The sequence below is a fragment of the Carassius gibelio genome, chromosome B7, assembly GCF_023724105.1.
Source record: "Carassius gibelio isolate Cgi1373 ecotype wild population from Czech Republic chromosome B7, carGib1.2-hapl.c, whole genome shotgun sequence".
Taxonomy (NCBI): domain Eukaryota; kingdom Metazoa; phylum Chordata; class Actinopteri; order Cypriniformes; family Cyprinidae; genus Carassius; species Carassius gibelio.
In genome coordinates, this window is record NC_068402.1 from 20,370,818 (window position 1) to 20,597,795 (window position 226,978).

Below are 226,978 nucleotides of genomic sequence, written 5' to 3' on the forward strand. Positions count from 1 at the left end.
GAGACATGGGATTAAGCTCAAGGGCCAATTTTATCCTCTTTCACAGAATTTTTGGCAATACATTGCTGTGTGAATGCTTGTTGATGTGTTGCATTTTGCTTATATAATTTTTTTCTTACTCTTTTTTTCTACTGTTAGCTGTAAATACAGAGTAGCTCATCTTCATTTCACATTTAGACTTCACCTTTAGAGCTCACCATAGAAGAAACTTTATATTATTGCTAGGGTTTATCAGATACAGAAAGGATTCCATTGCAATTTTTTACGAAAATTTAAATCTTAGTTACTAAAATATCTCTTACAAAATTATATTTGGAAATATAATTTAGTTTGGGTTTTGTTGGGTCCTTTAGGTCCTCTTTTACCCCTTCTGATAAAAAAAAATTATGTTGATAATATTCAAATTGCTAATGAGAGCTGGTTATTTGAATAAACAATGCTGCTGTTCCAGGATGCTCAACAGTTATCATTAGCAAGTTACAGTTCTTTTACGATTGACAATTTTTTCAAAACTTTTAACAAATTTCCTAAACTCTTAATGCACCAACACACCTACAACACACAATTTTCAAAACAGTTTATTTCATGCTCAGAATCACACATTGTAAACAAAACTCCAACACTAATTTTTAAAATACAATAATACATCAAGACAACACACTATGACTACCTTATGTGTAAACATACCTGGCAATAAAGCTCATTCTGTAAACACTGCAAACATGTCTCAAAATCAAATAATTATTCCAAAACAATAACACGTGTTCTCTTCCAACAGAAACATTTGGTCCATCATAGCACAATGTCATGAAAAAACTAACATCAGATGGAATTACAGAAACTATTATTTTATATGCCTCAGGCTTCCCCTCATACAATACACAGTTTATTGTATTGATCATAGACTGTGTTTTGCATTGCAGATTCTTTTGAAATCTCTAAATGCATGCAATTTGTCTCTTTTGCTGCAGAAATTGAGTACAAAAAGTAAATGACCAATCTCGGGTAGCTTTATAGATTGTGCGGTTTATGAAAATAAATGAAGGCCACAGAGTCAGAATTAATGCAGTAAATTCTTTATTTGCAACAAGACATTACTGCAAGATAACAACAAATATGTAATATTTGCCATCAATTATGTGAAAAAATAAAATAAATAAACACATATAAATTATGGGTTATTTCAAATATGGTTCACATATAGACTAAGCCAACTTTTGGGTAAAAAAATTGATTGAATATTAATATTTAACCCAACAGCTGGGTTAGTCCATCTTTTACCTATAGATGGGTTAAACAACCAAATATTTTTTTTGTATTTTTGAGTGTATACTCAGTCCCCAACAATGGATAGTATATCTATCTATCTATCTATCTATCTATCTATCTATCTATCTATCTATATATCTATCTATCTATCTATATATATATATATATATATATATATATATATATATATATATATATATATATATATATATAATGCGTTGCTGGGGACTGCTGTTAAAGTGTATCAGATAATTTTTTTTTTTTTTTTTTTTGCATAAATCTATTAATCAACCTCAGTCCTGATCAAAACTACCTAATGTTTAAAAAGAAAATCCAAGATTTTAACTCTTTAATTACCAAGTTCATAAATGATGTCACTGATTTCAGGGAAAAAACACACAAAATGACTTATTTTCAATATAAAAAGTGTTTGTGGACTGGATATTTTTTTTACCTTTTATCACAGTCTTGGGCATGTCAAAGATTGGTAATAACATTGACTTTGATGCATTGTTCATTTTTGTTCAGCAATAGATTAAATTTTTCTCCCTCATTTATTGTTTGTGGCTGTTTATGCCCCATTGACTTCCATTATAACTACATTTTTTGATTGCAAAGCCAAAAAACCATAAAATCTTGCATTCTTGATGGTTGGTGGTTTTCAGCCAATGTGAGACAACTCACTTCCTTCAGCCTGCCAAAGGCGTGACTCCAGGGACGATGCATTATGCCATCGCAAGGGTCCAGAAGTGTGTGTGTGTGTGTGTGAGGGAAAGAGAGACCTTTGTGCACTTACCTTGATGTATCTGAAAAGAATCAAAATATGCACCAGCTCTCAGAACTACATGGAGTAAACAAAAACAATGTTTATGCACCTGCTGCATTTTGATGTTGAGAAGTAAGGACAGTCTATGTGAGAAATGCTTGTCTTTTCTTGATGGTAAAGCCAGTTTAAAACCTTAAAATCCTTCAATGATAAAAAAAAAAAATTCTGTAAAAATTCTACTTTGCATCAGATTTATGAACATAATTTATTATGAACCAAAATGTAACACCAAATTCAAATTGGGGTCAAGCTGCATAATAATTTCAAAAACTTTGGTACAAGTCAAGCATTTTCTCATGTTGCTTGCTCCTCTTCTCACCATCAACTAACCAGCAGGATGGCATGCAAGTGTTTAAATCCACGTACATTGTTTTTGTTTAGTCTGTACTTGCCACCACCATTAGAAGGCAGCAGGAGCATAAATACACTTAATTTTTGTTTACTCCATGTAGTTCTGAGAGCGTGTACATTTAAAGGTGTACATTTAGTTTTTCTCAAATACATCAAGGTAAGTGTGCAAAGGTCTCTTTCACACACTCTCTCTCCCTCTCTCTCTCACACAATATAATATGCTTTTATACTCCATATACAAGTCAGAAACTAAGATTTTTTTGCACAGGCCTATCTAAAGGGTTAATGGTCCTACCTAGATATCAACCTAAAAATAAAAAATTTGACCTCTTCACAGCAAAGAAAACCACCAACCATCAAGAATGCAAGATTTTATGGTTTTATGGCTTTGCAATCAAAAAATGTTGTTATAATACAAGTCAACAGGGCAAAAACAACCACGAACAATAAATGAGGGAGAAAAAAATTTAATCTAATGCTGCAAAAATGCATCAAAGCCAATGTTGTTACTAATCTTTGACATGCCAAAGACTGTGATAAAGGCACAATTACTTTTATATTGAAAAGAAGTCATTTTGTTTGTTTTTTCCCCATAAATCAGTGACATCATGTATGAACTTGGCCAATTAAAGAGTTAAAATCTTGGATTATTTTTAAACATTTGGTAGTTTCAAACATCAGGACTGAGTTTGATTAATAGATTTATGCAAAATAAATTGAAAAACAAAAATATTTATTTGATGGATTTTTACAGCAGTTTATTTTAGTGGATGTTTTCATTACGGACATAATGAAAGGGTAGTGAATTTTAACAACGCACAAGGGATAAATATATGATAATCTTATAAGCCATAGGAAAAAAAAAAAGATCAGCCTTAAGTGGTTGTCTTTTACTGTGTACCATATGGTCATGCAATTGAAAGGACCTCAACACCTGAGTGTGTTTCCTAGCTGTAATTTATATATTTGCATAAATTCAATCAGCTGTTTCTAATAAACAATACAATAAAATACAGGGGATATATTTGTGTTTCAATTCACAATATGAAAAGCTGTTCACTTTGACTTTAGCCTATAAGTTAGGTTTAGAACATGATGTTAACTGTTCTGACAAATAGTGTGAAAGCATTTGTAAATTTGTAAAGCCTACACAGATGGATGTTGTGCTAACTGTGCTAACAGTGTAGGAAAATTGTTAAAAGTATTCAAAAAAAACCCGTCATAGCGATTGGAAAACAATTAATTGAAGATAATATATATATATATATATATATATATATATATATATATATATATATATATATATACATATATATTCTGGCTACAATACAGGACATGTAGTATAAATTTATTTTTATTAGTCTATATAAGTATTAGTTTTATAATCTGCTATATGCTCAGATTTTCCTGCTAGAGTACAAAGGTTTTGAAAAACAACATTTAGTATGGGCTCAGTATTGTTAGCCAATGACTGCCAAAGGACCTTGTGATTGAGCCAACCAATCACATAACAGCTACATAGGGGTGTGTGACCTGCACTGGCAATGTTTTGAAGATAGCTCATTCATAAAAAAGTAAGGTGTGGTTATAGTGCTTTAAAAAGAAGGGAGGGGGCGGAAAAAGTAAAGAGATAATACACAAGATGAGAGATAATTTACAAAATACAGTAAGTATACAAAAACCTTGTAAAATGATACAAGGTTATTTGACGTCTTATCATGGAGTTTAGAAATATACTAATAAATCACGAACGTAAATAACATTCATAAACAGCCTTATCAGCTTGTGACCTATACATTGTGTACTTTAGGCAGCATACTGTTGAGTCCTGCATGCGTGCGTGTGTGTGTGTACAAATATGTCCCCAAAATAAGGTTAAGTGGGTACACAGACACACACAGAGACAGTGAGCTAAACCTGTCAAAATTTCCAAAAACCTCTCTCTGGGGACGTCCTCATTTGTAAAAATGGTTTTAAAATAAAGTAGTAAAGTAGTAAGTAGTAAATTTCAGTAGTGCTGTGCAAAAAATCGAATGCGATTTTCATGCTCATGTCATAGTTTTTGTGTAGATTGTCAGTGAATTACGGCTCTGTGTAGTATGTGCCAACCAGTGTTGCCAAGTCTGTGGTTGTTGTTTTTTTATGTCTGCAGGTCGAAGGGACAATACCAATAACGTGATATTTAGCCCCTAAAATGTGAATGACAGAATTTTTATTTTTGGGAGAACTAACTCTTTAAAGAGGTGGTTCTTCCTCATTGAGGATACTTCATTGATGGATTCTGAAACAGTCTTACCTTGTATCTTGCACATCTTCTGTTTTGTGCAGATATGATGTTATGGAACATGTCTATTGAAAGTTCAATCCCTATACTGCGATAAAGTTCTTCATTCTGCTTCATTCAAGATCTTTTTTGATTGTAAATCTAACAAATTCTTAAGTATCTAATCTCATCATTTGTTCAATTAAAACACTGAACCCAAAACAACTGATCTGCTTAATTATTGATATTTACAGTTGATTTGAATATTTACTTATTACTTCCAGTACTTAAGTATGTTTTAAATCGGATACTTTTGTACTTTTACTGAAGTGATGTTTGAATGGAGGACGTTCTACTTTTACTGGAGTCATTTTTTATTTAGATACATCTACTTTTACGTGAGTATAACTTTTGAGTACTTTTACCACCCCTGTTAGATAGCTTAACGTGTGTGTGTGTTTGTGTATGTGTGTGTATTGGGACAAGGCATGTGAATTGTGCCACCTCCCAACAATTCTGGTTAATATTTGTTATTTGTTCTAATGTTCTGCTGGCGTGTTATTTCTGTTATCAGATAACAAGAAAACAATTCAAAAACAAACAAAAAAACTAAAGAAACAGAAATAAATGAACACAACAACATAATGCCCACTGGCTTTATTTCTATGCTCCATTGTGTTAAAAAAAAACACAAAAATTAAATTAAATTAAAATGCTAGTAAATTTCACAAATAATTATTCACAAATAATATTCACATTCATCTAAGAAGTTTTTTATTCCGCCCATTTATTCTTTTTTTCTTGTTAGTTACAACATTCTCATAAATACAGCACACACTGTGTGTCCTACAGCTTTGCTGGAGTGAAGGATTAGTTAAAGAGCAACACTCCCTCATCTGGACAGGACTGGAACTACTAGGGGTTTAAATGCCTTTGATGTCATGATAGCAATGACAGTGGATGAATGGAACAGTACTGTACAGTAGTGTAGTGTATATTGTGGAGTATAAATAGTATATAGGCTTGAATTAATGAATAAAGTTGTGTGCATTATGAAGCCATAAATGTTTCAAGCAGTAGGCCCATGCTTTGTTCTTGTCAAGTTCAGCATGTGATGCATATATAGCCTATTGCACACAAAAACCTTTTTTCATACCTAATAAAATTTTATCTGGTTGGCTGGTTTTGCTTAAAGTTGACAAGGTACCATGTAGGCTAATACAGCATGCAAAGGATTTGCCAAGTATGCAAGTTTAGTGACATCAGATGCTCTGCCTAAAAAAATCAGTGCTCTTTATTAAAATTGTTAAAAGGTGGATTGTATGATTAAGGCCCAAATGTGTTACAATCATGTCCCTTGATTGCCAGCTCGAGCATTTCAATTCTGTTGGAAACTGCTATTTTTGATAGACTCGGATTGCATTAAACATCAGAAAAAATAAGCATGGACATAAATCTTATAGGATTATTTACAACGCTGCTGAACAAATCATTGTAAGGCTAATATTACTTGACTCAATAATTTATAATTACTTCAGCTTGTTTGTTTTAATATTCCCTAGGTTTATTGACCATTCTTCAGTTATCCTTATGAATAAATACCAACTGCAAATTAGTGTGATAAAGAAACATTTCATTTGGAATCTTTTAGCCTGTGCATAAATGATTTGGCTCTCATAAAGCTGAGTAAAGCCTAAACTCACGAATGAGCCACACTTGACGTGACTCACTATTATAGAACAGCATATGAAAGGAAAAACTATCTGTTCTCATTGTGACTTGTCTCTGACTCTACAGTACTGGGTGTTCATTGGTTTATGCGATGCTCATTCATTTCAATTAGAAGGAGAAGGAAGAAAAGTAATGTTGAAAATGTAATATATAACGTTTTTCATGATGATAATGATGAACACTCTAATTTGATCAAACAACAGCCTTGATGAAGGAGGCAGGACTCCGTTTCCGATCATAACTGGTTATTACACAAAAAGCCTTTACTGCTCTTTAATCTTTTTTTTCTGGCTATTGCTGGATGCAAATCATAGAAATGATGAGATGGCTATAGAAACGTTCAATTATACCATCAGAGAAGACTCGATCATTTAGAGAGGGACAGTGAAAACGGCTGGCTGTAGTTCAAGTATCAGCCAGGAGAGGGCAGGAGCACAAAACTTATACTTTGACCCAATGGAGATGTCAGTCAAAGAGGGGATTCTGTATTATCTGTTCCTTCTGTTTACTTGTCAATTGAATTTCTTGAATGGAGATTTGATCTTTTCAGACGTCCTCAAATAGTCTTTTTCTTTCTTTCTTTCTTTCTTTCTTTCTTTCTTTCTTTCTTTCTGTTTGTCAGTCTCGCACAAACACAGATGTACAGACCCACAAGCATCAACATCTGTCCTTTTATGGCACAACGCTTCTTCAGCAAAGAACAACAGATGCTAATTGATAACATTTGAAGATAATTACAGCAATTATTTCTGAAGTTCTCTTAGGCAATAATTGAGGCTTGTTGTAGATTCACGACCTTTATAGACAATAGAACTGGACTGGATAGCTATTTACGTGCATTCATATCAATTACTTAAATGCACCAATAAAAAAAAAAGACAAATGTCTACAAGCTTTAAATGGCTTGATATGATGAAAATCATAAGGCTGCTGGACTTACCTGAATGAACTAAAGCTGTTTTAATCAACTTCCAATTACTCAATTCATTTCAGAGCTGAACATTTTGAAAATGGGATTCAATTTTTAATGAGAAAGTGCACCTTTTAAAAGTAAAGTAAGACTTTTTCTTCCTTGTGAAGAGTCATAAATATTAAAGGAAAAAAGTGTCCTTGCTCTATCATCTCAGGTTTCTTTAGTGGCTACAATCAGAATGCATGAAGTTGAAAGCTGGTGATTAGCAGTGTTACCTGTATTTACAAATCAGTTTCTGCTTTTCATGTAATTGAGCATGAGTTTCACATTACGAAGAAATTGTAGAAAAATGCATCCAAAAACAATAGGTGCAATTGCTGCCACACTGAGAGTGCAGTTATGACATCCATGTGAATGAGATACAGTGTCTCTTTACATTTGTGATTTTGAGCTGTCCTTATCTGAGAAAGTGTAAATTATTTATTAAATCAATCATGAGTCAAAAAGAGAGGTGTGCTTCCATGTCTGAAATGGACCTGAAAAAAATGGACTCCCTAATATAGATGAATTAATACTTCGATTGAAACTGACAAACATGAACATCCAAGTTATTAATCTTACTTAGCAGTGGATGCTTGCTTGTGATTAGTTACTGGTTGTTGGTCTATCTATCTATCTATCTATCTATCTATCTATCTATCTATCTATCTATCTGTCTGTCTGTCTGTCTGTCTGTCTGTCTGTCTGTCTGTCTCTCTATCTATCTGATATCAACTGCTAGATAATAGCATACAGTAACTGATATTACAATGTGAAAGTAAAATCAATTAGATCCATGTAATTGATTAAAAATGGAATGGAGATTGTTTTTCTTTTTAATCAACTGAACAGTTATTAAAAAACTCCATTTAATGTATGTTATAGGGGTAATTGAAAAATTAATAAAAGAAATCAGAGGGGAGTTTCCATTTCAGGAAAGGGTCTGTGAAAAATACCTTATGATTTTAAGCATGATTTAAAACTTAACTTTTAATGAGATGTCAAGTTCAATAACACTAAAACTAGAGGGGATATTATAGGTTTCGAAAGTAACTTACATTCCAGTGATGTATGCTTTAAATTTTTAAAGCATACATTACTGGAAAATACCTAAAGAAAAAGGACAGGGCTGATAGAAATGACTTTAGATAGATTATATACTCTAAAACACACTGGAGAAGTAACAGCACCAGAGTAAAGTGTTTTCAATAGGCGGGCATGTGGAAGAGAGGCTGATTTTGACAGGAAGACACGGGGACAAAGAAGCAGTGGAAAAGTATTCAGAACTAAAAAGTGTGTTATATGTGTGTGTGTGTGTGTGTGTGTGTGTGTGTGTGTGCGTGTGTGACATAAAGAGAGAAAAAGCAAGAGATGGAGACAGAATAGCTCTAGTATGAACAGGTGCAGTTGTTAGGCCCTTTTGATCTTGCACCGAGCCATGTCCCTTAACACCATCATTACTCACCATACAGACAAATACACATACAGGGTTCTGTTCTCCTGTCAGCATCATCCTTTTTAGCACTCCATCCTACTATTCCCCATTCTCCCTTTTCAAGGTTTTATTTTCGAAGCACGCAGGTCCATTCAAGATGTTTTAAAAAATATGTGCTAAAATCACTCAGCATCCTTTGTTTCACCTGACGTAGCCAATATTATTGTCATAAAAACCCCATATAACAAATCTGTGGCTGAAATGAATTCATGCAGTTCCTGAATACAATAGTAATGTTGCCCACTATGAGTATGAATTAAAACCAGAGGGATCTCACTGTGTTTGGATTGCATCTTTTCACTGTGATACAAAAACAGTGAAACCAACAATATCCATAACATTCAGACAGTATATGTGCAAGTTTTATGCATTTTCTGGATTTGTCTCAATTTGCATTACATGCATTTTCTATGATCTTTCTTATTTTGTTAAAATTATTCACAATTTTACAGTTTCTGCAAGGGGTTCCCAAATTTTCGCATGCCACTGTATATTAAAAATAGCAGAGGGCATAAGACAGATCCTTATGGCACTCCATACTTTAATGATTCCATTAAACAACATGCCATTTACAGTTCAAGCAAAGCTCATTCATCGACAGCATTTGCGGCAAAATGTTTAAACATTTATTTATCTCTTTCAAAACAAGTTAAATTCTGGGTTACAAGTGAGGCAGTTAAAACAGAAGGCAATAAAGGCAAAACATTAAAATAACTGTTTAAAAAATACAGCCACAAGATGTAAACAATACCTGTGTTGACATGATTTTAGTGTGAAAATTGCTAACCCTTGATATTTAAAGTATCCAGTTTATATCCAATTTGACAACTTAACTGCCAAGACTTTGTGACACCATAAACCTTAAAATGATTGTAAAAATAAGAATTTAAATAGCTTTACTGAGATCAAATAATACACATATTCCATTCCAACAACTGAATGAATGTAAGTGCTTGTATGACTTAATCCATTTTTGCTTTTTTAAAGATAACGAAGGATTGATTTAAATACACATTTATGGTAATCAATATTAGAGCTGGTCTATTATATTGACCCCAGAATACTGCAGGGGGAAAAAAGTACTGTTGATGGTTTATAGTCAGTGTGTTAAGTTTGAATGTAGTTGACTGGGTCTTAACTTTTCACATCAGACTACAAGTATCTCTTTAGATTAATATACGTCCATTTCACTCCATCAGTTGGGTGCTTCTCTAGATTCTTGTCTATTTAAAGGAAATAGGGACTGTATCTTCTAACAGGTACAATTGATATGACCTTAGTATTAGTGTGGAGGTCTTTCTCATTCTCCCTCTTTCTCACTTACATATACACACACACACACACACACACACACTAAGTGGCTCCCTTATTCTCCACTTTCTCTCAAGACCTGTAATTGCTCAACAATCAATGACATCAAACACTTTCCTCAGATGCATGAATTTAAATCAGCCTCTTTTACCGTCCAGCACTCTCCCAAAGACACAAATACTGATCCGCACACACATACGCTTTATGTTCTCTGATCATTCACAACAAGAGGTTGTCATAGATACGAGCAAAATAAAAACGCTTCCTCGTCATTTTTCCATTCATGTATTTGTATGTGTGAATTGCCGCCTTTTCAGAATTTTTTTTTTTTTTTTTTGTGGACATGGTCAGAGTTTGGCCATTCAATTTCAGTGTGAGTTTTTGTGTATGTGTGTGAGAAAGGCAGAAAGAAATAAAGAGATATAGACTTTAGCATTTGAGCTTTTTGTGCTCTCAGATGGTGTCCTGGCCCTTAACAATAAAGGGTCTTTCTTTACTTCACACACTTTTACCACACATATTTTATTCATGTGCTTATATACTTCGGTATAGTCAGTGCAGTGACGTCTGAATTTTGTCAGCAGGCAAGGATTGCAGCACTAATAATATTTGATCTACAACTGGCTAATCATCCAACTTTACTGTCAAAGGTAAAAATATTTATTTATTTTGTTTGTTTAATCAAAATCTCTCAAATCTTAGTTTGAATGGACAAGATGCTTCTGGTTGCAAAAAAGAAAATCCAAAACTGGCATAACCCTAGTTTGAATGAGTTACGTGGATAACTTTTAACTTAAAAAAAAGAAGTGATATCAGTATAATACGGGGGCATGCGAAAGTTTGGGAAACCCTTGCAGAATCTGTGAAAATGTGAATATTCTTTTTTTCTGAGCACTAATATTCAGAAAAATTCTCAATGTCCTGCATATTCTACAGTTGTCCATTATCTTTTGCATATCTGAACCAACAGTTACTGTCTGATTTTGAGATCCATCTTTTCACACTGAGGATAACTGAGGGACTCGAACACAAACAGTTCATGGAGGATTTTTCTGAACAACAGTGCTCTGTTTAACTGTTCAGAACAAACAAGGTACTCATGAACAACCATCACAAAACAAAACAAAACAATTATTTTACAGATTCTTCAAGGTGTTCCCAAACTTTTGCATGCCACTGTATACTGAAAATAGCAGAGGGCCTAAAACAGATCCTTGTGGCACTCCATACTTTACTGGTGTTAACTGAGATGGTTCCACACATAATTAAACAAATCGATAACAGTCAGATAGGATCTAAACCATCCTAAAGCATGCCCTTGAATACCCATTTTACTAGTTCATGCTTACATATAATTAGCTGAGGTATGGTATGCGTATTTGGCGTGCTGTCCGGGGAAGGGCTCCGAGCTCGGGAATGGCCCGAACCTAGAGTTCCCCCCCTTCCCCGTCTATTTATAAAGTGAACTCAGAGTGAGGAGATGGGGTGGAGGAGGGATGCTGATAAACCGTCAATGGATAGAGGTAAGTCAGCGATATTTATACTATGGGATTGATTACTTGATTATGGTCCACCTGTGTTGATTAGGCTAAGTATCTGATGCGCTCCTCCCGAATCTTATTAATAAAATGTCATATTTATAAAATGTTATTCTCTATACAACATAGCACTTAGATCACAGCACTTAGATCAAGTAAAACTAGCAATGAGATGCAGCCCTTGGTCTGACGCAAAATGGAAGTCATTTGTCATTTTAACAAGTGCAGGTCTGTGCTATGATGGGGCCTGAAAATTTACCTGAAGCCTGAAACTATGTGAAATACTTGTGGGATGCACATCCAGGGCACGAAGTTCCCTTTCCACCACATCCCAAAGATGCTCTATTGGGTTGAGATCTGGTGACTGTGGAGGCCATTTTAGTACAGTGAACTCATTGTCATGTTCAAGAAACCAATTTGAAATGATTCAAGCTTTTTGTCATGGTGCATTATCCTGCTGAAAGTAGCCATCAGAGGATGGGTACATGGTGATCATAAAGGGATGGACAATGGTCAGAAACAATGCTCATGTAGGCCGTGGCATTTAAACAATGCCCAAATGGCACTAAGGGGCCTAAAGTGTGCCAAGAATACATCCCCCACACCATTTCACCACCACCACCAGCCTGCACAGTGGTAACAAGGCATGATGGATCCATGTTCTCATTCTGTTTACGCCAAATTCTGACTCTACCATCTGAATGTCTCAACAGAAATCGAGAGTCATCAGACCAGGCAACATTTTTCCAGTCTTCAACTGTCCTATTTTGGTGAGCTCATGCAAATTGTAGCCTCTTTTTCCTATTTTTAGTGGAGATGAGTGGTACCCGGTGGGGTCTTCTGCTGTTGCAGCCCATACGCCTCAAGGCTGTGCGTGTTGTGGCTTCACAAATGCTTTGCTGCATACCTCGGTTGTAATGAGTGGTTATTTCAGTCAAATTTGCTCTTCTATTAGCTTTACTCAGTCGGCCCATTCTCCTCTGACCTCTAGAATCAACCAGGCATTTTCTCCCACAGGACTGCCGCATACTGGATGTTTTTCCCTTTTCACACCTTTCTTTGTAAACCCTAGAAATGGTTGTGTGTGAAAATACCAGTAACTGAGCAGATTGTGAAATACTCAGACCGGCCCATCTGGCACCAACAACCATGCCACGCTCAAAATTGCTTAAATCACCTTTTTTCCCATTCTGACATTCAGTTTGGAGTTCAGGAGATTGTCTTAACCAGGACCACACCCCTAATTGCATTGAAGCAACTGCCATGTGATTGGTTGATTAGATAATTGCATTCATGAGAAATTGAATAGGTGTTCCTAATAATCCTTTAGGTGAGTGTGTATATAAAGATAGATCAGTGAAATATACAGCTCTAAATAAAGCCAAACAAAGGCTGATGCCCATTTTTGTTTCAGAAAAATCTGAGTGACAAAACTACTGATGCAGTCTGCAGCAAAGGAGACGTGGTTAATATGCTAGAAATTGAAAAGTCAATTGGAATTGAGACAAGCCTGTTCCATTATAGGATTAGAGTTAGTTGTGAAACTGATAGGCTGTGCCTCAAGGATCAGCTCATCTCAGAGCTGAAAGAGTAATTGTGTAATTTTTGATTTTCAGTTATTATACTGGATAGCATCTGATTGACAGCTATAACTGAGAATTAATAATGGTGTGAATTAGATTGGAACCTAATTTTGTTTAAAAGTTCAGACTGACTGCTTGCCCAGTCATGTTAGGTGTATATCAAAATGGCTTACCTTTAATGCAATGCAAAGATCACAGCAGTCCATTCAGTCACAAGACCCAGCATGCATTCAACTGTTCTTAGCTCTGGATGAACACATATTTTATTTAAGCCTCTAAAGATGGGGTTCTGACTGTACCCATAGCCTCATTAAACCACCTCTAATGCCACAGTCTGTCCAGTCTCTTTTTCATTAGAAGACCAGGTGGCCAGTCTAACATGATTTATCCCCTTTCGAATTCTCTCTTTTGTTCTGCAGGGGGCTCTTTGTGGCCCAAATCAGTGTTCAAATTAAACCGCAGTACTTTAAGTCCATGGTTCCTTCAGCTGAATAGAAACTAAGAGTTAATTTGAGCTTGATATAAGTAAAGAAATGAATATAAATATATAGTTCTAATATACACATAAATGGAGAAAATTTTTACTTATTTTACTTATTATATTGTAAGCTGCTTGGCTCTCTCTCTCTCTCTTTTCCCAGAATTCTCAAAGGAGAGAATGCAACTGTCTGCCCTTTTGTTCCCTTATTCAGATGATTTGAGAGAGATTTGTATTCCCCAGATTTTAGTGACTGAAATATGTGGGACTGGCATAAACATGTTCACATGCTGCTGTCCATCTCATGCATGTATGAACCTGCTGTTTTGGGGGGAAAACACAGTTATGTACTCTCACACTCTCCAGCTTTCTCACCCTAACCTGCTTGTTCATTGTCCAGCTGTTGTGGCTCATTGTGTTTCAGTTCCCCATCTGTCACAATATACACTTTGCCTATAATTCAGAACGCACTTGCATGCACTCCTCTGACAGAAATCATCATGAGATAAGATTAAATTCTTATTTAAATTGTAAAATTTTAATCTTGAATTATTATATCCATATCTTTCTTTCGTTGCTCTGTTTAAAGTAATGAAAATAACATTCATTTTCAGAAAATGAAAATGTTGCTGTTAGGTTTTAATGTGTATAAATGGGAAAGGAACAAGGTGTATAGGTGCAAGACACACATTTGTATTTGGGCTGCCCAAGGTGAGTAAGATGACTTATTTGGACATGGTGAGATGAGACGTCTGGCATTTTGTCCTTTGAAATCATGTGGATGAGTTTATTATGAGTTGCTAGAGATAATGGAGTAAACACAACTATATGCCCTTCAGAGGGAACAATCTGTGTGTTTGTGCTTAAGTGATTTATAGCATTTTCCTAGGCTTAATCATGTGTGTTTTTTAGCTGTGCTTTTTTTTTATGCCTAATAGGTGTGTATTTTAGAATTCAGAAGACCTATTGTTGCTTTTACATATTCTGCATACTGTTCTTCATATTACACTTCAATAAATATTTGAACATAAGCTTATTTACAAACATAATTAACTAAACGAGGCTATACCTTCCAAATGTTATAATAAAACAGCACACTGTGTTGAATATGTGCATCAAGTCTTATAAAGAAGTCTTATTCCCCATACATTCACACTATTCACAAGCACGTGCATACAAAATTTGCTGAAAATTTACTCAGCCTCAGGCTTTGTAGATGAGTTTGTTTTTCATCTGAACAGATCTGGCAAATTTAGCATTATTTTCCCAATCCATTGCTTCCCAGTGGATCATCTGCAGTAAATGGGTGCTGGCAGAAAGATTGTTCAAACATCTGATTAAAAACATCACAATATAGTCTCCAATGTTATCTGCGACGCCATTGCTTTAATTAATGTCTTGTGAAGCAGAAAGCTGCATGTTTGTAAGAAACAAATCCATCAGTAAAGTGTTTTAACTTCAAACCAGTGCTTCCAGCTAAAATATACGAGTCCTCTATCCATAATATTGCCTTCTCCAGTCGTCTCATTTGGACTCTGAGAAAAATGCACAAGTCAATAACTTTTTACAAGCGTTCTAAACATATAAGCTGGTGGAGTTTTAATGATGTGGGAATACAACAGGGAATGGAATTTTTTACTGCAAGAATGATGTATTACTGACTGCCAGAAGCAATGGTTTAAAGTTAAAACACTTTAAGCAAGAATTACTTTCTTACAAACACACAGCTTTTCACAAGTCATTAATCGATAGACTGGTGTCATGTGGATTACTGTTATTACTGTTTAACCTCTCATTCTGACGGCACCCATTCACTGCAGAGGATCCACTGGTGAAAAAAGTGATGTAATGCTACATTTTTCCAAATCCAATGGTGAATAAATGTAAATTCTCAGCAAAGTTTTATTTTTGTGTGCACTATTGCTTTAATTCATTAGGCCTACATCACACTCCCAATGAGATCTCAGTGAGAACACAAATGAGCTCAAAGAACAAAATTACTTAAAAAAAAAAAAAAAAAACATTACAGGAATTCTTAATGTAGATGACAAACTAAAGCCTACTTTACAGTTCAGCATGAGCCCCTCAAGTCAGTGTGGGATCCTTTAAAAAAGGATCTATGTCAACTCTAAAATGCCCATGTCTTGGCACCTCTACGCTCCTACTGAGTTGTACATCAAATCTTTTCTCTCACTAATTTAAACTCTTTCCACCAAACTTCAGGTCGTCTGGTGAAGTGGTCAGATTTGGCACATCTGTGTCAGCTCAAGTAGGCAATTAAACCGGGGAGCGGTTAGCAATATCCTCCTTCTAGTCATGACTGTCCAGCTTTAGACCAGCTAGACCCCTTGAATGTGCTTCATATCTGCTCTTTACACGCTCACCTGAGGGTATTGGCAGGAGGAACAGCAAGGTGCTGAGCCACTAGCACATTAGAAGCAGTGTTCCTACACCTCATTGCTACAAATATGCAAATGCTGAAAAGGACATGCTAGCTATTTACTGCAAAAAATGCAAATGTAAGCCTATTTTATGTAACGATTCAAAAGAAATAGTGTGAATAGCAAGAGTATACAGATCCCTACTCTGTGAAGTGAGCTTTCAGAAAGGTAGGAACATGAAAACGTATTTTATTTGTCACATACACAGTGCATTGAAACATCACAGTTTCCCATTAAATTGTACTCATGCAGGCAGTGTTGCTGCAAGAAAAGCTAAATATATGTAGGTGGAAACAAAACATCTTGAGGGAGAACTACAGGATGGAAATTCAGCAGGTGGTTTATGCCTTTTGGAAGATAGCTGTTATTTTTCTGAAAGGAACAATTGATGTTTACACCATTTCTCTGTTATTTCAACTGAATCATTTGAGCTCTTTTATCTGCAGTACCATTTGCATATGAATGGAAGAACTAGATGATTTAGGTGCACATATGGTGGCACTTTATTTTACAGTCCTGTTACTCATGTACATACTGTATACTACTTAACTATACAATAACTATGTAACAACTAGGTACTAACCATGAACCTACCCCTAAACCTAACCCTACCCTGTGTAGTTATCCTGTGTTACCAGAACTTTCTTAGATGAATACACTGTAAGTACACTATAAGTACATATATGTGCATGTATTGTAAAATAATGTTCAACCCATATTTCTTTTGAAGATAATCAAATACAGTGGCATGCGGAAGTTTGGGAACCCTTGCAGAATCTCAGAAAATGTGAATAATTTTAACAAAATAAGAGAGATCATACAAAATGCATGTTATTTTTATTTAGCACTGTCCTGGTTGAGATATTTTACATAAAAGATGTTTACATATAGTCCACAAAACAAAACAAAAAAATATCTGAAATTATAAAAATAACCCCTTTCAAAGGTTTGGGAACCCCTTCGTTCTTAATACTTTGTGTCGTTACTTGGATGATCCACGAATGTTTTTTTGTTTGTTTGTTTTTTTGTTTTATTATTCGTTCATGAGTTCCTTATTTGTTCTGAACATTTTAACTGAGCACTGATCTTCAGACAAATCCTCCACGTCTTGCTGATTCTTTAGTTTTCCAGCATCTTTTGCATATTTGAACCCTTTCCAGCAGTGAATGTCTGATTTTGAGATCCACCTTTTCACAGTGAGGACAATTGAGGGACTCAAACACAACTATTAAAAAAGGTTCAAACATTTACTGATGCTCCAGATGGAAACACGATGCATTAAGAGCGTGAAAACTTTTGAACAGGATGAAGAAATTTTTTCTTATTTTGTTGTAATTTATAGAATTTTTTTTTTCCATTTAGTACTGCCCTTCGGAAGCAACAGAATATCCTTTATTTCTCCTGGAAGACAAATTAAGAACAATTTACCTTGAGCTTCAAATACTAATTCTAAGCTAAAAGAGAAAAGATTGGATGACCAATAATCTTCTCCTATTGAATTTGGATAAGACAGATATATTACTTATTGGACCTAATAACATTACACCAAATCACTTATATCACCAAATCTCTATTATAATTAGCATCTAGATGGATTTACAGGTGCATCTCAATAAATTAGAATGTTGTGAAAAAGTTTGTTTATTTAAGTAATTCAACTCAAATTGTGAAACTCTGGTATTAAATTCAATGCACACAGACTGAAGTAGTTTAAGTGATGATTTTGGATCACATTTAACAAAAAATTTAAACAAAAAATCTCAACAAATTAGAATATGGTGACATGCCAATCAGCGAATAAACTCAAAACACCTGCAAAGGTTTCCTGAGCATTCAAAATGGTCTCTCAGTTTAATTCACTAGGCTACACAATCATGGGGAAGACTACTGATCTGACAGTTGTCCAGAAGATAATCATTGACTGCCTTCACAAGGAGGGTAAGCCACAAACATTCATTGCCAAAGAAGCTGGTGGTTCATAGAGTGCTGTATCCAAGCATGTTAACAGAAAGTTGAGTGGAAGGAAAAAGTGTGGAAGAAAAAGATGCACAACCAACCGAGAGAGCAAAAACCCAGCCTTATGAGGATTGTCAAGCAAAATAGATTCAAAAATTTGAGGGAACTTCACAAGGAATGGACTGAGGCTGGGGTCAAGGCATACATAGGCATAATAAAGGAAGTAGAGCTTTTTTCACATTTGGCTCCCAAACTCTAGAAAAGCCTTCCTGAAAACATTTAGGGCTTGGACACACTCCCTCTCTATATTAAATACACATCTCTTTAACCTGATTTGTTTAAAACAGTGATTCATTCAGGAAGGAAATAAGTAACTGTAGTGTATCAGACCCGAACCAGACAAATTAAAGAGTCGATCAGGAGCATTGAAACATGAGCCGAATTCCTCAGAAAGGCAACAGGATGTTGTAAATCATTCCTAGTGCCACAAGTCAGAAGCAAGATAACCAACCAACCAACTCTTTCACAGAACAGCTTTCGACATTAACACTAGTAGAACAATTATTGACAATTTAAATTCGGAGAAGAGATTGTCAAATTTGGGGCAAGTAATTGAGATGCAACGCCGGACATCACATGTAAATGAGAGTAATAAACAAGATCCTTGCATTGACTTCCCCCCACCTAACAGAACCAGACTGAAATTCCTAAGGAGCCCTTTTAACCTCTGGTCTCCACAGAACATCCTTATGTCAGAGAATGGCACAGGAACGGTCTTTTATAGATATAAATGGACCAAAATGAACTCAAAAGGACTTATAAATGAATATTAGTCCATCGCTTCACTCCATATTCATTTATATCTAACCCACACATTTGACTATCATGTTTATAATCACTTCTTGTGTATGTCTTTTAATAACTATTGGATAGCTTAAGAAATTATATTTATGTTTAGTATGTATGTGTTTGAATCTGTTAGCTTGAAACATTCCTGACCATCAGTTATTTTTCAAATGTATCATATTCTTGTTATAGGAATCATGTCCAATTCGGCTTTTAGCTTTTTGCGTTTGCTTTTTAGCTGCTGCTTTAGTCATGATTTCCAGCGTGCTTCAGCCTGCACGCCTGCTGCTACTTAGCCACGATGAGAAGAAACACCACCTAGTCTTGTCAAACTTTACTAATGTTTTTTTTACTTTAGTTTCTTTTCTTTTCCGTTTGTGAGTTAAGTTTGGTAATGCCGTGTCTCAGAGTCTGACCTCTAATGCCCGTTCAACTTAACCAGCCACACAACTCCATCTTCAGCCAACGCCCAACCACGGGCTTCCCAAGACGTCACTTCAATGACTACTGAACTACCAGCCAATCAGCAACATCGGGAATGACAACTATGGGAACCCCGTTACACAGGCCACGCAAGTAACTACCTCCAGACTCACATTTGTACTGGTGTATCTAATAAAATTTTGCAAGGGTTAATTAAGTGATTGATGGCTGTTCATGTCTATGCAATTTCACGTATTGCTGTAAACTTGGGACTTCACATTTTCGTTCTCATAAACATATTCTTCCCCAACGTTCTATCTTCCTGCAACTTGTGTGAGTGTGTGTGCTTATGTGTTAGATTGGCTTATATGTCTTAGATTTATCTAAAAAAGCCTTATTCATACCGAAAAGAGAAGTATCGTGTGTTTTCTGCTTACGAGTTAATGTCTTAAACTGCCGATATTGTTACTGTGCTAATTGATAGTGTTTCACTATACTTTGGATATTAATATCCAGAAACAGTGATTCTCAAATTCCCTTTAAAATCTTAAATGATTCCCTTTGAGCTAAATTGACCTGTTTCCCTTACATCTCAGTGGTGAGTAATTAAATCATTCAGTCAATTGATTTATTAAAAAACATTGATTCGTTCAAGAACAAAAAAAAAAGCAACTGTGTGTCATTGAGTCATTCACTCAACTGTTTTGTTCAAAAGAATTTGTTCACAGAATCAAAATGCCACTAGGCTACTGTGTTTCTCAGAGACATGCAATGGTTTGGAACAACTGTTCATTGACAGTGAAAAAAACACAATGCATTAAAAAAGCGTACCATTTTTATACCATTGAATTTTTTTTATTGTGGATAGACAGACATACTGTTGTGATATCGCTTTAATACTGACTGAAATTAATCTGTAGTTTCAGCTCTATTTTGCCGTGCCTTCCTTTTTACCGGGAGTGATGTCACCTCCTCTGTGCAGTTTTTCATATAAGGTACACTGTTGAGCATGTAAGATGTAAGGATTGTACTTTCTGGAGGAGCGGGAGACTAATGAGGATCAGGTGGGAGATCAGCCTAAAGGCAGGTGGATGATGGACTTCACTTCACCATCTGGTGAACAGTCCTCTTTACCAGTTCATCTGGGGGTGGTATTGAGCCAACTAAGGATAGGCATGGATCAGCTAAACCTCAGAGCCTGGCAGAGATAAAACAGACCCTGTGCCAATTAACACACAGGCAGAGAGGAACAGTGTTGTGGTGAATCTGCCAAAACTCTGCTATCCATTACAGTGATGTAAAATGGAAAGTTTCGTTTTGAGCAAACTCGGTATCAGTGATATTGCAGGCACACTGGATTCTACACACTGTAAGTGTCTGATTAGCCTGAGAGACAGTTGTTTATAGCAGTGTATGTTACTCACATTTACTGAATTGTTATCTCTATCCACCATGAAACTCACATAACGTCTGTCTGATATACAGTATATGGCATGTATGTTTGTTTTTTACTTGTATAAAAAAAAGTTTAAAAAATAGTTTTCATGTTTTAGTGAATCATGCCTACGAATACAGGATTTGCATACAAAAAAATAAAACATTTTTTACTAATATTTTTTGTTTTTCAGAAGAATTGTGAACATTTTATTGGCTGCTAGACAGTTTTACACATTACATTTTTTTGGGGGGGAAACAAACGGTGGCTTGTTAAACTCAACACGAACGTTGTGTAATTTCCTTTTACCTGAGATATGCAGAAGCTCAGAATCTTGCCACTATTTTCATTTATGACTAATTCAAACTTGCTGCTTGAAAGAACTCCGAGAAAAGGATTCAAAGAGAATGTTGGATGTGAAGAAATTAAAATAATCTGACATGACTTTCTCTATACTTCTAGTTTTACTTTTCTCAGAAAATTGCTGTTATGCCATGCAGTATAATAGAGGGAATTGAGCAAGTCTTAATTAAATATGAGTTGTGTTGCGTGAGGTTGGTTTTCTGGGTTGATGAACATGGCCGATTTGACCCTTGGTTTGAACTTAGTTTGAAAGGTAAAGCACTGCTCAATGGATTCACAGTTATATGTATTTTATCTGTTTCGTTTATAGCTGAGTTTGGTAGCTGACAGATACAGATTTACAATGCATAGCCTTTGTAGCAGCAGAAAAATAAATAAATAAAATACAAATTAAAGGAAGTAAAAATACTTGATGAGCAAGATCTTATATCTCCACACATGCACAGGGACATTCACACATACTCTGCAATCAGCCAGCTGAGCCATTCTTATTCTAATGGGGCATGGCCACCTCTTTAGGGAAATTCACACACATCTCAATGTTCGTCATCAGTCAGCCTCATTCAGATCACCTCTTTGAGAGCTCAGAGCTCTTGAAAGACTCTTGAGACCATTGGCAAACAAGAACTTCAGTGAACTAATGCTAGGTCAGTTTACAGAGGAGAAGCAGACCATTAACGATGCTTCATCAAAGAACGGTATAGAGAGGAATAACAATTTTATTTATAAAAACTAGGAAAATACCTAAAAAAAAGTGAAGAAAATTATGATAAAGATTGTAATAGCGCTGCTTCTCAAAATTACAAAAAGGCATCCTCACTGCCTTGTGCATTTACTATTTGTATTTTTTAAATACAGATGTAATTACATGCAGGTATTTAAAAAAATATGATTACAAATGTAAAAACATGTATGTACACAACAAGTGCATTGTATCAAATGATTAATGAAAATGTAAGTACATCGTAGATAAAGCCACCTAGTAATGAGTAGGACAATTTTAAGCTACACTTCTAGGAAATGGTTTGGTCAGTCTTGAAAGTTATGTATTAAACAATAATCTTCATCATGCCTTGGAAGCACCTGATCAATATAATATTTCTAAGCTCCATTGTTTCAGAGCTGCTGATGATTTTACTCAAATTATTGACAAAAAAAAAAGGACAAAAGCTTTTTTATTATTAAATAATGCTTTACTGATGAACGGAAAAAACTAATACCAGCAGGATGCACAAGGTTGATCTGTTATTGCTGAAATCTTCCCTTCCTCTGTCGGTGGCTCTGTCACTCTCACTGATTAAGAATGAAAGAAGGGTGAAAGATTAAATGACTGCCTGTGACATTTCTTTCGGATACCGAGTCACGTATTGCAGGCCCCATTTTGGCAGCAAATCAATCAGAACAGAAGCACTGGGCATATGTAAACAATTGTAATAGACCGAATTAGAATGCTATTCCAGTAGTGACTTTGCCCTATGAATAATTGTGATGTGTGCTTGTTCCTTCAGGGCTTGTGGTAGAAATATGATCATGCCTGCCGGGGTACTTTTCACAACTCCACGGAGCAAAGCAGATGTACATTCAATGAACACACTCTTATCGTTTTGTTAATTAGTCATTTATGGTTAGGCAAACCTTAGAAAGATGCTTGGTTACATAGTCACCATGCATGGCAATCTTTACTTTATATAGCATTTGCATTCAGAAACATGTTGGGTGTCAGGCAAGGAGAACAATGGCTCATTAGCATGAATTGGAGGTAAAAAAGCACCTCAGTGGGCATATAAAATGATACCTGTTGGATATTCCTGGAAGCCATTATCTCAGTAGGAAGTTGTGTCACTGGGGCTGAGGAACACGGTTGTCTGCAATCCCCCCTTCTGATTTTCATACGACTATGTGAATGAAGCAGAATTTTAAATCAGTTAAAATAAGCTAATTTGAATCAATTCACATAAATGTCACCATATGATATTTGATGTATTATACATATATTTTTAAGTGGAAAGTGAATTACCTTGAGTTTATCAAAGCTTTGAAAAGCAGGTGTATTTTTTATGTGCGTTGAAAGTCCAGGTAGTTTATAATGTATAAATAATATTTTCCTTAAACCACAAGAACACATTAATGATGATATGCAGGGGCACAGTTTTTAGAAGTTTTTCAGTGTCGGGTCAGTGAAAATGATCTTTAACAGGGTTTTCCAGAGTTTTTCACTCTCCCTTAATGACCTGCCATGATGTAAGATATAAGTATGCTGACTTTCATCTTTGTCTCTGTAAAATCAAGTTCCAGGACTACCGAGCTTCACCATGAAATATTGAGCTGACCTCACCTGTCTGCTGACTTCTGACTCTTCAGTGCCAGCGAGAGCCTGATGTGTTGTTATGAGCCGTGCAATGCAAGAAAGCTAACTCATCGTACTGCTCATTTTTTCACAAATTGCTTGTTGCTCACTATGCACTAATTCCAGGAGCTGTTCACACATGCATTTTGTGCATGGACAGGGCATCTTGTCCATCTTTACATATTTGAATGAAGCAGGGAATATTACCTCAAGTTTGAGTAACACAAAAAAGAAACTTCAAAAGCAATGTGTGTAGATGAACCATTAGCCTCTCAGCCTGTTAAGCACTAAGTGGGGGACGTTTCACCAATATGAAGATATTTTTAGTTGTGGTACTTTATGAATTACATAAGACTATGTGATCACTCAACACTAGTGCGTTTATCTGCATATTGAACAGACAAGTGGGCAGTTAGTACTGTTACATACATTATACCACTTCACAATGTTGTATAAAAGGGAGAGATGTGATTTAGTGCACTGTCACATTAATTTAATGAAAAGGACAAAACACCCATACAATGTATTAGAGCATATTGTACTTCTTGTTATACTGCTCCTTTGTGTGTTAAGTTTATTAAGAAAGAATGTAAGCTTCAGGTTGCATACAATGACTGTATGAGGATCCTGCTGACAAAACCAAGATGGAGCAGTGTGAGTGATTTATTCTGCAAGTCAAGAGTACAATCATTCCCTGCTTTAATGAGAAATTTTGATGTAGACATTTATTTTTGTCAGCTGGACAATTCAAATAATAATGTTGTTGTCAAATCCTAGACTTACTGAAGTGCGATATCAGTCCTCTATGAGGAAAGTATTCATAAAACTTTTAATGTCTATCGTTCTGGTTTGTATTGAGTGCTTCTTGCTAATGGACCTTGAGTCTGTAAATATAGTTGAACTGAATTGATCTCATGTGCTATAGTTCGAGCCTTAACGACCATACAATTGCTTAGTGTGAGGAATGTACTGATAATCTGTAACTGTAGTTCTCAAATCTTATTTCACATTACAATATGCACACAATTGGTGTCACAAAACTTGCCAGGTCATAGATTAGTGCTGTGCATGGATAAAAGCTAATGAGAGTAAGATGGGTTGCATCACTCAAGATGGACATTGATATCTTGTGACTGTCTTCTTTTATGAAACACTGTTGGGACAATGGCTTTATTTTGTGTCCTGCGTTGAACTTAAGTTGCTGTCAAGTGATATTTGTCTTCCCCAGTCCACCTGCTTCCTGCATGCTTTTGTCTATTTGGTCTCTTGTGAATCCAATACTAGGCAATGATTTAAGTTGTGCTGATGTGAATATACTTTTCATTAATTGCTAACTTGCCAATGAAGCTGAATGAACTGGCAAAGAAATATAAATCACTTTACCCTTTAAAATGTAGAGTTGTTTGGTTTTCATCACGTATTTTTTAATCTGTAGTTGAACGTGAGGATACAGCGATTAGCTGATTTGTTGGCTAAATAGCAAGCATGTGGCATTTTCCATCTGTGCAGATTTTGAATGTGACAGTGGCCTTTGTATAATATAAAGCCTATTGAGTGAAATTATTGGTTTCACCTTGAGGAAGAGGAAGAGAGATCTGTCTTATAAACTTCATGGATATATTAGAACAATTCTTCCAGGCACGTTGTGTGCTTTCTTGGGCGAGCTAGTGTGAACTGCTCAGGTCAAAGGTCAAGGTCAGGGTTTTCACTAAATAAAAGTTAATAATTTCATTTATTTTTCGCTAAACCCCACTGCATAACCTCAGTACACTTGGAAAATATCATTTTTCTTTTGTAGTTTGAATAAGAAAGAAGGTCTGGAGGTTGCAGTTTCAGGGCCACAGTCCTAAGGCCACATTTTTACCAGGATTTTGTGTGTGTGTACACATAAGCACAAACTTATACTTTTTTATAGCACTATTCTGAAAATTATACAAACTTCTGTATTCAGGTTTTCATTTCAGTTTTCTTGGAAGGAAAGATCTTATTTTTCAACGTGGAAGTAAGCTACTTTCTATGTTTGGTTGAGACCAATTAATTAGCTGTTATATATAAAGAACTAAGAAAAGTAACTGTGCAGTAAACAGTAAAACTATTTGCAATGCAAACTTGTGTGTTCATTATCATGATAATGAATTACAATATTACGATACTGAATACCATTTTACAACATCAAGCAGCCTAATGAACAGATTTTGCCTAGCTTAAACTGAATCTAGAAGAGATTGACACCAGAAACCTTGCATATTCAAATTTTAAATGGCTGAAACGGCAGTCTTCAGTATTGCAGGATTATACTATATTGTTCCCCTTGGGAATTGGTGCTCTATGCATTAGCGAATGGTGCTATTGTGTCTATTAAATTTCACATATCAGGACTGTCCTAATAACTATTTTGTATTTGTTGTGGCAAATGACAAATTCCAAGGAATGATCTGCCAGGCTGTTGTAATACTGCACACCACCAGTCAGCATAAAATGTAGAAATGATATTTTCTAGAGACATATTTCATCCCCACAAACTTGTAATGTGAAATTTACAAATTGTTTAGAGATTATATCTTTTAATTAACTGTGTGTTTCTGTTTTTCTAAACCTGAAGATATGTATCTAATAACATCTAGCTGCCTTTCTCTTAAAGGCATTTTAAAAGTAATTTCAATGCTTTTATCTTTCACTCACCTTTAAACTACAAAACAATGAAGATTAAACATGTTTCTCTTTCTCGGTGAATGTCTCTAAAGAGCACAGCACAAATGATTGAACAAATTTACCGTGAAAGCACCTTTTCCTCTGATGCATTCCACTGTGAATAGCATGCCTATTTACAACACGTTCTTCATTGCACCGCTGTACAGACAATAACATTATGTGATGTGCCTGCAAACAACATTACTCAAAGCACAATTTTCTTTCTTTTTCATCTTTTCAAACACAACACATTGGTAGCAATTGAACAGCAAATGCATGTTATATTCCATATACTTTTCCTGTCAAACTAAATAATATATTTGGCTGGTGGGCAAAGAAAATTTCCATATACTATACATTTGAAGAAAAGTCAGTAAACATAGGCCACTATGTACTGTGTTAATATGAAGGGATTTTCTATATTGATTTTTCACAGGTGTTCTACCCATATTTTGAATTGCATTGTGTTGTGTTTTAGGTTTAACAGTACCTTTTTTCTCTACTGATATTTTTCTTACATTCCTTTAAAAGGCATCTAACCTTGACATTGTCATTTTAAATGAATACATTCACAACAACCTGTTAATATAAACTACATCATGCACCAAATACTTATATTTTGTTAAAGTGCACAGCTTACATCACAGCAGATGCTGAAACAACATTCCAGCTTGTGTTAAAATGGAATTCAATTAAAACATTTACATTGTCAGTTAAGAATTTTAAGCAGATACAAGAGAACAGGAGCATTGTTTTACCAGTCTTCACAGTAGTGTTGGTGCACATTAGATTGGGGCGAATTCTGAATGAATAATTTTAAGTTAGGCTTTTAAGACTCCAGGCTATACTCTCAGCTGATCCCCATCTACCTATAGCAGTGGTTCCCAATTCTGGTCCTGGAGAACCCCCAACACTGCACGTTTTTGGTGTCTCTTTTATCGGACACACACACTTGTGGTCTTGGAGTCTTCAGTAATGAGCTGATGAGTTGAATCGGGTGTTTAAATAGGTAGACATCTAAAATGTTCAGTGTACGAGTCCTATGAGACAAGGATTGGGAACCACTGACCTATGGGAATATGACACCTATCTAAGCATTCATATATAAGGTCCCTCAGTAATATCAGCAGTTTTCACATTCCTCAATAGCTAATTAAATGGCGAATTCAGCAGGCAAAAACCATCACTAGGAATCGGGAATTTAGAGAAGTGGAATTAGTTTTAGAGAGTTAGCATTATTTCAAGCATCGCTACATTATTGTCATGGACTCCACAAATTATGTGACTGACTCTAGAACAAGTTCAGATGGGAACTTCATCCCCAAAAAGGATATCAAGAGATCAAGCATCCAGTTCACAGCTGCTATGCTTCACTCTTGAATCTTTTCAAAGGCTAAGTTCCATTTAATGCTCTCAGATTATCTGCAACATGGGTGATGCTTGGGCTCATTAACTGTTTTCAGTTAAATGCTTGTGCTAGTTCATGCGAATGTGTGGTACGTATCTGTTTTCACTGGCAACACGCTTGTTGCTGCAATATGCTGCGCTTAACAGGGGGTCTAATGTCATTTCGTGCATTCTGAGTTATTTACACTATTAGAGTTGGATTCTTGTGCACATGTGCGCACTCAGCGACCCAAGCGAGAGCAAGAGCATGCCATTTAATGCATTTCTTTCATGTTTACAGAAGTCTTCGGTGCTTGCCTGAGAAGTCTAGCTGTTCGAGAGGAACACTAACATACCTCCAGCTGGAGAGAGTAGCAGGTCTTGTTAATCAAGCTCTCATCAGATGACTCTCAGATGATCCCCATCTACCTATGGAAATATGACACCTATCTAAGCATTCATATATAAGGTCCCTCAGTATTATCAGCAGTTTTCACATTGCTCAATAGCTAATTACCCTCCTCCATCCCCATCCACTACTAAAATGTGTACATAAAATTATTGATCTTTTTGTTGGTTCTGTTTACCCTTATCGCTGCTCTTACCCATGCTAGGCTGCATGGATACACAGAGTTCTTGCCCAGAAAAGAACCATACCATTGAATTGAACAAATTGCCAACGCTTTGGTACATTCTTGCAATTGATACATGTTTATACAAATATCTCCTGTTTCCTACATAATCATTTGTATATGTGGTGGTCAAAATATATTATGCTGGTTGTCTGTCAAATAGCAACCACCCCAAAAAGTCTAGACATTAGTTCACGAAGTCATAAATTTAAATAGTTTGAACCAGCTGTCATAAGCAGTCAAGCATATTTTGTGTCCTGAATTAATGAACTGCTCTGCAGGTGAATCTATGAAGGTGGAATCCGACTGATAGGACATTCCAAAGGATTATTTTTATGCTGCATTGCAAGGGAAGAAATGTCAGAATCCTGCCCTGACAGCCTTGTCTGTCCTGCCTTTGTTTAGTCTGTGTGTGTGTTTAGGTCATGTCCACACGTACATGGGTATTTTTAAAAACAGAATTTTCCCTTTTTTAAATAAACTCCATCCACATGAAAACGTGAAAGCATGCTATGAAGCACTGTCAAGCGCATGCCAAGCCAACAAGTGGTGATATAATCTCAACTGTAAAGCCATGTTGGCCAATCAGAAGCCTGAAAAAGTTTCCAGTAGGTGGAGATAACGACACATACTCCGATGCACAAGCCAAAATCTTTGGTTTCGTTGTCTACATGACAGCACTGTAACCGGAGTTTTGAAAATCTTCACCTTGGCAGGAGTTTTCAAAGATTTTGGGTTTCATTGACCTGGTGCTGCATTTGCATGTGGGTGAATGGCCAAACCAAGAAAAAGCTGCGGTTTTGGAAATAACCACGTTGGTGTGGACAGAGCCTCAGTCTTGTTAGAGCTTGTTATTCAGTATATTGCATCCAGTCTAGTTTACCTCTTGTTAATGGTTTTTATTTGTTCCTAAGGTTAGTCTATAGTCTAGTTCCAGTCTTTGTGGTTTAGTTCTTGAACCTTTTGATTTTTTCCTTTGATTTTCTTTCTGGTTTTCAGCAAGGTTGCTGTCTTGTCTTAACTTTGTTTATATTTCTAGTCAGTTATTCATAGCTTTATCCTAATAAAAGTTCCAGTCTACTATTTTTAGTATTTGTTTTATTACTTTTGTCTTTCCTTTTCAGTTGTATGTTTTATCTCCCTAGTCTTTTGCTAGTCTTTATTTTTGATCTGTGCCTATCTCTTGTCTCTCCTGTTGTCCTGTCTTTGTGCGTGTCTGTCATGTTTGTTCCTGTCCTGTTTCCTGAGTCCTCCCTGGTCGCTGATTCTTCAGACCTGACAGACATTTTGATGCTTCAAGCCAAGGGTTACCACCCCCAGGGCCAAGCCTGTGCTTCCTTGAGCTGCTACTTTATCTAGTCCCCTTTGCCACAGAGTCTGGAACTACCCCCATCCCTAATCCACCTGTTCTCCTGTCATGTACCTGCCCTATTGTGTGGACTGTCTTCCTGCCTTTTGTGTTCCCATTTTTTTTTATAAACTTGGTTTCCCCCCGTTTATTCTGAATCTGAGCCCTCCCTTGCCAAACCGTGACAACAAATCCCTTTAGATGTGGAGGAGAATCTGTGGTCCAACAGACCGGGACGTCAGGGGGGTGTACAAAGACTGCACTGTGAATCCTCTTACAGTGCTACATTTACAGTTTTAGTAGGGTTTTTCTACATTCCTATGTATTGGACAATCCTATCCACAGATTGTATCAAAATCTGAAATTGACACAAAATGAGTTAATTGAATTGAAGAATAGATTGTTTTATTCTTACAGTTATAGTCGCCTGGATGGTACAGTCACAAATATATAAACTGAAGAAGAGCAAGACAAGCCATTACAACACAGGTTGCATGCTGTGTTTGTCCAATCAATAATATTGACAACGTAAAATTCATGAACGTACCATGTGAAACGATTCCTTTATAAGTGGGAAACATGGAAAACAATAAAGTAAGATTGAGTATTTGTGTAATGCCCTATCATGTTCAAAGTAAGCACATCAAGAGAGAACATATTTATGTTCATTTGCTCTTTGCTTTTCCATCTCTCAGTATCTGGCTCTCCATATTCAACCTCACCATAGACATTATTTGATTCTTACAGACACACATGCAATGTAAAATTTTGTGATGCCCTAAAGCTGAGTGTATGGATAATGGATGAACTGACAAACTGATGGACAGTCTTGAAACATGGATAGTATTTCAAAGAGATGGGGTGAGATCAGTGCTCTCATACTTATTGTGATTCTCTGCACATGCACTGGAAGCATTTGATAACTGCTAGGGGCATAACACAGCTGTCACTGACCTTCTCATTCATTTTAGTATTAGCATGTATTTTTTCTAATAGGAGAATCTATTTCAGTTAGGACAGTGACCAAGAAATTTGGCTCGGACATGTGTGGACAAGCCTCTATATGGCAATACAAAATCGGAAGGACTTCACCATCACTTAAGACAAAGACAGGTTGAGAGACATTGAGCTTTGTGCATTGTCTTATTTACTGAACCTCTGATTATTGATAACCAATGAAAAGAGTAATTATTCTGTTTTCTTCAATAACCTGGAATGCAGGATCAATTCATATCTTTTATTTAACACTTGCAGCACGGCTCCCATCACAAAAGAATTGCAGACTTGTTTACATTTAATTTCACGTAATGTCCATATTCCAGCTTACTCTGCTACAATGGTAGCTTACAAAGACGAAAGCTGCATCCTTTCATGGTCATGCACATGAATGCTGAGATGTGCTGCCTGAAAACAAAGGCATTTATGAGGCCATTTATAACAACCATTTTTGTCAAAATTTCCATTTCACTTTATTACACCATGTACCACCTGAAATCATGTCTCGTCTTTGTACATCTTTTACAAATCGACTTTCTTCTTAAGGAAAAATTAGTTCTATGAAAGGAAATGTGATGGAAATACAAATTGCTTCTTAGCCAGGTCATTATTTAGGGGAGTGAAAGGATATGAATCAGGCCAGATTTTTATAACGTGTACATATGCCTACTTTGTGTCTCCATTGACAGAAGAAAAATGGCTTTGATATCCTTCAAGAACAATGGAAAACAACCATGGTTGTTCTCTCAAGAGTTCACAGAAATGGTGAGGACTACAGACGGTTTGCTCGGTGTCTGAATGAGTGTTTCAGTTTTGCAAGAGGACACTGGTTCGGCAGACATTATCCGAGCACTGATGAATTAACAGATAGTGCCAAACTTATCTAGCCATGAAGACATCAGCACCAGCAGCCATTCACAGACAGATGTTATCACCAGCAGGTGAAAATCTGAACACCCCTTTTCTCCTGAAACAACAGTTAGAGCGAGTGCATTGATTTTGTATCTTCTGTGTCTGAACTGAGAAGGAGGATTCTTTTGATGTTCTTCTCACCGTCTACTCATAAAACCTAAAGGTTTTCATTTTGGTTTTTCTGTTCCTCATCGCTGTCTGGAAAAGAGGTTTCTAAATGCGTTGTTGTAGTTCTTGTTAAAGGCTGTGTAGATGAGTGGGTTAAAGAAGGAGTTTGAGTAACCCAGCCAAAGGAAGACACTTTTCCAGACAGGAGGGATGTCGCATGAACAGAGTGGAATGATGAGCTCAGCAAGGAAAAAGGGAATCCAACAGAGAACAAACACACCAATCAGGATGCCCACCATCAAAGCCGCTCTCCTCTCTTTCTGTTCTCGCCACGTCTCGCCATCCGTCTGGAACGATACAGTCGCGTGACGAACTGTGAAGGCCATCTGTGGCTGTCGTTCAGCCTCCTTAACCTGGCAGTAAACAAACAGGATGATGAAGAAAGTTATTGGTAGTGTTAATGAAGCCCACAACTATCTGAAAGTAAATTAAAGTATTTGCTTTTTTTTAAATGAAAGCTTAAATGGTTCACCATTGCCTGATAGCAGACAACTTTTTTGGCTTTCCTACAATCTATATCAACCTCATCCACTTTTTGTCAAAATGGAGTCTCTGTGATCAGTTGTGTGTCAGACGGGTTTGGATCAACTATTCACAGATTAATAGACAACGAAGTGTTAAATTAATATCTCATAATTCAAAATGTAATCAAAAACACTTTGAAGCCGTATAACTTTGTGAGGCAGTAAAAAAAAATCATTTTGTACATATCTGTCTAGACATCACATTTTTACTACACTGATCTTTAAAGGACACCCGCTATGCTTTTCTTGAATTTACCTTTCCTTTAGCGTGTAATGTAACAGTTTGCATTCAAACGATCTGCACAAAGTCCATGTCAAATAGAGTAAATCTTTCCAACAGAAAACACTTGCATGAAATACCTTGTTTGTAGTCCTGCCATTATTTCCATGACTTTGCTACGTCACTATAGGTGCATTAATGCCATGTCGTAATTAACATATTTACAAGATTCTAACTTGTAAAAAGCATTCACCTCCTTGTAGAATGTGTAATTACAACTTAGTTAAAATGTAAGAGAGTAAACTGGAAATTTTCCTAGAGCTCCGATCATGTGACCACTGCAGATTGGCATTGATAGTGTTGCCATAGAAACATAATTCTGAATCCGAGGATGTTACCGTTCAGAGTAGAAAGTCATGTGTTGTCATCTAGAAACTACGGTAATTATTACATGCCGTGAACGCATCACATCATACACATTTGCATAATGCCCACCTACTAGTTGCTCTGGCCTGCTCTCAAAAAACATTGTTTATTTGAATTCGCTATATCGAGAAGACAATTTTTTTTTGTTGTTGCAATGCCACAGTTACCATAGATCTAATGCTGAAACCCCTGTAGCTGAGTCTATTCCACATACATGCATTAATGCTGTAAAATACGAAGCAGTTTTCCACAGCTTTGTAAAACTAACGTAGCTTCTGCAACATGTTGTTATGTGAAAAATCTCACATTGTTTCCCTTGAAAGCAGAGGTGTGAAGTTTCAGACTTAGATTTACTGTATTTGCTCCCGAGGTCAGTGGCGGCTTGTATGGGGGAAGCAGGGAAGGCACAGCTTCCCAAAATGTTTAGGTGAAAATGGGAGGAGGACGATTTAATGTTAATAAAATTCACAATTAATTTCACTTCATGTCTCAGAAAGTGTATTTTTTGTTTGTAATTTCACAACTACAATAACATTACATGTTACTGAAGTTGAAAGGTGCAGCTTTTCTATCGCAAATGTGCTGAATCTGCTGATATAATTACAACCGCTAGGTGATAGAGAGGGGGAGGGGGAGGCCGGGGGAGAGCGGAGCTCTACAAATCAGCCAAATCACAATCGAGTGTTCACTTTCAGCGCTGAGGAGTGTTGAGAAAAGAAAACTCTCAGGGGAGGCTAACTGGTATATCAACCAATCATCATAGAGACGGACATTACATGATATTAGTTTAAACATCTCCCACTGTGCTAATAATGTAAGTATTTGATGAGTAGTGATATTGAATATTTGATCGCTGACAGATTTACCAAGCTGTCATTCAAACAGTATAAATACAAATTAAAAATAAAGAGAGTACATACCTAAGCTGGATATAGGCTAATATAGCAGTCGGCTTAATTAAATAGCATAGCAGGCAGCTATCTTTTAACACATGGATGGTTGTTTGCTTCAAATGGTAGGAAGTGAAATTATATTATCTTGTGTATGTGTGTCGTTTTCTTTACGTTTTCTGACTAAAAGCAGCCAAAAAGCCATTTCAAAGCAGTTAAGCAAATAACAACAATAATAATAATCATCAAAAATCCCCGGACCAATACAATTAGTGTGCCTCCTCTATTTTAAGACCCACGAGCCGCCAAATGCACCAAGTTCACCAAAGCATTTGGGACAATTGGCCCACAGTCACCCTTTTGGAAAATTGTCTTTAGTAATATTCTAGATGATTCTCTATGTGAGCAAATCACCAACATGTATAATTAAGCAATATCACAGATTATCACAGAAAAAAAGTTTCAAAAGTATCATCAAGGTTTATGTGTTGCCAAGCAACGCACAGAATAACAGTGTGTTAAACTCTACTCCACTTCCATAACATTCACAAACTCTAATCTAGAACAGGATAAACAGACAAGTAGAGTGATAAACAGTGAAACATCACAGTGCTTTTATATGAACTATTAACTTTAATAGTTAACTTTATTTAATTTATTAACATTATTAACTAAAGTGCAGCTTATCCAATCAAATTAGAAGACCAGAACCAATGTTTAAGATCTAACTTTAATATGAACACTGCTTTCTTTGTATTTCCTCTTGTGTTTTTAAAAAAGTATTTGAATTTGCTTTAAGCTTTTTGTTTGAAAGGCTGTAGTTGAGTGCACGGAGTACTGTGGCAGAACAAAGCACAATTACTGCGTATATGTTGTGTTCGTTTGTGCATTTTGACAGATAAAAGAGGCAACGAAGCAATAAATTGATTTTTTGGATCAGTTTATGTTAGTGAGAAGATGTGTGTGTGCAAATTGTATGAAAAAGGAGTGGCAGCTGGTATCTGACACACCCCAAAGATGCCACATTCTCTCATTAAATTCTCTGCATTGAATGTATGTATAGGATGCTGGTTGTATTGGTTGCTTTTGTAGATGTTCTTTTGTACATTTTCTTTAATATTAGAAATTAATACTTTTTCTATTTCAAATTATCAAATAATTAAAAACACATTTTACAATATATACACATTTTGTCTATAAGCATGTTTTAAAATAGTATATAGGTTGGATTGTTATGAAGTTTGCCTTTCTTACTATCAAATGTCATTTCTTATTCATCATTACACTGACACAGAGGATAAATTTAGTAATGAAAAAAAAAGAAAAGAAAAGACAAAAAGGTGAGCCATACAGAGAAGAAAGGAAGAAAACAGAATTAAATGAAAGACAGAAGAAGAATAAAAAAACTGAATTAGGCTTTATTTCCCCTTGAGGAAAGAGGGTGGAGATAGAGCATCCACCCAGTCTAGATTTTTTATGTGATTAATCCAAACTTTATATATGGAGAATTTAAATTGGAGAGTGACAAACTAATTATAGGATTGTTGTTTAAACGTTATAGTCATGTGGTGTTATTTAATGTGAAATTAATCACTAAAATTTTATTATGTTGAAAACATTAGAACATTAACATTATCTGGGAATCTAAAAAGCCAATACAGAATTTTATATTTACAAATGATTGTTCGGTGTGAGGAAGCTGCTTCTAATTATACCCTTTTCCTTCACTCTGGGCATGTGTTTGTTGAGCGGGAACTGTGTCAATGTGGGGCAGGTGTCAGCTCCTGCGGGTTGAGCCTACCTTCTGAGGAAATAGCTCTGCGGTCTTCACTGTTATCCAAACATTTCTATTCTTTCTGGGGTTTTATTTAGCCCTCTTGATCTATCTATCTATCTATATATCTATCTATCTATCTATCTTTCCATCCATACACACAGTGGCAAGAATACATTAGACCCTTGAAAAAAATCTGAAATTCTCTATTAATTGCTAACAGAATCTCTTTTAACATACAACCAGTTGTACTCTTTTACATTTTATTGAAGACATTATGTGATCATTGACAGTGCAGGCTGCCAGTAAAAAGTCAGTGAAACTCTGTTATGACTTCTCCAAAAGCTAATTGGAGTCAGTTGGAATTATGGGTCAGACAGGTGTCCTAGCCACTAAATGAAAGCATACAAAGCCTGATTACTTTTAAATATGCTCTCATACTAACAGATTGGTTAATGTAAACCATGCCTTGATCCCAATAGCTTAAAAAAGCATTAAGAGATGCAAAAAGATGGATCAGCTATACAAAAGTATTGCTTATGAATCCACAGTAAGAGACTGAAGAAATGTAGAAAAGTCTGGACGTTGATACCCTCCCTAGGAGCCGGCATCCTGCACAGATGACTAAGAAAAAAAAAAAAAAAACAAGGGTAAAAACCAAAGACCCTTCGAAAACTCTACAAACTGCAGAAGTCTTTACTCAAGTGTCCACTATCACAAAAAAATAAATAAATACCTGAACAAAATGGTGTTCCTTAAAACGATAACAACAGGGAAGCCATTGCTGCCAATAAAAAATGAGGTATGTCTCATGTTTAACCAAGACAACTAAGTTCTGTCATGACAACTCTGCTTTAGCATGGTAATGTACATGACAATATTAATGTGTTTGGTCTTGGCGGAACAGATCTGCTATGCTTCTGATTCGACAGAGCAAGTATTGAGACTTGCTACTGCCAATACAGTATACATGCTGCTGTGAAATACTGCTGTTGCCCATCTAACATATATTAAACAAGCCCCATATATATATTCACTGTGCCATGTGAATAATGATCTGATTATGTCAGATTGAATTAGAAGTTATCAACATGAACCATCTAGAGTTTCATGACAGAAATTTGCATGCGTTCCACAACATTACAAATTCTCTATGAACAATTGGGGCAAACACCAGCTCCAAAACCTGATCTCAACTGTAAAGCATGGTGGACAGAGCATCATGGTTTAATGCTGCTTTGCTGCCTCAGGGTGTAGACACTTTGCAATCATTAAGAGAACAAAGAATTATAACGTGTATTAAGACATTATAGGAGAATATCAGGACAGCAGCTAATGACTTCAATCTTCAAACAGGCTGGGTGATGCAACAAGACAATGACAAATCACTAGCACTAACTAAAGAATGGCTGAGAAGAAGATGCCTGGGTCCTAACCTTGAGCTGATTACGATTCTGTGGCATAGCCTTAAAGAGGGCTGTGCTATCAAAACAACACAGAAACATGGATACTAAACTGAAACCGATTTATGGGGAGGAATGGTCCAGTAGATGCAGAAATTGTCCACTAGATGCAGAAATTTCAAAAGGGTTATCAAACTTATTCTTGCCACAGTAAATATATTCTTATATAATCCTAATTTTTTTTTACCTCTATGACCTCAGCCATGGGTGTGATGGTGTTGGTCTTGCGAGAGCCAATGCGGAACTTGGCAGCCTTGTATATCTTCCAGTAGACAAAGAGCACCACACAGAGGGGCAGGTAAAAGGCTCCAAATGTGGAGAAGACTGTGTAAGAGGGCTCCTGGCTTACTTGACAAGTCAGGCTGTCTTCTGAGTATGTCTCACCCCAACCGAAGAGTGGCGAAAGCGAGATAACTGAAGAGAGCACCCACGTGAGGCCAATCATCACATTGGAGATTCGTTTACGTGTCTTCAGTGTATATTCCAGGTGGCGTGTGATGGACCAGTAGCGATCTAGGGCAATGGCCGTCACATTCCAGATACTGGCTGTGCAGCAGAGCACATCGCAGGAGATCCAGACCTGACACAAGGCCCGACCCAGAATCCAACGCCGGCCATAGAGCTCCCTAACCAGACTGAGCGGCATTACCAGTCCTGCAACCATCACATCTGAGATGGCCATGGAGGCAACCAGGTTGTGGGGAACACGATGGAAGGTACGCACCCTCAGGATGGTCACCAAAACCAGAAGGTTCCATACAAAGGTGGCCACCACTAGCATTGCCAGCAAAGTGAGCGTGAGAACACTGAACACAGAAAATGGACGGTACAGATTACCCGATTCGGATCCTCCGGAGGTATTAGCCGAGAGATCTGTAACGTTGGGTTGAGTCATGGCAGCATGTGACAGTATGCAAATAGATATCTGGCTCTCATTAGAGGACAATGTGAAAATAAATGTCCATGTCAGATTGGAGGAATTTTGTACTGTTCTTTAGGTCAGGCATGGTTTTCTTGTTGGATGTTTTCAAGTTCATTCATTTGAAAAAATTTGCAAGAGTTCATTTTTTGAGTGGGCGTCATGTGTTCTTGGCACTACAATTTGTGAGCTTATTGTCCTTTAGCTCACAGTTCTGTATGTTGGTCACTGAAAAGGTAGGCGTTTTAAAGTGCTGCCATACTGATTATGGATGACATTATAATGCACACATTGATAATCATTTTCAGTTTCAGGTTCTCAGAACACACATCTGAAGGAGTGAGAAGCCATCCTCCATCCTATAACACAAGAAAAAAGGGCATAAATAAGTTTCATATTTCATCCAACAAAATCGTCTTATTTAGCAACCACCCGAAACAGAAAACAGCTCTAGGCTATGGAATGGGCATCTTTCTTTGTGCTCAGATTTCCTGACTTTTTATGATATGACTTGCTCTTATTTTAGCCACTCAAGTCATCTGTACAATAGAAACCTGACAGGGAAAATGATTTAAAGCTTATTCTTTATTATTTTGACTCAGCTAATAATAAATTGGCTTTTTTATTATTTATTTGTCTGTAATTCAGTCCATGGAGTCCTTGAGGTTTTATATCCTCCTTTGGGTTAGATGTAATTTGTTCTAAGTGCTTGTGAAACAGATTAGGTTCAATTATTCGTAGCAATTGAAGTTACACAGGAGACCTCAATTGACAGGCGTCTTCATATTGACCTTCTTGCAATAATGTCAGCTGGTAAAGATCTATCCCACAGGAAAAAGCATCTTTATCCCAAAAGCACAGCCATCTACATTTAAAAGTAGCTGTACCAGAGACTGTCAAAGAGACAGATATTATTAGAGAGCCAAAAGGCTTTGATTTTCATTAGTTCCTGGTTTATGAGTGTCAAAATCGCTCCTCTGTTGGCCTTCAAAACTCAATTAGGAGTACAAAGGCCAGCATGCTTGTCAGGAGAGCTCAGTGGTAGAGTCATCAAAACATCAAATACCTGTCAGCAGCACAACAGCGAAGGGAATATCACAAGCTGTCGTGTCAGTGATGACAACAATGAGAGGATTGAGTTTTCTGTCCTGTTGATTGCTGTATGTGCTTGCCCTCTGTTTGAAAAGAATTAAACTAACACAGATATCATACTTGTTTTCTTTTGGCTGAAAAGAGACAAAGCATAAAAATAGAAACTACATGGGATTGCTGGCAAAAGGGTCCTACTGAGGTGTCAACAGACATTTCGTGTTGATTAACGTACCTCTGATTGCCAAAAGTACATATCATTACCCAGCATGCTCATCAGTGAGTCTGGAGTCTGTCCTGTCAGGAGGAACAGAGAGGAAACACACAATGTCCACACTCGACAGGCTCATTACCACACACAAGCGCAGAGGAACACTGATTACAGATTCCCGCTCATTCTTTCTCAGTGCTGCTGAGCTGTGTTTGCGCTGTTGGTACGACTCTCTAGGAGAAATCACTAAGGAGAAAATGACATTTATGGATAAGATCTAAGTTATACATCAAAAACATCCGTCATAGTGGCTTGCTAAAATTGCCTACCCTTATTTTTGAGGATATTCATCCTTTTACCTATAATTCCGCCCACTTTCATCTTTCTTCTCTCTTCTGCATCTCTTCATGTCATCTTTAAATCTTTCCCTGCTCTCCTTCGCCTCCATCTCCTTTATTAGCTTGTGGCCAAAGCCATGAAATTGGACACACATGCACCTAAACACATGATCTGTAGCAAGAAATGCCCTCAGCACGTTGTCTTTGGTGGTGTTCAGCTAATCATCTCTGACAGCTTCCCCTCAGCAAATCAACCAGGGCACTGGACACACACGCTGAGATAAAGACACCTGTCATTTATAGCCATTCCCACAAGAGTGAGATGAAACAACGGTTTATTTCTGGCTTTTTACGAGCTTCAGAGGACAAAAAGCATTCTGTTGTGTTTTAGAGTCTTTGGGTCTTATTTACTTAACATGCCACATGACAGAGAAATAAACAGTATGATATTTAAGGGATAGTACACTCCAAAATGAAAATTCTGTCATCATTTACTCACCATCATTTGGTTTTGAACCTGTATGACTTCTGTAGAACACAATAGATGATGACATGTCATTCATATCGGAGTGAACTATCCCTAACAGAAAGAGACAAGGATATATGTGTACCAATACACTTTGAAATACTCTTTTACACATACGGCATGCTCTTGGAACTCTTTAATGGACTGTTCAATTCTGTTAGTCTAGGCTCAATATTTAACAATGTCCTCGGGGTGATAAACTCAAGCAATTAACCTGCATGTTCTTAAATGCTTTGAACCTTTTTTGACAACAACATTTAACTTTTCAACCTGATTAGAAAGACAAGGAGCTGGTTCCCAGGGTGGCTGGAGATAACTGGTAAAGGTTCCACAAGGTTAATTTCCAATTAAGGTGATGCAGGAACTGAATAGTTACAGAGATCACAATTCTGTGCTGTCAATATGGTGCTCTCGAGCACAGCACATAACCACAAGCTGCCGCAGGGGGCTGTCGCTGCAATCAGTGTAGTGCAAGCTATTTTGAATAAATAAAATTGAATATATCTGACTTGAATAAAATGGGTCAATTTAGGTGTTACCACATGAAGTACCACATTTTTTCAGTGCCTTGACTCATTTGGATGTATACGGTGGATATTATCGTGCACAAGCTTAAACATGCTTAAACAAGGTTTGATGATTTTAGTGGGTCCTCTAAGCTTGGGAATTTTTCTAAGCTGGTCTGACTGAGAAAGCAGCTCACAGAAAGGCAGAACCAGTAGGACAAGGACTTTTGTGTTTTAGCAGATGAAGACATCTAGTAATGGCGAGCTGTACTTATACAAGGTTAAAGAAACAAGACAATACAAATCTAGTTTACAATAAACCTAGTGATTTTTTAATTGTTATAAAATTATGTAAATGCATATGATTGGTCTGTGGTCTCTAGATAAACCAAAAGTACTTAATGAGGGCAATTATGACAGCCATTGAACAGAACTGTATTAGGATAGTGCTTTTGTTTGTCAAAATGTAAGCAGCAATAAGAGTCCACAATTAATACACCAGTGATAACATTACATTTCTAATTATACTTGTTCTAATGAGAGGGGGTTACTGCACACAGACAGAGAGAATGGTTTTACCATGTCAATAAACCTACTTCTTAGAGAGATAGAGGGACAAATTCATTCAATGGATTTACTCTAAAGCGGCCGAAAATAGTTCAGCGAGAGATGCGTCTAATGCGCCACACAATAACATTAAAAAGCACATATAATCACTCGCTCTTTCATGACACAATATTCCCTTTTCGTTAAGTTAGTGATATTTTCTGTTTGTTGGACCGACTGTAAACGACATGAGATTACTCATCTTGCTATTTTATGTTTTTGTGCCAAGAAGCGGAGGTTTATGTAGATAAATGCCCCAGCATTAATGCAAACTCCCTGATTGAAGCAATTGTCACTCAAATGTGGTTCTCGCGCGGTACTGAAGCATCATTTGCTGAGATCTAAGAAAATGCGCACAACTAGCAGCAACAACCTCATGAAAGCTGTAGTTCAGTAGTGTGCTGAAAACATCTCATTTAAACAACAACCTACTTTAAACTTGCCTTTTTCAAATTAACACATTTCAGAACTTAAAGCGAGAGATCATGAACGTAAAAAATAACGGGTGTTTACTTCTGGCTTCGTGACACGGGAGCAATCAAATGTTCCCCTGCATCCACTGGGGACAGAAACCCTCATTCCTTTTTTTTATATATACCTTTTAATTATGACATTTAAATCCCAAAGGCTTTAAAGGTGTTGCATTAAAGACGTTGTGTCCACACTTCCAAATATTTTCCCAGAGCTTTACATCCAATAAGAAAGGACGATAGTAAATAACATTTTGCAACGACCGCCCCAAATCACTTATTTTGAAATGCATAGGGGCAACATACTGTCCGCATATATCTCGGGAAATGTCGCCAATGCAGCACACTTAACATAGCGTTATTTACACTTTGCACACAGCAAATGTCTACTAAAGCTCTTAATACTCACCCTTAATTACAAAAGCAATACGAAGATGCTGCAAAAGTGCAGGATTGCTTCGCTTTTGGCTGTCGAGAGCAACTGTTCTGCCCACCTGAAACCGTCTTCATCCAAAAACACACTATACTTGAGTCAAGGCTTCAACACCGCATGTGGATTAAACCAATGTGTGGCGTAGGGGTGTTGCGTGCATACCGAAGGATTCTAGCTGCAACTATCACATCATCAGGACGTTAAGCTGGGGGCAATAAGGGACTCATGGAAATGCTGCAAACATCGGTAATTTGTACACTAATAACGGACCAAGAGCATGGTGATAATCTTAACTTTTGCCTCTCCTGAGCGAAAGTTATTAAAATTGATGTTGTATTTTAGTGACATGGAGTCAGCGTAGATCACGTTAACATTCTGCTCCACACAATGATCTATATTAATATTTAATTAGTTCATTCTGAAGCCAATTTCAGTTACAGCTGCTTTTGTCCCCCTCCCGGTCTAGCTTGGGTTTCCCTGAGCGCGCGCTTTCCTTTTAGGACCAGTGCGCGCATTACACTGGAAATGATCAATCTAGTGTGTGGCCACACACTGCTGAACTGAATCTAGAAAAGGTTTTCATATGTCAAACACAGTAACTAGCAGAGATTCTCATAATAGACAGAAAACGATTTCCTCAATGCCTTGACCCAAGACGGTCGATAATCCAATAACAAATGATGTTTGTAGTATTAAATGTAATACGAAAAGGTATCATTGCGTCCCAGTTTGATGCCATGTTTGTGATTTTTACATGGATGATGGAACAAACGAACTGTTATTTCATTTACAATCGATTTAAGGCATGTTTTCAAATGGAATGTGAAATCTTGTAACTAATTTTTGGCATAATGACAGTTTGGTAGCATCTCATATATCCTGTAAACTTACTGAAGACTTCCACATGCCATATAAATCACCACACCAATTTATGTTCAAATTAAAATACAGAGGCACTATTCTCCAAACGTGCAGCCTAGGTCTACCTCCATAACAGAAAATATTATATAACACTGTGCCTCATGCATATCAATGCACATCAATGTTGCTCTGTTGTGGTGAACATAAACTAGAATAACAAAGGGACAGTTAGTTGTACTAACAGTAGCCACTGTGTCTAGTGTTCTATATCTATTGTTTGACTTCTAACAAATAGGCTTTCACACTGACAGAACTTTTAAGTTTAAGGGAAAATGGGATTACAATTCACTTGTTTACTCACCCTCATGTTCTTCATCCTTCTTTATTCTGCAGAACACAAACAAAGAGTTTGGGTCTTCACTATTCTCTTCTCCCAAACAATTTGGTTCAGACAATAAATGTAAAGAACCCAACAATCACACATCTAAATAGGCCTACTGGAAAATCACTATATACTAAAACTATGAGACAACAACTTTGCTAATATGCAAACTTCTATAAGACAAAAAAAAAAGGTGAAAATAATATGTTTGGGATGCTTTTCACATGCTTTTCCAGTGTAATACCTCAAAGAAGTATAGCAATTAAAAACCTTCACTTGTAAAGGGCAAATTTAAATGGTTGTAACAAGTGTAATTTTGGAGAACAGCACAGTGGCCTTTTCAATCAGTGACTTTTTTTAATGAATCTGTGGCAGGGACTCACAGGAAAAATAAGCTCTTCATGAATTTCAACTCATGCTCTGAAATCAGGGACTGATTATAATATCATCTCTTTCTCATGCAGGCTGTGTCATATGTGCTGTAAAATAATACTATTGAACAGATGACGAACTGTGCCTGTATATGGGATGATCAACCTAAAAACTGATTTCTGAATGTGTATGCAGTATCAGAGGCATATAAAACATTTAATGTTCAGTTAACACTTACTCAGTCTCTTTTTTGATGAACTTAAGATAACAACTACAGATATTCACTTTTACACTGCTTTTCGGATCCGACTGATGTAACTTCATTTGGACTGTGTGTAGGGTTGGAAATATGCAATCAAATTTTAGAGATGAGTCAGTGCACCAGTCATCCTCAATAAGTCATCAAAACAGCATCATCAGTTTTATGTCTTGTGCGTCTGCAAAGGTAATTAGCACTGACCTAATTTCACAGACTTGTCCACTAGCATTGGTAATACTTAAAGTGGAGGAATCGACGAGTCTCATTTTGGAGGAATTATACAGAAGTCTTTTTTTTCAGGGGTGCATAACGAAATGACCAGTGTCCAAAGACCATGCATCCTCTTATTCTGAAGGATATTAAAGAGAGGTACCTGGAGCATTATAGGCTTATTATATTAGACTCCAGCTTACCAGTTTTGTTTTACTACTTCGGAATGAACCAATCTGAATTTATTCTTTGTCTTCGTTTACATTCATATTCATACATGAATCTATAGACTCAGTTAGCCGAATTAACCGATAAGAGCTCTGATATTTTTATTTTTATTTTTAAAAAAGGAACAAGAATAATTTGGAAAAAAAGAAGACAGAGTGGAAATGACCAAGAAGCCTTGGTAATTGAAAAAGCAGAGGCAGATATTGTGAGGTGAGGGGGAGTAGGAACATTTAATGTGAGAAAAGGGATTAAGGAAAATAACATTAGAGCGGTAAGAGAAGAGCAGAATAAATTATAATTTAGCAGATGGGAAATCTGTATAGCGTAACAGCAGAACCGCTCTCTCAGCAGGTAGCCTTAACATACAGGAAATCACCTGAAGCACCCTCTCTTGTCCTTACTTCTCTCTTCCATCATCTCTATCCCTCTCTTTGGTGAGTGCAGACAGAAGAAGCATGTGTGTTTTTAAATAAGAGATAGAGAGAGACATGGGGAAGAGAAGATATGAGACTTAGTGGCAGGAAACAGCTTTAGGTAGTCAAAGATGTGAAATACCGGCTGCTGAGTCATTTGCTTCTCTTCCCCCGAGGAGATATTAAATTCATTGAAGTGTGTTTCCATTACTAAAATAATAAAAAGCTGCTGGTCACTGAGCTAATCATGTTGAGAAACAGGTCACTGAGGTAACCTTTGTGTTCTGTGAGCCAGAAATGCACCCAAGAGGAGATTATTTTGCAGATTGTCCAACTAAAAATGAGTGAAAGCACCTTATTACCTATTCTGTACTGTTCTATTTCCATTATTTGATTAATTCTGTAAACTGGAAGAATTCCATGTAATGAAACTGGAACAATCAAATAGTCCTGTGTGTGAAAAAATGAAATAATACAAAGGCACATGAAACATTCATCATGACTTATCCCCAAAACACAACACAGTGTGTTATTCAAAGCACTGGGAAAACGCCTTTGAAAAACCCATATGGAAAATTCTTTCAAATTAATTTTATATTGGATCCTATTTTTACAGATCTTTTTTTTAAAGATTGTAATATATTGTTATAATTAAATAATGAAAAGTCATCTGTCGATATAACAGAATACCCATCTGCACGGTCCAAAAGTCTATAGATGATCCCTTACGTATCTTTCAGCCACTACCAATGCTTTTACATTCTCTGTTCATGCATAGAAAATGGTTTTCTTCAAGAAGTTAACATATTTGTCAGCCTGTTTGTCTCAAATTACATCTGTGCACATGTGTATGGCAGACACTCTGTCACCTGTTATACGAAGGATCAATGGATGAAATACACTCACCGCACAGCCACAGGTGGTAGTGACACACATTTGGAAATAAATGTGTATGTGTATGCTCAAGAGAGGCACAGTGACAGATGGTGCTTTCATGGAAGGCCATACCAACAACCTCTGCTCCAGAAAATGTGAATGGCCTTTCTTGGATACACTAGTCAGGTGTGAAATAGATGGGACGTGGAGCCTCTGTCTACCTTATTGGAAAGCGATTCAATTTTTTTTTTCTTTATTGGCCAGCTCTCACACTATAAGCTGGACTGAAGAGAAGACAAGACTTCAATCAAGAAGCAACCACCCATTGCAGAAATCACTGCAAGACCCTTTCAAGGCTCAGATTCTAACCCTTGTGTATCTTTAAAAATGTACAGACTTATAGATCCTCAGAATCACTGTATAGTGCGGCACGTGTAGGCATTAGCTGATTTTTTACAATCATGTTGGTTTGACTAATTTAGTCAAAACTGCTAAAGCTATCTGAGAGAAAAAGCATCTTCTCTGAGGTTTGTTATTAGATTATTTAAGTGATGCAATTAAATAGACATAAAATGATTTTATATTGATTAATTAATTCAATTTGACTTTGTTTTTTATATGGCCTATATAAACTCACCGTATAGATACCCCACAATATAATACAGTATATTGCAATATATACATTACATTAATGTTGTTTTTAAGTTATATGGCTATATTCTTTAACACTATGTCAAAGAACATTTGCACACTGGTTGTTAAATATTATTGGATTGTGTTTTGTGATAAAAAAAAAAATCTAAATCTCAGATCTCAAGTTGGTAAAATAATAGAAAATTAAGAAAATTGAAGTTCTAAATTGAAGTGCATTTAATGACTATAATGGATATAGTTTGGGTTAGCCTCCGTTTATTGAGCTGTTAATATATGACAATTTAATATAGGAAGCAAATGATCTGCATTATATTAAGAGGAAAAAGGCTTTTTATATCACTTAAATAGAAAAGTGGACTTGTTGAGGTGCTAAAGGATATAAGATGAGGCTTTCCAAGACTAACAGGCAAGTTAAAAGAAACCACTTGTGTTTCTTGGCCGGTGAGAGCTTCATTTAAAAGAGTGCAACAGTTCTTGTGGCTTAGCATTTGTAATTAAAATGAATAAGATAAACACTGTCAACATCAGAACGAAGGCAACATATGCTGTCATCCTTTCCTGTTAACCAACACTTATTCATGCGTGACTAGTTGCCTTTTTATCATCCATCGTGCAGCTCTGACAAACATTAAATAAATTGCTTAAGTGGCATTTCCGTTTCTCCTGACACATTTTGTTTCAAAAAAATAAAATGTCATATGACTCACTTATCAGAGCAGTTATAGGGATTTTTAGATGCATAAAGGTTAACAGAAACACAGGATATCTTCAGTTCTGTATATGCGTTCGTTCCAACTTAGAGAACACCACAGCCCCCCCCCCAACCACCACAGATTTAGTCAATGTTATCAAAAACAGTAGTATTTATGTGTTTGAAGGCTCAACAGTATTGATGCGAGATGACTAGATTGTTGTTGTTGCCATCATTAGATCTACTGGAGCACCAGTGACACACTGCAAGAAACCCTCGCCAAACTATTCAAATGCTGCCTTATTAAAATGTATCTTCCCCTCCACTTCTCCACCTTAGCCTCTAGGGAGGCTGAATCAGAGGGTCTTAATCTCACTGCAGGGTCCAACTGATCTGACACATAACGAATTGAACTGTCTGCTCCAGGTCGACTCTAATGTAAAAGTTCTCATGCCAACAACCCACACGATGTCCTGATCTTCCCTGACAGTTACAACACTGACATAGAGGTCTAGGCCTAAGACCCCTGAAAATGGTTTGTAACTGTTCGTATTGATAAAAACCATTTATAAAACATTTTAGTAGAAATCTGAACCAAAGTCAGAATACTTATACATTTGTATTTTCATCTAGCTAGGTCAGTCTTTTATAATTGATCAGTGTGTTTTCAGCTTTTGTATATCTTGTAAAGTGTAAAGTGTGTCCTTGGCAACAGCTAAAAGAAGAAATTGAGAGTGAACTAACAAAAGAAGGATGTTAACTGCATTTAGGAATTCTCCTTATATTGCATGAATTTAATTAATTTGTAGAGGTCAAAGGTTTTTTTCTTTTCTTTTCTTTTCTTTTTTTCTGTGTACATCAACTGCTGACACTTTTCGACAGCATTTAGATGCTTTTTCATATTCTAGCCCAAATAAACATTTAAAATAGACATCTGAACAGTAAGCACTTTAAATATTTCTTTGCTAGGTCAAATCCACGATAGGCAATAGTCCAGTCAGTTACCTCAATCAGCCTCAGAATGTGGGAACACTTGTACAATAAAATGGTAAAACTAGGCTATATGTCTTTGAAATATTTAAACCAATTAAATTCTTTTTTTAAGAATAAAATGTAATTATCTGTAAGATTACAATATAAAGTTTTGTAATAGAACAGACTTGCTGTGTTACATTTATAGTTTTTCTCAATCACTTTAGCTCATGTTTTGAAAGGGTAACATTCTCTAAATTGAAAGGGCTGTTTTCACAACTATTTTATGGGACATCACAACTCAACCCAAACAACAGTAACTCAGTAAAAATGGTTTAACAATTTGTCCAATGCCATCATGAAATGTAAATCTACTGATCCTAATGTTTATTTCTGTCAGGACCACTACCGTCAAAGATGACTGACAATTAGCAGCAGCATACAAATTGGATTGGTGTATGGTTCTGTTCTGGGCAAGTCTTCTGCAGTTCTGCAGTCTAGCGTGGATGAGAGCAGCAATAACCCCCCAGTGTAACAGAACAGAACCAACATAAATGTATTGCAGATATCATTAGGTTCAATAATTTAATATAACATTTTGAAATTAGTCTGATTCAAGGAGAATCAGAAGGCTGAATCCTGACTGACAAGAAGAGGATTTGGGGATGGAGGAGGGTAATTAGATATTGAGCAATGCGAAGCTGGTGAGAACACGGCACAGACTGCAGCCCACGGTGGCGTAACACATGCATTCTGCACATGCGTGAGAGGAACTAACTGTCTATATCAGCAGCTATCAATAGTATATAGTAGACCTATTCATCATTCAGAAGGAGAAACCAAAACAAAGATATATGAGATAAACACAATTTAAATTTGTATCAAATGTAATCATTTTTAAAGAAAGATCATGTAACATTTAAAAAGCCTTCTGTCTGTACCGCCTTCATCATTTACGTGCTTGTTTTCATCACTTTCGCTTTAACTTTTGGGCACTCACTTGTTCGCTAAACTGAATCAGAGTCTCGCCCATGGCCCTGATGCCGATTCGCCAAAGTGAGCCCAACAAGAGTCGATGAGTGAACACTCCAAACACAACAAACTAGTCCGACTATGACTATGTCTGTTTTTTTCCACCATTTTTTTCACCACTTAGTACATAGCTGAATGCTATGGTGTATCACACTAAGATTTTTAGATGAAGCATAGGTAAAGTATACTAGGAATGGTCAATACTGTATTACACAGAAAGAATATGAATGTGTCCTTGTTATAGGTTACATTTACTTACTATTATAATGACAAATAATTATGCATAATTACATGCAAGTAACCTTAAGCCGAACCCTAATCCTAACTCTAAATATGTAACCTAGATGTACTTGTAGTTAATTAATATCACTTAAATGTATGATTGTACTGTAACAGACAACTTAAAATGAAGTGTAACTATTTATTTTTATAGCAATGTTACATGTAAACAGAAAATTAACATTTGCATTTCCATTTTTATACATTTCTTACATGTAAAGTCATACACAGTATAGTGAACAGAAAATGCCTCAAAATGATATCCGACAAGCCAAAGTTAAAATTGTGACAGGTTTAATGGTAATAATGTGATTTATTTTGACTATAATGGTTCAAATTAAAGAATGGTTTAGAAATTGTGAAGATTGTGATAATCAGCATGAACAAGAAACTCATTGTTCAGAAACATAAGGATTGTTTTAATGAAAACAAAAAATTGAGAATTGAACCAACACCATTAAAAAAATTGTAAATGTATAAACATTGTTCAAGGAACAAAAAAGGAATTTAATCCCACAGTGTCTTCAGCGCAGAAAGGTTACACTTGAATTTACATTGAGAGCTTGCCGAGGGCTGTTTTGTTTAAGGCTCAAAAGTCTCTGGAGAATGACAGTGGACTACAGTAAGCAGTTCAAAGAAAACTCTTCTCCATGGAAACCAGTGTTTTTAGTGACGCATAAGCAGTATGTTTAGATTCCATGGGTTGGAGCAGCAAATTTAGCTACAATTTCATTTCAATGTTTTTTTTTAATAATATTATTCGGCTCTGTTTTGTAAAACAGTAAACACTCAAATTTAAGAATCATTGTTTCACATGGTAATTCATGTAATGGACTGTGTCTTTATCTCACCCTTAAGGTATACCACTGAGCAGGAAACCCATAAGAAAGAAAGAAAGAAAAGCATGATCTGTTACAAACTAATTAGAAGTGAACCACATCTAATATAATTTGGCTGATAATTACTGCTAAAATGACTGGTGATAATTGAAAGTTAATGATTCATTAGAGGACTTCGTTTAAATTTCAGGAATAAGGGATTTCCCAGGTGGTCTTCAGCCATCCCGGTGGACAGGCTTGGGGCAATGTCCTCTAAAGTTTGAAAAATTAGACTTGTGCTTCCCCAAGGTCATGTAGCTAATAGATTCAAGCTGAGCTCAACCTTACAGTGTTTAATGAATAAATAGGTAAGAACAGTGTCATTTGGCAGCTATTTAAGACAACAACAGGAACAACAAAAAAATGTACATTCTGTTCTACTGTGAGAGTTCTGATGACCTTTTTTAATGTTGAATTTTTGTCATTATGCAGACTGGTGTGAAAAATAGACTTAGTGGAATATCAAACAGAAAATACCCAGCCATCTTTTTGATTCATCAGCACAGCAGTTCTGCAGAAACATGCTACAGTTTCAAGCATCTCATTTTCAAAACCATCAAAACAACAACGGGGGTCTTGTTTCAGTTGGTTTGGCAATAACGACCAACTCGTTGTAAATTTAGCCAATTACACAGCTATGCAACAAATAATTAATAAATTAATAATAATTTCACTGAAATGCAAGATGGCCCATTTGCATTTGTACAAAATGAGAGCAAGACCATGGTGTCCTATGAGAGATAGCTCCAGTTTTAATTACCCAGATGAGTAAACTAATAACATTGCATTAGATCAAACCAAGTCACATTTATCCATATCGCGATTTACACAATACAGTTGTAGAAAATGACGTTACCATTCATAATAACTTATTTAGCAGATAACAGTGAAAATAAAATGTGATAATATAGTTTACATTTTTCAACCATATAAATAATCATGCAGGCACAGATAGGTATGATGTACCAAATATTAAACTCTAATATATCACTGGGCAATAATAACGAATTGGCCTTGATGAATATTTGGGCATTTCTGATCTGCTGAAATTCAGTATCAAGTATTCGAGAGAGCTGGAACAATATGTGAATGAGCTACACTTGAGCATGTTGGACTGTCTTGAGGGACACGGAGTGCAGACAGAAGCGGTGGAGAGCAGAATACAAAGAAACTCAGGCAGGTGGTGTTCTGTGTCATTGCTTCATGGTGTTGGTCTTTGAAATCTGACTGGCTCCGTGGCAATCAGACAAGGGCACACTCTGTGCTCTCTGTCCATCTGTCATGAACAGATACTTCCTAAAATAAGAAAAAATAAGATTTCCAACTGTGTGAACTTTGACCTCACTGTGAGAGACCTGCCTTGGAGCAGCAGCGAGCAGTTGCTGACTGAATATGTGCTTCGAAATTAATAATAATAATAATAAAAAAGCTATAACATTTAGTAATCTTATGTTTTACTGATCTCTTGAGCCATGAACTTTATTTAACTAATTGAGGAAGTATTGGAGAGGGCTGTGAGGGCAAGTGATTTTTGAAAAGAAACCTTCTTTTTGGAGTACATACTGAAATATTTATTATTATTTTTCTCAAATTATATTTATTTTTTTAATATATTACATTTTGATGTAATATTGTTTATTATAAAATAATCATATATTTTAGACATTAATCAAAATGTTACTTGTAGGTCAATTTAATATTTCTGGGGACTTTTTACAAGTTTTTTTAAACCATAAGGAGCTAAACTAGCTATGATATATAAGTAGAATTATCACCTAAGATAAAAATAGAAAACACGTTGTTAAATGTTTAATATATTTTCATTTTTATAAATTATTCCAGTTTTAAAAGACGTCAATGTTGTTTTATTTCTTATGTACTTAGAAAAAAGTTATTTACTAAAAATACTGGTGGTTTAAGCTGAAGCTGAAACTAAATTAATATGTTCTTGTAAAATGTACTCCACTAAATTATTTTTTATAGTATGTGTTATGCATCTCAACACTCTGATGTTAAAATACTATTTAAAAATACATTTCATAAAAATTGGTTCTTTACATTTTTTTTCTATAGGAAATGTTTATAATGTTTATAATAAAATAATGAATTTTAAATAAACAACACTGTTATTTCCCTTTGTTTACTGCCTAATATCAGTGTGTCTGAATTTCACACACACTAGTATATATACACTCTCACCCCTAAGTTCTGTCCTCATGACAACACACTGTATAACACTCAAAATGTGAAATAAATGAAGCAGCTTCTTGACAATGAGAGTATGTTGTGTGCCACAGCTGAGCTATACACGGTCTTATTCACACCCGGTCTCTCTGAACACTTGCTCTCAGTTCATTGTGCTGCAGTCAGTTCCTCTGAGTCATGTGGCTTTATTACAGTGGAAATTGACCTCCGCTTATGAGCATGCCTTCATCCTTTCTCCTTCTTACCATCCCTGCAATTATTGCCCAAAGCATCAGGGGTCACTGGCAATCAGAGACCACAAAAGCAAATTAAGTTTACACTTAATGAATTCAGTTACAAACATTGATAACTGTAAATGTTATAGCCTTTAATTGAGGAGTTCATTACTGCAACAAACAATAATTAAATGTGTGTGTGTGTGTGTGTGTGTGTCCTTACTTCAGCTCTCTCAAATGGCTAACTGTCATAACATTTCAACCTTGTTTTTGGCAATAATTTGCCTCTTTAAATATTCAAATACTTCATATTTGTTGTGCTGCATGAAATAAATCATCTAAAAGGCAAGAGGACAAATTTAACTTGCTCATTAACATATTTGGTAATTAGAAGTGTAAATGAAAGTTGTAGTCCCTTGATTAACTTCATAGGACCCTTGTCGCTTTGTGAGCATCTTTAAAACCTCTCTGTCAGCCACATGTGAGGCATCGGGCAGCGCTGCAAGGCTAATTAACCTATGATGCTTTCATGACAGATGATATTTTTTTAATTACTGTACTGTGTTTGGTTTTTCCTCTCCACATCTGGACTGTCTTTCCTTCAGTTAAATACTCTACAGTTGGATTCAGGGACTATAGGCTAATTAGTGCAGTTGAGCTCAGGGATTAATCAACCAGTCTTATTTACATATTCATAGATGGTGTTGGCAAGTTAATTGAAAATGAGTAAGCATTTGTAGACACTCTTGGCATTTGTAGCATTTACTTGCAAAATCTTTTGTCTCCGAGACAAGAAAAGAATGACAATTTACCTGCCAATCTGTTGCTACCAGATACAAAATTTAAAAAAGTCTTTCATGCTCACCCAGGCTGCATTTATTTGATTTATATATATATATATTATATATGGATCTGGTTGTGAGAACTTTACTTCCACCCTTAGTGTGAAAAACTTTTGTATTGATTATTATTTTTTTTTAGGATTCTCTGATAGAAAATAAAATAAAGAAAACAGAATTGAATTAATCACTGCCAAATAAAAATATGAGTTTCTTTCTTGAAACACTTTCTTGAATTTACGCCAATGTGCTTTTCACCCTCTTTGTAAAACGATTTTCTTTCTTTTCTTTTTTCTTTTTGCTGTAATATTTCCTTTTTCTGTCGTCCTTCATTCTTTCTTATGTCCTCACCATTACTTCTTGCTATAGGACCTAATTCTTTTACAGTTCTCTCACTTGGTGTTTTCTACCCTGATCTTGACTTTCTTCAACCTTCATCTTTCAAAGCAAGTATTGCATGGTATGCATATTCTGTTGTTACATGTTCACTGAAAAACTTTTTTTTCTTCAAATAATTACGTTTTTTTTTTTCACACATAATGAATAAGGACACCAAGTATGGCGTCACACTGATCCTGCCATCTGTTTTACATGCTTTAATTGTTTTATGCTTAATTTAGGTCATAATTTAATTTTCAAATAAACACAGGATAAAGCAGCTTTAAACATGATGTACTGAAAACAGAAAGAAACAATGAAGCTGTTCACCGCAGCTCTGGTCTTGAGGGAATGACTGCAGCATTTCCACATTGAGAGGCTAACAGCAGTGGCTCTTTAGCTTCACCTCTCTGGAGGGAAATTGGATTATACCATTTCAGTCAGAAAGGAGGGACCCTTCTTCTTTTTTCACTTGTTTGTACGTAAGTGTTTGTTTGAGTATTACTTCCATTATGGTTATGTTTGTATGTTTATCTACACATTTAGTCTATCACTAAGATAGTTTTGGATTTTAATATTTCTCTTCCTGTTGTACTTTGGTATGGCCCGGACCGATATGTGCTCTTTGTCATGGCAGAAGTGGTAACTGTAAATCTACTTCTGTATATGGCCTATAAGCTCTATGCCACATTGCTGTATGCGGGTCATAACGATAAAAGGGGGAAAACTTTCAGTTGTTTTTAGAAATGTAATGTTTGTATTAATGTTGGTTTCATACCTTTCAAATCTTTCAATTACCTTTTGGATCACTTTTAAGCCAATCCCTGTATGTTTTCAAATACGGAAAAAGGAAAAAGCTGAAATCCCTCCTTTTTTGAACTACTCGCGTGTTGTTCCTTAGAAAAACCATGACATTTACTGAACAAGATAGGTTTTGACTGAACTGTGTATTTTGGCCTGTTCGTTATTTAGCTTTACTCCTCTTAAGGACCATCCTCCACTTCAGCCTAGATTGAATTTTTTTTCAGAGTCCATTTTTACAGCATGTCATTCAGTCGAGTTATGTAGTGTCTGTCAGGTATGATTGCTCCACCTCTCCTTCATGGAGAAATATGGATGATAGTATTCAGCACAAAACACATCAGGCAATGTGTGAACACAGCAGAACGTTTTTTGTATTTCCGAGTACATACAGAGACCATTCATGCAGTTCACATGACTATTTAAAGTTAAAAAATGTAATTAAATTTACTCATTTAGCAGACACTTTTATCCAAAGTGACTTACAGTGCATTCAGACTATCAATTCATTACCTATTATGTGTTCCCAGGGAATCGAACCCTCAACCTTGCGCTTCATAGCGCAATGCTCTACCAATCGAGCTACAGGAACACTATTTAACAATGTTTTAGCAAAATAGTTTATTGTCAATGCATGGGGGGGGGGGGGGGGGGCTAGTATCCCCACTAGAGATGTGCTGTTATGCAGAGAAGTGGCTGGAGAAAGGATCACAAGGTGATGAGGAAATGATGAGCCTCTCAGCTTTCAACTTCCCTGTATCTTGTTTGCTTTTTCAGTGGTTCACAATGTTTTGTACTGCCTTATGTAGTCTCTGACAGTGGATTAATGGAATCAGATCCCTATAAATAAAAATGGTCTCATGCTGATTAGCATAATGATGAAGCTAGGTTCAGTGAAGCATTCCTAATCCAGCATATGGGCTGCGTTTCCCATACTTCATTAATAAAATGCTGTCAGTAGCAGCTTTTCCAGACTGATTGCACATTGTTACTAAATGTCGTAAAAATTTTTCATTTCAATTTTAAGGCAACTGTATAATCTTGTACTTGTTAATGAAAACTGATGAATGACATTGATAACATACAGTGTGAGTTTTTTCACTTTTCTTTCTCCACACGTTCTTAGGTTGAATGACGTACCCCAACATGCAAATGCTCCTTCCCTGTGACAGATACCATACAGCACAAGATCATGTACATCTTATGTCATACTAGTTGTTTTGGACAGCTGTCTACTGATTTTCTCTCAGATTTTCTAAATAAAGAAATATCATGTTGCGTTTGAACCGAAGGCTTATGGTGCCCAGCCCAAATAGCCCAATTAACTTTTGTCTTGTTGGTTTATTATAATATCTAATTAAGCTACCTTTTTAACTAAGGCTACCCGGTATTCATTACAATGTCATTAAAAATTGAAATAACTAATCATTATCTTTCTTTGTACAGCTCTTCAGGAGTCAGATCAATTAAAGTGGCAATTTAGTAATGCCCACAGAGTGTCTGGTACAGGCATGTATGTTTTTTTTTCTGTTTAATATTCATGATATAATTATTGATATAATTAAGGGAACGTGTTTAATTGGATTAATTCCCTTTTAAGTTCTCTAAGAGCTAAAATCCTGTGAGATTAAGAAACAATTACAAACACTTTTGGAAAATGGTTTTATCTGCTAGGTTGCTATATTCCTTGAGGATAGAAGTATAATGGGATTTCTCCATTAAATGCACCTGTGCTATTCTTAGCGGAGCATACAAGGCAGCATAGGGCCAGAATGGTTTTGATTTCCATGCCCTGTAAACAAATAGTTGTGTATAGTAGATAAGAATGGTACAATCAATTGTATATTTGTTGCTCTTTTTAGGAAAATCATCACAGAAATGGCAACCAGCTATCATTGCCTGCAGCCGCTATTGACAATCATTTACCAAAAAGATTGGAATAGTATAAGAAGTTTAGTTAATGTCTAAAATGATATAAGTTATGGTACAAATAGATGATTGACAGATTTGACTGACTGACTGAATAAATAATGATGAACCCTTTAAGCCTTTGTGCAAAACATGGACATCAGCAATTCAATTGTGTGAATATTTACTGTTGTTTTTAAGGAGTTTAATATAATTGCTTTTCTTTTGTTTTGAAAAGAGATTTGCAGTGCAAAAGGGAGATGAATTATTGCAAAAACAATCCAGCAAATTATGCAGTATCCTTTCCTTTTAAAGGAACACTCCACCGTTTTTTGAAATAGGGCTTATTCACATTATTTCCTACATTTAGATAGGTGGGCAAATGCATTTTTGTGTCAGTGCATGCATTGTTTTAGTTTGACTGGGTCGGCGTTAGCTTAGCTTAGCACAATGAATGGAATCCTTTGTTGCCAGCTAGCATGGCCTGAGTAAAAGTGATCAAAAAATTAAAAAAAAACCACCTAATTACTTCTTGTGGCCTGCGTATTCACAACGAGTACAAATAGCGATCCAGATTAACACTAGGCGATTTCCTAGGCAGATATTGACTTGGGACTATATTATGGGGAAGCACAGGCGAAGCACTGCTGCTTAGGCGAAGCACTGCTACTTCGGCGCAGAGATATCACGCAACACATGAAATCCCACGACTTCCGTACAAGCACTAACACTAATTGTCACATTCTCATTTACTTGCATGAAAAGTAATGGACTCTCAGATTTAAATGTCAAAACTGCTCTCATTAAGGTCCCAAGAAATATCTTTCGGTTTCTAACCGCTATTTTCCAAACCTGAAAAATGTAATGAATACATTTCAGTGTTTTTGTCTCCTGATTGACATTATTTTAAAAGATTTACATATTAAGCAGAAGACATTGCCTGACTGCAGTATGTGAGAATCAGAGTCAGGATTGTGTGAGTGCACCACCGTGATATATACTCTCATTTTATCGCCTATAAAAAGAAGTATGTCATACACAGTTCAACAAGACATTCGCTCTTCACTTGGATGCTTTCAATGAAGAAGCTGTCCTCTGGATCATTTCTACAGATGTATTCTCTACTTTATGACATCCCTGCCATCTTTCCCATTTTCAGATCAAGGTTAACACCCCCATGTTGTAATGGTGGATGTCTGCAGTAAACATTTTGTAGATAATATATTCACATGTCAGATATTTGCTAGTCTCATTGATGAAACTCTAATAAATGTGCGTTATATGTATGGTTGCATGTTTATTTAATGTGTTAACGTTTGTTCATTTTAGATCTGATGGTGCAGACCCATAAAAATCCCTTTTTGAGCAGATATTTAAATAATGTAAAAAGAGCTGGTTAACACATGTAACACTGTGCTTATATGTAGGTTTGACCTTGTGCAACATAATCCTAAAACCTTTAAATGAGTAATGCATTTAAATGAACATACTGCCCTCTTTTGGTTGATATTGAACAACGGCTCTTCTACAGGTGACATCCACGTCTAAACTAGCATAGCCAGGCTCATCATTTTCAATGCTATTTTGTCATACACACTTGAAAATAACAGTTCTTTATTGCTACCTACTAGCATGAAGAACCTTTAACATATGTAGAACTTTTCCATTGCACAATTAAAACAATGGTTCTTTTAAGAACTGTTCACTCCTTAAGAACTGTTTGCTTCAAGGAACCCAAAATGTCTTGCATTTTAACATGTGCAAAGATGTTGTTGCTTAATTTTATGTGATAATTTATGCTTAGTACACAACTAATTTTCATGAAAGAATTCACGACGGTAAGCAGCATTTTTTGGATGGCACACATCAGTTAAAATGGATTCTGTTTTATTTCATAGCAAATTATATTTATAAATGTGAAATAGAAAAGGCAAAAATGTATCCATGTGATGTCAATCTGCTGTTTTTCCCGCATCAAAAAGTTTTATTATTAGTATTCTTGAAAAATATGCTTACACCTATCAAAATACAAATATATAAATAAAAAATACATAAATAAAAAGTATCTTTATAAGTATCTTTTATACAAGAGAGAATTAATTAAAAAGTAAAAGTGTAAAAGTTTATGGCGCAGAGAAACTCCAGGATTGAGCGAACTGTTACATGTATGCCTTGTTTTCTGTTCTCTTCATTTGTGACCTAGTTTTCCTGAGTTGCCTGATTATGTCATTGTTCACCTGTTGTCTGTCTGTTAATCGTCTCATTAGTTCCCTTTGTTTGGTACATGCTTATAAGTCCTCAGTTCTCTCTTAGTCTTTGTCCATTCTCTGTCTGTTAAACTGGCTTCCGTGCCTGTTCTCCTGGATTTATCTGATTAAATTACTTTTCTTTTATCTCCTTCACTCCTCATGCAGTTTGTATCACCAACGTGTGACAAGTATGTGAAAAAGACAAAAAAAACTGTTCTATAATATTAAAAATAATATTTAACAGTGTATAAAAGTGTAAAATAAAGTATTTACTTTGTACACAAAACATTTCAGCATGATTTAATGATTATAATACGATAAGGACATAAATGATATATCAGATAAATGCTTATTAGTAATTTATATTAAATTTGAAAACTTCACTGTTTTCATAAACAGTACAAGTTAGTTACATCTCCATAAAAAACCCTGAAAATCCGATCCAAAAGAATTTCTCAAAAAAAAAAGTCAAACAGCTAATTTCTTGCTGATTAACCCTAGGTGTATTAATAATAAGATATATGATATTCCTGAGCATAGTCCCAAAAGCATCTTTAAGTGTAAAGTGTAAGAATCATTAGTAATCTGCATTTACCCAATAAGGTCTTACAGGTAACAGGGTAGCATAGAGCATATAGTACTGTGTTAAAACTACATTGCTGCAACAATCATTAATTTACTGTATGATCCAAATATATATATCTTATTAATAGAAGACTTTCTTTATTTATGGTCCACTCTCTGGTGTGTAAGCAGGCTTCTGTTGTCTTTGAAGGTCTACGTATAGTCCGTGCAGGGGAATGGCCTCTCTTCTGTGTGAGTGCGTTCATGCACTCTGAGCTGTGAGGCTGTTTGAAGCCCATGCCGCAGACGGAGCAGGGATAAGGCTTTTCTCCCGTATGTACTCTCAGATGTATCCTAAGCTCTGCAGCCCTGCGGAAGCTCTTTCCACACTCAGAGCAAATATGAGGTCATGCTTCACTGTGAGTGTTCAGGTGCATTTTCAGGTCAAATGACTTTCCACATTCAGTGCAGGAGTATGGTCTCTCATCCGAGTGTGCACACTGGTGACTCCTTAGCAAATACGAATGCATAAAGGTTTTTCTGCACTCAGTACAGTGATGGTGCTTCTCTCTTTTGTGACGCTGCGTGTGTTCTTTAAGTTGACAGAAAGCAGTGATAGCTTCACTACAAACCCCGCAGCGAAACAGTTTTTCTTCTGATTGAGGTGGCTGATGCTCTATTAGTTTCCTGCTGCTGGTGAACGTCTTGTTGCATACAGTGTATCGATAAGGATTTTCTAAAATGTGACTGAACCTGGCAGAACATCTTGCACTCTTTGCACTCGTAAGGTTTTTCACCAGTGTGGGTTGGTAGGTGAACTTGTAATGCTCCGGATATAGTAAGAGCCTTCCAGCATTGTGAGCACATGTATGGCTTCTCTCCCGTATGAGTCCTTTGGTGAATTCATAGATCTATAAGTTGCTGGAAACGCTTGTTACACTCAGGGCAGTGATGGTGCTTTTCATGAAGTCTGCTGTGATTAGAAAAAGACCCTGAATGAGCAAAGATCTTTCCACATTCGGAGCAGTGGGCTTTTCTCCTGAATAAATATGCTGATGTACTTTTAGTTCAAAGGCCGTAATGGACCTCTTGCTACATTCATTGACCTTTCTCCTGAATGAGCTAGTTTATGTTTTTTTTAAGTGTACCGACGTTTTGAAGTTTTGTCTGCATTTATAACAATGGTGATTTGATTTGTTAGAGCAGACTCCTATTTTTGTGCTATTTGTTGTGCAACTCCTTTTTCTTTTACCAGTTTCTAAAAGGAAAAATAAGAAAGACAATGGACATAAAGCACCTGAACAATGCAACTTTTTACAATTTATTTGAAAATAAATTGGACTTCACAACAAATCACTTAAAATAGGGCATCCCAATGCATTTTAAAATACATTAGCATTCAAAAATGTGGGGTTAGTATAAGAGATTTGTTCAAAAGAACTTTTGTTCAACAAGGAAGTATTAATTGCAGCTAATTCATAATAGGGTAATTACCAGTACTGAAATTTTATATTATTTACATACATTTCTGGTGTTTTAAAATGTGCTTTAAGTATGTTTTATGCTTGTATGTGTATAAATAAATGTGTACATGTTTCCATAATATATAATATATAATATGTATATATATATATATATATATATATATATATATATATATATATATATATATATAATAATAATAATAAAAAAAATGTTTAGGCCATTTGGGTCAGTAAATCACTATTCTGTTGTTGATTTAACAAAAATTGTTGTAAACAAAATCCTATTCATATATGGTCATGTTAATAATTTAGTATTTTATTAGATATGCACTGATCTGACTATACAGTGAAATAAAGTTCACTATAATAGATCAGTGGATCTATGCAGTTTGTTAACATTAATATATTTGAATAATTAGTTAGTAATTCCTGTGATGGCAATGCTGACTCTTATTATCATCCATTATTTGTTGTTCTGCTTTATTTATCTATCTACTTATTTATTTTTTGAGAAACCATAATAATTTTCTCTCAGTATTCTTTGATGAATATAAAGTGTATAAGCATTTATTTGATACTGAATATTTTTTTTAAACAAATTCTTTAATTTTTTCACACTATCATGTACTACCTATGTTATGCTTAAAGGGTTAGTTCTCCCAAAAATCATAATTATGTCATTAATAACTCACCCTCATGTCGTTCCAGACCTGTAAGACCTCTGTTTATCTTCGGAACACAGTTTAAGATATTTTAGATTTAGTCCGAGAGCTCTCAGTCCCTCCATTGAAACTGTGTGTACCGTATTCTGTCCATTTCCAGAAAGGTAAGAAAAACATCATCAAAGTAGTCCATGTGACATCAGAGGGTCAGTTAGAATTTTTTGAAGCATCGAAAATACATTTTGGTCCAAAAATAGCAAAAAGTACGACTTTATTCAGCATTGTCTTCTCTTCCATGTCTGTTGTGAGAATTCAAAAAACTGCAGTTTAGTGATATCCGGTTCGCGAACGAATCACCCCACATAAACTTTCGATCATGCCAAACATTTTTCTAATTGACAGTAGATCTCTATCTTTAAGCCCTTTCAAGCCACAAGCTTTTGAAATCTTGATGTCAAAATACAATGTTTTTTCCAAAAAACCGTGGCGCCTTAAGGGTAAATGACATAATTTAGATTTTTGGGTGAACTAACCCTTTAAATTAACAAATTCAGCACAGCTGAATACAAGTTGGTTGGACACATATCAGAGGCTTCCTCATCCTTATCATCATGATGATCCCAAGAAGTTGTGCTTGGATCTGGCTTCTCTTCATTCACCTTAATCATAGTAGGTTAACATATTATATATAAATACGTATAATAAAATGATCATGTGATTTCTTAATCATCGGGTCAAGCTGATAGCCCAGTGCTCCTGGTGTCCAGATGGGTTGGTCAGTATCTCTGTAGCCACCAGAAGAACATCCAAGCCAAGCGGTAAAACACATCAACTGTGTCTGAAGCACCTGCGGACTGCAAAGACTCTGCAAAGGACTGTTAATTAACAGCAGGCTTAAATTTGACTTGAAGTGCATTTATTGGCTTGAAGCACAAATTGAGGACTTGTTACAAGTGAAGATGTTAGTGCTTCACCCTTTTACTTGCTGCACGTTTAACTACTAACTACACCAAAGATCATGTCAATAATAACTTACGGCATTAAAACCAAAAGTGAACAGACACAAAGTAGGCTATACAAAAGTCAATTTGTTGTCAAATTCCTGAAGGTGTAATTGTTTTTAATATTTACTTCCTACTTCCACATTTAAGTTTTGTTTCTGTGGGTTCTTCTCGTAAATCTGCATTTTTAACGTTCATCTGTACAGTTAAAGGGATACTCCACCCCAAAATGAAAATTTTGACATTAATCACTTACCCCCATGTCGTTCCAAACCCGTAAAAGATTTGTTCATCTTCAGAACACAATTTAAGATACTTTGGATGATAACTGGGAGGCTTCTGACTGTCCGACATACTGCTAAGTAAAATACTCTGTCAAGGTCCATCTGCCATCAGTGGTTCAACTGTAACGTTATGAAGCAATTAGAATACTTGTTGTACAAGGATAAAACAAAAATAACAACTTTATTCAATAATTTGTCTCCTCTATGTCTCTCCGCATCACTGTAGCACAATTTTGGAGAATATGATCTGAATGCAGGCAGCGTAGGCTCTTCTGTGTCAGCTGCGCCACGAGGATGCACTGTTTCTTTCAAATCAAAGCGTAAAAACACATAGTAAATGTATGTAGAAATACTGGTATTGTCTATCAATCCTATAATGCACCATGACATTGTTTTATATAGGTACTTCTGGACCTCATCATTTTCATACATATGATACATGCAAAGCTTATGGCTCCTGTTCTTGCTTATATTTATTTTAATAGCTGTGTTTACATACCTATGTAGCTAAACGTACATTATAAAAGCTGTAACAGATATTTTATCTTACAATAATCCAGAAAAACACATCTCTTCAAGGGTGACCAGAATACGGTGCCCGTGAAAGAACATGGTCGGTTCACTTAGTTTTGTTATGGACACAACATAATATCTTGTGGGAACGTGATAATATGTTGTGGCCACAAGATATTAATTCATGGGAATGTCATATTAACTTGTGGGAACGTCATATGCTGATATTTTCTGAGACAATGAGATGAAAGACGAAACTATTTCAACATGCTGATAACGTTATATAACTGTCTTAAATTATTTCATTAATAATTCTCTTGTGGCCCATATAGTGAAAAACATGAGAAGATACATATTGTTAAACAGGTTGTTTTTGAAAATCGATGCACAAAATACAGATGCTCTTCATTTTCATTGATGACTGCAGTGTTAATAATTTTTAATTATAGGCCTATAATTGACCTTAAAAAAAAAAAAAAAAAACATTTTCAGTAAAGTGTAAGCTAATAGCCTAAGTTTTAATTATCCTCACAGCGCATCATGATGTGCTTTGAAATTATTTTGGGGATATAATTTCATGTAATTTAATACTTTATTTACTACTACTAATAATAATAGGCCTAATAAGGCTGACATGTCTTTTAGAGATTAACTGACATGTCTTTTAGAGATTATAAATGCAGCGCTCTTTGCTTGCATTCTGCCAAACCATGCATGCAGCAGCCGCTTGCTTTAGTTAAAAATAACAGCGTTCTGTGAATTTTGATGCTTTAATAACAAATATTTATTGGGAGAGTGCATGCTGGGATTTCATAAATTTCATAGAGAAAAAAAGTAATGTAACTAATGTAACAAATTACTAATTACTTTTTAAATAAAGTAATCAGAACAGTAAAGTGATTACTTTTAAAAGGAGTAATCAGTAATTTGATTACATTTTAGGAACCCTTGCGCATGCGTAGTAAATGTATAACCGGTGGGGAAAACTTTTTTTTAAACTTTATTTTGGGGCAAAGTCATCAACATTTTTCAGCGATTTTTATTATATTTTACTGCTGTTTCTATACATGTAGTTTTTATGTCCCGGTGACCATTGAAAATGCAGTTCTGACTCTATGCCCATTCATTTAGATAGGAGCTGGTCTTGTTAGTCTGAAATAGCTGCCTGGAGGCGTTGCCAAGATGGCGGCCGAGTGGCACGACTTGCCTAAAAGGACTTTGGTTGTAGCCATAGACATTAAAAGAAATGGACACAGCGACCCCATTGGATTCAGCGGAGACAAGTGAAGTCAATTAGAAGTATGGGGTCGGGCGTACTGTGCAGACTCAAACTGAGCTTGATGGCGTAGATGTCACGTCAGGAACCTGTCTGACAATTGTATGTCTTCTAATAGCTGTGCCAAAGAGAAATCTGAATCTTTCATAGAAGGCGAGCGGGAACAGGAGCAAATTTTGGTAAGTATTCTGATTAATTATCTCCCTTGACTTCATGCCTCCATGTCCCCCCGATAGCCTCATAGACAGTAAAAGATTGCCTGCGAGCTTCTCCTCCTGTCCATACTGTAATTCTCTACTGTGCGACAGAGAGTCTCAGGTTATGAAGCAATTGTTAGCTTATTTGTACAAAAACTGCTTCTAATGGGCCATAATGTAATATACAAGGTAATGGAGCTTTTCATACATTTTCGTGTTTCTTTAGAAATAATGAATGAACAAATGGAGTCTTTAAACGCCTCAGATGTAAAGTTATTCGCTGTCAAAGTGACGCCAAAATTAATGGAAAAAAATGAATGAATGAAAATTGCAAATGCATTTTAGACAGGAGTCAATGGAATGCTAACAGCAGGTGGGTGTCTGCTAGCCAATGGGGGCGCCCAGGGGTGCTTCAATAAAATATGAAACCCTGCCCCCTGGTTGTAGCCAGGACAAAACTAAGTGAACCGACCATGTTCCCTCCCGGCCACCTTACCAGAACACGCAGGACAGAGCAATGTCTCTAAAACTGTTCCCATTTTGAATCTGGTGGAGGCAGTATACTTAAATAAGAAAGCGATTGCTTTTGCACCAGAGAAGAAGACGCTTCTTTGAAATCCTCTGTGATTTTGACAAAACTGGAAAGGCAGTTGACGTAAGCGCTGCTGGTTTGGTTGCTGGTTAAATATAAAGCCTGCAGGGGGCGTGTCATGGCTCAAATAGCAGTCTTTCTGATACCAAACTCACTTTTCATACATAAATAAACAAATAAAGTGAAATATTTCAAAATTTAAACAGTTCGTCAAAGGTGATAAGCCTCAACAACACATTCATAAAATGTATGAAGTGTTCGTTCGTTAGCGTCTGTTCTCGATCACGTGACCGGAGTGGTCCACTGAGAGGCGGCGCGAGCTGCTCTCCGTTCCGCTCCGTCTCTGTAGAGTCCTCAATGTTGATCACTACATGGCGGTAACGCGGAACGCTGCGGTAATGATGCTTACCTAACACGTTTACTTCAGTATATAAATGTTTTTTACATCTCCATGCTTATACTTAACTCTAAGTGAATTTAGTCGGAATGAACGTCTTACTGTTCCAGTGTATCTCAAGTCGTGCATACATGAGGCCTGCATGAAAGCTCGTTAGCGTCTGTTCATTGCTAACCAGGCTAGCGTATTGCTCTCCTTTTTATTCGTGTTTTTCTGAGGATATCTGGAATTTACCTTTATATTACGGAACGGCTACAGCTGTTAATGACACATATAAGATAGTAACGTAAGCCAATGGATCCTGCGCCGCTAACGTTAGTTTAAGGACGAGTATTGAACAGCTGTAAGTCAGCTAGCACCGCTGCTGGTGTACGTTAATGTACCAGCACGAGCGCGCCACTGCGTGTCTTTAACCTTTCTGTGCTGATATACAACTATCTGAAGGTGCAAAGCCCCTCAGTTCACTTGAGTGGTGATTTTGTGTTTACGCTGAGCCACAAATAGCAGAAAAGGCAAAATGCAAATGGAGGTTACTATAAATTGTCCAGTTGTGCAGTGTTGTAACGGTTTTTTACGTGAACACCGTTTTCAGTATGAATACTGTTGCCTTGTGAAGCAGGTTTCTGTTTCATTCTGATTTTACCAGTTTGCATCTTGCAGAGGAAATAATCTACTAGGAAGATAGATTGAACACGAAAAGCGTACAGTATTTTAGCACCATGCTACTTTCAGGAAAGAAAATAATGTAGTGGTACTGGAGATATGATAATGATGACTAGCAGTTGCTTAAAGACACAGCGCCCCTAGAATTCTTGTCTTTATATGTATATGTTTTTCTAAATCTATATGATTGACTTTCTCCTGGGGAACACAAAAGGAGATGAATTGGTGATTGATGCTTTTGTGTTCCATGGCAGAAAGTCAGTCAGCTATCTACAGCTTCTTCTTATTGCACTTGGGACAGTGATTTTAAATTATTATGATGTGTGCAATTCCATGAACCACAGATCATTGTAAAATTGTGAGTGCTTTGCCAGCAAGTCTCTACAACTTCACAATCCTGGTCGGCGTAATACGGTTCGCCTCATAGGTAAGATGCAAAATCTTTCCTTAGCATATAATTTTCAATACTTTTGGTTTTAATGAACATGTATTTTTCTATTTGTTCCTATTGGGATGCTATAGATTGAAGTCATAAATTCAGATGTGTGGATGGTTGCTGTGTAGATGGGATATCTGATTTTGAAATACTTTAATATGTGCATTCTTTTTAATTCCATGTCTACAATATTGCTTTTTCAGTGAGGCAAAGGTCTGATGATGGAGAATGGACAAGGCACAGGCTCAAAGCTTGTATTACCGCCTCTTACTCCAGAGCAACAGGAGGCGCTACAGAAGGTAAGAAGAGATCTTTATTGTTTTGTAGTGATGGGAAGTCAGGCTCTTTTCAAAGATTTGGCTCGGCTCCCTAAATGAAGGACTATTTGAGAGAGCCGGCTCTTGGCTCTTCATTTCAGTCTTCTATTTATGCCCAATTTAGCAACTGTCAATGGTTTGTGTGTTAAGCTATTTTTTTTATTCAGTGTTTCTATAATAGCCTTATTTTTATGCATTTTTCGTTACAAAAAATACAGTTACTATTACTTAAACCTTTTAATAAATCTTTAACTGAACTGTTAAACGCAACCACAGCAAATACATAAAGGCAAAAGTCTTAACATTAAGAAACTAGTCTTTAGTGCAGGTTGGCGTTAAGAAATATCAGATGCCTCAGCTGAAAACTTTTGTCCTGTTTTAAACGTGCTTGAGTTTAAATCCGGCTCCCCGGTCTCTTTTTGTCACTCTGTGTACCTGTGTACCACTACACTTGCTATCTTTGGAGCCTCTATCCCCCTTCATTCTTGGGCTTTTATATATTAGCTATAGGCATGAGAGGGAAAGTATTGGGGAGAGAGAGGGAATGGGATCAGTACAGGTCACCGGCTCCAGTGTGTCAAGAGTGGGTGTGCTTCTGCTGTGCCACAGCTCCATCTTAAAATAGATTCTTAATTAAGAGGCAGTGCCACAGGATGCTTCTCCTTAAGTCGTATTGGAGCTTTTTATATTTTTTTAGGCTCCAATCCAAAGGCTCCTCCAAAATGTTTTGACCAGCAGCTGTCTCTGGTAGACTGTTAGATGGAAGAAAAAAAAATCCTCCAAACAAGCATGTCCACCACTGTAATGAATTTAAGCTAAACAAACTGACACACTAATAAGCATTCAGATAAGTAGGGCATGAAAATTGGGTGAATAGCACCTTTATATTGATAAATTAAATAGCCTGTGTTAAAAGCTCGTCTTTCTCTCTCTTTTTAGGCTAAGAAGTATGCCATGGAACAGAGCATCAAGAGTGTTTTAGTGAAACAGACCATCGCCCACCAGCAACAGCAGCTCACAAACTTACAGGTGAGCTTATATTATGATCTGATTATGCAGAATGCTTTAAATGTGTTACAACATGAATGTTGTTTTCTTATTTGAGAGAATTGAAACATTTGATTGTCAAACCAATAGCGTAACTGAAACTATAAAGCTTCACCTCCTGGTGCTGAATTCACTGAAGCAAGTCTGCAAAAAAGGAACTGATCTTTCAGACTTGCATATTATTTCTCTAAATATTGGGTGATAATCTTTTAATTATGCATTAGGGATTCGTGAAAATTCAGGAAATTTTAAATCAGTTTGTTTAAACAATGTGATATCTGTAAGGGCAAATCCTGCGAGCCTTAAATTCCCATTGATAATGTCAAGTTTTTACATTAGGTGGTCAGGTTGTCCGTTTTATTTCTCGTTTCACACATCACAAGTCTTGTGAATGCTCTCTTTATCATGTCAGATTAGCCCCAAGATTAGACCGAAACACTCCACTGAAATAACTCCTCATGCATTTGTTTGCCCTCCCTCTCTGCCAGTTTGGTTGAGGTCTGCAATGTGTTTCTGTTTGATCAAAATCAAACCAAATCCAGAAACTGGTCACCGTATGTGTACTGCACTACCCAAGCAGACATCATAATGTCTGAAGAGTCAACAGCAGTTAGCCAAAGGAAACATTCACACCCTGTGCTCAGTTTATTTCTTGACTTTGTGAACAGATGGGAAATCTGAGCAGCCTACTCATTGTCTTTGTTGAACATAATGCCTATTAGTATCTCTGTTGCTTTAATTGTCAAATGTTTCAGGTCTTCAGTCAAATTAAGTGGTGTTTTAATGAGGTGGGCAGAGTTTAAAGTTGAATTCGGAGGCATTGACCAGTCAGAGAGACTGTCTGGAATACTATGTCTGTCTGCAAAGGATAAAAGAGATATCTAACCTTTTTCAGCACTTTTCCATCTTTACTGTGTTTCAGATGGCAGCAGTGACAATGGGCTTTGGAGATCCTCTCTCATCTTTACAATCGGTCAATAGATTAACTATTATTTACCTTCTGTACGCGTTTTGGCATAATGACTGTTAGCCTTCTTTATCCGGCATTGGCCTGTTACACTAGACATTTGCAGCAGCATATTTAAAAAGCAGACATGGCTTTGTTGTGAATGGAGTGTTTGTTTTTGGTCACCTGTTTCATTAAGAAGGTTGCAAGATGACACATGAACTGACTGTAGTGTTTCAGTGTTAATGAATGTCATGGGAGCTGGTCTAAATTACAGGAACAGGATAGAGGACTTGTAATATGAGGAGTACACGGGACATTCTTCATTTACTGACAGTCCATTCCATATTTGCCATTCTGAATCACTGCATGGCCACCCGTGTGTGCGCCCTCATGTCACTGCTCATTGATCAAAGTTAATTGTCTAAGCGAAGCTCCATTTTTCTCCTAAGAAGTCTCGTGGGAATTGTGTGTTGTGAATGGTGTGGATGCTCCATTTCTCCTTTGTGAATATGCTGTGGCAGAAAAATGTCTCCTTTGTCTGCTGTGAAAGAGGGCTAGCGGTCACTACGACAATCCAAATTGAATCTGCCTAAACTTTGAGCCTTGTGTGTAATCGCATACTTTCGTCATGTGGCTGACATGCAATCCAAAACTTGAATTATAAATGATTAAACAATGATAAATGTGTTGTTTGGTGGGACTAAAAGTGTTAAACGGATAGATTTGTGCTGATTCTCCCTCAACAGTGATCTGATATGTAAGTCCAAAAGCTCACCTCATGAAAAGAGATCTGATTTCACCTTCGCTCATTATCCAGGGTATTTAGGGGTTACTTCCACATATTAACTATTTAGGCTATCAGTATTCTTGGACCGAATATAGGTCAGTTATAACTCTACATGTCTTAGTCTGCATGTTCCTAATTCACGTTGCTGTGCTTGTCGTTAATGGTAAGTGAAGTAAGTAATGAGTAAGTATAGAGGACCAAATGAAGTGGGGACTAGTACTAAAACAAGCTAAGAAATGTTTAATCCCTTGTTATATTTGATCTCATTGTCTCTGGTGCTTTGTGGTTTCTTTCCTCTTGTTTTATTGTTCAGAAGCTAATATTCTCTGTTGTTGTCTCTTCCTTTCATGACCGCCAGGTGGCAGCACAGAGGCAGCGTGCTCTGGCCATCATGTGTCGCGTGTATGTGGGCTCCATTTATTACGAGCTGGGGGAAGATACCATCCGGCAGGCCTTCGCCCCCTTTGGTCCCATTAAGAGCATTGATATGTCTTGGGACTCTGTCACCATGAAACACAAGGTATGCATATCGGAGTCATATTTTTGTCCAAAACTTGCTAAATTAATTAAATAAAAGGGCCCTATTATGCCCCTTTACAAGATGTAATGTAAGTCTCCGGTGTCCCCATAATTGTGACTGAAGTTTCAGTCAAAAAAGGGTAATGAAACCCCCTGCTTCAGCACTGGTTAGTTCTCACCACAGTTTTAAAAATCGCTAAAATAATGGGCAGGGTGTGCTGTGAGCGGAGGGGAGACACAACACAGACAGTCTTCGGTTTCTGACACTCTCATTTAGCTCGTATCGTGTAAAAAACACAAGTAAGAGGACAGCCATTTGCACCCTGCATCGAAAACATATATTAGGGCTGCACAATTTGTCTAAATTAAATCACAAAGGCGATAAATCACGATTAGACAGAAGCGTATCTTTCAGTGAAGCACTTTGAAGTGAAGAGTTTGGAGTAAAAACATGTTATTAAATGCGGTATTTTCACGTGCTCTCAGATGGAGCAGCATTTAATACACAGAGCCATAGTTCACTGAGAAGATATGCAAACCGCTGTCATTATCACAAACAATCGTCTGCGATTATGAACGCGGTTTTGCATAGCTTGTCAGAGAACTGCAGCTCCATCTGAAAGCAGGTGATGGAGATTTACTATTAATCACAGAACGGCTTCACTGACAGCATTTGCATGACATTGTGCATGGCTTTTGATTAATTGTGCAGCCCAAACATAAATGTGAACGTGCTGTTGCACCTCTGGTAACTTTTAAGACTTATTTTGCGGCATTGATTTAAGCCTTTTGACAGGTAGTGCACACGCACCAAGCTCATGTTTTTTCTGTATTCCTTGAGCAGGATTTGTAGATAACGTAAAAAGCAGGATAAAGTGGCCCCTTTAAATAATACATTTGCAAACAGTAGTGGTTGTTTTTTGTTGTACTTTTATGTTCAATAAATAATATTTGTATTAGTCTTTTTTTATTTTAAGATAATAACTTTTAATATAATGCCAGTCTTTGGTGTTACATGATCCTTCATAAATGGTTCTAATATGCTGATTTGGTGTTTAAGAATCATTTTGTTATTTTCAATGTTGAATTTGACATTTGTTAGTTTCACACTGCTTTTAAAGGCTGATATCTTGTAGAAAGCATGTAAACCTTGGACACAAAAAAATCTGTCTCAGGGCTTTGCCTTTGTGGAGTATGAGGTTCCTGAAGCAGCTCAGCTGGCCTTGGAGCAGATGAACTCCGTTATGCTGGGTGGAAGGAACATTAAGGTGGGTTTCAAGCAGGACAATCAAAACAGCTTTGTGACAGTGAGCTATTTTTTCTGTTTTGTTGCTTTTGTGTGTGTTACTTGAGTAAATGCTCTCATTTTCATGTGCATATCTTTCCTCTAACCTGAATGTGAGTGTATGCAATGCCATGCTTCCACACTGTCATACTGTTTGTTTTCGGAGCTCCGTTTCTCTAGGAGCTGCAGAGGGAGCTTTTGTTACGGGCTTTTCTCTGTCCGGGATGTGCTGATGATGGGCTGCGCCTGGCTGGTGTTTGCTTGGCCGCCCCAACTGCAGCACAGATGCCACCAATACAAAAACTGTTTTTTAATCAATCACAGACATATTGCATTCATTTATCTTTTTTTGTTTTCATCTAACACATCCCATACTCTCACAGTGACCATCTGTAGGCAAGAATTAGCTAATGTTAAAGTGCTGTCATCAATACAGGTTTTTTTTTTTTTCTGCATTTTGATTTTATTCTGGCATGAGTTTGTAAAATAATGTAGATATTTGAGACGCTTGGGTCTCAGAACATTTTTTACATGTATGCATATAGCTAGCTTGGAGAAAGGGTCTTTTAATAACTTAATTTGTTAAAGGGATTAGCTGCAATATATTTTTCTTTTACTGTACTTGAGTCTCTTTCCAGACCGGTACAGGTTTTTTTTTTTTTGTTTGTTGTTTTCCTCTTTTCTCAACCACTTTTGCATTTACATACACAAGCACACACTCATTGCTTCATACACTTCCACTTAGTGGCCCCTGTGCTGGTATGTGTACTGTAGGTGGGGCGGCCAAGTAACATTGGACAGGCGCAGCCCATCATCGACCAACTGGCAGAGGAGGCACGTGCCTTCAACCGAATCTATGTAGCCTCTATCCACCCTGATCTATCTGACGACGACATTAAGAGTGTCTTTGAGGCCTTTGGAAAGATTAAAAGTTGTATGCTGGCACGGGAACCCACCACGGGAAAGCACAAGGGCTTCGGATTCATTGGTGAGCCGTCTAGAAAGCTCTGTAAACCTTATGTGGAGAAAGAGTCATTGCGTTTTACTTCTGACTATTCACTTCGTGTTCCAGCATCATACGTTTATGAGGTGTACCCAGATCCAGATATTTCCTAGTGAAGCTGTTCTATTGCTTTATAATTATAGACATGAACAGTTGAAATATGCAAGAACCAACTGTATAGACAGATTTTATGAAGCTTCCAGAAATGTGAGGTATGAAAATGTATCATAAGCTTAGATTGAGGAACCGCTTTCTCCATGGGTAGAATATGAAAAGCCTCAGTCATCGCTGGATGCCGTGTCTTCTATGAACCTGTTTGACCTTGGAGGTCAGTACCTAAGAGTAGGGAAGGCTGTAACTCCTCCTATACCTCTGTTGGCACCTACGACCCCTGGAGGTCTGCCTCCTGCTGCAGCTGTGGCGGCTGCTGCTGCGACTGCCAAGATCACTGCCCAGGTGAGAATTAAACCTTAGATCAGGCTGAACACTAGCTTACCATTATAGGACAAAGTGGTAGATTTCAGAGAAACTGTTGTTGATGTGATGCTATGTTATGTATATGTCGTCAGATTTCACATTGTTTTGATGCTGTTTGCAGGAGGCTGTTGTTGGAGCGACAGTGCTGGGTTCTCTCACTTCACCAGCGCACATTCTCAGTCAGCAAATGGGACTTCCACAGGCCGTACTGGCCGCCCAGGCTCCTGGCATCATCACAGGTCTGCAAAAATCAATGAACCCATCTTCGAAGCTCAGTGCAGTCTGAATTGAAATCCTAACCCTCTGCAGGCCTGTGCACATCAGAAAGATTGCTCAGTGCGAATAACATTTTACATTGAGTTGAACAGCTGTTAATGCATCTGTTCAGACCAACATAAACATTCTTGTGCCAAGTTAAAAAAAATATATATTTTTTAAAGAGATTGGTTCTATATTGTCTTTTCCATAGTTAAACTGCCAACCTGTTTTTTGTTTTGTTTGTTTATCACTGCTGTAACACGAAACTACAACTCAATAGTTTGTTCAAATCTAAACAGCTAATAGAAGGTATAAATACTTTGACTTTGTCTCTTGGAGTGTGGATTTGCATTTTCATTTCATTTTAACCACATGGCAAAATTGGATGACATTTTTTACTGAACATTTGTTTTGGTATAAACAGATCCCATTACCAGAGACCTTATACAGCAGACTTTCAGAATGAGGAAAATCTAGCTGGCTGAAGCGGTCACAGTTCAAATTCAAATATTGTTCTGTAAAATGGTAGATTGGATAGAAATGTTATCTGAATCATTCATGTCTCTTCTGTAATCCATTTGATAGGTGTGACACCTGCTCGCCCCACTCTCCCTGTAGTCCCTCAGGTTGGTTTGGTCAACCCAGTACTAGCATCCCCACCTGTCACAACATCTGCATCTGTGGGAACACCAACATCTACAGCACAAACGCATACAGAAGTGAAGAGAGAGGAAGACAAGATGCGAACTGAAGATCAGAGTGCGCCAGTCGGAAATGGACAGGATCGTGAACTGGAGCAGCTAAGCGTCAGTGCAAGTGGAGGAAAACAGACAGTCACGCAGTCGAAGGTTAGACAGCATTACCTAGGTTATATATTAAAAGCTCTAAGTTAAGAGCAAAAATAATAAATGACCGTAAAGTTTCATACATCTGATTTTTGACAACCGTCATGAAACATTGAAGGAATAAATCAGTGTCTGCAAAGAAATCAAATGTTATTAAAGGAAATTAAGCTAGTTATTAGTTCACCCAAAACTGAAAATGTTCTCTCTTTAGTCACCCATGTGTTGTCAAACCTGTAGGATTTCCTTGTTTCTTTTAAACGCAAAAGATGTTTTAAATAGCCATTGACTTCCATAATATGGAGACCATCAACATTTTCGTTACCAACATTCTTCAAAATATCTTCTTTTGAGCTTAGCAGAAGAAAGAAACTCATACAGGTTTGGAACAACTTGAGGTTGTATAAATTACAACAGGATTTTTATTTTTGAGTGAAGTATCCCAGTCATATATCTTATCAGTTTACCCCGTTTTTGTATCTCTCTTTAACCACAGCCATCAACAGTTATGGTGCTACGCAACATGGTGGGCCCAGAGGACATCGATGATGACCTGGAAGGTGAAGTGATGGAGGAATGTGGGAAGTATGGCGCTGTTAATCGGGTTATCATATACCAGGAACGGCAGGGTGATGAGGACGGTGCTGAGATAATAGTGAAGATCTTTGTGGAGTTTTCTGATGCCGATGAAATGAACAAGGCCATCCAGGCTCTCAACAACCGCTGGTTTGCAGGTCGCAAGGTTGTTGCAGAGTTGTATGATCAAGAGCGTTTTAATAACAGTGACCTCTCTGCGTAAAACTGTCTCCAAATGGCCACTGGCCCCATCTCTTGGCACTCAAACTCACTCAGCTTTCATCACTGCTGCTTGAGATCTGGGCCTCTTTGAAACTTGTAATTATTTTTTTATTGATGTTGATAGTGATAATATTATTGGAAAAATCCCAATGGTGGGATTTAGCATAGGACAAAAAAACATGCTCCTTGTACATTTACTTTGTGTCACCTACTGTATAAGACTTGCATTTTTTTTTAACAGTCATTATCATTTGCAGGGTGTTGTTTTCCAATTTTGAAGAAAAGATGCAATTTTCCCCATTCCCACCCCACTTTTTTACAAATGGCAACTTTTTCTCCGCTGACGTTGTGTTCAGACCCTAAACATTGTGTTGGTGACATTGGTTCTGCCTTTACCAAAACAATAAATTTCTCTAATATGCAGTGTTGTTCCAGTCTTTAATATGGATGGTTGGATGAGGCCACTTCTCAGATGTACAACACACACACACACAACATTACACAAACCGTAGAACATACAACTTGAGATGATTGCCAGGTAATGTTTGGAGTTTAGCAAAAAAATAAAAATTTACATTTGCCTACTTGTGTACATAATTATGAACTAAATAAAAGCTAAATATACAGATATATTTAGTATTTAGAGTATCAACTATCAAACAATGTGTATGAACCTTTTGACCAAGGGTTGAAACAAGCGTAGTGCTTATTACTAGCATGTTTCCCATCTAATGCTGGTTCATATTATAAAATCTCTGTGTGCTTTTGTGTTTAGTTGGGAATATTTTTTCATTCCTCTCTATTTTTTCCCCAGTGAGTGCAAGTTTAGATTCTCTGCTCTGGTACAGTAGCAGGCTGTTTACTCATAACTCATTTACATACAATTATTTCAGTGTAGTATTACATTAGACTGTATTAGAAGTGTATTACTGCTCCAAAAGGTTAGACTTAAAGACATCATTAAGAAATTGATGTAAAAATGTATGTATCTGTTTCTGTCCTATCAACCACACAGCAACCATCCTGAAAAGCCTAGTAACAATGCCCTAGACACAACTCTTGCAAAACCCTACTAACCAGAGAGACAATTATTTACTGCCACACACTGAGGTTTGTCCTTTACAACTAAGAAAAATACCAATTTATAATACATGGGCTAACATTCAACTGCTCCAGCTTTTAATCAACACATGAGGTTGAATTGTATTAAGAGCAGAACTAAAATAGATGAAGTAAACCAGTATAAGCTCTATGATCCCCAAACCTTTCAAAACCAAATGCATGATGCTGTTAACAGGTTCCTCTTCTTTGGTTATAGACAAACTGTCAAAGGATCTAGAGTGTTAGCAACATGAGCTTTCAACAATGACAAACTAGCAACCACAGCAATCAGTTAATCCTAAAACTTTCCACTTTGAGCTTTATAAATGTAATATGACTTCAAACTTTTTTCTTTTTTTTTTATATAAAGTATATCAATCTTAATCAATCAAAATCTCATCTATCTTATATCTCTATCTAAATAGCTTGTTTTAAAACTACTTAAACTTTTAACTACTTCAAAATGAAAACCCTCTAACTTAAAACTATTAAATCTACTTCAAACTTTCTGACCAGGCCTCTTCAAGACAACAATTTGTTTAAATCTCTGACGGCTAATTCAAATATAACAGTCAAGAATCAAATCTTGAATCTTTTGGAATTGCAAAATGCATCTGGTTCAATTATTGTCAATATATCAGCACCCCAGTCTCTGTTCAAAAGTAGCTAAAAATACAAAAGGAAATACTTGAGCCAACAAGTGGGGCCTCTGAATGCTGTGTTGGACAATAGGGGGGCCAAAAGTTCAAGTCAAAAGCTGAGAAAGTTGAGAACCACACACACAGAGAGAGAGAGAGGGAAAACATTTGTTTTGTAGAATGTTGTCTTTTCAGGCATTTTAGCATGCGTACTCTAGAACATTAAAGATCAGTGATTCAGCTGTACTCGACAGACAACTTGTCTTTTTAGTAGATGAATAAACGAAATATCACATGAAAACCATTGGTATTTGTAGTGACTCGGTAATAAAACAAATAGTTCCGACTGTGCTCGCACGGTTCTTTCCGCTGGACGGCGCAAGTGCACTAGCCAGACTCCAGCGCTCCTCTCCTCCTCCAGACTCCTAGAGGTCGCCATCCGGAGGAGTGAGAGCGATGCCGTGCGTGCGAGAGACGCTCAGACGCTCACAACAGTGAGGCGGAGCTGGGAATGGATCAGCTCCCGAAGCCTTAACTCAGAGCCTCCACACACTCGCCTACAACAGCAGGAAATCCCGCGGTAGAGAAAGCCCAGGAGGAGCGTAGCGGGCGTCCTGAGGCCAACCAACTGTATGAGGAAGACAGAGAGGTTTGAAACGGATCGGCCCGGACTCGATATCAGGACGGGCAGAAGAGGAGCACAAAGCCGGTGGAGTGTCTCTGGAGCGGCGGAGATCAGCCCAGCCCCCCACATACACACACACAACCGGCCTGCTGCATCTAGCCTGTTGCTGCTGTGTATGGGATATCTCAAATAGCAGATCGCTCGTGTCTCAGCGACACACGTCTTGTAAGTAACGTTAGTTCCGAGTTGTTTAGTCTTTGTTCGGAGGCTGACTGGTGTGTTTTGCGGCGGTTGGCGGACTATAGCTCTCTGCAGCTGGCTAATGAGTTAGCTGTAGCATAACGTCGTGTGTAACGTTACAGCAGCCTCACGAGCACGATTTAGAATGGTTATCAGACCTATTTTTATTATTACAAGACAAAACATGTTTGATAAAAGGGCGCGTGACATGAACCGACGAGTCTGACGTATTCGAACACCTCTGTATGTGGACAGTCACTTATTCCGTGCGACATCATCTCGTTTAATTCAACGAGGGGACTGTTTATGCTGCAAAACTGAATCTAGCACATAACATGTGTGTTTTGTTGACTTCATTCGGCTTCTGTTGAACCAATCTGTGAATGTGACTCGGCTTGTGTATGATCCTCTGGATGTCCCCTGCCATCACTGGAGTTAGTGGACTTTTGCAGGAGAACCGTTCACGCAAGGGCTTTTATTTGACTGGTTTTTCTGGATAAAGTCCAGGGAGTTGCGAGACGGCAGGACCAGCCTGTACCCCGTCGTTTGGCTGCTTGAGTGAGTCCCCGATGCGGAGGGGCTGAGTGCTCCGGGACATGCTGAAGTGTATCCCGCTGTGGCGGTGTAACCGTCACGTTGAGTCCGTGGATAAGCGGCACTGCTCGCTCACTGCGGTGCCCGACGAGATCTACCGCTACAACCGCAGTCTGGAGGAGCTGCTCCTGGACGCCAACCAGCTGAGAGAGCTGCCCAAGGTAAGACACATCTCTTACTCTCATGTGTGCATGTCTCTCTGCGTGCCAGCCTCTATTGTAAATGATGCATAGATCTGTTGTGACGCACATCAATGTGGTCAAACCGTTGCTCTTGTTTCAAAGTTTCCCACGTTCATAGAAAGCTTGAAATATCAGGGACATTTAAGAAGTCCCCTTATATGTTTGTGTCTTTGGTTGTAAGTTGTGTGTTCTCTTGGTGTATTTGTGTGGGTACAGTCTCTTTAAAGTGATTTACAGCAAGACACCACAGGTGAATAGCTTATTTTTTTAAACCCAACGATTTCACCATACTTGCCCTTATGATTGACTATAGTGCATTAAAACAATTGTTTTGCATTACATGTTTTCTGAAATGTTGTGTTCAGATATGCAAAGGAGACATTATCTAATCAAATATGCAATCAATTGCAAAGCCATATTCAAAGTTCTTGTTTCACTTTGTTGACAGGTTAGATTTAAAGATATTACAGAGGGGAACACTTGTCTTCAGTCAGATTTTTTTTTTAGTAATTAAATGTTATACAAATGGCATATGAAAAAAGCCTGTGAAAATAATTTAGAAAAACCAACTACAGGAAGTTTTGTGTATCTGCAGCTGTAAAGAGCAACTAAAAAAAAAACTAATTTTGATAAAACGGAAGAAATATGTAGGCTATTGTAATTGAAATATATATTTGCAACAACTATATAAAGTGCATTGAAATATATTTAATGCATGTTTTGCATGTTTTCATTCCACTAGTCTGAAAGAAGACGTTATGGATATAAAATAGCTCAAAGTATGAAAACTATGGTTTAGCCTAAAAAAAAATATAATGATAAAGTTCTCATCCAGTAATAAGAGCATTTGAAAACGAAATAATTAGTCAAATGTTGTGTGAATCATTCTGTACTAATGTGAAGTGTTGCAGATTTTGTAAGCCATTGGAAGCATACTTTACACTTAAAGAAGTGAAGAAAAAATATGTTTCTTGTGGAGAAATGGCAAAAAAAGAGTGCTGTCTAAAATTGACAGTCTATCCTCCTTTGGGGATACTTTAGTGTGTTACACATCTGTCTCACTAACCACACTAAAAGCTGTTTGCTTTGTCCTTTTAATTTGGATTTCCTCTGTTTTGTTAATGTGTGTGTATGCGCGTGTGTGTGTGGGAGAGAGAGATCCTGCTGACTTGGCTGTGAATCAGATCTAGTAGTCTTTACATACAGTAAACGCGCGTTGTTTTGTAACTTTGAGGATTTACATCCACACATAGGGGTCACGAGAGACTGTTGGTGGGTTGCCAGAGCTAGCATTCCCTAAAGTACACTGATGGAAAAATAAGCAAACTTGCTTGATTCAACATTTAAACTACTGTAAGCTGTTGGTCACTACCATCCAGTCGTCTGAAGTGCTCTTCTGTAGGCCGTATAATGCCAGGACTGTTGGCATAGCCTCACTGGCAAAAGACTCAATCTGTGTTAGCCAGTCTACAGGCAGCATTGCTAAGAGGGTCAGACAGAACGGCACAGGATCCTTTGACCGTAATGTGGAATAGCTGATCTGAGTGGACAGGTCAGGCCCTGAGCTTGGAGGTCTGTGTGTGTGTGTGTGTGTATACTGTGTGCAGACACTTGGCATATGGCTTCCCATCAGCCCTGTGGCAGAGAGAGAGTGAAAGAGACATGAAAACTCTATCTCAGATTTAGGGAGGATGTTGGTGATGTCTGATATATACCTAACGCTGATGTTTTAATATAATTTAATAGTAAGTTGGCTGCACTCACAATTGATACATTTAAATGAACACTTTTGAACACTTGATTGGTACTAGTTAAAGTAGATAGTAATAGAAAAATGTATTCTTCTGTTCAGCAAGGATGCATTAAATAGCATATTGACAATAACATTTACATTGTTGTTAAGCAATAGTAAAAAAAAAAAAAGAATAATCGTTTTAAAATAAATGCTTTCTATTCATGAAAGAATCCTGAAAATGTGTGTCATTTGTTTCATGAAAACAAATATTAAGTAGCTTTTCTCAACTGTGATGGTAAGAAATCTTTGAGCAGCAAATAAAATAATTTTAAAGAGTCATGTGACACTGAAGACTGGAGTAATAGCTGCTGAAATTCACCTTTTAATAAAAAAACATGTAATGATAAAAAAATAAATAAAACAGAAATGTTATTTTACATTGTAATATTTAACACATTAGTGTTTTTATTGTATAAATGCAGCCTCAATGAGCATAAGACTTTCAAAAATATTAAAATGTTTTTAGTGTGAGCATGTATTAATGTATTTTTTTGTATTTAAGTATTTTTGCCATCATTTAAAGTTCAAGTAAAGTTTGTAGTTATTATTTGCCTGTAGATCTTTTTTTTCCTCATTAACTTGTTCCAGGTTTTGTAGTAGTGCCCTTTCCGTCCGAGTGGTGCTCTGTTACACATTTACTGTAACGCTTAGACGGAAGGTCTCAGCAGGCCTGAGCCTGTGCTTTTGAGAAGGCCATATGGTGACTCCGTGTGTCGCTGCTCCGCCATGTGCTTTGAGATGGGCTTTAAGCTGCTTACAGCTCCTTCTCCCCCAGACCCACTCTGGACGCTCTGCTGCACTCCTTCTGCTTGTGATACGCTCTCTGTATAACATCAGATGCCTTTCCCGTTTTTCTTAAAGACTGCTTTTCAGCATGGATAATGTCCACATATTTAGCTGCATGTACACGGTCCTAGTGCAGGATTTGGGATTAGCACTGTACCATGACTCATGCTAATTCTTCTCAGGCCGTGACCCTTTGTAATTGGGTGTGAGCCGATGTCAAGTATTTCAGTATGTTGGGCCGAGGCTGTCTGTAGGAGATAGTTTATGTAAAAACTTCAGCTTCATATGTGTGGCCTGGCACAGACCTTTAAGCTAAACCGATGGAGGTTTAGAGTCCTCACCTGAACGGCTTATGTTCACTTTTAAAGCTCGGATAAGTATAGATCAGAAATGCACCATTATTGCAAGTCCAAAAATAGAAACGTTTGAGAGTTTAAAGCAGGGCACAAAGCAGGAGGAAGTGTGGGAAATTACCTCTCAGAGAAACCAATGAGAAGCAAATGACTTCAGATGTTCTGCCAATTCATTTTTTTAATATGAGCACCTGGGTGGCTCACAAAGTGCCTTCAGCTTTATCCAGGAGTTGGTTTACATGGCAAATCATGTTGCTAAACTGTCTGAGAACTGAAACTCCTGTATTGCAGCTGATAAAACTGTGGGCAGAAGCCGTCAACATTCGAGGAATTCCCATCGCACCCTCCGAAAACATCAACGTGAAGCTTCCACCGTGTTTAGTCATTATGCAATCCCTGATCCTCACTGTTTCTGTCCTGTTGTGTGACAGTGGAGCACCCACTCGTCACAGTGAATTCCTCACTTCGGAGATGTGGAGCGCTAACTGGATTAACCCAGAATGCCCTCTCCACATGCACAAAGCACAGAAATGGCATTAGCTGTAGTTTAATCATTAACATTAATTTAATCTGTGGTTTAGGAGCTTCCTGGGGAAGCTTTGAGAAATGTAAAGCCTGTGCGTTTTCCCTGAAGGGTTTGGGAGGTAGAAACGCTTCTTGGCTTTGACAGTTGTGGAAGATCTTGTGACTGGATACATAGTAGGCTCTTTCAGCTAATCTGACGTCTCCCACCTGGCTGCACATATTAAATGTCCAGGCTTATTATCACAGCTCTGTCAGCATTGTCGTCCTTTATCAGCCGTGATTCACATGACGACTGTGAAGAAAGAGAAGGAAATGTTTATTATGCAGCTGGAGTTGCGAATGGGTAAAATACTAGCCGTGTGTTGTTATTTGATTTTAGGTCAAGGTTTCAAGCCTTCCTCTGTTTTATCGGCACCCAATACAGCTCTTTGATAACAGATGCTGTCAGACCATTTGGTACAACACAAAGTAAATCAGCTGACACCACTAACAGGAAACAAAGTATTGAACTCTAACCGTAGAAGTAAGCGAAATAAGGAAATATTTTACCTATTGCCTATAATAGCTGTGCTTAATTGCTTTGAAACAGAAAGTGGTTTTTCCAGCTCAAGTATGTGCCTGAGCTTCAAGGAGTTGTTGTAATAGAGGTTCTTGATACAATGGCCCTCTGAAAGGCTGAACGGGGGTGTGTGTGTGCCGTGGCAGATTTGTGCTGTTTTCTGCAGAACAGGTTTAATCTATGTAGGGCTCCTCCCTGCCCTGCTCTACACATCTGATGTTCATTCACAGCAGGTGTTCCTCTATTACCTGTGAACTACATGTTTGTGCATTGAAAGTGTGTGAAACGATACTTCACATTATAACCTGATGCATTCTTGATTCATGAAATAGGTAAAGAGACGTTATAGGGAAATTTTATGACCACGTTTTTCTTACTGGGTGCCTTTGGATGCTTAGTCCAAATTAAAGAATAAATAAAAGTTTTACTTGCATACTTTTGCTATAGTAATAACAGTGAATTTATGTGTAATTATGCATAAAGCTCCGGTGAGAAAATGCTAACCTAAAGTTTTGTCCTTATTTAAATCCGCAAACATTTTCTTTACAAATTCATCTCTCATTTACAAAGTTCATCACTTCTCACCAGAGTCCTAGGTCATCCGTTTTAACGCCACTCTCTCGTGAACGCACGTACGACAGTTGACAGAAGCTAGACATAGTGGTTTATAAAGTTTTCCTGATGCCTGAGCGATCGTTTGAAATATTTGTCCTGGTTCTCTGAAATGTACACAATAAGCACTATCGTCGCTAGGCTTTTTTAGCAGGGCTATAGCATTTAGCTTCATAAACTGTACTCAAATTGCGATCGCCTGAGTCTGTCTCCTTAAATTTCATATAAAAAATGCAGCAGACCGGTCTCCTCTACATCTTTGAGCGCGCTCTTCAATCCGCAGACCGCGGTGTGTGATTATCGGTGTGTGATTATCGACAGATTGTCAGAAGATCTGTATCTGTGCTGTTCTTTGTCATAAATACAGTTTACAAAAGGTAACTGGGGAGTAATTGGTTTCTCATCTACTGTAAAATTTTCGCTGTTCACCGTTCATCACACGCAGCTGTTTCCTCCAGCGACAATCTAGACCTTAACACGTATGAACACATACTTTAATTACACTTATTTAAATATACTTCATTTATTTATACTTTATACATATACTACTGTGCAAAAGTCTTAGGCATGTTAGTATTTTCACCCCAAAGAATGTTGTTCGGCCAGTTATTTTTATCTTTTGTTGAAGTGTGTCATTAGAAGATGATATCAGTTTACATTCCCAAACATTCATATTAGTGAGATTTTTGACTGCACAAGCATTCAATGGTCTGAAAACAGCCAATGCTCCACACAGAGATCTGATCTCACCATCAACGATCCTGTCTGTTATTGTTACTGTTATTACAAATGACATTGTTGCTACTTTATAAAGAATGACCATCCAGTCATTCACAGAACTGATTAAAGACAGGGACAGACAGCACTAATGTTAACTAAATATCAGAGTGATTGACAGATAAAGTAGAAAAATCATGTGTGGTTTTGTATTAAATGACCCAAATTATGAAATAGATTTATTAGTAAGCACAATTTTGGGAATGAGAGCATCCAAGGAGCATGAGAAAGCTGTGGATTTATTTTAAATAATTTTAATGCTATTCATAGTTTTTTTTTGTGGCTCCTTTGTGTTTTTTTTTTAAGTATCAGTTCAGGCACTGTTTAGGCACTGGTACAATTTTAAAAGTATTGAAATTGCACCGGTATCGAAAAAAAACCCCAATTGATACCCAGCCCTACTGACAGTATATCTATGATGGCTTGAGGATGAGTATATCATGGTCTAATTTTCATTTTTGGGTGAACTATCCCTTTAATTAATATTACTTAGTACAGCTGACATTACACAGCAATAAGGACACATTTAAATAAAGTTTGAACATTCATTTGTTTACAAACATTTGTTTCATTCTACGTTCATTAAATGAAAAAAATGTAAAAAATTAAAGGTAAATCTCTCTTTGTGACGTCCAGAAGAATTAGAAAGATTTTTGCTGATTTTTGTCTGGTGTGCATGAAAATATTACACCTCTAAATTAGGATAGCAGCAGTCACAAGGTCTGTTTAAGTCTTCTTGATGGGATGTTTCGCTGTTCAGTGTGAGCGTTTCACTCATTTGCAAGTGAAAATTACTCTGCAAATGTGAAATTTTGTCATCTGACACCTGATCAAATCTCTCAAACTTTATTATATAAGAAAAACTCCCTTAACTTTGGACATGTTTACATTTCACACTCTTTTTGTAAAAAAAAAAAAAAAGGTTTAATAAGTTGAGGTTTTCACACAATATGTGTTCTGGCATTCTGTCTGTGTGTTTTTTTAATTTTATTAATTTTATGGTTGCATCTTGCCCATGCCCCTACGAGTTTTGTGCTATGTATAGTGATACTGAATTTTGAGCAATTACAGGCGTGTTTTATACTTGTAAAATCCTTCTTTTAGACAAAGCAATTTCATTGTCCAGGCTGATGTCATCTTTGGTACACTGTTTGTTTTGAAGCTGATTCAAACTGAACAAAATGGGCCATTTGAGCATATTTTTTTGCCCTCCATAAGTTTCTGTTGTTGTGAACAGCTCATTTTGCCATTACTGTACCCCAACCCAGCATCCCTCCTTTGTGTGACCGCCCTGGGCCCGATTATGGCTTTCATTCATCTGTAAAAACATGTTTAACCCCTTGTCCCCTCCCTCTCTCTGCTGCACGAGCCGTATCGTCCCACTAAGCCTGTCCCTCGAGTGTCTCTTGAGTGGAGTGGCTGTCTGCAGCTGTCCTGTTCCGAGTGTACATTCAGTGCTCGCTGGGTGGATGAAGATTGAGATCTGTAGAGAAGTGAAATCAGCTCTCTTCTGTCTGCCGTCCAGGCTTGTGTTTATACTGGAGTGTGCAGCTTTCCATGAAATATTCAGCAGCTTGAGGGTGATGCTAGTGTTTTCCTATGTCAACAAAGTATATTTTTAAAACATTTTCTAGTTTCTCTTAATCACAGTAATGTTTCAAACATACGCAGAGTTTATTACATGGCACAGTTTTGCTGTGCTGTAATTGCAGCAGGTAGGGTGTTAAAATAATCTTTCATTACTCACTAATTTGCCTAATTGGTTTATGAGGCCGAACTGTAAGCTCTTCTCTTTTATTTGGCCAGTTTACATCATACCACATGCAGCAAAACCATTTAAGTTATGTGTAAGCGAACAGGATTACAAGAGCATCTTGAGAACAGCCTGTAATATTTTCAATAGCAACCCAGCTTGTGACCTGCCATCCATTGCTTTGCAATTCTCAGTGGACTTAAGTATTCTTGACTCTTACTAGGTCTTTTGAAGTTCATAATGTTTTTTATTATTATTTTGAAAGAATGTTTTTGGCTTACAAAGGCAGCATTTATTTGATAAAAATTCAATAAAAACTATATTAACATGTTTTAACATTTTAATTTTACTCCTGTGATGGCATAGCATTGTCTCATGATCCTTCAGAAATCATTCTGATATGCTGATTTGCTGCTCGAGGCATTTATTATTATCAGAAGCATTTATTATTATTATCAGTGTTGACTTTTTTTTCTGGAAATAGTGATATCATCTTTTTTTTTTTTTTATTCTTTGATAAATAGAAAGAAACGGCATTTGAAAGAATTTGATCTTAATGCCCCAAGCATTTGAATGGTTTTATATAATTCAACAAAATATTGGTAGCATCCTATACTACAAAATTGACTTTTTCTGCCAATTTGACTGCTAAACTTCAATTATTTGCTGTATCTACTGTGTAAATATTTCCCATTCCAAATAATAATTCACAGAATGCCAAAAAAAACCCTTTGAAAAGATTGAAATATGATATTGGGACATTAGCTGGGAACATATTAAACATTGGTGTTTATTTATCATTTATACGCTAATATAAAATGATCGATGTTGGGCGACGGTCGGGCTAGTTTGTGTGGTGTGTTCCTCTCTTTGGGCTCGTCTTGGGGTCATTGTCTTGACTTTCTGCTTCTGTCTTGTGAGCCAGCACATGAGATGTTAGTAAGTGAGGGCTTCCCCTTACGGCCCACAGAACTGGGCCAGCAGTCCACATAAATCACAGCTGCCATTGTGTGTGCTGCAGTAAACCTACCCTCATCCCCCATCGCTCTCCTCCCTCTCGCCTCTGTTCTCGTGCTGCTCAGACTGCAGAGGACTTGGAGATCACACTGTGCTGAGCCTCTTTCACACAGTCTGTTCTCTTGCTCACTTCAGAAATCTGCTTACCTTTACATTTATTATAGCACCACAGCATAACCATTAGGACAACGATTTTTGGTTTGAGCATTGAAAGTTGCTGAATTGTTTTCATTCTGTAGTCATTTATAAAGAACATGATTTTTTTAAAATAAAATGGTTCATGTGTGTGTATAACACGCTACCTTTCAAAAATGTTTTTGAAGATTTAAAAACATTACCAGTTTCCATGACCATTGCCTGTATGGCTAATGATCATGAAGCAATATCGGTCATTCTCGGTTGATGATCAAATACCATATAACATAACATATAGAGTGGCAGCAGGTGCACTGATGCATGTGAAACATGAATCCTGTTGAAGAGAGGAAATTCTGATTAAGGGTACGAATAGGACTGTGGTGTTTTAACATGTTGGCACTGAAATCTTGCAGTGTCTGCCAGTTCCTCCAGAAACAATGAACATGGTCTCTTCTCCGCTCATCTTCACACCTCTCACAGTCACTTGTTTCGGGAGATATGCTCTAGATTTGTCCCGGGCTGCAGAATGAAGGGAGTGTTTACACAATAATGTTTTAAGCCCAAAACTGGAAACTTTTTATGGGTTTTGCCTGTTCGTTTACACGACAATGTGTTGACAACGTGTTTGGTGTTTGGGGACTGAAAATGCATAATTTTTGAAAACAGATTTCAAAGTGCACGTTTCCATGTAAACACACAATACGGGAATCTTTGAAAACGATGACTTCATGCGCGTGTGTAGTATTTGTTAGGATTGTAAACATGCGCGGTACATGCCGATTGTAAAGGCAATCTTAAACAAACAAGCAACAATGGCAGAGTACATGGTACTGTTGTTACTGCTCAAGAGTTTGCTAATGCTTCTTCAGCAAAGTGTGGATTTTCTTCACCAATATTACAACCAACAGCGGAGACGCATTATATACAACATATCATCACGTTCCTATAGGTACTGTTTACTAACAAGGTGACAGCGCCAACTACTGGCCTGACATGCGTAATATAGTGTTTTTAGCCATTTTTGTGGATGTGTGTAAAGTGAATCGTTTTGAAAACGTTGTCGTGTATCCGTGAAACTTTGTAAAAAGGCAGGAGGAAAACTTTTCCAATTTTGACTACATTATTGTTGTAAAAACGTAGCATGAGAAGCCTCTACTTAAACCGGCCTGAAATGTGTTACCCTGCTTCCTTTTGTCTGAGCCGAGGAGCAGCTGGCTCACACATCCTGTCCCCGCCCCTCTCCGGAGGAGGATTAACACTGAGAGCCCCTCACCCTGTCTGAGACTCACTCACTCGCTGTCATCTGCATTTCTGTCTTCGCTATCGATTGCAGAAAGTGTGTAGGCTTGGTGGCATTGTAAACTTCTAAGATCAGCGTGTACATCTGTTTTCATGTCCCTTTAATCTCACATGCTCGCAGCAGAAACATGAGCCATTCACCTGTCTCTCTCTGGGTAAACATGGGCGGCACCAGTCATCATCCAGTGCAGGGTAACGTCAGTGTTTGGTACAGTCGCTTGACTCAAGCTCCACTTCCCTGTGTTCACCTCCGATCAGGAAACGGACCCTGTAATCATTTACAGCCTCTAGACCTAATGCTTTACTGTTCTGCTTGTGTTTTTCTGGCTTTTAAGCACATACACTTTGCCACAGCGGGGTGTATCTGTTCATGTTCATGGCTGCTTTTCAGTTGTCCATTTTCTTTTTATTGGTCAGTGATTTGGATAATATTCATATTGTTTATTTAGATTAATTAGCTTCATTGTTTTTTCTCACGTTATGGATTTGGCTAGTGGCTTTTGGGGCCAAATTCATAAAACATTCTTAAGAATAAATGTCTGCCATTTTCTTTTATTTTCTAGCCTAACAATTTTTTTTTTTTTTTTTTTGATTGTTCTAAAGGCAAAACTTGAGAGGAAACAAAGAAAAGCTCTTAAAGGGGGGGGTGAAATGCTCGTTTTCACTCAATATCATGTTAATCTTGAGTACCTATAGAGTAGTACTGCATCCTTCATAACTCCAAAAAGTCTTTCGTTTTATTATATTCATAAGAGAAAGATAGTCTGTACCGTTTTTTCCCGGAAAAACACGACTGGCTGGAGGTGACGTGTGGGCGGAGCTAAAGAATCACGAGCGCGAATAGGCTTTTGCGTTGAGAGCATGTGGAAGCTGTGACATTACCGTGAGGGAAAACCCATCATCCAAAACAAACCATGGCTTACAGTCAGATTCAGCCGTTTATTTATGATCCAGAATCAGATCCCGAGGCTGAAACTGAACGAGAGCAGCAGCAGCAACGACTCGCTCCGAGCGGGACTCGAACCCGGGTCTCGGCATGGGAAGGGGACGCACTAACAAGGAGGCAGAGATATTTGAAGCAGTTTTACTCACCGCCTGCGTTTCCAACACACGATCGTGACCCTTTTTCCTTGGGATTGCATCATCCTTAAGAAATAAACGATACGCAAATCCGTCGTAAACTGGGCCTTGTGAACAAGCATCTTCGAAATGCAGGGAACAAACAAAAACACTTGCACAACTCCGTTGATGCTCTGTAAAAATAAACTCCATCCACTGGTCCCTTAATGCTGTTTTTTTTTTGGTAATCTGTGCAGGGTTGTCTTGCCCTGGCAACCAAAAAACACTTCTTTTGTGACTTTTCGCGACGCTCTCGCTCTGATCAGTGAATCGCTCTGATCAGTGATTGTCTGTACACAGCCTCTCTCTGCTCTGCTATACGGGAGCGCGCGCTCTTCCGGCAAATGTGCCCTCAGGACCCATATAAGGAAATTCCGCTCCATCTAACGTCACACAAAAAACTTTCCGAAACTTGTGACAAACCGTAAGGAGTATGTTGGGAACAAAAATACTCCTTCAAACGTACAACTTAATTTTTGAAACTTTGTCCATGTTTAGCATGGGAATCCAACTCTTTAACAGTGTAAAAAACTCAGTATGCATGAAATAGCATTTCACCCCCCCCCCCCCCCCCCCTTTAAAAAGTATTGTAAATAACCTCTTAATTCTTAATTGTGCATTTCATGAGTTTTTGCTGAATCCAGAAACCACTATACAAAGACAAGTCAATAAAGGGCTTCCTTTTTATTTGGGCACTTTTTTTGATTATTGCATTTTTCTGAAAGAGGACCACAAAAAGACAGCCTTTGATGTGTTGAATGTTATCACTAAAATCCTTCATACAATCAGTTAACACTAAAGCCTGTCAAAGAGAAAAACATTCTTAAAATATTTTAGAAGTTCTTAAGGATTTCCAAGAATTGCACATAGGAATGTTGTTACAAACTACTTCTCTTGTTTTCCTAAGATGATTTTCATGAATCCAGCCCCCGGTCACACTTTTTTGTCCAAATTTTGTTTTGGTGCATACTTTATTTATATTTGCAGTTTTTGAGTCTTGATACCTGGGCCGTCTAGACGTTTGAACGGGTCACAGTTACTGTAAATTCAAGACGGCGCGTGCTTCACCCCCAAGCACATCCTCATGATTACTGTTTACTTGTCACAATATGAACGTTTCCATGGATCTGACCCTTCCAGCAGCTCCTCCTCTATCTGCCTCAACACCTGTCATGTAAATCTGTGTGTGTGTGTGTGTGTGTGTGTGTGTGTGTGTGTGTGGAGCACATTGTCCGTGCATGCTGTGGGACAGAGTAAACACACAGACTCCAGTACAGATGGCCCAGTCTGGCTGATCTCCTCCAGATACTGGGATAGTTGTTACCGTAGATGGCGGCACTCTGTCGCCTGAGCTCTGATCTCCTGCTTTGTCTGAGAAGGTACAGACCTTTTATTGCGGTAAGCTATTAATAAGACAAGGGTTGGGCAGGTTTGTCCTATATAAATGGTGTGTTTTCCTGATAAAAGTGGTAAAGCATATTTGAGTTAGGGCCCTATGATTTCTGCGATGCAGAAAACGCAGACGGAACTGCGGAATCCTTTTTATAAAAATGGAATTCACTCGTTCCGTTTAACACGGAATGTCACGGAACTTGTAAAATGTTGAATGAATTAATCAAAAGTAGGTAATTACACTTAAATCGTGATATAGATTAATATCTGTATATATTAAGCTGCAAAAGTAGATTTAAGTATGAATCCTGCATGATCTGCATGTCTCTGTTAATGAATGAGGCAGACACACGGTTTCATTTACTACACACACTGAAGTGTGCGTGATGCTTGCGGTGATTTCAGCGTCTGTCGTCTCACTAAATGAGGACATAAACCCATGAACATCTCTAGAACTGCTCTGAGAGTCACTTTATGAGCATTTGAGCATTTGATTCAAGTAAAACTAGCATTATATCACACACACAGAACTGTAAAGATATTCACGGCAACCCGTCAAAATAAAAGTCCAGTTTGATTTGAAGACATTGTGCCTATTACTATTTTTCAGTAGAATGTACATAGCCTACTACTACTAGTACTAAAATGAAACAAACATTATTTTTTAAGGAATAATCACACAACAGTTCTTCCATGTTTTAATTTTAATAGTAAATGCTACTTTAAGAAAGAAATTAGTAAATTAAGTTGTTTTATGCATTTAAATAATAAGACATGCTAAAACAGAATTTGATAACAATAAAAAATATGGTGAGGAAAAAAATAACATTTCATAGGGCCCTAAAGAAGTATTTTTTTTTTTTGTTAAACTTATAATTAATTGATTTGAAAATGTTTAAGTTTCATTATTTTAATTAATTAGACATGCTTTTTGATTAATAAAATGCAATTTAACTATTAAAAAGGAGTAGAGAAAAATTAAAATGGAAAAAAAACTGAATCCAGAAAAATTAAAAAAGAAAATTATTAATTTGGAAAAACATAAAACGGAATTTAGGAAAAAATAAAACCGATTTCATAGGACCCTATGTTTGAGTGAGTGATTTGGATGCAGCGTGCTGATACTATGTGCTAGTGGTCTTTTCTCTCTACAGTTTGTTTGTTCTTGTTGGTGACTCATGCAATACACAGAAGCTGTATAGCAAATCCCCACAGACTCACGTTTCCATGGTCACGGGATGCAAGGCGAGCCCACGTGGAGCGCACACTGCTGTTGCTACGTGGACATGTAGCATCTCCCACTCCTACGTTTTATCTTTGTTGGAAGTTAGATGCATTTGCATTTGACTGTAAATCTCAACTTGGCATGAACCACACTGACAAAGTACAAGTTGTGTGTGGTACCTTACTGATCTCTCACTTGATAAGACAAACAGAAAACTTTGTGTAGTGACTGGCCACGTTTTGTTTTGAACAGCCTTTATTAAGCTTTATCTAATTTATTAACTTTTTGCTTTTTAAAATTGAGCATTTTTCATGTGAAAATGCTTTTATTGACCCCAGTGACAAGCAGAGTAGCAAAGGTCTCTCAATCAATAGAGAAAGGAAGTTCATCAGCTATGCACTTTCATATTGTGTTTAATCTGATTGGTGGTCAAGCACTCTGACTGATCACTTGTAGTCCAGCTCCAGAGAAAGAGCTTTTAAAATGCCACCTAAATAAATGATGACTGTCAGCTGGCAGTGTTGGACAACTGCTGTGATACTCATTGTGTTGAGGTCATTTCAGATGTGTCTTTTCTTACGTTTTGTTTGACAGAACTTAAAATGATGTGCACTACTACACATCAACAATATAGCAGAGTTATACTAGTTATTTTTTTTGCTGTTTTTTTTCTTTTGCTTGGATGTATTCTTTAAAATCACCAATAATATTTTTTTCTATACAGAAGTGATTGCACATAGGACCCTTCAAGAAGAACAAATGATTGATTGGCTACTGTCATTTAACAGATGGTTGTGGGAAGTACATGAGTAACAAATTGTAGGGCTGGAGTGAAAGCTCTCCATCTGGGACTGAACCTGCAACCTTTTGTATTTTCAGCCCAGTTTCTTAACTACTGAACGCTTAACAGCACTTAACTTGTGCATGTAGCTTTTGCCTGGAGATTGAGTTTAGCCTGAAATGGATAAGTCTGTATTTAGGGCTACTTTTGGGGTCTAGCTTTGGGGTCTTTGAAAATGCATTTCTCTTATTTCTCGCCAGTTAGAAATGCTTCAGGTTTCTGCTTGGCAACTGGATATATTTGTAAGAATATCACTCGTCTTTTTATATCCTGCTGATCCAAGGAGCACTACTGTTAATTAATTGGACATTGGTAAATGTTTGTGTGGAGTATATTGTTTCTTTCCATATATCTAACAGATAAACACAACAGCATGGAATTAGAATCTGAAGTTCATATTTATTAGCATATTCTGATATTAGAAAATTCACATGCTTGGAGCATCTAGATTATTTGGACTATTATGGCCATTTGTTTCAAATTAATGGTAGAGTAGTGAAGCATCCATGAAGTCACAGGAGTGCCTTCATGTCACAGGAGGCTTTATTCCTGCATCTCGGGGGTCCCGACTGAACCTCTGAGACAGACATACAGCACAGACCTCATCATAACACATGCTGTAAACTCACTCTAAAATCTTAAGCCCTATTCAGATGGGACTAGTTTTCGAAACTACGTTTGAGTTTCGATTCTTATCACCTGATTTCTGTGAAAAAAAAAAAAAAAAAAAGTATGTACCAATTTGGATGGGACTAAAATCTTTATTACAGATGTGGGAGGGACTGTTTTGTACATCTGGGCGTATCAGAGGTCACGCGCTCTCTGCGTGCGTTGTGTAGTAATTCGGATTGATTACTATTAGTATAATCATATAAATACCATGATGAAGCTAAAGGGCAATTTATAGCAAACTATGTTAATGTGTGGTTACTTTATTTTTTATATGTATTTGTAGTAAATGCCTGTTTAATTTTCATTTAGAAACATATGTTATTAAAACATTATGTAATTGAGTGCAGAATGAATGTGAGTAATCTTACCTGACGCTGATATTACATAACCAGTCTTAACAGTTTATGTCATCTGGCTCTTGATTGTATTTTTTGAAGAGAGGCAAATATATCAAACATGCGTGCAATCAGAGCGTCTACCGTAATTAATGTTAGCCAAAACGCACAAGGAAACACGTTGTGAAAAAAAATATCACCGGCAATCACAGACATTCGCATTCAGTCGGGACTAGTTTTCTCAGAGTTTGCTGAAAAGTAGGTAATTTGCTCTGGAATTATTACAGAGGTTGTGTGAGAAAAACGGACGTGGCAGTTTCGGTCAACATTTAAAATCACCAAGTCCGTCTGTAGAACACAAATTTCTCTAAAGTCCCCATGTAAAACTAGTCCCTTACGAATAGGGCTTTATTCACACCCTAAGCAAATATTCGCTATGAACAAAACCTTGGGAATGGTTCACCTAAAAATTGTAATTTTCATTTTTATCTGCTTATCCCCAGGGCATCCAGGATGTAACTGACTTTGTTTCTTCAGCAGAATTGAAACAAAGTGTTGTAGTCTGACAATCTTATAATGGATGTGAAAGGGAATCACGGCTAAAACATACAATAAAACTAAAAGAAAAATCATTTAAAAAAATTTGTAAAGACACAAAACAATCGATCGGTCCAAGAAAGTGAACAGTGTTTACAACCCCCTACATTGCGAGTAAATCACTCTCATATGCGACTGAACCTTCATTCTGGCGACTAAATTATGTCTAATATTAGCCAATGGTTAATAAATTCTCCGATTTTACTTGACAGTGTGTGAGTTGGAGGCAAAGTATAAGTTTAGCACAGATATATTTTCACTCGTGAACACACACTAACTGAGGGCTTCAGAGTTTCACTCTCCGTCAGGTGATTTGTGATATTTCTCAGTTCATTTCAGTGGCTGCGCAGCACACCTGTATTTAATGTACCATAAACTCTAGTGTGAATCACCATTGCTTTCTCTCACACATACAGAGAGAGAGAGAGAGAGAGAGAGAGAGAATTGATGCGTTACATTTAAACAATATTCTTTGTTGTATTTTCCTGTCAAAGTAACGGCATTCCTATGTAAGTCTTCAGCTTTTAAAAACAGCCGGGTTTTCGGTAGTGGGGGTAGTTCATGCACAAATGGCAATCATTTTTAGAATATTATTAGAATTCGTATCCTTATCTTATCAGTTTTTTTTCCTCCAAAGGTTTTTTTAACCTTTTTTTTTATATATACAGAAACACTGAATGACAAAAAAGGAACACCAACAGTCCAGTTAAAATATTAACATATTGTCTTTTAAAATTCAGGCAGTTTAAAGCCTGCAAAAACAGCTAGTAGGGACTACAAGAAGTTACAGATAGCCGCTGTCCCCGGGAACATGCAACAATCGGACGAGGCAATTATGTGCTGGTCAGCTAACCAATCAGAGCCCATCAGATATTTCTGAGGGAGGGGCTTCATAAAACCAGGAAATGATCAGCACGTTTATAGGAGAAGGGACAGAGTGGTATTTTTTTTTTTTTTTTTTTTTTTTTGCTTTGCAATGGTTGGCAAACCTGAGTATTATTCTTTTATGAATGTTGAACCAACCAGGAAATCCAGCTCAGTGTAGTTTTACCAAATATGACTGCATTTAGCAGTTATTCCTCTGTATTTTGGTCTACTGCTCTAACCAAAAGTTTCTTTCATGTATCACAACTTAACTAATATGGTACCAGTTTAATGGACTCGAAACAAGAACTGTTTTCTGTGTGCTTGTTCATGCGTGTTTCTGCCTGTCTGTGTTTATATCTGCAGCCCGTTTTGTCAGCGTATGACTCCTCCTGCGCCTCGACACGCACAGTGCCTAAAACAGACCAAAATGGCCCTTTGTTTACCACAGGGTGTGTATGAGAGTGAGTGAGTGAGGGCTCAGGCGCTGCTGATTTGTTGACGTGTGTGTTTGTCTTGTTGATTCCTCTGTTTTGAGAGTGCTGTGGTGGACAGGAAGTGGGAATAATGGAGAGAACTGAGGAATGTAGTGTTTTTGTTTTGCAAAGCCTTTCTAACCATCACACTGCTGCTGAAACCAGAGGAACCTACGCCAGCTCAAACTCATCTCTCACTTGCTCTCTTTCTCTTTCTAACAACGTGGCCCATTTAGACTCTACAAGCTCTTCTGTGTAAACCTGAGATTTTGTATTGACCAGACAAGAGAGAGGTCATTTGATCAATTGGGTGGTGCTTCCTGTACAGCCTGTATTTTAAACCTATTCTTTTTATTTATTTATTTATATATATATATATATATATATATATATATATATATATATATATATATATATATATATATATATATATATATATATATATATATAATATTTTTTTTTTTTTTAAACAATAATATGGCCATATAAAATGCTCTTCTTAATTCTGGTAAACAGATGAAGGTATAAAACATTAATTTAATTTCTCCTTATTAAATGAAAATCCCTTTTACTTTTTGATTAACGAAGTGCTGTGGAACATAGGATTACTGTTAAAATAAGGAAATTGGTTATTCCTTTAAAAATAAAGTTTTACTAAAAGCATGCATGTATGTAGTAGTCGAGCGATATTTTATTTTTTTGATGCCGATATCTTGGAAAGTAGGGGGGCTGATTGCAGATATGATTTTTATTTGAATTAATATAAAAAAAATGTAATCATTTGACGATGGATTAAAAAATATGTAACTATGTAAACATTAGATGACAGAGTATTTTTCACAAATAAATGAATATTTAATAAAAATATAATTAAAAATATTAATTATTTTTAAAAGATATTTATCGATGCACGATAAAAATTGGCTGATATTTAATGCGCATCTTGTCAGTAAAGACGGTTCTTTAATTAGCGGCTCTGTGTAGTAAATGCTGCTCCATGTGAAATCACGCACATGTAGAGATTTACCGCTGATTACAGAACCAGCTTTACTGACAAGATGCCCATTAAATATCAGCGGTATTTGTAGTGTAGAAAACAAAACAGTGCCTTGCACCATCTGCCATTCATTCATTCATTAATTACACAAATCACGGCGCCTTTGTGCATGATGTCAAATGATTCCACAGATTTTTAGTATTACTATAGAATTTTATCTGAGCATTGCAGATCACGCATATTGCTTTGTTCTTGGCTCTTTTCAACAGTATCTCTGCCATGATAAGCATTGAATGAATGACAGGCTTCCTGTTGTAACATCGCACAAGGTAAATAAGAGGGGAACATATAGTGGAGAAGACTAATGAAAAGATTCATATTAATCAGATCTTGTTTTAAATGTTTGCTGAAATAAATACCGGAAAAGATCGATTTACAGCTTCTGAGAATCAATATCGCATTGGCGTCATCTAAAAAAATGATTTATCGAAAAAATAATCGAAAATGGGATTTTGCATTGTGTCTGGTTTGGACATGCTGTCCCAGAAATGTAGAATCTGCCATCATGATCAGCGGATTGATAATAAGTGTATAGCATAAGTGTGCAATTGATTTGACTTCCATTGTATGGACAAAAACATTGAGACATTTCACAAAATATATAGGGCCCTATGATTTCTTCAATGCAAAAACATGGACAGAATCATGGAATCCAGTCAAAAGTGTAATTTACTATATAAAGCAGGATGACAGGGAAGTTGGCTAATTTTTAATAGATAAATCAAAAGTAGGTCAGTACACACATCAAAATGCAATATGGACTGGTGTCTGCGAATGAAGTCGCAAAAATAACCTTTAAATATGAATCCTGTATGTTCTGCGTATCTCTGTGTGAATAAATATGCAGACGCTCACTAAAGCGCGCGTGATGCTCACAAAATAAAATGAATTTCATAGGACCATACATTTATCTATTTAGTTTTCTCTCAGATCTCAGAGCTGTCTATTACTGCTCAGTTAGCTTGACATGAGCTGTTAAGACTAAAACTTCTAATTAAATCAAATAAATTGGGACTTGTCTGTGGAGGGCACATTATAGCAGAATTTCTTCATTAACAGAATGTGGTGTTTATAGTTTTGTATTTGTGTGTGTGTGTGTGTGTGTGTGTGGTCTGTTGTATGCGTTTCAAACAGCACTAATCATCATGCTTGAACTCCTCCAGTATTTGTCTCAGTTGTAAGTGGAGGAGGAGCTCCACTCCCATCAGTCTGTTCACCAGTAACAGTTCAGCAGTGATCTTACAGCTTGGCTTCAGAGTTAGCTTAAGAAAGTGGATGTCAGGATGTTCAAACAGCACGTGTGATGTGTCTGGCCACTGGTCAGTGTCCCTCGTGACTGTTTGTCTAAGATCAGGTTACAACAGATGTGTTGAGTCTGTTTGGTGGTCGAGCCTCCAGCATTGCCTTTCATCCACCATGTTTCAGGAAAAAGCAAATCACTGCTGGTTGGGAAACATTTGTATTTATTCCCTTCTTGTGGGGAAGTGTTTCACACAATCTAAAAAATGTTTACCAAATGTTATTACTTCAGTCCTCGGTCTGCATCTTTTAAAGAAATATGACTAGGAAGTATTGGGAATTGTGTGTATTTGTGTTTGGGTGTGTGTACGTGCAAATAGATGTGTTGACGCATTGTTTTCATTAGCTTTTGTTTACATGTGACTGTTGATGAAGTGCAGACATGATATGACTGTACAGGAGGCTGCAGTGCCCTCTGAACATCCACATGTCTATTTCTAGGAAAGCATGGAAAACTAAGTCTTTCCTCTTCTGTCATTTTTGTGTTTTTGTGAAAAGACTGACTTAAAAAAATAGATATGTACATTATATCATACATTTTTACAGCTGCCTTGTAAATTAATAAGTAATACAATTTTTGTAAAAAAAATTCTACTTATATATTTTTTTATTTTCATGATTTAAAATAATAATAATTATTATTATTTTATAATAATTATATTAAAATAATTATGTTGCAATTTAAATGAGACAAAACAGCAGGTAAAAAACTTTTTTGACTTGAAGGTCCTCCATTTTCCAACAGTATCTATATCTATATTGAAACTAAATTTCTGATATTTCTGTAATTATGACAGCTGTAATATTTTTGTTAAAGAGAAAAAAACAGACTTATTTTTGTGTATGAGATTCCCATTTGAGTTTTTAAATTTGAGTTTTTATTTTATAATATAATGAAGTAATTTCAATTATCCTGTGGTGGCCCCATAGATGTTTGGCCCCTTGTTTGAGAACCACAGACGGTAGACCTAGACTGACCTAGACTTTTTGCAACATGTTATTCAGAGTTATGTTTGGTTTTTGTCAAGATTGTCTTCGGGTATGTTATAGCGTTATAGTTTAGGTGTGTTGTTAAGGTTAGTAATGTATTAAACAGACATATAATTGAAGGAGTCCTGTTTGGGTGTGGTCTATCCTCTTTTGGTGGTGCACGTTGTCATTTGGTCATAGCAACGGTTGCTTGGAAATAGAGCCACTGGTAGTTTAAATGAAGCCTGTTCTGCTCTATGGTTGGACTATATCCAGTTGGAACAGTTGACATGTTTGATCTCCTTGTAAATTTACCAGGAACATACAGGGAATTTTTGAAATATAGAATGTAAATATAATTTAAATGTAAATAAAACTAAATGTAATTTTTAAAACTAGGCCCAAATCAATTAAATAACACAAATAAAATTAATTTCTTCATATAAACAAAATTAGGCTTTGTCTGTGCTCTTTCCATTTCAAATTTAGAGGCAGTCAACCACTGCATTTTAATCATTGTCCAAACAAAGATGCTGAATACTTGCTATATGAGCAGTTTTTAATCTAAATTAGATTTGTAAAATTTTTACATTTGAAGCAAGAAACAGAATGATTTGACTTTAGTTTTATGAAACTATACATAAATAAATGCATGAAACAAATGGCAAACGACCTGAATGAGACACAGATTCACTCTCTTCCAGCAGATGGTGCTTAAAGAATTTCATTGGTTTTCGCTGTAAGCAAAGCAGCGCTGCACTTATGAACTTTAGTATGCATTATACAGAGATGAGATGAAAAGAAAAATATCATCTTAACTTTTCTAAAAACAGTAAGTTCACCTCAGACATACTTTCATATAAACTCAAGCGATTTGAATCGTCACATATTTGAATCGATTTTCAACTGTTAATCGTTGCATCCCTAATGTCATGGACAATTTTCATTTTGCTGTCAGAAATGTAGAAGCCCTCTGCTTTACGATTCTCCGCTAAGCTTCACAGACTTCATTTAGAATGAGCGTAGCCGTGCACATACGCGCCAGACTGAATGCAATATAGGAGCGTAATAATTCTAAAAGGAAAAAAAAAAGAAAAACGCATATATATAAAATAAAAAAAGTAGAAAATGCCTAGATCTATACCGTATATTGTGATTCAGCCAAAAAAAAGTACAGAGATGAATTTTTTGCGCATAATGCCCAACCCTAAAATGAGATTAATATAAAGCCTCAAGACTGTCGTTGCTAACAGTATGACAACCTGTACATGACCTTGTGTTTATCTGATACTCATAGCACTACTCATGACCCTTACGTTAGAATGGACTTGTACTAAAAAGAGCTGATGGATGTTAAGAGAGATCCAGAAACACGTTCACCATAGAGCAATGACTGCATGCTTTCTATGGCTCATCAGAACACTTACAGGCTTAATTTAAATGGTACATGGTATTTCTGCTGTGACCCACCACATGATCTGGTCTGTCCTGTTTTCTGCTGCAAGATAAAAAAGATTATAAGTTCAGACATAAGTTCAGAATAACTCATTATAACAGCCATCCTTGTGACCTACATCTTCGCATTTAAAGATCTTCATCAAAAGTTTTTTTTTTTTTTTGTATTTACTATTTTTCTTTTTTGCTTTTGTTAGGGAGACTATAAAAACCATAGGGATTTAAAAAAATAAGTATTTTAAAGAGTTACAAGACAAGAACCAAACCAACCAGTTACAAAGTAAATCACAACATTACAAACTTTGATTTGATGCAAAAAAATCTGACAGAGAAAAAAAAAGAAAATTAAATTTTTGGTTAAACTTAATTATTTAAAGGGGTCATCGGATGCCAATTTTCCACAAGTTGATATGTCTCTTTAGGGTCTTAATGAAAACTGTAACATGCTTTTGTTAAAAATTCTCAATGGTAGTGTAAACACACCTCTTTATCTTGTTCAAATCAGCTTTTTTCATAGCAACCCGTTTTGTTGCGTTTCCCTTTAAATGCTAATGAGCTCTGCTCACCCCACCACTCTCTTCTGAAAATGGGTCTAAGTTAAAGTACCAGTGTCAACTTTCGTGCGAGCAGCCTTGGTCTGTGTGACATAACACAGACACAAAGCTGAGGCCCCACCCATGATTGTTGACTGACAGTGGCATTTTACCTAGACCTGCCCTGATTAAGCTTCCAACAGTCTGCCATTGTTTTGGTGCAAGAGCAGGGGTAAACTAGAATATCTTGTGAAGAATATGTCAGAGAACTGCGTGTCACCCCATGGAAGAGAGGTGCGGGGTCAGCAGAGCTCTTTAGCATTTAAAGGAAAATGTACCAAAACCATTTGCTGTAAACAGAGCAGATAAAAGACAAAGGGTGTGTTTTACACTACCACTGAATTTTTTTTTACAAAAGTATGTTATAGACTTTTCATTACGACCCTAATGAATCATATCAACTTGTGGAAAATGGGCATTCAATGACCCCTTCAAATTTACAAAACTTTATAACTATACCTCCCTGCATAATAGCACATCCATGTAAATGGCACAATTGTTTGAAGCGACTCTGTTGCCCCCTTGAGTACTGTCTGGTTTTATTGCATGTGTTTTTCTGTTCTGAACTTGAATTCTGGGAATGTTGCTTGAGCTGCAGAGACTTGACCACATGATTTTTGGACAGGCCTACAAACACTTGCTTTCACAATGAGGCTTTGTGCTTATCTGCTTCTAGCTGCCGTTTCAGGACAGGCTATACTGTGCACAGTTTGCTGTTTTTCTGCACTTTCTTTTATCACTCTCCATCCAGTGGAAATTGGCTACTACTGATCATGGGGATTGGATTGGTCACATGACAAAATGCCTTTCCTGTATTGTGTTTCAGACACAAAGACATGCGCAGGTTCAAACACCATTCTAGCAAATGTGGAATTGAGACAATTGTCCATAAATGTAGTATATCAGTGTTGTGTAAAATGTCTAAAATGTGTGTGTGTGTGTGTGTGTGACAGATTGATGGCAATGGTAAAACTGTGCAGATCCAAATAGCAGAATGAAACTGTGGCCAGAAACAGGAGGAACACACATGCAGCTCTGAATAAAACATGGGATGAGCAACAACAAGAGTGTCATCTCTTTCTACTTGAACAAGCTGGCACCTTATACAACATCAACTATATTGTTGTACTAAATACTTAGGGCAAGGAAAATATATGGGATATTCCAGTTTAAATTGAGCCCTATGAACAGTCGACGTGAACCGAGTATATTTAGTTCTCTTCGCACTAAAAATGTCACTAGTGCGGTTTGTTTTGTATTCTCTTAATTACCGCGAAAAGAACTAAAAATACTCTGTCTGTTTCGATTGTACAGATAAGAATAAGGCATCGGTTGAACTACAAAGCTTCTACTTTTATTTGTTTATAGTCATAAAAACAACAAAACAATATCTGAATATTTGGGTTGAACTGTTCTGGAATAGTGTTGTAAATATTATTTCTAGTTGTGTCCTCTTTTGTAAGGCCAAACAAAGTTATTTTGCTTTTACAATAAAACACACCATCTCCTCCACAACATGGCGCCGGTGGCAAGAGCAAGAATAAAAGTTACACCTTCTTTCTTTGCATGAACATTTGGGCGTAGTTATGCAAATCTCCCAAATTGTGACGTAGACATGTGGGGGCATTTTAGAACGAGCCCTTTTAGGGGGGTGTGGTTAACTTTTACCTTTTATAAAGAATATCTCTTTGTATTTGAGACTTTAGTCTTTGCAGCTTTACAGAGCTTGTACGTCTTCCAAAGAGAAAGGAAAATTATTAGTTGCATCATATGACACTTTGTGTGTGTGTGTGTGCTGTCAATTTAAGAGAATGCATTGATCCAGTCACTGATACAGTTCGTTCAGCCGGCTATGTCTGCATGACTGCATCACATCCTGCAACACCTTGACAAAACTGGGAATTATGCAAGGATCTTATTTGTGGACTACAGTCCGGCCTCCAGTACCATCATGCCTGACCTTTTCTCAGAAAAACTGACCCAGCTGTCCATTTCCACATCCATCTGTCAGTGGATCACCAGCTTCCTGACAGACAGGCAGCAGCTAGTGAGGCTGGGCAAACTCACATCCAGGACTATCACAATCAGCACTGGAACTCCTCAGGGATGTTTTCTCTCCCCACTACTGTTCTCCCAGTATACAAATGACTGCACTTCAAGACATAGTCTCACAAAAATGGTTGCAGGAATCTCATTTTTCATGGTATCTTCTTCAGATTTGAAATAGAAACTCATGAGACATGTGACTTTTACTTTACTTTTCTGGATTCCTCCAGGACTGATTCCATATATTTGCCTCAAACTAACAACATTAGTTTAAGTAGTTGACATCTTAGACTGATGGAGCAATATGTGATACTTTGCTTCATTTTGGTTCTCGTAGGAACTGATTTACAGTTTCTGGTATCTGAACATTTTAAAAAGCGAGTCATTATACTTGGAAGCTCATTATAAGAGAAGTATTTTAACTTTTGAAAAAAATTACAGCTCACCTTTTAATGGTGATTCATCTGTAGGTTCACCTGAGCTCTGCCTCTCATTTGACTTTGGTTTAGAATGCAAATCAAATGGTTTGTTGTAGCTCAATCACAGAGGCCTTTGTGGATGAGAGTCACTCTTCTCCTCCTGTTGTTCTGACTTCACTGGTTTGGCAGTGGCACCTCAGCCTGAGCAGCATATGACAATAAAGTAAGGCTGTCTGCATCAAAACAGTCGGTACAAAGGAGAGGAAGACTGTGTGATTTGTGCTTGCATTGCACACCCATTTCCTCTTGTTAATTGGCCCTTGTATCAGCACAATGTGATTTATGATGAGAGTCATTTCTGGTATCATATACAGGAAGACTAGTCCTCTTATCAAATAAGTTTTTTAATTGATTGTTGATGTAAATATGTACTTTCATACATGCTGCAGGTAAAACAAAAAAACCTGTATCTGTTCAAAAATGTTTACGAAATATATTTTTGATTTAGTAAGAATTAATTTAATCCAAAATTGTTAAAATATATGCTGTTCTTTTGAACATTCTATTCTTCAAAAATCCTGATAATGTATCACAAAAATCTAAGAAGCACAGCTGTTTTCAACATTAATGATAATAAGAAATGTTTCTTGAACAGCAAATCAGCATATCAGAATGATTTCTGGAGGATCATGAAGACTGGAGTAATGACAGCTGAAAACTAAACTTTGACATCACAGGAATAAATTAAAATGTAAAACAAGTTTTAAAATGTTCATATTTAAAAGCTTTTTTTAATTATTGTTGTAATATTTTACAATATAATTCTTTACTGTATTTTTAGCAAATGAAGGCAATAGAGGTCGACCGATATATCATTTTTTAATATATCGGCAGATATCCGATTTAAAGTCAGGCACATCGTCCCGTGTTATTGGAGTGGTGGAAATTGTTGCTGCTGCATGTGAAGGACCCCAAGCAAAACTTTTGGAAGATTCCACAACAGTCCTGGGAGATAAAGTTCGGCAGCTCTCACAAACACTGCAGTGTGATCGAGGGCTACGTTACTCCACCCTGCTCACAGACAGCACCGTGCTCGGAGAGACAGCCATCCTGGAGCTGCCCAGGACGGTGAATAACATTTGTTCGGAAGCATGGTTTGATGCAGACAATAGCCAGGTTTCCATTCAACTCATTTGAATTTAGGGATGTCAATATTCAATAATTTCCACTTGGACAAGAAGCTTTCTTACCCGAATTAAAGGGGTTTTAGTCTGAATAAAATGCTAGTATCAGGACTGTAAAATGAATAGATGTGATTATGATCATTTGATAAAATGAAGAGAGAGCTCCATACGTTTGAGATCATTTTACTGTGTTTCCCATCAAGGAGACCGCTGAATGCGCCTCTTTAAATGGTTTCACGGTGCTCGTTGTTTAAAACGCAATTGCAATGCGATTAAAAATAAAAATTATCCCAAACATAACTGTGGCACTTGTGGCTGTGCTGCGCAGTCAGTGAACCGTTTTTTTTTCATATCAAACATTTTTATGCAAGTATTATGACCAGTACTTTTTTTGTTTGATCCTGTTCTGCAGAATGTTCGATTTAGAATTTTTGTGTTCCGCTAGGCCTATTTGTTTAAAAAAGTCTGGCATTTACTGTGCATTAGATCGTGACAGTGAATGAATGCTTGCATACGAGGACGAGCAAGCCCGGGTTTGGATGTATTTGGAGGTTCTTGCTCACGTCTCGTTCTGCACATATCCAAATGATTCCATATTCGCAAACTATCTGAATGTTAAACTATAATTTTTTTTTTATTTTGTTAATGTAAACTAGACAGAAAAGATCATCTTTACATGAGCAAAAATGTCCTTGGCATAACAGCAGAATGGACCGGTATACTACGGTCTATTTAAACTGACCAGTGTAACCTTTTATATGTTTGGTTCACTGTACTTTATTTTAAGTAAAACCTAGTCCTCTAGAGGTAATTTCATTTGGGCTCCATCCCAAACTTTCTCTCTCTCTCTTAGTAAATAGTGCAAGCGTAAATGATTGCTTTCCCATGATCATTCAGCAGTTAGTTAGCTTGTTGGGTGGTTTCTCTGGCAATGGTTTCTTCAGTCCCTCTCACTCTGTACATCTGAGTTTCACATATGCCATTTCTAACCAGCATCCATGTGACCATCTAATTAAAATGGAGAGACTTGTGCTGCTGTTTTGTCTCTTTTGCTTGGTCTCTGTTCTCGGCTTAGTGATCTTGAGAAACTTCAGATCAAATATAGATTTTTTTCATCTTGATAATACTTGATTCTTACCTTGTGTACTTGAATAATTTGTAATAATTTTTGCAAATCCTGAATGAACCCTCATCTTTGACTGTACCCTCATCTCAGCAGTGTGATAACAGTATGTGTTGATTCTAAATGATTTTTTTTTTAGAAACTAAGGGCTCTTAGAGTGACTCCAACTCAAGTTTCATGAAATTTTTAATTACTCTCTTACATGTGTGTTTAATCAGTTGGGTACTGGGTAATTAATTATGACCCAGAATTTCCATTGTTTAATATTCTGCGAACAATATGCTTTGATAATTTAAACCATTGATTAGTCACAGAGGTTGATAATCTCCTCTTTTTGGTAATTTTTTCCCAAGCTAAACATGCTTGATATGAAGAGTGAGACGAGCGGTTTATGTTGGAGAAATATCTGCAGGACAGAAATGCTGTACTCTGCTGATCCAGACACTTCTGCTGTCCTGCCACGGGCCCCCTGTGGCACAATAGCTCCAGTGACAGAGCTGCAGTCTGCCTGCCAGATTCCTTTGGCTCAGGACACTCTTTTCAGACAATTATCCTCTCATCAAAACTGAGCCTTTTATTAAACTTTTGATATTAGAAGTAAAAATGATATAGTCTGTCTGTAATTCAAGACCTTTTCTGCTTTTTACTTTTCGTAAGTCACTAAACCTTTAGCAGTCAACATGCTTGACAGTGGGATGAACAGAGTCACTAATAAACTAGGGATGCACCGGTTGACGGGCGATAAATCGGAACCGGCCCTTTTTTTCTTTAAAATACGCGATCGGCAATTGGATGGTTTTTGGTCTTTTTTTCGGCCGATTTTTCCACGTGCAAAGACTACATTGTAAATATTCGCTAACATGTCATTTGTGTGGAAGTATTTCGAAATCCGTGTGCAGGACATGGGCAGCCGTTCAGCACTGGAAGCGCAGAGCTACATGTCTGAGGCACAGATAGCAGGAAGCGAACTACCGACTGCACAAAATAAGAGTCCCTTTCATGCACGAGCATACCGTACCTGTCCACGACCTGCACAAGCGGAGACAGTGAAGCGATGTTCAGCTCAACTTCTCACGTGTTGGATGAGAAACGAAACAGACTAAACTATGACAACTGAAATGCTATTTTTTTCTTTCTTTTTTTTTTGTTGGTAAAGTAGAACTTGCATACACGTTTGAAAAGACAGAAGTCAGTTCTGTATAGGATGATTATTTTTATTTTACCTTAAAATTACGTCTACTTAATTTGATTTAAAAATCACCTGCTGTAGCACAATGAAAAAAAGTTTCATTCATCCAATTAAAAAAAATGTGGGTAATGATACAAATCAATATATTTTTAACTTGAGACAATAGTTGTTTATTTTTCATTGGCTCAAGTAAAAAAAAAAAATATAGATGTGAATCATTACCCCATTTTTTTTTTTAATTGGATGAATGAAACACTTTAAATCCTTGTTTTATTCGCACCAACATTATTTGATTTTAACATTTTGGAATAATGTATTTATATAGCATACTTTTATTTAGTATAACTGGTAAATACCTTTTTTTTTATTTAAAACCAAATTTAAAAAACTAAAATACTGAATGCTGTGTTGATTGTGTTGTTTGGATTGTAGAACTATGCAGTTATTGCCTTTTAATTTCACATGGTTACAGTTAATCTTTTAATTTAAGGCCAGTTCTATGTAGTCTCAACCCAATTCAAAATCAAAAGCTAAATGCTGAGGTCTGTACCATCTATGTTTGTATTGAATGTAGGCTACTTACTGTGCAGTTACTGCTGTTAATTTCAGATGGTAACCATTATTGTTTTTAATAGCCAAAAGCCAGTTTGGCCTATTAAATACCAAATAAACATAGTTTATGCATACTTTCCTTCTTTCTTGTTTGTTTCTTAAAGAAAAAAAAGAAAGCAATAAAATTGGAAATCGGTATCGGTATCAGACAGTTTGCTTGTAAAAAATCGGTATCGGCCATGAAAATCCATCATCAACCCTTCTCTGCTCATTAATAATCCACCACTTTCTCTTACTTTCTCTCCCTCTCTTTTGCTCACTTTCCCTTTCCCTAATTCCTGCTCTCCATCCTTCCTGACCTCATTTCTCATCTCTTTACTTTTGTGTCCCACATTCTTGCCATCTTTTGTCTTCTCTTTTTTTAGTTTGCCTGTGCCCTTTGCTTGTGGACAATAGAAAAGTCCTTCACTCTGTTGGTGCTTTTAGTGGGAGGAGCTAAGTGGTTTAGTTTTGATTGACAGCACTGTGTGTGACTTCAGAGGCTTTGTCCCAGTGCTGAGAAAAAAGAGGAGGGAAAAGAGGGCAGGGGGTTCTTTCATATGTAGGACCCTCAGTGTAATCCTCACATGTCAGAGGGAGGACCAGGGGAAAAAAATCTCCTTTAATTTGACTTTGATTTTTTTTCCTTTCTCACAAAGCGGAACTAGGCATTTGAGTTTGGACTTATAAAATGAGTTTCCCCATTTAATTGTTTGCATGTATGTGCATTCACCTTTCAGGTTTTTTGGCCATGTTACTGATGGGACCAGTCCCACAATCGGCTGTCTTCTCTTTATTCACAGCTGAAAAGAAGAACCATCTCAAAGCTTTGTTTGCCTGCTCCTCCCCCATCTTCACCCCCCGCGTGCCATCCTTTCTTTCAAAGAGAAGGAAGGAGGCCATGCAAGAGCCATTCTGGCCAAGTAGCATTTTTAAATCTGTAATACTGCATGAGCCATTAAGAAGAGTAGCATGATTGATGACAATGCACATGTGATTGTTGTTTTAAGTTCAGGAGCTTGTGCTCTTAGTGCACTTAATGTGTATTTGCATATGTTCCTGGATGCATTAAGCATTAATTATATAAAATTTGAGGAAATTAACATGATGTCTATCAGTTTGTTACTGTACAGAAAGCCTGCTTTCTTTGTGATTGGCCAGTTCAATATGTATATTTTTGTCACCTAAAAAACAGAGCAGTGCATAATAGAGTGCAGCAGAACAGCATCAAGAAGATACAATATGTGGGTTTGACAATTTGGCCTTAGACATCTCACCCTTAATGTCTGTTGGTAATGGCCTTACCGTAAAGTAACGGAGAGGATATAATAGTGTAAGAGACATCTGTCAGTGTAGTGGCTCTTAAGTAAGAAATAATTGACTCTGGACTGTTGAAACTATTAGAAAAATAATGCACACCCCAGGTGGTGATGCAGCCACTTTGCGATGCAGAGTGTCCATTATTTTTCTAATAATCCAACAGTCCAGAGTCAGTAATTCTGCTTATACTACAGTTGTCACACTTCAAGACATTGATCAGATGATATAGTCCAGTTTTTGTGCTTAAAATGATACGGAGAGTAGGGCTGTCACTTTTAGTTCGAAAATCAATTGCACAATCGATCGGACCTACCAAAAAAAGTTTCGAAAATGAAAATAGGGAATTGATTTTAATCAAATATGTACACTATTAATTTTAAAATAATTCAACAATTAAGAAATATAGATGTAACAAAACTCACAAACAATCAGAAAAAGAATTCCGAAAATGCAGTATGCCTCGCAAAAGCTAGACAGAAAATACCAGCATTTTTACGCACCAGTGATGTCGAACGCGACCTCCTATGCTGCGCTCACACCAAACGCAAATAGAGTGTCTGATGCGAATGATTTCAATGTTAAGTCAATGCATCTGGAGGTCTCGCGGCGCGGTAGACGCGAATTCGCCTCATTCGCGCATCTAGTTACAGGAGATTCTGAGTTATGAAAGGCCCATTGCAAGCTGACAGCGACCGGTTTTTGTGGTGGAAAATTGGCAGTAATACCCCCACCTTGCGCAGCTGTACCTGAGTGTCCCTGGGACATCAGTGCGGTCGGAGCGCGTCTTCTCAACAGCTGGACATACAGTGAATAAAAAACGCTTTTTTTAGATTTTGCAGTCGATTCAATGAACACTTATGTCTTAAAAATCGAAAATTATTTTTTCACAAAAGTGACAGCCCTAACGGAGAGTAGGATCAATTTCTTCCGTGTCTCATCCAACACCTCTGTTGCTAATTCCAAAACGTCATTTAGACCTATTAACAGAGGTTTGGTATTAAATTGTCATCGGACGATGTGGGGTTAGGGGTTAGGGGTTGTGCCCAAGGCATGAATCAGTATGCAGATTACATGCTCTACGGAGCCACTAAAAGGACATGGTTAGCCGCTTGCTACCTGTAGACATTACAGTACATAAAAGTTTACTTATCACATATACAAAGTAAGGAGAGATGACTGATAGGACAATGGCAAATAATTTGCAGATACTGAGCACCACTGACAAATATCTAATCTTGTAAAATGTGTGGTAGGTACTGCCGCTCCGTAGTATGGAGTCCACATGATCGCAAATCTCGAAGGTGAAAGTAAAGAGTTTCAATGCCCTGCATATTAATAGGGACTCCCTGATGCCCGATATAATTGCAAGAGAAAGTATTGAAATTTGTTTTCATCCTCCCATCTCATAGGATATGTATTCCCTTTATGGGTTCTGTAGTACACTTACTTTATTTTCCAGAGTACGGAATTGGGATTCAGAGGGCACAGGGGGTGCATCACGATGCCGGCTCAACATCGTGAAGTCTGTCAGCCATTGGCGATAGAAGATGGCATCGTCTATCGGCCTTACCCAAGCCATTTCAAAGCAAAAGTTAATTTCACTGAACTAAAAATGAATAGAAATAATGATGATTTAAATAATGATGATTGCGCAAATGGCCTTAAGCTATTACTTAAATAAACTGCAAAAAGAAACATAATGGACGGAATGGTCATGAGAGTGCTGTATGAGTTCGCGGCGCCATCTGCAGGACACTTCAAAGCGCTCAAATTATTAAAAGTGCCAAGCGAGAGTATAATCAGTGCTGAAAAACGTTACTCGACCCGGTGACTTTTTATGAATAGCTGTGAGAATTTGAGATTGTTTAGTGTATTCAGAAGATTCCCAATGGTTGTGATGTAATTATATAATAGGCTGTAGTCTGACGCGCTACATGTCTGCTGTTAAAGTACTGTTTGGTTTCGATTCACTTTTAGTGCTAGCTGTGCTTGGTTTGAGACGCTTTATTTTATTTTCATTTGGGAACGCTACATTCATCATTAGAAACGTTTTTATATATGTTTGTTGTTTACAAAGAGAAGTTTCAGTGTCACGTAATCCTTCAGAAATCATTATAAGGCACTGATTTTCTGTCCAAGAAACATTTCAGATTATTATCAATGTTAAAAACATTTTTGCTGCTTAATGATATTGTGAAAACAATGATACCACTCAAACATTTAAGATTTTAAAAAAGAGAGAGAAATGTATCATTTTATTCATCATGCATGAAAGACAAAAAGTGAGTGAAAATATTTAATACATGCATTAACAAATTTAATTAATATATTTGAAAAATGAAAATAAATGCTATTCATTAAACGTAATATTTAAAAATTCTGTGTAAAAAAAAAAAGTGTATCACCATTTGCACAAAATATGAAGCAGCAAAATTTTCAACATTGATAATAATCTGAAATGTTTCTTGAGTCAAATAAATTGTAAAATTGTGTTTTGCATAACAGGAATAACATTGTTTAATAATATATTGTATTAGCAATAATATTTCACAATTTTTTTTTACTTTTTGATCAAATAAATTCAGCCTTTATGAGCAGAACATTATTTTAAAAAATAATAAATTTAAATTTTTCCAAACTTTTAGCTGGTTTTTAACAATATCTTACCAGTTATTTATAAGCATGTCTCATTTTGAAGACAAATTGGACTATGCACTTTCCCCTCAGCAGCTCACTCTGCGTCCAATGTTATTATTCAGATGCGCTCATATCAAACTATTTTATATCGATATAGGCGGTATTGCCTCATATCGAATTGCTTAAAAAGAAAATATTGAGATATCGTACAAACTCTATATTCTGCCCAGCCCTACTAATAACTAACTTATGAGAGAGAGAGAGAGAGAGAGAGAGAGAACATTGAGTGTACGTGCTTTATGTACATTATAAAATGTAATTTTGTGGCAAAACATGGAAATGTTCTGTTGTTTTTATCCTATTGCTTAAGTTAATATATTTATGTGTCTGGGCAGTGTTGTTGTGGGTTGTGGTTATTTTGCTGTTGTAAGACCTTTGAAATAACCACCAATCTATAATAGAGAACTTTTATTTATATAAAGGAACTGTTTTTGTATTTTTGAAACTGTAATGCGGTCAAGAGCTGCCTGGAACTACATTCGCTGTGCATTTCCCTGAAAATATTTACACACCTTAGAACGTTCGTCAGCCACTCAGATTCAAGCATTCAACGGCACTGTAGTATAAAACCTAGTATTGTCTGTAGTCGCTTTTCCAGGGTGAATTAATGTTTGGTAATGTTGGTGACTGAAGGGTTGGCTGTAATGGTTTAATTGGAGAAAGTCATGGGGTAAGCAGTCACTTGACTAGCACACAGCAGTCTCTGTATTGACCTGGATGCCTGAGCCAGCTATTCTTCTCATTCATTCACTCTCCCCACCCCATCTTACTCCTCTTTTCTCAGTCTTTATATGCATGAGTGCCTTACTCTCACAGAAACCTTTAAGATGTGTTAATTCAAGATTTGATTTAAGTTTCAGCTGTTGTGTTAATGTCACTTAGACCAGGACAGTATAGGCTGTGACTTTGATCACTATGATCACTATGCCTCTAAGCAGCTTTTAGATAGAAGAGCTCCTTTTCTCATTAGAGAAAAAAATTCCCTTGTGCTTTGAATGTGTTTAACCTGTTAACCAGCTCTCCCAATTATGGGACTCACAGCTGAAAATGACCTACCTAACTTTGTAACTTAAAATTTTAATATTTCCTGAATAGGCATGGGCCGGTATGAGATTTTGCCTGTATGGTAACCTTGAGCAAAAATATCACAGTATCACAGTATTGTTGTCACAATGTGTTATATTTCAATGACTGGGCACGATATATTTTGTTTTTTATCAACATACAGAATATTAGAAAACAGTATAATTAGTTTTTTTTTTTTCTTTGATTTGTTTCCTAAAAAAAGTCTGACATCTTTATTTAACCTAAATCTGTAATTACAGTTATTTAATTTTAGTTATATAATTCATATACATATATACCATTTAGTTATATAATAATAATCATACACCTAATTTGATTTAATAATAACCCAATTTGAAGCAAAAACATAATGTTCTGACAAGTTTTGTGAAATTATACCACAAAAACTTTTCAGAAGACAGTCAGCTCCCCTTAGAAACACTTTCATATAGACCCCCAAATCAATATTGAGGATTTTCGTCCAATCATTCGTGCATCATGAACAGTGAATGATCTGCCTGCTGCAGTAATTTTCTCTGTGTGTCCATCTTCAGCATCTCTGGTCTGTGTTAACGGCGTTAACATACTTTTTATATTTTCACATAAATGACATTTTGGAAAAAGATTGCATTGCAACACAGTTGCAATAAGGCAAAAAACCACCGGTAGCCGATCACATAAAGACCAAAGTATATTTCGGCTGTACACACAGCCATGGTATAATGGAAAATATTAGTGGTTTTGAAACCATGACGTTTTCAAATCACGGTATACCTTGAAACCGGTAATCGGCCCATGCCCATTCCTAACTTCAGTGTGCTACACTCAATTTTGTTGTTTTTTGGAAGGAAGACCCTTTGGCTTTACTGTCCGTCATCCAGAGTTGATAATGCTCAAAAAGATAAAACGTTATAGACAGTGAAGTGTCTTGAAAAATGTTTTACCACACTGATTTTTATTTTTTATTTCACAAAAAAATACATGAAATCAGTCCTGGAGCAATCCAGAAAAGTAATTGGTTTAAAGTCACATGTCTCATGAGTTTCTATTTCAAATCTGAAGATACCATGAAAAATGAGATTCCTGCAACCATTTTTCTGAGATTATGTCTAGTCCACCCCAAAATGAAATGCTTAATTTAATTTGAAAATTGTCCAGTTCTTTTTCTCCTTAACCCAGGTGAAATGTTTCTGATGTGGTTCAGGAGTGGCTTGGTTCTAGGAATGTGACAGCTGTAGCCCTTTTCCTGAAGACGTCGGAGTATGGTGACTCTTCTTGAATCTGCTTTTCTTGAATCTACTTTTCCTGACAATCTTTCCAAGGCTGTGTTCATCCCTATTGCTTGTACACCTTTTCCTACCACACCTTTTTCTTCCAGTCAACTTTCTATGAATATATTTTGATACAGTACTCTGTGTACAGTCAGCAATTTCAGCAATTACCCTCTGTGGCTTACCCTCCTTGTGGAGGGTGTTGATGTTTGTCTTCTGGACAACTGTCAAGTCAGTAGTCTTTCCCATAATTGTTGTTGCATATTCTAAACGAGCCCAAGAGGTACCCAGTATTTATACTCAAAATTGATCAAACCAATCAAGGTCAAAATGGAATATTCTGATTTTTGGAGATAACTGATTTTGTATTTATTTTCCAAAGCGGTAAGTTGTAACCATCAGAATTAAAACAAAAAAACTTTTGAAAAATTTCAGTTTGCGTGCAATGAATCTAGAATATAAGAAAGTTTGCTTTTTTTAAATAAAATTACAAAAAAATAAAGACCTTTTCCATAACATTCTAATTTTCTGAGATGCATCTTTTATAGGCTTTTATTTTTTCAGAGTTAAAGCAACAATCTGCTTTGTATAGGTTAGTGAATTATCATGACTTATTTAAACCCAGTCACTTCACAAACATGCAAATAAATGCTGTTAAGCCGGATTATCCTTAGGATCTCCAGCATGGTCAGAATGCCTGTAACTGTCAGTGGTGTGTGTAATTAGCAGCTGCAAACGGTCAGTACGCTTGACAAGTCAGTCTGGATTAAAGGCACTCAAACTCACTTCAGGGTGATGATGTCTGACTTTTGTTTCTGTGTAGTGAAGTTTTAGGAATTAATAGATGCTGACTAGATATCTGTTTACACGCTGGGGAGGCAGATGGATTACTGGATAGTGAAAAGAGTGGCTTTTTGAGTGTGTGAGTGCAGTAGATTGGTAACTATATGGTCTTGGGCTTGCCTGGCATCTGGCCACTGTGATGAATGAGCCGCTTTGTGTGTGTTTATAATCAGGCCTTCACTAGAGAGCCTCCTCCCACCAATAGACCTCATGGCTTCCACTCATGGCGATGCTCTGCCCTGCGCCCGCCGTGTTGATAATTGAAGGAAGTTAGTGCTGGTACGTGTTTTGCTGGCCTCTGTTTGAAGGCATCTCAGTGTTTTCCCCTGAGTTTTTAAAGTGACGTGTGTAGTTCAACCATGTGTCATCACGCCACTTGTTTTCAATTATTTCAGTCCTGTATGTGGCAGCTGTACTGAGTTTATTACTTGATCTCTATGTGTATTTTGGTCTCATTTCTAACCAAGCTCACATTTCCCATCGCTTAGTCATGTGATACGTGTCACCTGCCACAACGGTGGTGGCAGCAAAGCCTCCAGCTGCCCACAGTGAACCACAGCGGTGAACAATTGCAGTAATCCGAAAAGATTTTAAAGATTTCATTTACATTTGCAACATTATTACCTTCCATGCTTTTCATATGAAGTGCCATTTTTACAAGTGAGCACCTTTAGCACTTCTCAGCCTTTTGACAAGGTACCCTGTTGGCCACATCAAAATTCCCATGTAGTCTAGAAGGTTTCCTCTGGAATATCTGCTGCTGTGACGGAATCTTTTTAAATATTATTGTAGAGAAACCGTAAACATCCATAGATAAGAGCATAATCATTCAAATTTTAAATTATTAAGTTTTTAGATTTCCAGATGTTTTAAGATCTTGTTATTCAGGATTCCTCAATTTTATTCCATTACTTTTCTAGTCTTTCACGATTTATTGGATAATAATTTTAGTTTTTTTTAGTGTATAAGTATATTCTATTACAGTTATTTCTTAAATGGGCTTTTATTTTTTGACTTTCAGTTTTCATTTTAATTTGTAGTAATTTTGTGCATTTGTCATTCTTATTACATTGCTATTTGCATTTATTTAATTTTAATTTAAAATTTTAGTTCAGTTTTAGTACAAAAAAAAAAATTCAGTTTGTAATTTTAGTGCTTACACTTGTTGTTGCTAAAGCCATCCTGTTTTAGTTTTCGTTTAAATGTCTATTTCAATTAACAAAATGTTCTATAAGTCATCTTGAGACCCCCTAAGAAGTCTGCTTAGTCGGCCCCCCAGTAAAAAACCACTGCCTTACATGGAGGTGCTACTGTTGTTTGGTTGAGTCACATTTCTCACAATCTTGTGCTGATATCATTTTTCATTTTTATTTTACATCCATTTTCTATTTTTAAAGCGTTTTGATGTTTTGGCCTTGTGTCCTAGTGAATCAGAGTCACAACAAGCAACTGCACACACACACACACACACACACACACACACACACATCTCAGAGTATCAGCCTTGCTCTTGGCAGTACATAGTAAGTCCTCTGTTGGTGATCAGCGGCCAGCCCGGCATAAAAAGAGAAGAGGGCATGAAGGGCCGCAGCAGCAGGAATGTACTGAATGTGACCAACTAACAAGCAAGCTCTTGATAAAAGTAGCATGGTGTGCAAAAACAGACGCGCAAACTTTTGCCTTCATTTTACATGACTGTTTATAGAAGTGTATGTGTGTGGAAGAGCTGTTGTCAGGTAGTTGTGCACTGGTCATTAGTTTACAGTCTGGCTCATTCAAAATAACATGCAAATAAAAGCTTTGTTTGCAATTGCAGCATAGGATTGAGTGTATAACCTTGTTTGTTCTAAATCGTTCAATGCTCCGATATTTTTCACCATGCAGTGTCTAGTAGCACTTGACCCATCTGTGTTTTTCATTGTCCCCAGCCACACTGATTTCTACAAATCAGTTAGATATAATGTTATGCAAAAAAAAACAAAAGACAGATACCAGTTGGCCTGTATTAACCAATAAATGCTGATGAGCTCTTAAAAGGGAACCCCTTTTCAAGAGTGAGTGCTCTTAACAGGATAACCATCCAAAAATGAATATTGACTAATTGTTTATTCATCTTCATGTTGTTTCACACATGTATGACTTCCTTTCTTCTATGTAATATGAAAAGATAAATTGAGCATAGTTTCATTGTTTTCTTGTCTATAAAAGGGAAGTCAGTGGTCACTAAAATGGTATCATCATCTTTTGTGTTGCGCGGACAAAAAAAAGCAAGCCATGCAGATTTGTAATAGTGAGGGGTGGGTAAATAATCTATCGCTGTTGCTAAAATATGCATAAACAGTTTAATATCCTATATTAGGAGATAGTAACCAATATAGGGCCTATCTATATTGTTTCTCTCTTGATGCATTTGTCTGGCCAGTATATAACAGCGTTTTATCTAATACTTACTCATTCTTTACCTTTCAGCCTTTCTTCAGATTGCACAATCTGCGAAAACTGGGCCTCAGCGACAATGAGATTCAGAAATTGCCGCCCGACGTTGCCAACTTCACACAGCTGGTGGAGCTAGACATCTCTAGAAATGGTGTGTAGAACCTTTTCTTTAATGTGCACTGCTACTGAAAAATAAACCTGCTTTTAAACTGCACCCATCTAGAGATATTTACACACACATCCTGTGTGCCACTTGAAGGTTTCTTTACACAGTGCTCTGGAATGTTGTCTTTGAGCCATGCCTATTTAAGAAGTGTACATCGGTTTCAACACCCAATTGTCTTCTCATGTGCCGAGGGACGTTTTCTGTTAGTCTCAGGATTAATATTGGTCTGTATTTTATACTGTGCCGTGTTATATTCTGCAACTCTGCAAATGAAGCGACTCTCACTAGGTCCCTAACGTGTAGCTCGGATCCCGTATATAAGATACACACACACACACACACACGCACACACTTACAGACGACTCACCACAGTCAAATCACCCTCTCCTCCCGTTCCTCCAGGCCATCTGGTAGCCATTATTAAGAAGCCTGAAAAAGTGCTCAGTTTGTCGTGACACTCCTTCGGTATATCTTGCTGACTGTGCCTCTCTCTCTCTCTCTCTTAGATATTTCTGAGATTCCCGAAAACATTAAATTCTGTCAGGCCTTGGAGATTGCAGACTTCAGCGGAAACCCCTTGTCCAGGTTAGTGTGCTGGAAGAACCCCAAAATCCCCCAAAAGCTCTGGCTCATACCAAATGACACTTTCTTGATGATGAAAGGTTGGGAAAGAGAGAAGTCGTTTGACACTAAAAAGTTTACAAATGATCATTTGTAATGTTATTTTTAAAAGCAGGCGAGAATGTAACAGACACTTTGTTTGGGTCAGTCAGAGCACACTGCTATTAGAGGATGTCAACTTAATTCATCACTCAAGTGCTTCCCACTCCTTATTTACATTAGAGCAGGAAGATGAGCGCTGCTGTTAGCAGTAACCGCTTTCACAGACCAAACCTTTTTCCATTGTGCGTCTCATTTTTTCTTTTGTCTGTGTGGGTCTCAGGTTGCCTGATGGCTTCTCACAGCTCAGAGGACTGGCTCACCTATCACTCAATGACGTGTCGCTGCAGTCTCTACCCAATGACATTGGAAAGTAAGTCGATATGAACACATTCTATTCCAGGTTTGTTTTTAGTTGGTTTCTGTTTTAGATTTTTTATAAAACCGCATAGAATCTGAAAAAAGCGCCTTCCACAAGAAACTGTATTGGGTAAAAATTAAAAAAAATTTTTTTGCATGTAAACAATTATTGAAAAAATGAAGGTGAATGGTGATGGTGAATTTGCTTTATTAATCTGTTGTCCAGTAGAATTCCATCATTTTTATTTGATTAAACATTATGAAGTCAAACTTTTGATGAATCTATTCATAGATCACTTTTTCACATACGATCTGTAACATGCTTTTAGAAAATAGAGAGGGTTCATATTTATTTCGTGCTGATATATTTTAAAAAGCAAGATCATACTATGTTTCTGTAAGTTCAGTCATTAATAACAAACTATATGCATGTAGTACAGCCTCACAATGCAACCCATAATTTTATGCATTTAAAGTAATGGATAAAATCAATGTGCATCAAAGAGGAATACCTATGCAAATTTTATAATATTGAAATGCATGGGTGCATCATTTTTATAGCCAGTTCCCATTCCAATTTACATACAGACACAGACTGTCACTCTCCATTTCACACATGTACACACACACACACACACATGGTTTTTGGCTACTGTAGATGTCGTGCAGATGGAGGAGCCCCTTACTCTTCCGAACTAAGCGACACACTCACCATCTGACACTCAGTCTCGACTCTTTCTCTTTTTTTTTTCTTCTCTCAGCTTGTCAAACCTGGTGACTCTAGAACTGAGGGAGAATCTACTGAAATCTTTACCCTCGTAAGTATTTTCCCATCAAACTACACATAGATCCAAATAGTTCATGCTCTGCATTTACACCTCCCAAACAATGGGGAAAAATAACATTAAATGTGAAACCTGTTTCCATCATCCTCTAGCTCTCTTTCCTTCCTGGTTAAACTGGAACAGCTGGATCTGGGCAGCAATGTACTGGAAGTTTTGGTAAGAAGCGGATAGTTTGTTTGGTCCTGAGAATAACCGAGATGTTTTAGTAATGAAATCATGCACACACATGCATGCCATGTTTTTAGGTTTATTTAGTGCTTGTTATTTTTCTTTGCCCCAGTTGGATCTCTGAGTATCATTTCCATTGCTGAACCTCAGTGCCTGCCAATTAATTTAACATTAAATATTGTTTTATTTTTTGTAAATTATTGTTTGCCTCTTTTTCATTGCCTCATATCCTGTCTTTAATCTGCTTTTTTTTATTCTTCCATTTAGCCTGACACACTTGGGGCACTGCCCAATCTTCGTGAGCTTTGGTTGGACAGAAACCAGCTCTCCTCACTACCTCCTGTGAGTACAGACCGCTTCAGATTGGTTCATTATCATCCTGGTCATCTGTCTTGATGGTTTTGAAATATCTAGTTCAGATAAAGGTTCAAATTCATGCAGATGTTGTTTACTCTCAGCACAGCTGAATGCATGTACCATGTGCTTGTTCTGGTGATAACTGAAGTGGAAACTAGAGTGCTTTAATTCACTTTCAGCTAACTGAAAGATAACCTCTGTGTTTAACAGGAGCTGGGGAACCTGCGGCAGCTGGTTTGCTTGGACGTGTCAGAGAACCGTCTATCAGAGCTTCCCACAGAGATCAGTGGCCTTATCGCCCTCACGGACCTGCTGCTCTCTGAGAACCTCCTGGAAGTCTTGCCAGACAGCATTGGTGAAACTCTATATCCCTCTTACAGACATCAATAAATATGAGATTATTCCTGCTTTTTGTACGGAGACATGGTTTTTAAAATAAACATGTTGTCCCGCATTCATCATAATCTCTGTATCAATTTACTGAACCCTAAGTGTGTACCCAGTCTAAAATCAGTCAGCACCTGTAAGGTGACAAACAAAACGGTCACACTTGCATTCAGTCTGATACATTATTTGCTCACAGGGTGTTGGCATTTAGTTACATGTGACTTGTGTGTTTTATGATGAGTCAGAGGGAGAATTTGAATCACCCTGTGTCAAAGTTCCAATCAGGTTACATGTTACAAAAATCTTATAATATTTGGTTTGTTTCAGGACAATATGATACACCTTTATTATGATACATATTTATTATTTATGTAAAATTGTCCAAATTAGAACTTTTTTTAATTGTTATGATCATAGTCAATGTTTAAAGTTGAGTTGAGAATTTTTTTCGTGATTAGAGAATCACAACACTGCCCCCTAGTGTCAGCAGATTTAGGTCATCATAAAGCTGCACTGTCATTACAAGTTTAAGGTTAATGTTTATTTTTTTTATTTCAGCTACTATTGCTTGCATATACTGTGTAATTAATTTAAAAATCATGTTTTTGTCCTAAGTCAGTGTTCATCTTGAAACCATTTTAATATGACTACAGTAGTTTTTGTACTTATTTCAAGGCATCCGTGATTTTTTTCAACAGGCTCACTTAAGAAGTTGTCCATTCTGAAAGTGAACCAGAACCGCTTGGTGCATCTCACAGACTCTCTTGGCGAGTGTGAGAACCTGACAGAGCTTATGTTGACTGAGAATCTTCTCCAGGTACAAAACCTGCACCACCTGATATCTGTTATGCCTGCCTTTATTTGCTCACTGCACTTTCTTTAATTCTATGACACTGTTTTTGGAGCATCAAGTTGTATTTTATGTAATGCTTCCACATTTTTTGCTGTATATGAGAGTGTTTTTTTTTTTTTTATCGTGGGAATGATATGTAAACATCAGCTTTAGATTGAAATTAATTTACATTGCATTTGTTTGTTTACAGGATGCTTTCATCTGAAATAACTTATAAATGAGTAATCACAATTAATCGTTACAATATTAGCATGACTGCATTTGCAAATTTTAGGAGGAAAGCAGATGTGTCAGAGCAGAGCCCATTGTGAAAACTTTCTCTTTCAGTCCCTCCCTCGCTCACTTGGGAAGCTGAAGAAGTTGACCAACTTGAATGTGGACCGAAACCGCTTGAGCAGCGTGCCAGCAGAACTGGGAGGATGTGCCAGCCTGAACGTGCTCTCTCTCAGAGATAACCGTTTGGGAAAACTGCCTGCTGAGCTCGGCAATGCAACAGAATTACATGTGCTGGACGTGGCAGGCAACAGGTGAAAATGCATCCTCTATTTCACAGGTTTTAGATGTCAGAGTAACCATAAGAATTGCTACCAGCTTTTTGTTTCATGCACTGAAGTTTCTTCACTTCTTGCTGTCTGTCAAAGGTTGCAGAATTTACCATTCGCATTGGCCAATCTCAACCTGAAGGCTATGTGGCTGGCAGAGAACCAGTCTCAGCCCATGCTGAAGTTCCAGACAGAGGACGATGAGCAGACTGGGGAAAAAGTTCTCACCTGCTACCTGCTGCCTCAGCAACCCTCATCGAGCCTTGGTAAGACACTTCGCCATCCTTGTCAATGGAGCTGTCAAGTCACACCCAGAGAAGCTTTGCATAGCCAGACTAAATGGCTACATGTCTACCCCATTTTGCAGATTATTCTGACTTACAGCTTGTTACTTAGTCAGGAACAGATAATTTGACTGAAAAAAAAAACTTAAATCATTCTGTGGTAGTCCTTTTTGTTCGAAAAAGTGCATTTAAATTAGGGCTGCACAATAAATCCAAATTGCGATTAGACCGAAGCTGCGAATGTCATACTTATCTTGTCAGTGAAGCACAGTTCTGTGATCAGTAGTAAATATCTATCCGAAAGCCAGAGGGCGCTCTTGCGCGGAAACTCCAAATATGCCTCACAGAAGAAACCCGAGGGTTGCTGAATAAACAGAAGATTTAAATGCTTTCATTGATTCATCGTGACTAATGAATACATGACTATGGCAATATATGGTTTATACACACTAAGTGTGTACCCAGTCTAAAATCAGTCAACACCTGTAAGGTGACTAACAAAACGGTCACACTTGCATTCAGTCTGATACCTTATTTGCTCACAGGGTGTTGGCATTTAGTTACATGTGACTTGTGTGTTTTATGATTAGCCAGAGGGAAAATTTGAATGAGTTGTTATTATTATAATTTTTATTATAATAAACTATATCTATAATGCAGTGCTAATCAACATGGCCTATATCACTGCTTAGAATACTATGAAATATGTTGCGTGCCTTATTCTGTTTAAGAAGCCACATCATCTCACAGAAGGAGTTATTTCAAACACTCGACTGATGTTATGAAGTGAGTTTGGAGTAAAAACGTAATATTAAATGCGGTATTTTCATGTCCTTTCAGATGGAGCAGCATTAAGGCCTACTACACAGAACTGTAGTTCATTATCGTGAATGATTTATTCGATTTAAGTAATTGTACGATTATATATCATCAGCATTTTTTATAATTTTTTTCCTTCCTCCCGGTAGCTTGTCAGAGATCTACAGCCCTGTGTAGTAAATGCTGCTGTTTTACTACTAATCACAGAACCGGCTTTACTGACAAGATGTGCATGACAATCGCATTTGATTAATTGTGTAGCCCTAATTTAAAGGCACTACAAAGAGAACTTCTGGACTGTAATCACACCATTTCAAGCATTTATATATATATATATATATATATATATATATATATATATATATATATATATATATATATATATATATATATATATATATATATATATATATATATAATAAATATTAATTAAATACAGATATATGGAAACGTCAGGCTCATATCGGCCGATAATATTGGCAAAACGATATACCGTTCGGGCTCTCGTAGTCTTAGCCTCAGACAGCTGTACAGCATGGGAACAGAGAACAGTAAAGAGAAACAAAGAATATTGGCCGATATATCAGTATCTGTTTTTTTTTTTTTTTTTTCGCTAATATCTGTATCTGCCCCAAAAAACTTATATCGGTCAGGCACTGAAGACTACACCCATTGTGAATCCAGGACACGCATCAAATTGCAATATTTTGTAATCTACTTTGCAGAGAATCTACTGGAGAGGAGTGTTGATGAAACCTGGCCCACAGACACTAATTTGAACAGGGTATCGGTCATTCACTTCCAGGATGACTCCAAACATGAAGAGGAAGATGAGGAGAGTGCAGCAGAGAAGAGGGTGAGCGTGGAAATGTGTACAGGATGTTTATGATTTCTGGAAAACTGTTTACAGTGTGCTAACACTCTTGCTGTATATGTGAACCAGCAGGGTCTTCAGAGGAGAGCCACACCTCATCCCAGTGAGTTGAAGGTAATGAAGAATGTCATTGAAGCCAGAAGAAATGAGGCTTATACAGCCAAGCCAGATGAGGATCTGGAGTCCCCGGACTCTGAGGTACATTCAGTCAAAGGCAGAATTGTTTAGTTTTATTTTATTTTTTTCTTCTATTAGTTTCCATCAATTTGAATGGAAATGAATGCACAGAATCAGTTTATTTGTAGAACTATGGTGCACTGATAGTATACCATGTTTTGCAAAATATGTCATCTTTTTATCATCTAAAATGTGTCATGACTTGTTTATTATAAATGACGATGCAGTTGTTTATTTTATCTCTTTTTTTGCTTATGGTTCTCTATTCTGTTGGATAATTTCTTTGTGGAGCGTGGGGAACTTAAATGTGTTGTTTATAAAAAATGCAAATTATATTCAGGTGCAACTTACTAAATACAGTAATTTCATACAAATAGTTTACAAGGGAAAACTATCAAGACTTAAGGCATGAATAAATATATCGCTGTTGACATAAACCAACAAGTTGTATGTCTGTAAGGATAAGATTGACTAAAATGACCTTTGTCATATTTTTAATATTACTTACAAACAGTTCTATATATATATATATATATATATATATATATATATATATATATATATATATATATATATATATATATATATATATATATATATATATATATATATATATATATATATATATATATATAATGTTGTGTGTATATTATAAGTATATGTGATTATTATTTAATTGTTAAATACGAACTGCTCAGTATTTTTTTTTTTTTTCACAGGAAAAACGGTTGAGTGGGCTGTCCAATCAAAGTCATGATTCTCAGGCATCCAGTAGCACCGCCTCTGCCAATTCTCAGGATGAGAAGCGGGGTGTACACAGTACAGGTGTGGAGATTAATGATGGTCAGGGTCAAGAGGAGGAGGAGCTGGATGAGATGGAGGTGGAGTATACTGAGGTATGTATGAAGTATGTTCAGCACATCCTGAATGTAACTGTGACCTCTAATGTACAAGTGCAAGCTACTGTAAAGATAATGTTTTGGTTTTGGTCCCCCGATTCTGAGCCGTAATGATTCAGTCGCTACATTGGTAATCCAAGAAACCGTTTTCTTGCCTTCGCAGCCTACTGTGCACTTTGCTGAAGACCCCATCATCCGCGGCGGTGATGAGGAGGAAGAAGATGAGAATGAAGAGGATGATGAAGATGCTGAAAGGAGCGATGAGGACCCTCGAACACCATCTTTTCCTGCAGAGAAACAGCGGCTCATACGTAAAGACACACCACACTACAAAAAGCACTTCAAGATCACAAAGCTGCCCAAACCAGAGACTGTTGCTGCTCTGCTGCAAGGCTTCAGTCATGACGGCCTCTCACCTACTGCTCACACCCCTGAGGACGAGAGGGATGGTGAGGAGGAGGAGGAAGATGAGGAGGACGAGGGAGGAGTAACAGTCAACACCCCTTTTCAACAAAGACTAGAAGCAGCTGAGTTAGAAGACAGCAGGCTGAGTCAGATGAACTCGTCCCTGCAGCCAGTGAAGGTAAGAAGGGCTCACTTCTAGTAGCAGTGGTGTGGGAAATCCTAGTTTCTTCATTAAAAGTTGCTGAAATCAATTTATATTGTCTGAGGGTTTAAGTGGAGTTATTTAATAATCATGTTCATACATCTTAGTGCAGAGTGTGGAATTTTTTCAGTCTAAGATATACAAAATACAGTGCTAAAAGTTTGAGACCCCTTGTGTAAATCTGTCCGTTTTACATTTTTCAAATTTAATTACAATTTTTAATTGCAAAATTATATTATCAGCAAAAAATGTACGTTATAACATTGTTCAAAAGTTTAAGGTTAGTAAAAGGCTCACTGAAGCTGGATTTATTTGTACAAAAACACACTAAAAACACAATTTTTGTGAAATGTTATTGCAATTTAAAATAACAATTTTAAAATTACAGTAATATTTTAAATTGTACATTTATTCCTGTGATGGCCATTACTCCAGTCATCACTGTCACATGATCTTTCAGATATTATTCGACTAGTCTCTTCGTCTTTATTGATCAAAAGACACATTAATTCTTACTGACTTTTAACCTTTGGAACAGTATTGTACAGAAAATTTTAGAATTTCTTTTGGTTCGTCTCACTTTTGTTTTAGTTTGTTGTCTCACACTTTTTGACCCCTCTGTGACGATTTTTGTTCATTCAGATTCATTCATTGTTTCAGAACCATCGTGTCATTGGAATGAATATTGGCAGCATGCAAATTTTTTGTCTGTTTGATAAATGCTTGTTTTAAGATGACCTCCGCCTTTGGTCTGATTGAAAGGACAGAACCTCAAATGAAAAAGTTTCTCCTTGTTTTGCCCCACTCTCTGGCTATGTTTAGCTCCTCCTCCACAGCTTGGCTCCACCCCATTGAGCACTGCTCTTGCTTCTCATCATCATTTGCTGTCTCTGTTACCTGGGGAAATCAGTGCACACTGCCCTCTTTGCCCACCTTTTCCACAGCTGTCTGTGTGCTGATCATTTTAAATTATACCTGATCTCACATCAATGAACAATTCCACCATGTTTTTTTTATATATATATATAATTTTTATTGTGTAGAAATATGAGGACTCTCATTGGTCTTTAAAATGCATACTGTAACCAGAAAATAGCATGAATCCTTTAGGTTTTTTACAGTAACAACCACTGAAATGAGAATTTATTTCCTACAAACATGCAACATAATGCTTTGCAATCATTCATTGAGTTCTGAAATATGATTTAATTCAGCTATACATATTTAAAATTAATCTTTGAAGCCAAGATTTATATATATATCTTGTTTAAAATATTTTGAATGTGGTCAGGAAGGTGTGCGTGTGTGTGTGTGTGTGTGTGTGTGTGTGTGTGTGTGTGTGTGTGTGTGTGTGTGTGTGTGTGTGTGTGTGCGTGTGTGTGTGTGCGTGTGTGTGTGTGTGGTCTCCATGAGTGGCTGAGGAATGCTTGTTCAGGACTTCTGTGTGCATGTTTTCAGTTTGAAAAAAAGTAAATTGCTGTTCCTTTGTTAATATTGACATTTGTGTGCATGTTGGTAATTGCTTTATATCTGCGTTTTATAGCATTGACACGCTAGTGATTTGTCTGAGGTTAATATTGACGACCTGTAACTTGGGTTGCTTAATCCAGACAGTTGGGCTGTTTTGATTTCCCTGTCATGTCTTATTAAATTGCTAAAATTGCTAAACATTATAGACTTCATTCGTAAAGTTTGATGTGACTGTAAAATTACTTTTATTCAGAATTGCAATGTTCTGTTTTTGTACAGATACTGTATGAATAGCAAGCTCTTCCAGATAATTGTGTCCCGTTTTATTTGATGAGTCTGAGAACTGAGCTGTGCTGTTGTTTGAAAGCTCTTTCAGTGTGTATGGCAGTGTTGTGTGCTGTATATGTGGTGGTTTTGGAAGCGCCCTGTCTAACTGTGGCTGTGTGTCTGTCATTCAGTCACCTGTGTGAATGTTTGTTCGATTTATTTTAATTTCCAGTCATACAACCTCTGTTTTTTTTTTTTGGCCTGACTAATCTGCATGCCCTCTCGCTGGTTCCTGTCCTAACAGGGGGTGTCATTTGATCAAGTCAATAATCTGCTGATTGAGCCTGCTCGAATTGAGGAGGAAGAGGTCTGTACCTACTCTCTTTCCGCCCAAACTCCCGCTCTCTTCCTCGCTCTCTCCCTCTTTTGATCATTCATTCATTACTCACTCATCGTTCACAGCAGTTCAGGGAGTCACGACCCATCACAAAATTCCTTCATTAATCCATACCGAATGGCCAGGGAAATTGCTGACTAACATTTACTTCTAAGTCACAGCTGTAATAGATCTTAGTGTTTGGAGAAGAAGATGGTCATGGTGCAGCTGTTAGATGAAGATATTCAGGGTTGAGTACTTCAAAAAATAAAGTCAAGCTTTTGCAGTAATGAAGTTACAATGTAAGTCTATTGACCAAGGCGTTTTCTGTGGTTATTGAAAGCATGTCATAAAGTATATATCTTTCATCTTAATAATTACCCTTAAGTTTTAAAGAAACATTGTGTTTCCATTACCATGTTGTCTCCAAACTAGGTTCTATTACTGTCTGCTAGCGTTTTTTCTTGTTTTTCATTTCTTTCCTCTTTTCCACCGCCTACCCCACTGTCAGGTTCTGCCACCTAGGAGCAAGGAGCACATAGTGGAAACTTGTATTTATTTTTGGCTGCATCATATTACAAATGTCTCTGTTTTGTCTGGTTGTAATGAACAATAATCACACAAGAAGTTGTTTGTAGTTCCGTAATGAAATAATTAACATTTTGTTACTTGCCATGTAAAAATATATGCCATAAATGTGACTGATGTTCCAGGTTCCCCAAACACCAGTCATTGTAAGTAAATCAGATGGAGTGAGATTTGTGGTTCTCCACAACCAAAACCCACCAAATTATTGTTTGTTTCTTTTTCATAAAAATATGTAAATACTTCCATATTGTCAGTCATGCAACTAATTTCAACATAGTGTTGATACCCTCTCTGATATATCACAATAAGGCAATAAGTCAGTCATTTTCAAACATTTGAATACACTAATCCATGTCATAAATGTTCTTTTGTAGTTTTTTTTTTTTTTTTTGTATTTTAATGAATGGCTAGTTCTGTTCCTTTAATTAATTAATTCCTGAGCCAGTGCCAATGTAAGATAAGTGACCATCAGCCATAGCATTAGACCACATAAGTTCATTACTTTGCACTTTGTTTAATATGCCTGAAGCTGAGCATTTATTTATATTAGACAAACAATGGGCTGTATGTCTCCAGAGATTTCATTGTCCAAGAACATTGTTCTCTTTTCTTCACTTAAGTTTTGTGTTTTTCCATCTACCCACTCACTTTGCATGGCTGCTGTTGTAGAATCAACCACATCTAGTCCATCACACAAAAAAGTTCACCACCCTCCCATTCATTTTGTGACTATTGGGTTTGTCACGGTGTGATTGTTTGGTGATGTGTGCCATCACTTAATCAGTCAGTACAAATGTAAAGTGGTTTAAGATTAAATTGTCCTCAATTGAACAGTTATTAGTTTTTAAAAAATGTTTCTGTTTCTCTTGATGTCATTTATTAAAAAAAAGGACAAATAACTATGAATTGAATTGGCTTAGGTCTCCTTTATTTAGACCATGAATGTGTTACAGTACAATGTTCAGTAGCATTGAACTAGATGTGGAGTCTTCTGCCATTAATCTGCAAAACTTGAATCAATGCAAGTTTTGAGACGGGTGATGTTCAATCTTGAGCATGTGTTCTTCATACAGTCTGCATTAATCAAACAGATCCTTGGTGTCCTGTCCCAGCAGTGCTGGCCTCCTCTCCTTGATTCTTCAGACTTTTGACTATTTGATCAAATGTTATATATGAAAAATATTAAACATACTCTTAATTTAGTTGAAATTTACTCAATCAAATGTTTTTCCCTGATTCTTGGAGCAACATTGTTCTTGGTTGTAATAATTTTATATACCCTATGGTTTGAATTCAGTAAGACTAGGATGCATTAAACTTAAAAAGTAACCGTAAACTTACTGATTCAAATAAATGCTGTTCTTGTTCTTAAATGCTGTTGAGCACAGAATCCAAAAACGTTAAAACAAAATTTTACTGGACCGTCTCTTTCATCACATTAGTCTAATAATGAAATTGTTTATTTTTTTTTTTACATGCAGAACCCATTGAACATTAAAGATGTTCATGTAAACAAACTTTCTGTATAGAATAGATCAACGTACATTATGTATAGACTTTATGGTGTCTGTACATATAAACTGTCCAGTGTGAGTAAAGGCTGGAATACAATACACTACATTTACCTAGATTTTTCTATATTTGCCCTGATTTACAGTCTGGGAACATCCATTGTAGCTGCAAAAAGTCAGAGACAGCTTGCAGATTTTAAAACCGCATAATATTTTGTGGGCAAAGACTCTTTTTCAGTTAAGTCTATGTTGCCCAGTTTTTCTCTGTAACCATTTACAAAATCTTTATCGTCTGGCGTATTCCTGAATCCTGCTTTAACTGTGTGCATCATGTACAGTCCACACCAGTTCTTTTTATAATACTCTAGTGTTGAATTTTCCACTCCAAAGATTGAAAAGATTTGTGTAAACTACTTAAATCTGTCACATTCCCAAACTGCTTCAGTAAATAGACAAAAGCAGTCAGGCTGACCCAGCTTGGAAACATCAGGTACTCATCTTATCAACAGAGGTGTTGGGCTTCTGTGTTCTCCTTCAGCTTGGTGTTTAAATGCATGTCTGAATATGAAAAGCTTGTCCAATAATCCATAAATTAGAGCTCATTTTTTAATGTATGTAAATGAACACATTGTGAACATCAAGGAAAGAAGGCTGGTTGGGACAATCTATTTGATCTGTCTGAACAGAGATGCAGTCGTTCATATTATAAATACTTTCTAAACAAGCATGCACTGCATGAAAACACTTTTTAGTTTAGTTTTTTGTTTTGTGAGTCAAGACACGCATATCATAGCAAACGTTTTGAAGTATTTCATTCTGCATTTGTCTGTGAATTTCTGATCTCTCTGCTTCATCTGTAGCTGACCCTGACTATCCTGAGGCAGACCGGTGGGTTGGGCATCAGCATAGCAGGGGGGAAAGGATCTACACCCTATAAGGGCGATGATGAGGTACATTTCAATGAGCTTTCAAGCAATAGATGAGGTTCAGTAAATGTGGTTTGTTTTAATGTACTGTATGTCCTTTTCAGGGTATTTTCATCTCTAGAGTATCAGAAGAAGGCCCTGCAGCTCGTGCTGGGGTCAAAGTGGGAGACAAACTTCTTGAGGTGAACTTCTGTTTTCATTTTCTCTTTAGAGCTGTCCCATTCAGAACCAGTCATTCACACTGCCTTAAATCCTCTATCATTGCATTCGTCTGCTCTCAGGTGAACGGAGTAGACCTGCACGGAGCAGAGCATCACACAGCCGTCGAGGCCCTGCGCAATTCAGGGACGGCCGTGGTTATGACTGTTCTGCGAGAACGCATGGTTGAACCGGAGAATGCCATCACCACCACGCCACTGAGACCAGAAGATGATTATTTCCCCCGGGAGAGACGGTCCAGTGGGGTGCCTTTCCTCCTGGACCCTGCCTCTCCTGCTGTCAGCGCTGGACCGATGCTGAAACTAGCCACTTGTCTGATCCGAAACGATAAAGGTTTAGGGTTCAGCATTGCTGGAGGGAAAGGGTCGACCCCGTACCGAGTAGGAGACACGGTAAACACAAGACGCTCTTGCATTTACACTCGTGTCTTGCCTTGTTGTGAATATTTTATGGTGTGTTCATTGTGTCGGTGTCAGGTTGTGCAGTGTGGTTTACAGACGTCAGGATGTCATCCGCTCTCTCCGTATGTTTAACATGTTTAGCAGAAGCGTATGGACTGCGTGAGCTTCTGCATGATGCTTCTCAGCACCTCTAGGATGGCTGACCGAGATGGCAATGATTAGAATTACAGGGACTGACACCTGATAGGGCCAGTAGATTATCGGATGGCAGGGGATGAAGTATTTTTGGATCTCCACTGCAGACACACATCATACTGCCCTCTATCTTTCTGACATGGCCACATTTTTGCACCACTTTCACGAAGGAGACACGGTCACACATTAGCACATGCACGCACTCTGTGCTGAGTAATTGTAAGTCCTGTTTTTGTCCTTCTGCTTGACATTTGTGCTTGTTTTTACTAACAAGTAGATCTCACTGTCTGCTGGTCTGTTTGCTGCTTTGTGTCTTCAGCATGAAACGTTCTGATCCCAGTTTTAGAAAACGTACTGTGAAAGTGCTGACCGTTTGCAGACTCTGTTAAACTGTTGAGATTTAGAATCAAGTGGCCTTTAAGGTCATCAATAGTTGGTTCTTTTAATACTGCATGGTCTGAATTACATCTTTAGAGTTGTACATAAGCCCATATAATAAACCACTAAAAGCATGCCAGGTAATTTTTAAGCTAAGGTCAGCGGGATCATTTCTGCTCTAGAGGCTCGAGGCATTGCAGCATGTTACACCAGCAGACTGACCAGCTCTCAACAGCTGTACAGGAGCACTGAGCACTGAACCAGTCACTGCAAGAGATACTAGCATTGTGTTACTACACGTGTGTTACCGGTTTTTAATTCTTCGTCAAACTCCCCTAGGACTCTTTACTTTTCTTTTGGTTCTTGTGAAAAGAGTGTTAATCAGATGAGACTTGATTTAGTTTGTATAAACTTTCAAAAGCTTTTTTCTTTTGTTGTTTTATTAAGTTTAGTTGTCTACTTTTTACTGTATTCACTTTTTCTGTTTTTTATTTGTTTCTTGCCAAGAGTGGTAGCTCTAAATCATCAAAAAACAATCACTTCTTTGTAAATGTTTCTTTGTGTATTTTACAATGGCGCTTTTTACTGTATTTTGGGGAAAATTGAGAGGTGAGATTATCATTGGCTGTGCTTTTCTCTCAGGGAATCTTCATCTCTCGTATTGCTGAAGGAGGAGCTGCTCACAGAGACAATATCCTGCACGTGGGAGACAGGGTCATATCAGTGAGTTCATCCGTCTCTCTAGTTAATGTAGCTTATCAGTTTAATCAAGGTTTAAAAGGATAGTTCACTCAAAAAATAGTAAATGTTAAAATTAACTCAGTTTAAAAAAAGAAAGTGTCAGAATTTGTTCCATGTTTTTCACACAATACTACTGTATGGTTTTAAATGTAGCACACATAACTTTTGAAGCTTGAAAGTCACTATTCTCCTTCATTATACATTATATCATGTTGTGTCTTACTCACACCCAAACCCATTTGACTTTATTTTGTAAATGACAACATCTACATTTATGGGTCTAAAAAATGTTTGGTTCCTGGGTATTAGATCTAAATAGTCACTATACTTTGTGAGAAACGTACTACTACTAATAATAACCAGCTCAGCTCACTGCATGGGTGAGTTAGTCTGAGTTAGTTTTAGCCCAGTCTTCTGCTGTTTTACTGTGCTGTACACTATAACCTCTCTGCTTTACACAATGAAATGATGTCCGTGTGTAATTGTGAACTCTTAGTCACTTTGCCTGTATTGCGACTCAGCATTATAACAATTATAATTCTCCCTTGAGCCCTCTCTTTATGTTGAGATTGTGCTGCTTCTCCCTCTGTCCTTGCATGTGTTTCACTAACACACTTCTTTCCTGCTTGGTGTGGGGTGTGGTGATGGGAGGTTTTTGACTTGTTCTGCTGTCACGGTAGCTGCATGCGTTACCCTAGCAGCGGCCCTTCTGTCACCCTGTGGTAAGCGCCGGTACTGAATGGTCAGCGCTGACCTCTGTTTGTTTGTCACCAGCTGCTAAACAAAGTAACCAGAAAACAAGAGTAGTCTTCCCTTACATGGGAAGCAGGACAGGTTAGGCCACATCCCTTGGCTTTACAAAGAATCTCAAATATTGTACAGTCTTTGTGAAAGTGCACGAAACTGCAGCAGCATTAGGCCACAGTTTCAACACAGCATGTGGTGTCAAGACATGACCCAGATCATAATTAAAGACTAGTGTTTAAAGATCCATAGTTAAAGGATAGTAATGTGATGAATCAGTAGTACTTTTATATACAAATTTATACTGGAGTTGATGCTTATTAATGGAATTAAAAGCAGGTTGCATGTCCGCTCAATCCTGAGGCCTTTTGTACTTTGAGTAACTTTAATGTCAAGATGCTACAGATCTGTTTGTCTGCCTTACCAAAAACCAGACTGATACTATTTCAGTGAGACTAAAGTATTTGCATGGCATTTTTAAAAGGTATTTTATTTCTTTAGTACATCTGTAATCAAACTTTTAAAGTGCATGTTACCATTATAACAGTAGTTTCTCCTGGACTAAGCTCACTTTATGTGAATGCAAGGTCCGCTAATCAAAGTATATGAGATATATCTGGTATTCATTGAAATATGACAAGCTGTAGTCAAGTTTGGTCATGGTTTTCTTGAAGCTGCTTTTTTTATACTCTCTCTAACACACAACACATGATCTTGCTACCTAAAGCATCTCCAGCATTTCCTCTTTCTTCTGTGGCTCATTCCCCTTTCTTTTCACTTCCCTGGTCAAATGTGTCTCAACATTTTGATTTGATGCATGATTTTCACTGAGAACCCAGGTTTTCAAAACCAAGTATATGTAAGGGAAGTGGAAATCACATTCTCTTTGAATGCATGAGAGAGCTCCACATTGGCTGTCACAAGATGATCCAGATCAGTCCTGAACATGAACATACAGTATTTCACTCAACTAACACCTGGACTAATGTTTCTTGAAAACCCAGCTAAAAGAAATGCTGCCTGTAGTAATTAAAGAGCCAATAAGACGTAACAAGCTCAGCATGAGGCCCTCTCTGATCCTCTGGTGTTTGGCTGTTGCTCCAGATCAATGGTGTAGACATGACAGAGGCCAGACATGACCAGGCAGTAGCGCTGCTTACCGGCACCTCCCCCACCATCACCCTCCTGGTTGAACGGGACCAGGCCAGTGCAGGGGGCGCCTCCCCTCGAACTCGACCTCATTCGCCCCCTCCTCCAGAGCCGTCTGACTCACCTGAGCAAGAGGAAGGAGATGAGCACCTTGGAAACCATCTCAACTGCCCCATGGAGGATGAATACCCCATTGAGGTGAGAGCTGGGCTATGACACAAGGCTATGACGTTGAACTTTCAGAGAGAGAGTGTGTGTTTTTCTCCCCATTTGAGGAAATATTAGTAGAAATATTATTAGTAACTAGTTTAATCTCATAACAGCTTCATCTTGCTGTTTTAATGCCTCATTCAAAAGAGAAAATGGTGCACGGTATGAACATTGCGTAGTGGATTTATTGTGTTAGGATTGTGATTTGGGCTTTTAAAATTTACTCTATTGCTTTTGCATTTAATTAATGTTCCCTTTTTATTCATGCCCACTTCATGTAGTTGTGTACATTTGCCTAGAAGATGCATCTCCGTTTCAGATAACTGAACATTCAGTTTAACTGTATTTACCATTACCATTCTAAAGCTTGGGGTCAGTAAGATATATATATATATATATATATATATATATATATATATATATATATATATATATATATATATATATATATATATATATATATATATATATACATAGTACACAGATACATATATATTTTAAGAAAATTAATACTTTTAGTCGGCTAGGCTACATTAAAATGAATCAAAAGTGACAGTAAAGACATTTCATACTACAAAAGCGTTTAAAATAAATGCTGTTTATTTAGCGTTGTCTTCATCAAAAAATCCTGAACACTGCCACAGTTTCCACAGAAAAATGAAGATTAAGAATAGCATAATAATAAAATATTAAACAGCACTTAAGCAGGCTGTAACATTAATAATAATAAGAAATGTTTTGTTTTTATCATTGTAATTTTAAGCAACCTTGGTGAACATGAGATACTTCTTTTCATTAAAAAATAGTAATTTTAAATAGTAATGTTAATTTAAAAATAAAAATCACATTTATAATTATTGGTTAATTTCAAAGATTATTTATCTTTCGTATTTATTATAGTAATAGTTCACAACATTGCTGTTGTGTTTTTGCTGTATTTTTAATTAAATGCAGCCTTGGTAAACAGGATAGTTTTCATTACAAAAAAAAAAAAATATCTTACCAACCCCAACATTCTAAAATAATATATATGTATATCTACTGCAAAATCTGTGCTCCTTTTTTCATACATCTGAATTTCCTGTCTGGACAGGAAGTGACGCTGATCAAAGCAGGTGGTCCCCTGGGTCTGAGCATTGTAGGGGGTAGCGATCATGCCAGCCACCCGTTTGGAATTAATGAGCCAGGGGTGTTCATCTCAAAGGTAAAATGAATGAGGTTGGATGTTGCAGGTTTATGTCAAAAATGAATGGCATGATTTGTGTTCTGTGACGCTTTTGTCCGAATTGAGTTCTGACCTTTTTGTTTCTGGGTAGGTCATCCCCAATGGCTTGGCCTCTCAGAGTGGACTTCGTGTGGGCGATCGAATCTTGGAGGTGAACACCATCGACCTCCGACATGCCACACATCAGGAAGCTGTCAGAGCCTTGCTCTCCAACAAGCAGGAGATCCGCATGCTTGTGCGCAGAGATCCCTCGCCCCCTGGCATGCAGGTAGACACACTCTGACTAGCAGAGGACAAGTGTAAGCAAAACCTGCACTAATAAATATCACATTTGGTCTTTTCCTAAAAATCTGCCAAAATGGTCTGCAATGAGAAAGGCACTTGTACAAATATTTGGCTAATTTTTTAAGCTAAAAACTTTTGATAGGTAATGATCTCAATCTCAACTTAATGAGACCAGAACATCTTCACATACCCTCTTGATTTCGCAGGAGATTGTCATTCACAAGCAGCCTGGAGAAAAGCTGGGCATCAGCATCAGGGGCGGAGCTAAAGGCCATGCAGGCAACCCCTTTGACCCCACAGATGAGGGAATCTTCATTTCCAAGGTAACCTATACAATGAAATAAGAACACACAAACCCTGCAGGATTCTGACAACATAAAAAATACTGGTCTAGTTACCTACTTCATTACTTCCTCACAACATCAGTCATTTAAGTCCTTGATTTTTTTTCTCTTACTCCTTGCTATAGGTGAGCTCGAGCGGAGCAGCTGCACGGGATGATCGACTGCGAGTAGGCATGCGTATTCTTGAGGTGGGCAACAACAGTCTGCTGGGTATGACACACACGGAAGCAGTGAGGGTCTTGCGTGCTGCCGGTGACTCTCTGGTCATGCTTGTGTGTGATGGCTTTGATCCAAGAAACGCTGCAGGCATCGAGGTAAAGACCTAGTTATACAGCTCAGAAAGACATGAGATCTTCCCTGGTGTTCAACTGTGACTTAAATTATTATACATGTAATAAAATATGTATTGACACTACCAGCCAGAAGTCTGGAATAATTAGGATTTACTACGACTGCACTATTTGATGGAGTTACAGTAAAAACAGTAGTATTGTGAATTCAGCAGCCATTACTCCAGTCTTCAGTGTCACTTGATTCCTTAGAAATCATTCTAATATGCATGCATGTACTAACTCATATTTTGTATATTGATTTGCTATTTCTTTCAGGCATCGCCTGGTGTTATTGCAAACCCGTTTGCGTCAGGTATTGTTCGTAAGAACAGTATGGAGAGCATCTCATCAGTCGACAGAGACCTGAGTCCGGAAGAGATTGACATCATGCAGAAGGTGAGCTCTATGCTTCACACAGAGCAGGAAAAACAGAGGAGTGCATGGGAAAATAACATCTGTCTGTCTGACCTTTCCTGCAGGAGGTTGAGATGGTGAGAGAGACGTCCCAGTGGGAACGGGAGGAGATGGATAAAGTGGTGAGTTATTTCCTCCTTTAAATGCCTTTCTTTTAACATATAATAATAAAAATAATAAGAAGAAGAAGAATCAAAATGACGACCACTTCCAAATCTTTCCTGTAACTGCAACTAATGTTTGTGGATCTGTGCTTTTCTTTCCCTCTTACTCTTATCTTAATGCCCCTCTTATCCCCGAAACCCTCCTTGAATGATCTTGGGTGCTGCTCATTCCAAACATCACATTTTGTTTCCGCTCTTTCCATTCATCTCCTTCATTAAATATGTTCTTGCCTCTTCATGGTCCCTGGTTTTATTGTTCATCCATGATTCTGCATCACCTAAACCTCATTCCCATCTGTGCAATGGATGTCGTGTGTGTGTGTGTTTGGGTAAACGTTATCCCCCCACCCCTCCTTGCCTTCCCTCTTTCGGTAAAGGAGCGCATGCGCTTGGAGCGTGAGGAGGCAACTCGTTTGCTGGAGGAGGAAACTGAGGTGAGGCCTTAAGCCCTCCCTGTCTTTACAGCCCACATTAGGGCTCCAGGAGCGAGACACAGGACCTGCCGTCACCTTGAACATGAACCACTGAGTCACATCTGAACCTCTGAGCTCTAGAAGCTCTTAAGAACCAGTGTCCTCATGCTTAATGAAAGATCTAATTCATGTTTAGAAGATTTTTGAACATGTTCTTTCAGTGAACAGTGATATTCATTATGCTCTTTCTAACCCTCTCTCTACAGAATTTGAGCACTGGACCACTGAAACTGGACTACAAGACACTGGCGGCTCTACCTACCACTAGCCTACAGAGAGTTAATCGAGTAAGTAAACCTAACTTGCAGAAATGTTTCCTTACTTGCTTTTGAATGCTTAACATATCGGTCTTCAAAAACTCTGTCAGGTCAAGCGATATGTTTGCTTGTACTGCTAGTGCCAAAGGTGAAGCAGTCCAGCTGCTGGCTTTAGTCTTCCGCAGCAGCAGGGTTGGATGTCATTCCTGTCATACCTCTGACAGAATACAGATTGTATTTGCTGGTGCTTGAGCTGGAGTGAGGGGGAGGTGCTTGCCGACAGCTGACAGTAGCTCAAGTTATTTTAAAATGTGTGCTGTGAGCTGATTGGCTGAATGAGTTAATGGGTGGGTGTGGCCTTTGAGGTTGAAGGGACCCTTGAAGGATCTTGACAGTTAAGTTATCTAGAGTCGAGCCGCTTGGAATCTGCTCCGGTCATCTTACTGTGAGTGTATCACTGCTGTTACTCTACAACTCGGTTTTTCTCTGTCCTTTCTTCAGCACTCATACCTCCTTGACGTACTAGTTTTTCCTTCTTTTCTTTCCTGTGTGTGTGTGTATGTGTGTGTGAAACTGGTTACATTTTATTCAGGATTTGATTACCGTAATAATTGCTAAAGCCATTAGTTGTTGGATGTTGATTGTCAGTAGTTAACTCAGTCAATCAACTGTATTATTCTGACTTCACTCAAGCATCCCTCATACAATAATTTATTGCCTTCAGTGATGTTCAGTAAATGTTTTATCATGTAACAGTTGTAATTTAAGCTTTATATCTTGTTTTCACAAACTAAAATATATTCCTTGTCCCTTGTAAGCATTTGCCTCTGTCTCTCTTCTAGATATGTTCAACCTACATAGCACTAGCAGCTGTTAGTGAAGTCTAGTGAGGAATGGAGAGGGGGTGGACGGCTCTTAGATAGAGGTTTTCTCCCTCACGTGATTTTGTGTTATATGAAGTACAGTTTAGTCATGGCTATTTATAGATCAGAGCGGTGTCTTTTATCGGCACAAGAGCCAGCGAATAAAGCTTTTATCAGTTTGAGGCCATTAGTTTTTAGATTAGATTTAGCATCACAATGTGCCACTAATTGCACCTGAATTGATTGTTTGTATTTTACTGTGATGAGAATCCGGTGTATTGTTTCATAACACTTTATAAAATTGCATCTCTAATATTAATGACAGTTAAAGAATTGTTTGTGTTTTGTGGTAAGGACTCATTAGTGAGTGTTTGTTACATGCACTGCTAAAATCTACTTGATATGGTTTCTGTCAGGTTGTGTTTAAAGCAAGCATTCACGGTAGTTCATAATGCCGAATAACATTTTAAACTATGAATACCTCCCTAGTCCCTAATAAAGTAAAATGTATAGTGTTATTGTTAACTAAAACTAATAAATTTTTTTTTTATAATTTTAATAAAGCTGAGATAAATTGTAGAAATATTAGATTGAAATGTTGCTTTGGCAACTAAATGAAATACATTTAAGTACTTGCATTTCATAAACTAAACCAGACATAAAAATATAATATTAAAAGAATATATATTTAAAAAGCAAGCACAGAATTATGAAAACTAAAATTAAAAAAATATATATATATAAAAGCAAAGTCTACATGAAGGCAGACTGAATGCAGATGTTCTTCTGGGTTGAGTGACTGTCTACTGTGAGATGTCTGAGGATGATGGGATAGCTGTATTTAGCTCTTCACTCATCTGAATGGTCGTGACTGGGAGATGATTATGTCTTTAGCATGGCTGTTATTTCTTCCAACTCTGACACACTAAACCCATCTGTTTCATTCTGTACTGCTTTTCCTTTCTTTGCTTTTCCTTTTGCTGTGTTCTAATCTTTTTGTGATGCCATGACATTTTCTTCCTCCTTTTGTATATCATTAGTTGTGCTGTTCTTTTATCTGTCTTTGTTTCCATCTCACATTATCTCTCCCTTTTGTCTGTCGAAAATATTCTCTCTCTCATCCCTCAGTTTTCTCCCTCCTTTGCTACATTCTTCACAATGGAGGCTGCCATGCCGGCCGTCCCTGTAGACCCCCTGGGTTTTGAGAAAGTCCATGCCTCTATGTACCACATAGAACCTGTTGCCCTCCCTTCATCTCCAGTCTGCCCAGCCGCAAGTTCAGCGGCTTCAAAACCTCCCCCAGCTGACACATGGGACCCCCTCCCAGCTCCAGGAGTCCCACAAGAAGCTACAGAGGAAGAAGAATGTCTTGTGGACTCCCAGCCAATCTGCTTTAGTGAAAATCCCTTCCTTGTGGCTAATCGCAAGAGCAAAGGCTGCCCTCCTGACGAGCGCATTTTATCTGGGCCACCTGTGGGTTATGGCAGGCATGGGCAGCTGCAGCCCTGGTTGTACAGCAAGGCAAGCAGCCTTGTGGAGTGTGTTTTCTGACTGAGTGTGTTTCTGGTCTAGCATGGTTGTGTCATCAGTAGCTATTTAGTGTTAACACAGCACTTCATTCTCAAATATCATCCAAAGATTTCTGCTGATAGCTGCTTTAGATTTACAGATGTCTTTGAAAACATCAATGTCTATATACACATTTCCTATATTTAGAAAATGACTGAAGCTGAAAATTGAGCGGATACAAAAATGGGACCCTGTAATGTGTGCAACCTTAGGGTCTTGAGGCATTTGAACATTCCCAGGGAGACTGAGAATGCTTTGAATGTGAAGTCAACAGGTGTTAAACAAAAAAGGGTGAAGGGTAAAGGCCTCTCACCTTGAATACAGACTGGCCACCAATCATTTCCAGGAATATAAATCACCATGGTCTCTAAAGTAACATTTGACACATTGTCTCTTTCTGTAGCATTACATTTGTTCTTGACACAGTTTGAAAAAAATGCATTTTATGGCACCACTGCTTGATTTCAAATGATCTGTGGCACGTAATACAACACGTTTGTCATCAGTCACATCATAAGAGCAAGAAATACAACTACTGCAGTGTGCAAGCATATTACAATAACTTGCTTAAGATAGTTGTTTATGGTTTGCTATTAATGTTTTTCTCAAATCAAGATAAACCGCTTTAATAAAATTGCACCTAATTGTTTATTCATAATGCACTACTTTGTAATTCGGCCAATTTTGCTTATTGAAAACAGCAGGCCTCATCTTGCTTTGTGAAATACTTCCCTGACCTCAAGCAGTTTCTTTCCTTCTCCAGTTCTCGAGACATGTTGTGATGGATGTTCTTTTGTTCGTATTGCAGTCTTCACCGTCGGAGCCTCACAGGATTGACAGTCCTGTCCGAGATGCTGCACACTCTCCACACAACTCCCAGGTCAGCACCGTTTCAGAGTGTATTCACTCCCCTTTCATCATCCGCCCTTTCTTTTCTCATTTGTTTTCACGTGACTGTCAAACATTACCATGGATAAGCCTGGACAGATTTCTGCAGGTGTTTTTGCATGGTCAGAGGCAGGCCTAGTTTACATGTTCATTATGGCAGTGTTCTGGTTGATGGCCTGTGCTCTCATTCTGCCCCTCGTCATGACATTTCCATATTTCTCAGCAGTCCCACAAGTCTTCCTCTGTGATGCTTGGAAGGGAGGTTCGATATGTAAGTGGGCTGACTAGCCCTTGTATGGCCTGCACTAGCTGCACTTAGCTTTGCATTAGATGTTAAGAGCCGAATAGAATAAGGGCCTGTGTAACTCTGAGCATGTCATGCTGTCTGCAGCAGTGAAATGCTTGACTCTTATTTAGTATTTCCACCAAACCAAGCAATTGAGAGTGTAACCGCAGCCTGGTAAATTAACACTGTGTATTAAGGTCTTGTGAATCATATGAAGTGTATACAACATTATATACACTACTGTTCAGAGGTTTGGGGTCAGTAGGTTTTTGTCATATGCTCACCAAGACTACATACGTTTGATCAAAAATACAGATAAATCTGTAAGATTATGAAATATTAATGCAATTGACTGTTTTCTCTTTCAGTGTATTTTCAAATGTAATTTATTTCTGTGATTACTTTCAGCAGCCATTATTCCAGTCTTCTGTGTCATGTGATCCTTCAGAAATCATAACTGAAAATAGTTTTAGTGGAAACTGGTGTGGGTTTTTTTTTCCAGGATTCTTTGAATAGAAAGTCAAAGTAAATTACAGTCTTTACTTTAACTTTTGATCAATTTAATACATCTTTGCTGTTTACAATTAGTTTATATAAAATGAAATAAAAATTTTACTATCCCCAAACTTTTGAACACTAATATCATTTAATATAAATTCAAGTCTCATCAGAAAATCAGAAAGCTAATCCCATGTGATTTTTTTTTTCTTAATTTTACATCATGTTCATGTTCATATTTCTCTTTTTTTTTGTTTCAGTCAAACATTAATTTCCCTTCAAATGCAAACACCAAGGATAATTCATCAGTGAGTGTCCAATATGCAGATAACTTGTAATTTATGCTCAATCAAGTTAATGAAAATATTGATTCAAATAACATTTCTAGCCATTTTATGTTGGAAACACTTAAATTTGTGGTTGATTGCTGTATTTATTGTCAATTTGATTTCTCTCTCTTTCTAGACTAAACCTGGTGCCATCCAGCCCCTCTCTCGGGTGCGACCCGCTGTGTCTCCAGCCAGTCAGGATGGCAACAGCAGTCCCAACCCTTTCCAGCATGGCCTCTCTCCCATCAACTCTCAGACCACTGTAAGATCCCTCACCACTGTCTGAACCCTAATGGGGCCCCCTTTCATCCTCAGTCACCAATGCCTAAAGACCAACAAAACTCGAATGTTGTTTTATTTTCTCCATATGCATTCCAGCTGTGCCTGTTAAGCCTTACAAACGGTCACAGATTAATCCAGGTCAAAGAAACGGGTTGTGAAAAAAACAAAACAAAGACACCTCAACTTCTCACTGCAAGTTACATTGTGCCTGTTTTCTATCAAAAGGCGCCTCTTTTTGATTTTTTTTTTCTCCCCTAATCACATAAACCACATTGTTTGCAAAGCAAGGTTTACACTCACATTATCTCAGGAGACCATTGTAAACCAAAATATTGCCCCGAGTCATCACCATAACCACAGACCTCCCTCATACTATCAAACTCTCTCCTCTCCCTCCATCCTTTCATTGACATGATCGCGATCGCGGGCTGCATGTGGTCTAGCCCTGCATTTTCCTCCTGTGCTCTGCCTTTGCTGCTCTGTCTCTCATTAGCTGTTCCATCCTTTTTGTCCTTTGTCTGTTTCTCTACCCTTCCACCCCTCTGTCCTCAACCTCCCCGACCCCTCATACAGCCTAGTGCCCCATCCCCTGACACACATGAGGAATACCCCATCAATATCAAGCAGGTATATAAGGCCTTCGCAGCTGTGCCACACTCCCTGGCTGTACTGGAAGCCCCACAGGTAGGACAAATGCTCCTCAAGGTTGTGAGCATGTCGTGGTTCCCCCATCATCCCGTTGGTCTTCCCGTTGGACATTTTGTTCCTTTTTGGAGATTGTTTGCTGTCGTTGTGCACGAGTCACTCATGGTGGTGTCGACTCCAGGAGTTCATCTGACAGGGACACTTATGTGTCTCATTCATCTGTCAATTGTTCGTTTGATGTTGGTTTTGATATTTGACTCCTTGCTGTGTGTAAAGTGTTTCCTTTCATCCAACTCAAGTCTTGTGTCTGAGGTTTGTTTGTATAGAATGTCTTGACTGAATCTTTCCTTTTCACTCTCATTTGTTAGGATCTTTACTCTCCGCGGAACAATGTCAGCGCAAAGCAACCGTCACCAGAGGTATGTCTTCATTTGTGATCTGTATCATTTTTGAAGTGATATTTTAAAGCTGGAATACATTTATTTGACTTCTTCACAGATTGTTTTGCTCCAATTTTATATTTGGATCAATCAACACTAGTAGATTTCACAGAATACTGTGTAGTGTTCAATGGCTGCAGACTCTCCAGATGCTGTTCAGTCAGAGGATATCAAGCATGTTTTGAGACAGTTTTAGAAAACACATTGTTTTTATCAAAGGCGTAGCTTGACATTTGAGCTTGGGGGGGTCAAACCTGCCAGTCGATTTGATCAGACAAACGTTTTAGCATTTCTGTAGTAAACGTACAAATTCACACTCCGAGTACCATTTAAGTAGTAGCAACCAGATACACTGTACTTGCATTACTTGTGAAGGCTTTGCTGTGTATTTTTGCTGCACTATCAATAAACATGCTGTATAGAATGCACCATAAACTTGTTTGCCAACAGAATCACAAAGTAGACTGTAAAGTGACAAAAAAAAAAAACCTGTTTCAGCACTGGTCTTTCACACATTCGATCTGAAAAAGACTCCAGAAGTGGGTTTGTAAAACTGTGGAAAGGTGGGAGTGTAGAGGGTGTGAAGAGGGGAGACCACAAACAATGAACGCAGACCTACACCTAACCACGCTCATTATACAGACAAATTAAAGGGATAGTTCACCCAAAAATCTAAATTATGTCATTAATGACTCACCCTCATGTCGTTCCTAACCAGTGAGACCTCCTTTTATCTATACCGTGTGAACGGTCTACTGTCCATGTCCAGAAAGGTAAGAAAAACATCATCAAAGTAGTCCATGTGACATCAGAGGGTCAGTTAGAATTTTTTGAAGCATCGAAAATACATTTTGGTACAAAAATAGCAAAAACTACGACTTTATTCAGCATTGTCTTCTCTTCCGTGTCTGTTGTGAGAGAGTTCAAAACTCTACAGTGTAGTGATTTCAAATGACTTAAGCTGTTAACTTTTTTAATGTGGCTGACACTCCCTCTGAGTCAAAATAAACTAATATAGTGGAGTAATTAATTTACTCAAACAGTACACTGACTGAACTGCTGTGAAGAGAGAACTGAAGATGAACGCCGAGCCGAGCCAGATAACGAACAACAGACTGACTTGTTCTCGAGTCAAGAACCGGTTGTATCGGTTTTCGGATCACCAGTAGTGATGGGAAGTTTGGTTCTTTTCCGCGAACCGGTTATTCTGGACAGTTCGATTCAATAAAACGGTTGAAGAAAACGGTTTACCGTTTTTTTTTGCGCTCGACGTAATGATGTCATTGGCGATGATTGCCCTTGATTCAAGCCTTTGGTTTACCTGGGCTCATAACACTAGCACAGAATCAGTTCAGAATCAATCACCAAAAGAATCAGTTCAGTTCAGACGCTCTGTGTGTCGGTCTGCTTCACGCTGAATCACACATGCGCAGTATCATCAGCTCCTCGGTTCACGAATCGGACACGTCTGACAGAAACGGTTCTTGACTCGAGAACGAGTCAGTCTTTTGTTCGTTATCTGGCTCAGCTCGGTGTTCATCTTCAGTTCTCTCTTCACAGCATTTCAGTCAGTGTACTGTTTGAGTAAATTAATTACTCCGGGATATTGGTTTGTTTGAACTCAGAAGGAGTGTCAGCCACATTAAAAAAGTTAACAGCTTAAGTCTTTTGTGGATTAATGGTTATTGGAGACAAACTGTTTAAAATGATTCAGTTATGATTCAGTTCGATTTGGTGAACTGGTTCAAGAAGATCTGGTTACATCGAGTGATTCGTTCGCGAACCGGAAATCACTACACTGCAGTGAACGGTCTCAGAACAGACACAGAAGAGAAGACAATGCTGAATAAAGTCATAGTTTTTGCTATTTTTGGACCAAAATGTATTTTTGATGCTTCAAAAAATTTGAAGATGAACGGAGGTCTCACGGGTTTGGAACGACATGAGGGTGGGCGATTAATGACACAATTTAGATTTTTGGGTGAACTAACCCTTTAATATTAAAATTATTATTTGCGCATCTTTTATTTAAAGAAGACATGTTATGTGTGCAGACACGGTGGTCGTTCATGTTCAAGCGAATATCTAATATGTTCACATAAACTTTAAACATCTTGTTACATATTAAATATTGTTACGGTCTTGTTAATAGAGATGAACTAACAGCGCAAACTCTTTTATGAGATTTGAATTCTCCGCTATAATACAACCTCATGCATAATACAGTGCAGGGATTGAATCATAAGACTTCATTCTCATGAATAATCCTGAGAGAAGCTCCAGCAACAGCCGCCAATCACTACTTCAAATTAATGCATATATGGCACTTTTTGTGACATTGGTAACTTTTATTTTTGAACCGGAAGAACGAAATTGCACTAAAGAAAAAATAACCACTTTTAACTTAATGATAGACATAATGAGTGCTAAAGTTGTTTCCACTGATGTGCAACCAGTTTATATATGTTTTAGGGTTTCTTGAGACTTTCATGATAAGCAAATCAATGAGTGAATTACCCACTGCTTGATACATTTGTTCAGAATTTAAAAGTCGTGTGGTGTATTCCATCCTTTTCTCTACATGATGATGACTTTTGAATGAGCCTGACACATAACCTTTTTTTGGTGTGTACTGTCTCACCACAACTCATTGCGCAATATTATCTGCAAGTGTGGTGTTGACATGCTGTACATGATGGGTCTTTCAGCCTGAGCTGAATAATGAGGTCTTTATGGATGAGGCTGATGGAGAGGGCAGTGGTCCTCTCAGGGCTCGTCCCTCCCTCTCATCTGATCGCCGCGAGTACAGGAGCCTGGCAGCCGTGCCACATATGTCTCGCCCCTCGGTGGAGTCGAAGGTACCCCGCTGATCTCCAGCAGAACCAGTCTGACACTTCAGATTCATCTAAACTTGAGTGGTGGTGGTGCAGGTGTACGTGTCGCTTTGAACTGCAGCAAAGAAATGTGATCAATTGTGTGTCCGCAATGTCAAGAAAGCCCAATCATCTGGCAGCATGTGTTTTGGTAAAATATGGGAACTTGATTGATCGGTGTTCTGAATCAAAGCAATTATTTTTGGTGAGAAGAGGCTTCAGGAGAACCGTAATTGCAGTGGCAGCATATTATGCAGTCATCATCCTGATGGTGGCGGATCGGCAAAGTTTTGGTATCTGTGTGCAAATTATTAATTTTTGTCTGAATTTCAGAATTAACTCGACGACTTGCATGTCAGTGCATGTCAATTTTGGTTGGGTGTACAGTGTTCTTTACAACTGGTCTGAAATCTGAATCCTCTCTCTCTCTCTCTCTCTCTCTCTCTCTCTCTCTCTCTCTCTCTCTCTCTCTCTCTCTCTCTCTCTCTCTCTCTCTCTCTCTCTCTCTCTCTCTCTCTCTCTCTCTCCCCCCCCCCCCCCAGACTCCCTCCTCTTTTGGCAGAGACAGCCCAGAGCAGCGCTCCTTCAGAGACAGGCAGAAATATTTTGAAATTGATGTGAAGCAGCAGACACCAGACAAACCCAAACCTCGCATCTCACTTGTGGGGGAAGATGACTTGAAGAAAATGAAAGAGGAAGAAGGTTTGTGTCTGTTTAGTTGTCAGACGTTCATGTTGAGCTACAGCAAGCTTGAGTTCACGGTGGAATCATGCTAAATAGTTTGTCAATGACTTTCCTCAGCAAAACGAATTGAACAGAGTGCACGAGAGTATATGCTGGATGAAGATGAGGAGGATGAGGAGGAAGATCTGGCGAAGCAGGTGGCAGATATGAAGGCTCACGGAAAGGTTATCCTCGATGGTGTGGAGTACAAGGTGGAGAGCTTGGGAGGCCACAGTTCCCCTTCTCCTAGGCAGTGTGCCACACCTCCCAGCCACTGTGGCAGCTCCGGGTGAGCTACACGTTTGCTCAATTGTTTGCTAGTATTTCAAAGTAGCAAAGATATTTTGCAAAGTGTTTTTTTTTTTTTTTGGCTTGCTGAAGTTCTGATTACAAAACACACTGAACATCTAGAACTCCAATTCTGATATCTTTGATTATTTAAATAAGTATATATATATATATATATATATATACATACATAAATACAAATAATTATAAATGTGTCTTTTTTTATCAGTTTAATTTGTCCTAGCTGAAAAAAGTATTTAAAAATCTTACTGACCTCAACATTTGAAAGGTGCATCAAAACATTCATTAGTAATAAAATAGTCATATTTATTATTTTTTAATCCAGTCCTTCCTCCGTGGATGGTAAAGGAGACTCTCAGCGGAATTCAATGGAAGACAGCTTCAGACTGGAACAGAGACCCAACTCCATGACGGGGTGAGGAACACTGAAACCTAAAGCTGTACAGCTTTGCATTTGTTGGGATGTTCGTATTGCTTGACCCAGTGTTTGTCTGAACAGTTTGATCCCAGTTTATCCTGGTGAATCTGTGGCTCCCATTCGGACGGCCAAAGCAGAGCGTAGACATCAAGACCGCCTCCGCATGCAGAGCCCAGAGCTTAGTGTTGCCATGGACAAGGAGCTATCCCCTGCTGAAAAACGAGCCTTGGAAGCAGAGAAGAGAGCCATGTGGAGAGCAGCCAGGTACGACGGTGAATTACGTCACATCAGGAGCGTTTTTCTCTCCTCTGTAATGCTGATCTCTAAAGAGCTGTCCGCTTGTACTTAAATTTCATCCTCCCCTTGATGAACGGGGCTTTCGAAGCCATTTCCACATTTTTTTGGATATAGGAATCCATTAAATTATATATTTTATTTTTACATCCCCATCTCATATTGTGGATTTGTCTTTGAAGGCCCTGAGTTTCAATGCAGACCTTCTCTTTTTAATCTTTAATGTCCCTTTCAGAGTGTTTTCTTTCATCTGTAGTCTCTTTCCTCTCTTTCCTTTTCTTTGTGTGTTACCATCTTCTATCCTCTCTACCTTCTTACTTTCTTGCTGCTCCCAAGGCCTTATGGTCTAGAGGAGGACGTAAGGCAGTATGAGCAAGACCTGGCTAAGCGGCTCTACCAGTCCCGTGTGAGGGCCTCTCTAGGCAGCGCTGCAGCTTCTCCCACTTCCTGCTCCTCCTCTTCCTGTCAGCCCAGGTCTGCCCTTAACAGCCAGAAAGCATCATGGGGCCTTAGCTGTGATGCTTGACACCGCTTGGGGTGCTTGTGGACATTTCATAGTGCATAGTGTATAAAGGGTGAACAATATTTGTAGGTACTTTTTCTAAACAATGAACGTGTCCTACAAGAACCCACTTCTGCTTCTGCACGTGTGCTATTTTATTTATTATTTAGTTTTGTAGCACACTCCCTCTTTCTCTCTTCTAAATCACTTTTGCCTCTCATCTGTGTAAAAGTAAAAGTCTTGCATTGTCCAAATAATTTTTTTTTTTTTTTTTACGTTATTCAAGTTGCTTGCAGTTGTTTTATTAGAGGTGCACTGATGTTAGTTATAGACTTTAACAAGACCTTCATTAAAAGCACTTGTGCTGGTTATCTTTATATAGAAGCTATGGAAGCCCATTTCAACCAGTGAATTAAAAAATATCAAATGTAATTGCAACTATTTATCTCAAAATTCAGACTTTTTTATCGCAATTGTGAGTTTGCATCTTTTGGTTCTGACTTGCATGATATAAACCAGTGTTTCTCAAACTTTTTCAGCCCAAGGACCACTTTATCTTCCGAATTTTTTCTGAGGACCACCTAACAGAATCCCACTCTAACAACCACCCCCCCCCCCCAAAAAAAAATACCCCAACAAAATAGGAAGGATAAGCTAAACTTAAGTTTAATATGGAACTGTTTCCAGTCAAAAACTAATTATTCGAACACAAATGCAATGATATGATCAGAAATTATTATATTATATATAGAATTATATTTTTATTTAAATTGAAAAAGTAAATGTGAAATGAGTTGCAGCTTAATATGAACAAAAAACTGCACATGTGGAAAAGAAACTGCAATTAAACATACTGTAACAGCCTAGGTCCCACTTAATGCCATTCCAAAGAGCCATTAGTTTAAAACTGAGGTGGTGGGTATAGGAAGTCTATGGTTGTAACTATGGTAACAATAAAATGCTGAAAAGAATGTTCCCCTTAATGTCCAGTATCACTGAAATTACTGGGATTTTACACATGAAACAAAAACTAGTACATTACAAAACTAATAGATCTGTGGATTTTGCGATTTCCATCTCAAACTTAACGTGAATATTAATGAGACGGGTGGGGCTGCTTATCACACATCAGTTTCTGAATGTCTGGCTCCAAAGAGGAGAGTTTCAGTCTCATACTAGGCTCCACGTTTAGTCTGTTGCGCTGTTTTGTTTTTAAACCAACCAGTGTGGAAAACCCAACTTCACAGTTATATGTAGTTGGGAAAGGCATGAGCACTTTGAGGGCAGATTCTGAAAGTTATTAAAACAGAATGGCAAGAACTGTTTCGCAAGTACATTAAAAATCTACTTAAATAAGTGACGATTTTAAGACACTTGACTAGTTTAGGTAATCTTTTCGCGGACCACTAGGGGGCGACGGCGGACCACCCTTTAAGAATTACTGATATAAACAATGATATAAACGGCAGTTGCGAGTTTAAAAATCTGATTTGTGAGATATATACTCACAATTTTGAAAAATTAAGTCCAGTTCTGAGGGAGAAAAAGACTGTTCTCAGGATTGCGAGTTTATATCTAACAATTCTTCTTTATTATTATTCTGTGGTGGAAACAGGCTTCCATAAAAATGTTAAAACCTGACATTTTTCAGATGTAGGCAGAGTTTAAATGCATGTGAGATTCCAGATTGCAAGGAAAAGGCGACCATCCACACAGATTTTTTATGTTTAGGTTTAGCTAAATCTGAAATGATACCACGACAACATACCTGTTAAAGATTAGAGCTTGGGATTTTGGAACACTTGTGGTTTTTGTTTGCAATATAAGTCTGTGCATGGACTGAGTGCACCATACTGAGACTAACTCTAATCTAAGGAAGTTTGGCAGAGCTCATTTTCTTGCCTGGCTTAAATGGATAGTTGATTAGAAAAAAATTATAAGTTATTATTTACTCACACTGCACTAACACAGTCTTCCTCTACAAATGGCCAAGATCAGGTTTTCTCAATGCAATTAATGAAATTTTGGTTTGTCTTTTTACAAAACCCTATTTAATTTTTTATTTTATTATTTTGCCAAAGCCCTTGGCAAATATGTCACGAGTTGTGTGGGATCACTCTGATACTTTTGCATCTTTTTGTTAAAGCAGGGCAATAATCACTGCCATTATTTAGACAAGCACATTTTTTGTGGTCTGAAAAAGAAAGACGATCATTCGACATCAAAATAATACTGAAAAATGCAGATTTTGTAAATAATGTGTGAATTATCTCCAATAGTGCCTATTTAGTATTCATTCCCCCTTGACCTTTCACGATTGTGTTATAGGATGAAAGCTAATCGGTGCATCTCTAGTTTGTGTCATTCGCTCATAACTTGGACACATTTTTTGACAGCCTCCACCAAATTAACTTGTTCTCCTGTATTAACCAGTCAGTGTGCACAGCACCTCTGCTTATCTTTCATATCTCATCCTTTCTCTCTCCACGCACCGTATGCATTTCTCCTTCCACTCTCTGTGTCTCACTATATCTCACTGTCTTTCCAGGATGAAGTCTCTGGAGCAGGATGCTTTGAAGGCCCAGATGGTCATTGCAAAGTCTAAAGAGGGGAAGAAGCGTGGGACGTTGGATCAGCTGTCAGAGTCACCGTCCCCTGCGCCCACACCCTCTCCAACACCAATGGAAGGTGACCATCTCATTTACCTTTGTCAGTAAGACAAAGCCAGAGTATTCTCTGTTGTGTTGTATTAAATGTATTTCTTGTTTCCTGAACAGATATCAGTCCACGGGCAGTGACTTCACCAGGCAGACTGGTATGAGGCAATTTCTTTCATTTGCCATTTAGTACAAAGCAAAAAGCACATTTTGAATCACCAGTTATTTAGTTTTAGAAGAAAAATCACTTAGTACCTTTTTTTTTTTTTTTACTTTCATTGATAGTCATTCTTTACTCTAACAGTCATGTCCATAGCATATAGAGCAATATCCATGAAACTTTATCTCTTTTCTTTGTTGTCCTCTCTCCACCTTTTTTTGTATGTTTACACATCTCTGCTACTCACCCTCTGTCCTTCCCTCCATCCATCCTGCCATCTCTCTTTTGTGATATTTATTTTTTCCCCCTTTTTCTCTCTCCATCTCTCCACTGCTTATGCCTGTTTGCTGTCCTTTTAGTCCCTGTCAGAAAAGAAGTTTGACTACCGACAATTTGCTGCCATTCCTTCTTCCAAACCCGTTTACGACATTCAGGTATTGCCTGCATGCCAAGCGTCGAGGAGTGCAGCTTGCCCGATCCCTGTCCTCCTGGCTTTCCCTGCTCCCCTGCTCCCCCTCTCCCTGGTCCTTCTGATGGCTAGTTCAGAACTGAACTGTCAGGGCCCTGTACTCGCCATCGTGAGCAGCACGCTCATTTGTGTTAGTGCAGCTTTAAGCATCATTCTGGATCATAGTCGTCAGCGATTTGGGTTTAGATTTCGGCTCTGAGGTTCATTTCCACAGCTTAACACACATCCTGTTCTTAATCTACTTACATTGTCAATACCATGTGCTTCTCTTCTGGGTATGCGGATGTAGTGTAGAGGTGGGGTTTATAGTTTGGTCTATGGGCTTTGTGTTGATCCAAAACATGGGGTAACATATTAATGCGCTAAGACACTCAAAAGGAAAACATCTTTGCATTGTCCTCTCCCTCCCTCCCTCCGCTCTCACAGCACTCGCACTCAGACAGCCAAACCGGTCTGACTCCTACAGCATGTGTGAAGGCCATTCTTTTGATTATCAAATTGAGTAAAAGAGCTGAATGTGGCTGTTCCATGTGGTGTCACTGGGAAAGACCGCTCTACTGGGGACGCAGGGGTTCATGGGAGCAAAGGAACGTTGTGTTTCTTGGTATTGGTGTTCTGTGGTTGTGATTCTGGATATTTGTATGAAGGGAAATTGGGCATGTGGGGTGATTGTTAATGTTCTAATACTTTTCCTCTGATACCAGACCAAAAGACCACCAAATCTGTGAGACTGACACAAACCATAATTGGCATTTACTAATTTTTTCAGCATATCACATGACAATCAAATTAGCTAAATCTGGATGATTTCAGTGTCAGCAATCAGCAAATCTTTCTTTGGAATGTATAATTAATGCAGAACTTTTTTTTTAATTCTATTGATTTTTATTGAGTGTAGTGGTTGGGGCACATGGTTTTTAAGACCTGCATTATTTACGTAAAGGGATAGTTCACCCAAAAATGAAATTATGTAATTAATAACTTATTTTACCCTCATGTTGTTTCAAACCCGTGAGACCTCCGTTTATCTTTGGAACACAGTTTAAGATATTTTAGATTTAGTCCGAGAGCTCTCAGTTCCTCCATTGAAGCTGTGTGTACGTCTACTGTCCTTGTCCTGAAAGGTAAGAAAAACATCATCAAAGTAGTCCATGTGACATCAGAGGGTCCGTTAGAATATTTTGAAGCATCGAAAATACATTTTGGTTCAAAAATAGCAAAAACTATGACTTTATTAAGCATTGTCTTCTCTTCAGTGTCTGTTGTGAGAGAGTTCAAAACAGAGAAGTTTGTGATATCCGGTTTGCGAACGAATCATTCGATTTAACCGGATCTTCTTGAACCAGTTCACCAAATTGAACTGAATCGTTTTAAACGGTTCGCGTCTCCAATACACATTAATCCACAAATGACTTAAGCTTTCAACTTTTTTATATATATTTTTTTTTTAAATATCCCGGAGTAATGCATGCACTCAAACAGTACACTGACTGAACTGCTGTGAAGAGAGAACTGAAGATGAACACCAAGCCGAGCCAGATAACGAACAATAGACTGACTGGTTCTCGAGTCAAGAACCGGTTGCATCGGTTTTCGGATCACCAGTAGTGTTGGGAAGTTCGGTTCTTTTCGGCGAACCGGTTCTTTCGGACTGTTTCGATTCAATAAACCGGTTGAAGAAAACGGTTCACCGGTTCTTTTGCGCTTGACGTAATGATGTCATTGGCGATGATTGCCCTTGATTCAAGCCTTCGATTTACCCGCACTCATAACATTAGCATAGAATCAGTTCAGAATCAATCACCAAAAGAATCAGTTCGGCTCAGACGTTCAGTGTGTCAGTCCGCTTCACACTGAATCAAACATGCGCAGTATCATCAGCTCCTCGGTTCACGAATTGGATGCGTCTCACATTGTCCTCTTCAGACAGAAATGGGTCTAATAAGTTAGTCCTCTAACTCATGGCATAGTAATAGTAACAATAGTAATATCTAGAGTATATATTGTATTTTTTAATATTCAAAATATTTTATGTAATTACTATTGTAATGTTGTTATATTTTTCCATTCAGCCAAAACTTGAAATTTTGTGTTTTCTACTACTGTGTCAGAAATGTTCAGTGTTGCTAGTTACAGTTTTTTTTTTTTTTTTGCTAAAAAATTCAGGTCTACCATCACAGAAAGAAATGTAATTAAGGATATTAAAATAGAAACAGTTTTTTTTTTAATTCTATTACTATTTTGCAGTGTTATGTTTCTTACAAAAATGTAAAAAAAAATAAAAAACCTTAGCCTACCCCAGACTTGTTTGGTTTGTTGAATCATGTTAGAAGCAGGTCATTTAAAATGCCACCTAGTCAGTCTTAATTTACTGCACACTGTATTCAAGCACTGCAGTGTACAGGGCGCCAGGTGAACCCTTGTGCTATTTGGTGGCCTTTTGAGACTGCCATGAATTGACTGTGTGTTGTGAGTTTTTATGTTGTGTTATGTGACTTGATGTGTGAAGAAGCACCTTCACCCTAACTGTTCTTAGGGTTTTTTTTTTGAGCCTTTGAAAAAGAAAAAAATGAAAAAGAATTTGTTGGCAAAATATTTGTGGTGGGGGTGAAGGTTTGTACAGCATGCCTGTGTTGTGTTTGGAAAGACTGAAGTTTTAAGTATACTTTGTGAAATTCAGAGGTTGGTATGTTTTACATTTTCTGCCATTTCTTAAAATTATCAGATGAAACGATGGTAAAAGTTGTGTTGTGGGTAATTATTGGGACATTATTAGGCCAATCCTGTAACAACACATCCCTGGCTCTCTAAGAGAGAAAGATTTTCCAGGGTTTACGGACCTGAAACGGGAATCTGAAGGGTTTTAATCTAAATGTGCCTCAGTAAGTCTGTCCGCAGCAGTGGTGTGAGTCTTTCTGGACTGTTTTAAACTCCGTTTTGAAGCATCAGCTCCCCTAAAAGGTGCTTTCTGGTCAGGTGAAGGTGAAGCGGCGTCTCCCAGAACAGCTCTATGGTTCAGATATCAAGAGCATGTTGATCCAAACAACCCCCGTGACATTCACAAGACCTCATCTAGGTCATCTACATTTGTATTTTAGATTGAATGAGAAATTAATAGAATTATTTACACTCAGCATTTCAGCAATTCAGCCAAAAATAGCTATTCTTGGGAGACACCTAAAGGTTTCACTCTTTCATTTGTCTACTATGGTGGAAAGAGAGATGGAGCTGGTGAATTCTTACTGATCTCTGCTTCCTCTTCTCACGCTCTGTCTCTCTCTTGCAGTCTCCTGGTGCAGGTGATGACGTGCGCTTCATGGATGATGCCTCCAGTAACCCAGGTAAGATCTCCTCGTGTATGTGTGGCTCAGTGCTGTAGTCTACAGGGTCTTTAGTCTTTTATGTTGTGTTCACCAGTACTTGGCTCACAGTTATTGTCCTCTTGACACAGGCGACTTCCTTGGATAAGTGCTCTACTAATTTTGGTAGGAGATCTGTGTGTGTGTGTGCATATGCATTGGTTTTTGATAAGATGCCTGCTTTACTGCACTTGTTTGATGGGCCAGAACGTATAATCTACAGGAGGTTCAAATGAGCAATGGGTTTCGCTGTGCTTTCATTCTTCAACTTGTTTTTAGAGAATCAAGGTTACTTGATTAAGAGTTCTACCAATTTTTCAAAATATGAGTGTTCTCGAACATCTCTGGCAAACAATTTTACTTGCAACACATCCTGACGACATGAACTGCATGTCAATTCTAGCAGTATGAATGTGATGCCACATGCTGCTGTTTGCCGTAACATTACCATTAGTGTTATAACGGATCTTCTGTTTGGTGCAGTGTGTAACAGCATTGGCTGACACAGTGGGTACTGTAATTAGGAATGCACTGATATTAAAATTCTGATAATTGTAAGCTGATAATTATTTTTATTTTTATTATTATGGCTGATAACAATTATCCATATTAAATTCTGTACACTTCTGTCTCAATAAATTAAATGTAAAACCTTAAAAACTCAAATCAATCATTTAAAATGTAATTTTTTTTTTTAAGTATTTAGTTCTGTATAAGATTTCATTTGAGTGTTAAAGATTACATTTAACAGTGTTATTCAATTATTTGTTTCAAAGATTAACTTGGAATTAAATTTGAGATGGTGGCAATGGTGCCAGTAATATTTCAGGGCAGCTGCGTCCAGCTGGTTATTGCAAAAATAATTTTGCCAGTTGTTTTTGTCATTGTCAACCAGCTGGATGTACATTTATCCCACTCATTACACAGCTTCTTGCCACATGAGTAAATAATTGGAAATTAAATATTAATTTGGGTTGACGTTTTAAAAAAGATGAAGATTTAAGAGATTATGTACAGTCATACTATTTACTAGATGGCTTTTTTACTAAATCATGTGAACAATAAATATTGATTTGTGATGAAACATATATATTATAAATCCTTTATAATGTACAAAACATTCTGGCAACAGTGTTGTTGTTCGTGAAGTCGTTATCAGTAAATTTATTATCAGAATCAAATATTCCAGAAAGCCATGTAATAATATACATTTCTTTCAAAATCGTTAATCTTAGCCAATAACTGATATGGTGCCAATATATTGTGTATCCCAATTTTGTATAATCATGCAATTTTCAATGTCCAAAAAATGCTGTCTCTCTGCTGCATTGGCAGTAAAAACACTTCGTTCATTTCAGTCATTTTTTAAGCTTGCATGTTTTATATTTTGAAAAATTGGTGAACATGTTTGTATGTCTAACAGGAGATCTGTCACTACAACTTTTATTAAAATAGGGATTGATCTCATAATCCAAAAGGTAGGGCTGCACGATTGACAAAAAGCATAATTGTCAATTATTCCCTTGAAATTGTAATTGCGATTATTATTTACAATTATCACAATTTACATTGAATATTGTTTATACCATTGTATACCATTGAAAATAAACAAGCTGAAAACACTCTTAACTGAAAAACCTTGAGTGCTTTTCTATAGGATTGGTTTCTTTTAAATTATAAAAAAGTTCAAATATGAATGTAATACAAATGTTATACTAAAACTACAATTTTAATAATGGGGAAAACCCTTAAGATAACATGTAGAAAGAAAAAAAAACATCTTAAGCACACACACTAGCATTAGTGAACTTTGAACGATTAATTGCCACTTTGAATGTTTAAGTAATTGTGTCATCCATAATTGTAATTGTGATTAGAAATTTGATGAATTGTGCAGACCTACCAGAAAGCATTGCTGTACAATGCAGATATATTTTGACCTTTGTGCTTGGTAATCTAAATAAGAGTGTCCTCAAAGTGCTCTGCAGGGGGGGTTCTGCATGGTGTGCAGCTCTGCCTTTCAGCTTATGCTACAAATGGCTCGCCTGAATCACTGCTTTGCGGGAGTTTGTGGGATTTAAACTGAAATCTACATGTATTTAAACACAAGGGGGTGGTATGGAACGTCAGGGTTTTGCTCCAGCCTTGATAAAAACTTGGCTTAGACCTTGATTAACTTTATAATCAAGAGTTTGATTAGGCTTGGAGCAAAACTCTGCAGGACTGTGGCTCTCCGGGACAGACTTTGGCCACCCCTGGTATAGAAGCATATACAAAAGCAGGGCATTCTCATTTATAAAAGCTGTCACTTGTCAATGAGAAGATTGCAAATTTCTTCTTTTCAGTGGAAGAAGGGGTGCTTTACAAAGACGGCAGCTCCTCTTTACAGAGTAATATTTAATCATTTGTTGTCTCTCTCCTTTCAGTGTCTGTTGTAGATCCAGAAGTTCCTTTGGCCACCACATCTGCTCTAGAGGAGATGGCTCTCTACAGTAACAAGCGCAAACTACGACAGGGCCGCCGCAGCCTGGAGGCTCCTGTGCCCACATAACCGTACACTCACACACTAATGCATCTGAACTGTGAAGATAAAACACACATAGTGATCATATAATGCTTAAGAGATGCTCTGAAATACACATTGTACACCGATATTAAACCACTCTTATTTCAGTGCCCACAACACAGGGGTGGGAGGTGAGTCTCCCAAACACTAGTTTTGCTCAGATTTTACTATGAGAAGTCCAGACGATGACTGATTGATTGATTCATTTTACCCAGTTTTCTATCTGTCAGAAGAGTTATTTTAAGAGATGCTGTGGGTTTCTTTCTTAACACTTTGGAAACCTCCTCTGTAAATGAAGATGTTGAATGGCAGAAAAGGAGCTATTTAAATGTAACCGTGTTCTTGTTTTGGGAGATTCAGTTTGCAGACAACATACTGCTACCTTCACTGCCCCATGTAAGCCAGACTCTCACTCGTGTTGCTTTAATTCACATTCAGAAAAAAAAGTTTTTATTCCTTTAAGTGTAATTTATTAATGTAATATACTGCTTTTAATCAATGGGATTCCAATGCAACAAAGGAACAAATTAAGGCTTTTTGACATGTATAAGCTGATTACTTGTGATTTTGTGACAAATTTAGATTTTTGGTTCTGGGATAAATTTTATTGGACGCAACATTTTAAAATTGAAAAATGAGGCCTTGGCATATGGATATAAAATTTCCATTTTATATCTATATCACTTTCAAAACAGAATCTCTTTTTTTAAGGTGATGCAAATGAATGTACTATTTTTGAAAGGTTGCATCTGCCCTTATTTAATGATCTGTTTGGTAATATGTATGGTCATGACATATCATAAAGTCTGACCTACTGTATTGAGTAGTGTCAGTCTAAACCTTTTAACTGATTTCTAGTCTTCCTTTACTGGACTAGGAGAGTAAAATGAAGTGGATAATGGTTTCACAAGTTTGTGTTCCTTTGGTGATCCTCTTCCTCAAGGACACTAAAACGCATCCTCCATTTTTATTTCTTCTTCTTGTTCTGGGCCATGTATGCATAGAATCATTCCCTTTGCTACACAGAGTGAGCAGAGTGGAGAATTCACTCTTTAACAACCCATAATTCGCCAGACCTCACTTTACCTCTCCATAAACATAAGGTACACTTTTGGGAGCGGGAGGAAATCGAATCATCTGAAAACATCAGATCTCTATTGGCATCTATGAATCTTTCTCATATCTTTTCTTTCTTTTATTCTGACATGTGTGTGAAGGTAGTAGATGTTTTCTAATCTACACTTTAAATAGTTTTAAAGCCACTGAAAAGCTGATTGTGTGAATAATGTATAAATGCTAAAAAAAACAAAAGAAGCAAAAATCAGAGTTGAATCTGAGCCTTTCTGCCCCGAGACCAAACTAAAGTCTGGAGGGTATAGATGATTCTACCAGGGTCTTGACTGAATGATCCCTGTGTTTGTATATTGGCTTATTGCAATTTTGCAATTTTATTGTCAATCCTGTGTGAGGACTAATATGATAGACTTTTATTACTTCTTCAAATAAACAGTTTTATTTCACTGTTCTCATATCAGTTGTTCACCACCCTAGCTGCCATCAACACTGTGTCCCGATGAACCTGTCAAACATATGAACGTTTCTGTTATTTTTGATTTACTAATCTTAGCTTTTGTGTCGACTGAAATTCAGTTTTGGTTAATAACAGTTTGGGATTGCTCATCATTGTACTTTTTTTTTTTTTTTTGTAGTTTGAAAAGAAAGAAGTTGGTTTTCTGTAACCAATGGGATAATGGGATTCACTACATTTTTACATTTTCAAAGCAAAAGCGTTTGAACTCTCTTATTGTTTTCTTGTCTTGGTTTCTTGTTGGGAGGATTATTTGTTTTGTTTAGTTTTTTGCTAAAGGGGAGGGTGGGACTAAAGGTCTGGGGATATAGAGCTCATTCAGGACTGTAACTAGTGAATTTGTACAACCAAAGAAGTCTATTTTGTGGTTCAGGAATAATAAAGTTTACTTTTCATTTAACAACCTGATGTATTGAGGTTGTTCTTGCCTCTGATTAGAGCGAACTACGGTTTTATCAAAGTGGAAAATCTATTGTAAAGTGTAAACTGACATTTAAAAACATATCTAACAAAGAACTAACAATAATAATGAACAGTTAAAAAAAAACAGTATGTTATTGAAAAACTGAAAAAAAAATTTTTTTAAGACTGATTGTCTTTATATTTTAACAATATCAATTACAAGTTTTAGGATCGATTACATGATGCAGCACAAGCAGATTTCAGGTAGCAGGTGTTTTCATATGTCCTACTGATTTCACGCGTTCATGGAAACGTTCTTCACTCTGGAGACTGAGACTGAGCAAACAGAGACCTGCGTCAGATGACTGCGAGAAGAGGGAGTTTTGTTTTACTCCTGCTGCCCCTCACAGACTCTGGACTTCAAGACACCTGTCTGCTTCCTCTCTGTAAATGAAAGACAACTTCATTATATTGCATTCAGCATCATTTGACATCTGAATAATGAAAGCTAGTATCGGGTGTGTGTAAATGTCTTACCCTCTTTAGAGTCCTATTATAGGCATTGTAAAATGACACCGTACTGTCAGCATGCAGCTTGTGATGGAGACCATCACTGTGCTCTTCATCATCCATCTGTCCAATAATACAACATCAGACATAAGCACTCAAGTCTCTCACATGATCAAACTTTGAATAGATTCTCCTCATTACATTGTTTGCAATAAACGTAAAACCTCTCCTGAGATGTTCTCATCTAGTGGTACGATGCAGACTAAGATCTCCACTCTTTGACATTAAAATAGGTTACAAAACTGTTAAAAAATGCAAGAATTATATATACATATATATATATAAAGTGGTGCCCTTTAATAGATTGTATAACCATTACAGTTTTAAAGTTTGAGATTTGTAAGATTTTGTAATGTTTTTTTTGGGGGGGGGGGGTCTAATGTTCACCAGTATTTCAAAATATTACTGTTTTACTGTATGTTTGATCCATTTATTGACACAAGATCCTTTAGAAATCCTAATATGTTGAGAAACGTTTTCTTTTCCCGCAGAAATGGGCTACTTTGACAGCGTTGCCGTGGGTTGAAGCGACCAAGTGATGGGATATTTAGCCCCTGGAAAGCAAATGTTGCCAGGAAACCCCATCAAAATGTGTCTTTTATTCACATTATTATTCCAGGAGACCCCCCTCAATACGTGATTGGGTTAGTTGGGCAAGTTTTGTTGCGAAGACATGTTAACCTTGAATGTTACTGACCAGTGTCAAAGCTTTGTCCACAGGTATGTGACCTGGTCGAACTGGTCCGGTCTCTAAGACTGACAACACTTCATCCGGAAACAAGAATGACTCGTTGTACCATCTCTCAAACTCTGGCAAACACAAAAATATATTAATGGCATTAGAGAAAGATGAGCTTGTGTATTACAGTGACGTGCAGTAAATTCTACTATTAATATATTTGTATAGATCAGGAAAGTAAATGTGTTGTTGTTATGCTAAATATTGACAATGATGATGTATTACAATTGTAGTTACCTGAATCGGTGGAGTGATTTAATTCCTCATCAAAAACAGAAGCCTGAGAACCATAGAGAGACTATAGTAATACGCTGTGTGGAGAAGCAGAGGAACTCACCTGTTAGCAGCCGTGTGCGGCACTGATTCACCAGGTGCTGACAGTAGCTGACTTCTGTCTTTGTGCTGCTGAAATCCTCGTAGGCTTGTCTATAACGGTTCTTCAGCTCTTTCAGCTGCATCACTAGAGAGAGCTCAGCCTCCTCCAGCACAGGCTCTCCCTCCGAGCTCACAAACTGACCTACGAAACCAGCAGCCTTCAGTTCCATGTGATAACTACATCTCATTCAGAAAGGAGCTTGTTTGAGTCTTTTCATTCCTACACTTCCCTGCTGTGGGCAAATCAATGTAGCTACATCATGTGATACTTACCCTGGCTCTGTTTTCGCTCTCTGAATTGTCGCAGCTCATATGTAATGTAGTCAAGATCCCGTTTCGTGGTATTGATGACATCTGTGAGTACGCGTAATTGAGTCGTGCGCTCCGACAGCACAGCCTTGTTCTCCTTTAGTATGCGGTTGATCTCACTTCCTCGTTCTGCCTTGAAATCCTCAAATGCCTCAGCTTTGGATGGAGGAGAGCTGAGAAATACATTAAATTTGACATTTATTTTCAGTCTCCAGTTATTAGCAGCAGTACTTTGAACCGTCAGCAGAGGTCGCCTCAGCTCACCGGTCTGCTGTACAGAAGTACGTACTCAGTTCTGGGATGTTGTTGTTGTTGTTGTTGTTGTTCTGGAGCTTGTTTTGGGGGTTCGTGTGTGGTCATGTCAGATTCACTCAGGTTAAGAGGCTGCTCGGCTTGCACAGTTATATTTTCCACTGGCGGTTGACTCGCTGCTCCTTCCTTTCTGTTCAATACAAGATTCAAAGTACCATAATTCACAGTCTTGTAGTCAAAATTTGGTTTGTTTTTCTTTTCTTCAAATGCTCCAATGGTTTTTACTAATATACAAGGATGGAGGCATTGTTTGATGACTATAGTGTACTAATATGGCCTTTTACTTAGTGGAAATTATTTTTAGAACAAGATAATGTTAAACATTTAAATTAATCAAAAATAATGATTGTCATGTATGCTCTTTGCTGTTTGATTTTATTTTTTCAAATTAAGTGCAAATATTTACATTTCCAGAAAATGTTCTCTGAAATAAGTGGGTAGATAGACACAATTGCATCACACTCTCTTCTATATCACAGAGATTTCATCATGTTTGTTGACACAGAACATGGCAAACTAAAGACTAGGATCTTTGCACTTTTGCCCAGATATCTGCCCGTTTGCAGTCTGGTTGAGTCTGCAGATTTTGCAGATAGCCAGAGTTGACAGATTTCACAGACAAACCTGCGGTGTTTAATGGGCACAGACTCTTATTCTTTAGCTTCAGATTATGATATAAAGCATGTTTGAGGTTTTAAGCTGATTTTAGAACATTCTGTGTTCTTTTCTCACACATCTCTTATTAATGAAGTGCCTGTTTCTGTGTGAGTGTGTTGTGTTCAGAATGACTGGTTGTGCATGATCCTCAGTCGTGTATTGTATGGTGTGCAGTTCTTCTCCGTAAAAATTTACAAGTGTATGATTCTTTGTGTTTCAAAATGTTACATTGTGTAACATGAATATCTAGATTTAAACATGAATACTTAGTTAATTTTTCACATCCTGTCTCGCACAAAAGGAAAAGAGATTGTCACCTGCTGATCTGTTTGTCTTTTCTTGCTTTACTTGGTTTCGGTGACACAGTTCGCTGATGTTTCTGTGAAGATTTAGCTAAACCAAGGCCATATCCACAACTGTCCACCTCTCCAACAGCACCTACAGACCCCTGCACCTGTAGCACAGTTAATGAGGCACGAGACATCAGTTTCTACCTTTTCACTTCTCACTAAAGTATTGCTGTCCACCAAATATCTGTACATGGCTTACCTCTGCAACAGCTGATGGTGTTGTGTTCATGGCTTTCTCTACACGAGGGTTTCGTGGAGCGATCTGCTCTCGTAATTTCTTTTGCTGCTCCCTGTGTAATACACATTCAAACATTACAGTGATGAATTGACTTCCATTTTAAGTATTGTTAAACTGTTGATAAACAGGTAACTGTACTTACAACACCACTTTTTTGAACTGGGCAAACACCTCTTGAGTTTGTGTAATGCTCACAATCTGAAAGATGCAATCATTTATTCAGTTCTGATAAAGTAAGATTGATTTATGAAAATGTGGACTTGAGTATTTGAAGAACTGAGGTATAAACTATGGTGTTTACCGGGATCTCATCCAGTAATCCAGACAGGTATCTCTGCACCTGACTCCTCACTTCCTCCAACTGTCTCTCCGACAGGATTTCGTTAGAAACTCCAACCCGATACGTCTACGATCAAGAAGGACATCAAAATAGAAGCCAGAGTGTCATAGCTGGGATAATTCCACTGTGTGAAAAGCATCAGATTATAGGCACAGGTTCAGGATGTGTGTATGGTGGAACTCACCAGTGTGTTACACATTGACAGCTCCTCCTTAAGAAACTGGATTTCTTTCTCTAGTCTTCGCACCTGGAGCTGATAAACAGTCACAGTTTTCTGCATTGAACTGTTATGCATTAATTGAATGTGCGCGTGAATCTTTCTTAGATATTATCATTAGATGATCAGAGTATTAGTTTTGTGGTACACATAAAATCTTACCACTGGGTCAACATGTTCATTGATCGATGGCTTTGTCTGCACGCACTTCATTCTGGAGGCAAAGCGAAGAGTTGAAAGCTGCCAAGAGAACCAAGAGTTTTTTATATATTATATAGTTTTTAGACTGGGATATATTATTAAAAAAAAAAAAAAACACATCTCACTGTCTCCTCAATTTGTGCCGCTTCACCATATATGTTTGCCACAAGCACTGTGTTACAGTTTCCTCCTGTGCCAGAAATGAAAACATTAGGTCACACACACGTCCCATTCAAGATTATTCATTTTTATTCATCTGAAGTGAAGATTTCCCCATTGTTCAAAATGAAAGTTTACATGTTGATGGTTGAATACTAGCTACTGCTACAGCTCGTATTCTAACTGATGTGGTGAAGCTCTGTGGGAGGACTAACTTCAGGAGCACACTAACCGAGCGAGTCTTTCAGAGCATGGGTAAGTTTACTCTGTCTGAAGGGAACATGTTCCCTACGACTGTCAGCTAGAGCCAAGATGACCTGCTCCAGGAAAGACAGGGACTTGTTGATATACATGGCCTCCATTTGGACTTGACCTTCTGACTAGAGTAAAAAACAGAAAGTAGAGAGTAAAAACTGTAAATTGTAAGCATTTGAGGATCTTGTTAAGATTAGCACACTAGTGCAAATGATGTTAATATTTCATTCAACAGTTTACTGCTAAACTGTGAGGCTCATAGAGTAAAGAACTCACCCCAGTTTTGCTAAGTCTTTCAGACCCTGCCAGGTCCACCAGGTTCAGTTTAGAGGTGATGTATTTAGCATCGGACAGTGTGCGAGAGCGAGACTACCACACACAAACATATTTAACGTCATGCCAAAAAGTATCACCTTGTGTAAAAAGGCAGGTTTACTAAAGCATTTTAAGATCCCACGATGTTCAATATATTCTAGTCTTGAGATTATGAATCTAATAAGACACAAGTTGTGGACATACCTCAATGTGGATAGTAAAAATGCAGTGAGATCTGGAGGAATGTTTATTAAGGGCATGTTGTCCAATGATTCTGTTCATCTCCCCCTGTTAGTGCAGTGGGAGCAATGTTATTCAACACAGATTTTTACAAAAATACGAAAGTCCTGAATGTACAGTACTTTAGTTTTTGCTTTTGACCATGTGGGCATTCATGCTTCTGACAATCATTTTATTGTAATGGGACCTTTAATGAAATTTCAGTTTTTTCTGATGGTTTTTCTTGGTGCCGTATTGTTTTCATTAGCCAATTTGTCAACAGAAGTGATGAGAGATAAGAACTAACCTTTGCCCCTAACAGTACAAACACAACCCGATAAGACCTCTGCTTAGTTGAAAAAGACTTTTTTTTTTTTGCTGAGATAAATGTGCATTCATCTTTTTTAATAAGCTGCTCAAATACCCCATGACTTTATGACTCGACCTCTCACCTCGAAAAGCAGATTAAGAGCCTCCTCTTCATTGTGAACCAGATGTAAAGACAATCCTTTGACTGAGACTCCACCACCTGGTTCTTCTATCACTGTCAAGACCCCACTATTCAAACTTTTTCCTTTCTTTATGCTGGAGAGCAGGTCTACCATCATCTCATTATAGATTTCCAGAAAGGAAAGATGAACGGAGAAGGTATGATCTACACGATGCTCCACCTCCTGGAACACCTGAGGAAATGAGAGATGGTTTGTGAGCCACGTGAGCAGAAACACTGACTATGTGCTTCTTTATCATGAGTCTGAATCACCTCCTGTAGGGCTCGAGGAATGATGCCTCTGTGTTTGTACGTCTCTGCAGCACCTGTCATAGTGTATGTTTTCCCAGCTCCAGTTTGCCCAAAGCACATTATTGTACCTAAACACACATTTTATAAGCTTTTTATTTCAAAGTATAGACTGCGTATGTAAATGTTTGTGATTTCAGATGCATTGACAAACCATTGTAGCCAGCAAAGGCCCCCAGCACTACACTCCGGGCAACACGATCATAGGTGTCCTCTTGTGACACATTATCCAGCACCCCATTCAGCTGAAACACCCATGAGCTCAGCTGGTTATTCCTCTTTCCTTTATCAGAGTCTTTCCTTGATCTCACTTTCAAAGTCTTAGAGAGACCACAAGAAGGACAGGCATAACTGGCATCAATCAATCTATTTCATTCAAACATGTTTTCTGTGGATTGGGCCCTGTTGGTGATCCCAAGACTATGTCATTTAATCATTTCTGGCCTTAATTTTATGCATGAGATTGTAATAATAGTTAACGTTATTTAAAAAGTATTCTGAATGCACAGGATTTCCCTTTTGAAAGTTAGAGTGATCCCTTTGTTTTGTTATTTCTCCAAAGAGAAAGTGTCTCAGTTTCTCTTCTTTTCTACTGAAGGCTAAAGAGGTTAAGTTTTAAATAATTAATTACATTTATTATCAGAAACAGATTTAAACTGGATTGTAATGAGCGCACAAAATTGGGACAACTTTAATGTTGGCTAGGTTCTTATATTTGAAAACTATAAAATATGTTATAAAATATTTATTGTAATAATAACAGGCTGCTGGAAACGCTAACTTTCCAGATTGGTATATTTACAGTAAACATGAGATTGGTCAAGATGAGATTGAACGTCGGTTACCTGCTGGTCAGGTGGGCACTCGATGAGCTCGTGCGCGAAGCGGGCCGTGGGTCTGATGCGGATGAACACCTTCACTGGAGACACCTGGGAGCTCATCATTCCTACTCTCTCTCACAAACAGCGCCACAAACGAGTCTGTATACGCTACTGTGTGACATAAGAGTTGCGTTTTAATCTCGAGCAAGAGTAAACGTGGAGGTATAATAGTCTCGAGGACTCACCTCAGTGGCCCGCGCGCATCTAGCAGCCTTGCTGTTGATGGAGACAGTTAGTGTTGATAGCGTTGTCATGACAACTCTCTCTCTCTCTCTCTCTCTCTCTCTCTCTCTCTCTCTCTCTCTCTCTCTCTCTCTCTCTTTTATTTTTCATTATTAAGATTTTATAATGATTGCAAAGGCATTAAAAAGGGTTCGTGGCATATTTTTTTTATGAATTAATTAAATTTAATCCAAATGATCTTGCACCACACGTTCCATCTGACAGGCATGTCACGTGTGAAACTCGTTTGTGAAGTCAAAAATGACATTTTCCCCTGTAAATGAGGCACTTCTCTATGTTTTGAATTCACATGCTTTTTTGGTCATTAGTTTACCTTTTCGGTCTGCTGCTTCGTCTCTTTATAAATGCAGAAAATTACTGAGGCAAAGCCATTTCAAATCGAAGTTTGTGCATTGCCTTTATTGAAAATTAAATTTCTTTAAAATTCCTGATTAAACCAAAAGGCTGCTCTTTTACTAAGTCTTCTTCAATATGGTATATAGTAATGATCAAATATATGTAACATATAATATAATATATATAGAATATGGAAGTGCAGTGCATCAGTGGATTGATGTTTGACAGAAAAGATTGTTAAAATTAGAAAATTTTGAGATGTTAAATTTATGTCATTTAAGGCACTTTACAGTGCATTTCGACAACAGCTGTTTACATAAAAAATTTCTTAAATTCAATATGCCAATATTTCTGCATATTTTTATAATATGTTATAAGTCTGAATTATGTGTGTATGTTAATCAAACATATTCTGGCATTATCTGGAGCATTGATGGGGATTTATTTTTAGAGTCCATTTTTGTTTTGACATCTCAAGAGAAAAAAAAGAGAAAAAAAAGCACCTGATCCAACAGTTGAATGACCATCAATTTGTTCAAGGCTCCTCCCTGTTGAAAACAACAAGCTCCAAAAATACACAAACACAAAAAAAAACTCTTCTAAACCCGTCTGACATCTTTGGCTACAAAACCTCTGACTGAAACTGTGACAATGAGGATGGAAACTAAAGTGTTCATCTGTGCTCTGTGTGTCTGTTTGGTAGCAGTTCTAGGGGATAAGGTATGTCAAAATAGTTATTATTATATTTTTTGCAATATTTAATGCAATTATCAAAAATCTGTCACTAACATAGTGAATATGTTTTCCTGTTCTGAGATTTCTGTATATTTATAATTATTGATAAATAGCTGACAAATAAAATAAGTAACTGATCAGTAATATGTTTGTCATTAAGCCTATGTACATTGTATCATGCAGAACTGGTTTAGCTGTATATATAACTTTAATAGTTGTTATTGTATCAAAAGCCATTATTTCATTATTTTATTATTATTATTGTTTGATTACTATAACTACAAGTGTTGTTTTTAATAATACTTTCTGATTTTTACACAGACAACACCCACACCCAAACCCAAGATCCTGATTAATCCAAAGATATTTCTGACATACATACCCTCAGAGGTAATTAGCTGCCTTCAAGAGTCTAAACACAAAACCAATAACACTTTTGTGTTCAAGACAAAGTATTCATAAATGCAGTTTGAAATGACAAAAGTATGAACATCCCCCAAAATTAATTTGTGTCAATTCATGATGGAGACATCGTAACATTTATTCATATACATGCTATCATACCATAGCTGCTGTCTAAGAGAATAAACCACAGTTACTGTCTCATTGATATCTACAGAAAAATCCTGTCAATGGAAGTGATTTTGAGCAGGTAAGTGCCATTTTTGCATCAAACAGAGTAATATTGGAACCACAGTTATATCATTCTATTAATCTCACCTCTAGTAAGATAAAGAGCTTTAAAAGCTTTCAGATTATATTATTATTTATATGTATATATGTCCTGATTCTTTTCCACTACAGATGACAAACCACACGTCAAATGCAAATATAACACAAGAAAGTATTTTGGAAACAACCGTTGCATCGAACCTTGCAGAGGTACCCTTCAGTGCCTTCATTTCTCATGAAAAATAAAAATTAACTACTTATACATCTATACAGAATACGTTTTTATCTAGGATTTGTAGTTTATTAGCAAAAGTATATATGAAGTTTTTCATTTATTCACACTCCTGTTGTTCCCAATCATATACTGTTATTATTTTTTGCATTGAACACAAAAGGAGGTACAGTAGTTTGATGTCTATATTCATACAACCACATACCTATTCTGGAAAAAAATGACATGGGGGTAAATAAATGATAACAAGGCTAACTATTACTTTATAGATGTGATGTATGTGTGTTACAGTCATAGCTGCTTTTGTTTGTTTAATAAAACACGCGAGGGCCCTCTTGTGTGCAGCTTTTAGTAAAATAACATGTAAACCAAGCAGGACTCTTGGTCTGCTGTCTGTCAGCCATTAGATGGAGTTATGAGGTCTTGGGTTTTTCTTCTTTGCTCAGTTATCTCACCTCAATAAATCTTACTGAGGTTTTAAGTCCATTATGTATGTATGAATAAATTGAACATTTTTCTTTGACCAGAATGATGTGAAACAAAATGACTCAGACACAACTCAATGGTTAGAAAGACCCTGAAGACAATTTATGGTAAGTTTCATGTGGTTCAAATAATAAAACAAACAAAATTGCATTGTCATTTGTGATAAGTTGTCCAACCCTTTTTCTTCTCAGATTAAAGACAGGAAAAGAAAAGAGAACTGGAAAACAGTCAACCCTGATGAAATGACCTGCTTTAATGTCTGTTGAACAAATTACCTTTGTAATTAATTACCAAATTACCTTTGTACTGACTATTGTCATAATGTGTTATGCTAGACGGTGAACGATAAAACATTGAGAGTAAGCCATTGTTATAGTACAGTATATCAAAAGTTGATAATTGCATTATTAAAGTTTATTTAATAGTCGATAGTTTATTAGACTATGTATGCTAATCAAAAGTGTAATTTTCATTATTTGGTGATAATGTCAAACTAATTTAATTAAACTGTCCACTGGGGAAGTTGCTGGGTCACATACAAACTGTGATGATCTGCTGATTATATGTTCTCAAAAGTAATAAAAACATGTAGTAGCAAACAAGCCTACAAAACTACTGAATATTTATGCCTATTTCTTCCCACATTCATGTGTTTGTATTTCCTGTCAAATTCATTTATTTTAAGTAATTTAGTACTTTAAATGACCGTATTTTCCAAATGTATATTCCATATGTTAGTTAAAAAATGATTTGCACCTGTATGGTGTGTACGATTGTGTTTAAGATGGGATAACCAGACCAAACCGGCAGATATATTTCAGGGATTATTTTAACATGCCCCTAATCTAATTTGACCTGAGACAGAGGAGACTAACAATTGCCTGACTAATCCTTGTTTACATTTTTATCGATTTATTGTAATTTTCAGTTTGAAACTTTTCTATTCTATGTATTGGAGTTAATTTTGTGTATGCATGAAAAATCTGCAATGTCACTCTGGACATGTTGGCTGACTGAAGCGAAGCAAACACTGGACCACAACTTGCCCCTCAGGGCCTGGGCTGTCATTCAGGCACACACACACACACACACACACACACACACAAAGAGAAAGGAGAGAGGGGGTCCTGACGTGTTCCCAGGCCCCAGGATCTCCGCACCTCTCAGCAGCATGTAATGAGCTTAACCACACAGCTTCAGTGCAAAGGGGTCAATCGCTCGGATTATCACACTCGACTTTCACATCATAATGCTCAACACCTCTCTGTTTTTATGCTCTTCTTTTTTTAAACCTTTGAACCTTTGTAAGCTTGAAATTTTGTAATCTTTATTTTCCTTTGTAAGATTTTTACTTTTGTAGGTGAAACTTTATACATTAAGCTTTCAAAGCTTTTCAGAGAGGACCGACAGAACAAATATGGATCATAATTTACTCCAGATAAAACGAAGGGTGTATAAGGCTTGGTGAGATTGGGGCTGGATGGTAGCTTTTGGAACAGGGATTCACCCTTTGGAAACACAACCCAATGCCACTGTGCAACAACAAGGTCACTGACGATGGAACTTCAGCACAGCCACAGCAAGAGGAGAAAGCAATGGTGGACTCCCTCATCAAGGTGAGTTTATATGATTTACTCGATATGAGTTTACATGATCCAATAACCGAACCTTCCTCTAAACAAACCACCACACTTTTCAGAGAGTTTTGTGGTGACATCATTTCTAATAATTTTTAATAATCAGGGCACCATTCATTCATTTTTTGTTAAGACCGAACATTATATAAAAATATTGTAATATAAATCTTTCCCTTAATATTATATGTTGTCATATATTTTCTCTTGTGTGGTCTAATTCTAACTAAAAATAGGCGAGGACATCATTTAGATTCTGAAATACATCAATTAGAAAATAATTTTCAGTTTATTTTCCATTGATTATATTGAGGTTTAGATTGAGGATGTCAAAGCATGTGTGTGTCCTCATTTCTCCTTATTTCCAGGCTGAACATGAAAGCATCTTTTAATGGTGTGTTCCTCAAGCCTTAGGGTGAAAAGACACTATTTCTGAGAAGGGATGATCCATGCTCCACTAGAGCAGCAAAATTACCTGTTTACTCCATTCACCTAACATTAATATATATTCTCTTCAGACATACAGTTTAAAGAAAAAATTAAAAAATGTTTAGCACTGATCAAATCTTTTTACATCTTTTTCAAATCCATGGCCATAGACAGCATGTAACTTACTAAATCAAGATCCCAAAAGTTTCCGAAGCTTATCCTGAAATAGCCATCTTGTGACAGGCAGAATTATAAGTAGCTAATATTTGTCACTCAAACTAATCTAACTTAAGTCAATCAAGGTTTTTTTTTCCACCACAAGCAGTATTGATTATTCTAAAAAAGGCCTAATGAATGTCAAGTAAACCAGCTGCCTTGTGCTCTATAAGACTTGGGATGGATGTTATCAATGTTTCTAAACCTGGGTCAGTAAGGTTATTAATCATTATTAATAACTACACTCAGAACAGTTTGATTAATGTATGACCTGTTATATGAAATCATATTGTGGCATCAAACCTTTTCTTTTTATTAATATGAGTGGATCTGATTTGACTCAGGTGGTGGCATGTCATCGGCACTTGGCCTCCTGTGTTGGTGGATGCACAGACAACTCCAGCCTACGACGTGATCTTCGGCAAACACGAGAGCGAGCCCAGACACTAGCGCTGTCCTGCAGAAACCACCTGACAGCTCGACTGAGGGATAAAACACTAGCAGAAGCTGAGAGGAAGGAAACAGAGCTGCTGTGGGTGGCATTCTCCTCTTGTCTGGAGCTTTTGCATGCAGACATGTGCAAGGTTTTCACCATGGTCAAGCACTTTTCCCTTGCCAATAACAGTGCCATGGTGCAAACAGGCATACAGGGTAAGAGTGCATAACTGTAGCAGTTTCATATCAGATTTAAGACTACTGACAAACTTGTGTATATTCCTCAAACATGTGAATGTACAGGTAATGTCAGATTTACAAAATTTCAGCAAAATTTGCCATGGAAAACCATTGACAGATGTCCATTGTTCACAATCTTTACAGTGCCTTACAGCTTTCTAAAACTATGTTATGTATTTTTTTTGTCTACTCAAAGGTTTTTTGTTTTGTTTTTTTCCGGAAAGGATTTAGTCAGCTGAACAATCAATATGTTGTTAAACAACAGTAGAATCATTGAAAGCACTGTACTTCATTCCTTTTCAAAATTAAATATGGAGAAACCCTTAAGGTATTTTGGACTGACTGGTTTGCACAGAGTAACAGTAAATGTGAAGTCGTGACCTAATGGTTAGAGGGTTGGACTCCCAATCGAAGGGTTGTGAGTTCTAGTCTCGGGCCGGCAGGAATTGTGGGTGGGGGTAGTGCATGAACAGCTCTCTCTCCACCTTCAATACCACGACTTAGGTGCCCTTGAGCAAGGCATCGAACCCCCAACTGCTCCCCGGGCGCCGCAGCATAAATGGCTGCCCACTGCTCCGGGTGTGTGCTCACAGTGTGTGTGTGTGTTCACTGCTCTGTGTGTGTGCATTTCGGATGGGTTAAATGCAGAGCACAAATTCTGAGTATGGGTCACCATACTTGGCTGAATGTCACTTCACTTTTTTTTTTTCACTTCTTAACTGTCACAGCCCTGATACATGTATTTGTTTGAGCAGGGGGGTCAACAGAGGTGGCAGCACGTGCTCTGAGTCTGCCTGACCTGCAGGAGGCAGGTGACGGGTCCCAGACGTCCAGCGTGGAGGGTCAGGAGCAGAGTCAGCTGGAGCAGGAGATCGCACAGGTGGACCGTACGCTGGAGGACCTGGAACAGAAGGTCAATGTGCTGCGCTGGACAGTGGAGGCGCTGGGTCCTCAGTATGCTGACCCCGTCAGCACTGACAGTGCTTCGCTAGCGCTGCTGTCCATTGACGAAGAGGCAGCTCGGGGCTTTAGCAGTCACAGCCAGATGTTTGCAGTAATGATGCTGTGCAGTGTGGCAATCTTTGCCATGGTGCTATCAGTGTGTGTGGTGTTCCTGGTCTGAAGTCTAATCTTCACTTGTGCAGGCTTTTTCTTTTCCAGAGGTCTCTTCAGTTGTGTTCAGCCAAACATCAACAGTCTGTGTACTTATTAACTATGTAACAGTTCCTTGCTGTTGATCTTAACAGAGTCTGTGAGTCTTTTTTTACATAAAAAAACTGCCATTAACTTTGGGTGTGTGATCTTTCATAGCAAAAGAGAGATGAATGAATTCAAGCAAAGTAGACAAATCTGATTTACTTTCTGATTTAGTGATGTACTTCAGGATGCTGTCTATGAAAATAAGAGTGTTATTCATAAGCTGGTTTATCATGTTGTACCTTCAGAAGTCATCTTTTGTTTTAGTTTTTGACTAGGCCTATAGCAAATACAGTATCAACACTCACACAACATTTAATCCATTAACTATTGCCTAGCAAGTCTGTACTGTCTTCTCAAATCACCACCAACAGAAAAGCATTAAAGTGTTATCCACGTTTTATCTATTGTCTTCTAATTATTTAATTTACATCAAACCCAGTAAAATAGCCAGAAACTATAGAACTGTTTGTTTTAAAATGTTAGTCATAGTTAACTGGCATTAATACTCAGTCACTAATAATACACCAGAGGTTAATTGATAATAAAATATAAGAAAAAGTTTACAGAAAATGAATATTGTAATTACCTCAATTTGAAGGTTGCTTTTCCAAAGAGATTTGAAAAGGATTATAGAAAATGGTGTTATAGAGTATTCTGAGACAAAGTTGATAATCCTTTTGTTTCCCTTCATTCACTCTAATTTCTTCACTTATAGATACCAAAATGCTCCACACCTCTCTGTTTTTATGCTCTTCTTTTTTTAAACATTTGAACCTTTGTAAGCTTGAAATTTTGTAATCTTTATTTTCCTTTGTAAGATTTTTACTTTTGTAGGTGAAAATTGAAACATTAAGTTTTCAAAGCTTTTCAGAGAGGACCGACAGAACAAATATGGATCATAATTTACTCCAGATAAAACGAAGGGTGTATAAGGCTTGGTGAGATTGGGGCTGGATGGTAGCTTTTGGAACAGGGATTCACCCTTTGGAAACACAACCCAATGCCACTGTGCAACAACAAGGTCACTGACGATGGAACTTCAGCACAGCCACAGCAAGAGGAGAAAGCAATGGTGGACTCCCTCATCAAGGTGAGTTTATATGATTTACTCGATATGAGTTTACATGATCCAATAACTGAACCTTCCTCTAAACAAACCACCACACTTTTCAGAGAGTTTTGTGGTGACATCATTTCTAATAATTTTTAATAATCAGGGCACCATTCATTCATTTTTTGTTAAGACCGAACATTATATAAAAATATTGTAATATAAATCTTTCCCTTAATATTATATGTTGTCATATATTTTCTCTTGTGTGGTCTAATTCTAACTAAAAATAGGCGAGGACATCATTTAGATTCTGAAATACATCAATTAGAAAATAATTTTCAGTTTATTTTCCATTGATTATATTGAGGTTTAGATTGAGGATGTCAAAGCATGTGTGTGTCCTCATTTCTCCTTATTTCCAGGCTGAACATGAAAGCATCTTTTAATGGTCTGTTCCTCAAGCTCATGCATAATAAATGCATTTTAAAATTAAATTGTTACAACCAGTTTACTGAATGCGTTGTAAGATCTGTCATTCTGTTTTTCCTGTTTATTGGTAGACAGTTGTAATATCACATACACAATCAGGGGTTTACGCTTTAGAGGTGTCACGTTTTGGAAACTGTTTCAACAATATGTCATTTGTTTGACCTCCTGAGGTTGATAATAAACATGTTCTGAAGCACCTCTCTTCACTTACCATATGTGGAACAATAAAAATGAATAATTTTTAATCATTTGAGCTACTTTTGTACTTCTAAAATGCCTGTCTACAACTGAGATAAACTTCATGACGTCCTTACGTTCAGAACGTAAGTACGTTTTGTATTGAACACCATCATGTGTACGTGAAACGTCATTGTTTACTCGCTCTGTTCCAGGAAGTTTGACAGAGGTGGCTCTGCATTCTGCCACAGAGAAACGAGAACAGTTTGGAAACCTTTATAGTGTATTTTTTAGACTATAACACACAAATGTGTTACAGTTTCGGTTTATACAATTCTCCTGGATTATTTCAGGACTTTTAGAAGCTTTGCTGTATGGTAATGACTTTAGGGGACGGACACAGAGGAGAAAAGCAAGATCATGCGGTCACATCAGGTCCCCCGCGCGATCCCGCAACATTTTAAAATCCTCTAACGTTACATATCGTGTACTCTATATACAAACAAGTGTTTATTTTCAGCAGAATGAGGTCTGCAGACAGCAGACATCTAATCTCAGCGATTAGATATGTATTTAACGGAAGAAGGACTAATTATTTAAGGTTTGACACGGAGTTCTTCCTCCGGCACTTGAGAGGTTCACGCATGTTGGTCAGAGGTGTGTATATGCACATATCTCTGTTTTTGCTGTTAGAAGTGACACGGTTTGCGGATGTTCTGTTTGTTTACTAATAAGCAGTTCTCTATGATTTGCATATTCCACTCACTAATTGTTCCCTATTGTCTTTATTTCAGATTTGAGTACCTCAGTTAAAACTCTACAGTATGACCTGAAAAAATCAGACATAGCTAAATCTGGCAATAGGAAGTTATTCTTTGACACTCATGCAATGGTTCAGCTGCTTGAGGAAAGCGGTAAGATTTCTTGTCTGTGTTTCTAAATGCTCTGGTTAATTCCAGTTCAGCGATTCTTCAAAATATTGTGTGTCCTTTCAGGCTTCGTGACCCAGCAGGCAGAGGTCATTGTCAATATGATGGTAAATATCACAAATTCAAACATGGACGTTATGTACGGTGACATGGCTACCAAAACACAGCAGGTGAGATTTTCATTGTCCTTCCATGCTTTTCTGTGAACCAGAGCTCTCATGAAGTTATAGTTTGTGTATTCAGCTTTTGATGTATCATTTTTTGTGTAAATGACTGTCAGATTCATGGTCAGAAAAATGATTACCAAAGTTGATTATGGTGTGATGTTTTTAATGTACACACAAAAAAAAGTCTCTGTTGTTGTCTGTTCAACTTCCCTCATAGCAGAGCCCAGGTCAAGAAGGTCAGTTGCTCTACTTAACTGGTTTAATTTTTACAGGAAATCATGTTACAGAAAGTCATGTCTCATATTGCTGCTGTAAAAAAGGACATGATCATTCTGGAGAAGAGTGAATTCTCAGCATTACTAGCAGAGAATGAGGTGAGGTCGTGTCGTGTGATCTATTATCATCAGTCACCCCATTGTTATACTTTAAAATCATTTTTCTGTATTCAGTATGATTATTCACTACTATTTAAAGGTTTAGGGTCAGTAAGATGCTTTAGTTTTTGAAAGAGGTCTCATGCACACAAAGGCTGCATTTATTTGTTAAATTAAAAAAAAAAATTTGTTCAAGATACTTTGGTAAATATAATGTTCAAAAGAACAGTATTTATTTGAAATACATCTTCTGTAACATTATGTCTTTTAAACAATTTAATTCTTAAATGCTCAATAAATGTATCCATTAAAGAAAAAAAAGTAAATTTTTATAAGCCGTTCTTTCTGCAGTTTCTATATTATCTTGGTGAATTCAAATAAATATAACAAATCAAAGTTTTTTTCCCAATTGCTTTGATTTGACTTTTTAACAGCTTTGTTCATTCACCTAATGAAGTATGACGTGCTGTATCTAATTATTCTACAGAAAATCAAGGTTGAGCTGTCACAGCTAAGAATACAACTCACTGTAAGTAAATTAAAAAAATATATTTTTAATGAAAATATATTTTGCTTTGCTATTCAGAACTCATCAAAGAGGCACACATAACCCTTATACATAGGTCTTTTCTGTGTACAATAGTCATTGTAATTTTCCATTTTGCTTTGTGCTGCAGGATGTGATGAACAAAAGGCGTGCAGATGCCATTTTGGATTTGAATGTAGAAAAAAGTCGCGTGAAGGAGATGGTAAGTACAGTGAAATAATAACTCACTGGAAGAACAGGTTTGGAAGCTCTGAAATCCAAAGATTTGTTCGTTATTTGAGTTGTTGCTGGCAATAGAGATGCTTTAATAGAGATGTTTGCTCTTGGTACAGACAGTCGACTTTGACAGAAAGCTCATAGGGACCAGGAATGAATTGATGGAAATGGTGAGACACGCTAGTGTTTAGGACAATCATTCAATCTTGATCTTTTGTATGAAATGTTTTAACCTGGATAGTCTTTCTTAGCATTCTGAGCAGGATCGTCACATGACACAGACTAACATGAAAATCGACACAGAAGTGGCGGGCCTGAAGACTTTGCTGGAGTCACATAAACTGGATACCATCAAATATCTGGCAGGTAAAGAATTTTTTTTGGAATATTTTGTTAATTTCACTTGTTTGCACACTTGAATTATCGGCAACTTAAAATCATATTTCGGTATATTGCGAATTTTTTTCCCCACCACATTAATCATACCGGTTCAGAAGTCAATATGAACTTTTATTGGCAAATTAATTTATGAAGTCATTAAAAGAACAGGTTTGTAGGAGACTTCAATATTCATTTTGATTCATGCTTTATTTTTGTAATTCTTCTAGGTTCAGTCTTCACGTGTCTCACAGTCATACTTGGATTCTATCGGCTATGGATGTAGACATCAGCAGACTTTGTTCTTCTTGAGAAAATGTGTCATCAGCCTCGGGTCTCAAGAAGAGCTCCTGTAGGAGAAAATGTTGATTCCTGCACTGTTGTATCAATCTCTGTTAGGAAAAAACAAAGCATATTTACATACCTAGATAGTACTTATATACATAGTGCTACACCTTGTATTAGTTTATGATGTTCATGCTTATTAAAACCAGTGTCAACTGATGAATCAATCCCAAGATAATACAATACACAAATATGCCAAAGAAGGTGCAAGGCATGTGATAAATCAAAGATTCTTGCAAATAAATATACATAGCCATTTATTTTAAACACAGCTATTAACTTTGCATTTGTTTATGTTGTGCATCAGTCAGATTTTTATGTGTGATGTAATAATGCCGATTAATTACCCTGCATGTTTAAGCAATAGTGAAGTGAAGCACAGCCAAGTATGGTGACCTTGCATTTAACCGCACACACACACGCACACACAGAGCAGTGGGCAGCCATTTATGCTGCGGCGTCCGGTTCGGTGGCTTGCTCAAGGACACCTAAGTCGTGGTATTGCCGGCCTGAGACCCTACCCCCTAACCTTAGGGTTAGGAGTCCTACTCTCTAACCACTAGGCCATGACTTCCCCTACAGTAGTGCTGTTGTACTGAATATCAGCACAGCTGTGACGAAGCTCTGACAAACGGTTGTATGATGTCAATTAAAGTGCCTTGGGTTATTCTGGTAATGGAATGTATTACATGTATTTTTCAAAATGATTACAATTCATGTTGAAAACTTGATTAGAGGTGAGAACTAAATGCACAAGATGTACAAAAAAAGTGTATATATTTTTATTGTAATATGTTCCTGATTCAATGTAAGTCACAGTTATTCTGATGAATAAAACATAAGTCTTGAATTATTGAGTTGTTTGTGTAGATCCTTCATGAGGTTGTGTCAGTGTCTCTCCAGGACTCTAGAGGGCAGAATGATGAACGCGGGTCAGACTCAGAGGCGCTGAACGATGAAGAAGAGCGAGCCGTGCTCCGAGACAGAGCTCACGTGGAAACTAATGTAATGTGTTTTTGTGTTGAGGTATGTTGCGTTTGGTTGTGGTTAATTATAATATGTAATTAGCCTGCACGCATATTAAGTTATAAGATTGATTCATCCATCTGTCATCTAATTTTAGCTGCTTGTAGATTCTCCGATAGCAGCTGCCAGCTATAATGCATGTATAATACATTAGAATGATCCTGTCGACTGCAGTTAAAACAAATCTGGTCTTCAGGGTTGGAAGACATGGCAGTAGTGTATTAAAATATTAATGTGTTTCACTTATAGGAAAGTCAGTGTTATAATCCCAATGTAAAACCTGTCAATATTCCGGGCCTTTAATGACATAAGATTGTGTGCTGTTGTGGGGAAGGGGAATTGCTTCGCTATGTTTGGTCTTTCCTGTAATATGAAGAATGGTATTAACTCTGATTCTCTTCAGACTCAGAGTACTCCTGAGAGAAGATGACCGATGTTTTCAGCAGCAGCAGTGAGGCAGTGCTCCAGCGGACCATCAGTGTGTCCTTCATCACAAGGAGCAGTCATGTTGGGAATCTGTATCAGATAGAGGAGACCTGCCAATTTATCACTAGTAATCAGTTCAAGAAGGCAAGACAACATCTTTAGATGTCTTCTGTCTTGTTTCGTCACACCAAGTGTCAAACCGATCTATTTAGGGTGTCTGTTTTTATCACAGGTAGCCTTACAGTTTCCAGATGAACTCCTGCCTGATGCCGTCCGAGTCTCGGCCGAAATAGAGAAGGAAACCAAAGCCAAGACTTTCATTTTAGGAGACACGTCCTATGGCAGGTAAGAACTGTTTTCGTGTACATGTTTTTATCCAGAGTGACTCTGCTTCATTTTGTGTGGCAGCACAAGCAGAACTCAGATTTCCTTCTATCTGTTTCTTTTCTTTTCAGCTGTTGTGTGGATGAGGTAGCAGCAGAACATGTGAGAGCAGACTGCATAGTGCATTATGGGCCGTCATGCCTCAGCCCATGCAGAAGACTACCGCTTCTTTATGTTTTTGGGAAGAGACCTATTGATGTCCAGCAGTGTGCCACAGCCTTTAAAGAGCTTTATCCTGACCTCCAAAGTCATGTGATCATACTGTATGATGTCACCTATACACATGCTATAGGTAATTGTTACTGTTTAGTCTATGCTAATGTTTAATAATGCTCATTTTCATGAAAGTTCATTTATCTAATCTCTCCTCAGGTGATCTCAGGACACTTTTGTGTGATATCTACCCCAATGTTGTGGTCTCCCTTCTAAAAACAGATCATTCTTGCGTTGCTGAGCTGAAACAGGACAGCTGTGTGGACACTGATCACATAGATTCACAGGATGATAGAGTCATTTCTAAATTTGGCAGACAGTTCAGTGTAAAAGCGGGGCAGAGTGTTGATAATTACGGTATGTTTTACATTGGCCAGGAAGGCCTGACTCTTACAAACTTCATGATGACCTGGAACCACTGTGCCTTCAGCTCATTCAATCCAGAAACACACAAAGGACGAGTGGAATCAGTTAAAATCAACAAGGCACTGATGAAACGCTATTATGCCATCGAGCGGGCCAAAGATGCCAGTGTGGTGGGCATTTTGGTGGGTACCCTGGGTGTCGCCAACTATCTGACCATCATAGAGCAGCTGAAAGACATTATTCACAAAGCAGGAAAGAAGAGCTATATGTTCGCTATGGGAAAGATAAATGTTCCCAAGCTTGCTAACTTCTTGGAAATTGACGTTTACGTGCTAGTTGCCTGTCCCGAGAACTCACTGCTGGATTCAAGTGAATTCTACAAACCCGTGGTGACTCCCTTTGAGATGGAGTTGGCTTGCAATAAGCACAGAGAGTGGACTGGAGAATATGTGACAGACTTCAGAGATTTACTGCCTGGTATGTCCACAAATCATTCTACAGAGCACTAGTACAGTATTGTGACGTTGATATGGTGTCATTAAATATATTTCTACTAAGAATATAGCCTTAAATGATGTCACTGTGTGCACATGCTATTGTTCTAGGCATCTAACAGGAATCATATATTTATTATAGGTGGAAGCAGTTATGTGGGCTTCCCTGAACCAGACCAGTCTGCCGTGGAGGAAGAGACCACAGATGTCTCTCTAATCACAGGAGCTTTGCGAACATGTTCCACAACCTCAACAGAGATCTTAAAAAGCACATCAGAGTCTTCTTCACTCGTCCCCAGAAATCAGACTCTCACTGTGGCCAATACAAACACAGCAGGTATAGAGTCGGAGGCCGTACTGAACTGTAGTTGCAGTAGTAATTCTTGAACTTAGTCGCTTGAAATTGACAAGTTTGAGTCATGCAAATGCAGAATATAATCATGATCTTTTTGTTTTGTAGCATCGTTTTTGTCGGGCCGTAGTTGGCAGGGACTGGAGCCTAAACTGGGCCAGACACCAGTGATGAAAGCTGTGCAAGGACAGAGAGGCATTGCTATCGCTTATGAGGAGGAGGGTGTGGGAAATAAAGATGCTTCAACACCTCTTCAAAAATCATAAAAGTCCTTTATTGTTGGAAATCATCAAAGGAATACTTCCACACTTGCAGCATATGAATTGCATCAATATATTGAAAAGGATGTAATTGTCTGCGATAATACAGAATATCTTTTGGGAACATGTAGGAAGGTAAATTCATATTTGTTAAATATAAGAATGTTAAGTTCTGTTGTGCTACCAATGGTAGCAAATTATAGAAAGAGAATATTGGAAACAATGTACATTATTTCAAAAGTGATTTATAATGTTTAATGTCAAACAGAATAAAACTAATTCTCCTGACTTAAAAAATATGACTTCACTATGTGAAATGTTTAATGACCACTGCACAACCATAGTGAGATCGTGAAGCAGCAAGTTCTGGCATGAATTTGACAATTTTAATATCAAATGATCAAATCAACACATTAGTTGTAACTGTTGGATGAAGGATTCAGTCACATTGCTGATCCCCGTTAAGTGCTTTAACAAAGGATGATGGGAATATGCCAGTCTTCCCGTTGCATTGACCCTCAAGCCACTCATCATTGACTGAAAATGAAACAAAAGTCAATAGAAATGCCTTAATAGTTCATACAGCATTTTATGCCAATATTAGTAAATTACAAGCATCACAGTTTCAGTTCCTACCTTTGGAAAGAACAGTGATGATGTTTCCCTGTTGGAATTCCAGGTCTTCGGGGGTAGAAGTGGTGTAAGAGTACAGTGCCACCACTTTCTCATGAGGCACACGTTTACCCTTTCAGACAGCAGTTTTGGGAAGTGCCAGAAAAGAGATTTTGCGGTTAAGTTACTAGTTAAGCTGATCTGCAGTATGTCTTATTACTATTTTCAAGTGTAGTGTACAGTAAGCTATAGTATGCCGTTATTTCAACCTGAGTGAGCGCAGATAAGTCAAGCTGTTGTATTTTACCTCAGTCACTGAACACCACAGCACAAGACGGTTATCCTTCACACTATTCCACACAGCCTCCATTTCAGAGTCCTGCAGATGCACTCTCTCGTCAGCACCTTCCTTGGCATAACTGAAAAGTACATTACACCTTATTATTCTCTCCAGAAATGTTTTGATATGGTGCTGGAAATGTTATAATTGGTATAGTTACCATAACGTTAATGTTGATGCAGGCAGCTTAAGTTTAGCGCTTATCGTCTGAAGAATGACGCCATATGATTGTCCATGTGCAATTCTGACTGCTATGGTGAACCGAAAGTGCACTTTCACAATGCAGCCTGAGAAGTCCCTAATGTTATTAGTCTGTGAAGAATACAGCAGAGCTTGAGATATAATCTTATTAATAATAATCATGATGCCATAAACATAACGAGGCTGTATCTAATAAAAGTCGGCCTTTCAATATGTTATGTAAGCATTGTGTGATAGCTATGTTAGTTGATATCCATTTACTGTTAATAAACTGGTTATATCACGAGTATGTAGGGAATACTGAACCTCTGCATTCACAGTCTTCAGGCCTTCTGTACCCACTGGTCTGCTGGGCGGTGCTCTTCTTGGTGGAGCTGGTATATCATCATTTTCATTTAATGGTTCAATCTATAAGAGGTCATGTGTGATATTTCTTAATGTAGGAGACAAGTAATTTAGCTCAAATGCTAGGACATTATCGATTTAGAAATAAACCATGGTTTACTTTATGTAACAAAAACAGTGTCGGCCCAGATCTGGCCCACATCTGGGTCGCATGGATTTCACACAGGCCAGAAGTGGGCCGGATCTGGGCCAACACTGTATGTTGCTGTCTGGCTGTTTTATTGTGATACCAAGTAAGTGATAGAAATGAAAGTGTCATCATTTTTGCTTACGCTACTTCTGTATTATCATTATCATGAATGCCTGACATTCCCAGGTGCACTTGAAGTCATAAAAGTGGACCGTATGATAAATATTAAATTTGTTATTGTGTCCCTACTGGTGTTTGAAATACTGCATTAGCTGTTAAAAATGCAGCTACTGTACCTGCACTGGTTTTGATGTCATTGTAACAACATCCAAGGGTACAAGGAAGTTATAAGGTACAAGGCCCCGCTAGAAATAACAAGAGAAACAAAAAAAAAAGATAATAGGGCATTATTATTGGTCCCTTAAACACACGGTGATTAAATTAGCATTGGACACAGGAATGTTCTCGACAGTGAACTCCAGCTCTCATGTGGATCTTTTTTTTTCTGTTCTCAATGTACTTTGCTTCATAATTTACTTATTAAATCTACCAAAAATATACCTTCTCATTGAAAACAACAGATGCCCAGTTGTCAGCTCCTTTCTGAAGAACGAAGACAATGTTGCCAGGCAACACAGCCAGCTCCTCTTTGGTCTCAGGGTAAAACTCATAGAGAACAGTGTGTGGCTCACCTTCAAATACCCTGGTGATTATGACATTTACATTTGTGTAAAACAATAGGACAAAAACTCCATCCATTGCAAACATATTTAAGCTTTAGTTAGAAGTTAAGATGCATTAAATAGTTTTCCATGTCCATGACCCTAAACGTACCTTAGTACTTCTGGGACTTTTGGTGTAGATGGAACATTATCAACCTAACAATACACAAATGAAAGAAATGTCCCGTGGTGATTAAAGTTACAGTTTCGGGTTTTTACACTCAATGTGTATCATTAACATTATCTTCAAACTTCTCCCTGTTATGCTTATTTTAATGCTAACGTTAACACATTAACAATTTCATTACTTACTTAACTTATTAGCAACACTACTTACTTGAGGCTGAAGTGGAGCAAACCCAGAAAACTCATCTGCAGGTACAACAGAAGACACAACCTATAAACAAAACATTCATCTTAATCAGTTTGTCTGATTTACAGGCCAAATAGAAAATGGATCTCTTCGGTAGCATTGCACACTGTACTGATGTGATAATGGGAATACCTTGGCTTTTCCAAGATAGTCCCTTTTCTCCAGCTCTGCCACATAGTGCTTATTGGGTTTGAACAGCAGCCCAGCTCGAATCTCTACCAAAGGAAAGAGCTTCTGCTTCTGAAAAGAGGAAATCACAGTGTTTATCAGTTTTAAAACAATGCATTAAGACACTCACCACAATCAGTTTTTATGCAAACAACACACTGGTTTGCACAATTCTCATCAGTGTGTGTAATATAACTTGAGTTTATTATCATTATTATTTTTTAGATTAGTTTATTCCTTTTTCAAGGGTATCCTTGTGCAACAATTTTAAAATGTCGTATTAATTTGTCATTAAAAAAGATGTCGTCATTAAAAGAAAGATGACTAATGTCTGAGTAAAAGTCATCTGTCTTGTGAATTGTGACCCTCCTGCAGCTTACACAACTTCCCACAAGACCTACCCAGAAACAGTAACTATGCAACACCAGATTTCACCAATTTCAAATGAGGAAAACTGCAATATGTTACAAAACAACAGCACATATAACATCATGCCCTTAGATTTTGTTGCCTCGGATACCAATTAATAATTTAAAATAGTTTTTAAACTAATTATTTTAAAATTGGTTTTTATATCACCGCAAAAACTGTGCAAATTATTCAAATGACTGATGTTTAAAATTGTAGGACTGATAATTATGTTATGTGGAAGACTTCTAGCAGTTACATACCAATATGGCATCCAGAGCTTGGTCAATATGGCTGAACTTGGCGTCTGCCCTCAAGCTCAGTGCAGTAAGAAGGTTCTCTTGAGCTTTCTCCCATTTTCCCAACTGAGCCTGTACTAGTCCTATGTTGTGCAGCACCTAAAATGCATGAGAAAAACATTCCCATATCAGAGAACGGACGGATACAACTGAAAAAGGCATCAAGTGGAATTAATTAATCACTCACACCACAACTATTAAGTATATTAGGTATACTATTAGATTTAACAAACAAAAAACAAGATTCTGTGCACATCAAGCGTCCAATGCACGGCACATCTCTGGTCTTACCTCACAAGCGTACAGTTTATATCTCAATCCTAGAGGTTTGTAATCTATTAGTTGATTTCCTCGTAACTGCTTGAACGCCTGCTGGAAATCCAGAAGAGACTCTTCAAACCTGAAGATACAAATATGAACAGTGTCAATATATTTCTCCTGAAGAGACAGTTTGTGGTTTTTTGTAGTCTCCTCTAACAAAGCATTATTTTTTTTTATTTATTTAATATCCTTACCTTTCCTTTTTGTAGAATGTTATTCCTCTCTGAAAAAACGCCGCAGCCAGATGCTCGTCTTTGCCAATACTTCTGTCAAATGCCTTCATATGTATAAGAGAAACACATTTGCCCATAAAGAGTGAAACCACTTTTACTTCCTTTTTTACAGCCACACGCTTTTTTTTCAATTACAAAAACAGTGTCAAATCATAATTCAAAGAGGATATAAGTCTAAAAATATCTTATTTAAACGGACTGTTTCTTTAGTAGCATAAAACAGAATCTGCCATGTAGCTAACTGTACCTTTTCAGCTTCATCTAACTCACTGTTGTTCAGATAAAGACAGCCAATGTTGAAGAAGATCTTGGAGCTTTTCTCCTCGATGTTGAGGAATATCCTGAGAGCAGAGGCTGGGTCTCTTTGCTCCACACAAGCCACAGCCTCGTCCCACTGACGGAGAGTGCTTACAAATGACATGCTCCCTCAGAAGACTATTAGCGCTGAACAAATGAACACTGTTCTACTCTGTTGTGAGCCCAGCAGAAGCAGTCTGAAACTTTTCTTAGAGGATAAGCCCAGCCCATGCTCGGAGAGAGAGGAAGTGATCAGCTTCATGACTTCTTTATTTCTCGTTTCCTCACTTGCTAGTGGAGTAAGTTTCACTTTTTGGTGTTAGTATGGCATATTTATTAAAGGATTAAAAATAACAATTATAAGTTGTTTATAGGTGTGAAGCACCTATTCAGTCTCTTACAAAAGAAGTGCTGTGGTGTCATGATTGTATCAGGAGGTATAAACATTTATAATGCCCTCATATATTTCATGGTGCTAAATGATTATCATATAAAATGTTCTTTGGTATTTACATGGCCCTTCAATGCCTGAAATAAAAAAAAACCTTCAACCTTTCCTAAAAATCAGGGTCCTTAAATACCATATACAGGCGTGTTTGTATATACATCACTCTGATTAAGGCTCAAAAAGATAGTTGTATATATCAGAAATATGTTTATATGCTCTAAAGCTACTGGAATGCCCTGTAAACATGTTTATCAGCATATTCAAAATAAAGACAATCACATTATTTTCCTCCTCTTGTGATGTTCACAATCACTTCTCATTCAGTTTAATTCAGTTTTATTTATTCTGCAAGGTCATTTAATCGATAGTGTTCTGGACATCCGTACACAAGCAAGCACTGCATTTTAAAATGTGGCTCATGAGAGCATCTAGATTTGTGTTCTTTGCCCTCAATTTCTGTTCATCAGTTTCCTAAATGTCTGTCTTAAATGGCTTAATGTTCAGGAAGGAAACAAAAACAGGACAAATTATTGCCAGCATGATACTATGTCCAAAAGTACACAATACTTGTGTTAGCGTTATCTGAGTCCAGTTCAGAAAAGTTCACTATGAATATTTATCTATTTTTTTATTAAAAATTCTACAGAAGTGTGCCATTTAAGCTATAAGTTTGCAAAGGTGAAGTAGCACGGGTTGTAACAATAGCCAAAAAATACATTGTATGGGTAAAAATTATGGATTTTTCTTTTATGCCAAAAATCATTACGATATTAAGTAAAGATCATGTTCCATGAAGATATTTGGTAAATTTCATACCCTAAATACATCAAAACGTCATTGTTTATTAGTAATATGCATTGCTAAGGACTTCATTTGGACAACTTTAAAGGCAATTTTGCTCAATATTTAGATTTTTTTGCACCCTCAGATTGTCAAATAGTTGTATCTCGGCCACATTTTGTCCCATCCTAACAAACCATACACCACATGAAAGCTGAATAAATACGCTTTTTTCATTGATGTATAAATCTCAATGTAAAAATTTTCGACCACTGTGACTGGTTTTGTGGTCCAGGTCACAAATGTCCCACGGTACAACCGTGATGGCGCTGGTTGCCCGAGCAACCGCTGGAGCGACAGGGAAGAGGAAACAGTCACTCCAGCTCCGAGAGCGCCACGGTTTGGGATTTATGGCATTTCCTGTCAGTGTAAATAGACAGTCGGCAGACATGGTTTCACTTACGATCCACGACTGCCTTTGAGTAAACAAAAGGACGTCTAACGAAGCTTTCTCCATGAAAGAGCCATTCTCCACTGCAGATGCATGCGGCGGTGGGATAACGCGCTGATGTTAGCGAGCTAACATGGACCTTGGATCGATGCTCTACAACAGTTTGAAAGATGTGACATGGAGTACGACGACACTACCCTTGGATAGACTTGTCAGTGCCTACAGACTGCCGCAGATTGTGCGGTTGGACAGCGGTAAGGTTTGTCCGGAGCTGTACTGGTGTTGTGTGCGGCGGCGGCTGCGCGTGGGCGCTCGCTCTCCCGTGGAATTCCAATAATTAGCCGCTTCGCGCGCTAAGCTAACGCGAGCCTTCGGTCTCTGAACCTGTTCAGTGGGATATACCTAAACAGTGCGCTTAACTGACATAACTTACAGGGTCGACATTAGGAGTGATGCATTTAGTAGTTATTCCGACACAGTTACTGACAAAACATCCAAATAAAATGCGAAAAAGAGAAGCTTAGATGTTAGCAGGCTAACCCATATTAGCCAGAGGCCAGAGATTTAAATAACAGACTGCAGGCAGTCATACACTGGCCTCGTAATATTTCATGTGTATCATCTATTACGAACCGCTTTGATTTTTTTCTAGCTAGACAACAACCTCCACAACCCCTTCCTTCTGAAACTTTAGAAAGGACCCCATACAAGCAACTTTATGTTAATATTTAGTTTGGTTGGATGCTTTCTATACTCGATAAATTATATTCGTTAAGTACGAGTTACTATCGTATTATAACTTAACAGAGGTGTTTATTATTCATTGGTTTATTATAAAGAGATTGAAGTGTAAGCTGTAAGTGCTGTTGTGTGTGAGCTGACCTCTGTGTGTAAAGATGGAGGAAGTCATAATGTCAGGGGAACTAGATCAGTATCATTAGATGAGCACTCAATGGGAACAACAGACACAACACACATCTTAACTCTCCTATTAGTTTATGTGAATGACCTGCTTACAAACGATACATATTGTCAGTATTTAAATAAGAGTCAATTATGCCCTTCATGTCTTTTAAAATCTGTTTATGATGCAGTTGCTATTACTTATGACCCTAAGCACAGCTTTAGTTTATTGTATTTTTTTTTGCACTGTTGTATATTTTTCATATATCTCCACAAAAGTACACACTATTAAGTTAACTGTTCCATACGGATGTGATATTGTTTTGCCTCAGGGGAGTTGGTGGAAGGACTGAGAGAAAATGACTACCTCTTGATTCATTCATGTCGGCAGTGGACCACAATTACCGCCCATAGCCTAGAGGAGGGCCATTATGTCATCGGACCGAAAATCGAGATCCCTGTCCATTATGAGGGTAAGGCCACTCAGTTGTTGTAGTGCAGCGTGTGATGTACATAGAAACATCTTTCCAACACTTGAAGAATTTATATTAAAAACAGAAAAAAACTAAGATATGTGCTGCTGTATTTCTGCCATCTGCTTTTAGTTGGGAGTTCATTAGCTAATTGGTCTCTTCATATTGACAATCCTCTGACTATAGAGAGGGTCCAGTAGGCCACTTAAGAAAAAAAAAAGACCTTCCTCTGAATTTGCTTCATGCAGACCTAGTAAACTACAGATTTTATGTGCTTCTTTTACTGTTGCAGCATTTTTAGATAATTTGGTATGTTATTTTTATTTCATTTCAACAAGCCCAATTGTCAGAATAACATCTACATGAAATGATTTATACTTAATATAAAGTATTGTATATATAATATTGAGGAGTGACAGTAGGGCTGCATGATAAATCACATGCGATATTTAATGTGTATCATGTAAGTACAACAGCTCTGTGTAGTAAATGTTGCTCCATGTGAAACCGCGCAGGTGATGGAGATTTAACGTTGATTACAGTACCGGCTTTACTTACATGACATAAATATCGCATGCCATTTATCATGCCCCCCTTAGTGACAGTGATGTCATGATGTTACAGAACTGCTCTGTTGTTTGTTACAGGCCAGTTTAAGCTGCTGGAGCAGGACAGGGACATTAAGGAGCCAGTGCAGTACTTCAACAGTGTGGAGGAGGTGGCCAAAGCATTCCCTGAGCGAGTTTATGTCATGGAGGAAATATCCTTCAATGTCAAGGTCTGGTTTTGTGCTTAGATTTAGACTAAGCACTAATGTATCTTAATATTGGCATAACTTAATAGGCCTTTATCAGAATGGCTCTCAGGCAATGTGTTTGTAATGTGAAATATCTATTCAACATTTCTGTGACTTAATTTCAACATTTGTAGCAGTCAAAGGTCTTCTGTTAGACTAGCATTAGTTAGACTACATTTTTAGTTGATCGGTTCAAACTCCTGTCGTCTTTCTCTCAGATGGCATCAGGAGAATCCAACGAGGACACAGAAGTGTACAACATCACGCTGAGCACTGGGGATGAGCTGACACTAATGGGCCAGGCTGAGATCCTCTATGCCAAAACATCACGAGAAAAGTCACGCTTCAACACGATCTTCAAACGCATCGGCAAGCTTAACTCCATCAGTAAGCTTGGCCGTGGTAAAATGCCCTGCCTTATCTGCATGAACCACCGCACCAACGAGAGCATCAGCCTGCCTTTCCAGTGCCGCGGTCGCTTCAGTTCCTGCTCCCCGCTGGAGCTACAGATGCAGGAAGGAGAACACACTATTCGCACAATTGTGGAGAAGACCAGGTTACCTGTGAATGTCATGGTGCCCAGCAGCCCGCCACGTAATCTGCACGACCTCCATTTGATCCGCGAGGGCCACCGATACAAGCTGGTCAACATCCAGACCAAGACAGTGGTGGTGTGTTGTGTCTTACGATCGAACAAAATACTGCCAGTGCACTTCCCCTTGCACGTGTGCACAGCACTGCCTCGTTTACTGGTGCCTGAAGGGATGCTTCAAGGAGAAGCTTGGCTGGAGACTGTGGTCCACCGCTGGTTTTCTTACTGCCAGGAGCAGTTCGACATCGATGACTACTCTAGGGCAGTCCGTGACGTGCGAGTGGACTGGATCGATGATGGCAAGAGCCCGAAAAAAAGTAGCGCAGGTGGAACGGGAAGTGGGAGCGCCATCTGCAACAGCAGCGGAAGCAATGGCTGCCCCTCTCAGGTGCATTTGCCAAGCTCTCTAAGCTCAGCCCGAGATGAGCTCACGCAGTCCTTTCATCGCCTGTCTGTGTGTGTCTACGGAAACAATCTCCATGGGAACAGTGAGGTGAATCTTCAGGGTTGCGTTAGCTTAGGTGGAGATTGTCTGCCAGCCGAAGATCCGGATGCAGATTATCTGTTCCCTGAGCTGCAGGAGAGTTCTTCTGGTTCCCTTAAACCAGACGTGCCGTACGAGGAGCTTTGGCTGGATCATGTGAAGAACGCTGGATCTGTGCTAGACCACATCGAGGGGGTCCGAAATTCGACTGTCACTGGCTGCACGACTGTACTGCCGTACCCCACAGCAGGTCCCAAGACCGCCTTGCTTGTTGCAGATGTCAATCTACCTCCACCTCCAGTGCCTCCAAAGTCTGAAGCTGTGAGTTCATTTATAACCCTAACGGTCTCTATTTGAAACAAATAAAAACATTTAAAGTTACTAGTATTCAACAATTGCACAAATCTACACTACTGTTTGGGCATTTGGGGAAATGGGGATTTTTCATGATAAGATTTTCACAAAAGACAAATCCATTTCAAATACCTGTTCATCAATGAAGCCTGAAAAAAATCTTAAGTGTTTTGGTGTTGATGTTGCTTGCACACCAAATCAGCATATTGAATGATAGTTGTATGCCATAGCATATGCCAAGCTATAGCAAAATGTGAGAGAATTGTTCTTGTGGTTGAGGCAAGGGTTAACAAAATAAAGATTCATCAGTGCTCCAGTGGGAACCCTGAATATTTAGTTGAAATTAAAGTGTTTGTAGAAATCTTTATTTATTGATTGTCATGTAAAAAAAAAAAAAAAAAAAGTTGTTAGATTTATTTTTGCCGTTTTATTTAGATAGGACAGTAGGTCGACAGGAAGTGAAGTGGGTTTGGGAGGGGATCGGGAAAGGCCCGCGAGCCAGGACTCAAACTTGAGACACCCAAGCACAGTGGCATTAATGTCGGCGCGTTACACACGAGGCCATCAGCGTCAACAGACAAAAAAACAAAACCCACATGATTTTTTTTTTTTTAAGGCTCTTTGTCCGTTTTTCTAATCTTAGGCAAGGCAAAGTTTATTCTGTGCTTACATAGTGACTTATTTGTGTACTCTGTTGGTCAACCACTAAAGGTCTAATTATTTTCCAAGTAGAAACAAAGGTTGCATTTTATGTTTTCAAGGCCTATTTGATAAATTCACACAAACGGTCTTAAAAGATCAGTCTGTGTTCATTCAGATTCATTAATAATGCAATTGTAATATTTAAATGTCTAGAGCCATACAATTTTATTTCTTCTTACCTTTGCAGGTGAAGGAGGAGTGCCGGTTGTTGAACGCTCCACCGATTCCACCGCGGAGCTCCAAGCAGGCAGGCTCAAGCAGTGCCACAGTGCCATACCCTCCTGCCAAGCCACGTCAGACAGACACACGCTCCCCAAGCCCAACACTATCCTATTACTCATCCGGCTTACACAACATGTGAGTTATGCAAAGTTTTTATTGACAAAATGGACATTAGTTTTATGTGAACTGCACTACTTATGACTGAACGATCCTCTTCTCCATCTCTCAATAGAGGTGGAGAGGGCGAGTCTCCGAGTGAGTCCGATGATCAGAACCATGCATGTTACCCGTGTAACTGGGTCAAACCAGATGCCAGTGAAGGCTCCAAGCCTCTCCCTTGCCTCAATCCTTCGGTCGATGCCTCTTTCTCCCGCCTTTCCTGGCCAAATGATTTCTGTGGTGCAGACTCGTATAAAGGTGAGGACTATACGTCGCTCCACTGCAGGAGTTACTCTAGTTATCCTCGGAAGAGGACCCCTGGTACTCCTAAGGCTTGCCCCTCAGGTTTGTTAGACTTCAGCAGACGAGCAAATGGTGAGGGGGCCGCTGCGGCCTCCAAGGCTCAACAGGTTTCCCAATCTTGCACCAAATCCACCAGCTACACCATGGAAATGTGCAGAGACAAATCTACAGAGGAATGTAACACTAAGCCAAACCAGTCCTGCCCTATCCTGCCTCCAAGAACCCCTAAATGTAACGATACAAAGAAAGATGCAGATCCCGCTACTACAGCCACAGCTGATACAGACGCACTGGAACTTGAGTCCAAAAGCTGCTCGCTCGATCGACCGCTTCACGGCACTACAGATGTGTTCTCCATTTCGTATCCTGTAGCTACAGTGTCTTGGCAGCCACCAAGCAATCTATCAGGTATCTCCATTGAGGAGGTTTCTAAGTCACTACGGTTCATCGGCATGTCAGATGATGTCGTCTCTTTGTTTGTGCAAGAAAAAATTGATGGAAATTTGCTCCTGCAGCTAACGGAGGAGATTCTGTCAGAAGACTTTAAGCTAAGCAAACTTCAAGTGAAGAAACTCATGCAGTTTATTAATGGCTGGAGGCCCAAAATGTAAGGCTGAACAAGATAGCCAGTATAGAGCAAAACACATGCAATGTGCTGCAGCCGCAAATATTGGCCTACAGTATTGCGTTTTGTATCTCAATGCTATGCACAGTCTTGTAATGATTTTAATAGCCATTTTGTTTAATATATATATATATATACATGTATATAAATCTATACATTAATTGCTTTGTGTATTAACCTGTACCCATCTCTATGTAATCTCTCTGACCTTACGGTACCTGCACAACAGACTTTATTTGCTCAAACCCAAAGCCTTTGAAAAACCTGAAGATATTTTGACCCAATCCAACTGTGGCCTACGTTTCTTAGGTTGTTGATCAATAAAGACAATTGACTTGATTAGGTGGTTTCATCACTTACACTTTCACTTCACCATATTAAGAAATAATATCCTATACCAAGTTGTGCCACCAAACAAGGTGGTTACTTCCAGCACCATAATTTTTACACCAGTGATTAAGAAGGGCAGATGTGTCAAAAAATACAAGTGGAGGATGAAGTCTCACTCTTTCATAAAAGATCACTTTGGCTTTGACAATGTTGACATGTATAGATGCTTTATTTGATGACTGGTTTCCTTCAGAGCAGTGCAAGGGGATATGACAAACGTGTTCAACAGTGTTTCCTTCAACAACATGAGGCACGTTTAGTGTAATCTTGTTAAATTCTGCAGTACAGCTAAACATTACTATAAAAGCACATGAAATCAGTCTTCACACTATGAGAAAGGGTTTACAAAAACCTATTTCAATGCTTTGTTACCCACTCTTTGGTTCAAATCCATGGTTCCCAGCCTATCCACACCCTGCCCAGTATGTTGGGGTCAGTTGCCTGATCGAGCAGACAGTCTACCTGATCTTCAACACTCAGGTCCTTCTCATTGTGTCGAGCTCGTACGTTGTGCTCTTTTTCGCCTTGAGCAACAGCCAACAGTCCCTTATACTCCGGGTTCTTCTCAAATCCAAGACAAAGCTCCTCACTAAAACATTAATAAGTCAACATGGTTAGAAAAGTCTTTCTGGAAAATACAAGTTTTTTAAAATTATTATTTATATTTTATTATTATTTAGTCCATAAAATTATTTTTAAAACTATTACTTAACAAGAATTAGGAAGACAAATGTATTAATTTAATGCGAGTGAACATTATGATGATATGCTCCCAATGTAAATATTAAAATGGTGATGGTATTTGCCAGACATTGTGGTTGGATCTACCTTGTTATAACCGAAGGATTGACTCCCTCTAGTTTCCTGCGAGCAAAGTTGACCTTCTGTAGAGGGAACCAGTTTATTTCTTTGGTGTTCACACTCTCTGTCCAGGTACCTCCTTTCTTCAGCTGCTTCAGCTCAAAGTTCTGTAACATGAGGAATAGAGCTGTTGTTTTCACAATTAAATTACCCTGTCTCTCTGATAATGACTGTCTAAGCTTTTTATAGACCTCAATGGTGAAACAAAAAAAAAAATTGGAAAATGTGAAACATCAACAACGAGGGCAGATTTCTGTAATGATTACATTGAGGGCTTCCTGTATGTGACAATAAGGAAAGTGAGCTATTCATTTCGGTTTAAATGCTTCAGATATGCTGTGACTGAGTTCTTCTACCTTCCAGTCAAGTGAAGGCTCCTTCACAAAGACATCCATGGTGTTGAGCAGCAGGTCTGGGTCATCTCTGAAGGCTCGCAGTGAATGTACCATCACACTCTGAATGAGACCAGACTCTGCCATGGGGCGCATCAAGTTTAAAAACTGCCGTGTCAGCCGGAATGGCATCAGCTCAGGCACTGGGAGGAACTACAATGCAACATGTAACACAGGTTATTGTTCTAAACTCTTAATCATCCTTGTATCTCTAAATTGAATACAGTAGCTCTTTGTACCAGTACTGGTCTCATTACAGAATCATTGAACTGTCAGTCAAACTAATCTATACTAGACAAAAGCCCACCTGAGTGGCTGATCCAAATGCATGACCAAAGTCAATGCCGATCATACCGCCAGTCTCTGTGTTAATCATGAAGTTGGAGAGATGCCGATCACCAATGCCCAGAATCCAGTGACTAATGCAGAGCACAGCATGAGAGCAGCTGAAATGGGACCTCAGCGAAAGGAAGGCTTCAGGTGTGGTACTCATCCTTACAAAAGCACGTCTGAAAACAAGCATTCATGCCATCAATTCCTTTAAGAATTAGGACAAACATCAATAAATTACTGCATGATCATCAGTAACATTGAAACGAAATACTGTAATGTGTAACACAAAATATGTGAAATGCTGCCATACTTTAACAAGTCATCAGGCACCGTCTGTTCAATTCTCCTGAAGTTGTTCACAGTGTCCACACGTTTTGCTTTCCTGCAGAGAATCAAATGTATGAATATTATTTATACATGCTCTAAAGCCGTTGTAAAATGCTGAGTCACTGTCCCATGACAGATGTTAAAACAAAGTGATGACTCACTTGTACAGTTCAGCATATCGTCTAATGCCATCCACCTTCCCAGCAACTTTACTGATCCAGACATCATAGGACTCATTGGGCCTAAAATACATTAAACCAAGCAATGATTGATTCACTCAAGTGCAGGGTATGAAAGCATGATGATGTGTTTTATTTGCTGGAATAAGGAAGGAATATTCACTTTGTGATTGTCCCCTGCTCCTGTTCAGTCCTTCTGCTGGAGAGGAAGTCTTTCAGGGTGCAAGTGTTCTCCATCCATTCAATCAGGCCAATCCTGTAGATGTCAGGATACATTAAAGACCCTGCAGGACCAGTTAAAGACAGGCCAGCAAAACAAATTGAGACATGAGAAGCCCATCCAAGTACCTGCTTGTGATGGGAATGACCTGGTAAGTGCGGAGTGCCAGGCTCCGCTGAGAACAGGCAGTGTCCTGACTGAGAATCATGTTCATCACACCAAAGAGCTGCTCGATGCGCTGGTCCTGTCGCAGGTCCTCACCACCCTTCACTAGGAACGGATAATCCCGCTCGTCATCGCCTCGAATGATGATGCGCTTCGGCCGACGAATAGATGTCATAACCTTTACCTAAGGTTGCGAAGATGAACCGTTACACACTGAAATACACACTCAAAATGACGTATAAGTATAAGAACATTATTTCTCGTACCCTTTCATCAAAACCTGTGATTTTTGCATGATATTCTGGCAAAGGCTTCGATTGGCCATCATACTGACCTGTAGAAAACGAGAGCCAGAGAAAAAGACAAACACTTACACTAAATCCAGAACTTTACAGAAGTGACATTATTTACAAAGTAAAAAATTGAACTCACCTGGTACCTCCAGTTCATTTTTGAGTGTTTCTGTTTTGAAGCTGCTGAGCCAGGGTGAATATTCCTTCATGTTCCCTGGTTCCTTTTGGAAACTTCTCATTGAGATAGCCAGGCGGTCCACCTGCTGAAGGAACTCCTTATCTTTTCGCTTTTCATACAACTTGGACCCACCAGCACCAAGCAGCTTCTCGACTTCCTTACAAAATTTCTACAACAAGGACATAAAATGTATCTATGTAAGAGACCAAGAAACCATCAGAGCCCTGTCTAATCTCATTATATTTTTATGTTGATAAATCATGCACCCCTAAGTATTAGTATTATAGGTTGTGAACCTGAATGAATTTCCTTCTGAAAGATCCAAATCCTGGAGACTTTGAATCGCCAAGCATTCCAGCCATTTCCTCATAAAGCTGCTTCATTTTCTTTTTGTCCATGTCTGGCTTGTCCAGTTGATTCTTCACCTCATCCCACCAATCCTGCCAAACCATTCCTTGAGAATCAAGACTACCATAATAGTGCCATAAAAATGTCATGTCTCAGTAAGTTAAATGTAGCATATAATTACTGCTGTGCCAGTAGCAGCACAAACTGAAACTTCAATCTGAACAGATTGCAAAGGTCTGACATCTCAAAACTGGCTCAACCAATGGGTCTTTCAGGGAATTTTTCAGGAGTTTGTACCTTGAAAAGCATTTCAGGGTTAGTAAGTTGCTGAAGGGCGTCTACAAACTCTTGGACGACACCACCTTTATCTAGTAATGACTTCAGCCTGGAACACAAACGACACATTGTCAGTACCAGCAAGGCCAAAGCCACTTACAAAGCCTCACCGATCTTTACATACTTTTCAACAAACTCCCGGTTCCTCTGACCACTCGCAGACTCTTCGAAGGTGTAGTTCTCACTGCTGATCATGTATGGATAGATGAGGGCTTGTGGATAGCATTCTGCGATCTCCTCTATAACATGCTGAACTGCTGTCGCCTGTGGCTTGTCAAGCAGTGCCATCATTTGACTGATCCAGCCAATCAGCATCCAGCAAGGCACACTAACAACCTATCAAAAAAAGAGAAAAATGTATACTTCTTGTAGAAGATAAAGGATAAAGCATTGTCATGCGAATGCTTTAACTTCTCTAAATGTTAGAATATCTAAATGCCTTATACCTTCAGATTTAGCTTTTAAAATATCTAATCTCTAAATATTGATTTAAGTAGCTTCAGCACTTCTGGACACTGATTTCTGCTTTGCATCAGGCTTTATTTTGCTGTAATGATTGGCTGACTCTATTGTACTTGAGACCTAAAATCCAAGGAAATGATCTTCCCTCACCTCTCTGACCATCAGGTCCAGGGTTTCTGCAGGGTAGAGTTCTACTAGCTGCAGCAGACGAGGAAATTTGAGCCTGGCCTCAACTGAGCTGAGCTTCAGTGCCTTCAGCATCATCTTCACTACATGTCCAGGCAAGGGCTGCAGTTTAGAACTGATTGCTAGAGTCAAACATCAAAAGTGTTGTTATAAGCACATTCAACTTCACCTGCAACCCAATACTTGAAGGCACCGAATCACAAAAAGACACAAATCCTCACAGTGCGCTCTACATTCGTTTGAACTTTCTATTAGAATTACCAGAACAGTTGGGTGCTGCACTAGTGCCTCACCTTCTTCTTTCTGTTCGCTCTCTCTCAGTCTTCGATCACAGAAGTTGACCAAGGTCATGTAGGCCTCCACAATACCATGTGTGTTCACATGCTGCTGGCTGAAGGACTGCTCTTCTTCTTCTGCCTTACGTGCAGCACTTCGCAACATCTCCAGAGCCTGCATCTGCAGACCCTCAACCACCTGAGCAGGAAAATAACACCCGCAATTATCAAAACTGCTTTTTAATAAATCTGTATATGCTACAATTAATCATTTGTGTACAAACTGTAAGAATCTAACTTTGATTTCAGAGATGGCATGGGTTTTTGCCCAGTTAAAGAGGTGCAAACATGTACACTACAGTGCAAATGTTGGGGATGAGTAAGATTTTAAAAAAATATATATATATTCAGTAAGGCCATCTGAATGTTAAAAATGTTCTTTTGAACTTTCTATTCATTTAAATATCTTAAATAAGTATTAGTTTCCACAAAAAACATTAAGCATAAACATGTTCATGTGATACTGAAGACAGGAGTAATGGAGTAAACTGGAGTAAAGTAAATAAAAGGCAAAAGAAAAGTTATTTTAAATAGTAATAATATTATTTTGACTTCTTTTGCCAACCCCCCCACAAAAAAACCCCAACCCCAAACTTTTGAACGGTAGTATACAACGGTGCCATTTCTGGATTTTTTCATATTTGAGGACATTACAAATATGCAGCTTCAATGCAAAGCTAAACATCTCTTTATCAGCCTATATGAAACGATAGCAATTATCCAATCTGTGGTGTATATCCCAAAACGCTACAACCTCAGTAACTCATCACCTGTGTGATGGAAGAGGCCCCTGAGAGTTGGAGAATCCTCTGTACTTTATCTTCCCCGAGAGTCTCCACAGCAGAAGGACTGCGATCCGCAGCTCTGGCCATGAGGTCATAGGTGCTGCCCAGAAGGATCTTCTGGTCACAGAGCATTCGAGCAGAGGAGCCTTCACTCTGTCTCCCAGCGTCAACTGTAAAATCATGTAGCCACCATGAAAATCGCTCAATAAACTGTTTTTTCACCTGGTTTTTAACCTAAACTTGCTTTCAGCAAAAACTCTTAACATGAAAAGTAAGCCTGGTTCAGGCGTTGAAAAGATGTGAAATGACAAAAGGGGATCATTCATACTCAGAAGTGGAACAGTCTTGAGCAAAGCGATAATCTTTTCAGCAGATCCCAGTCCAGCGCTTCTTCTGTGAGTGAAACGGCTGAAGCTGTGGACCCAGCGGACCAACCAGGCATCATCCGTCTTTGCATCACGGTGAAGTTCCTTCAACAGCTTAGATGCCACCGGAAAATTATTCTGTCAAACAATTTTAACACATTACATTCAGCTTGTTTGTAATTCTGTGGTTTATACACAAACATATGATCTAGACACCAACACTGATATTTGTGAAGCCTGAGCACCTGCTTCCATGCGCTGTCTGCCATTTGTAGTTTCATGTTGAACTTGCAGGTGTTCACCAGCGCTCGGAGTTCCTCTCCACTCGTCTGCTCTGCACCATCCACCTCCATGCTGTTTTCAGGGGTGGAAGTCAGCCTCTCCAGAATCTTATCCAGGAAGAAACAACTAAAAAACAAAGATGAAAGCAAATTTCTCCACAATTAAGCTGTATAGCATTATAGACATTTCAAGGCGAACCATTTCTTCACTATAACGGCAAAAAGAAATCTGCATTCCCAGTAAGGTGTTGTAAATGACCAGACTAACCGAGATGTGATGATGTCATCCCAAACATTCATGGGGTCCAGTTTAGCATCCGGATAGCGGCTGGTCCACCGTCTGATCATGAACTTCAGAGAATCCACCGAGACTAAGAACATATACAGTTACACTTTAAAGTGATGCTGTTACCATGCAGTAACACCAATAAGTACCAAGCAATATTAATTAAATACATGTAATGTATTATGTACTAATACAAGTAGGCATACTTAGGGCTAGTTGTGTTTTTACATAATTTACTATTTTTGCGTAATTGCATTATTACTCACCCTCTCCTGAGATATAATTCAGGAAGTCTTGGATCTCTGTCAGAGCTTGGACGGACTGTAGCACTGTCAGACGGCTGCGGTTCAGCAGTGGGTCAATACTTGAGTAGTTCTACATAAAACCAAGAATCAGGAAAAAAATCAGGTATTTGCATTTCTGAAGCCCTCCATTCCTCCAGGTCAGATCTCAAACTATTCAATGACAAACAGACACAGAAGTCTGTGTTTGTGTCTGTCTGCATGCCTATGTAACACTCCATCTAAAAATGCATACTTTCTGTGAAACAACTAATTGATTTGCTCTTTATTCTCAAAACTGACCTGCATGAAGACTTGCATGCAGTTATTGGCATAGTATTTGGCCCTGTCATAGTCCTCTTGCAGGATGTACAGCAGACTCAGCTCCTGACTGTAATGGGTCTCCATGATGATCTTGTGCTCTTCCTTCTTCATAGCAGCATCAACAAAGCTGAGCAGATCCTGAGATCTCTCTCCCAGCTGCAGCTGCTTCAACATACTGCGCATCATGTACTGCAGGTACGTTTCCTATTAGAGACAAAAACATAAGCAATTACAGTAGGATAAAATATTATTTGATCATGGGCATGATTTCAGATGATCTGATGATTCATGGCAAAATAGGCAAAAGTGAAACTGCTCAAAATGACTTGTAGTACCACATAAAACGGCTCTGTCCACATATTTTCTAGCTTGACAGGTGAGCTGTCGTCAATGTTGACCGTGGCACAATACTGTAGTGATTTCCACTCCGTCAGGTGATTATAGGCCTCCAGGGCAGCAATTTCCCAGAAATCTTTCTCTGTGTTTGTGGGCTCTCCATCATTCCAGTCTTCTTTGTTTAGTGCCTGTTTAATCAAAACAGCACATTACAATTAGGTCAGCTATACAGCCCAGTGTACATTTTTATTTTGTAAATACATTTGTATTTACAGAAATTCATATACATGTTCTGATACGTAAAAAAAAAAAAAAAAAAAAAAAAAAAAAAAAAAACACTAGCACTGCATAAATAACAGATATTAATAAATTTGAATTCTCTAACAGTTGCATTTCAAAATAGCAACACTGACGGCAACCACAAGGGAGTTCTCCAGTATTGCACTGGTTGCCATCTGTCATAAAAGTGGAAAAGGAAGACACTGACAAGAGTTTGTAGCTACCACTGCTGCACAAAATCATTTCAGAGGAGATGAAGGAGGAAAACAAGGTTTATGTTCCCATATTGTGTTTGTGACCGAGATAACACACATCAGTACCTCATTGTAGAGCTTCACAGCTTCAGCATAATCACTCTTTGCCTCTGCTTGCAAGGCTGTGAATGTTACTGACTTTGTGCCAATCTTGCCACTAAAGATTCCTCTGACCACATCGTAATCTCCCAAAGACCTGTAAAGTCTACACAGTAGTATAAATTAGAGAAGAACTGTTGAGGCTGTGGCATGAAAACCAACGAGCACTTCACACATTTCTGAGGGAGTTTGATCTTACTTGGCGAGGTGGATCCATCTTTCTGTGTCAGGTGGCAGCTCTCGTTTGCCCCGTGCTCGTTTTGAAGGAGGTTCGTCTGACGTTCCAGTGCCCTGAAGCAAACTCTCCTCCAGTAACAGGATGCCCATGGGCTGCTGCAGACTGGCCAGACAGCTGGCACTGACGAGAGCCGGCTCAACACCAAGAAGAGCCTTATGATGATAACTCATGTCCTGTTATATAGAAAATGTACTTACATCAGGGCTAGTAATACACTTAAAAAGCTTAATAATCCAATTTAAAGACTTTCAGAGTTCAAATTTCTGAATAAGATTAAGCAAACAATAACTCTGTTTAACCCAGTGGTCTCAAACTCAATTCCTGGAGGGCCACATCTCCAGATCACTAGAAGCTTGGAAGTAATCCTGGATCATGTGTGTTTGATTAGGGTTGGAGCTAAACTGTCCAGAGATGTGGCCCTGCAGGAACTGAGTTTGAGACCAGTGGTTTAACCCTTTTCTTGCTTTCCATTAGTTTATAAACACACTTGTCACTGTACTGTGTACACACACACACACACCTGCACACAAGAAATGAATGGAGGGAAGTAGACAGTGCTCTTGTTGAGGAAGGTGTTCAGGGTCTGCACTAGATCCTTAAAAATGGAAGTTGTTTCTTTATTAGGCTTGGATCCTATTACAAGCAGCACTCCAGCAAACAGTGAACTGAACAGCTGCTTCGCCAGTGTGGCATCCCTCTGTAAAACAAATTTAAACAAGAAACGATGGTTATAAATGTGTCTGTATTTAGAAAACTACTTTCAAACGTGTCGTTAAAATGATCCTGAATCACAGTGCACCTGTGCCAGAGCCTGTAGCGGGGCGATGAGGCTGCTGTGCTGAATCTGAATATCAGGAAGATCTCCAACTCTATAGCTGCGGTACAGCGTGACCTGAGCATCCTGACGGATCTTCAAATCTGCTCTTCTTTCCTGCAGAACACAGACTGTTATCAAAAACAGCATAAATGATAAAACACATGCCTATCTATGAAAGAAGACAGACCCTTTGAGTTCTTTGGGACTGAATTTCCTTCTTGGCGAATCTGATGCTCTCCTTCTCTTTATCTTTTAGAAATCTCTTCCTGAGCCTCAGAATGTCTGCACGGCGCTCCCGCTCCGCTGTGTGAAAACCAACCAGAGTTTCACTGTGGAAGTGCTTGATGCTAATCAAGTCAAACCTTTAATGGCGAATTGTCGGGAATCAATTTCAAATCAAATGTATTGTTTAGTTGTCTCACCTGCACTGCGACTGTCTGTTTCGTCACTGGCAGCGGTCAGGCGTTTAGAGCCAAACCCTGCACCCACGGCTCTCCAGGCAGCCTGGGGCCGTTCTGATCTCTTTTTGTCAAATACCAGGAGTGATGATAAAGTATCAGATGAAAGCGAATAATCAGCCAGTGTGTCTACATTACTCCCGGTTAACCAGTTGTATGCTGAACGGCGTCCTGAAAAACAAATGGTTGAACACTGAAAGAAACCTGAAGTGTCCTTAGTCAACCTACACTAAATTTCTCCTCACATTTTTCAGACCAGTCGGAGTCTGCTGTTACAAAATCCAACTGAATAATAATAAATAAGTGAAAGAACTGAAGTTCATGAAGTACCTGCACCAGGAGCCAGAGTCTGAGAGAACTCCAGGGACGTCTGTGTGGCCCTGATCTGACCTCTCACTGTGGCGGCCTGACTTCCTGTGGCCTCTGAACCCTGAGTGCCAGATCCCTGGGTGGCTTGGGTCTCCATAAACATCGGTGTGAGGACCGTACTCCGCAAACGCCAGTTAGAGTCAATGGCGTAGTCCTGGAATACACGAACAGAACAGAAAGCATGGGAATTATGGTCTTGAGAAACAACTTAGAATTAAATGAACCAAATACTAGGTGTGATTTAAAGACCCAGGGAAAATAAACAGCATGTAAATAGGATTTTTTTTCAATGCTGTAATACACAACATTTGTTACCTGAAACTTGCACTCAGAGAGTGGGAACTCAAAGATGTTGCGTGTGAAGTCAGGGCTGCGACTGGTCATTTCCAGAAGCAGGTCAGTGGCCAGACTCAGGAACTGTTCTTCAATGCGGGACGAATAGAGTGACTTCAGCACCACAAGCATGCGCTCCAGTGTGCCTGGAGGTAAACGGCTCTCATGACTCCAGAAATTACGCACATAAAGCCTAAAGAGAAATCACACAGGAACCCGAGAAAATACTTGTGTTGAGATTGATTTGTGAGAAACTTCAGATTTAATTTCATTTAAAATTATGAAAAAAATAAGTGAAATTAAAATGATCATAGCAGGTAACTACAATGCTTACTGTAAGCCGTAGTTTTCATCTGTCAGCCCCTGGAGGAGAGTTTCTCTGGCTGCACTGAGCACTTCAACAGAGGTGCTGTCCTCCATGCTCTCAGTGTCACTGCAAACACATCATGATGACACTACGGTTTCAATGTTTGCGCTAACTCTCAGCACGTTTAAAAAAATATATAGAGAGGTTTATTTAGCACAGATGCATTTATACATTTACTGATCTTTTACATGCTTACAAAATTAATTACGGTTTCCACAAATATATTAACCAGCAAAACGGTTTTCAACAGTGCTAATAAAAACAAATGTTTGTTGAGCACCAAATTAACATTTCTGATCTCTGAAGGACCGTGTGACACTGAAGACTGGAGTAATGACTGCTAACAATTCAGCCTTGCTGTCACAGGAATAAATTACAAATAACTAATAATATTTCACAAATTAATCATTTTTATTGTATTTGTATTCAAATAAATGTAAGCTAGGTAACAGAAATCTTACCAACCAGAAACATTTGAATAAGAATGTACATGTGTGATGAAATAATAAAATGTAAAACATTCAACTGTTAAACAAAAAAAATACCACAACAAAGAAGAATCTGGGAGACTGAGAGAACGGCATGAAAACAGTAGAAACACATTAGACCGAGGAAATGAACAACAAAAGTCATATTTGTGATGAATGATGAAAAGGAGTGAAACGGGACTGGAGAAGACGAGGTTACCTGTAGTTGTCCTGGATCCACATCAGGATATCATACATTCTCTCTCTGCAGACAGGAGAAGGGTGAGACACAAATGCTGTGACGGTTCCCAAAATCTCCTTCAGCTCTTGGGGTTTCAGACATGCCAGGATCTTATGTATGATATCCAGACAAACCCGCTGCCGGCCTTCATCTCTGAAAGACACAGCATGTGATGTGAAGAGGGTTTCTCTGTAATATTTTACAATCACAAGGAAATTAAATGAACTCCTGCAGTATTAACAGACTTGTGGCTCATGATCTGCGAGAGGCCTTTGGTCTTCAGGTGTAGGTAGATTTCCGGGATGACATCAGCACGACTCAGCACACATTCAAGGCAGTGTGTCTTCAAAATGCCATGCAGCTTTGGCAGCAAGTAGAAAACTGGATTTACAAATCTGTGGAAAATTAAGATGACAAACATTATTTACAGAAATAACATTAAGCCTTTACTACAAACGATGGACTTTTCATCTCACCGATCCATTAAGGGTGGGAAGTGTTTGGACACTTTGCTCAGGCAAACAATAAATTTGTCATCCACCTCCTTCTTTCTCAAATCCATGAGCTTCGTAATAGTAATGTTAAATAAGGGCCCTTCATTTTGCTACAACAAAGAAAAACAATAGTTGGTTACTGGATACTTTCTAAAGATCCCCTTTACATTTACAACAATATGTATACTGCATTATAAAACAAAATATCTCAGATGAAAAATGGGATACAATTTGGCAGGAACAAACAGGCACACTTACACTTTCTCTCTCAGTCATGTAGTTTAGGATTAAACCAATGATCTCAGCAGCTGCTGCGTAAATCTCTTTATATCTGATGAATGACAAGTTGTTGGCCAGTGACTGAAAGTATCTGTAACACAGGAATTGTAAGAGAACAACATTGTTTTTAAATTCATTTTTATAATTACAGAAAAAAAAAACATTTGTATAATAAATTCAATACTAATGCAAACACACGCGCACACACAATCTCCAACATACATAAATAAACATAGCAAAATGTTTACCTGTCATGCTCAATGCCACATGCAGCATCATATGGAGGGAGATTATTGGCCATTACAATGCCTAAAAGCTGTAGTCCAACAGAGTTATCCTTGCTGTTGGGATCAGTTCCAGCAAACCGTTCATATATCAAACTATGGGAGGAAACGGAAAAAAAATCTTTGAGATTTTGCATCCATTCCATTCATCTATGCATGCTTATGTTGGAATGCATGGTCATCATGGAATCACATACCGTATTTTCCGGACTATAAGTTATCAAAATTAATTTGACATGAACCAAGAGAAATGAACCAATTGAAAACATTACCGTCTACAGCCGCGAGAGGGCGCTCTATGTTTTCAGTGTAGGCTACAGGAGCAATGAACAGGTGGCTGAATATGGTAATGTTTTCTCTTGGTTCATTTCTCTGGGTTCATATCAAATGAATTTTGATAAATAAGTCGCACATGACTATAAGTCGCAGGACCAGCCAAACTATGAAAAAAAGTGCGACTTATAGTCCGGAAAATACAGTAAATAATAAAGTACTTTGATCGATTTGTTTCTTACTCGTAAGGTATCTTGAGGCAGTCCTTCCAGCATTCCACAACTGTGCGGATGACCTCCAGGTTGTGGCGGAAAACAGCCCGTTTGGAGTCGAAGCAGTTCCTAACCAGAAACCCAAGGAGCCTATTGGCCAAAACCTCATCTCTTGTGGTACCCTAAACAGAAAGAGAGACAAGGGAATAAAGAGACAATATGTTTAAATGTGTGCAATGCATAGCAAATATTAGAAAATAATATACCCAGAGAATCAATACATGAGTCAAATACCATCTCATACACACCTTTGGTGTGGCCACACTGGCCCAAGAGAGGACGGTCACCACAATGTCCACTACCATAAAATGAATGCCCTCTCCTCCATTGCTACTGGAGACCACCAGCTGCACCATTGGGCCCAGCCAATGCTTGGCATATGGACGAAATATCTGGACATAAAGATGTCAAATAAAATAAAAAAACCCTACAAAACATATCGATAAATCCAGAGAGAGGTAAAGAGAACCCTCTGAAGCAGTACCTCTTCAGCATTGATGATAAGTTTGGCTATAAAGAGTCTAATGTTCAGCGGGGTGGATGGATTGTCCAGCTTCCCCTGCAGGAACTTCATCCAGGGAGGAAGATCACTAGGTGTCACTCCCTAAAACAAAACATATTCAGAAGTGCTCCGACTTGAAATGTAGGCAGAACTGTTCATGCTGCGACTGACCTCCTCTGTTTTAGGGGTGATGTTGTTCCTTTGCATGTGGCGCAGCAGTGCAGTCATATTGGCCATACATTCATGCTGATTCAGCTCATCCATCTCAAGCTCCACAGTCTCATCCTGAGACACAAGCTCCTTACGCTCCTAACAACCCAGACACTTATGCATTCAAATTGTAGATAACATTCTAAAAACTATAACATCTGTTTACAAAAGAAAAAACACAACTAATCTCTCCTGGGACGTACCCGAGTCCTGCTGGAGCCACTCCCGCCTGAAGGATTCTGGGAGTTGTAGGAGAAGCTCTGAACTCCAGTGGAGAAGTCAAACTGACTCATCTCTTCACTGAGACTGCTGTCTGCCATGTAGGACTGAGAGGAGAGGTATACAGGTGCATCTGAAAAAGAACAAGCAGATAGCATCAATAAAAGCAGTCCGCCCGGGAATATACATGACAACAAATGCATTTTCATAAACATTCATAGATGACATTTAGGTTTCTAAACATGTAGTTAACCAGCTTGTAGATACCTCAGACAACTCACCTCCATTTTCTCCACTCACTTCTTTTCTGATCATGACATATTTCTTTTTCCTCTCAATAGGAACCTGTAAATGCAAGTAAACATGATACAATACAACACAAAACAAATAAAAATATAACGCATTTAAAAGCTCTACTTACGTCAATCTCTATAGGAAAGTTGTACACCCTTTGTGTATCAATGAGGTTGTCAAATATGAATTGATTCTGGGGTAAAAACAAACAGCAAAATTAACTTACAAATATAGAAAAAAAGTTCAACTTCAATCAGAAAGAAGGATACACTTGAAGTTATAAGTCTCTTGTACTAGGAATGTGCAAGGAATGTACAAATATCATAATTACACTGTAAAAATGAAAACAATAAATGTAACAAATATTATAAACGCTGCTTGTACAGAGTACGTGTTGTGTCCGTTGTGGGCACAGTAACAGACCTTGTCAGGTTTCTCAGTGAAGAGGAAGCCCTGGTAGAATTTGGTCTCATTGAAGCTGCAGCTGATCAGGGCGATGGCGCAGTTATACGCAGCACAGTGATACTGTCTCCTCAGCTCCAGCAGAACCGTCTCTCCTGCCATGTTCTCAGTGAAGGCCTCAAAACACGATCTGACATGTGTTGTACCGATTAAACATTACATCACCTCCACAATTATGGCATTTACAGCATTTTCTCCAGATTCCTAAGACTTAATTGCACTGCTTATAAACATATTTAAAAGAATAGCTCAAATACAATACAAAGAGTTTCTTCACAGAATAATTTTTAATTGTGGGTGAATTATTCCTCTCAGTCAGCATGAAGAAAGGAAATAATGTCCTGTCTGACTTGAAACAACTTTCCAAACAATATACATATATATACTTTAATACTTAAAAGGGGACAAGAGAGTTGAATCGCCTGACCATATAAAGTGTAATATCTGCTTTTAAAAGGTAAAAAATATTTAAAAATGCATACTTGAGAAGGTTCTTGGAAAGCTCATTGCCTTCTGCGGCGCCTGTGCCACAGAAGGCCTGGTTGATAGCGGAGTTTTTAGAATAGACTTCCTCTTTAGGCAGACGAGAGTATAACACCTCCAGCAGCTTATAACAGCCGATCTTCATCATGACCTGACTCTCAAATACTGACTCAACAGACTAGAGGACACATGACAGGAAAACACACAATGGCAGTATGTTTGAATGAAAGCGCATCATGTTTTTATATTTTAACAGATCTAAACATATTTAATGTACTTTAATAACCCAATGTAAGTCACCTTGGTGAAGCGTGCCTGTAGAGTAGTCATCATATCAGCAATATTAGAAATGAAGAACTGAGAGAGCGCTTGAGGGATGCAGTGAGAGGCCATTGGTAGCAGGACTCGGTCTATAAGACCCATGAGCATGGAGTTTGAAGGCACGTCTTTGGCTTGAAATGACTGGTAGACTGAGCTGAGGAGAAGAACCAGTCTTTCCAACTGAGACCTGACAATAAGAAATAACATGCAACACATGCATATTAGAAATAAATCTAAGCAACTGTAAATATAGACACAAAGATGAAATCTTTTTGAACTTACTGGCGAGCAATATTTTGAAAGCAGGTCTGAAAAAGCTCCTCCATGATATGTTTTTTGTCCCGGCACAGAACTCTAGCCATGAGCTTCAATAAGACGGGACTCTGAGACAGCTGCAAGGCCTCTAGAAACTGAGGTTATCAAAATGAACGACCAATTATTATCCTTTTGAAAAAAAGAACATGAATAATGTTGTCTTATTGAATAAGTCATTGTTGTTAATTTACTGATTTCAAGAAATTGTGTAAAAAAAAAAAAGTAAATCATGGTATCTGTAGAACTGTCATTAAGCCGAATAAACGTTTGTATATGATATCTCATTTGAGCATCTCACTTTGCGAATGCAGTCCATGTAGTTGTTACACTGAAGGGATCCTCGAGGGAATTCATCCGACTGCATAGGAAAATGTGCAGCCACCAGAGTCTCCAAAGCCCTCCTGAGCTCCTCCAGGGGCATGCTGGGTAATGTAGTGAAGAAGGGCAGCATGATCAGAGCCTGGCTCTAATTACAGAAAATGAAGAGAAGAGAGACAAATCAGAGGAATTGAAGAAATATATACTCCATAAACCAAAACATGCAATAAAATGCACGATTTCGGTGCATATTTGAAAAATACAGAGTAAAGCTGGGAAAAAAGTTACCTTGAGATTTAATGGCATAGATATATCGGTGAGAAGGGCAGTGAAAGTGGTGAACACACCATTGAATGCTTTGTGATCCGTATTGGAGCATACGGAGGAATCGATCTGTGGAAAAAATGCGATTAAAATCTCATGCATGTACCCATTTCGGCTCTTTAACATGCACAGAAAAATAAAATATAATTGATGTGGTACCTGGAGCACTTTGGCAAGCAATGAAAGGACTGAAGTTTTGCTCTCAGGTGAGGCAGCAGGACCCTCCCACCACGGCCTGAGTAAATCCCAACCCTTCAGCACCTCTTCAGCCAATAGCGAGCCTTGGGATTTTCTGATTGAACGCTCTCGGAAACTATGGTCCAACATGCCGTTCAGCAGCACACTAACCTAAAGAGACAGTCAAACAACTTTTCAGATCTCAATGCTTATGCACAAAATGGTCTTGCTGTTCTTAATAGCACTTTATTTGTAGTATATATCTACCCAATCAGACAGAGAAGAGCATGTCAGTAAACAGTCATGTCAAGATAGACAGTTTCAGCCATAAGTGAACAACTAGAGTTTACTGTTAGCTAGTACATTTTATCCTGCTGTTGTATTTCTTCACCAGGACTCCAGTTCCCGCTGGTCTAACATATCATAGGATCAATGGTGCCAGTGGTTTCTTCAATCTACATAGGCTTACAATGCTTTTAGAAAACATAGTCCAGTCTAGTCTGAAGTCTCACCATGCTGGGGTTCTGGTTGGCTGAAGCCAGCAGCAGCGGCACGGTGTGCTCCACTCTGCGGAGTAACTCAGTATTAAGAGATGTCTGAAAGAGGCTGTAGAAGTACTCTCCGTGAGAGAAGCTGAGGAAGTGAGGATTCAGACTGCCAGAGAGAGGCACGGAGAGCGTAATGGTGTTCAGCAAAAGCCCAACAGTCTGTTCACTCTGAATGGTTGAGGGAAATAAAGATAATTTTTGAAGAGTTGATTAATTAAACAGATGCATACAAAAACACGAAGAGCCAAAGATCTTTAAAGTCTTAGTCCCTTATTTTAACTGTAAATCAATCAACGTGCCTGATCACCCAAACAGAACGCCAACTGCACAAGCCTGTCTGCCAACTTCCTGCTGCCAACATCCATGGAGGGCAGAGACTTCCTGTCACTTCCAGGAGCAATGCTTTTATAGACACTAGTTAGAAGTTTGGAGCCCAGAGAGCAACCATAACCAGCATCCTATACAGAGAAACGGTAAACATCACAACCTAGGTGTCATTGTAATCATTGTAGACTGAACAGAATTACAGTGACATTCATTAATTCAGTGTGTACCTGACTGTGTAGAACTGAGTTGAGAAGCCCAGACTGGTGAAGCTGCTTACAGGCTAAGAGTAACAGATGCATGCTAGCATGACTGTCCCTGTTATCTGCTTCATACAGATCAATAGCACACATCTTCTCCACACTGGCCGAAAAAAGACACACATAAATGAAGAAGTTCATATATCAACCATACACTCAATAAATCTGTTCATTTAAAAATGCCATCAATAAAATTAAATTGTACTGGTAATGTAAAATATAAAGACAAAATGAAAAAAAGAAGTGGGAAATGGATTTGGGGGAATAAACAAACAGGTTCAAATGCACGTAAGAGTAGGTGAAACTACCACAAAACCACACAACACAATTTACCGAAACCTACAAAAAAAAAATGAACAGACCTCTGTACAGTTATTCTCTTCCTAATGCCACTCTCCAGCTGTGTCCTGTAAGGTGTTGATGCCAAAGCTTTAAGCAAAGGAGTGCACACCTCCGGCAGCTGAGTCATCACCTCCAGATCTGCCATGTTAAAGCCAACGGAAGAGGGCTCACACACCGTCAGCGCCAACAGTGTGAAGAAAGAAGAGTTGAAAACATCTTGCTCCATCACCTAAAGAGAAAGTGGAGAAGCATGTCTTAACATTCTGATTGCGGCACTGGATGTTTTGAAGGTAGACTTTTAGCACAAAAGTACATAATGAAGGTCACTATCTTTTGTTTTTCAATTTATTATGTTGCCTTTATCATGTTTTACCTTCCAGAGGTCCTGTGGACATTTCTGCAGCACCATGGTGGAGAACTCCAGGATTCTGACAATGATGGAGCATTTGTTGTAGTTGTACTGCTCTGTCTCTCGAGGGCTGAAGTGTGACTGACCCGCATTACCCATTTTGAAGCAAGCCCTGGCAGCTTGAACGTCCTGCATGGACAGCTCCGTAAGGAAGAAATGGAGCGCTGGCAAAAAGCTGGACTTGTCACTAGTGCCTGGATGAGGAGAGGAATGGGAGACAGACAATAATAGCCTTAATTTAACAGTTACAGATCATTTCAGGGATATAGAATTTTTTTTAGCAATATATGTTAAGGCATTTCTTGATGTGGCTTCACCCACCCAGAAACCTCTGGGGTTGCATACAGCGCATGTTTGTGAAGGTGTTATAGCAGTCAAGAGCGGCCAGCAGCAGATCCATCCATTGTAAGGTGCCTCTGACAGTAAAGGGGGCTTCAACCTCTCTCAAAGTAGGCTGGGAGAGTAAACCGCCTCCCTCTAAACACGAAATGAGAAATCCTGGACCACGTTGCTTCACCTGTTCATCCAGCCATGCTGCAGGAGAAGCATTACCTGGCAAAAAAATAAAAAGAAGAAAACACTGTGTATTCATATTGAAATAAAGCTGCAAGTTAAATAAAAAAAATGTTTTGTTTTTCCTAAGAATCTTAATGGTAATTTTGATATTCATTTCTGATGCAATCCTAGTGTTATAGGGTGAAAAGTGACCTAAATCAAACCCATGCAAAAATGTAAAGACAAGCTTTTCTACAAAACCTGTATTGATTTACAACTGAAATTACAGTAAATAATTCAGAACATATTTCCAGAAATTCTGATATTGGCCAAAAAAAATTATTTTCCAAAAAATGTTACCAGTGATTTATTTATTTATTTTACAGTTGTTCATTTTAATCTCTATTGAACAATTTGGCAATGTCATTTCATGCTAGTTCTCTTACATTTCTTTATATAGTGATGTTATGCTATGTCCAAATTATGAAGGAGGACAATAGTCTCCACAGAGGAGAGTCCCTGATTGGCAATAAAACCACTGTACTTCCTCCATTATACATTTCCTGGCAGTACCTGGCAACAGAGGCACAAACTCATAGAAGAGCTCCATGCTTTTGTGTCTGCACTCAGTCTGTGGTCTTCCACACTGGGTCAGCAGCCACATGACCACATCTGACAAGCACACGGACTGATCCGGAGGGAAACCTCTGAAAAATACAGGTCTGTCAGCTAGCGACACAAAATGTATACGCTTTAACCTTACTCACATTACTCATTTGATTTTTAAATTAAGTTTCTAAGGAAACTATGACAATTAAATATACGTGTACCTAGGTATACGTCTCTTTGAATTCTTATTGAGCGAGTCTGCCTTGTGTTTAATGATCCTCTTCAGATGATCCAGGGAGCTACAACACTGCTGGACAGTTCCTGCATAGGAAAATATCAATATGAAAGCCAAGATAAAAGGCATGACCATCAAACAAGAGGTCTTGATAATGAAAATAGTTCAGTTTAGTTTCTTACCCAGGGATTTTTCATCAAAGTGGGCCAGAGCTAGACTCTCAACAAACACCACCAGCACCTCAAAGACAAACTGCTCCACCAAAGAGCTCTCTTCTCTGAGAAACAAAATAATATTTGGATAAACACTGCATAACCTTTGCATTCACTACAGACAGATTTCTTACATTTACTCAAGATGGCATAGACCATACTGCTGGAGTGTTGCATTATATTCAGCCCATCTAATGCGTCCACTGACCTGAATTGCCTGTACATGCTGTTAAAGGCAAGCGCAGCTCCAAGCCTCTTGAAGACATTGGGGTGTAAGGCAAGGCTGTAGATACGTTTGAACAGAGATTTGATGTTGGCCGGGCTCTTTTCCTGCTGTTTGGGGGTTGTCTGTTTAATGGACCATTTGACAAATTCCTGGATACAGGTGCCACTGAAGTCTCTGAGGGTGCTGTCTAACGGATCCACAATGCCATCCTGTGCACCACAAGCATACACAATTACAGCACATGTTAAAAAAACTAATTTAGAGGTGTAATTACGAGACATCTGGCTCAATTTCAAATAAAATAACTTTTTTCTACTAGTGGGTTTACTCACGAAAATGGCCTCCAGCACTGCCACTGTGTCTTGGCTCTCAAACTTTCTGTTGTTGGTGAACCAATGGATAAGCTGCATTACCAGAGGTTCAAACAGCTGCCTTGTGACCTGAAGAAGTGCTAAAGTTTCAATGTTTGGCAAACTTACACATGACTGTTACATAGACTGGTGAAAGAGGACAACATTTACATAATAAACCATGAACATGAAAAACTTTTTTTTTTTAGGTTTTTAACAATTCAGATAACAAAGTAAAAGTGTATTCATTAATTCATTCATTATTGAAACACCCTAGACACTTAATTCAAATGTTTTATAAAAAAGAAGCAGGTGTCTTATCATTACAGGAGAATAACAGAGGAAATATCTTGGCCTACATGGGCAACCTCAGATGCAAAAAGATTGAGAACCACTGCTTTACAGTCTCAGACAAAGGACAAAAACTGTTCATCACATTTAAAGAGCACATATAAGGTAAAAGACCTGGTCGACGTCACAGGCCAAGCGTAGAAGAACAGGAAAGACTTTTCTGTGTAGATTGTACATGGGAGGAGCAGACTTGTCATCTTCTGTCATCTGGGCTCCTTTTCCCACAATGTATATGACCAGACTATGCAGAAGCTCACACGCTGCCACCTACACACCAAACAGAACCATCAGTTTCAGCCTGAATCTATTGGGTTAATAAAGAAAACCCTAATGAACCTCATCAACAATAAGAAGAAAACTAAGATGACTGAGGACTACGATTACTTTAGTCTGTCTGTCACTGGAGGACAGTGCAAGCTCTGTGACCCGTGGCAGGAAGGAGTCCAGGTAGATCTCAGGCTTCATGTCTTTAAAAGGCACGGCAAAACTCAGCCTCTTCTCACAGTCCCATGCTACAAAACGCTTCATCATGTCCTCCGCAGAAACAGCTTGGGTTGGAGAAGAGAAAACTTTAAAAAGAGCTTGTTTTTAAGCAAGATAAAGCAAAAACAAGCAAAGTTAACAAGTCCTGGATGTTTAAAAAAGCCAGTGATTACCTGTCACAAGACTCCTATTGAGCTGTCCTCCCAAGTGTCCAAGCAGACGAACCACCCTGCGTCTCACAGCCGCAATCGGAGACTCCTCTCCCTAACGAAGAGCACAGGAACATCACAACACTGCTCTCAAAGCGCTCAATTAACCATCGTTATAGACGATAATATTTCAGAGTTACATCTCAGAATCAATTAGTATAACAAAACAGTCTTATTACCACAGAAAAGTGTTTCGATTTCTTCAGAAGCCTCATCATGACTTTTCCATAACTTTTTGAACTTCCCGTCGACACAAATGTCACTTCCATATTGCCGTCATCTTTTTCTAATAGGATGATTAAAAAGAAATACAAAATTAAAAAATGACTCTGAAACATCTACTAAAGGGATTCTGTAATAAATCACTGACCCTTAGATATTTTCAAAGTAAATTTACAATAGTAAACCGTGAACATTTCTTTGACAGTACAGTATTTAGGAGCTATATAAGGAGATTATGAATAACTGACCTGAGTTAGTGATTGTTTTGAGGTAGCCATCTAAATGTGGCAGGATGTCTGTGTAGTGTGGCTGCATGATGGCAGCAGGAATAAGAGAAGACCAGGACTCCAGAGCATCCAGCGCCGCTGTGGCTAAAGGAGCGTGACTCAAACCTAGCCGCAGAGCAGCCTGCCACCAAAACAATGACAACAGATGATGATATCCCATTCCATTATAATAGCATGTGTCAGTTAGTTTCTGAATGACTTCAGAATGTGATACCTAGCTGCCGTTAATTCAAAAATATCACAGAATTGGCTTTCATTTTCGAACCTGCAGAGCTGGGATATATGCCTTGATATCCAGAGCCACCATGTCAGGATGAAGAGAGAGGATGAACATCAGACAGGCAGCCAGGAGCTCATCTTTATATTGTTTCATACGCACACAAACCTGAGGAAATGACAAAAACTTCTCATCATCACATTCATCATAAACGGCCATATGAACAAAACTTTCTTTTGGAAAAAAAAATCCTTTAAGACTGAAACAAAGCTCACTGTAATGTTCAAGCATCCAAAAAGAGTTAAAAACACACCTCCTTTCCAAACTTTGCAAGCAGCGAAAAACAGGCGTTCTCCATGGTTGAGCCACCGCCAACACTTTTCGACTCTTGTTTCAGGTCCTATAAATTATAGGTGCTTTATGACTGGTTTTGTCAAAGTGTATCAAGACATTAAAATGTTAGAAAGTGTATACCTGAAAATAGTGGATTTCCTTGCCAATTCCAATAGAAAGGGAGAGGAGCTTATAAAAGCCACTGACCAGAGGGAAACGTATCGATTGCAGAATAAGCTCATGACACAGGGGGTACATCCACTGGGTAAAATACTCAGGTTTTCTCGAAGGCAATAATTCACTATAAAAAGGATAACAATAATTATGTATGCAATCTCATGCGAAAAGAGCACAAATAAGAGCGTGTGTGTTTTGTTTGTTTGATTTCTGACTGTTCCAGTGAAATGAGAGTTTTGACACCTGCAAAAGTCAACCAAGTTGATAAAGGCAATGAAGTCTTTGGGTTTGTTGGGCATAAGGTTTGCTGTGGGGTCAGATGAGGGCATAAATCCAGAACTTGCATCACTCTGTGCCAAAGAAAAAGCAGAAATATTTCACTCAACTGGCCAAATTACTCAAAACATATTAAAAAGTAATCTTTCTTTTTTAATTGATGCTCCATTTCTTTAACCATCCACATTTTTACTGTTGATTCAAGGTGCAGCACTGCAACAGTACCTCCTCAGCTGCATTGACTTTCTGCACTGAAAGATCAAGTTTCTCCAAAATCTTCATGACTGACTGCACCAGTGCATCATATAAATGTCGGTTTATGTCTCTTAGGTTGTAGTTCTTGGCAGCTGGAGCCCCGTCCATGAATCCTGTGTCCTTAAAACACATCAAATTAAACTTTCAAAACAAAGTAACCAGAGTACACCTTAAACAACTTTTGTGTTTAAAGGGTCACATTCTAAGCAAATAACATATTTGTACAGTAGCAACAAAAAATCTAATTTTTGATTTTGCTAACAATTTTTTCTGAATAAAGATAAATCAGAATCAGAACATTTAGTGGTGAAAGCCAAAATATTAAATGTCATGAATTTTCAGTTTCAGAGATTTTGGAAATTCAATATGGCTCGAGGAGTAAATTGTTAATTTGTACACATTTTCAGTGGTCAAAAACCAAATGTCAGTCAATTTGCAAAAATATGATGCTTCTTTTCTTTTAAAGAGGAATGTCTGAAGAACGAATAATGTTGAAACTAGAGATGCACCTCATTTCCTTCTGTCAAAACTACTGCATTGAACATAACTGCCCGAGTGCCATAAATATTATTTTTCCAAAGTTTGCGTGCCTATAACTCAAGAATTATTAACGATAAAGATATTGCAATATATTTTCAGATTCTAGTTCTTGATAGGGGGAGTCTCAATGAGGCTCCAGAGTAAGACGTGAAAATAAAGTGTGCGCATCTGTATTAAAACGTCCCTCACAGGGTTTCGGGGGGTGAATAAAGGCTCCCTGTAGCGAATCCATGCATTTTTGTAAGATAAATATCCAGATTTCAAACGTAATAAACACTTTTTTTCTAATAAGTGCTGATTTTGGGTTGCAGAAGACGTGCTGGCGAATGATGGAGGATGGCGTTCGCCTCTGGGAAATGTACTTTAACGTTTTTCTTTACAAATCCTCGTTTGGTGCTTTAATTCGTGACCAGCGTTTTCTTTTGTTTTGTTCTCTCTCCGCGGTCGTCATGAACCACGCCGCACTGATGAACTACGGCATCTGCCTTCACGTCTTCCGGTTCCCAACAGTCAGCATAAGTCAGAAAAAAAAGTGTTTATTACGTTTGAAATCTGGATATTTATCTTTCAAAAACGCATGGATTCGCAACAGGGGGGCTTTATTTTATTTTAATTTTTTAAATATAACTTCGATTATATTATTCTGAAAGAAGAAAGTCACATACACCTAGGATGCTTCGAGGATGAGTAAAAGAAGGACAAATTTTAATTCTCGGGTGAACTAACCCTTTAAGAGGGAAATGAAACTCCTTAGTTTTTCTTTTGTTTTATTTTAAAATAGATATTATAACAAATGTAGTACTTTATCACACCGAAGTATAAAGTACAGGAAGTCACAAAGTCACGTCATTTAAATAAATAAAGGCCAGTCAACAGCCTATAATGAGGAAATATTTAAATACCTGTGGTCAAATAAGTTGGTTAAACAATTAAATAATTCATTCAATATTTTGAAATGTTTAGATTTAATATAATAACTACATAATTTAAGTTTTATCCAACAAAGACTTATCGCCGCTGTAGTTTTGTTAGTCTGAATTTAATCTAAATTATTTAATGCACATCTCTATTTTGACACAGGCTCCTCAGATGATTCATTCCATCGCTACTGTCAATCATAGCAATGACTCGCGGCATGATTTAACGGATTCACTCGTGAAATTTAACATTTGTGTTTGTCATTCCTGAAACAGTATGCATGGACGCATGGTCCTCTTAGACAAACAAAACTTTTCTCCAAATTGTGAATGGATTATGTAGAGAAACTGAGCAAAGGGCACTCCCCTTACAGCACAGTACAGTTGACTGGAAATGAGTGAGCTGGCTTATCTAAAACCAGGAAGTAATCGTGCATATGGTCAATTTAACGATTTACCCCAGAAGCCATATTGAGAGCGCAATATTTCTGAAACCAAACCATATAGGGCCTTATAAATTAAGATGCCAAAAGATATGTTTGCTAAGAGACAAAATCTAAAAGGGCATTAAGATATATTTAATACTTCTTGAGTTATAGGCTTGAAACTTGAAAAGTGCCCTATCCCCATTTTTGAATGGTCACCATTGGCACATAATGCAACAAAGATTGCTAAAGTCAACAGATTTGACTAATACTCATCAATCTCTGTGTAAAAGAAACATTATGATGCTGCCATCTTTCTGAAGTCATTTTAAGCAACCTGTAAATTGGCTCTAAATTAGCTCGAAAAATGCCATTTTGACTCCCCTCTATAAAAGAGTGGATTACTCAGTAAATATTCATCCATGACATGTAATATTTTGGCTTTCATTACTATACATGCTTCTCTTTCTTTAGAAAAAATATTAGTAAAATCAGAAATTTGAGCCGGGGAAGTTTCTGAAATTTGGTTGATTTGACACGGAATGACCCAATAACAATTTCTTACTTTAAGGTTTTCGCAGTCCAGAAGCCCCTTAAAGAGGTCCAAGTAGTCCTTAGAGGAAGGAACTTTCCATTTCCCAGAACGCACCAGGGTGGAGTCCTCCTCAGTTTGAGAAGCACCTGAAGGAATGTTCTGCTCCTAATGGGCAGATAAATATCATATCACATCACGATAATCACAATATGAACAGAAAAGCAAAAGCTCAACACTTACGTCTGACTGAGGAATTGGCTTAGAGCACACTCTGATCAGGCCTTGGTGAACTGTTGTTGAGGAAATGGAGAGTGTGAAGTGAACACTAGTAAATCTGACCATGATTTAGACCAGCCAAAGCTAACCTCCATTTCACATCCTTACCCACAGAACTAGTGAAACTCCAGAGGACCGGACCTCGAACTGCCATGGCTACAAACACCTTGATGATGGAGCGGCAGGTGGCATACTGCATTCTCGGGCTGTACTGAGGGAAGCTGTCCATCTGAACCACAAGGAGGCGCTCTAGCACAGGAGTGTACACTTCAGGGACCTGCATCCAGTCACAGAGATTACATTAGAATCTGTCCGGTGAAAACAGCTGAACTACAGACTGAAGAAAGGCAACAGCAACAAATACTGAAGAACTGCCCATAATCATTTGACTCTATGACATGAGACGCTTGAAACTAAATTTCTGGGGTATTAAAACAATGAACAGACCTATTAGGAGCAGTAGCACAGAACAGAGGACTAAAAACTGACCTACATACTGAATCTTTATTTAAAATGCCAATTTATCAACAAATGGATTAGATCGAGCATTGCACAGCTTTCTCATACCCGGTCAAGGTGCACCAGAACACTAGCTATGGAGTCGAGGAAGCTTGGCAGCTGGTAGACATTGTCATCATCCCGGTCTGTCTCAGTCAGATACATCTGCTTGCACCGCTGAATCAGCTCTGTATACATCAGATCTACATCCTGAGGGCACACCACCTTACACGGCTAGAGGCAAACAAACACAGATAGAAAAATGTAAAACTATAAACATAAAATAGAAAAAACTAGAATAGTGTAATATTATTTGACTTCCTGATTATAATGATTATAGACTATTGTTAATATTCTGTTAAAATGTACAAACTGCAGCAAACAGGCCATATCCTCTGATAGCAATGGACAGTTCTTTATTAGTGGAGTCCATGGTCCTGATGATAGCACAGAACTTCTGCATGAAGTACTTCAGCTTGCTCTTGTGCAACTCAATGTTCTCTGCCACAAGAGTGGCTACCTTCACGACAGCGATAGGAAAGGTTTGACAAGATGTCATCATGACCAAGTTAAACATGCCACGAAAAAAAACATTTATAGATTGAATAATCAATAATCAGAAAATACCTGTTTTAAGAAAGACTCTAGTGCTGTGTAACTACTCTTTTTCAGCTCTCCATTGATATGTCCACAATGTTTGGACATAACATCAAAGATAGACATATAATGATCCATGAGACAACTGCCAAACTGGCTGGAATGCTTAGCAAATAGTTTGAGACCGGCTGTCAAGAGTAAAAAACAATGCATAAGCTAAATTTAGGATGCACTGCATAAAACATGACGATATAAAATTCCACTCACCAAAGATGACTGCATATCGTTTCATATCAGTCTGGAGATGCAAAGAAGAAAGAAAATTTTGTATTTGGGAGCCCTGGACAGAAAATGTGAACAGTACTACACAAAAAGACTAAACTAACAACATTTATTAATCCTACCTGTGGACAGATTGCCTTCAGCGCATAATCAAATATTTCTTTTGATGTAACCGGGTCTGTTTGAAGAAATGCAGTGAGCATACTCATTCAGTAACAGTAGGACGAGACCAGTTCAGGACAGTAAATCTACACATGCCCACCTTCTTCCATTGATTTGGTGAAGTTCACCATCAGAGCGGTGATTCCTTTCAGGCATCCCGCAACAACAGGAAGTTTTGGTTCCTTTGTAGTAGAGGTCATCTGAAAACCATTGATTTTAGCACTTCTATACATACATATAAGATCACGTATCCAGATGCTGATAGGACATCTTTACCTGTCCTTTCAGTTCACCCAGGTACGCCTTGTAGAGTTTGTCAGAGTTGTTGACCATCTCGCTGGGATGCACTTCACCAAGCACTCCGAGAAGTTCATAAATGCAACCCAGTACTGTTGGTAGGGAATTTTTTATTTCAATAATGCATACAGTATGTGCTAACGGATTCGTTTGTATTCTGACATGCAACTGAAAATGCATCATAAGATCAGTTTTGTTAAAATGACTAAAGACAACATATTTTTGCTAAAACAGAAAATTAAATAAGACAATAATTAGCCTCAACTTGCCTGTATCAGGTATCTTACTCTTCTGAGATAACTCTCCATAAAATTTGTTGAACATATCACCAACTTTGAGATCCTGGGTGATACTGGAGTCTTTTGTGAGATACAGTATCTAGAGAGATTTGTAGGATGTGTTAAGACTATTTGTCTGTAAATTGCAAAATATCTCATTAGCACATTTCCTCATTCTCCAAGTCAGAGGTATAATGATATTTAAAGAAAATCTTTGTCCTTGCAGACCTTAAACCAACCGGCTATAAGTCTCAAGGGCAAGTTACAGGACACGTTCAACAGAACTTACTTTGATGAGCAGATCTAAAGCAGGGTTTCGGCACTTTGCAGCTTTGTCCTTTGTGTAGACAACAATACAAATGTCCTATCCATGCAAAATAAGCTAGTGTTACAAATGTGATATGCCATTTTAGACAAGCTTAAAAAGGCACATTAAAACGTGACCCCAACACAGAAAGAAATCTGCCGACTACTGTTTTAATGTACTGTACCTTAAGTTCAACTGCATAGTTCTTCTCCCATCCTCGGACAATGACTGACATTCTCTCCAGAAACGTCCCCAAAAAATTAATAATGTCCACTCTTGCATCTCGCAGCTGTGGAGAAAGGTTTGTTTTTATAACTTTATAGTAAATGTGTATTATGTCAAGAGGATTTACCATGTATCATTACTAGAATTTGCTTGTAAACACCTCTTACCATTTCCTTAGAGAGAGACTTCCGGAGAAAGCTAAGCAATCCCTCTTCCTTTGCAAAAAGCAAAGACGTCTGTAAAACTGAAAATATATTCATATTGACATTTCAAGATCAACTTTACTGATTGCTTTATGTACATACCTATACATCATTAATTATTTTGTATGCGCATTATTTTGTGGTTAAGGACAACGTTGTTATTTTCCGCTAAAAGGTGATTTTTACTTTAGGTTACAACTTTATACGACTTATAAACTAACTATGTGCATGAAGCTGCCAATACTAGATAATTCAAATATCTGTCGATCTGCTGAATATGGGGCCCCTTAATCTTATTTTGCTTAACTATCCATAAAAGTAATGAATAATAATTATACTTTGCATAAACACAACGCAATGCTTTTTGCATGAAGTTCTTACCCAGTTCATTCTCATTCTTAGTTATCATGCATTCCTGCCCCAAGTCTCCAATAATGTCATGGCAGACTATAGCAGCGTTCCTGCTCTCTGTTTCTCCAAGGAATGAATGAAGCTTTAGGAGATAACCCTGGATCCCCCCAACAGTGGAAGTATCAGAAGACATCATTTGTCTCTGTTGCTTACATCCGAAACGAATAAAAGTTGACTAAGAGCTTATGTAAGTGAAGTAAGTTTGCGTCAAGGCGGCAAAACAGAACAACACAATCACACGTGAACGCGCTCACTTCCTGCTTGAACCGCACGTCACTCTGTCTGGAAGAACCATATCATATTTAACCGCTTGATGACGCTGTTTCCTCGCCATCAGATTCTGTTCCCGCCATAACGCTTCTCCTCAGACAGAGTAATAACTGTACGTCTATCTGTACACGGTGCAGAATTGTTTTGAAGCTCTTGGGCAAACCAGTGCACATAATTTGGGCCCAACAGATCCCTAGCTAGTGAAATTAACAGCCTTGCTTCCTATGACTCCATTCTAAGCTTTAGGAAAGTCTTGCCAAGCTAGAACTGCGAATGCTGGAAAACCCTGTATTTAAACTCTATACTTTCTGCAGTGTATACAAATATCTTCTTAACCTATAGTGTCTAGATTGAAAAAATAACCCTACAGAACCCTGTACCATCTACAGTGAAAAAAATAAGCTTACTTAACCCTATACTATCAGTGCGAAAATAATCCCACATAGAATTGTAATATGTACAGTGAAAAAAAAAAACAGACTCAGTCCTGCAGAGTTTAGCTCCAACCCTAATGAAACACACTTGAAGCAGCTAATCAAGGTCTTACCTGAAACTGCCACTGTGTCCCAATGTGCATACTATCCACCCTATCTGCCCTAAATAGTATTGAAAATGAATAATATAACATATAATTTTGGAAGGATAGTATGTAGCAACATTGGGACACAAACTTTGTGTTGAGGCAAGTGAAGCTCCTCCAGGACAAGGTTTAGCATCCCTGGTATAGCCTACTCTCTACAGTGTTGAAAATAACCCTACCTCATCCCACACTTCAGTGCAAAAAATAACTATACTTAGCCCTATCTATGGATTTTATTTTGTATTTATTATTATTATTGTTAGTTGGATTGGTAGAAACTCTCTATCAATCACCGGAGCGACATATTTACTTTCTGAGACAAAATGGGGCAGTATATGATCAAGGATGAAAGTGTAAAATAATTTGGTCAAGGTGAAGATTTTAGAAATTATTAAATTTAGTAATACAACTCCTGATATAACAAATGAATTATTTATAGGGATGGTATAGCTGGTTTTACAGTAGAGTTACAGAGTGGGTTTCAGAATAAAACATATGATTGCTTGAGAGCATGTATTCTGAGGCAGTTAAGATAATGACTGGTTAAACTAACATTAAATTATTATAGTAAAAAGCCAGTTTATTTGCACTGACCAGCCTGTAGCCTTTATTATATGATCGTTAGTAGAATGTTAGTCTATTCTCTGAATTTGAAGACAAGAGAAATGAAACAATGAATATCATTTGATTATTATCTTTTTATTGAATATGTTTTTTGTTTGCATCTAACATTTTAATTCATTACTTAATTCTACAAAATGTTATAGTACGGCTGACAATGATTCCAAAATTAAAACAAAAAGGTTTAATAGAGACAGGCCGTGAGAAAATTGGTCCACAAGTTCTTCTAGACATCTTGGCTATTCCTTGAATCGGCTCATTCTGGTTGAAAACTTTAGAAACAAATAATAATACACAAGTTATATTTTATCTCAAATGTATCTGTTTAGATGATAATGAGTGGAGATAGAGAAATGAAAATTGAGAATTGCCTGCTCTTGTCTTCATCGCTTGGGCTGAATGGCTTATCTGTGCCATCACCGGATCCAGATCCTGGCAGATCCTGTCCCATCTGAGGCTAATATAGTTAAAGCAGAGAAATCAGATGCTGTGTTCTGCTTTACACCTCAGAACACAGTAGCCTAGATCAAACATTTACTCAAAAAACCTTAAAATAAATTATCTAAAGGGCATAAGTGACATTATCTGACATTGCTGGACACAGTAGGGACATCACCTCATCAAGCGCATATCCAGCATCATCAGATAACCACTTGTGGTACCAAGGATACTGCGAGGAAAAATTAGCAAGGAAAAACATTAACATGTTTAATAAGGCGCATTACTACAAAGTTAATTTTCATAAACGTTTGTCATGTTTTGTTTGACTCAGCAAACTGAAAGAAACAAAAGAAAATAGATCTGCTAATTATAATTTAACATGACTTATTAAAGAAGCAATGATATGATGCTTAATATTATATTTGTACCTCAATTTAATTAAATTAAATTAGTTACAGTTTAAATTAAATTAAAACAGTTTAGTTGCACCTCATGAGGAAAATGTATATAAAATGTACTATTGCTATTATACTATATTACTAATATGACAATATTGATATTGCAAGTAAAGTCATCATCTCACCCTTGGTCTATCGATCATGTTTGTCAAGGTTCCTTGAATGAGGATGAAAATAAGTAAAATTTGAGTCAAATGTATGGTTGATTTTTTCTTCATTGCAGCAGGATAACTAGAGCCTAAACACTGGAGCTGTCTGTTTCTACTGAGAGTGAGGAGGAAGCATCACAGCAATATTTATACTGAACATTCTTATAGAGTCATGTACATTTGCAATAATGACAAAATGTGCATGTTCCTGATAAGAAAAATGTTGCAAAGAGATAAGCATATAAAAAATAAAAACTTTGGTAAGACACTTCCGTTTAATGAAATTATCATTATAAATGCACTATATATATATATATATATATATATATATATATATATATATATATATATATATATATATATATATATATATATATATATATATATATATATATATTATCAAGCAACTTATTATGGTAGTTATTATCTTTGTATAGTATTGTTCACCATTTAATCCCGTACTTTCATCTTGAAATGAACATGTTTGGTGCACTGAATTATGTTCATAATTTGCTTTTAGAATGTTTATTTTAAAAAAATTTGAAGGAAGGATCTTTTGCCAATAAGTAGAATTATATGCATTAGTATTACCTGCATTATATGAAGTCCTGTGTTGACTGACTCCTCCATCTGATCTGGGGCTTCATCACCAGACTTGACCAGTTGTTATCCTCAGATGGCTAATTAAAATAGAAATCAAAGTTGTTCCGGCTCTAGAATGTGGTAAAAAGTGTAGAGAATTGGAACTCTACTCAATCAGACTCCAAACTCTTGGATCAAAGTTCATAAGTTTATTAATTTGACTGCCAACTGTGGATGTAGATACTTTAAGAGTATCAAAACTATACCTTTTATCTCAAATATCGGCAAGAGCAAGAGTGCAGATTGTATTCAAACCATTTCGATTTAAAAAACACCAAGTTGCAATAGTTTACTTTTGCAATACACTGATGTTAATTTAACTCACTAATATTCTGTTATCTCTGTTGCAACCCAGACAGCAAGCAGTTTCGGCCCAGATCTGGCCCACATTT

General features: G+C 37.8%; 10 protein-coding genes across 41 annotated transcripts; 6 read left to right on the plus strand and 4 right to left on the minus strand.

Moving 5' to 3' along the window:
* Positions 1-30,888: 30,888 nt before the first annotated feature.
* Positions 30,889-42,596, minus strand: htr5ab (5-hydroxytryptamine (serotonin) receptor 5A, genome duplicate b). 3 transcript variants are annotated; one of them, XM_052560408.1, is made up of 4 exons: positions 42,113-42,596; positions 37,226-38,316; positions 31,978-32,094; positions 30,889-31,069 (listed from the first exon to the last, which is right to left on the minus strand). In XM_052560408.1, the coding sequence occupies exons 2-4, from the start codon at positions 37,931-37,933 to the stop codon at positions 31,010-31,012; spliced, it is 885 nt and encodes a 294-aa protein (XP_052416368.1). In that variant the 5' UTR covers positions 37,934-38,316; positions 42,113-42,596; the 3' UTR covers positions 30,889-31,009. The 3 variants fall into 3 exon arrangements, with proteins under 3 accessions (XP_052416368.1, XP_052416367.1, XP_052416369.1); XM_052560407.1 differs by having other exon boundaries at positions 30,889-32,094; positions 42,113-42,594; XM_052560409.1 differs by lacking the exons at positions 30,889-31,069; positions 31,978-32,094 and adding an exon at positions 35,822-36,199.
* A 23,095-nt stretch (positions 42,597-65,691) lies between these two features.
* On the plus strand, positions 65,692-75,612 carry puf60b (poly-U binding splicing factor b). Of its 4 annotated transcripts, none has more exons than XM_052561108.1 (12): positions 65,692-65,806; positions 66,816-66,898; positions 67,111-67,206; positions 68,164-68,253; positions 69,194-69,244; positions 70,366-70,527; positions 71,702-71,794; positions 72,586-72,799; positions 73,080-73,270; positions 73,413-73,530; positions 74,135-74,397; positions 74,888-75,612. In XM_052561108.1, the coding sequence occupies exons 3-12, from the start codon at positions 67,126-67,128 to the stop codon at positions 75,188-75,190; spliced, it is 1,566 nt and encodes a 521-aa protein (XP_052417068.1). In that variant the 5' UTR covers positions 65,692-65,806; positions 66,816-66,898; positions 67,111-67,125; the 3' UTR covers positions 75,191-75,612. The 4 variants fall into 4 exon arrangements, with proteins under 4 accessions (XP_052417068.1, XP_052417070.1, XP_052417071.1 ...); XM_052561109.1 differs by having other exon boundaries at positions 65,715-65,806; positions 66,726-66,898; XM_052561110.1 differs by lacking the exon at positions 69,194-69,244.
* Positions 75,613-77,288: 1,676 nt separating this feature from the next.
* Positions 77,289-159,578, plus strand: scrib (scribble planar cell polarity protein). 24 transcript variants are annotated; one of them, XM_052560264.1, is made up of 48 exons: positions 77,289-78,548; positions 117,295-117,412; positions 117,934-118,012; positions 118,371-118,460; positions 119,209-119,265; positions 119,385-119,448; positions 119,728-119,802; positions 120,028-120,172; positions 120,903-121,021; positions 121,385-121,584; positions 121,699-121,865; positions 123,428-123,558; positions 123,646-123,774; positions 124,473-124,649; positions 124,816-125,235; positions 127,301-127,363; positions 130,332-130,421; positions 130,502-130,579; positions 130,679-131,008; positions 132,233-132,313; positions 134,180-134,422; positions 135,528-135,638; positions 135,751-135,927; positions 136,151-136,267; positions 136,414-136,602; positions 136,897-137,016; positions 137,100-137,156; positions 137,576-137,632; positions 137,878-137,958; positions 139,920-140,312; positions 141,169-141,240; positions 141,472-141,519; positions 142,293-142,340; positions 142,498-142,623; positions 143,217-143,327; positions 143,657-143,707; positions 146,437-146,586; positions 147,144-147,303; positions 147,403-147,613; positions 147,959-148,048; positions 148,133-148,315; positions 148,682-148,819; positions 151,396-151,535; positions 151,625-151,662; positions 152,024-152,098; positions 155,420-155,474; positions 155,585-155,618; positions 157,919-159,578. In XM_052560264.1, exons 1-47 carry the CDS (start codon positions 78,390-78,392, stop codon positions 155,599-155,601), a joined length of 6,030 nt encoding a protein of 2,009 aa, XP_052416224.1. In that variant the 5' UTR covers positions 77,289-78,389; the 3' UTR covers positions 155,602-155,618; positions 157,919-159,578. The 24 variants fall into 24 exon arrangements, with proteins under 24 accessions (XP_052416224.1, XP_052416216.1, XP_052416228.1 ...); XM_052560256.1 differs by lacking the exon at positions 155,585-155,618 and having other exon boundaries at positions 77,290-77,778; positions 78,296-78,548; XM_052560268.1 differs by lacking the exon at positions 152,024-152,098 and having other exon boundaries at positions 77,290-78,548.
* On the minus strand, positions 159,216-167,154 carry kif9 (kinesin family member 9). The gene is made up of 20 exons (XM_052560281.1): positions 166,949-167,154; positions 166,258-166,423; positions 166,068-166,174; positions 165,757-165,987; positions 165,290-165,373; positions 165,047-165,139; positions 164,748-164,895; positions 164,482-164,546; positions 164,318-164,395; positions 164,123-164,191; positions 163,900-164,004; positions 163,741-163,796; positions 163,560-163,650; positions 163,328-163,464; positions 162,331-162,483; positions 162,006-162,214; positions 161,695-161,874; positions 161,316-161,428; positions 160,586-160,681; positions 159,216-160,492 (listed from the first exon to the last, which is right to left on the minus strand). Exons 1-20 carry the CDS (start codon positions 167,045-167,047, stop codon positions 160,469-160,471), a joined length of 2,304 nt encoding a protein of 767 aa, XP_052416241.1. The 5' UTR covers positions 167,048-167,154; the 3' UTR covers positions 159,216-160,468.
* Positions 167,155-168,113: 959 nt separating this feature from the next.
* Positions 168,114-174,242, plus strand: rgs9bp (regulator of G protein signaling 9 binding protein). Of its 2 annotated transcripts, none has more exons than XM_052560176.1 (8): positions 168,114-168,283; positions 168,620-168,688; positions 168,918-168,950; positions 169,103-169,180; positions 169,730-169,795; positions 169,856-171,304; positions 172,312-172,618; positions 173,398-174,242. In XM_052560176.1, exons 6-8 carry the CDS (start codon positions 171,215-171,217, stop codon positions 173,763-173,765), a joined length of 765 nt encoding a protein of 254 aa, XP_052416136.1. In that variant the 5' UTR covers positions 168,114-168,283; positions 168,620-168,688; positions 168,918-168,950; positions 169,103-169,180; positions 169,730-169,795; positions 169,856-171,214; the 3' UTR covers positions 173,766-174,242. The 2 variants fall into 2 exon arrangements, with proteins under 2 accessions (XP_052416136.1, XP_052416135.1); XM_052560175.1 differs by having other exon boundaries at positions 169,880-171,304.
* A 1,510-nt stretch (positions 174,243-175,752) lies between these two features.
* Positions 175,753-179,371, plus strand: mcur1 (mitochondrial calcium uniporter regulator 1). Of its 2 annotated transcripts, XR_008154624.1 has the most exons (10): positions 175,753-176,219; positions 176,357-176,476; positions 176,558-176,661; positions 176,931-177,032; positions 177,520-177,561; positions 177,710-177,781; positions 177,912-177,965; positions 178,047-178,161; positions 178,404-178,568; positions 178,800-179,371. XR_008154624.1 is itself a non-coding variant. In XM_052562414.1 (9 exons), exons 1-9 carry the CDS (start codon positions 176,087-176,089, stop codon positions 178,457-178,459), a joined length of 798 nt encoding a protein of 265 aa, XP_052418374.1. In that variant the 5' UTR covers positions 175,753-176,086; the 3' UTR covers positions 178,460-179,371. The 2 variants fall into 2 exon arrangements, 1 of the variants encoding a protein (XP_052418374.1); XM_052562414.1 differs by having other exon boundaries at positions 178,404-179,371.
* Positions 179,372-179,398: 27 nt separating this feature from the next.
* Positions 179,399-182,338, plus strand: dph2 (diphthamide biosynthesis 2). 2 transcript variants are annotated; one of them, XM_052562411.1, is made up of 7 exons: positions 179,399-179,544; positions 179,948-180,114; positions 180,203-180,315; positions 180,426-180,646; positions 180,727-181,410; positions 181,570-181,764; positions 181,888-182,338. In XM_052562411.1, the coding sequence occupies exons 2-7, from the start codon at positions 179,971-179,973 to the stop codon at positions 182,043-182,045; spliced, it is 1,515 nt and encodes a 504-aa protein (XP_052418371.1). In that variant the 5' UTR covers positions 179,399-179,544; positions 179,948-179,970; the 3' UTR covers positions 182,046-182,338. The 2 variants fall into 2 exon arrangements, with proteins under 2 accessions (XP_052418371.1, XP_052418372.1); XM_052562412.1 differs by having other exon boundaries at positions 179,404-179,523.
* On the minus strand, positions 182,032-186,767 carry ncf2 (neutrophil cytosolic factor 2). The gene is made up of 14 exons (XM_052562413.1): positions 186,499-186,767; positions 186,213-186,295; positions 185,989-186,097; positions 185,662-185,796; positions 184,955-185,062; positions 184,787-184,846; positions 184,562-184,605; positions 184,289-184,430; positions 184,024-184,092; positions 183,499-183,600; positions 183,152-183,303; positions 182,959-183,070; positions 182,676-182,784; positions 182,032-182,576 (listed from the first exon to the last, which is right to left on the minus strand). Exons 1-14 carry the CDS (start codon positions 186,670-186,672, stop codon positions 182,479-182,481), a joined length of 1,497 nt encoding a protein of 498 aa, XP_052418373.1. The 5' UTR covers positions 186,673-186,767; the 3' UTR covers positions 182,032-182,478.
* Positions 186,768-188,138: 1,371 nt separating this feature from the next.
* garem (GRB2 associated, regulator of MAPK1) lies at positions 188,139-194,179 on the plus strand. Its single transcript, XM_052562410.1, has 6 exons — positions 188,139-188,481; positions 189,463-189,603; positions 190,251-190,381; positions 190,618-191,796; positions 192,719-192,888; positions 192,986-194,179. Exons 1-6 carry the CDS (start codon positions 188,361-188,363, stop codon positions 193,824-193,826), a joined length of 2,583 nt encoding a protein of 860 aa, XP_052418370.1. The 5' UTR covers positions 188,139-188,360; the 3' UTR covers positions 193,827-194,179.
* Positions 194,180-194,378: 199 nt separating this feature from the next.
* Positions 194,379-223,691, minus strand: prkdc (protein kinase, DNA-activated, catalytic subunit). Its single transcript, XM_052562409.1, has 86 exons — positions 223,396-223,691; positions 222,979-223,055; positions 222,771-222,875; positions 222,569-222,643; positions 222,271-222,379; positions 221,981-222,093; positions 221,805-221,904; positions 221,665-221,720; positions 221,528-221,558; positions 221,291-221,448; positions 221,037-221,183; positions 220,733-220,897; positions 220,274-220,442; positions 220,130-220,179; positions 219,920-220,054; positions 217,443-217,592; positions 217,185-217,291; positions 216,906-217,065; positions 216,745-216,831; positions 216,480-216,599; positions 216,176-216,335; positions 215,885-215,991; positions 215,670-215,760; positions 215,398-215,561; positions 215,128-215,280; positions 214,645-214,752; positions 214,295-214,521; positions 214,057-214,151; positions 213,861-213,960; positions 213,604-213,737; positions 212,857-213,087; positions 212,500-212,729; positions 212,147-212,355; positions 211,755-211,887; positions 211,500-211,658; positions 211,165-211,368; positions 210,635-210,823; positions 210,440-210,544; positions 210,132-210,299; positions 209,801-209,928; positions 209,498-209,705; positions 209,197-209,375; positions 208,676-208,844; positions 208,380-208,445; positions 208,240-208,303; positions 207,943-208,091; positions 207,701-207,838; positions 207,512-207,631; positions 207,276-207,419; positions 206,998-207,149; positions 206,447-206,578; positions 206,178-206,289; positions 205,902-206,029; positions 205,671-205,820; positions 205,405-205,578; positions 204,685-204,783; positions 204,333-204,543; positions 203,979-204,171; positions 203,613-203,819; positions 203,378-203,493; positions 203,173-203,304; positions 202,894-203,070; positions 202,335-202,546; positions 202,103-202,241; positions 201,503-201,691; positions 201,147-201,371; positions 200,829-200,937; positions 200,545-200,647; positions 200,241-200,403; positions 199,959-200,133; positions 199,616-199,800; positions 198,804-198,984; positions 198,475-198,632; positions 197,987-198,198; positions 197,824-197,911; positions 197,475-197,618; positions 197,140-197,347; positions 196,974-197,041; positions 196,671-196,891; positions 196,486-196,578; positions 196,305-196,385; positions 196,127-196,198; positions 195,791-195,992; positions 195,448-195,636; positions 195,059-195,198; positions 194,379-194,819 (listed from the first exon to the last, which is right to left on the minus strand). Exons 1-86 carry the CDS (start codon positions 223,559-223,561, stop codon positions 194,615-194,617), a joined length of 12,357 nt encoding a protein of 4,118 aa, XP_052418369.1. The 5' UTR covers positions 223,562-223,691; the 3' UTR covers positions 194,379-194,614.
* Positions 223,692-226,978: the final 3,287 nt, after the last annotated feature.

Bases quoted from the DNA above. Each gene is read 5' to 3' on its own strand.
- htr5ab (XM_052560407.1), bottom strand. From the start codon at position 37,933: ATGACTCAACCCAACGTTACAGATCTCTCGGCTAATACCTCCGGAGGA. The intron at 32,095-37,225 runs GTAAAAAAAAAT...GTTTACTGCCAG, and splicing joins CCATGGCTGAGGTCATAGAG to GTTAAGGAGGCTGAACGACA.
- garem (XM_052562410.1), top strand. From the start codon at position 188,361: ATGGACCTTGGATCGATGCTCTACAACAGTTTGAAAGATGTGACATGG. The intron at 188,482-189,462 runs GTAAGGTTTGTC...GTTTTGCCTCAG, and splicing joins GATTGTGCGGTTGGACAGCG to GGGAGTTGGTGGAAGGACTG. The intron at 190,382-190,617 runs GTCTGGTTTTGT...TCTTTCTCTCAG, and splicing joins AAATATCCTTCAATGTCAAG to ATGGCATCAGGAGAATCCAA.
- prkdc (XM_052562409.1), bottom strand. From the start codon at position 223,561: ATGATGTCTTCTGATACTTCCACTGTTGGGGGGATCCAGGGTTATCTC. The intron at 217,593-219,919 runs GTAAGAAATTGT...ATGTGTTTTAAG, and splicing joins TGGACTGCGAAAACCTTAAA to GACACAGGATTCATGGACGG. The intron at 207,632-207,700 runs GTCAGTCGCAGC...GTTTTGTTTTAG, and splicing joins TCACCCCTAAAACAGAGGAG to GGAGTGACACCTAGTGATCT.
- dph2 (XM_052562411.1), top strand. From the start codon at position 179,971: ATGACCGATGTTTTCAGCAGCAGCAGTGAGGCAGTGCTCCAGCGGACC. The intron at 180,647-180,726 runs GTAATTGTTACT...ATCTCTCCTCAG, and splicing joins CACCTATACACATGCTATAG to GTGATCTCAGGACACTTTTG. The intron at 181,765-181,887 runs GTATAGAGTCGG...TTTGTTTTGTAG, and splicing joins GGCCAATACAAACACAGCAG to CATCGTTTTTGTCGGGCCGT.
- kif9 (XM_052560281.1), bottom strand. From the start codon at position 167,047: ATGATGAGCTCCCAGGTGTCTCCAGTGAAGGTGTTCATCCGCATCAGA. The intron at 166,175-166,257 runs GTTTGTCAATGC...ATGTGTGTTTAG, and splicing joins GGCCTTTGCTGGCTACAATG to GTACAATAATGTGCTTTGGG. The intron at 165,374-165,756 runs GTGAGAGGTCGA...CTGCACTAACAG, and splicing joins CTCTTAATCTGCTTTTCGAG to GGGGAGATGAACAGAATCAT.
- mcur1 (XM_052562414.1), top strand. From the start codon at position 176,087: ATGAGGTCTGCAGACAGCAGACATCTAATCTCAGCGATTAGATATGTA. The intron at 176,662-176,930 runs GTGAGATTTTCA...TAATTTTTACAG, and splicing joins TGGCTACCAAAACACAGCAG to GAAATCATGTTACAGAAAGT. The intron at 177,562-177,709 runs GTAAGTAAATTA...TTTGTGCTGCAG, and splicing joins AGCTAAGAATACAACTCACT to GATGTGATGAACAAAAGGCG.
- ncf2 (XM_052562413.1), bottom strand. From the start codon at position 186,672: ATGTCATTTGTAAGCACTCTCCGTCAGTGGGACGAGGCTGTGGCTTGT. The intron at 186,098-186,212 runs GTAAGGATATTA...TTGTATCTTCAG, and splicing joins ACATTCTACAAAAAGGAAAG to GTTTGAAGAGTCTCTTCTGG. The intron at 184,093-184,288 runs GTATATTTTTGG...TGTTATTTCTAG, and splicing joins CTGTTGTTTTCAATGAGAAG to CGGGGCCTTGTACCTTATAA.
- puf60b (XM_052561108.1), top strand. From the start codon at position 67,126: ATGATGGAGAATGGACAAGGCACAGGCTCAAAGCTTGTATTACCGCCT. The intron at 67,207-68,163 runs GTAAGAAGAGAT...CTCTCTTTTTAG, and splicing joins AACAGGAGGCGCTACAGAAG to GCTAAGAAGTATGCCATGGA. The intron at 73,271-73,412 runs GTGAGAATTAAA...TGCTGTTTGCAG, and splicing joins CTGCCAAGATCACTGCCCAG to GAGGCTGTTGTTGGAGCGAC.
- scrib (XM_052560256.1), top strand. From the start codon at position 78,390: ATGCTGAAGTGTATCCCGCTGTGGCGGTGTAACCGTCACGTTGAGTCC. The intron at 120,173-120,902 runs GTGAAACTCTAT...TTTTTTCAACAG, and splicing joins AGTCTTGCCAGACAGCATTG to GCTCACTTAAGAAGTTGTCC. The intron at 143,328-143,656 runs GTAGGACAAATG...CTCATTTGTTAG, and splicing joins CTGTACTGGAAGCCCCACAG to GATCTTTACTCTCCGCGGAA.
- rgs9bp (XM_052560176.1), top strand. From the start codon at position 171,215: ATGCCACTGTGCAACAACAAGGTCACTGACGATGGAACTTCAGCACAG. The intron at 171,305-172,311 runs GTGAGTTTATAT...GATTTGACTCAG, and splicing joins TGGTGGACTCCCTCATCAAG to GTGGTGGCATGTCATCGGCA. The intron at 172,619-173,397 runs GTAAGAGTGCAT...TTGTTTGAGCAG, and splicing joins GGTGCAAACAGGCATACAGG to GGGGGTCAACAGAGGTGGCA.